The sequence below is a fragment of the Ahaetulla prasina genome, chromosome 2, assembly GCF_028640845.1.
Source record: "Ahaetulla prasina isolate Xishuangbanna chromosome 2, ASM2864084v1, whole genome shotgun sequence".
Lineage (NCBI taxonomy): Eukaryota > Metazoa > Chordata > Lepidosauria > Squamata > Colubridae > Ahaetulla > Ahaetulla prasina.
Window position 1 is genome coordinate 252,525,257 of NC_080540.1, and position 275,880 is coordinate 252,801,136.

General features: G+C 38.4%; 3 protein-coding genes, 3 long non-coding RNA genes and 1 other non-coding gene across 12 annotated transcripts; 3 read left to right on the forward strand and 4 right to left on the reverse strand.

The window, feature by feature from the left end:
- The first annotated feature begins 1,402 nt into the window (after positions 1 to 1,402).
- LOC131189753 (uncharacterized) lies at positions 1,403 to 25,705 on the forward strand. The gene is made up of 4 exons (XR_009153118.1): positions 1,403 to 1,789; positions 3,065 to 3,119; positions 15,793 to 15,864; positions 24,048 to 25,705. It is a non-coding gene; the product is annotated as an uncharacterized LOC131189753 (long non-coding RNA).
- Positions 25,706 to 62,760: 37,055 nt separating this feature from the next.
- On the forward strand, positions 62,761 to 74,558 carry STARD4 (StAR related lipid transfer domain containing 4). Its single transcript, XM_058169457.1, has 6 exons — positions 62,761 to 62,902; positions 64,518 to 64,634; positions 66,447 to 66,496; positions 67,317 to 67,443; positions 68,555 to 68,669; positions 69,370 to 74,558. The coding sequence occupies exons 2-6, from the start codon at positions 64,530 to 64,532 to the stop codon at positions 69,594 to 69,596; spliced, it is 624 nt and encodes a 207-aa protein (XP_058025440.1). The 5' UTR covers positions 62,761 to 62,902; positions 64,518 to 64,529; the 3' UTR covers positions 69,597 to 74,558.
- Positions 74,559 to 87,213: 12,655 nt separating this feature from the next.
- On the forward strand, positions 87,214 to 96,159 carry LOC131191384 (uncharacterized). The gene is made up of 3 exons (XR_009153488.1): positions 87,214 to 87,343; positions 95,206 to 95,311; positions 95,427 to 96,159. It is a non-coding gene; the product is annotated as an uncharacterized LOC131191384 (long non-coding RNA).
- Positions 87,343 to 159,826, reverse strand: CAMK4 (calcium/calmodulin dependent protein kinase IV). 2 transcript variants are annotated; one of them, XM_058169455.1, is made up of 12 exons: positions 159,409 to 159,826; positions 130,542 to 130,620; positions 122,274 to 122,327; positions 119,947 to 120,009; positions 119,390 to 119,472; positions 117,411 to 117,483; positions 104,979 to 105,069; positions 103,643 to 103,717; positions 101,622 to 101,697; positions 96,693 to 96,819; positions 95,200 to 95,352; positions 87,343 to 91,188 (listed from the first exon to the last, which is right to left on the reverse strand). In XM_058169455.1, the coding sequence occupies exons 1-12, from the start codon at positions 159,630 to 159,632 to the stop codon at positions 90,994 to 90,996; spliced, it is 1,293 nt and encodes a 430-aa protein (XP_058025438.1). In that variant the 5' UTR covers positions 159,633 to 159,826; the 3' UTR covers positions 87,343 to 90,993. The 2 variants fall into 2 exon arrangements, with proteins under 2 accessions (XP_058025438.1, XP_058025439.1); XM_058169456.1 differs by lacking the exon at positions 122,274 to 122,327.
- Positions 120,810 to 120,916, reverse strand: LOC131193747 (U6 spliceosomal RNA). The gene has a single exon (XR_009154005.1). It is a non-coding gene; the product is annotated as a U6 spliceosomal RNA (small nuclear RNA).
- Positions 159,827 to 173,167: 13,341 nt separating the features above from the next.
- WDR36 (WD repeat domain 36) lies at positions 173,168 to 211,970 on the reverse strand. 5 transcript variants are annotated; one of them, XM_058169308.1, is made up of 24 exons: positions 211,715 to 211,824; positions 210,101 to 210,128; positions 209,029 to 209,201; positions 208,718 to 208,818; positions 201,490 to 201,607; positions 201,262 to 201,394; positions 200,522 to 200,576; positions 196,130 to 196,262; positions 195,440 to 195,615; positions 192,739 to 192,859; positions 191,186 to 191,251; positions 190,095 to 190,178; positions 187,516 to 187,670; positions 187,112 to 187,226; positions 186,597 to 186,762; positions 185,061 to 185,169; positions 183,333 to 183,412; positions 180,695 to 180,802; positions 179,622 to 179,719; positions 178,522 to 178,664; positions 177,766 to 177,885; positions 176,705 to 176,786; positions 175,573 to 175,760; positions 173,168 to 173,881 (listed from the first exon to the last, which is right to left on the reverse strand). In XM_058169308.1, exons 4-24 carry the CDS (start codon positions 208,772 to 208,774, stop codon positions 173,732 to 173,734), a joined length of 2,457 nt encoding a protein of 818 aa, XP_058025291.1. In that variant the 5' UTR covers positions 208,775 to 208,818; positions 209,029 to 209,201; positions 210,101 to 210,128; positions 211,715 to 211,824; the 3' UTR covers positions 173,168 to 173,731. The 5 variants fall into 5 exon arrangements, with proteins under 5 accessions (XP_058025291.1, XP_058025290.1, XP_058025294.1 ...); XM_058169307.1 differs by lacking the exon at positions 209,029 to 209,201 and having other exon boundaries at positions 211,715 to 211,970; XM_058169311.1 differs by lacking the exon at positions 201,490 to 201,607.
- A 5,648-nt stretch (positions 211,971 to 217,618) lies between these two features.
- Positions 217,619 to 220,490, reverse strand: LOC131191368 (uncharacterized). Its single transcript, XR_009153486.1, has 2 exons — positions 220,260 to 220,490; positions 217,619 to 217,772 (listed from the first exon to the last, which is right to left on the reverse strand). It is a non-coding gene; the product is annotated as an uncharacterized LOC131191368 (long non-coding RNA).
- Positions 220,491 to 275,880: the final 55,390 nt, after the last annotated feature.

Sequence of the window (275,880 nt, forward strand, 5' to 3'; positions counted from 1 at the left end):
TCCTGTACTAGTTTTATCTAATTCCTGTTAATTTTAATGATTTTAATGATTTTTATATTTGTGCTTTTTTTGTATTGTAAGCAACCCAGTCACTTTGGACAAGTGGCATATCAATTTAATAAACAATATTGTTATTTTTTAATCTGATAGTTGCTCTTGACATGTAAATTAGGACATCATAAAAACATACTTTATCTGGCAATGCCAACAGAACAAGAAAAGTGCACCCAGAAATAGCAAAACGTGCTGACCCAAACTGTTGCATAGTGTAGCCACCCTTAAAATTCGGCCCAGTTCTTGGCAGCCCTTCGTTCTGCCGGGTGTTTGCCGCTTCCTTCACCTCCTGGAAAACTATGGCCGCGATTCTTGATCACTTTGGTGAAGGCAACTGGATGTATGTCAGTCTAACCAAACCTACAGCTGGGTTTATACTTCTCACTGGACAATTACGAAAAAAAGTGATTTCGCTTTACCGGAAGGGGTTAGGTGAACAAAGCCTTTGCCAAACCTGGTTGATGGCTTTTGTGTGGGAACCCAGCCACTCTGGCTTGTTCAACGAACTGAAGTTAAATCAGGAATCCCCCTCCCCAAAAACTCGCTCGAATCTAAACTGCATGCAATCTCCCGTGAAATTTGTTCATGGGCGTTCTCTGCCTCCATCACCCCGTGAAGGTCTCTGCGCCCCCTTCCCACTCCGCTCGTCTCCCTTTCACGATATGGTGCGTTTCTGGGTCAGTGCGCCGAATCTCATCCGCTCCGCCTGCTCTCCCCGCCCCCGGCCAGCCGTCTTGGGCACCATTTTTCCCCCCTTTTATATCAGGCAGAAGAAACAGGCGAGGCGGCAACACATGCTGCCTCTGGTCGCTCTCCCGGTCTCCTCAGATGCCCTCTGCCGCCGCCGCCGCCGCTTTATTATTACAGTATGTGGCCGCGCTCCTCCGCCTCTTTCCCCTTCTCCCCGCACCCCTCCAGCTCAGGTTTGGCGCCAAGCCGTGGCTGTGCAGCTCTTTGGCCGGGCTTGATGCTTGGCAGCCCGCCAGCCAGCTCTGCTCTTTATTATTTGTCTGGAAAGCAGCAGCGGCGGCGAAGGGGGTAGGGGCTTGGGGAACTAGGGGGTTGATCGACAGCGACGTTCACCAATGGGTGCTCTCTTTTGACCCAGCCTTGGACTCGGGCGGAGAGGTAGTTCTGGGCCTCTGACACAATAATTAGAAGGGAGGGGAGGCGACCTAGCTCGAGATCTCCCCCTTTCTGCCAACCTTGCCCTGCTGCTGGGTTTCCAGCATTCCCTGGTCCGTGCCTAGCGATTGGTCGGGTGGCTCTAGGGCTGCTAGACGGGAGGAGGAGAAGGCAAGGAAGGGAAGCGGGGGTTTCTTCTTGCTATAGATTATTGCAGACTAAGCAGTCTGGCTCTGCAGCAGCGAAGGGAAGGGGGAGGGTGTGTACAAGGGCGCGCGCTCGCGCGCTCTAGAGAGCAGGGGAGAGCTTGGCGCTGGGCCAGCTACCATCAGAATTAGCTCATTGTTCAATATAACTAGCATAGACAACCAAAGCCTGAAAGAGAGCGAGTTTTTCCCCTCTTGCTGCTGCCCCCACCCCGTTTCTCCCCTCCCCCGTTTTCCAAGGCTGCACTCAGAAAAAGGTGCAGTCATTCCTTCCCACACCCCTTACCCAGCCTTCTCTCTTCCCCCTTCTATAAATTCTTTTCTATAGCATGCTGCCCCTTTTAAACTCACATTTGTATTTCAGATCATGTAGAAAGGAGAGAAAGTGAGAAGGGGAATTTGTCGTAAGTATATGCATTTTATCCCCAATGCAGAATCTTTTGAAAAGATTTCTTCCCTGTTTCCCCCCCCCCCTTTCTTTGTCTGGTTTCCTTTCCTTTCTGGAATATCCTTTCTACCATTTCTCCTCTACTTTATTGGGACTCTAGTGGAGTCGTTGGGATTTTCCCTTTTTTATTCTTTGCTTGCTTTGTGGTTCCATAGAAGGCTATATAAAGAAGGGGAAAATACAACATATGTAGATTTAACTCTTTGTCTTTCTATGTAAAGGGAGGATTTAGAAGCTTGGATAGTAATGGTTGCTTTGGGTGTATTTTTAGAAACAGGCAATTCTTCCTGCAACAGCTTTCTACAAATTTGAATGTGCAGCACTAAAGTCTGAAATGACTTCTTTTTTTTCCAGTTATGCATTTTTAGTGCAGATTCCATGAATTATGATCAGATTAAATATGATTTTTAATGGAAACACATTTGGTGTAGAATTTCCTCTCCCCTTTCTTCTAATAAAACCCACCAACCTTACGTTCATTTGCTCAAACCCGTTTAGGTTTTTGCTTAATAAAAGCTGGTTATGATAAAATAGAAGTTTCAGGCTGCATATTACTTTTTAAAAGGAAAATCACTTTGAGGTCAGTGTAACTGTATTCTGCAAACTGTAAATCAGCTGATTGTTTTGCAGCAAATTTAATGAATTCCGAGGCAATTTTTTTGTTGAAGTTCATAGTCTTCTCAGGGAAAAGGTGTAAGCATGTATTTAGTGCTTGAGGTAGGTTATGTAATGCAGTGCCATTTCCAAAAATATCCCCTCTCTAGGCTATTACGTTTTGAAAGTGTGACTGTAATCCTGCAATCTTCATTGAGGGGGAAGACAGCTGGTAGTATGTCTGAGAACAATGGAGAAGCTATGCAGCTGACACAAAAAGCACTATTTTTGCCTTCTCTTTTTTTTCCAAGTAGATGTGATCTAAATCCATGCTGTACTTCAAAGAAATGTGGGTCTGATATGCTAACTATAACATGTTTATTTTGGGTTAGAGGGGTTATTTTTGCAGATCTAGATAGCCTGAACTCCTTTGTGCTAGGTTTAAACCTGTGGAATATCCAGTATACAGTTCAGACTAAGGGATCAGGATGAAGAAAGGATATGAGAGCAAATGATTTTACAAGGTTTCTTTTTTCCTTAACTATTAGGTTATTTGTTTTCTTAAGTCATTGGGCAAGTTGCCTCCTATTTGGTGACATGAGTTGAGTTTTTCTTTCTTCTTTCAATTTTTTTGCAGAGAATTTTCATTTTGCTGACAGTGAATTTCTGAGTCTTAAAAGATTGCAAGAATGGTAAGAATGTTTTAATTAAAAAAATAAATTGGCATATTATTTTAACACATCTTAATAAGACATATTTAAAATGCATGTATTGAGGTTTTGGGGATTTGCCATGCAATGAATAATGCACTTGAAAAGTCCTTGTGAATAGATTTTTCATTTTCAGGAATGGAAGCTTGCAGTCTATCTTCCTAAAATTAGGGTTTTTTGAAGAATTTATTTCAATATATCGTATGCATTAAAGCATGCAACAGGGTTTGTTTTTAAAAAACAAAAACAAATTGCATGTGAATATCCAGTACAGTACATTTTTAAAACAATCATAGTTGACAACAGAAATATCTGATATATTATGATTTTGCTAAAAACAATTTGCTTAATCTTTTGAAAAGAATTGTTTTATCTTTTGACAAGGAATATTTGACATACTTTTGTAAAAAAAATGAATTTTAATTTCCAAAGTAGACTAAATTATCTACATGGTGTATTAATGTTTGCATGAAAATATACCATTTATAATGTGTTTTCCTTTCCTGTAATACAATACTACTAAGATTATTTCTTCTTTTTATATTTTTTCATATTAAATTGGTACCCATAAGGAATTTTTATTGCAATCTCTGATGCCAGGATTATTATATTATTATATAATAATAATAAAATCAAAACAGTGACCCAAGACTTAGTATCATGTGTACTAATCAGTGTAATTGAGAGAATATCAGTAATATAAGTTATATAATGGTATAGATAGTCCACTTTCCCACTTTCCTTGTAAAAATAGCAGTGTAAGGGAATACCTATTATAAAATTTGGTAAGCCATTTTGGAAAAAGTTGGAAGTGCTAAAGGCAATCTCTTTGCTGTACTAATTGTTTAGTGATAATGTCATTAGCATCAGAAGAAGACACTATTGATCACCCTTGAATTAACTTAGTTTGCCATAAACTCAATAGATTAAATCTGACCTGTATTACATTTATATTGTCACAAAGCTTTACAAAATAGAGGCAAAAAGCAAGAGATTTTATAAATATTTTAATGTGAACTAGGAATGACATTGCAATTGTATGCATACTTCACTCTTTTCATATTTGAAACTCTTGTTTTCTTAACAAATACGAACTGGACTGGTTTGTGTTACAATGTAATAAAACTAAGAAAACATAGTAGGTGTTTTTTTTCCAGGACCAACTTTCCAGAAAACATAAAGAAGAGTACTTTTCAAGAATTTGTATATGCTCTTTTCCTTTTGAGGAGGTTTTTTCCTTATCATTTAATACATTTTTTCAATAGAAAACTGAAAGTCAAACTTGTTTGTGCATATTAAGTTATCTCTAAGTATGTCAGCACCTCTGGCAACTGGAATTCTAATTCACACTGCCTTTCAATGCTTCTCCTCCCACTCCCTAAAAAAATCCACTTTTTTATTTGTTGGAAGTAATGAAGCTGCAGGAGGAACAGTATAAGAAAAACTTATATTGCAGAAACAGAGCTTCACTGGATGATATTAGATATATTTTATGGTTATTTTAAGATTCCTTCAGTTTACATTTTTTGGAGTTATGTTACCCCATTAGACAAGATTCTTAGTTTAGTGAAAGCAAAATGGCTACTGAGAATTAAAATTGGGATGACAAAATCTCACTACCCAGCAGGAGTTAATAAATGTCAGTTGAACATGCTTGTAATAAAACTAACCACAGCTATGTATCTGTCCTGACATAGCTGCATATTAGCTAATGCCATACAATTTTCTAGAATTTATATTTGTAGAACAATTATTTCTTTAAAAGAAAAGTTCATATCCTAAAAAGTTATTTAGAACTAGAACTTATCTATTGCATTAGAATTATTTATAGGTGAGATAATACTATAGTGCAATACTCTTCTCATAGAAGTAAGCTCTGTTGAATTCAGTGGCTTATAGATTGTAACAGAATCACAGGGGTCCAATTTAATTCTACATCATAAAAATTGCTTTTATAAAATTGCCTAGTTCATTAAGCCTGACATCTTATTCACAATTTTTTAATTCTATATCAAATTCAAGTTTCTTATTATTTTGGTCATCAATTTATTCTCTTATCTGTACAAAACTTCATGCAAATGTTTAGTTGCCTCCAGAAGACCGAGGAACACTAGAATTCATGAGCATCTCTTCATATGTTAGTCTATATTTCACCTAATAGACATTTCCTAAAATCTGGATAAATTCAGAAACATCTCGAAGACACTGTAAGAACCATATTGTTCTTATTTATTACAGTTGCTAGATTTTTTAATATTTATTTATTTATAATATAAAGCCACCCGGCTTGTACCAAACTTTGGGCAACTCACAACCAAAAAATAAAATAGCACATTTTTACAATAAAAATATTAAAACCAAAAGGCTTGGCACCACAGCTAAACTTTCCCATTCATCTCAGCAATCTCACCCTATCCCAGCACTTGGGAGATAAAACTAGGCTTGAGTGTTTTTCAAAAAGTTAAAGTGGGGGGAGGCTGCCATGGGGAAGGCATATTTCCTGTGACCCAAAAGTTTTAAAGAAAAGGACTAGGTGTGTGCCTACCCTATTCAATCTAGTAGGATGGGCATATATCCTTAGGGAAGGCAGCTCCACAGATTACCTGGTCTTGTGCCATATGAAGCTTTAAAGTTAATACCCAGCACTTTGAACTGCACCCAGAAGGAAATTGGGAGACAGAACAGCTTGTGCAACAAGAGTGCAAGATGAATGAACCTAGAGGCACCCATCACTTGCTGCAATATTTTGGACTAGTTATTACTTTAGAGTGGTCTTCAAAGCCAGCCCCAAATATAACAGACAGTATTGCAACAATTTAGATAGGACATGACCAGGGCTTGAGTTGCCATAATCAAGGAATCCCAGTCCAGTAAAGGGCACAGTTAGGGCACAAGGTGACTCTTTACAAAGACCTGCCTAGCTACATCTGCCACCTGCTTAGGAGTCCTGAGTCTATGTGGATCCACAAATTGACACCAGCTTAGTCCAGGGTAGTGCCACCCAGTTCAGAGTAAAAAGTTAATGTAGGCCAAAGATTGAGAGCTATTCTGTCTTGCTGGTGTTGAGTTGAAGCCAGTTTCTGCCCAGTCTCCAGGCAATTGTCCAGCACTCCGACAGTATCAGCTACCTGGAGTGATATATAGCTGGGTATCATCAGCATACTGAGCTGCCCCAGACATTTCATGTAGATGTTAAAAAGGAAAGGCAAAAGATTCAAGCTCCGAAACCCCTGCAAACAGTGCCTTTTGCTCCCAACCCCTGAAACTGGTCCTGAAGGATAACATTGTAAATGGTATTGAGAACCACTGAGAAATCCAGGAAGGCCAGAATAGTTGCATCACATTCTTCCTGAACTCAAAGGGTCATCTACAAGCACGTCCAATGTTGCAGTGCTGTGATATGGCCTGAATCCAGGCAAAAAAGGGTGCAGTTAATCTGTTTCATCCAGGTCCCTTTGTAGCTGAGCACCAACTACAAATGTCCACAACCTTCTCTATAAAGATTGTTGGAGATTACATGAAAATTTTCTAATACTATTGGATCCAAGGATGGCATCTTGTGAAGGAGGTACACTACTGCCTTCTCAAGGCAGGCAGTATCCTCTTCTCCCAAAAAGAAGCATTAAAAACAATGTGGGCCAAGCCATCTACCACCTCCCAGGAGGCCTTAACTAACCAGAATGGGCATGGATCCAGAACACAGGTAGCTGAGCACACAGTCATGAGGAGCTTTTCTACCTCTGGATCAAATGGTTCAAATTCCCCCCAGGTAATGGGGTTTAGACTTTTTTATGTATAAAAAACAAGTTATTTTATACATAACTCAAGGCAGCGAACATAACTAATACTGTTGCCTCTTATTTTACACACAGCAACAACCATATAAGGAGGGTTGGACTGAGAGAGAGCGATTGGCCCAAATTCGCCTATCCAGCTTTTATTCCTAATGGAGAGATAGAACTCATAGTCTCTTGGTTTCTAGACCAGTGTATTGTATTGTATAGATCAATTAAAAGAAAATATGGGAAGTTCTGATATGCAGGTAGAAGTGTTGGTATAAAGAAAAGGTAAAGGAGTCCCTGCGGATTTTATTCTGTTAGTCATTGCCGACTCTAGGAGGTTGTGCTCATCTCTCTTTCAAGGCTGTTGAGCTAGTGCTCTCTGACGACATTTCCACAGTCATGATGTCATGGAGCACTATTACCTTTCCACTGAAGTGGTACCTATTTATCTACTTACATTTGCATGCTTCTGAATTGCTAGGTTGGCAGGAGCTGAGGCGAGAACAGAAGCTCACCCCATCATGCAGCAATCTGCTCTCGAATCCCAGCTGCTGGCTATTCAAGCCGACAAACCTGGTGTCTTAACCACTGAGCCATGGTGCTGCCCAAGTGTTGGCATAAATTCACTGTTTCCTTGTCCTTTTTGGTTTTGTCTGGTAGAGATATTAATGCAAAGTGTACTTTGATTTTTTTGACATGGTTTTTGCATTTATCTGAAAAATACATAACAATTTCAACAAGCATCCAAAGTGCACAGTAGTACACAATTCATGCATTTCAACTTGTGCTCTTGGACAGAAACACAAGTACTAATGTAATTCTTCAGTAATTCTTTTTCTTCTCAGAAATTAAAGATTATGCTTTAAAATACTATGCCCTACAATCTCATATAAACTGTAGATACATTTTTGCAACTCTGTGTCCTAAGCTTTAACTTACGACTTACCTTCTGAGTTTGTGCTGTGTTCCAGTTCTTAGTCTGCAGCTTTCACCCTTTTTTCCAATTATGCAGCTGTGCATCCCCTGTGGTTTGACTTTCATCCCTGGCTATTATTCTTTGGTGTTAGTATTTCTTTTTGACTGATATTCTTTGATTACATTTTTATATCCAAACACTGATTGCCAGTAAAGCTACATATACTACTACGTCTAGTGACTGGTTTTAATAAAACCTGATCAGTCTTGGTTCTCCATAGGCCTGATCCATTGGAAATTGTCCATCACACAAGACCACATTAACATGCAGTATTTGGAGAAATTCACATTCAACGTATCTGAAAGCTGTATGTTCGCTCTTTCATGTGCAGTCTCTCTGAGCATTCAGAGTTCCTTCCCAATTTACCAAATGGGATCCTCTTTCCAGAAGATTGCAGGAACTGATGCAGACTCTTCTTATATGCATAGTCTGCATTTTATCAGTGAGCTCTAACTCAGCCCTTCAAGTTCAATGTAAGTGAAGAAGTTATGTGTAAACAAGACTGCTTTTCACTCACTAAGTTCACATCTGCAAGAAATTTCCTGAGGATATCAGATACTTGTTCATATTATCTGTATATCGATCCTCCTGACAATTTCTCCCATGGTTATATGTTAAAAATGATCAGAATGTCAACTTGGTAGTTTGTTTTACAAAACAAAAATGCAAAAAGTATGAAGGATGCTTTTGAGATTCAGAGGAAAATTTATACTGGTTTTAGTTACTTGCGTTTTTTCCAGTCTGATAATACGGATATTTAGTGGCTTCAAATATTAGATGCAAAGAACCAAGGAAAACTGTATAGTAGAAGAAAGTAAGTGAAATATGCAGAGCCAGAGAAGAGGAACCAATAGAAACGCAACAAGCATTCATCATGGAGACCTTTTGCAATGGCATTCACTCTTTTAGTCCAAAAATCAGCCACTTGCTGCTGAGCATTGATTGCTAGTATAGAGTACACGTAATTGAGCCAAAAAGTACACTGGCCTAATTCTACTGAGGAAAGCTACTATGAGAAAGCATACTTGTCCTTAAAAGTTTGCCATCAGCTCATAGGTAAATACAGACACACTGAAGTTGTAGATAATTTTGTTTGCCTTGTCCAATTTAATTCTTCAGTTGATTAAATCTGAGCCTTAAAATCGGATCTGATTGAAACAGACTATATGCATTGTAAAATAAATAAAAAGAAAATGAACCTTTCAATATTGATTAGTAGTAATTCAGATATAGTCAGGTTATTGAGAATGGGGAAAAGGTATAGATTAGTATTGGAGGAGATCTCTTATCAGTTTCAAAATACAGGAGAATTTTCTGCTGAGATTCCTACTTTATAAAATGTTCTACATGGAGTACATGGCTCTGTCAAAAAGAGAGTGGCTTTTAAGTGGCCTTTATGAGAAAGTTAAAATTTGTGTTCCGTTAATTATGATCTTGGTTGCCTACATGTGACCTCCATAATGAGTTGCTCTGATTATTTTGTAATTATTTTTTTATATTGTTGCATCTCTCTTTGCATCTCAAACACTGTTCCTGAAAGGAGCAAAAATAATACAGCTTTACCACTAAATTTTTGGTGGATTTAAAAAGAAAAAATAACGTTTCCTGCTGCAAAAAAGGCTCTTGTCCTTTAAAGGTCACAAGTATTTATATTAGATTAATATTTTGGAGCTAGTATTTTAGGCAGTTGCCTAAAGTAGTGCTTGACTTAGGACCAATCACTTAGCAATCATTGGAACTTACGATGGACCACAGAAAAGGGACTTAGAACCCAGCTTTAAAGTTCTGATGTTAACCTCCCTCCCAAACAGGTCACTGCATTTTGGTACTTTGCAACTGGCCACATTTATGGCCATTTTCAATGCCTCCTGGTCATGTGACCGATTCTTATGCCATTTTTGTTGGAAACTGGTATTTACTTCCAATTTCCAGCAAAAACTGCTCCACAGTAAACAATGGGTTTACTTAATGACTGTGGCATTCACATGATCACAATTTGGGCTCTTGGTAGCCAGTATGCATTAACCAATTGCACTGTCCTGCAGTCACACAACTGCGATTTGAAACATTTTTTGCCAGTTTCCACAAAAAATGCCATTAGTTAAGCTGGATTTAAATTTATGACTGCAGGGCTCAACTTACAACAATCATAACAATGATCATAAAACCCGGGTCTAGTCATGTGATGACTCAACTTACAACTTAATCACAGAAATTCCCAATTGTGGTGTAATCATAAGTTGAGGACTAACTTGTAGCAATAGGTCCATGATGGCGAACCTATGGCATGTGTGCCAGAGGTGGTACGCAGAGTCCTCTCTGTGGGCACGTGCAGCTGGTTTTCACAGGTGCCAGAGTGCCAAAAAACGGCCCAAAAAACTGTCAAAAAACAGGTCTTTTTTGACAGTTTTCAGGCCATTTTCCAGGCTGTTTTTAAAAACAGCCCGAAAAGTGGATGGAAAACCGCCTGGAAAACGGCCTGAAAATGGCCCAAAAAATAGCCTAAAAAATGGTCTGAAAATGGCCCGAAAAATGGCCAAAAACACTCAAAAAACATGCATGAGTGCACCGGCCAGCTGCTCTTCTGGTTTCTGGTGCTCCAGCGCATGCGAAAACCAGCTGGCCGGCGCACACATGCGCATTGGCCAGCTGGTCTTCAGATTTCATGCACATGCACATGCACACACGTTCCTGTTTGGGCACTCAATGCCGAAAAGGTTCACCATCACTGCAATAGGTCAAGAACATACAGTAGATTGTACTCAGTTGTGGATTGTTGGTCTCCAGAACCAAACTGAAATCAGCTGATAATTATCTACTGTACTAGCTCCTTGTTCCTGTTAAACTACAGGCAGGTACCAGGTTAAGGTTCATCTGATTTATGGACAAGCTACCAGTTTTCAGAATACAACCTATTTTCAGCGGTTCATGAAAATATTGCACAGTTTTAAGGGTTCATCAGCTTGAAGGAGAAGAAAGCTGTTCACTATTTTCAGTAACAGACAGCCCATTTGTAAATATGAATTCTGACTTAAAATGTGATCTAAGGACAGACATAGCAAATGGATCTCGTTCTTAATCCAGGAACTGCCTATACTGCATATTCATCCTAAGTACTATGACAAGACACAAGCAATGAAAAAGATAACATTGCTATACATCAAAAACACCTCAGAAACCAGCAACAGACTATTACAACCACATGGCAACTAAACAAGCCAACTAAACCCTTCAGAATCTTTAAACCAAAAGCCCAAGAAGAAAAAACAGGAGCTATCTACAACATATAGGGGTAAGGTCTGTTACGACCATTCTATAGAATAGACAGGCAGAAGACTACCAGAACACATCCATGGACACCAAACTAGCACTTGAAAGATAAGACTAGTAGTTCCATGTCTCCCTGAGAGTCTCATTTGGAAGCTCTAGAGAGAAGATAGAGGGAAGAACTAGAACAAAAGAACAATAATCAAGTGAAGACAGTATAGGATACTGTCATGGCAACCTACAATTCTAAAGTTCTTTTATTAATGAAGATGTGCATTATTACTCTTTGTAATTACTTTCCCCAAACAGACAAAGCTCATTTTTATTATCTAGCTGGCTGTCAGTGAAGAAAAGTCAATTAAGTTCTCGCTCTGGATTCTTCTGAATGACTATTGAAATAGAATTAGGCCACTCTAGTAGTTGGCATAAGTCATAGAACACTACAAGATTAACTGGAACATTTCTGATAGATGGCCATATCTGTTTGTATGTCAAATAAATTTCCTAGTTGCATTTGAAAGCAACATTAAACTACAGCATGAAATATATTTCATTCAACAAAACAAAAAATGAAGATTCGGGAGCATACCATACAGAGGGATTTAAGTTACGACACCAGTTATAGATGAATATGACTAGAAGGTCGATCCATTATGGCAGTATTGTGAACTAATTCTTGGGAAGTTTATATGTGTAGCACATATAGCTACAGGATATGTTGTAGTTTACCCTAGAACATGACCCCACTGGTGTCCGCGAGAAAATGTTGGTGGTCCGCAGTGCACCCGGGTGGAGGAGCTGCTCTGGATAAGCAATGGCCAGTCCTGTAACTAGAGCTCTGGAATATGGGAATGGCCAGGCAGCTCATGGTGGGGCTGTAAATCTCCGCCTTTGAGGGAGGTTCGTGCAACTTGCAACTTTGCAGCGCAGCCCTCGCTGGCTGGAATGAGGTAATGGTGCAAGGGGGGGCGGTGCAGGCGGGCTGAAGCAATGAGTGGCGGGAACCCTGGGCTGTTTCTTCCCCCAGCTGTAGCTTCCTGTCGGCTGAATCCACCAGTGGCTGTCCCCGTCCCTCGCCCTCCCTTCCCAGTCACTCCTCACCTGGCAAGGGAAGGAGAGGGGGGATGGACATTCATTCCATATTCCAGAATGGGAGCAAAGCTTCGTCTCTTGCTGGATCTTGTGGCCGTTTCTTCCATCCCTTGTTGGTGTTCCTGCACCTCAGTTTCTCGGGGGGACGATTCACTTCCTCGCAGCCCCAAGATACTGGCTGGCCCATGAGAAAGAGTGGGAGAGAGAGGAAGATCCAGCAAGAGATGAAGCTTCGCTCCCATTCTGGAATATGGAGCAAATCTCCATCCCCCCTCCCCTTCCCTTGCCAGGCAAGGAGTGACTGGGAAGGGAGGACGAGGGGCGGAGACAGCCACTGGTGGATTCAGCCAACAGGAAGCTACAGCAGGGGGAAGAAACAGCCCAGGGTTCCCTCCAACCATTGCTTCAGCCCGCCTGCACTGCCCCCCTTTGCACTATTACCTCATTTCAGCCAGCGAGGGCTGCGCTGCAAAGTTGCAAGTTTCTTCCATCCCTTTTTGGGGTTCCTGCACCTCAGTCTCTTGGGGGGATGATTGACTTCCTCTCAACCCCAAGACACTGGCTGGCCCATGAGAAAGAGGGGGGGGGAGAGAAAGAAAGGGGGAAGAGAGATGAGAAAGAAAGAGAGGGGAGAGAGAGAAAGCGAGAGAGAGAAAGAGAAACGGGGAGAGAGAAAGAGACTGGAAGAGAGAGAGAGAGAATGAAAGAGAAAAAGACAGAATGAGAGACAGAATGAAAGAGAGAGAGAGAGAAAGAGACAGAGACTGAAAGAGAGCAAGAGACAGAAGGAAAGAGAATGAGAGAGAGAGAAAGAACGAGACAGAAGGATTCAAAGAGAATGAGTGGGAGAGAGAGGAGGGAGAGTGCCTGAAGGACCCCATCCCATCACTGGGAAGTCCAGGCACTTCAGCAAGTGGTGCGCTGGATTCGTATTAGTGGTCCGCGGGATTTAAAACTATGAACTTGGTGGTCCCTGAAGTCCAAAAGGTTGGGGACCCCTGGACTAAAGGACTTAGGGATTCATTTGAAATCTCCATCCTGTAAACATTGGAAAGACAATTCCATTTTCCACTACATTTCTCTTTAACCTTTTACTATGCTAATTTTCTCCTTATAGCTTTTTAATATAAAAAACAGATCTGCTTTTTCTGCCCTGTCTAAGCATAATTGGTGGGGAAGCCAACAGGGAAAGTTAAAAGTCTCCCCTGCTTCCTTACGTAGTGTGGCAGCCTGTTAGCCTGTTGCCTTAATCATATACCAAGCTGGCTTTCTAAAAGTCATTAGTAGATGTGATGACTCGGTGTCTTGAAGCCGTTCGGGTCTGGATGGGGACGAGCAGGCTCCGACTCAACCCATCCAAGACGGAGTGGCTGTGGATGCCGGCATCCCGGCACAGTCAGCTTACCCCATTGCTGAATGTGGGGGGCGAATCGTTGGCCCCCAGGGAATCGGTGTGCAATTTAGGCGTTCTCCTGGATGCACAGCTGTCTTTAGAAGATCATTTGACGGCCGTCGCCAGGGGAGCTTTTTATCAGGTCTGCCTGATTCGCCAATTGCGCCCTTTCCTGGACCAGGACTCGTTATGCACAGTCACTCATGCCCTCGTCACTTCCTGCCTGGATTACTGCAATGCTCTCTACATGGGGCTCCCCTTGAAGAGCATCCGGAGGCTCCAACTGGAACAGAATGTGGCCACGCGGGGGATTGAGGGAGCGCCTCATAGCTCCCATGTAACACCTCTCCTGCGCGGGCTGCATTGGTTGCCGGTGGTCTTCCGGGTGCGCTTCAAGGTGTTGGTTATCACCTTTAAAGCGCTCCATGGCATCGGACCGGGATATTTACGGGACCGCCTGCTGCCGCCAGTTCCCTCCCATTGTCCGGTGCGTCCAGTGCGCTCTCACAGGGAGTGCCTCCTTAGGGTGCTGTCAGCCAACCAATGTCAGCTGACGACCCCCAGGGGAAGAGCGTTCTCTGTGGGGGCCCCAGCTCTGTGGAACGAGCTGCCGGTGGGACTCCGTCTTCTCCCTGATCTTCGGACCTTTAAACGCGAGCTCAAGACTTTCTTTTTTCACCAAGCGGGGCTGGCCTGATTGATTGATTTTAATATTTGGGGATTTTAGCGGGTTTTTAACAGGGGTTTTTATCTTTTGTATTTTTTACCTAAATAGTTTTAAGTATACAGCAGTTTAATTAGATTTTTAATTTTGTTATGGTATTTTAAATGGTTTTTGTATTATTGTCGTTTTACTTGCTGTACACCGCCCTGAGTCTTCGGAGAAGGGCGGTATAAAAATGTGAGTGAATGAATGAATGAATGAATGAATGAATGAATGAATGAATGAATGAATGAATAAATAAATAAATAAATAAATAAATAAATAAATAAATAAATATTCAATGTTACCAAAGCAAAGAATGGATAAAGAACACAACTCTGGCTTTAAATGTTTGTTGGGTTATATAAAGCATGTTAGTTAAGACAGTAATTTTTAATTATACAGTATACAATATTTTTTATTGGCCAAGTGTAATTGGACACACAAGGAATTTGTCTCTGGTGCATAACTCTCAGTGTACATACAAACAACAGACAACAAAGTAGTATAATAATAAGATATCAATAGTAGAAGCAGGAGTGAAATACTATCAGTTCAGACTGGTTCAAGTAAACCGGTAGTAATAAAAGCTACCAGTTCAGGCGAATCAGTAGTAAAAAATGCTACCGGTTCCAACGACCGGTATTTCCGATGATCAGCTGTACTGCGTGATTTATATTTGCTAGAAAGCAGGAAATCCTGCTTTCTAGCAAATTAAATCATGCGCAGCTGTTTCCCCCCCTCGCTATTCTACTTACCTTAGAAAAGGCTTCTTAAGCCTCCTTTTTCAGTGCTGTGTGGTAGTGCCTGCAATGCGCCTGTGCACAAAGTGCATGTTTGGTGCGCACCGTGCAGCGAACTGGTAGCAGACCTTGGAGGATTTCACCAATGAGTAGAAGGTAATAGGAAAGATGAGAAGGATAATAGTAATACAGCCCAATTACTTCGGTAAATATTCTTAAATATAAGACAGTGATGTCGGAATTAGATGTTCAGCAGTGATGGCATGAGGGGAAAAACTGTTTAGTTGCTTTTGGATGCAATGCTTCCCAAGGGGAGGAGTTAAAACAGTCTATGTCTAAGATATGAGGGGTCTGTAGATTCATGTAATATTATCTACTTTAACTGGCAACAGCTGTCCAGGATTTAAGTCAGTCTATCTCGGCTGTACCTTGCAAATGTCTTCTTTGAAGCTGGGATACAAAGCATCAGTTTTACCACTGATTCAAAGCTTTAGCCTGTTTATAGATTAGTGAAGAATTAGAGAAAAACAGGATCAAGTTAAGCAAAAAAGCATTGGTATTTGCATGAGAAGTGTGTCAAACTCTTAGTGCCTAAGCCTAGGGCTAGGCCCTTACAGATACTATCTTTGTGTTTTTAATGATCAATTATCCAAAGACAAATCATGACAACTGCTTGTTTTATGTGATTATTACCTATAGGTTTATCATCCAAGGTTCACAGTCAGCCAGAAACATATTCCAATGAACCATGGACATGGAGGATTTATTAAGGTATTCTTGTTTATATATTACTTAAAATCTTTCCTTAAGTAAAAAGGCTTTAAGGTGTAGTATTAGTTGGGATTATTTTACAATTTTAGAGAATGAATGCTGAAAGTATTGTGTGCATGAAAGCGTATATATGCACATGGACAACTACATATATAACAAAATGCAAAAACATTTTTGAAAACTTTGCATATTTGTATGTTACCATTAATATTCATATATTACTTGGTCTCAAGTAATGTATAACCAATTTAAATCTTAGTAATAAATTAGTAATAAAACATAGGTTTGTGGTTGCATTATAGATGAATAGTAAATATTAGTCTTCTGGGTAACTTTAAATGTATTGTAAGACAAGTTTCATCTCTCAGATGTCACCCAGTGGCAATATTTACAGACAGCACAACATTGTTTGGACCAGAAGCATTTTCAGCTCCTGAGACACTGAAATAACACTTGTTAAATCCATTAAAACTAAAAAAAAAGCACTATTAGTTTCTATTGATATTTGTTATCAATAAATCAGTTTGACATATAGATCCTAAAATAAGTAGAATAAAGAATTAGTGGTCCTGTATTGCCTAGAAAAAGGGACAGTATTTTAACTTTTATAGAAAAAGTTTCACTAAATCTCAGATCATGACTTGCACAACAAAAAGTATTTAGCATTGTTGGAAGAAATATCCATCTGGGTTCAGTTCCAAGTGGGGACAAAGACACTGGAAACATGGAGGCTGCTTGAAAAGATGGTTTAATGGTGGCCAGGATCACATGGCTTGAGATCCTGAACAGAAAAGGGCTGAGATCCGGTGTGCTCCCTGGTTTTATGCTTTTTCTGAGCTTTGAACTTTCTGGGGCACAGGAAGAGTATCCTGATTGGCTGTCAGACTCCCAGGGGGTGGGGGTCTTAGCTAGCCTTGCTGGCTGATGTAACCTTTCCAGGTGCCATGTGGTGAAATGGGTAGAGGCTAATCCTATCATGTCCTGAGGGCCATGTCTTAATCCCATCACCCTGGAGCTGAAGGTCTTCTGTGTTGTAGATAAAATGTCTTTTGTCTTTCTGGGGCTTAATAGCCAAAGGTGGGGGCCGCTTTCCAAGAGCATGTTTCTCCTTTTCTCATCCAGGAAGGTATAATATTCTGCTTTTTTAAATATTTCCTAGAATATGTCATTCTTCTAGGGGGGGGGTGCTAAATTCCTACAGCATTTCTTGGACTACATTACATTGGTATAAAAAAGGACTATGAAAACCAGCATTTTGTTTGAGATGTAAAAGAATGATATTTCTTTAAAATACACATTCAATGTTTCAGTTTTGAGAGATTTTGAGATTATATAAACATAAGCAACAAAAGATACAATTTTTTGCGAACTACATAACTAGAACCTTGGATTTGACAATTGGACAATGTAAATGAATTCTACGTGCACTTATGCCAAAATTTTGCATTTTGGAAATATAAATATATGGCCCCTGTTACTCAGTGGATGAGGGCTGATTGTCCTTGCCACCTATGAGCAGATTATAGATATAGACTCATGTATGGACAAATATAATGAAATACAGAACTGCAGTAGGTTAAAAAGAGCCATGATAGTTATATAAGTGTGTGTGTGTGTGTATCTATAGATAGATAGATAGATATAGATACATATATATATATACGGTAGATGCTTAAATAATAATTAAGTTAAATAACTATATATAGAATTGTAAATATTTACTGTTAAAATGATATTTTTTTGCTTTTACTTTTGTTGTATCGTTTAAACTTTCTTTTAAAAGCACTTATGTATTTCTTTTTTTAAAAAAACCATATAGGTATCTATAAACAAATCTTTAACCCATCAGTCATTCAGTTCTGTTCAGCCAAAATCTATTCAGGGTTACCAGAGATAATAGCTTATCTATTTTAACCTGAATCATCATATAAACCAACTTTATATTCATTTCCTTTACTTTTAATAATCTTGATCATTAATTCACATAAATAATGTCCTAAAAGTGGATTTCTTCTCTTTTTTCTTTGTCTCTTCTCACAAAATTCTTCAAAACTTTTAAGAATCCTCTTTTGTAAATCCAAAATAAGAAAATTATCCAGGTCACTGTTTTGATTTGGTGAGACATCAACTGGTTTCATCTGTAGTTGCAGTGTGGTATCACCTTTCACATTATTCCCATACTTCATGATTTTTAAACCCACTTTCAAATCAGCCTTAGTGCTATTCAGTAAAAGTTGCTCTTTTTCTATAACAGCTTCCAAAGACAGTCTATTTATAGTGGCAGACATTTTTCAAATAACTTCTGGGTCCATTGTTCACAAATATCCTTCAGTGCAATCAATGTTAAAATATTTTGCTCTATTTTGTATTAGTAATCGAATGCAAGTGCTTTTCTTTAATTGTAATCTTTCCTTCTGGTTCTCTCCGCCCTCTAATGTTGAATCTTCCAAATCCCATCTTATCATATTTTTAAGTATTAAAAACAACAATATTTTCTCGTGGGAAGAATTCCTACAATTAGTTTCAATATCTTATTTCAAAACATTTGGTTTTTTAGTGTGTTTGTAACTATCTTAAATCAATGTTCTAATCACCCTCTTGTATTAAAACAAATTAAGAAAGAAAAAGAAAAACTTAAAATATATATAAAACTTCTTTGAAGAAAACTCATTTGGTATGGTGAAACTTATCATTAGAAAGGTTCCTAATATGGAAAAAGCAATTAACAAGCAGTTTCCAAAAATCATTAAGGAAGAAACTTTGTGGCACAGTATCCTTTTGAAGGAACCAAATTGTGTTTTTGATTGCAATACTGACCCTACATCTGCCAAAGTTTTAATGTGCGGGAGAACTCTGCTTTGTAGTCTCCTTGTAAGGAAAAACTGGAATTAATGTGGGTGACCCCAGTTTGTCCAGAGAGGAATTGTGAAGAGTTGGTCCATTTACTGGCTCCTCATTCCATCATGGTCATCTTCAGTTCTCCATATTCTTTGCCAGAAGTTCCTATATAAAGAGAAAACCTTGACTATATAAACTCTTTATATATTTCTTTTTTGTTCTTTTTTCACTTTCTACTTTTTTAATCTTTTTTTTTAGTTTCTATTCTTACCATTTTAATTGTAATGTTCAATATAATTATTATAAAAAAGAACATAATTCCATTTTGTCCATATTTAATAAATATTTACTGATGGCTTAATATTTTGGGAATGAAATTGCTACCAAGCATAACAAACTGGTTAAAAAGCAACTTGTTTATACTCCTAGAATCCGTGTATATTCCAACTGTGAAATACAGATAGTTTTGGCTATCGGTGACCATTCAAAAGCATACAAGCGCTTCTGTGGTTGTAAATGTGGTCAACCTTCCAAGCCCCTGAATTTTGATCATACGGTTGTGGGGGGCTACAACAGCTATAACTTTGGTGATAGGACATAAGTACCCTTCATTCAATCCTTCCATAACTTTGAATGGCTGCCAAATGAACGATAGTTACTCAAGGAGTACCTGTACTTAATATGGTTTATAAAGTATCAGATTACATTACATTTATTTAAGTTGGAAATTGAACATAATTGGACATAAGAAAATTAATGTACTTTCTTGGGGATGTTGGCGGGCCTGATTTCGTGCTGGCTGCAAAAATGGCAATTGATAAAGCCATGACTCTATTGGGTCCTTCCCACCATAATACATCAAGGTTATGTCTTGGCATGATGCATCAGAAATGTAAAGGAAGAACATGGTTCCTGGATTCCGACCATTGTGCATTGTTTTCTTGCCTTTAGTTTATAGAATATGTTTAAAAGAGCAGGAGATGAATGAGTCATGTACGATTTTGGTTATGGTTGCAGGAAAGAGGCAACATTTCCTCTGTTTGTGAGGAGCTTCAGAGTCAATTCCTTCCATCTGTCTTGCCCAATTTATATTAGGCTTTCTAGTCATGCTAATTCCTTAGTTTATTATTTTATTCAGGATTGGACTCCTTTAAGTGTCTATTTTTGAAGAGGCTAAGAGGTTCATTTAAAAATCACATTGCACCCATGCTTCTGGATTAACTGAGTAGGAAAATAATTGTATACCATCTTACTGTTTCCCTGTGATTTTTCAGCTTCTTTTTTCCCCTCCCTCTAATTTTGTCTATTGTTCAGGATGGGTAAATGAGGAATGCTACCATTGCAACAATTCTGTGGGATTCAGTTATACTTCCATAATAAAGGCTTAGGCTCTACGGGCAAATTATATTACAGATGAGCCTAGTAATGTCAGAATTAAAGCTTTAATTCAAAGGAATGATCTATAATCATGATGGCGAACCTATGGCACACGTGCCAGAAGTGGCACGCAGAGCCATCTCTCCGGACACATGAGCCATCGCCTGTTGCTCTTCCGGGTTCCAGCATGCTGGTCATCTGGTCTTCACTTGCGCAGGAGCGTCGGAAACCAGAAGAGCAGCTGCCCAGTGCGTGTATGCATGCCGGGAAGATGATCTTCCTGTTTCCTGGTCTTCTCGGGCAGCCCGCAGTGTTTATTGGCTGGGTGGCTGCTCCTGCCAGGGGTGAGGCAGTGGTTCTCACACTGCTACTTCTGGCTGTGATGCTAGAGGAGGAGGAGGAGCCGCCATCAGGGAGGTGAGCTGCTCCAGGAGGGCCAAAGGAGAGTGCACCTCCTCAGCATGGAGACAACGGGGGAGTGGCTGTGGGGGCTGGCTGGTCGCTCCTGCCCCTTATCCTGTGGCCGCTGCTGCTGCTCTTCTGGGGTGGCGGGGCTGCGCAGGAGCTGAGTCTGTGTGGGAGGAACATCTGTCTGGCGCTAGGATAAGAGGCATGCTGACCGGGAAGCGGTCACGCTCCCTTGGCAGAAGTGGCAGGTGAACTGTGCTGACTTGTTCTCGGTTGCGGGCTGGAGGGGGGGTGCTTCATTGACACTCTTCCAGTTTCTGGCATGTACATGCGCACTGGCCAGCTGGTCTTCATGCACGCATGCATGTCAGAAACCAGAAGACCAGGTGGCGGTGCACATGCATGTGCCAGAAACCGGAAGATCATCTTCCCGGTGCACGCATGCACGCTGGGTGGCTGGTCTTTCAGTTTCTGGCATGCAGGTGCGTGCTTCCATTTCAGCACTCAGTGCCAAAAAGCTTCGCCAACACTGACCTAGAAGCTTCGAATATACATTAAAGTTTCTAGGCATTACCTGCCATCCAGAGAAGATAAAGTCTCCCTTTAGCACTTCAGCATTATTCCTGGAGTCTACATAGTTTATTTGACAACGTATCATAATGCTTTTCCATTGTATTCTTCCAGATTGTCTTCAATTTCAAGTACTATAGTTTCTGAATGGTCACTTCCAAGTACTCATCTGGTATGACCCTGCTTAGTTTTTTGAAAATCAGCCAAGGACAGTTAGCTGCTGCACCTTCCCCTTTAGTATACAGGGCAACAAAAAAGGACTTTTGAATCTTGGGGAAACTGGAGAAGCAACCTTCTCCAAATGCAGCCTTTGAATCAGAATCATAAATTGTAAGGGTTGGAGAGGATCCAGTGGCATGAACAAATATTTTATTTATATAACAGATTACTTTATTTATATATGCAGTCTGCCAATGAAATAGGAGAAGTAATGGCAGTTAATTTCTCTTACAGCCACGGACTGTGCCTGAGTGAGAAATGAATGGTCAGTCTGTTCATTTCTTGTCTCCCTCAGACTACACTCCAGGCATCACTTCTGTTGCTATGTCTCCCAGAATCCCTCAATGTGTCACCTGGGATTGGGGTATGGAGAGAGACTGCTTAAGAGCAAGCTCACTAGGGTCCTGGATTCCCTTCCATTATTAGGTTCTGAATTGTTCATAGGTTTATTAGAAAACTCCCCAAGTACCTACCAGAAACAATAAGGTGACTCAGGAAGATCACTGCAGTTGGTCCAATCATCCCTGGAAGGCAGTCATAGTGGCAACCACCAGTCTTTTCTGGTACTTGGGGAGTTTTCCAATAGAAAATGATCTGACCACAGTAACGAGCTAATAGGAATTGCATGGTTCATGTTCAAGATTAGTTGGGCTAAGTCTACGGTTCTCATGGAGACCATGAACTCCTGAGTGCTTCCTAGCCCAGCATCTAGCCCAAAGACCTGGTCAAATAGCTCAGGGATTCTTCTGGGCAGTAGAATAGTCAATATATTAATACCATTTCTAGCTTGTCCCTGTGACCTAATCTAAGATAAAGACATTCACACCCCACTTCTTCAAGAGCAGACTCCCTGGCTGCAAATACAGTGACTTTAAAGATGAACACACCTGAACGCACATTGGCTCTGGCACTGAGGTTGATAAAGGATCAAAGCCTGTGAGAACAGATTTCGGTGAGGGCACACAACCAGTTCTCAGTAATAGACGCCAAATCTGCAGATTTGTTTACCACCAAATTGTGAATAAAAAAAATCTTACTGTACCTGGGGGAATTTAGAAACAACAGTTTGAAGCCTAGTAAGGCAATAAGGTGTACATTAAGCTGGAACTGTGTATTGGCACAGATTTACTGGTCTCCATTATCCTGTAATGGCAAATTCAGTATTTCCTGCCTTACCGTTGCAGATTCATTCACAACTGGATTATCCTTCTGTTTTAATGTCCAAGAGCCTTACATAGGATGCAGACTTACAATTATACCATTCTCTTCCCCAAACAGTACATAGCAGGTATTAGTAATTTGGCTGGGCCAATCACCCTGGCCCCTTCAATCAGCACACCTCCTTCCAACACACATCCCAAACAATCAAATTACCAAGAACAAACACAGCTAACCTCTCTCTAAAGTGCAACTGTAGAGCCTACCCCTCAACCTTCTGCTGTATGGAATCAAACCTGAACTCATTCCAAACATAGTAATAAGATTCACAAACTCTTTTCTTCACACTAATTGAAATATCTTAAAACTGCCTATTAATTAATGGTTAAATTGAGAAGGCAACCACAACAAGATCTTATCTTTAAAACGTATAGTTGGAATAGCTTCCAATATCAGAAATCGCAGAAATTAGACTGGAATCAGATAAATAATAGAATACAGGCGTTGGAAATTATCTAAACTATTCCCGGTAATACTGTCTCTATAATCAGTCATTCACTTCTATCCTCTGGACCATGTCCTGTGTCTAGAAGAGGTGAAGAAAACACCACCTGTATCTCAAACTCCCCCCCACCCCCGGAATTCTGAACGTTTTTTCCATACCAATTAATATACTTATAAAGCAAACTTTAGTAGGGTTGTTTGAATATCCACTATACTTTATTAAGTACAAACAAGTTTCTTATAATACTTCTATTAAAGACTTCATCAGTTTAAATGGTCCGCAGACTATGTAAAATAGGACTTTATCATCAATGGTGTTTGGTCAAATTTTATACAAAGAAACAAACTGAGCAAAGAAGTCTGTTGAAAACAGCTCAAGTCATTCAGTTTTGTGAACACCATATATTATGAAGGAACAATAAAAGAATAAATGGGCTTTTAAAAATCAGAACTTAAAGAGGCCTGTTTTGTTTTTCACAGAGGAGGCATATATAAATGGCCATATGGAACAAAACTGTATTTGCAGATCCTAGAATAGTCACATGGGATTTTTATCTCATGATTGTATGGCAGAATTTCAGGATTGCAATTGTTTTTACAGCTGAATAGGAACTGCATAACAGAGTATTTTGTCACACTGCCCAAATCTTTAGTCTATCTGTGCTTCTTCCAAGATTTAACTCTGCTTCTATATCTTCTGACAGTAAAGAAACATATATGCTACACAGGAACTTGCTTAATCTGAATGTGAAGAAAGTACTTATCATGTATAGATCAGCCATGGTTATCTATACCCAGAAATTTGAAAACTTAAAAGAACCACATTAAAAAATTAAAATGAAATCACATCTCCATATTCTTTTGGTTAACTGTATGAACTATTTCATAGCTGAAATGTTCTAATTGGAATTATAAGAACATCTTTTCTGGCTTCATAATGGATCATTCTGAGCTGAGATTCTCTTGATATGCTTGAAATGGCTCATTTTAATGTTGGTACTAATGTTTGGGTGGGAGAACATGTTGCAGTTGATTGTGAGATATGAGTTTATATTGAGGAGGTTTTGTACAAATGCAACTGATTTCTTCTTCCTTCCTCTCTTATATAGGACAATCTTCCCATCCCAAAGGAAGTTAACCGCAAAAAGAATGAGACCGCTCTGTTCCTGACACCAGCGAATGGCTCTGGACACCATTTCAACAAAATCTATTACCTCTCTTTTTAATCATTACTCCTCATTTGTATTAAATATGGTGTATGGGTGTTGATGAGGTCATCATGGTGTCATATATCGGGAATTGTTTCTTTGTAAATCATAAGAAGAAAAGTACGGGACTCTGAGCCTTGCTTTAGAGAATTACAGTGGAATATATGTACCATAAACCGGTTTTTAACCATTCTGACTCAAGTAAAAGCTCTCAGAATTTCACACTGTGAACCCAAGTTTACAAACACTACAGGTGGGCCTTCAGGCCTTGTTCTACCACAGCAATGTCTTCCACTAGCCAAAATCAACTGACCACATGCAACTGGTAAACTGCTGCCTCTCCATTTCCATGATTCCTAACTGCTTCTTGCAGAGGCTGAGAGTCCCCCTTTTATTTCATTTTAGATGTAACAAGCCTAGTAGTTTATTTTCATCAATTGTCTGTATATCTCTATATTTTATCCATGTACTCTTTTGATGTATAGAAGTAGTATGAAACTCATGGTTTCCTTGTGGTAAGTGACTGAGATGCTGCCACGGGATTTGAGACACTGATGAATGGTGCTATTTTGGACTTTAAACATGCTCCTTGGCAAGGTAGCTCTGATGGAGTTATTTTTAATTTCCATGTTCTAAGAAGGTGTTGGTACTTTGTTCTCGTTCTTTAGACTGGACTGACTTGTTTCTTTGTGTCTTCAGTGTGGCTTTCTTATTCAGTGTTGTAGGGTGAGTAATTCCTAATATAGCAAGTAAGGAACTGATTCCCACCTGGGTATGTTCACAATCTTGCATTGATAGCGGGAGCAATCACAAAACTGTAATTTACTACAATTTTTGTTTCTGCCATTCTGCTTAGTAATTTGGTTGAAGAACAGCAATAATTTTTTATGATCTTTAAGGGTTTTTTCTTGTCTTTTTTTTTAATACATTAGAAAGACATATTTTTTAAACGGGGGGTTTAGCATGTTTTTAATATCATCTTAAAAACGGATTAAATTTATTGTTTTTAAACATGCAGAAATGGGAACTCTTAAAATAACAATTAAGGTATTTCCACAGTATTTCCAATATGTGGATTTTACAATTTTGTTCTTGCTCCCAGGAAATTAGGAAACAATTTTCAAAACAAAACAATGTCATCTATTCATGGAATGTTGTTGTGTTAGACACAGTCTGGGAGCCCACCTTGATTTTTTATATAACTTCTGTCTTTCGGCTCTTCCTTTTACTGGACAGATTTTGTCCAGAACCATTTAGCTTCTGACTGTTAAATGCCAATGCATGCACTGCACTTCTTAATTTTCTCTCCCTCTTCCTCCTACCCCATTCTTGTGCACATTTTTTCTAGTAGTTTAGGTAAGTCAATTGTGCTGTATATACATGTAACAAAAAACAGTATTCAGCAGTTGTGGCATTTATGTATAATTGCAGTTGTGTACTGCTGAAAATGTTGGCTTTTGTAACAGTGTGATCTTTAATAATGCACTAACACTCAATGTATTTTAGCTCTTTTAGTAGGATTTGTTCAATAAATATGCAAGCTCTAAGAGTAACCAACATTTTGGAGGTGTTTTTTTTATATTTATTGGTTTAAAATATTTTAGTATTCTTTCTCTACTAAATTCAAATGCATTACAAATATAAATGCCAAAAATAAAGCCATAGCAAGATTGCTGCTTAAAATTTACATATTATGTGGCAGAAATTTCTAATCTCAGAGAGCCTAATCAAAAGTAACTTTCTGAAGGTGAAAATAAAAGTAAAAGAGGGATGGCTACAAGAAATTATTCCAAGATTATCACTGTTAACCCCCGCTTTTATTTCTGGCCCTAAGAGTATCTGAAGATTTGATCAGAAGGTCTACAAAGGAAAGGTCATAACTAGCACACAATCCAAAGTTGTGCAAAGGCTCTACTAGCTGCAACTGCTACTTGCTCTTCAAGCAGGAGATACGAGTCCAGGGACCCCTAGGTTGTGAACTGGGTCTGTCTGGGGTAGTACCACACCATCCAGAACATAGGATATCAAAGTCCCAGATCTTGAAGCTCCATATACTAAAAGCCATTTGGTCTTGCCAAGGTTCAGCTGAAACCTGTTGTCCCCCAAATCAAGGCCACCACAGCCTGCAGACACCATGAGAAGGCAGTGAAAGCATTACTTGACTCACTGGGGTAGAGGTATAAAGTTGAGTGTTATCAGCATACTGATGATGTTTTAACCCATATTGATGGCTAATTTCACCCAGTAGCTTCTTCTAGATGTTAAAAAGGAGTGAAGAGAGTACCAAGACTGGCATGACACAAAAGAGCAGCCATGGGTTGGATCTCTCACTCCTTACTAACACTGATTGGGACCAGCATTGGAGATGGGAGCCAAACCAGCATAAGACTGTGCTGCCCAGCCCCAGCCCCTGTAGCTAACCCCAAAGGCTACCATGATCAATAGTATTGGAGACTGCTGAGGGGTCAAGGAACACTCCTTCCACTCTCTAAAAGATCATCCACAAGTGTGACCAATGCTATTTCTGTCCTATAATGGCCTAAATCATGACTGAAAGGGGTCCAGATAATCAATTTCATCCAAACCCCTCATGCTGCCAAGCAATTACCTTTTATGTCATCACCAAAAAAGAAAGATGGGAAACTGGACAAAAATTATCCAGGCAGGTACTCTAGCATCAAGTAACTTTTTTTAAGGAGACAAACCAGGGCTTCATTAAAACATCCTGGGAAATCCTCTCCTGCAATGAACTTATCACTGCCTGGTCCCACCTACTAGTCACAGTCCTGGAGGTTTTCACCAGCCAGGAGGGACAAGGATCTAGCTGATAGGTTGTTGTACACTGAACATTGAGGACCCTTTCCATTTTCACTTCCTCAGGTCCAACAGGATCAAACTGATACCAGATATCTGAACAAGATCTTTCCCCAGGCATCTCACATAGATCTCCACCATGCATAGTTTCAACTAGGAATGAATCCAAGCCACATTGTCCATCAGGTGTTGAATATATTTCTCTGCACGGCCTTGAAGATGGATCATCCAAGCCTTCCTATCCCAAGAGGGTCCTTGTGATTCGAAACAGGGCCATTAGGCGACACTCTGCAGATACAATTAGAGTGGAGAAATAATGCTGTTTTGCCACTCTTACTGCCACAAGATAGGCCCTACTAGTAGCTCTAAGTTGTGTCCAGTTGGAGCCATTTTTCATTTTCCTCCAGCAGCACCCTAGACGTCTCTTAACCCTTTTCAGAACCTGCAACTCTTCTGTGAGCATTGGGAGCAATGAATCAAGAGGGTGCAGTCCTATCCAAAGCATCAATCATCCTTTGATTGCGTATTGTTACCAAGGCTTTAGAAGGGCCATGCAGCAGAACGCCTGAGATATCCCCAGTTCCCTCTGGAACCCATTCAGGTCCTTCAGTCGTTAGGGATGGACTGCTTGAATGAGTCCAGCCTCCTGTGGAGGTGGGTAGCATAAGTGTCTCAAGGACACCAGTGTGATCTGACCATGACAAGGGAGATAATGTTAAATTGCCTACCAGATCACATTGTTATTGTTCTGACAAAAGATCATATCTAATGTGTGACCACTATTCTGAATCAGATCTGTGGTGATCTAGGATAGGTCCATGGCTGCCATGGTAGTCACAAACTCTATGGCCGCTTCCAAGGCTGAATCCAGGGATGACAGGTTGAATCTCCCAGAACTGTAAGTCTAGGGAACTCCACTGTCAGCCCCAAGACAGCCTCCAGCAGCCCAGGCAAGGAGGTTGCTGTGCAGTAGGAAGGCTGGTTACATTAGCAACATTCCAAACTGATCCTGTGACCCCAGCTTCGGAAAGAGAATCTCATAACCAGAGTCTTGAGGAGCAAAAACCCCTAAAGGCCAAAAGAGACTCTGATGACCACTGCTACCCCACTTCCCCTGCTTTGGGAACTTGGCTGGTACCAACCCGAACCCTGGTTGGACACATCTGTGAGAGTCCCCACCCCCACTTCCATGTAAGTCAGATCTTGGTGATATATGCCAGGTCCACTCACTCCTACTAAATTAGACTTGAATAAGGGGGACTTATTATTAACCAAGGGATGCGGTGGCTCAGGGGCTAGGACATTGAGCTTGTCGATCGAAAGGTCGGCAGCTCAGCAGTTCGAATCCCTAGTGCTGTCGTGTAACAGGATGAACTCCTGTTACTTGTCCCAGCTTCTGCCAACCTAGCAGTTTCGAAAGCACGTAAAAATGCTAGAAAAAATAGGGACCACCTTTGGTGGGAAGGTAACAGCCTTCCGTGCGCCTTTGGCGTTGAGTCTTCCTGGCCACATGACCACGGAGACGTCTTTGGACAGCACTGGCTCTTCGGCTTTGAAACAGAGATGACCACCTCCCCCTAGAGTCGGCAACGACTAGCACATATGTGCGAGGAAAACCTTTACCTTTACCTTTATTATTAACCAACCTGGCATTCACAGCAACTAAAACTCTGGCTCTTTGAGAGCTCAGAGAATGAGCTCAGGGGGCTGGGACACACCACTGATACTACATATCAGAGGCATCTTCCCCTGTAACAGTCTGTCCTCTGGCTCCCATAGCATCCCATGTGCATCGCCACCATAACGCATTGCCCAGCCCTACATCCCACAAGATTATCATCCTCATACAGACGAGGGCTCTGACATCCCCCTACAGCAGGGGTGGGTTCTACTTACCTTTACTACCCGTTCGCAGTGGGATCGCGCATGTGCAGAAGCTTCCTGATGACATCAGGGTTGGTGGGTGGAGTCTACCCCTGGTTTTACTACTGGTTCACAAGGACCGGTCTGAACTGGGTCAACCCACCACTGCCCTACAGCCACTCTCATTCTATCAGGCATCCTGGAGAGCCGGGTGACAGAGAAAGCCCCCATGATGCTATAGCTCCAGCTCTCAGCTCTCCAGCCCTCCAGCCCTCCCCGCCCAACATACAAAATGTCCTCCATCCTAAACTGGTCCCTTTTACTGGCCAGTCAGGGGGAGGGCAGAGCCACCCAAGATCTTCCACCCAAGTCTCACTCTGGGTGGTGGGCTAACAGATACACACTTAAACACTCTAGCTGCTCCTAGTCTCTCACCCTAGGAACAGATTCTCAGATGGTTCAAGACTCTTAATTCTCCTCCCACATAGCTTCCACTATCCTTGATGCCCTGGCTCTGACTCGGTCTTCACAATCTTACTCCTTCTGGCACTGTCAACACTGCCACCACAGTCTTCACAGACAAACAAGAGCCCCAAACCAAACCCAGGACCCAAAACCTTGCAAAGGTGTCACTGCTGCTGCTTCCACTGCCACCACCAAGGAACTTTGTGCCGAGCAACTGAGCTTAGCATGGCAGTTTCAGCTGTTTCAAGCTCCACCACTACTAAGTAGCTAAGATCCAAACTGCCCCTGCTGCCTATCAAGCGGGGCTTGGATGGAGCCTTGGGATTGGTTCCAGAGTACCCTGTTTCCCCCAAAATAAGACATCCCCTGATAATAAGCCCAGTCGGGCTTTTGAGTACATGGCAATAAGGCCAAGCGCTTATTTCAGGGTTCAAAACAATATAAGACAGGGCCTTATTTTCAGGGAAACATGGTACTGCTGTTGCTGTTGCTGCCACTGTTAAATTGCTGGTCCGCTACACTGCCAAAGAACTGAGCCGAATATGGCAGCTGCGGCTCCCAACCAGCCCTCGCCACAGCCAGGCAGCTGAGTCTGAAGTCAGTCATTCAGCAAACAAGGCTCAGGTGGGGATTCAGGGTAAACCCAGAAAGTAAAAGAGGGAAAAAAGGAAGGAGGGTGAAAATGCACACACACACACACCCCGTTTTCTTTATTATTCTGGAGAGGCTTTCAGGAGTTCCGCACATGCTATGCATGCCATCCAGTTCTTTTGCCTTTTTTTTTTTTTTGCAGTGTTCAAAAATCTCCCTGAGATTTTCAATGATAGAAAGATGGTAAAAAATAATTGGCAAGATTATAGTTGCGGTTGAAACCCAGATACCTACAATTTGTCTAATTCTTTGCCGCTTTCTGATATCAAACTCAAAAATTCAGAAAAGACTGTAGTAACTTCATACTAAGAGACCCGGTGGCTCAGTGGCTAAGATGCTGAGCTTGTCGATTGAAAGGTCGGCAGTTCAGCGGTTCGAATCCCTAGTGGGGTGTAATGGGGTGAGCTCCTGTTACTTGTCCCAGCTTCTGCCAACCTAGCAGTTCGAAAGCACGTAAAAAATGCAAGTAGAAAAATAGGGACCACCTTTGGTGGGAAGGTAACAGCGTTGTGTGTGCCTTTGGCATTTAGTCATGCCAGCCACATGACCATAGAGATATCTTCAGACAGTGCTGGCTCTTTGGCTTTGAAACGGAGATGAGCACCACCCCCTAGAGTCAGGAACGACTAGCACATATGTGCGAGGGGAACCTTTATCTTTTTAACTTCATGCTCTCTTTGCTATATAAAGTAACAGCTACTTTGGACCACAAACACAAGTTGACATTGGATACAGTCTATTAGCCAAAACCCAAAGCCAATCAGGAAACTATCTCTAGAAATTATTTAAGAAATGAGACTCTCTCTTTCGAGGAAAAAAAAAAAAGAAACAAATCAATTAACAAAATGTTTCATCTCAGTCAACAAGTATCCAGGACCTTAAGGTCCATCTAGTGGACACACCTATAGCTGCATTCTCTCAGGTGCTACTATCCTGAAAGATGAAGATGCTCTTTTAAGACGACGAGAGGAAAGGTGCTAAAGAAGCAGTTGTTAAAGGAGAGTATGAAAGGGCAGTTGTCTCTCTGAGAACCTCAGATACTACTTTCTTCACTTAGAAAGTTATTTTCTGTAGATGAAAGTTATGTTAAATGATGGAGGTTATGTTAAATTTTTATGTTAAATTTTATGTTAAATATGTTATGTTACAAGAAGAGTTCTTCATTCCTCTGAAAACAACAAAATACTTTATCCAACCAGACTTGAAATCCTAGGCTTAGAAAACTTGGAACTCCATCACCTTCGACAAGACCTAAGTTTAACTCATAGAATCATCTATTGTAATGTCCTTCCTGTTAAAGACTACTTCAGCTTTAATTGCAATAATACAAGAGCAACTGATAGATTTAAACTTAATGTTAACCGCTTTAATCTAGATTGCAGAAAATATGACTTCTGTAACAGAATCATCAGTGCTTGGAATACTTTACCTGCCTCTGTGGTCTCTTCCCATAAGTCCAAAAGCTTTAACCAAAAACTTTCTAATATTGACCTCACCCCATTCCTAAGAGGACCATAAGAGCACAAATGTGCCCACCATTCCTGTCCTTTTCTTTTTCTTTTTCTCATATATATATATACTTTGAAACCCAAGCACTAGAAAAATCTGATCACAAACCCAAACTCTGGCTCAGATACGTAGACGACACCTTCATAATCTGGCCACACGGGAAAGAAAAACTTGAAAACTTCCTCACACACCTCAATAGCCTACACCCCAAAATACAGTTCACCATGGAAACAGAAGTTAACAACCAACTTCCCTTCCTAGATGTCTTAGTCTTAGATGTCGAGACGACAGCGGGAGGTTGCGTTTAAAGTCATTACAGCGGCAGTTTTCAGGAATGGCCCTTTGTCCGATATTGTCAACGTTGTTTTTTCTGGCCAAGCTTTCAGTAGGAATTTCCCTTCCGTAACTCCATTCGCCCCAGTATTTATAGAAAAGGCCACATTGAAAGAAAAGAGACGACATAGAGAAGAACTATTTAAGGAACAAAAGAAAAGAAAGCTGCTTCCTGAAAATATCTTGGAGGAGTTAGCATCCACACAGAATAGCACCAATTCGACATCTGAGGAACAAGGATGGTGGATATGGGGTGTAGGTTTCTACAGGATGGTGTTTCTTAGGATGGTGGAACAACAGCTATGCAGCTCACCAGCTCAAATCCCCCTGCAGCACAGACTAGACTGAGCACAACCAAGCCCCCACCAACACAGGACACACCCCCAGCCAATCAGAGCACAGAAAAAACCCCATCCAATCAGAGCACAGCCAAGCTCCCACCCAATCAGTTCAAACGACCACTAGCAGTTAAAAGGAAGAAACAGCTGCGACCACACATTGCTCCCAGAAGCACGAAGCTGAAGCCTGAAGATGATGAATGAGACTTCGTCGAAACGTCGAAACATATATATGTATATGTATATGTATATGTATATGTATATGTATATGTATATGTATATGTATATGTATATGTATATGTATATAGGTCTTTGGTTGTTTGGGTTGTTTGGGTTTTCTCCCGTGTAAAATTGGAAGTGTCTTGGCGACGTTTCGACGAAGTCTCATTCGTCATCTTCAGGCTTCAGCTTCGTGCTTCTGGGAGCAATGTGTGATCGCAGCTGTTTCTTCCTTTTAACTGCTAGTGGGGGTTTGAACTGATTGGGTGGGAGCTTGGCTGTGCTCTGATTGGATGGGGGTTTTTCTGTGCTCTGATTGGCTGGGGGTGTGTCCTGTGTTGGTGGGGGCTTGGTTGTGCTCAGTCTAGTCTGTGCTGCAGGGGGATTTGAGCTGGTGAGCTGCATAGCTGTTGTTTGGCTTTGTGGTCGTGCTACATCTTCATAGTGGGTGTCAGTCTGCTGCATGAATGGATTGGAGGGGTTTGAAATGGCTAATGTGTGTGTGTGTAATATATACACACACACACACACACACACACACACACATACATATACACATACACATACACATATATGTATATATATATGTATATATAAGATACAAACTTTCCTTTGAAAAAAAAACTGAATTAAGAATATGCTTTCTGTTAGAGATAGACAACCTGATCCCCTCTTGATAATGTTTAGATATAGCTGCCAAATTTCTGTATATTTGCAAGATTAGCTGGTGTTTATAACAATATAATTTAAGACATCTGGAAAGCACCAGGTTGCCTAGCCTGCTAACAAGACCAAGCAAACAGCATCATAATTCTCTAGTAAATAAGGTTATCCTATATAATGAATATATTTTTTTTAATTGTACCATTTTTCTTGACAGCTCATTAGTTAAATGTATTATTTGCAATCTCAAAAGCTACTCCTAAACTTATCTTTCATAAAATGTATTTTATACAGCAGTGTTTCCGTATATGGATGGATTCCAGAACCTGTTAGACTACATCAAATGCTGAACCAGAGGTCTTGAATATACAAGAGGCTACAAAAGAAGCTGGGGGAAAACCCAAATATCTAGGAATATGGATACTAGTTATATACTTCTCTCAGTGTGTTTATTTCTAATCTCCAAATACATTTCATTCTTTTAAAAAATGGAAGTAGCAAACATGGTTATTGTTCTTTGACTAAGAGTGCAAATTTTATATGACTAGAGAACCCTTGTATAATAGGGATGCTGCATTTCTAAGAACACTGTCATATAGACACTGCTTAGGGATCCCCTGGTCACCTTTCAAGTTTCAATGAACTTCTAAGTCAGTGTTTTTCAGACTTTAAAATGGCAAATGACTTTAAAATGGCAAATTTAAGATTTAAGTGTGCTACAGGGGTGGGTTCTACTTACCTTTTCTACCAGATCACTTTGGATGATGTTCGGGTCAGTGGGTGGAGCCTCCCGCTGGTTTACTACCAGTTCTACAGAATCGGTCTGAACTGGGGGCAACCCACCACTGGTGTACTGCCTATGACATTGTAAGTATGCTGGGGGACTTTAAACATGTTGGTTGGAGAATTCTGAGAGTCCACACATCTTAATACTGCCATGTTTAAAAAATTCTGCTCTAAGTGAACAGGAACTGATATAGCCTTTATATGTTATCAAGTTAAATATTATGTATTTCTGCAACTTTGAATACATGTGTACTATTTATGAGCAGTTCTTTATATAGGTGAGTTAGAAAATAGTGAAAATGGCAGCTGCAGTTGTTTCACTGCTATTTTTTAAAATGAATTTGTCATTGAAACCCCAAGAGCTGATTGACTCACTAGGCCTACAAAGAGATTAAAACAATTCTACACATACTTCCTTTTCCAGCTTCTCAGGTTGTGATTGCCGTAGGCTCTTTCTAAGCATCTGAAATTTCAGTCTTCCAAGGGCAGGCTATAAAATAACCTTGTTGAAATTATTTCACTATGCAATTTCAATTTTGAAAAAATGTTATTAAGAAATGGAAGTTACATGGATCTATTAAAGTCAAGGCAAAATCTGGAAGACTCAGAAAATTCTGCTAGAACTAGCTGTCAATTGGTCAGTTCTATGACTATGCAAACATAACCCACAAACCACTCCAACCAACCAATGGAAGAATTTAGCCGGCACTGGAGTGATTGTTTGAAGAAAGTCTCTGACAATTCTGATCTCATCACAAAAGTCATTCATCTAAAGCATGCAAAATAAAATTTTAATGTACCTAAAACATTCTGGAAAAAAGTGCTTTAGGCTGATTAAATTAAAATTGAACTGATCAGTTAAAACCATATTTTTTGTGGGAAAATACTAGGGAGAAAAAAAAGGTTACAACCATACATTGCTGTATGCTTGCTGTTTTTACACATAAATAGCTGGAATAAAATGTGTGAAGCACCTGAAAGAGTAGTTCTATTAGGGTTTGGGGCTGGCATTCAAAATTTAGGAAACTAGGTAGGGAAAGAATATCAGCAGAGTCTAGAAATCACTGTCAAAGAAATCACTGTCAAAAGAAAAATCCAAAGGAGTTGGATTTTTCAACAAGCCACTTATCTGAAAATAACTCCAGGACATACTGCAGAATACTGCAGAATATTTATAGGAAAGGAAATTAAAGATTTTGAATGGCATCCTGGTCCCCTAACTTCCGTATTATGGAAAATCTAAATGAAATTTAAAACACTGAGTGCATAAAAATGCCATATTTCTCCAAGATATACTTTGAATCCTGGTGTTAACAATGTGGAATGGAGTTGCATGAATGTTGCTCAGTTTTGTGGATATAGCTTTTATTTTTTTTCAACCATCTACTTGCTGAGATTTATAACTACTGGGCATTTAGATTAATGAATTCCTCCAACAAGTGTGAGTCCCAGTTTAGTTAAAGCAAGTTAGAGCTACAAAAAGTCATAACATGCAGCTGACTTAAGTATAAACCTTTGGTATAAGTTAGCTGGGATGCAGTCACTGTTGAAAACCAGAGATCAAGTGTTATGTAGCAAAGTCTGCTAGCAAGTTCTCACAGCAGTAATTCACTCAGTTGAATTTCATTTCCCTCTGAGTCATGTTGGCTCCTTCTCAGTTCCCCTCTTCCTGTTTGCTTAAAGGCCTGTGACTCACTAGCTCCATTTGTTAAGTCTGCTTACTCTGTTGGAGTCTGCTGGTAGTAGGAGCCATGTGCCTTTCCTGTACAATCTTAATTTCCCTATTCAAAACCACCTGGATCCTCTAAACATTTTAGAGCCAACTTGTAAAATAAATAAGGGCAGCACAGATGACTAAGCCAAGGCTTAAGACACATCCCACTGTTTATATTTAAACATAACTGAGAGAAGTTGTCTCAAGGGAGTTAGTTTCAGAGCATGGTCAGTCTCTCGGTCTGAGTATTGCTCTTCTTTGTCAAAGGCAGTTACCTAAACTGCAGGTTACTGCAGGGGCAGCAAAAAAAAAAAGTTCCGTTGGGTTCTGGAATGTTAATTTAACCACAGCAGGAAATTATTGCACACCCTGCAACCCTGCTAATATGTGAGATTTTAGTCAGCAAAGTAAAGAATCATTTATGTTGACCCTTAAAAATATTGCGACTCCAGCAGTTTGGAAGGGATCTTTTTACAAGGAAATCAAAATGGTTCATACATCTACACAATAGAAATATCTCCATAAGCCTCTAGCTCCCTCCTCCCCCTGCCCAATGTTATGTCACATCAAGCAGGCTTTACTGTCTTTTGAAAGGCTATATAAACTTGTGAAATCTTTTAAAGAGAGACAGTACATTGCCAGAAAAGTCTCTCATAATACAGTGAAGGGAAAAGAATAACAGCACCCATTATTGCTTACTTTCTGAGAATGCCTTTAAGCCCTTTTGATGTCCAGTCATTCTTGTAAAACAAAACATGCTACAGGGCCAGTCTCCCCCCCCCCAAAAAAAATACATTCGCTTTTAATTTTTTTCTTATTTAAAAATAATAAAATAAAAGAAGGTGAAGCAAGAAGTCTAATAGCACGCACACACACACACACACAAAGTCTCAGACGTATAAGCTGTGCAAAGGCAGCATGGTACCTAACCCAAATTAAACTAACTCTCATGATACTTTTGAGGAAAAATGGGGGCAGAAACACATCCAAAGTTACTAGAGGAAAGACAAGCTATTTTTTAATGATAATAGGACAGGGAGGAGAGAAGAAAGGAGATATAAATAAATGATTTATTTCTATGTATGTCCAAGCCTGTGCTCTATCCAAATCAGATGGGAAGAAGTAACAGAATAATCCTAGCTAAGTGGTCTAGTATCCCTCATACAATATGCATCTGTATTTGTTACTTGTAAAAATAATAAAGGCAGGATACAAATAGATAAATCTTTGAGGACAAAGTCATACGTGCACATGAAAGAACAAGGCATTCAATTTTCAATCTTTATTTTTTGCAGATGCTGCAATTCTTTGGTATTACGTTATTCAAAGTTTGATATATTACCGTGGCAGCTCAAATAGATTCATAGATGATGTCGTAAAAACCCTCTTCTTTTGATTTTGTTAATCTGACAGAGGGGCTTCCAGAGTTGCAAGATTCTTAACTGTACCCCTGCATTAAGATAGCGTAAGTACTCATGGTTTTGATTTCTTATCTGGATTACCTTAAAAGGCTGTTACTTCCCTTCCCATTTCCTTCATTTCTTCTGGAAGGAAGGAGGGAAATACGTGTATGTGTGCTCTCTTGTTGGAGAATGGCTTGTATGTGAAAGAACTGTGGCATATGCACATAATTATAATATTTATAAATACAATCTCTTATTTTATGGAGAATTAGTTTTACTCAATAATTCAATTAATATTTAATAGTAATAATAATATATTATCTTTTATATCTTCATCTTTTGGAGTGTGGCTTCTGGCAGATATATTTACAAGCATACATATGTACACCAGGGGTGAAATCTAAAAGTTTTTCCTACCGGTTCTGTGGGCGTGGCTTAATTAGTGGGCATGGCTTGGTGGTCAGATGGCTGGGTGGGCGTGGCTAATAACAATAAATAATAAAAATAATAAACAAAGTATAAAAAAACAATAAGAGGTACCAAAAACCAACTTTCACACTTTACACACACACAACACAACACAATTGACTCACACACAATGTAAAAGCAGCTGCATTTCACACTTCACATAGCCACAAAAAGCTCAAAAACCAACTTTCACACTTTACACACACACAAAACAACACAACACAACTGACTCACACACAGTGTAAAAGCAGCTGCACTTCACACTTCACACAGTCACAAAAAGCTCAAAACCAACTTTCACACTTTATACACACACAACACAACAGACACACACACACACAATACCACATACAACTTTCTGAGATTTTGTGTGTTTGTGTAGTTAGAGTGAAACACTACAGAAACACACCACATCTCAGAAAGCTGCACAAATATTTTATTTTATTATTAAGGTGTGGACTTCAATTCCCAGAATTCCTCAGCCAGGAAAGCCAGCCAGCATTAATTACTCAGTGATGAAATAGATTAGCTAAATTAGATTAATTCTGTCTGGTGCTGAAAATGAAACTTGGAGCTTTCCATGGCTGCGAAAAAAGCCATGAGGTCGATCAGTAATCAGGTAAGTGCCTTAGACTCTCTTAAAAGGAGGTTTTCTACATGTTTTCTACAGAAAACATGTTTTTTAAGGTTCTGCTGATGAGGAACTCAGGTGAGATCGCCAGAGTAGCCTTTAATTTTTTTTTAAGTTTAAAGGCTCTGCTGAGGAGCGGGATCCTCAAAGGCTTTTTTTTTTTACTTTTAAAGGCATGCTGAAGCAAAACCTTCTATTAAAAGTAAAAAAAAAACCTCTACTGATGGTGCGGCTCAGCAGAGGCGGGGTGGGTGGGGCCAGGGATTTTTGCTACCGGTCCTCCGAACCAGCAGCCGCCATCGCTACCGGATCGCGTGAGCCGGTCCGATCCGGGAGCATTTCACCCCTGATGTACACACATAATGGTGATATACATGCATTTATTGGTGAGGAAGAGATTATTATATTGGTTTCTAGGTTGGTTTCTAGTTAGAGAAAATGTCATCTCCAGTTGGCAAAATGGGAAATATAGCCATTATAATTTCTCCTTCAATCCTTTCTTTAAGATAAATTCAATATTATCAATTGAATTTTTTCAAGATAAATTCAATACGATCATGCTAAATCGAATCAAAACTTTATTATAGTCAAAGACCAGCGTAAGAAATAAATGGACATAAGGGAATATGGCCAACTAACTCATAATATAGTGACTCTACAATGACAACTAGGTTCTCATTAAAATTGGTCTTCTGACGAATTTTAAGTGCAGCTGTTCAGAACCAAGCAACACTCTATGTTGTAGCAGGGTTGGTATCTGAAAGCAGCAGGGAGGGATAAAATTTTCCTTTGTGTCGTGAGTATTTTTGCCATAATAAGATGAGGTTAGTATGAATGTCTTTGTATAGGCACTGGAGAAGTAGGTATAACTGAATAACAGAGTTGGAAGGGAAGTCAAGTACTAATACTAGACTAGTCTAGTACAGGTATTCTGTAGTTTCTTCATGTCCAGAGCAGTGGTGTGTTTCATAAATTTTTACTACTGGTTCTGTGGATGTGGCTTGATGGGCGTGGCATGGCTTGGTGGGTGTGGCAGGGGAAGGATACTGTAAAATCTCCATTTCCTCCTGATCAGCTGGGACTCGGGAGGCAGAGAATTTATTTATTTATTTATTTATTTATTTATTTATTTGTCACAACAGTATATAAAAGTGCTAGAAAATTGTTATTTGTCTAACTAGTTGGCCAGGCAATATATAAACCAACTACCGTATATACTCGAATATAAGCCGATCCGAGTATAAGCCGAGGTCCCCAATTTTACCCCAAAAACTGGGGTAAACTGGGGACTCGAGTATAAGCCGAGGGTGGGAAATGAGGCACCTACCGGTTGGGGAAACCCTCCTCCTCAGCTGAGAAGGCTGGCGGCTCCCGCCCGCCTCTCACTGCACCGGCAGGCTTCCAGCGCCGTCCGGTAAAATGTGAAAAAGAAAAAAAACTCGAGTATAAGCCGTATATACTCGAGTATAAGCCGAGGGGCTTAAAAAAAAAAAAACTCGAGTATAAGCCATATAGACCCGAGTATAAGCCGAGGGGACGTTTTTCAGCACAAAAAACGTGCTGAAAAACTCGGCTTATACTCGAGTATATACGGTATGTATTGTTTGCAGTAAGAAAGGTATTATATTGCTTTAAGGCTGGCTGCATCATCATGCATCCTGATTGGCTAAGCTCTGTAGCCAAATGATGGCTTGTGGGGACTCTACAGCATTGTTACCTGCTGATATGCTGCAACTATATATTTGAGCTCTATGCATGGTCATTGCTTGATCATGCCTATTTACTGATTCCTCACTATTTACTGACTGCTGTGTATTGAACTGTGTTTTGGCTGAACCTAAAGAAGATCTGGTTTGTTGTGCAAGTCTACGTTTAGTAAGAAGACTTGGAATTTTTAATATCCCTGGACTGGCTTTATATGTGTACGACCTGGATTGTTTTGGACTATAATTTTGCTTTTTCCCTATTTCGTATGGCTGGACTGGCCTGATTTTAAATTCTAAACTTTAAATTTTAATTTTAATTGAATTTTGATGGGTTTTTAATTTCTGTAATTTTATGGGGTGTAATGTTATTTTAAATTTTCTGGCAAATTTGAATCAGTTTTTTAAGGGTTGTTTTAATTATGGTGTATGTTTCTGTTTGTATTTTATTTGCCTGTTCACCGCCCTGAGTACTCCGGGAGAAGGGCGGTATACAAATTAAAACATTATTATTATTATTATTATTATTATTATTATTATTATTATTATTATTATTATTATTATTATTATTATTATTATTATTATTATTATAATAAAAGTAAAGTAATATCAAACCCCAGTTTGTCTGTGTAGTGACTGTTACTGTCCACAAACAGTCTCAGTCATTTTCATGCGTAATCTCAAAGGGTACTTTGCTCAATAGTCCACAACCTTGGTTGTGAGCCCAGATTACCCTTAACAAAAAGCATAAGCATGAAATAACTATACAATATATAAGCATATATATAAACATAAGCATGAAATAACTATACGAATTGGATACAATCAAAGGGAACATTAGGACAGGAACAGTAGGCACGTTTGTGCTCTTATGCACGCCCCTTATAGACCTCTTAGGAATGGGGTGAGGTCAATAGTAGATAGTCTTCGGGGATTTTGGGAAGAGACCACAGAGTCAGGTAGTGCATTCCAGGCATTAACAACTCTGTTACTGAAGTCATATTTTCTGCAATCAAGATTGGAACGGTTCACATTAAGCTTAAATCTATTGTGTGCTCGTGTATTGTTGTGATTGAAGCTGAAGTAGTCTTCGACAGGAAGGACATTGTAATAGATGATTCTATGAGTTAAATGAGTTATGGTGGCATAAGGTATTTTGTTGTAATCAGAGGAGTGGAAAACTCTTCTTGTAAAATATTTCTGGACACGCTCAATTGTATTAATGTCCGAAATGAGGTGTGGGTTCCAGACAGGCAAGCTGTATTCAAGAATTGGTCTAGCAAATGTTTTATATGCTCTGGTTAGTAGTGTAATCTTTCTGGAGAAGAAGCTACTTAAGATTAAGTTTACAACTCTTAAAGCCTTTTTTGTGATGTAGTTGCAGTGGGCTTTAGCACTTAGATCATTTGATATGAAAACTCCAGGGTCTTTAACGGGTTGAGGGTCATCTACAAGGTAATGTCCATCGAGCTTGTATTTAGTGTCCTGATTCTTTTTTCCAATGTGTAAGATAGAGCATTTGCTGGTTGAGATTTGGAGTTGCCAAATTTTTGACCATTCCGACACAAAGTCAAAGAATAGATGGGGCAGGGCCAGTCAGAGGTGGTATTTACCGGTTCTTCAAACTACTGAAAATTTCCACTACCCGTTCTCCAGAACTGGTCAGAACCTGCTGAAGCCCACTGTTGGTCCAGAGTCACAGGGGCATTGTCTCTCTGGGTAGGGATCTTCTTGTTTTGGCCTTCAAGGGCAGCCGAGGAGATGGCACGAGGCTGCAAAGTAAATGCTTTACGATGGTTAGATACTTCAAAGTTAGTTAAATATGCCATAGAAAGGTTGAGTACTGGCTGGATTCACTGGCAATAAAGGTTGGGGGCCTAGCTAGATCTAATTGGCACACTGTGTCTACAACACATTGTTTACAGTGATGGAATTCAGCTGGTTCTAGTGAACCAGTAGTTAAATTGCTGGCTGGCCCCTCCCCTCCCTGCCCCTTCCAGGAGTCCCCATGCACCCCATTTTGTCTCCCAGATAAGTGCAGGGAGGCCTTCTAGGCCCAAAACGGGGTGCAGGTGTATGTGGTACGGCCGTCCCATGCCCCATTTTCACTTCCAGGAGGCTGCAGGGAGGCCTACTAGGCCTAAAATGGGGCATGGGGGAACAGCACATGTCCCCCATGCCCCGTTTTTGCTCCCGGGGGGTGCAGGAGCCCAAATGCTGCCTGCCACACCCTCTTGGCATGCCCACCATGGCTGAATAGAAGACCGGAAGAGAAGCCCAAGGATGAGATTTTAGTTATTACTTTTTCCATGTGGACTGAAAATCATCCCTCATAGTTAGTGGGGCAAGGTCAAAAGAAAAAAGGAATAGTCTGAGCCAGTAGTTAAGTATGGTCATCCAAACTCTAGGGTCCACTTTCACAAGACTTGTCTCTAATCTCAAGATGGCATTAGAGAGACAGTTTGGGGCTTGAAGAGCCAAGAATTTGGATTAAGTAGTATATATTTCTTTCAGTCTGTCTGGATTGATAAATGTGATTTCAACCAGAATCCTACGTGTGCATTGCTGATCCTAGGATTATTAAACCTAATCAAGTATATTTCTTATTTAAAAAAAACTCCTCAAAAGATTGCATTGTTAAAAAGAGACTGCAGAGTGATGCTTTCGGTTCTATATGATCCATAATTATTGAAAATTACGTATTTGCAAAGCCGTTCAAATTATATATTGTTTCATTTTTATTCCATGTTCATCCTCCCAAATGATCAAAGTAACTAAAACAATATTAAAGTAGCAGTGAAATACAGTATAAATCAAAATCAAAACAGATTTATATCCTTATGTAAAGAAAAAAATTATCTTTTTTCATCAATACAGAAAGGGATGAAAGAATTAAGACATTAAAATTATTTATTTGACTCTCCAACTCATTAGAGCTTGCATGCAAACAAAGAATGAATGAATGAATGAATGAATGAATGAATGAATTAACTGAAACCAGGTGTGAAAATGGTCAAAAATACCTTTTCCTTTTGCACCAAGTTTCTGAAAGCTGCTGTTTAATTGAATATAATTAATCTAGTATCCATAGAATTTCCATATTAAATGAACACATTCCAGATTAGGAAGATAATGTTTCTGCTTACACAGTTAAGTGTAACTGTGTAAGCAGATGGTGTAAGCAGTTGCTGAGGTACTATAGAAGATACTTAGTCCTTGTTTGAAATACTGATATAGATGTAATCTGTTCCATGAAAGGTCACAGGATGAGAAAGGTTAACCCTGACCTCTTAACGGTTTAACCAAAACCAACCAGTAACTTTTCTATGTTCTCTTATGTCCTTACAGCATATGTAATGATAAATAATGGTACATCTTTTAAGTACGTATATTATTTAGAAAACATTTCTTACATATAATGGTGAAATTATGTGTTATTTCAGTTTTGTTTGACTTGGCCTTAAGGCTATTACCTATTTATTTATTTGTTTCTTATGTAACAAGAAATACTGTAAAACCTAGAATAAACACTATCTGCTGTCTGACCACTTTTCCAAGAAACAGTTCAATACTTTCCAAAAAGCAAAAGTAATATAGGAAGTTGTCCAATTTGGCAATGTTAACATGCGAGGAAGCCAAAGATTTTAGCCTTATTTGTTAAGGTCAGAAAGATACTGTCCTGCAGAGCAATAGCATCTTTCCAACAGAAATTTATTTATTTATTTAATTGCTTTTTAATTATAACAAAAAGAAATAAAGAGCTAAACGTAAAAGGAATAGCATAATGATGCATGCATCATCAAAAGGAAAAAAAGGACACATAACAAGTGCTTTAATAAAAAGCAAACAGTATGACCCAAAAAATCATATTATTATAACAATAAACAATATCATTCTGTATGTACTTATCTAAAGCAAATATTATCCAGGTGCTTATATATTTATAGTACATTTATAATTTTTCACGTATTTCTGTATTCTATATTAATGAATCCATATTTTATTATACTTGTCCATAGGCAATCCACTCATAGGTAGTAAGTATAATCAGGTCTTCAGTCCATTGATTGAAAAGGGGCCATTCACTTCTCTTTTCAATGCTACAATATCAGACTTTTTGCCAGGGTAACAGTTACAGTCATAGTTATTTGTTTAAATAGATTTGGTTACAAGTTTGAGTGCATTGCCAATATTTAGATTTAACACAGCTATGATTTCTTATGAAGTGAAAATGGGAGATTTCCAACATTATCTACTAAAAAATGAAAAAGTGCAAATCAAAAGCTCATTTCTATTATTTAGTCTATACGTAAGATGTTCATCTCATCTGGACTTAAGTCTCTGACAGACAGAAATATTGGTTGAAAGATACTCAAGGACTGATTATAAACTGATAGGTTATACTAAGTAGTATCTAAATCTTTACTGTTTTCCATCACATTTCATTTAGGCTAGAAAATTATTGGTCTATATCTCAAGTACATGCTGAGTGCCACCCTCTCAAATCAAGCAATCAGTTTTTTCCCTTATTTATTTTATTTTTATTTCAAATAAAAATTCTCTGCCACATGACCACGGAGACGTTGAAACGGAGATGAGCACTGCCCCCTAGAGTCAGGAACAACTAGCACATATGTGCGAGGGGAACCTTTACCTTTACACACACACACACACACAAACACACACACGTCTGTGTGTGTGTATAGGTGCATAGGTGTATATGTATGTATGTATATGTGTGTATATGTGTGTGTGTGTGTGTGTGTGTGTGTGTGTGTGTAGGTCTTTGGTTATTCGGGTTTTCTCCCGCGTAAAATTGGAAGTGTCTTGGCGACGTTTCGACGAAGTCTCATTCGTCATCTTCAGGCTTCAGCTTCGTGCTTCTGGGAGCAATGTGTGATCGCAGCTGTTTCTTCCTTTTAACTGCTAGTGGGGATTTGAATTGATTGGGTGGGAGCTTGGCTGTGCTCTGATTGGATGGGGTTTTTTTGTGCTCTGATTGGCTGGGGGTGTGTCCTGTTTGGGTGGGGGCTTGGTTGTGCTCAGATTAGTCTGAGTTGCAGGGGGATTTGAGCTGGTGACACCACCACGCATCCACCCAGAAAGCAGACCCAAACCCACACTGATCAGGAAGCACGACCAAGGATCAGAAGCCAGACTGCAGCTGCAACATTAGCCATTTCAAACCCCTCCAATCCATACATGCAGCAGACTGACATCCACTATGACGATGTAGCATGACCACGAAGCCAAACAACAGCAATGCAGCTCCCCAGCTCAAATCCCCCTGCAACTCAGACTAATCTGAGCACAACCAAGCAATCACACATTGGTTCTAGAAGCACGAAGCTGAAGCCTGAAGATGACGAATGAGACTTCGTCGAAACGTCGCCAAGACACTTCAAATTTTACGGGAGAAAACCCGAATAACCAAGACCTATATATATATTTGTTTTCTGAGGTTTTCACGGGTGTTTGTATGTAGGTCTTTGGTTATTCGGGTTTTCTGATTGGTTGGGAGTTTGGCTGTGCTCTAATTGGATGGTGGGGTTGGCTGTGCTCTGATTGGATGGGGTTTTTGTGCTCTGATTGGATGGGGTTTTTGTGCTCTGATTGGATGGGGTTTTTGTGCTCTGATTGGCTGGGGTGTGTTCTGATTGGGTGGAGGTGTGTTCTGATTGGTTGGAAGCTTGGCTGTGTTCTGATTGGCTGGGGGTGTGTCCTGTTTGGGTGGGGGCTTGGTTGTGCTCAGATTAGTCTGAGTTGCAGGGGGATTTGAGCTGGTGACACCACCACACATCCACGTAGAAAGCAGACTCAAACCCACACCGATGATGAAGCACAACCACGGACCAGAAGCCAGACCGCAGCTGCATCATTAGCCATTTCAAACCCCTCCAATCCATACATGCAGCCACACATCCACGTAGAAAGCAGACTCAAACCCACACCGATGATGAAGCACAACCACGGACCAGAAGCCAGACCGCAGCTGCATCATTAGCCATTTCAAACCCCTCCAATCCATACATGCAGCAGACTGACACCCACCATGAAGATGAAGCACGACCACAAACATGAAGCCAAACAACAGCAATGCAACTCACCAATTCAAATCCCCCTGCATCTCAAACCAACCTTGCACAACTAAGCCCCCCCCAACAGAACACACCCCCAGCCAATCAGAGCACAGCCAACCCCACCATCCAATTAGAGCACAGCCAAACTCCCAACCAATCAGAACACACCTCCACCCAATCAGAACACAGCCAAGCTTCCAACCAATCAGTTCAAACCCCCACTAGCAGTTAAAAGGAAGAAACAGCAGCGATCATACATTTCTCCTACAAATAGGAAGCTGTAAGCACCTAGCCTGATGATGACGAATGGGATTTCGTCGAAACGTCGCCAAGACACTTCAAATTTTACGCGGGAGAAAACCCGAATAACCAAAGACCTATACACACACACACACACACACACACACACACACACACACAAACACATACACACACACAAATACATATACACATATACACTTCTACAACACATTTCACATGCAGCTTTTACAAAGTGCTGTTTGACCCAAAGAAGTACTGATTTAAGAACTCTTTTACTGAAGAGTTCTAGGCTTCATCATTCCCACTCACTTTCATTTCTCCATTCACCTAAATAGGTCTAATCAGTATGGCATCTATTATTTGCAACACTTGTGAAAGGTATTTTATTATTTTTGTAGGTGCTTTAGTAAAAACAGCAGCAAAAATCCTCCCACAAAACATTTGCTGCAGTCCTTTCTTTTGTCAGTAGAGGGCAGAAAGCTACTGAAGATTTTTGTGTGATGTTTTTCCTCCCTCTACTGGTAAAAAGAAAATATTGCAGCCTCCCCCCCCTTTTTTTTTAAAACCAAAGAGATTGGAAGACACAAAGTAGGTAGAATTAATTGCTAGGATTAGGCTTTGATGTACTTTTAACCATTTTCCTTTGCTTTCTGACCACACTATCTTTGCTAAATAAATAGGCCAACCATTTAGCTCCTTGCATATCCCAAAATGGGAGGAGTAGAGAAAACAACCTTTCTCAGACTTGCTACTTTCTTCTGCCAGTTCAGGCATAACAGGGGCTTTTTGCTATCAGGGTTTTGCAACTTTAGAAAAAAACCAGCCAGAGAGGCTTTCAAATTATTTTCACCTTACTTTTAAACAGTGAGATCTTATTAATTGCTGTTCCTTGCTATTCTACTGTAAAGGGTATACAATTCATCTTAAACTTAATCAATTTTCACATAATAAAATATATCTCCCCCCTTTTGGAAAAATAATCAATGACCCTATCTTGAGAGTGTAGTCATTAAGAACTCCCAGGCCAGAACCTGGGAGTCTGTGAATTCTTGTCCCAGCTGGGTGACCTTGGGCCTATCGCTTTCTCTCAATGCTGGGAAGGAAGCAACGAAACATATTGCCAAGAAAACTGCATGATCTAGTCTAGACTGTCACCAGGAGTCAAGACTGACTTGAAAGCACGTAATATGCTACATCTATGCTTAATCTTTGATAAGGGATATTCCCCTGACATCCGCATGAATGGGAAATTCTGTAAAAAGACAATTTGTTTATTCAGAATGAGGGAAACTATAAAAAACCATATTCTGTTTATCTATAGCACTCACAATAATAGGATATTTAATTGATGATAATTGCTTGCTCTTTTGTGAGTGCCCCCTCAAATTTCAATCTTAATATTTTTTGCCATAAAATATTGTATCTCGATTCTCATCATTTTGTACAAACCCCAGCTCCCACAAATACAGGGAGCACAATGTAACAAAATATTCAGTGAAAAAGAATAATATGAAAGAGACATAGGAAAAAAGGCAGCAGAAAGAGTTTACATTAAGGAGTTTACCTCTTGGAGAAAAAGAATAATATGAAAGAGACATAGGAAAAAGGCAGCAGAAAGAGTTTACATTAAGGAGTTTACCTCTTGGAGAAAAAGAATAACCAAAGACCTATATATATATGTGTGTGTGTATGTATATATATATACACACACACAAATACATATACACTTCTACAACACATTTCACATGCAGCTTTTACAAAGTGCTGTTTGACCCAAAGAAGTACTGATTTAAGAACTCTTTTACTGAAGAGTTCTAGGCTTCATCATTCCCACTCACTTTCATTTCTCCATTCACCTAAATAGGTCTAATCAGTATGGCATCTATTATTTGCAACACTTGTGAAAGGTATTTTATTATTTTTGTAGGTGCTTTAGTAAAAACAGCAGCAAAAATCCTCCCACAAAACATTTGCTGCAGTCCTTTCTTTTGTCAGTAGAGGGCAGAAAGCTACTGAAGATTTTTGTGTGATGTTTTTCCTCCCTCTACTGGTAAAAAGAAAATATTGCAGCCTCCCCCCCCCCTTTTTTTAAAACCAAAGAGATTGGAAGACACAAAGTAGGTAGAATTAATTGCTAGGATTAGGCTTTGATGTACTTTTAACCATTTTCCTTTGCTTTCTGACCACACTATCTTTGCTAAATAAATAGGCCAACCATTTAGCTCCTTGCATATCCCAAAATGGGAGGAGTAGAGAAAACAACCTTTCTCAGACTTGCTACTTTCTTCTGCCAGTTCAGGCATAACAGGGGCTTTTTGCTATCAGGGTTTTGCAACTTTAGAAAAAAACCAGCCAGAGAGGCTTTCAAATTATTTTCACCTTACTTTTAAACAGTGAGATCTTATTAATTGCTGTTCCTTGCTATTCTACTGTAAAGGGTATACAATTCATCTTAAACTTAATCAATTTTCACATAATAAAATATATCTCCCCCCTTTTGGAAAAATAATCAATGACCCTATCTTGAGAGTGTAGTCATTAAGAACTCCCAGGCCAGAACCTGGGAGTCTGTGAATTCTTGTCCCAGCTGGGTGACCTTGGGCCTATCGCTTTCTCTCAATGCTGGGAAGGAAGCAACGAAACATATTGCCAAGAAAACTGCATGATCTAGTCTAGACTGTCACCAGGAGTCAAGACTGACTTGAAAGCACGTAATATGCTACATCTATGCTTAATCTTTGATAAGGGATATTCCCCTGACATCCGCATGAATGGGAAATTCTGTAAAAAGACAATTTGTTTATTCAGAATGAGGGAAACTATAAAAAACCATATTCTGTTTATCTATAGCACTCACAATAATAGGATATTTAATTGATGATAATTGCTTGCTCTTTTGTGAGTGCCGCCTCAAATTTCAATCTTAATATTTTTTGCCATAAAATATTGTATCTCGATTCTCATCATTTTGTACAAACCCCAGCTCCCACAAATACAGGGAACAAAATGTAACAAAATATTCAGTGAAAAAGAATAATATGAAAGAGACATAGGAAAAAAGGCAGCAGAAAGAGTTTACATTAAGGAGTTTACCTCTTGGAGAAAAAGAATAAATCTCTATTAGTTTTATGGGACATTGGCTTCCCGAACAAGAAATTGGAAGAACTACACCTTATTTAAGCATGGGGACAACAGTTGAATGATAGAAGTCAAGAAGAAATACTTTCATCCTAAAGTGTCTTCATTAATGCCTGTAAAAATGATTAACAATACTTATTATATAATTTATTAATATCATGTTTTCCAAAAATATTCTGATACACAAGAAAATCTGTTACATGACCCAGTTATTTCTTTATTAACTATCCTGCTATAATTCAAATGTACCTCCAATGGTTTATAACAAGCTTTAGCTACAGTTTCCATACAACTTTAAGAAATATGTTAACCAGCCTGCTTATAAAGTATTATGTTGCTGAATCATTGAATGCTAATGCTTGTTTTTTTTTTGTTTAAAAAAGTTTTATTTTAACATTCTTATCCAATAACATATCCCATAACGTATTTAATGTACCATCATATACAATTAATCGGATCTGCCCGGTCACCACCCCCTTCCTTTTACTCTCCTTCTCTACCTTCTTCTACTTTCCACAACCATCCTCCCTCTCTCTTATCTACATCCTCTCCTCCTTCCTCCCTACTCCTTTCTTCTCCCTCTTCTATCCCTCTTCCTTCCTTTCCTCTTCCTCCTCTTCTCTTTCCTACCTCCTTCTCTCTTCTACTTCCTTCTTTCCCATCATTCCGAAGTGGTAGCCGGGCAGCTCCGATCTTACATTAATTATACATCTTCAATCATCTTTGTACATTAACTATCAATCCCTTTTCTACCCCCCCCCCCCTTCTTCCCCCTCCTCCCCCCACCCCCCGGGACTTCCGAAAACCGAATACAGGGTATAAAACTAACAACAAAAATTAAAATATAGTACAAATCATAATCCATAATCATTCCTTAAAACCTCCACTCCCCTTCCAGAGACAAAGAAGATACTTTTCTTCCAATCCATTATATATCAGACCATTCCACTCCTAGAGTTCTCAGAAATTTCCGTTTGAATTAGTGTTTGTTCTTGAATAAAGTACATAGTTTTTAATATCCAACCTTCATCAATCAATATCAAAACAACGTTCCATCTTCCAATATTCACCAAATGTTTTTCTAAAATGTCTTTCTTCCTTAAGCAGTCTCTCAAGAATAGTTCATATTTCCAACTTAATTTCTTTAATTTTCCTGTCCAACCTTCAAGGGTAATGCTAATGCTTGTTACGGTACTGTATAGAGAAACAGGTTTTATCAAACTATTGTTTGTTCTTTATGAAACTTAAATGGCTATCTGTCTGAATCACATGAGCCATCAAATCACACCAGGCTAAATTAGATTCTGAATGGAACATTTTTATTCCATTCTGCATTAATGAACTATCAGTTATAATTAAACTATGACCTGTATACTTAAATTTACTAGTTGCTATTTCGTTTTCAGACAGTATTTAAAATGTTAACTTGAGTAAAACAATAGATGTATTTAATGACAGCAAAGAGACATGTCCTCCTATAAGAACTGAACCACTTCTGAATGATTTTCAAAGCTTACTCAGCCCTAAAATGTAGAGTCTGTATCTGAAGTTTCCATGTTTCCTGGCTGACCATATCTGGAATTTTGAGAACATTTAGTAAATATGTTCACAAAAAGGCTTCCACAGTCAATGACAAAACACCTACCTATAGACCAATGAGGTTACTCCTCACCAACCCCTCAAGCCTCTTAGGATGCTCTTTACTAACTCTGTTTCCCATTCCCCCCACTCCTCCAGCACTTTTTCAAACAAAAGAACTAGACTGCAGCTGTTTTCTATTTTCATTTCTGACAGGACCTCTGGAATCTACAGGAGTCCAGAAACTTTCTTGGAAATAAAAATATATCCTTCAAGCTGATGTTGAAAAATGGTACAAGAATCTAATGGATGCCAAGGAATTTATTGTTGGACCCACTGGCTCACATTGCTTATTGTGGTTGATTTCCTGTCTGGAAGCAGATCCCAAATGCTCTTCCTTATTGAGCCCCAAAAGTTGTGTTATACTTTTCACATACAAATTCCTATATTCATTGCATTAGCATCTTGTGCCTCCCAAAGCAGAACCAGAGAGTCAGTTTGGTCCAGTGATTAAGGCATCAGGCTTAAATACCAGGTGACCATGAGTCTTAGTTCTGCTATACCTATGAAAAACCAGGTGGTTGACTTTGGGCCAGTCACTTTCTCTCTCAACCAAATTCACCTTATAGGGTTATTTGGGGAAATTGGTGGAGGAAGGAATATTAGCTGAATTATTTATAAACTACAGGAGGGATGTCAAACTTGCGGCCTCCGGGCTGAATGCATCACGCACTGAAACGCCAGCACCTGATTTACTGAAGGGGAAAAAGGTTGTGATATGTCACGTGACGACTCCATTACAACGTGAGTTTGACACTCCGAATTACAGTAAATGTAGGATAAAAATCAAATAATTAAATAATCTATCCCCTCTGTGTAAATCATATATGAAATTCCACTAAGATGGCTTGCAGAACACACTCCCCTTCTTGCTCCTTTTTGAAGGACTTATGTTATTATGGGCATATGCATCTCACATTTCTGCCACATATTAAAACTGGCCTTGAAGACTGATACAGCTAGTCTTTGCTGCAGACCAAATTGTGTGGACTTGCAAAAAGCTTCCACATCAGAGTTCAGTCCCTTTGCCCTCCCAGATGTTTATAACTATCATAGTTCTGAAGACTTTACCTGGCTAACCTGGTTAAGTTTTTTCCAAGTCCATTTCTTTCTCTTGTTTACTGCATAATCTATACATTTTTTTGCATTAACAAATCTGTCAAAATGTTCACATATATATAACTGAATAACTGTTTAGGGTTATTCAGAAATAAATTGTACAGTACTAAATTCAGAAGTAAAAGGATTATCATTTTGAATCTCATTATCAATGAGTTTATCATCCAGTAATTTATAGATAAACAGCATTAAAAATGATCTGTGATGTTTATATTACTTATTTATGCTGATCTCACCATACTGCAATATGTAGGTATTATCTGTTTACTGCACCAAATTGGGTAATCTACAGTCCAAAGACTTTGGACTATTTTTTGTTATTTCTGGAGATCGCTTTTAAATTCTGAATTATGGCATCTGACGTTTTGATCTGAGCAAGGAATGAACCATAGTGAGAAATTCTTCCATTAGAATTATAGATATTTTTGATGGTTGCAGAAGCATTACTTTCTATTTAAAGGCCTCACTGGGAATATAATAGTTTGATCTAAGAAGAGAAGATAAAGTAATGATGGGGTTATTAAAAAAATTAAAAAGCAAGTAATATATTTTATTTATTTAACCTTGTACAATTTCTGATTTCAAAAGCTGACAAATTATCTACTTGATTCTTTGACCCATATGAATAACAGATTAGAAGTGAAGGGAAATAATAGGAACATGATAAATAATAATAGAATATAATATACTGGAATAATAAAATAAGTAAAAGCTTGTTAGAATAAGTAGAAGCTTATTATTCTGTAAACATTTGCTTCAGCTAAACATTTGTTTCCTGCAACATATATATTCTGTATTATGCCTCTATAAAGTATTTCCTGTAAAACATACCCTCTTTCCCCGAAAATAAGACCTCCCTGGATAATAAGCCCTCCCCCGAAAATAAACCCTCCTCCGAAAATAAGCTCTCCCAAAAAAATATTTAAACATATGCGCAGCCGGTCCCCGCCATTTTCTCTGGTTAGATTTAGGGAGACAGATCTGTCAAGAGGATCCCTGTCTTGCTCCACGCACTCCAAAATAATAAGACTTCCTCGAAAATAAGGCCAAGCGCTTATTTCAGGGTTCAAAAAAATATAAGACAGGGTTTTATTTTCGGGAAAGCACGGTATATGCTGCATTAGGCCTCTGTAAAGTATTTGGTATCTGTCAAACATATGCTCCTGCCATCAGTCTGAACCACCATCAATCTTATTCTTTTTCCCATACCATCCTGAGCCTGTCACCTATCTCAGATTGGAACTGCATACATCATCAGCAGAGTTCACGTAGTGGACACATATGGGGGTTCCTTGTTACGATTTACAGCTCTAACTTACACCTTTGATCTGTGTTGTTAGGCGCCCAGTTCCATTCCCTGTAGCACCAGGGGGCCTAGTGGCAAATGGAAAGAAGAGAACAAAGGAATACCCAAGGATGAGATAAGGTTGATGGGGAGGAATCTATCTTTTGCAGGACTATGAAGAAAACCTAAATGAGGAGGCTGGAATTGAGACCAATCCAGTGGTGAATCCAATTTTTTTTTACTACCGGTTCTGTGGGCGTGGCTTGCTGGGCATGGCAGGGGAAGGATACTGCAAAATCTCTATTCCCACCCGATTCTGGGGCCAGCCAGAGGTGGTATTTGCAGGTTCTCCGAACTACTCAAAATTTCCACTACCAGTTCTCCGAACTGCTCAAAATTTCTGCTACTGGTTCTCTGAACTGCTCAAAATTTCTGCTACTGGTTCTCCAGAACCTGTCAGAACCTGCTGGATTTCACCCCTGGACCAAGCTGATGTTTCTAAAAGTATAAAAAGGACGCCATACCTTCTCTAAGGTGTGGCCTTCCTTATATGTCTCTTTTATATATGTTTGGAACAGTTTACCCAGCTCTTTGCTTTGATCAAATTAAACACTGATTCTTTCTCAAGCTTCCAGTTAAGTTCTTCTTTTGGCTCATTGTTGGCTTAAGTGCATCGCCGAACCTTACAGAACAGGATAAAACAATTCAGCCATTTGATGATTATAGTGCAAAAAACATGACTGCGTAAAACAGGGGTCTCCAACTTTGGCAACTTTAAGACTTGTGGACTTCAACTCCTAGAGTTCTCTGGGAGTTGAAATCCACAAGTCTTAAAATTGTCAAGGTTGGAGACCCCTGGCATAAAAAGTTTATGAAGAGCCACAGTTTAAGCAATATTTGAATAAGTTGCAAATTCTAACTAATTAAAAAAAATAAAATGTACTTTTTCAAATAGTTGTTCTGCAGTTTCCAAACATGCTGGGCATATAGACTAACATACTTGGAGGACACCAGACTGAGGGAGGTGCTGCTGACTGCTTACTAATAAAGGAGAATATTTGTAGCTCAGGGTTGGTATGAGGGGTCTTCTGAGTTTAGCACTGACCATGTTAACCTAGTTTGGGTAATGAAATGTCTGTAATAAAACAAGCAAGCTCAGAGAGCACCAAGGACCCTTTACGACTGCTTGCTGTCAGACCTAAACTATTGCTGAGAAAAAGAAAATGAACAGGAAATGCCTGCTTAGTAATACATTTGAAACTTTGCCCAGAACAGAAACTGTTAAGTAATGTTAAGCACAATGAGTAATTTAAAATGGAGTTGATTTAGGGAAGGAACATCCTGCATATGAGAACATACCATACCATAAGTGGTCAAAATTGGCAATGCTTTATCAAATCCTGTTCCTGTCAAGAGTGGCGTTTCTCAAGGCAGCATCCTTGGACCAACACTCTTTATACTATACATTAATGATCTCTGTGACCACATCTCAAGTAATTGTGTTCTCTTTGCTGATGATGTCAAACTATTTAACACCACAGACAATACTTCTATCATTCAAAACGACCTTGATCATCTATCCGCTTGGTCTAAAAATTGGCAGCTCCAAATTTCAACCAGCAAATGCTCAGTCTTACATATAGGAAAAAAGAACCCAAAAACTAAATACATACTAGATGGACATTACCTTACAGACGACCCCCATCCCGTCAAAGACCTTGGAGTTTTCATGTCAAATGATCTAAGTGCCAAAGCCCACTGCAACTACATAGCAAAAAAAGGTCTAAGAGTTGTAAACCTAATTTTGCGTAGCTTCTTTTCCAAAAACACCACCCTACTAACCAGAGCATATAAAACATTTGCTAGACCAATTCTAGAATACAGCTCGCCAGTTTGGAACCCTCACCACATCTCTGACATCAATACAATTGAACGTGTCCAGAAATATTTTATAAGAAGAGTTCTCCATTCCTCTGAAAACAATAAAATACCCTATCCCACCAGACTTGAAATCCTAGGCTTAGAAAACTTGGAACTCCGTCGCCTTCGACAAGATCTAAGCTTAACTCACAGAATCATCTATTGTAATGTCCTTCCTGTTAAAGACTAATTCAGCTTTAATTGCAATAATACTAGAGCAACTAATAGATTTAAACTTAATGTCAACCGCTTTAATCTAGATTGCCGAAAATACGACTTCTGTAACAGAATCATCAGTGCTTGAAATACTTTACCTGACTCTGTGGTCTCTTCCCATAATCCTAAAAGTTTTATCCAAAAACTTTCTACTATTGACCTCACCCCATTCCTAAGAGGACCATAAGGGGCGTGCATAAGCGCACAAACGCACCTACCGTTCCTGTCCTATTGTTTTTCTTTTCTTCTTCCTATATATATGCCTATACCTCCTTATATTTACTCATATATGTGTTTATTTACTATATAATCTTTTTGTATGATACCTACATATATTATTGTGACAAAATAAAATAAATAAAAATAAAAATAAATAAAATAAGTTAAATACCTTCTTAGGTTCTTTGATAAAGTATAGATGTTAAGTAGTGGGTGGAATGAACAGGCAGGGACCAATGTGTGACTTCAGCTCTTTATTAGAACAAGTTAAATCCCAGCAAAGCCTGTTTGGCAGCTTGCCCTTTTTTAGGGGCTGCCAGATGGCTCGACCAATCAGTTTAAACTATTCTTCCCGCCTTATGGTAGACCTGAGTGAAGCCTTCATTTCTTCAGCTTCACTATATGTTTACTGAGTATTCAACAATAGACACAAATAAAATAATTCCCTAAATATATTTACTTAAAAGAGCTAACTGAATTCAAATTTACTCTCCAGCAATTAGGTGTAGCAGAACTCCAATTGCTCAAAAGAATATTTGTTTAGATCTTGCGAGCAGATCTTGTAGTGTAATGAAAGCATTTGGCAAAAAAGAAAAAATGTGGGGAAATCTCAAAATATTTGCAAAATGCAAATGGATATGTTAAATAATTTGGTTTAACACCAAATTTGGCTAAAGAAACAAGCAATATTATCAACGAATTTTAAAACAGCTTTGTTGAGTCTAATGCCTTCCAGATCTCTTGGATTGGAAGCCCCATTTTCCTCAGCCAGTCTAATGCATTTTGAGAAAACTAGGAAAAACAATTTAAAAGCAATTATGAAACAAGAATGATGAAGGATAGCCAATAAAAAGTAGAATTTGAGGAAAAATAAGTATTTTTGTATGAACGTCCGTTTAATCAGCTTTTCAAAATACATCGTATAAATTAGCACTCTCAAAATTATTCACAAAACAGAAATAACAACGTTGTGTTTAACTGTCAGTCTGCTTCTTAATTCATTGCATTCATGGGTGAGGACCAGAAATGAATAAGGCTTGCTTTGGAAAGTAGTAGGTTTTTGTTTTTGTAAGTAGCTCTTATTAATGCAGCTGAAAGAGATGCAATACAGTATAATCAAAACACACAGTACGGTAATATCTCTAAATCATAATTCTGTGAATGATTGATGATGTCCAACAAGTTGGTGTTGATTCTTAGTGAGCATGTAGATTTTCTCCAGAATTATCTGTCCACAGCCTGTACACACTGCAACTGTAATTAAGTCTATCTACCATGCTGCTGATCATATCCTTCTTATAACTGAACTCTTTCACCTTCTTATAATAAAAATACAACCAATTTGTTTTCTTTGTATGCCATTAAGGATGTCCATGTATGCAGGCACTATTTTGTTGTTGGAAGTTTGTATTAAGAATAAAGAAATAATTGGACTGGCAGAAATTAGTAAATTGTTCTGCTTTATTACAGTTTCTTAGACTCCAAGACCAATTACTGTATATATTTTAATGCTTCCCTATAGGAGGAGGCTGTGGTCCACCTTCTTCTTAAGAAGCCATTGCTGGACTCTACCATAGGTTGGATAATTTCCGACCTGTCTCCAATCTTCCCTTTTTCGGGAAGGTTGTTGAGAAGGTGGTCGCCCAGCAGCTCCAGAGGTTTCTGGATGAAACAACCCAACAATCAACCCCCAACCCAAACAACTCAACCCCAACAATCAGGATTCAGTCCTGGATTTGGGACAGAAGTGGCACTTTTGGATGATTTCTGGTGGGAGTGGGATGGGGGTAGTACATTCATCCTTGCTCTACTTGACCTCTTGGGGGCTTTCGATACCATCGACCATGGTATTCTTCTGGGGCGGCTTTGAGGGATGGGAGTGGGAGGCCTTGTGCTATCCTGATTCACTTTCTTCCTCTGCGGCCGCTCTCAGTCATTGTTGATAGGAGGGGAGAAATCCAGCCCTTGCCCACTGCTTTACGGGGTTCTGCTGGGCCCGATACTCTCTCCGCTCCTGTTCAACATTTATATGAAGCTGCTGGGTGAGATAATCCATTACCATGGACTGAGGTATCTCCAATATGCTGATGATATTCAGCTGTATGTCTCGGCCCATGGTGAGTTAAGTGATGCCGTGTCCTCCCTCTCACAGTACCTGGAAGCTGTAGGGCTTAGATGGGAAGCAACGGGTTGAAACAAAACCCTTGCAAGACCGAGTGGCACTGGGTTTGGGGTTTGTTGGCTCAGGGAGAATTGTCACCTTTGGTCTTGGATGGGGTGGCACTATCCCAAACAGACCCTGTGCATAATCTAGGGGTTTTCCTGGACTCATGACTCCTGCTTGAAGAACAGGTGGCGGTTGTGGCCAGGAGGGCCTTAGCGCAACTATGGGTTGTGTGCCAGTTATGCCCTTTTCTGGACCAACAGTCCCTACTCACAGTCACTCATGCCCTAATCACTTCCCATCTTGACTATTGCAGTGCACTCTACATGGGGCTGCCCCTGAAGAGCATCCGGAAGCTCCAGTTGGTGCAAAATGCAACGGTCTGCACAGTTTGTGCAGACTCCGGTGTGCACATGTATCACCTCTTTTGCAGGAGCTGCATTGGTTGCCAATTTATTTCCGGGTACAATTCAAGGTGCTGGTTGTCACCTTTAAAGCCCTTCATGGCTTAGGACCAAGTTATCTGAGGGACCGTCTCTTGCTGCTCACATTTACCCGACCCATCAGAGCGGGGAGGCAGGGAATGTTGTGGGTCCCATTCCCTAGGGAGATATTTCTGGTGGGACCCAGAAGAAGGGCCTTCTCCATGGTGGCTCTCTCTCTCTGGAACATCATTCCCCCAGAGATTAGCATGGACCCCCACTCTAATACTCTTCCGGAAGGTGCTGAAGACCTGATTCTGCCAGTGGGCCTGGGGATGGAGTGGGATGGAGCCCACTAAATGGCTCATGTGATCTGCTGTCACTGAGGCGGGGAGTGGGAGGTGATTTTGTTATATTGTACTGTATTAATTTATTTGATTCTTTTTATTAGTTTTTATTGTTTTAAATGTGGTTTTGTATTTTGTAAGCTGCCTTGAGTTGCCATGGGTGAACAGGCGGCAATATAAATTCAATAAATAAATAAATAAATAAATAGACAGATAGATGATAGATAGATAGATAGATAGATAGATAGATAGATAGATAGATAGATAGATAGATAAATAGATAAATAAATAAATAATACTGTATATTTTCTACCTTAATATTTCAGCTTTAGCATTGCAGTATCTAACCAAAGCAGTATATTCTATTTTTATGTTCTGTAGGTTTCAAACTGAATGTGCCTATAAACTCATTAACCTCCGCTTCTTTTGCATTAGTGGATGGAGCATAAATGTGGATAATTGTCACATTGAAGGCTTCTCCATAAACTTTAATGGATAATAGTTGGTCCTTTGTAGTCAAGCATTGCTCTTGCTATATCCTTCCTGTTATAAAAGCAACACTTTTTGTTTCCTGAATAATAAAACCAGGGGTGAAAGGCTCCCAGTTTGCACCGGCTCTCCCAATTAGGTAACGATGGCAGCTGCTGGTTCGGAGGACCAGTAGCAAAAATCCCTGGCCCCGCCCCCCTGCCTTTGCTGAGCCTCACCATCAGCAGAGGTTTTTTTTTTTTACTTTTAAAAGTTTTTCTTCAGCCGAAAACATACCTTTAAAAGTAAAAAAAAAAAACAACCCTCTGATGATTGCAGGGCTGAGCAGAGATCATCAGAACACTTTTAAAAGTTTTTTTTTTAAAAAACCTCTTCAGCCGAAGGGGAAAAAAAGGGAAAGGGGGGGCTTTAAAAGGCTCCTCTGGCCACCCCAGCTGAGTTCCTCATCACCAGAACCTTAAAAAACATGTTTTCTACATGTTAAAACAATTATTTTAAGAGGTTCTGGGCTGCTATGAGGGAACTTCAGCTGAGATCGTCAGAGGAGCTGACTTTAAAACTTTTTTTCCTCTGGCGATCCCAGAGGAGTTTCCTGATCCTAGCAGGCTTTTAAACTCACTTTTTAACAGCCCCCACTTACAAGAGCCCCCACCCATGCCCACCCAATGCCCCCTCCTCACTTACCTATAATTACTGCTCTTTCGGGCTGGCAACGCTATGATTTCTTCAGCTACTGAAGAAAAAAAAAAGCTTGCTTTGACTTCCTGCTTTGCTGGCTGAGGAACTCTGGGATTTGAAGTCCACAATAAAATAAAATAAAATAATAAAATAAAATAAAATATTTGTGCAGCTTTCTGAGATTTGGTGTGTTCCTGTAGTGTTTCACTCCAACTACACAAACACACAAAATCTCACAAAGCTGTATGTGGCATTTTGTGTGTGTGTGAGTCAGTTGTGTTGTGGTGTGTGTGTGTAAAATGTAAAAATTCCTGCTTGTTGCAGGGGCCATTTTGAGTGAAGTGCAGCTGCTTTTACATTGTGTGTGAGTCAGTTGTGTTGTGTTGTGTTGTGTGTGTATAAAGTGTGAAAGTTGGTTTTTGGTACCTCTTATTGTTTTGTATACTTCGTTAATTATTTTTATTATTTATTGTTATTGGCCACGCCCACCCAGTCATCTGACCACCAAGCCACGCCACCAATTAAGCCACGCCCACAGAACCGGTAGGGAAAATTTTTAGATTTCACCCCTGAATAAAACCATGACATTCATTTATTCAGACCATCTGAGTTCACTGATACCTAAGACATCAATGTATCATCAATTTATTTCACCTTTGCTGTGCTGATCTTTTCCTTGTTCATGCTTTTTATGTTCCACGTTCCCTGTATCTTTTTTTCTTTGCAGCTGTAGATTTTCTTTTCCTGCATGGCAACAACAACTATATGTCCCTCAGGCTTTAATCTTGCCATTTTGTAAACACAATTAGTACTCTAAAGATCGTCAGATTTTCCTCAGTAAAATGTTGAGCACTGTCTCACCTGAGTGCCATCATCCACCACTATGCCATGTTTCATTTTATATTTTCTATCCATGTGGCTTTCTTGATAAAATACAGAAATGGCTTATCAGTGCCTTTTCCTAAACAGTATAAAACGATGCCCTTGCCATTGTTACTATAGTAATTTTTATCTCAACTATCTGCCTATGTTACTGTTGCCCAATGCAGGTGCCTGCTTGCTTTGAATGAGTCTCATATTTTGGGTGACCCTGAAAATATACATAATTGGCATAAAGTCCAGATGTTCTGTACTCTCCCAGGAACACCTTCCACCACCACCATGATGAAGCAACATAGCAGGATCATGGGTGTTAATAATTCTGTACATGTGTCATAAATGAAATAAGCAAATACTTTATATTTAATCAGAAATCAAGGGGTTTTTTTTTAATGAAAAGAAGCCTTTGGTGCCAGTACTGAAAATTTCTTTCTTTCTTTCTTGAATGTAGGATAAGAAAACTACTGAACATTAATTATTTTTGAGAGTTCCAAATCATTTTTGTATTTTTAATGTAAATCTGCTAAGCAAGACATAGCTTCTTCCAAGTGAAGAAACTTTGTTTAAAGAAGGAATTTATTTTTGAGGCTTAGATTAGCATAGAAAGTTATTAATGTTAACCAAGATTAACATGCTCAGATAAATTTCAAAGATTATTCAATTATTAGATTTATTTAGAACATCATCAGAGTTGGAAGGGACCTTGGAGGTTTTTTAGACCAGCCCCCTGCTCTATCAGGATAACCTATACCATTTCAGACAAATGGCTATCCGGTCTCTTCTTAAAAGCCTGGAGCACCTACAACTTCTGAAGGCAAGCTGTTCCACTGGTGAATTGTTCTGTCAGGAAAGTTCTAGGTTGCTTCTCTACTTACTTAGTTTCCATCCATTGCTTCTTGCCTTGCCTTTTGGTGCTTTGGAAAATATGTTGAGCCTCTCTTCTTTGGGTCAGCCCCACAAAAATTGGAACATTGCTATCATATCACCCCTAATCCTTCTTTTCACTAGCCTAGACATACCCAATTCCTGAAACCATTCTTCATGGTTTAGCCTCCAGCCCCTAATCATCTTTATTGCTCTTCTCTGCACTCTTTCCAAAGCCTCAACATCTTTTTTATATTACGGTGACCAAAAAATTGGATGCAGTATTCCAAGTGTGATCTTAGCAAGTCCTTATAAAGCGGTACTAACACTTCACGTGATCTTGATTCTATCCCTCTATTAATGCAGCCTAGGATTGCATTGGCTTTTTTGGTGGCTGCAGCACACTAGATGGAACTTGAGATTATGTTCTAGAAAGTTAATAAAATACATTTTCCACACTTGCCGTGAGAGAAAATAGTTCAAAGGGGCCTGAACAGGCAGAGGCATGAATTGTTTTTCTTCCGTCCTCAATTTCATATTTTTTTCCCTTTCTGTTCAATCATGCCTAATTCTTAGAAATTGCCTGGACAGGTCCCCACACCTTTCTTGGCAAGTTTTTCAGATGTGGTTTGCCATTGCCTCCTTTCTAGGGCTGAAGCAAAGTGACTGGCCGAAGCCCCAAGGTCACCCAGCTGGCTTTATGCTCAGGTGAGACTAGAACTCATGGTTTCTAGTTTGATGTCTTAAGCCCTACATCAAACTGACTTTCTAAGTTGCAGGCAAACATACAGAAACATTAGAAAGCAGTCAGCAAAAGTTGTTCAGATCATATGAGAGTATCCCTGCAAAGGCCAGTAAGGATGTTGGGAGTTGGAACTTCACTAACTTCTGCCCATGTTTGTCCCACAATACTGGGGCAACTTCAACTCTTTTTCTTAACTTTCCAAAGGGATTGTCACTTGGAAACATGTTCTAATGTTTCATGACCTGGGTGTGTTCTGGTTTAGTCACCATCCAACTCTGAGGGACACCAAAGCATCCGCCTCACCTTGGCTAAAAAGCAAAGGAAACCCTTCCCTGAGCAGAAACGGTAACTTTTTTACAGCTGTCCCCCCCCACAACGTCATTCTTTCTTCCTATTGGCCAGTTACCACGCGCGATTCTGCCGTCACTCAATCAACAGCCAATGGACGCAGGCCGCCTGTACCAAAACGCAAGATGAATCAAAACAAAGAGTGGGGAGGGAGGTAGACTTGCTGCCTATTGGTTGCGGGGGAAATGCCAGCTGGGTTCGGATTGGCTACGTGAATGAGCCGCTCGACCGGGTGAGGAGATGGAAAACTAGGCGAGGGAAGCTCCTTCGTTGCGAGGAGCCGTTGGTGACCTGAAGGATCCCATTCGCTTCTTCTGGGGTGGGGGCAGACCATTGGTTAGAGTCGAGGCTTTGTCGAGTTAACCTTCCCCTGCTTCGACTCCGGTAAGTAAAAGGGGATTGCAGAGAACATCAGAGAAGGATGCTCTTTGCTTGATAACACCAACCTCGGGAGATTTCGGCACGCAAGCGTTACATCACCTGCTGAGCCTTTTTCTCCGTGTTTAGATACACGTCGGGAAGGGTACCTGATTGTCCATTACCGTTTTTTAACCCGTGGAAATTTCAGGATCCTTGGGTTTAAAGTCAGGGGGCGTCGGACCTCAATGAAGGCAAAACGCTGACATCTCCTTTCCCCATCGCAAGAGGAGAGACTTCGTTAGGCTGCGGGTGGAATCTGATAGCGCTTTTTGGGACCGCCAGATCTGCTTAAAAGGCGTAAGCTGCTCTGAGCTTGCATTTCATTTTATGAAGTGCATAAAAAGACCAAACTGTTGTACGATTTAAATCCAGATCTCTGGGGATGGGGCGGGAGACAGGTCAATGATGCTTATGTGTTACTAGATTTCTGAATTTTTTCCCCCTCCTCGTTGGGTGTCAGTGGTTAGCTCTGAAAGAGTTGCGAACGTGGGAAGAGTTGACTTAATTTAACGGAATTATTTGAAAGAGTACTTAGTGTTTTGACTTTTATCCTGCCTTTTGATTAAACTGCATGGTCTATGTAATAAGCAACAAAAATACAACATACAAACCAAAAATTTAAGATGTATAATTTAAAGACCCATGCTAATATTTTCAACATTGTTCAGTGAAATATACTTTGGCTATTTTGCAAAGGCAAAAAGAGTAGGGGCTAAAAAGCAACACAACTAGGACCATATTTTGTAGTCTGGGAGTCACAGAGTTCTATCTCCATATATTATCCATTAGGCACAACAGGCAGAGTGCGTAGAGACTATGACATTGTGGGAAGTTATGAAAATATTTTAAGTTAAAAAATAAAATGTACAAAGTTATTGGTAAACTTAAATTTTGTATATCCTAAAAGTAAGATGGAAAGCCAGTTTGGGATAGTTGTTAAGGCATCTGGATAGAAGACCAGGAGACCATGAGTTCTATTTTCACCTTGGGCATAAAGCCAGCTGGGTAGATTTGGGGACAGTCATTCTCTCTTAGCCCTGGGAAGGAGGCAATGACACCTTCAAAATCATTTCTGACATTGTGCCAAGAAACATTGTGCAGGGACTTGTTCAGGCAGTCACCAGGAGTCAATTGGAAGGCAAAATCAATCAACCAATCAATATTAAATAAATAATTAATCAAGGTATTGTTGCTCCTTTATTAAATATGAAATTTAATACTTTCCACTTTAATTGTGCAGTAATTGGTTTAGAAAATCTTAGTAATAATGATTTGAAGGTAAGAAACATTCTAAAAATAGCTTACCTGGATTTTTTTTTAATAGTCACAGAAATTTGACATTCAACCTATACACAGAGATTAAAAATAATTAATTTGAATTGATTAACTGCCAAAATACCATAATTGTTAGAAGTCTGGGGCATTTTATTAAGGAAGTTTAAATCTTGGGATAATCATATTTATTTATTTATTTATTTGCAGTTTGGAGACAAGTTGATTTATCTTGATGTTAATGCCAAACAGGAAAAGAAATCAATCTCAGATGATTTTATTTTTAAATTGTTTTTTCCCCTTATAGGTTACAAAAAGAATGGAAGATACTTCTAGTATAGATTCTTTGGCTACAAGGCTAAAAAATACAATGATTCAGTACTATAACATTGAGGACAATGAATGGAGAGTTGCTAGGAAAACAGTAAGTTATTGAGCAAGTTTTTTAATTTGAATAAGACATCAATGTAAACATTTATATTATATTAAATTGTGTTCATGACTGTATTTGCTGTGCTAGTTTTAGAAAAATAGAACACAATATGATGATTCTTAGTTTCTAAATAAGTAAAAACAACCAACCAAATCTTTGGAGAAGATGTGTTGCTACTATCTGATAGTGATAAATTATAGGTTATAATTTATCTGTGTTATTACTGTATTTTTCGGTCTATAAAATGCACCGGAGTATAAGACGCACCTTAATTTTGGGAGAGGAAAACAAGAAAAAAAGAATTCTGCCTCTGCCTACCAGCATCAGGATCAGCGGCGTCCTCACTTCTATTCGGATTTTGATAATGGGAGCGGTCTGGGGAAGCGCGAAGGTCGGGACTTGCTTGGTGAAGCAGGTGCTGCGCAGGGGGGAAAAGGCAAGGCGCTGCCACCCAAAAACACTGTTGGCACGATCTCCGCCGCCTGGAGATTTCCGCTGCCTCCCCAGTTCCAAAAATGGGATGTGCAGAGGCAAAGAAAGAGCATCGCGTTTTTGGGCGGTTCCAGGCAGTAGAGATCGCGGCAACAGTTTTTGGGTGGCAGCGCCTTGCCTTACACCTCCTGTGCAGTGCCCAGCAAGCGACCATTTCTCCAGTGAGGCTGAGGCATTGGTCAGACATGGGTTGCTACAGCCAGATCTGCCTAGAGACTGAGTCATAGTTTTTTTACCACGCCCCTTCCTCCTTCCTGTTGGGCCCAGTTTTGACTCAGTTTAGCCTGAGAGAAACATCTCTAGCAGATCTGGCTTCCAGCCCATTTCTGTTCGATTCTTTCAGAGTCACTGTAAGTTTTTTAACCAAAAAATTTTCTTTTTTCTAATCAGGAAACATAATGGTCTACCAGGCTTGCTTCAGTCTAGCAGAACCATACCGGTCTACTTGCCTTTTTTGGGAGCGCACTGGTCTACCTTCTTTAAAAATAGAGGCACCAGTCTACTAGTCGCCTACAGCACTGATCAGCTGTAGCACAGCCTTTTGAAGTGCCACAGCAGATGCAAGACCGTTTTCATGAGGACGCACGGCTGCACGAATTGCATCGGGGAGGAAAACACGATGCATGGAGGCGATGCTCTTGCGAAGCGGCTCATGCATCGTATTTTCCTCCCTGATGCAATTCGCACAGCCATGCGTCCTCAGGAAAACGCAGCAGCGGGGATTTTAGGCTAGTTCCAAGCAGTACTCTAATGTGAGGATCCCTGCCGCCTGAAACCGCCGGAAAATGCAACGCACAGAGGCCAACAACCTCCAAAGGATGGGGGGCGGCAGGTGGGTGGGGCTACATTCGGTGTATAAGACGCACCCAGATTTTCACCCTCTTTTTGGGGGTAAAAAGGTACATCTTATACACCGAAAAATATGGTAACTTTGTCTGTCTGCAGTGGTCTTAAAATGTATAAAATGTTCTAAGTTGGATCAGTTTAAATATATTATTTAATGAATTCACATTTAAGTAACATCTATAAAAATAACAATTTAGGGGTGGTGCATGGGTATCAATGAATGAAGATGGATATGCAAAATAGTAATTATCATATGTATTCTTTGTTATTTTTAAAAATAATGTTTCTGTATCCAGGAAGTTTTTAAGGTTTGCCTCTATGTGAAAAGTTCCTTCTAATAAGGTCTCTGAATAAGGTCTGAAATACACTTTTTAAACATCTTAATTATATTCCACATTCTTAGAGATTCATTGAATGTTTTAGTAACATATCAGTAGTGTGATCCTTCATTTTTTTTTTCTGCAGAAAGATGTTACTGTTTGGCGTAAACCATCGGAAGAATTCAGTGGGTATCTGTAAGTTGAACTTTAATTAAAACATTTGTATAAGATTAAGCTACATGTGCATGTATGTGTGCTGTCTTAATCAAAATAAATAATAAGATCTTGCAATATTAGAGCAAAAATAAAAAAACTGGGCACCCACCAGTACATTATTATCAGAATTATGATGTATACCATATCACAAAACCGTCTCCTTAGGAAGATGAGAATTATACTGAAATAGTCCGAAGTGACAGAATCTTGCAAATCAGCCTGTGTTTACTTTTCCCTTCCTCTTATGGTCCAGAGATTCAGGGGAAGCTTGCCCAGTGTTTTTCTAAGACCTTTCTGTCTCCTTGGGCTTAACATATGCTTCCTCATTGTCTGGCTTTTGGATGCTTTCTCTAAGATTATCTCCATAGCTCCTTACAATTATTTACTTGGTTATCATAACTACAACATTGGATCCTAATATCAAACTCATCAATTAGCCATGTTTGAAACATGTAATATATATATATATATATATATATATATATATATATATATATATATATATATATATATATATATATATATATATATATATATATATATATATATATATATATATATACGTAAGTGCAATACCCTAAGTTATAGGACATAGTATTATAATCCAGTCCTGAGGAACGAGTAATTTTTATGTGTAACTCCACCTTTTCAAATGGGATTTATGCATAAAGACTTGGAAGAGTTAGACACTTACTACAGAGGTTTATTGGTTTTTCAACAACTTCTAAAAATAAAGACAAATATCCTCATTGTAAGCTTTAACAGTTTTAAACCTTCTTCTATTAAATCTGGTCTTTAGCTATAAGACACAAGGTATTGTGGAAGATGTTACCAATAGAATAATAGATCACATACGTCCTGGACCTTATCGGATCAGCTGGGATAGCCTGATGACCACAATGGACATTGTTGAAAAGTATGAAGAGGTAATGCATGGGCCATATTTCATGCACTTAGCACTTTTGGGGTTTTCATTTACCGATCATAACTATCAGGATTCTGATTAGCAAATGTAAGATGCATTATGTTTAACAATCGGTAAGAAATTAATTTGTGCATATGCTTTAAGTGACATTCTTACTTATTCCTAAATTGGGGACCTCAGTAGAGCTAGCTAACACATCTGAAATCTGCCCACCCCTTTTCTTTTATTAAAGCAAATCTAAAGAAAGGAAGAAGGCACGATAAGTAATTGTTTTAAAGGTCATAGTTGTAGAACACTCTAATTTAGATCTCTACTGATGAAAGGGCAAGCATAGCCTTTTCTCCCAAACTGTTTTGTCCTATACAGCACTTAATGCTAGCTGAATATAATTTTCATGATCCTGAAAAGATTTTCTTGGCCTCAGAACAATATTAATACAGGTAGTTCTTACTTAATGGCAATAACTGGAAGTGGAATTTCCATCATTAAGTGATGCAGTAATTAAGTGCAATGTCACATGATTGTACCAATTAGTGATGGCAGTCACCAGTTACCATTGATAAGCGAATCACCATAAGTTGTTAAGCGACAATCTCACATGATCATGACTTCTGACTTCCTGCCGGCTTCCTCAGTGACTTGGCTTGTGGGAAGCCGGCAGGGAAGTTTGTGAAGGTTGCATGAACATGTGCAACAGTTGGAAATCTGGGCTGGTTGTTTAGATTGTGATCACATGACTGCTGGGGTGTTTCAACAGCCAGAACTTCAAGGACTGGTTATAAGTACCTTTTGTTCAGCACCACCATAAATTCAAACAGTTGATGAACAAGTGATCATTAAGTAAGGAACATCTGTATATGTACATACTGAATATACAGGCTGGATTAAAATATTATGCTGAACAAAGGTTTGCTTAGCTATGGTTCATTCAATAAATTGCAATTAATTTAGTTCATTCAGTACCCTAAGCCAGGAAATCCATTACATGTCAATATAATACATAAACCCTACCATTGCTTTAGGACTTTTAATAATTTGCTTAATAAAAATGCAAAAATTTGCTTAATAAAAATGAATCACCCATAAACTGCCTTTCTATGATCATTTTGCAGAATTGCTGTGTAATGCGTTATACTACAGCTGGTCAAATATTGAATATCATTGCACCAAGAGAGTTCATTGATTTCTCCTACACAACCAATTGTGAAGATGGACTGCTATCATGTGGTAAATTCTCAGTAATAATCTTTTTATCTTCTAATCCAGCTACCTGGTCAATTAAACCTGTTTTCTTCTGTCTGAAAGATAAATTTAGTACATTTGTGACAAATGAAGTGTAGAAATATGGAGAAAATCCTTGTGTATTATAATGGTTAATTCACTGGAAAAAATCAGTCATTTTAAGGCAAGGCTCACAAAAGCAGGGGCAGCTAGAAATTTTTAAAAAACTATTTTTGATTATGCTAATCAACAGAAAATAAAATTGAAGTACTTGCAGTATCATGAAATAATAAGCACAATGCTGTTAATAACTTTAGGCATGCATAAATGCTTCTTCACATGCTGATTTCCTTAATTTATATGGCTGAATAAAGACTCTCCTGGTGAATAAAGTGATGGTTCAGGTCTGCGGTTTGGATAGTCCCTTCCTTTAAAATTTTACTCTTATCTGTACAAAACAATTCAGAACAGAAATTCTGAGCTTTGATATATAAAATAGTTGCATGTCTTCCTGAAATTATGTTTATGTGAGTGCACATGTGCCTAAGATAAATAATCTTTTCATGTCCCTTTATTTTATGCTTATTGTTTTGAATGCTTTTTTATTATGCAACTTCCAAAATGTTCATTCAGTTAAAAAGTCATTTTAAAAATGCGTTCCTCTAGATCCTCATATAATTGCTGTTGATGTTGTTTGTTAAAATAGGTATTAGCCTGGATCACGGTGAAGTAAGGCCAAGTTTTGTTCGAGGATTTAACCATCCTTGTGGCTGGTTCTGCTTTCCACTCATGGACAATCCAAGATATAGTCTTTTAGTTGGCTTTATCCAGACGGACCTGCGTGGGATGCTCCCCCAATCAGTAGTAGATACAGCTATGGCTGGTACACTGATCAGTTTTTATTCTGATCTTAGGAAAGCTCTGAAGGCATAATTAATGCAACTACAAATTCTCTGTATCATTCATGATCTTTTCCTGTTTTACACAGTATATATATAGTTTTACAGTAGTTTTAATTGCATAGATCAATATATTTATTTTGAAATAAGACTCTCCAAGAATTCAGTTGAGATGATTGTTCTAAAGTAATATCCATGTTTATGTTAGAAAAAAGCACATGCCCTAATTTTAAGACCTGACGTGTAAATTATTTTATTCTCTTGAACACAGAACTTTTTATAGCTGTGGAAAGTGTTTTATCAGGGTATTAATTTCAAGGATTTGATTTCCTAACAGCATGTTAGGAAACCAGAAACCAGTGTATTTGTGTTGGGGAATTTCCTCCCCATTGCCTTCTACACATCTTTACGGCAGAACATCTGCTATTCTTGGAATTTTAAACATAATTTAGGGTCCTTCTGTTCCAAGGCACTCTCTCACTCCTTGGCTCAAAGTTTTATTGACTATATTGGACTTTATTGGACGATATTCAGTTATACTCCCCCTCAATGCACTAAAGGTGATAGGATTGCAAATATACTGTTGACATTATTCTGAATACACAGAAACCTGTTTTTATGGACTTAAGAAATTTGCAGGTTTACAAGTAAGATCTTAGGTTAAGTTCACATACTTAGAGTTATCAGAACAATATATTGGTTCTGTGAAATGGCACACATTTCAGTGCAGCAGAATTGGTACATTTTGGAGCTCTCCTTGCCATATTGGGAATACTGCAACACAATATAGGTGCATATTTGTTTTGGAAATGCTATTGTTACGTATCAGAGATCATCTGGGTGTCAGATGTGTATGTCTACTTATACCATAGTACCGTGAGAATAGAAATTGCATTCCCAATCATTGCCTTGAGGGGCACTATAACTGAATTGTTGATGTAAGCAATGAAACCTGGTTCTGTGCTGCAAAAGCTGAGTGACTTGAAAGACTTTTGAGGACTTTTATCATCTCTTTCAAAATTGTTGCATGCTGTACTTTCAAGTTTTAGGTTTAAAAACATTTGGTATTTAATATGCTTATTTGAAAATTATACATGATTTCTATAATTTAAAGCCTGACATTTTAAATTATCTTCTTTATTTAATATCATTTCAGTAGAAAGCTATATAAACGATAGGAATATGAAACACACGCTACGTAGTCAAATTATATATTATACGAAGACTGAGGCCATATTATGAGTATCCATTTTTGTGGTACATGACTTTATAGTGGCAAGGGAGACAACAATGTTTTCAATAAGAGACCATATGCTAATATACTTGGCTTGTTATGCTATTCTAGCACCACCTGAGGATGTAAATATGGGGTACTAAAGAATGAGCTCATAGCTGAGAAACTAAAATTGTTATAAATGCTTTACCTCAGCTTCTGCTTGTTCAATCATGGATAGAATAAAATATCCTGATCCTTAAAGGGCTTCCAAGTGATCCAGATTTATTAATTCGTGTGCAATCACACATCAAGCCAGTAAGGTTTCACCACAGTGCTTATTCCAATTAAAAGAACAGAAGCATGAGTTTTAGAAAATGAACTATCCCATGTTTATTCATCATTTATACCCAGATCTCTGGAGCCATGATGATGGGGCAACATTACTCACCAAAAATAAGATTAAATGATAGGTATCAGATATATACTTATTTTTAGTGCAGATGTAAGAAGCCATATTAATGAAGAAGATAAAGTAAGGAAGAATATAATAGTTCAGTCGTCTGGGTGTAACAACCTCAGGGTTTAAACTTGCATCCATTTCTTCCACAGTTATGCAGGGATAGAGTTATTGTGACTTATTTCTTAGTCTTTAATACAGAGGACTCCTATACCAGATATTGATCACTGATCTTTCTTTTTTCTAATTTTTTTTGGGTGGGGGAGCTTGGCAGCTTTAATCCCTACACTATTAGTTGATGTCCAAAAATGACACTTCCGACGTCTTATAAAGCCATCTACTTCATAATGTACATTCTAAACATTTGCTGTGACCAGAATTTGGAGAATGTGTTTTTGTGAAAGAATTAGAACAGTGTGTTGTTAAACTTTTTATGCCATTTCCTAATTTTGCCTTGCAAGTATAAGAAAGATTATGCTACTAGCTCAATCCAAAAGTTACTCATAATATTCACACCAACTCTAAATCACTGACTCCTTATTAAGGGCAGCTCAAAGCACTGCAATTTATAGTCATTACACCTGTAGCACTTCTTACAGTATTGGTTTACATGAACAGCAGGGGTGTCAAACTTACGTTGTCACGTTGTCATGTGACACATTGTAACTTTCCTCCCCTTCGCTAAACCAGGGGTGGGCGTGGCCAACATTTGATGCATCTGGCCTGCAGGCCGCGAGTTTGACACCCCTGATGTACAGCATTGGGAAAATTTCAGCAGCAGCATGAAATTGTGCTAGATTTTCTCACACAGCTGTGAATTTATGTAAAAGAATCTGCTTCTGCATTATTACAAACAGCTGGACATAAGGGCTATATTCACATATTGTGTGGAGTAAATCAGAACATTGTCACATCCCCATGAACTTGCTTTAACTGTTATTTAAATAGACAATTCACCTGGCTTTTTTGGTTGTGTGGTAGCTGATTAGTATTTGTTTACCTGGCATAGGATGTCATTTTTTTTCCAGGAAAGGGACATTATATATTCCATTATTTGATAGCAAAGCAAATGCCTAATAAATAGTATCTAGGCTTAGAAAGTGTTGTAAATAGCATGCCAGTATTACAAATAACATTACCTGAAGTTATTCTAAATGAATTGTGAATAGATGGCAAAATTAACATTAAATGCATGCAGGCCATTGTGTCTGTGTAATAGACAAAGAATCTGTGTAATTCAAGCCAAAATGCAGAATCTTAGCTTTGACTAGAAGATGCTTTTTTTAAAAAAGTGTATACTATAGAGCAAGGGGAGCGGTGGCTCAGGGGCTAGGATGTTGATTTGTCGATCGAAAAGTCGGCAGCTCAGTGGTTCGAATCCCTAGTGCTGCCGTGTAACGGGGTGAGCTCCCGTTACTTATCCCAGCTTCTGCCAACCTAGCAGTTTCGAAAGCACATAAAAATGCAAGTAGAAAAAATAGGGACCACCTTTAGTGGGAAGGTAACAGTGTTCCGTGCGCCTTTGGCGTTAAGTCATGCTGGCCACATGACCACGGAGATGTCTTCGGGCAGCGCTGGCTCTTCGGCTTTGAAACGGAGATGAGTCGGCAACGACTAGCATGTACGTGCGAGGGGAACCTTTACCTTTATACTATAGAGCCTAGTATTTGCTCCAGTACCTCTATAACAGAAGTAAAATCTGTTAAAGATTTCTAGTTTAATGCTGCTAGCGATCCTTTTTCTGTTTGTTGATAATAATAAGGTTTGTTTGTCTTAGATTTTCAACTGTTAGTTCTAGTTTAGGAGGTTGATTGCAAAGAAACTGCTCAATCCTCAGTAGTTCCAGAATCTGCCGATTCTGGTAGGAAATTGTAACAAAATATTTTCTTTTTCTGACTCCTTTAATAAAAACAATGATGCAATTCCATAATCTTCCTAGGAACTAGACCAGGTGTCTCCAACCTTGGCAACTTTAAGCTGGCTGTGGAATTTTGGGAGTTGAAGTCCGCCAAGCTTAAAATTGCCAAGGTTAAAGACCTCTGAACTAGACAGTTAGAACCATTAAACTTAGTGAGGCTCAGAAAATATGCATTGGATTGTAGCTAGAGGACTTGAGCAGACTTGCATTGGATTTTTCTTTTTAAAGGACTGAATATATAGTTGATACTATATATGTTCATATATATTTTATATACTTTTTTACTAATCTAGATCTAAGAATTTGGTTTAAAGATGCTTCTATTTTATGGGGAAGGGAGGGGAATCCAGATGTTTCAATTCTCTCATGCTTTTCCACTACTTTTCTTTTGTTTTAGCCAAGGGAATGATGTATTACATGCACAATCTGTCTTTTGATTGGTGACATTAAGAGCCATCACTTTGAAAACATCCCATTACTGCACCCTTTCATTTTTTTCCCCTTAAAGGGTAAAGATATTGTTATTGGCAGAAAAACAATGAGATGAATGTCAATAACCTGTTAACGTTCCTGTGAATTGATGGCTCTCCAGATTCAGCTAATAAAATCAATTACTATTCAGTATGATTTACACGGTGGCTTAGTGGCTAAGACAGTGAGCTTGTCGATCAGAAGGTTGGCATTTAAGCGGTTCGAATCCCTAGTGCCACATAATGGAGTGAGCTCCCGTTACTTGTCCCAGCTTCTGCCAATCTAGCAGTTTGAAAGCATGTAAAAAATGCAAGTAGAAAAATAGGAACTACTTTTGGTGGGAACGTAACAGTGCTACGTGCACTTTTGGCATTTAGTCATGCCGGACACATGAACACGGAGACGTCTTTGTACAGCACTGGCTCTTCGGCTTAGAAACAGAGATGACCACCTCCCCTAGAGCTGGAAATGACTAGCACACATGTGCGGGGGAACCTTTACCTTTATGATTTAGGAATGTGTCGTTACCACTGGATAGCATCCAGGCTTGATTCAACATTTTTTTCAGGAATAAAATAATAAGTTTTTAAGAAATTAAACAGTGCTTTTTCATGCATCCTTTTTTGTTCTATCTTTATGAAGCATTCAGATGACAATCTGGCAGAATATAATCCTAACTGCTGTGCTATTGATCTGAATTTCTTGTCAGTTTAAATAGATGCTTGGAAATCACTTTGCAGGCTCAAGTGAGAATTCCATTTAAGGTAAAGGGGGAAAAAAAGATGTAAGGAGGATGTTCGTAGTGTAAGAACAAATGCAAATTGTGATGCATTGCTGTTCTGTATTATAATAGAAATTATTTATATTTATGTATTAAAATGTTTCGATCAAAATCGTTTTGTGTGTTTCTTAAAACTGAACAAATACTGGTTTATCTAATAATATATGCATATCTAATCGCCTAAATTGATTCATGTCATCGGCACATCTACTCCAGCATTAATCATACTGACAATGACTACATAAGAACAAGAGAAAAAGATGTGTATCCTTTTAATCAGTGGTGGATTGCTCCCGGTTCGCTCCGGTTCTGGAGAGCCGGTAGTAAAAATCTGGTGTTTGGAGAACCGGTAGTAATGGCTGGTTGGCCATGCCCCCGAATCGTTTCTCCGATCATCAGAGGTTTGGGTTTTTTTACTTTTAAAAGCATCTTTTCTTTAGCCAAAAAAAGGCTTTTAAAAGTAAAAAAAAAAACCTCTGATGATCGCGCAGCTGAGCAGGGATCATCAGAACCCTTTAAAAGTTGTTTTTTTTTTAACAACCTCTTTGGCTAAAAAAGGTTTTAAAACCTCCTCTGGTGATCCCAGCTGAGTTAAGAGGTTCTGGGCTGCTATTAGGCAACTTCAGCTGGGATCCTCAGAGGAGTCTTTTAAAATCTTTTTTTCCTCTGGCCCACCCAAAAACCCCTCCCCACTTAACATAATTAAGTAAGGTCCTTTCGGGCTCGCTTTCCTTCGTCTTCTGCAATCAGTTGCATCAGCTAGCAACTGAATCTGCCTGCCTGCCTGCAATCCATGTCCTCAGTGCCTTTGCTGGCTGAGGAACTCTGGGAGTTGAAGTCCACAAACGTTAAAGTTACTAAGGTTGGAGACCCCTGATCTATAAAAAATATAAATAAAATAAAATAATAAAATATTTGTGCAGCTTTCTGAGATTTGGTGTATTTCTGTAGGGTTTCACTCTAACTACACAAACACACAGAATCTCACAAAGCTGTATGTGGCATTTTGTGTGTGTGTGTGTGTGTGTGAGTCGTGTTGTGTGTGTGTGTGTAAAGTGTGAAAGCTGGTTTTTGAGCTTTTTGTAGCTGTGTGAGGTTCCTGCTTGTTGCAGGGGACATTTTGGGTGAAGTGCAGCTGCTTTTACATTGTGTGTGAGTCAGTTGTGTTGTGTTGTGTTGTGTGTGTGTAAAGTGTGAAAGTTAGTTTTTGAGCTTTTTGTGGCTGTGTGAAGTTCCTGCTTGTTGCAGGGGTCATTGTGGGTGAAGTGCAGCTGCTTTTACATTGTTTGTGAGTCGTGTTGTGTTGTGTGTGTGTGTGTCCCTTTGCAAGGACTTGGAGGCAGCTCTTCTGAGGAAAAGAGGAGGCAGCAAAGCTCTGGCTGTCCCCTGGGAGAAATCATCCTGTCTCTGCAGCATTGGTCATGTGACTGAGTGGGTGTGGCCAACTTGATGTCCTTCAGAGCAAAGTGCCGCCCCACCTTGCCCTGAGTGACTTCAAGTTGGCCATGACCACCAAGCCACGATCACCAAATAAGCCACACCCACAGAACCGGTAGTAAAAAATTTTGAAACTCACCCCTGCTTTTAATCTGTTATTTCAATGTTTTATCTGTTTTGTTTTGTCTAGAAAGCTACTTTTTCTCTAACCAATCTCTTAATTTTCTTTTCATTCTGCTTTAATGTCAAAGCTTTATTCATTTTAAGAGTCTTCCTTTTGTTTTCTACATGTACTTTATTTATAAAATATAGTTACACGTGCCTTGGTAGCAATTACTTTGTGCTATAGCATGCTTGTTTTTCTGGGATTGTAGGCTGACATTTAAACCCTGGTAGATATGATAAAAAATGTGAAAGGGACCATGAAGGAAATAGAAATTCAACAAAATTTTAATTTTGTTAAATTTCATTGTAGCAAGTTATGAATGTATATTCTCTCTAATAAAGCTATTTAATCCAGTGCTAGACCAAGGCAAGTCCATCACTCTTGCATTTTGTAATACATGGAACACAGAAATGGCTTCATGTTGCAGGTTTAAACAAAAAAGTATTTCTTTTTCCTTTTGCAACACTGCATTGAAAAAAACAGATTTTTGAAGGAAGTGAGTTCTATACAAGGGAGAAAATACATAGGGAATATAATTCAGTTAAATATGTACATATGTTGCCTAGAATAACTAATTCTAGGTGTTGCACAATATATCTTATGGTAAACGTACCATATTTGTGTATCTTAGTGGGGAAAAAAGAAATTCAGACCTTCATATTTAAGCCAGTGCTTTTAACTGGAAAGGAAGCCTATTTTAAGAGAGTTTATAATTCAATCAAATTCTTATGGCTCAGCCAATCCATAATGATGGATGTTCATCTCTTTGCATTGCATTGCTTGGGCAAAGATATCAGTTGAGTCACTTCCCAATTGTAGCATCTTAGATCGGAAGCCTCCATATAGTATTAACTTATGTGCATTTTTGTTATATTATCATCCAGGTGTGTTGAGGTATGATGGCATAGAGTAGGTGGTCAATTCTGACAAACTGCTGTACATTCCAGCTATGTCCCCTGTTCATGTCAGAGGCTGATGTCACCAGGTAATCAGCTAATCCTTTCCAACTATGTGATGGGAAAGGATACATTGTGAAACTCACCCACTGACTGAATAAACTGGTTCACCAGTGGAGACTCCTGTCAGGCAGGCTACTATATAAACCCATTATGGTTGCTGTCATCATCCTCTGTGTGCAAGACAGTTTCATAATTGTCACACAAGGCAATGCAAGCTTTTAATAGCATTGCTGTCATTTTTCTAGCTCCCTGAAAACTGAAACCAGGCTGAAAAGAACAGCATTGAACTGCAGTTAATTGCCATCACTAGAAAACCAAAGGAACAGCCAGAGGGCTAAATTAATGATATAAAAACAAGTCTCCAATATGTCGAATGCAAACACATTGCCTATTAAAATTGCCTCTGTCTCCATCTTGGAGATTCCCTGTTGAACTCTGAAGACACAGATAAGACAGGCTAGAAAAGTCAGCACTCTCCTAAGCATTCCTATGTACCACAAATCTGTTGGCGACCTACATTTCGCTCAGCAAATCCCTGGAGACCTAACTCAAATGGATTTTCCCTCAGGTCTGGAAAAGTCTTCATCCTCCTAATCATACCAATATGCTAGGAATCCATTGGCGGTGTCCATTTTGTTTTGTGAGTTAATGGAGACTTAACACCAGGGATGGGATTCTACCGGTTCGCACCTATTCGCTAGAACCTGTTGTTAACTTTCTATGTAGTTCGGAGAACCAGTTGTTGGAAGAAATATTTTTTTTCCACTTGACAGGGATAATCCTGTAAGAAAGGCATTCTGGTGTTGTTTCTAGTCTAATTTTTATTGCCCTGCTTACAGAAACTGTCTCTTACTACACCTTATTACATCTAACAGCTAAAGGTTCTGGGCAGTACACCCAGACTTACTCACTCCAGAGGGTTTTTTTTTTCTTTTGCTGGTACTTTGCTGGGGCTTGACTTTCTTAAAAGGGAAGGGTTGTTTTAAGCTTTTACATTGCTGTTGGGAGGAATTACTCCCCTGTTTGAGTTCTTCCAGCCAGGATGCAATGATCAATGCTTTGAAAAAATAATTTAATAACGAAGCAGAGCTGCTGGAAAGAAGCTTTTAATGACAAGGAACCAAGATGAGTGACATTCAGCAAGGCTTCTTGGCTAGGTAGAAAGATAGACATTCAAATGTGAGTTTACATACCCTTTCTGAGTTTTGGTCTAAAACTGGTTTTTGGTGAAGTTTAATTCTGTGCTTGGTATTTATTTAATTCTGTGTTTATTGATGGGATAATTTTCCCTGTTCAGCTTTGTTTGGAAGGAAAAATGTTAATCTCTGTTCCTGAAAAGAAGCAGGATTCAGAAACCTGGCTAGTTCCTGTGTCTATTTGTTCTGGTAATAGGTTTAACAAGCAACAGTTACTGTGTTTGCTCCTTTGCTACATACTAGCACTAATTGCTTTCTTTGTTGTTAGGCTTATCTCAAATGTTTACACTTGAGCTTGCCTGGGGTATGAGCTCTGGCAATGAGCTTGTGTTTTAGTTTTAAAAGAATTTAAACTGTTGTGATTTAATTATTTGTGTTGTGTTTGAATTTTTTCCTGCCTCATGGTTTCTTTTTCTATCTGGTGAGGGGGTCTTCCTTCCTTGCTTTAGTGGTTCTGGCACTGTCCTTTTGGGCTGTACTTCCAAGAGGCAGGATGCAAGCTTGGCACTGCCAGGCTTACCAGAGTGGATGACAGCAGGCTTTTTTGGGTGGGCGGCTACAGGAGTGACCGTTATAGGTAGGCAAGTATGTGTAAGGTGCATGAATCGCGTTGCTCGCTCTTTTTGGCTGCAAAAGAAGCAGCCTGGTGGCCAGGCCAGGCACATTGGGCGAGTGGGTTGTGCTTTTTGGCCACGAAAGAAGTGGCCAGGCAAGGCGCGTGGGGGGGAAATTAAGACACCCCTCAAGGCCTAGACATCTTTTCGGGGGTCAAAAGAAAATAAAACCTGGTCATATTTTAGAAGAAACATGGTAGCATTAGGGTTCCTTGAATTAGGATGGCAAAATGGACGTTGCCAAGATCTTCATAAACCATCATTATGCTTTGGAGGGTGCTGACTTTTCAAGCCCGTGCTATGTTTCCTGATAAAATGCATTGGAAAATCCCATTGGGGACAAACCCACTTAGGTTTAGAATTAGGTCTTCAAGAATTCAGAGAGTAAAATGGACATAACCAATGGCATTCTAGTGCATTGGTATGCTTACTAAAGTTCCTACCTTTCGAGCCCACCGTACATGGTTAGATGTATGTTAGATATCTTGATTACATGGCATACTTTGAAAAACGCTATTGGGTAGCAAATCAACTAAGAGCACCATAAATTTGGATAGTGAAATGAATATCACAAACAGATTCATGGTGCATTAGTATCCTTAGGAGTTTGTTGACTTTTCGAGCCTTCCTAATCTGTCTCCCAGTAAATTACAAGGGAAAAGGCCATTGAGGGGTAAATCTATTTAGGATTACAGTTGGGTCTCCCTGAATTTGCCAATGAATTTCTAGCGCATTGGTATGCTTAGGAAGAGGTTGAGTTTTCTAGCCTGCCTTACCACGTTTCCCAGTAAAATAGATGGGAAGATCCCAATGGGAGGGGGCAAACCTATTGAGGGTTGGAGTGAGGTGTCTATGAATTTGGAGATTGAAATGGGTATTTCCAATGGATTTATAATGTATCATTATGCTTTGGATGGCTCTGATATTTTGAGCTCACCTTATCTAGGGTTTTTTGGGTTTTTTTTGGTAAAATATATGAGAAAATCCTACTCAGTGGCAAATCCATTTAGGGCTAATTTTAGGTCTCCATGAATTTAGAGATTGAAATGGACATCGTTAATAGATTTGTGGTGCATTGGTTTACTTAGGAGGCAGGATTAGTCTCCAGTCTACATTTATGTGAAATGTAGTCTACCTTTTGTGAAAAGGCTGGTCATGCTCCCTCAGAAAATAAGTTCACACTACCTATTTGTAATACATTATTTATAGTTTGAGAAATTCTTTGGTATTTCAGGCATATTTTTATACCACATCATTTCTTTTGAGTTCATAGCTTGATGAATCCTTGGAAACAACCAAAAACTCCCAAGATCTCCCCAATTCTGTCTTCCTCATACATTTGCCAGAGAAACTTTCACCCCAGATATAACAGAATGTTTAGTATTTGGCACCTACTAGGTTGTTTGAGTCTTCTTAATGTAGCATTTGTAGCAATAGATGAGAATGCTTGTTATCTTCCTCAACAATATTGGTAATATTTCTGGTTTGGACAGCCTGTTCCTCATAAGTATGTGGGTGGGGAGAGCAAGAGGGAAGCAGATAGCTTCTTGTTTAGTTTTTCTTTTGGACTCTCAGAAAAGATGTATGCGGGATAGGGTTTCTGATTAGCTCCTTGGATAGGGAAATGAGCTGTTCCATATTCATATCCTGGGAAGAGGCAATCTGCAGCATCTCTTTTCAGATTCGTGTGAGATTTGTTATTTATTTTTATTTATTTATTTCAATTTGATGCTCTTCAACTCCAAATGATTATGAGCAGTTCACAAAACACCAGATAATGTAAGAAACAAGTATCATCAGTATATCTCTTACCTAGCAGGTAGTAGTTTCATGCAGATGTTGAATAGGAAGGGAGAGAGAGTCTAGCCCTATGTGGCACCTGACAGAGGAAAAGGACTAAGGAATGACCTCCTCCTCCTCCTCCTCCTTCAAACAGCTCTGAAGAAAGGAAGAGAGGCTCCATAACACTTGTTCCTGTTGCTTATTTTTTCAGTGAAGACTTGGTCAAGAGATGAATCTGTTCTGTTCACCTTGTGTTTATGGTCATGTCTCAGATATGCTCAGTAGACAATGAGAAGGACCAAATGGTGGCAATTCAACAACAGGCCATTTGTTTCTGGGAGGCAACAAAAGTATTGACTCATCAACCAACTCTGTGGTTTCTATTATGATCCTAGCAATTACTCTTACACAAACCAGGAGTATTTCCACCCAGAGAGCAGAAACACTGACATCTAAAGAAAGAGCATTAAAACAGAAGCATAGGACTCCTCGGCCATGGCAAGAAACAGCTGGACATGCCAAGCTATTTAATAGTAATTTTCAAAAGGCTTCCATAGCTGCCAAAACTTTTTTTTTTAGATTTTCTTGATTTGTCTTCAGACTTACTCTCTCTTCCTTGAAAAACATGAGTCTACTCTTGACTGAAAACTGCTACTGCATCTCATAACATTGGCAGATACAAGAAGTCTGTGTCACTGGTTTGTGGGGCAGGGGGAAATCCATTCAGCATTGTACATGCTGGTTATTGGTGAGAGCAGTCTCCATGCAGAAACTCTATCACATTCTTTGTTGCTGTGTACAGTGGTATATTGCTTTGCTAAAACCAGAGCTCCACTATGTCTTCTATGAATTCAAGAGATTTTCCCAGATCCTCTGCTGGTTCTGGTGGAATGGAGTAGGTTTTGTCTGCTACTTCCTGTGTTGTCTTCTAGAGCAGGACTGTCAAACTTGCGGCCCAGATGCGTCACGAGCTGGCTATGCCTATGCCCAGTTTAGCAAAGGGGGAAAAGAGTCCTGATATGTCATGCGAAACTGTCATGAGGACACAAGTTTGACATCCCTGTTCTAGAGCAGGGGTCTCCAACCTTGGCAAACAGCAGAGCTGGCTGAGGAATTCTGGAAGTTGAAGTCCACAAGTCTTAAAGTTGCCAAGGTTGGAGACCCCTGTTCTAGAGGATGTAGTGATTAGCCCACCCGGGTGCCACTAAGTCCCATATTGATCAACTTGGTGATGTAATATTTAGAGGCAAAACAAGGTTTTAAAAAAAGTGACAATACACTCTCAATCAATGGTCCAGTCTTCTTGTATCTGCCACTCTTTTGCAGTCCTAATCCCTCCCTTTCTCCCTCCCTGCCTCCCTCCCTCTCTTCTTTCCTTCCATTTTCAGCTATAAAGACTGGTGCAAAAACGATGCTGCTGCTCCTGAGAACTCAAAAGGAAAGTTTCAAGCCCCTTACAACAAGGGATTATTAAGAAATAAATAATCTCACAGATTTATATAAGGAGTTTTAATGCAGAAATGGGGGGGGATACAGCACCATATCTTGGAAACAGTGATAGAAAGCTTCAGCCCTCTTAACATTACATTCATTAAGGTGGAGTCTCTGGAAGTTATGAATTTCTTTTTCCTAGGCTTTTTCCATCCTGGACTGAGCTGCCACGAGATGAGCCACCAGGTTTCCTGTTGATTATGTCTATGTATCCTCTTATTTCTTTTGCAACATCCTCACAATGTATCACTAGTGGTTTCCTCACAAGAGACATAAAATACATCATTTTTGACTCATGTCTCCTTACTAGAACAATAATGAAGACAATCGTGCCAGCTCCATCAATCTGATGACCAAGAATTTGATGGCAAGCCAGTTCTACACTTTTGCCAAAAAGTCCTATAACTTTGCTGAATCATACAAATATGGTTGGAAACAGGTATGAGGCCCCATCTTAATCCCAATTTGGAACATCCTTCTCTAGTTATTGAACAAAACTTCCATAATTAGTTCTAGAACATTGATGTAGCTGGATCAAAGCTGCAAAGAATGTCATTAATACTATCATGAAAAAAATGAATTTCTTGCTTTACAAGACATATGCAATTAGACCATGGAATGTGAGAAACATAAGCAAGGAAAACAATATATATTTATTGGCATTAATGGGTAACCAGTAAATATCAATGTTATATCAATGTATGTACCTATTAGAGATGCAATGGAAAAAAAACCTGTATGGAATTTTATGGTAAATTGCAAGAAGTACTAGATGCAACATCAAGAAATGACATGCTACTGCTAATAAGTGCTTGGAATACTGGGAGAAATGGTGGAATCTGGAATTATATAAAATAAGGATTAGATAAATTTAATAATGCAGAAATAGATCAGTTCTAAGAATATTACTCTTCAACAACTCCTTCAAGCAACATGTTTATATAAACTGATGTCACCAAATGGACAGTATCAGAATGAAATGAATGAAACTGACATATAATAGAAAATTAAAAAATTAAAAATTAATTTTTTAGTGAGGATAAGGGGAATATGAACAGTTATAATGTATGTGTGAAAACTAACAAAAGTAAATTACAGAGTATTAAATAAAGCCTTTCACAATTAGCAGTTTCCATGGGATGGTCCAATATTGGGTAAAATTCCCTATCAGACCAAAATACTAAATAAAGCGAAAGACCCAGAGCAGGGCTGGATGCGTCACACGCTGGCCATGCCCACAGCCAGTTTAGCGAAGGGGGGAAGTCGTGATATGTCACGAGATGCCTCCATGACACTGCAAGTTTGACACCTGACCTAGAGGGAATTTAAATCTAGAGAGACCGCAGCAGTCCAGGATATGAAAGAGGTATTCCCTATACAGTTAAATATGGAAGAGGAAAAGGAATAAGGGCCAAGACAGATCCACCCCATTTGAGTGAACAATCTTCCCCAGATTCATGGGTGGAAATTATGAGGGAAATACTTAGGCAGCAGGAGGAAGAAAGAAGACAATTACTCAGAAAAGAGGAGGAAAAAATCTACCTATTTAGAAGAGAGGAAATGGAGGGAGACTTTGAAGAAAATTTGAAGAAACCGACCAAAAAGATCTGAAAAGAAAAGGCTGAGTCGAGAGATCAGAATTTGGGGAGTTAATTGTCATTTTAGAAAGGAACACATATTCCTCCAGTCATTCCCCCTCTCTTTCCTTACCATTTATTCAAAACAAGGGATCAAAGTATTTAAGGATCTAAGATTCCTAAATAACCAAGAAGAGGATAATGAATCCTTATTTACAATGTTTGAATGTGTTGTTCAAACACATTGAGTTACAAGTGGCCAAATTAGGAATAGGTGGTCCAATATTGCCATTGGAAAGATTTCAAGAGCATATATAGAACTTTCTGCTCAAGAGGTTATTGATTTCAACAGAATTAAAGGAGGTGTGTTGCTTAATATGAGGTTACCAAATTAAGACTTGACAGTACCTATATGATCTACAAGGAATTAGAGAATTTGGGGCATATTTAGCAAATTTAGGCACAAAATGTCTAAAGCCAGAAATATACAGTGATAACTTTGACAGTTACCCTCTGCCATGTATTGTATAGATGAATTAACAGAGCTAGACATCTCTCAAAATTTGAACTGATGAAGGGTTATTGACAGATTCCATTAGGAAAGAAATCTATAAAAATGGTACTTGCTATCCCTCAAGGTCTTTATCAAGTTACAAATGTCTTTTGGGTTGCATGGTGTACCCAAAACCCTCCAAAAGTTAATGAATAAAATACTTACTTACAGGACGAGGTAGTTAGTGTGGAGTGTATTTAATTACATAGTCATATCTAGCAAAATCTGGGAGAAACACTTAAAATAGTTTTTAAAAGTTGTAACTTGCTTAAAGAAGGTATGGCTATAAATATCAATTGGGATTTACATAGGTTAGTATTTGGGATACACACACACACAGTAGGAAAACAAAATATATAAAAGTTAGCAACCTTAAAGAAAAAGATTGACCTCAAACCAAAAAGGAAAAGTCATTTTTAAGTTTGGTAGGCTATTATTTCCCATTTCACAACTGGGCCCAAGCTTTTATAGATCTTACATGGAAGACAAAACCCAATAAAATGCATTGGACTCTTAAATGTGAACAAGTTTTTAAGAATTTGAAAGTGCCCTATGCAGCAAGCCTGCTCTATACAGAATCAACTTTGATAGACCCTTTACAGTATTCATTGATGCAAATAGAATAAGACTAGGAGAAGCCCTATTACAGAACTATGTACCAGTAATGGAGATCGCCCTGTCATTGACTGAGAAACTGGCACCAGAACAGCAAAGATATAGCACCATCGGAAAAAAAAAGGCCTTGGCACTATGATGGCACTAGGAGGTGGAGCTTAAAGTCTTTCTATGGGGATGAAATTTCCAAATCATCACTGAACAGCCTACAACCATACAAGTTTACCATTCAGTATCAAGCTGGAAAAAGCAACATCCAAGCAGACTACATATCATGCTATGGCATGAGAATCCCAAGCCTCTTGTCAAACAGCTAAGAAAGATAACAGGCTGAATAGGTAAAGAAGCCTTCAGTTAAAGGGAGAAGGAATTTGGTAGGAAAAATTTAAAGCTTCTGACCTGAGTTTTCCTTTTTTATGGATTATTCCCCTGGGACTTTAAGGGAGTAAGGACAACTCCTGTATTGCATGGAGATAAAAGAGGAACACTGAAGGCACAGGGTGTGGTTGTCAGTGGAAGAGAGAAAGGCAAGAGTGTTTGAGAGTTAAAGCAGCCAGCTGTGTGTTGAGGTGGTGAGGCTAAAACAATTGGAGCGAGCAAAGAGACCCAATACCTCCAGTTGAAAAAGCTTATAGCCTCAGAAGCCTTTCAAAGATGCAGACCAGCTATAGCCAGCAACAAGTAATTGTTTTCTGCGTCGTATAAACAGCCAAAGAAGCAATTCAGTAAAACACAACAATTACAAAACTACTTCAAATTTTAGTGGCACCCACCAAGGTGTAGGGGCTGGGGTTGAAGGATAATACAGGGCTAAGCATAAAAGATACAAAGCCCTAAGTTAAAGGACCAGAATCCTAGTTTTCAAATGTGAAGGTTAAATTAAAAAAATTGTGGCAATAATATTTTATTATTGGAAAAATTGGACAGTTAACATAGGGAAAAGGGAAAATTTGTTAGTTTATTAAATAGTGACATAAATCCTTTTCACTTAGAGCCACATAGGTTATTAGGCACATAAGTAGATTGGTTGTATATATTAGGTTTAATACATTATAAATGAGGGACGCAGTAGCTAAGACACTGACCTTGTTGATCGAAAGGTCGGCAGTTCAGCGGTTCGAATCCCTAGTGCCGTGTAATGGGGTGAGCTCCCGTTACTTGCCCCAGCTTCTGCCAACCTAGCAGTTCGAAAGCAATGTAAAAATGCAAGTAGAAAAATAGGGACCACCTTTGGTGGGAAGGTAACGGCATTCCGTGCACCTTTGGCGTTTAATCATGCTGGCCACATGACTATGGAAACATCTTCAGACAGCGCTGGCTCTTCGGTTTTGAAATGGAGATGAGCACCACCCCCTCGAGTTGGGAACGACTAACACATACGTATGAGGGAAATCTTTACCTTTACCTTACATTATAAATGTATATTTTGTTTAATAAATCATTTAATGAAAATGAAGGAAAGCATTCAATCTTTTGATCTGTGGTTTGTACCATAACTTAATTGGAACTGTCTCACAAGTAGTGAGACAGCAAGATAAGACTCAAGAACCATCTGAGCAGCCAGAATATAAAAATGCAGCAAACAAACAAACAAACACTTTACTCATGTAGAAGAGAACCCAAGGAGCAATGGGCAGTAATAAGAGATAGTAAAAAATCCAAGCAGGAAAAGCAAAATCAGCATTTCAAAGAAGAAAAGATTTAACTACTTTGCAGAACAAGCAATCGATAGTGAAAAAACAAAGACAGGGAATTAAGATCTTGGTCAGCAAGGAGGATATATAATAATTAAACATAGGATAACAAAATTAAATGAAAAAGGACAAGGGACAATTGAAAAATGAGAATATTATTCAGAAGTGCCAACAAACGGAAATAAAAGAAAAATAAGAGTTCTTTCTTATAAGATCAAAGAAATTATAAGAAAATTTTCAACAATGGCAGTTGCAGAAGGTAGAAAATGGAGGCAAGTGTGCTTAAAGGAAAGATGGAGAAACTACTGAAACTAGGGCAGGAATATAGAATGACAGAATCTCTTGTAGTGGGAATATATTCAAGAATTCTACTTGAAATTGAAATATGCAGATCAGGAAACAGATGTCAGACTTATATGCCAGCTATCTGCTGTATCAGCTAAAGCAGTGATTCCCAAACTGTGAGCCGCGGCTCCCCAGGGAGCCGCGCTATCGTCATGGGGGCGCCATGAATATCTGCGCTGTCCGCGCTGATGCGCCATTTCTTGCAGGTCGATTTCCAGTTGCAGGTCGGATTTCCGGGGGAGCCGCGGGCGAAAAAGATTGGGAACCTCTGAGCTAAAGAATAAAGCTGTACAGGGAGACAGAAATGCCAAATTACTAAGGCAGGTTTGCAGAAAAGCAGGGGGACAGGGGAACAAATATAAAATAGACAATGAAGGGCAAAAAATAGAAGAAATATATCTTTGCTTCATTGAGTAGAGGAAAGCCTTTCACTATGTAAATCATACAGAATGTAGAAGGTGTTAAGGCTAATGGTGTGCCAGAATACCTGATTGTTTTTTCAAGAAACTGTAAGTATGATCAAGAAGCTTTTTTAAATTTGGTGAAACAGAGTGATTTGGTATAGGAAAATGAGCAACAAAAGGATATATATTTTCCCTTGCATTTAGTTTATACAACCAATATGTTTTAAGAACGGCAGTTTCCAGGATTTTAAGGTTGAAATCAGCTCTGGAAATTAAAATACTAATTTCTATTATTTCTAATATTTCTAAAATACTAATTTTGAAAAATTCTTACGACACCATTGTATCAATCAAAGAATTATAATTATAATTATTGTGCATGTTAAAATGGAAAAAAAATTAAAGATGAATATTAACTATTAAGACAACCAAAATAATATCTATCTGCATGACAATGAAGAAGTGAAGGCTTGAAATAAATATTACTCTAGATCAGTGTTTCTTAAAGGGTGATCCTAGGACCCTTAGGGGTACCTCAAGACCCTCTTGGGTCTGCAAAATATTTATCAGGCTATGTTGAAAAATAATCCAATATTAAAATCCCATCAAACAATCTTACGGTTGCGATAACAAATGCTCAATTTTAATTTTTAGTATCCTAAATAATGATAAACATCCCACACAAACAAAAACTTTTGAACCCTCCATAATTTTTTAAAAGTGGGAAGGAGTACTTTGAGGTGAAAAACAGTTTAAGAAACACTGCTCTAGATAAAAATAGACAATGTGCTGGAAAGGAAAAAAGGAGGATTATTTTTAGGAAGATATAAGTTATAGGAAGAAATGAAAAATTAAACAGAATAGTTTAAATACTGGTCTTTTCAGTGGCCTTGTATAACTCCGAATATTGAGAAAAATTGAGGTACAGTCCTTTTGAGTTTAAAAATTTGGGAATGTTACTAAAACATCGACCATTCCTGTTCCAAATGAAGGCTGATTGTTCCCTTAAGACAACAAACAAAAATTCACCTATTGTATTCTGAGCATGTGATACAAGAGGGAAAAAGGTTAGGAAAAACATGGTACTTGATCAGGATGAAGACAATAAAGTTGATTAGATGGGCTCAAGGAGACTGATGAATTTTTACTAAAAAGTGAACTGGAGTTGGACTTGTCTCAGTAGCACCTAACTTAGATTCCTTGGTACTAAAATGCTGGCATTTTATAGACAATTTTAAATGTAATGTAATTATTTAGTGACCACAATTGGGATTGGCAACTCAGTAGTTAAGTGAAGGAGGTGCTAAATGAAACTGAGGTTATCATCTTACTTCAGCTTTCCTCTGCTTTACAGATCTGCGAAGATCGTAAATGCAAGAACTGGTCATAAAATTATTTTCCTTACTGTTGTAACTGAGAACAATTGCTAAATGAGGTCTATTTGTATGTTTCATCACATATTAATTTTATAGTAGAATCTCAGTGGAAAATGTGCAGCATAATCTTATAAAAACAAATAAATTACCACTTATACCCTGTGTTTCCACACTTGCTAGGACTAAAATACACAGATACATTCATATAGCAAAATCAATGAAAGCAAATTCGTGAAAGCAATAACCTTATATTCATGCTATCTAAACCATCAATGCAAACCATGGCGAAAACTACAAAAGTAATTCATTGATTCATTTCAGTGGGGCATGCATTTAATTACACCTAGAAGCTATGATCTGATGGTTTGAATATCTACACGGATTTCCACAGGCCTAGGGAATTTGTATATATCATTTAGCATGTGAAAGAGGGGATTATTTTGAGTTCAGAGAATGCAGTTTCACCAAAAGTGTGTGTGCGTGTGTGTGTGTACACATACTTCTTCATATATATGAAGTGCTTTAGATATTGCTGGAGGTTTATTATAGTTGTTATTAATTTACTGTCTAAATCATTTACTCCAGACAAGAAATGTACTTGTCAATACAGCTATTAAGTCACCTTTTTCAACTCACAAGAATAAGATCTTGCAATGATTCCTTGTGCTTGCTCCAATTATTCCTTGTGTGAAACAAATATTTCTCATGTTCTTATTCATGCATTCAGAATAACATTGTATATTTTAGAAAAGCATATATAATATTTACTGCAGAAACAACTTTATACGCTATTTTGTACTAAACCATGATTCTATCATACCTAGCCTTACACAAATAATGTTCATTTACCCTTCATTTTAATATAATAAAAAGTGAAAAGAATGCATTCCCTTTGCTTCAGAACATGCTCTTGGTTTACTAATAATTGTAGTTCCGCTGATGGACAATGCTGCTGAAAGCATAATTAAGAAAAGAAAAAATTATTGAACATTATGTTATTGTGCGTGTACCAAAAAGCAAATGAGACTGTAATTATACTCTTAATTAGTTTCTGGGAGGTTGACATTCTAAAACTATACTCAGTTATCACGGAATATATACTACTAACTCTTTAGCACTTATTTCTAAGTAGAAATATATAGAACTGGGCTGTTAGGGTAACTGTCACCTCTTTCTTTGTAAATTTTTTGTATTCAGGAATTCTGACGTTAGAATTACAAAGAAAAGTTTGTTGTTCAAAAGCCATTCTGCTGATAGTTCAACTCACATAAACTATATTTAGTAAAGATTGTATACTGACAAGGCACCCCATTCATGCATCCTCTGACTGCAGAAACTCCCTGTATCACCTATTATATAAGTATTTCTACAGTATGTTGTGTACGCTCCTTCTGGATACCATATATCCTTCTTGTAGTATAATTCTAAAATTTCAGATCAATATTCCCAATTTTCTATAAACAAGGGCACAATTTCATAATGATGACTGATTCTAAGTTTTCTGCAGCATCTGTTCTTCACCCTCTTGGTTTGTGTACAACTCTTACAGGAATTTGGTTCTGGCAAAGGAATATTTAATTCTGAAATGCCAAATGACAGCTATAAATTATTTTCTATAAACAAGGGCACAATTTCATAATGATGACTGATTCTAAGTTTTGTGCAGCATCTGTTCTTCACCCTCTTGGTTTGTGTACAACTCTTACAGGAATTTGGTTCTGGCAAAGGAATATTTAATTCTGAAATGCCAAATGACAGCTATAAATTAAGACTATACAGAAATGGTTACCAACAGAGGTAAGGCATTCTTAACATCAGCATCAAGATCTTTTAGTCATCCCAATCACTTCTCAATTTTTCAAAGGAACAAACATGGTTTTGCTTATAAATCTCTTAAATGTTCCATCATAAATAATTTTTATATCATTGATAAATAAAACTCTTTCATAGGCTTTAAAAAAACCCACTTGTGAATCCTTGTGCCTACTGGATAATTACAAATTTGAAAGGAAACATACTGGAAAAATGTCATGATTGCTAGAGAATGCCTTTCTTGTGTCAACAATAACCATCCTGCATTTTATATATTATCTTTTAAACCTTCTACATTATTTATTTGTGTTGCTCATAAGATGTGCGCATACTTCCTATTCTCCAATTCACCTGTTGGCATTACTGTAAACAGCACTTTATCCACAGCATGCCAATAAAAGACTTTACTGTTTTTCAGAAGCAATCACATGCATTAAAGTTCAGGTCACCAGCTACAGTTGGACTTTACACCTGAAAGCAAAGTCATCCATAATTCATTCTTGCTGAATGGTAAATTGACTGGTGCATGAAATGGGCGGTCTTTGCTAAAAGAAGACATTGCAAGGTTTAGGGCTCTCCTCCTTCAGATCCTTGTTCCTGAATGTCCATTCCCTGAGTTATGTGGCATACTGCTGTCTCTTTTTCTTCTGTATCATCTTCTGAGCTTACACGCTGGTTTTCATTGAGCTTATTGCTGTCATGGGTGCTATGGTAGCTTGCACTTCCAAGACGACTTGATGCAACAACAGCTTTCACGGCAGCCTGATTTTTTTTAAGACAAAAGAGAAATCCTATTTTTCAACATTCTTGGCTGCACTGGATGTAAGGTAGTTCATTCATATATATATATTAAAAAATTATGGTATAGCCTTAAGGAAGCTACATCACAGGTTTTCTCATATGTAATACGTGATAAAGTCTAGGTTTACACTGTAAATAAATTATGCCCAAACTTTATTAACTGACATCGTTTAACAAAACAATGAATTTTATTCACACTTGCTGTACTTATATAGAAGAATTCAGTAATGCTGTTCTTTAAAAATCTTAAGAAAATGCAGGTACAAAGCACAAAACGTATACATAAGGGAATGGTATAGGCAGATATGCACGTGCGCATTTGAGTAAAGTTATTTAAAATGCACCAGGAGAAAGCATGCATTTTCTTGCACATTGTCTCCACTAAGCAAACTGATATAAATAAGACTAAAATATACAGCCAGAAAAATGAAAAAAAAAAAAAAAAGCAAACCAAAAAGTTATTCCAAAAACTACAAATAGTACAATACATGCATAGTTTTCCAATGACATCATAATAAAATAATCCTGATGGGATTAAAGCAGACTTCTCTATCCTTGTATGTCCTCCTCTTATAGCAAGGGCAAGAGCATTTAGATTTACATACTACCCAAGGGTGAAATCTAAAAATTTTCCCTACCGGTTGTGGGCATGGCTTAATTGGTGGGTGTGGCTTGGTGGTCAGGTGACTGACTGGGCATGGTCAATAATAAAAATAATAAAAATAATAAAGTATACAAAACTTGGGAGGCACCGGTCTACTTTCTTTAAAAATAGAAGCTTCAGTCTACCAAATACGTTTTACTGAAAGGCACTACCTTCTTTAAAAATAGAGGCCCCATCTACCAATTGCCTTTTACTGAGGCACCAGTCTACCTTCTTTAAAAATAGAGGCACTGGTCTACCAATTGCCTTTTACTGAGAGGCACCAGTCTACCAAGTGCCTTTTTTTGGCAGGCACCGGTCTACCTTCTTTAAAAATAGAGGCACCAGTCTACTAGCTACCTACAGCGCTGATCAGCTGTAGTGTGGCTCTTTGAAGTGCCGCGGCAGTCCTTTAAGGCCGTTTGCAGCTATATCACCACCGAGCGCTTCAGGGACAGAGAAGAGGAACAGCGAGGCATGGGCAGTGAGGGGGGGGGCAGGGATTTTTGCTACCAGTTCTCCGAACTACCTGCTCCCATCGCTACCGGATCACCCGGTCTGGTCCAAACTGGGAGCATTTCACCCCTGATACTACCCCATAGCACTTTGCAGCATTCTCTAGGTGGTTTACAATATAAGCATATTGTAAAGCATATTTGTATATTGCCCCCAACAATCTGGATCTTCATTTTACCGAGCTTGGAAGGCTGAGTCAAACTTGAGCCCTGTCAGGATCAACCTCCAGACTGTGAGCAGAGTTTGCCAATACTGCAATTAACCACTGCACCACCAGGGCTCCTTTATTATAATACGTTAGGACTTTTATCTCCCAGAATCCCAAAAGAATTATACCATTTAGGGAATGAGTCTCAATATATCTATAGGGCATAAGGATAGAGAAATAAGTGACAATTAGCTCATAACTCAAAACTTTTATAGCTTACTGTAATCAGAACAGGTGATTTGTGGGCAATTCTTACTGTCTCTCCACTTTAAACTAAATTGTGCAGAATGGGTGTAATTTAGGGCATTTGGGGCAGTTTGCAAAGTAATCTGGCCTCCTTTGACATCTCTAATATGACCCAGTGCATTATACTTTCAAGCCTATCCTTACTGAGGTACCATTGGGAAAAAACCTCCCCTCCACCTTAATTTTATTTTCCATTGTGCATTTACTGAGATCATAAAAAGGGTTTTCCCCAACCTTTAATTCTGCCTGAGCAGAAACTTTCTATATTCCACTATATATTACAATGAAACAATTTCACAGACTTATAGAATGGAAAAATTGATGGAAATAATCAAGTGTATCCCTTAGGCTGAGTCAGGAATCCATTAATACAGCGTTCCTAATAGAAAGCATCTAATCTCTGTTTAAACATCTGCAGTGAAGACAAATTCACTTTCTCCCAAGGAAGTCTGTTGAAATGGGAATCCTTGTAATTTAGGACCATTGATCCTTGAGCTGTCTTCTGGAACAATTTTGAACAAATCAGCCCCATTTTTAATATGAGTGCTCTTCAAGTATTTGAAGAAAGTTATTATGTTTCTCTGCTGTCTCCTCCAGACTAAATATATCCAGCACCTTTAATCATTCCTTGTAAATGTTTCCTTCCAAGTCTCTTAACTGTTTTCTTTAGGACATGCTCCTGTTTATCAAATTCCTAAAATATGGCACGTAGAATTGGACCTAATATTTTAGATATAGTCTAACTAATGCAGAATAGAAAGGAAATAGAGGTAAAACAAATATTGGGAGAAGATGGAGCCATAAAGCACAAAGCAGAGGCTATGGGGTTAAACCTTTTTCTCCTGACCAGGTACCTACTGGCACTGACACTGGACAAAAGAGAGCTACAATAACACTATCCCACTACCAGTTCTGAGCTGGTTCAGAAAATACTATGACTGCAATAAAAAAAAATTTAATTGTCAAAATAAAAAGTTAGACTAATACAGACTAGCATTACCCCTCTTTTCTATCTTGATATTAGGAAATTAATACACATATTTCTTAAAATATAACCCACTGTTTATATCACTACTTTAAATTAATTAAGATGAGTTCTTGGACTGTATCTTCCAAAATATGTGTCCCAAAGTATTGATTACACCTTAATCTTCAAGAAGATAGCCAAGATGACAGAAAAATACTAAAAATGTTTCTAGAAAAAAATACTGCTTTTTACAAAGATCTGTTGTCAAACATTGAACTCAGTTGCTTTCACATTCAACATATTTGGCTAATCAGGAGATGCATTAATGAAAATACCCTGTGCATGCCCACAGACCCTACTGCAAATGCCTGGAACAATTTTCAAACTAGCCATCTGTGGCTGGTTTACACTAACACTTGTAAGTCTATTATCCAAACACTAGATGATACTTCTGGCCATTATAAAAACAATCAATGTAAGGTATCATGAAACATGAATATATTTTCTTTATAATGATAATAGCTATAAGCTATTAGCCATGGGAGTGCAGTGGTTAGAATTCAGTACTGCAGCCTAAATCTGCCAACTGCCATCAGTTTGATTCTCACCGGTTCAAAGTTGACTCAGCCTTCCATCCTTCTGAGGTTGGTAAAAATGAGGACACAGATTGTTGGAGGCAATATGCCGACTTTATAAACTGCTTAGAGAGGGCTATAAAGCACTATGACAGCAGTATATAAATCTAAGTGCTATTGCTATATGGTATAAATTTAAACATCGAACTTATCAGAATTGTAAGCACTTATATTTCAGTCAACTACACAAAGTCAGTGAATATATGCAAGCTATTAGCTGTGTAACATTTGACATTAAACATGAATAAGTGTCATGTGAACATGCTGGCAGCAGCCATACTGATGATCTTCCCTCTACAGGGTTCACATTTACTTTTAGTTTAAACAATTAACTAGATATAGCATTACATTTGGTCAGTGGGAGTACCTCCCGAACAGAGCAAAATGGTTTTCTGATGAAAATAGATATACGTCTATCAAAAATTTCCCTCTCTTTATAACACCTTCCCTCATCATTCTGTAATATTTTCTAAACTTGTAGAACATATTTTCTGTAAAAGGGAGTTAATTGCCTCAATATGCATTCCAATAGCAGAAATGTCCTAATAGCTTAGAAGCCTTCTGCAGCCAGAACCTTTTATCCAAGTATGGTTAATGTTGGATTCATCTCAATGTAATTGGGCAGTTTCAGTTTCTGGAATATGTATATGCTGCAGTCAATATTACGATATGTTTACAAAAATAAAAACTTTCAGTGTTTGTCATTTTTTAAAAAAAAAAAACTATTTAAAACCTTTTTCTCCCTCCGGGTATATACCTTCAGTTTACGGCGAGCATTGAATTCTTGGAGTTTCTTTTGAGCTGTATCCATATGAATAAAATTGGCTGCCTTTCCTGTGACCCAAGGATGCTGTAAAGCTTGGAAAGTGGTAAGGCGTTTTTTGGGGTCAAGCACTATTAGCTTCCTAACCTGCATAATATGAAAAATATAAGGTTAACAAAAACCATTTAATTCCTTGAGTATTTATTTTATTGCTTCTATAGGTTCTAATCTAAGGACTGATGTATCCAGCAGATCTCATGTATCAATATCTTTCTGACAAATGACCGAGCTGTTAGTTCTAGCTACAATAAACTGGAAAAGCTGAAGTAGAATTTCAACTTTCAACTTCCTTCCCCACCAGAGGTAATTGGGATGGTATGTCAAATCAAAACATTATGATGTCATTTTAAAAACCTCAAAGTTGTCAGTGCTGAAAAATATATGAGACAGTGGTGGGTTTCAATTTTTTTTACTACCGGTTCTGTGGGCGTGGCTTGGTGGGCATGACAGGGGAAGGATACTGTAAAATCTCCATTCCCTCCCCAATCCAGGGGAAAGTTACTGCAAAATCCCCATTTCCTCCTGATCAGCTGGGATTTGGAAGGCAGAGAATAGATGGGGGTGGGGCCAGTCAGAATTTTTACTACCGGTTCTCCCAACTACTCAAAATTTCCACTACCGGTTCTCCAGAACTGATCAGAACCTGCTGAAACCCATTTCTGATATGAGATCCATTTTTTCCACTGCAGATATTATCCATCTACCCTTTATGTTTCTGTATGCATTATGGCTGCTAATTTATAATCATAATAATGGATGGCATTTTGCAATACAGATATTCAAGATAGCAAAGCTATCGGTGCATGCTCTGAAATTGAAGCATGATGAAGAAATCATGCTTCTTTCTTTGCCCTCTTTCAAGGCTTCTTTTAAAATCCTACCCAGGACAAGCAATAGAAAGGAAATTATGTAGACTAGACCAAGGGTCTCCAACCTTGGTCCCTTTAAGACTTTTGGACTTCAACTCCCAGAGTCCCTCAGCCAGCAAAGCTGGCTGAGGAACTCTGGGAGTTGAAGTCCACAAGTCTTAAAGGGACCAAGGTTGGAGACCCCTGGACTAGACAGCTGTTTGGCCATTTGTCCATCTTTCCCTCATTAATCAATGGCAGAAAAAAATAGTGGGGAAAATACAGGAGTGCTCCAGATGAAAGCAAATGTCACACAGTCTTTTCCTGTAATATTCTGTAAATTCTGTGTGTGAATAAAAGTCTTATTGAGAAGCAAGAAGCAGAGAAGAATTTTTTACTCTCCCTTATTTACTGGAATGGTTACAAACTTTGCTTGGTTATGCAATGGTTTGTGCCTCCTCCCTTCACTATGTAGACAGTATGACATAAATGCTGTATGTTCAATTACATCAATATTAAAAGGAATTGAAAGGCAGGTGACTTCACCACTCAAAAGTTGTAAAAATTTTCTGAACTTACCAAATCCTTGGCATTCAGAGATACATCATCCCACCAGGGAGAAACAAAATCATATTCACAGTTCAGAATCCTCTTGAACATATACTGATCTCCTCTTTCATCATAGAATGGTTCAAAGCCACAAAGTCTACATGCAAAAGAGAGAGAAATGTATAAATCTGGTGAGATAGAATGATATATTTATTTATTTATTTATTTTATTAAATTTTTATACCGCCCTTCTCCCGAAGGACTCAGGGCGGTGTACAGCCAGAATAAAACCAAAATATATACAATTTAAAACAACATCTAAAAAGAGCAAATTTTAAAGGCTGATTATTAAAATTTAGATTTAAAAATTTTAAAATATTAAAAATACCCAATTTAAAATTCAACACAAATTATGCCAGTCCCGCTTTAATAAATAAATATGTTTTGAGCTCACGACGGAAGGTCCGAAGATCAGGCACTTGACGCAGGCCAGGGGGAAGTTCGTTCCAGAGCGTCACTGCCCCACAGAAGGCCCTACTCCTGGGGCCGCCAGCCGACACTGTTTGGCGGACGGCACCCTGAGAAGACCCTCTCTGTGAGGCGTCTGGTCGGTGGGAGGCAAAGGTAACAGCAGGCGGTCTCGTAAGTACCGGGTCCTAAGCCATGGAGCGCTTTAAAGATAGTTACCAAAATCTTGAAGCGCACCGAAGACCACAGGAAGCCAGTGCAAGCTACGGAGCAGCGATGTCACGTGGGAGCCACGAGCGGCTCCCGTTACTACTCGCGCAGCCGCATTCTGGACTAACTGCAGCCTCCGGTGCACCTCAAGGGCATCCCCATATAGAGAGCATTGCAATAATCCAGCCTAGACGTAACCAGAGTGTGAGTGACCGTGCATAAGGCATCCCGGTCAAGGAAGGGACGAACTGGCGAACCAAGCGAACTTGGTAAAGGCCCTCCTGGCGACGGCCGCCAGGTGTTCATCAAAGACAGCCGTCCATCCAGGAGGACGCCCAAGTTGCGAACCACCTCCTTTGGGGCCACTAACTCACCCCCAACAGTCAGCTGCGGATGACTGTACCAGGATGCCGGCATCCACAGCCACTCTGTCTTGGAGGGATTGAGCTTGAGTCTGTTTCTCCCCATCCAGACCCGTACAGCTTCCAGGCACCGGGACAGCATTCGACCGCTTCGTTGGGGTGGTCCGGGGTGGAAAAGTACAGCTGAGTATCATCAGCGTACAGATGATAACTCACCCCGAAACCACTGATGACCTCACCCAGCGGCTTCATATAGATGTTGAACAGGGTAGGCGAGAGAATCGACCCCGAGGCACCCCACAAGTGAGGCGCCTCGAGGACGACCTCTGCCCCCCTGTCAACACCGTCTGCGACCGGTCAGAGAGATAGGAGGAGAACCACCGATAAACGGTGTCCCCCACTCCCAATCCCTCCAACCGGCGCAGCAGGATACCATGGTCGATGGTATCAAGGCCGCTGAGAGATCTAATAGGACCAAGGCAGAGGAACAACCCTGTCCCTGGCCCTCCAGAGGTCATCCACCAACGCGACCAAAGCCGTCTCCGTGCTATAACCGGTCGGAAGCCAGACTGGAACGGGTCTAGATAGACAGTTTCCTCCAGGTGCCGGGGAGCTGCCATACAACCACATTTCTACAACCTTCGCCACAAAGCGAAGGTTGGAGACTGGACGGTAATTACCCAAAATAGCTGGGTCCAGGGAAGGCTTCTTGAGGAGAGGTCTCACCACCGCCTCTTTCAAGGCGGCGGGGAAAACCCCTTCCATCAAAGAAGCATTTATAATCTCCTGGAGCCAGCCTCGTGTCACTTCCTGAGCAGCCAGCACTAACCAGGAAGGGCACGGGTCCAGTAAACATGTAGTTGCATGTAACCTCCCCAGCAACCTGTCCATGTCCTCGGGAGCCACAGACTCAAACTCATCCCAAATAACCTCAACAAGACGTGTCTCTGTCATCTCAGCTGGATCATCGCAATCTTGGTCCAAACTATCCCGAAGCTGAACGATTTTATCGTATAGATAACCGTTAAACTCCTCAGCCCGTCCCTGTAAGGGGTCATCCCGTCCCTCTTGATGAAGGTCAGCCTTAACTTCCTTGTAAAAAACTGTATTTATACCCTGAAAATGAGTATCCAAATAGTGAAGTATTGTGCATTATCTTGGAGATTAAAAATAATACATTGTGATAACAGAAATGTTAATAGATTTCTTCAATATGAACAGTTAGCAATAGACTTCTATAATAGAATACATATGTATCTTTAAAATCTCATATTGGGCTTTAGATGGAATTAAAATATAAATATATTTTTTCTGACGGATACTTTCGGAAATGTATGGTTGTAAAAACATAAATTTTATATGAAAAAAAATGGAATGCAGTAATACTTTGGTTCACAAACAACCATTGAAGATCCTGATTTGAGCTATTTGGTCTATACAAGGGTAAAATTCACGATTTTAAGAAAAACAGTGAAGTTGAACATAGATTTCAAGAAAGCAGAAGTTATTAAAGTTAGCATAATAAAACTCCAGAGAGGAAAAAAAACTTAAGATGGGTAATTTCCTAAAAAAGAAAATACTAGGAGCATAATTACAACTATTTTTCTTATTGAGGAAAAATATAGTGAGCAGTAAAACAGCTATTCTTGCTAAATGAGATGAAAGTTTGAAAACAAAAAAGGCAACATAAAGTATAGAAGATAGGAACAAGGAAAGACAATTCAGCAGTAGTACACACAGAAAGCTGTGGATGGTTTCAGGAAAGCTGAATTGAGATTGGTGAAGGTTTCTAACAAAAACAAAATGAGCTGCTGATTCAGATTAAATAATCATTTATCATATAAACATGATTAGGGAATAGTTCTTTAATCTGAATAAATTAAAATTATCTGGGCTAAATAAATTGCTCATAGAAAACATTTGAAATGTTGATGACTGAAAAAGGGCAAATGCTTTCCCTATGGAAGGAAGGAAGGAAGGAAAGAAGGCAGGCAGGCAGCTTAGGAAACTATAAATTAGCTAGTCTGATATTGTTACTTTTGAATGTTCTAGAGAAGATCACAAATTAATTTGCAAAAAAACTTGAAAACAATGCAGTATTACTTAGGAGTCAGCATGGCTTTCCCAAGAATAACATTTGCACTGGTTACTTTATTTCATTTTGATTGGGATATATTCTTAGTAGAATGTGGGAATGCTGCAGACATACATCTTGATTTCAGCAAAACGTTTGACAAATTTTCCATGACGTGGGTTGAATGGCATTATTATTAAGTAAATAGCTAGTTTAAAAATTGAACTCAAAGAGGGCTCAATAACGATTCTTCAGCAAACTGGATGGAAGTATTGAGTAGAGTACATTCAGGGCTTTGTATTCTTCAATATTTTAATTAATCACTTGGACGAAGTAGAAGAAATGCTTATTAAATAACATGACCCAAATTTGACTGGGATAGGTAATGCCTTAAAAGACAGAAGCAAGCTTCAAAATTATATTGATGGGTATGAAAAATGACTTGAAAATAAAGATTGCAATTTAATTTGGTCTTTGTCCATGTTTATACAAAAATAATAATGCAAGGTCTTCATCTAGGGAACCAATTACATGCACATAGGTGGTGGAAACTTGATTTTGTATTAATATTTACAAAAATATATTGGAAGAGTAAATTATATTTTAAGGGAATTTAGATTTTAAAAAAACTATGTTTATGTTGTCAGCTGAAAATCTGCAAGGCACCACCTATCATTTACTAAATAGGTAAAATATGTTAATGGCTGTGCACATATTTGTTGGTTTCCTGTATTAAGAGCTAAATTAATTTAAATAGCAATTTTTATTTTTGCAGTTTTCAGAATTTGACATTACTTCCTCTTTCTTTTCTTTGTCATCTACATATGTACATACATACATAGATATGATAAGAGAAAAATTAGATATGCATGTGTGTATGTAAAATAAAAATAAAGACATAACATTGACAAAACACCAGGCTAGGAAAACCTTCCAGAAAAAAAGGAAAAATATTTCAGCTTACAACTTCTTGAAAAGGCCCTTTTCTTGCTTGGTAATCAGCTGCAAGTTGATGGTTGTAGGTCTTGAAGAAGAGCTTGAGAAGACTCTTCTGCATGGAAAGGCTCGTGAAGAAGAAGGCCACGAGATGCTCATTTACCGTACAACACTCATCTAATTAGACTTCTGCTCACACCAGTTCTTATTCTACATCTCCTGCTTAACTGAGCAATACATCATGGCCTTCTTCCCCTCAGTTCATCCAAAAAATGATTACCAATGGCCATTTTTAAAGGAAGAAGCAAGGTGTAGAAAAGCAAGGAAGTTTTGAGAAGCAAAACATTGGTGTGTCCTTTATGTTTTCAAAGCATGGTAAAGCGATATTAAATACAATTTCATATCAACATCATCTAATAATGACTCTCCACTCAGCTCACATTCTCCATCTTGGGACTTTTTTCTCACACTGTTACACTCTAGATAGACATCCATCTATTTTGAATTTTCATGTCTCTTTCTTATATCCATTTTGGAGCGGTGAGAGTGAAGGGAGGGGAACTATCTTGCTTTATGAAGAGTTCTTAAGAGGCACAGGTGCAACCTAGATTTAAATCCGAACTCATTCATGAATCCCAGTGTAGGGAGAACCACTGTCTCAAATGCAACTACAGGCTACCATAAAGATAAAGGAAAATAATGCCCCAAGACTTGTAATTTAACAAATTGAAACTAATGCATATTTTAAAACCTTTTTTTTTCTTTTGAATAATTGTTGGACCTTCAAGCTTCAAATCATTAAAAACAGAGCAAGGCAAATTATTTAGTTGTTGATACAGTAAATAAATGCTGATTATTAGAAAATAATGAAATAACCACCTGTTCAATACTTATGTCTTCTAAACTTACAGGATATAGGTGATTATTCCTATGGACCACATGTCCACTTCTGAGCCATAAGCACACCCTCGTAGAATTTCTGGTGCTGCAAATGATAAAAACCTTGTCAGTAAAACAAGATAACAGCCATCAAATACATGGTCTAAACTCATGAAGAAAAAAAGCATAATTCTACAAATTCAACAATATGACAAAAATTATAAATGTAACTAAATAAAATAGAACTTAAGAAGGCAAAGTGAAATATTTCTGTATGAAATGCAAGTAATTTTTAGTACTAGTTAAAAGCTTTCAAATGTGGTTAGCAACTAAGCTGCAAGAAAGAGATTTTGGAATGATAGTTTAACATAACAGTTTTAAAATTAAAACAACAAAAATTATAAGTTATTATGGCAAATATTTTCGAGAATGTTGGCCAATTTGGTTCTGCATAATACGGGTGTAATTTTTTATTTAACAACCTATTTCTGTTTTTCACATGGGATTTCCTAAAATATTCAAAATAGATCTGCTTAAGAGAGTCTCTTTTTCAAGAAGCATGCTTAAACTTTTATCTGTATCTTTTTTGTGTTATGCTTTTAATGAATACTGCAATTATTTAAATATGGGGGGGAGGATGAGCTTCATTCTGAAGACATATTTTCCCCCTTAAATCAGTTGGTGACTGTTCTTTCTATATAACTTCTCAATTTATTTAGACATTTTTATAGATTCCTGAAGATTCTAGCTGTGTATCAGAGGTTGTTTGTGGAGATGGCGTACTCCATTTGTTTTCCAGCCTCCATAGAGTAACTTCTGAGACATTTTAAAAGGAATTTTATCTCCCAGAGAAAGTGAGGTGGAGAAAAATCTATTTCGACATGATAAACAAGATCTGTCCTTGGAGAAGGTGATTCTAAACCTGCAAGTGTGCTTGAGAAGGTGTATGTCTTTTAGGAATGTCTGAGTTGTGAGACAGCCAATGTGGAAAGGCAGTCAAAGTCCTCCCACTATAGAGTCTTCCTGCTGAAATCAAAGATAAAAGGTTCAAAATCACAAATCAGAATAGGCTCTAGACAAAGATCAAAATGCAATAGAAAATGCCAATGTAATTGGGTGAACACTCCTCCTTGTCTGAAACTACAATTGGGTGAACATTGTTCCCAGTCTGAAACTTAAATCTCTTTGATCAACTAAGAAAAAGGGTACCTGCCCCAAAGAGATGACTCTTTTTAATTGACAAATGCTAAATAAGCAGAACCCACAACTCAGCAGGTTGCCTGACTGCATAAGGGCCTGTTCTCAGCTGGCTAAGTGCATTTTCTTAGAATTCCTGCAGGGGGTGGTTTTGCACGTTTTCAAAGGAAAATGTTAGGATTTTCCTATATAAGGGGCTTTTGAGAAATACCTAACCAGGGCTGCCTCCAACAGTTATTTTTGTGTATTAGGACCTTGCAATAAACTTCATCTTTGATTCAAGCAACTGCTTGTGTTCTTTACGTCTGAAATAATCCTGGTAAGATTTCTTTCTAACACCAAGAAACTACATTCGCCTCATTTGTTATTTTCATAAACATGTGAATGTTAAGCATATGGTAGAAATTTATGCAAAATACATAAAATGTGAGTTATACTGTGCAAATGGAATAAAGTACAACAATTATCCACACCATTGCAAGGGGTGAAGTCTGATATAAAAATCTAAAGGCTGCATCTGAAATTCACTAAACTAAAGTCTGTAAAATAGAGATTTTATTGTATTACAAACTGTTACATTTAACCAGAAACTTCATCTTGAAGGTCTTCTTTCTAAGCAAAAATGCAGCTTTGGGATGAGCATACTATTGCTAACCATGTAAGGTTACAGTTAATATATGACTTGTGCAGATAAATGGTATTTTGAATAAGTGAATACAATCTAGCTGTATATATTTTAATGTGAACTGGTTTTTTTTTAGTGTGATAGTTGCTAAATTTAGAAAATATAGAAAGTTAAAACAACAGAATACAAATAAAAACAGATCTAAAATAAGATAAGTTCTGAAACATACCGCAATATCCTGGAGTTCCACAGACTGTTTTCATGGTAACATGATCTGCAACTATCTTGGAAAGTCCAAAATCAGCTGTTATACAGAAATCAGAAAATTATATTTCTTATGAAATAATCGTTGAATTAGACATAGCAAATCAATGTTCTAAATCAGGTAGGAAGCCTATATAGATGGAAAAGGTGAGCTTCAGCTTATTGTGGCAAAGTAATGAAAACAGATTGTATGTTTGTTCTTTTTCTTTCCAATTGCATATCTTTTAAACACACAACATCATAACTGAATAATGCTACAGTGTCTATCTATAAAACAGCAAGCACTGAAATACATGGGAAAAGGGGCATACGAAGAACAAAAACTATTATTGTGTGAAAGAATGTAAATTTAGAGCAGATGAGAATAATTATTTTCAAATTTCGAAGAATTACGGCTGCATGCAGAAGTCTGTGAATCAGACTTGGGCTCTGGGATGCTGTCTGCGTAATCGGAATAGAATGAAAATATGACAGAAGAAGAAATTAATCCTCTTCAGCATGAAATGAATGGAGCAAGTACTATAAGAAAAACTTTTCCCTTGTTAAATGCAATAAACCTAAAACTGAAGGATGTTTTAAAGTTTTATTGATCTGTGATCACAGGCTGTTCTCTTAGAGGAGAAGATAAAATTGTGATCCAAACAAGGTCTTTTGTCAAGCTGCTTACATATATCATCTCCCTCTGCCTAATTAGGAACAAGCAGTGGTTGATTTAGGCTAACAGCAGCTTTGTCCTTCATCAGACATAGTTATTTTTAACTTGCTTCATTCTTTGGGAATTGTACAAGGCTGCAATATGAACAAAGTGTTACTAACTCATGTATTGCCTCTACTCTATGTCACTCACTTTTTTTTATTCTAGAAATTTGTTTTGTGCAACTTATCTGCTATTGCAATAGTTTCTAGCTTAAATTATTTTGCACCCTAAATATTGCTTTGGTTATGTCTCTGCTGATTCTGAAGTCCCACAGTAACCTTTAGTCCAGTGGTGGGCTGCTGCTGGTTTGGACCGGTTCAAACGAACCAGTAGTTGCAACTGGGTGCAATCCCGTCTTATATTGCTATTTTTGATGCTACACACGTGTGGAAGGTCCGTGTGAGCGAATTACTGTGTTGTTTGATGCTGTGAACATGGCACGTGCACAAATTGCTGTGTTTTGTGAATTTGCACGCATGCATGGACATGCGCATGGTCACATTTCCGGTGCTGGGGGAACCGGTTGTTATGGTATGTGACACCCATCTCTGCTTTAGTACCAACTTGCTAAGGATGCTACTAAAAGATACCAATTATCAATTACCTATTTTTAAAGGTGCATCTGGAGCTGGAGTTGCATACAATAAATTTTCTGGTTTCAAATCCCGGTGAACAATTCCATTGGAATGTAAATACTAGAAAGAATAAGTGAGGGTATGTAATGTTATTTCATACAATTAATACATTTTCATAATACTGTGTATTATTATGTATATGGATCTGACTTCTGGAGAAGAGTGGAATATAAATCTAAGAAATAAAATAAATATGCAGACTACAATTTCATGTACTGAAAGTAGAAAAATGTATAATTTGTAATGTGAAAAACAACCTGCAAATTCATGTGGAAAATGAAAATAAAAAAGGAAGACTAACAATCACTATGAACCACACTCCATGAGTATCAAGATGATACTCAGGGCCTTCCCAAAGGACCTGAGAAAACAGAGGATTAAACTGGTTACTGGTTGATCCATTCTTTTGTGGACAAGGCTGAATGCAGTGCAAATGGTGTACTTTGTGTAGGTATCCTTATGTGTGGTAAAACAATAAGAGTTGCAGTCAAAATGCGAGTGAACGTGGGTTGAACTTTAAAGTTGGTGGCCAATACAAGTTAAGTACTACGAAGTGTTTTATAGAAAGAATGAATGAAGATCCAAACACAAAAGAAATATGTGGAGTAAGAGTTAATCAATCAATGGGAATGAGAAGATCAAAAATCTGTGGCTGGATAGAAATGCTGAGATCCACAAAAAGAAAAAGATGAGAGGTTTCATAAACAGAAGGCACAGTACAAATTAGAGTATGGAAGTAGAGAAACCAACAATGTTTATAAGACAAAAGAAAACAGGGAGAGATAGTAAATGGTAATGCTGTAAACTAGATTTAGTTAGACTTTCTTTTCACTTACTTCCCACCATTAACTGTTTAGCTCGCTAATCAAATACCACAAGAGATATGTATATATGTACACTTTTTAAATCATGTAATATAATGTTTTCACAGAACCTTAATCAGTCTAAGACAGCAGTTCCCAACCTTTGTAGGTTTGCGCAAGTTGAGCTATGGGCGCATGTGGGCATGTCACTCACAGGCCCAGGATCCAAATAGAGCACAGCCCGTAGTGAGTCGCAGAGCTACAAACAATAACAAGATGGGATCATCCATATATAAAGCTAACCACCCAAATACAGAGGTAATCAGGAAGTGGGAAAAATGCCACAGGTGGAGGGAATAGATAAATATTTGTATGGTCACAATTTCCATAACAATAAATGGTTATATCAGAATTACATATCTGCTTGTGAACATCAAGAAGTCTATTTTAACTTTTCATTTGAAACAATTGGATAGCAAATCTCTGAAGGATGGGTTGAATCTAGGTTTAGGTGTGTATAATGGGACTGAAAGATGACAACTTCTCTGCCTTCCCCCCCAACATCTCCAACCAACTCAATATGTAACACGGCATATCACATGACCCTAAAACAATTCCTGATAATTAGGCAGAAATTATCTGCCTCTATGCAGAGAATGCCTCTTTCCAATTATTTTCTGTATGTGATATATTTTAAAGTATGAAGAACAGAAAACCTCCATATGAAAGATCAAAATAATCAAAATTTCCCTGAGAAAGGAATCAACTTAAATGCTTTATTTGAAATTAATCAGCATTATCCTGGTCACATATTCAATATTTATGATTAAGATGTTAATAAAGAATCTGCTGAAAAAAATGAAATGTTTTATGGAAAAAGCGTTTCTATCAGCAAATGCTCCACATTCATTCATTCATTACTTCATTACTTCATTCATTCATTCATATCCTGCTTTTGTTATTTTTACTACTAACTCAAGACGGTGAACATATTCAACACACCTCACTCCTTCTATTTTCCCCACAATAACAACCCTGTGAAGCAGTTTGGCATTGCTGCGACAGTCGTAGGCAGAGGGGCTCTGTGAACCTAGGCTGAACTCTCCTTGCTGGGTGGCCCGTAAAAGGCTAAAGTCACCTTGTAGGGGTGACGAAGAAAGGAGGAATGCCTTGCAAATCATGGAGAGTGGCAACTCTCCTGCTTGATCTGAGGCTTATTCTCCTATTCAACAACAAAGAAGGAGTGGCGGCCATTATGACTGCCGGGAAGCTGGGACAACTGAAGAAAGAAATGTGCTGGAGCGGTGTTTGAACAGTGGACTGGTGCTGGATGAGATAATCTTCAACTTCTTTACTAGAGATTAAACCCCAAATAACTCCGAAAGGACAATTCTCCAAAATATTTAAAGTGGCTAACAATTACTTAGAGGTTTCTTTTCCTGCTATTGAAAATGTTCCTCCTTTGCCCTCATTTTAATCCACAGCATTCTAATCCACAGAACAAAAGCGTTCGTGACTTTGCACTTTTTCTTCTACTATCCAGTGGCCCCACACCATGCCTTTCCCTTATCTATGGCTATTGTATAACCTCTACTTTTTGCCACTGGCATGCATCTGCATTTCTTCTGGGCAAATAATAATAATAATAATTTAATTTGTATACCGCCCTTCTCCCGGAGGACTCAGGGCGGTGAACAGGCAGATAAAATAAAGACAATACATTCAATAAAAACAATATTATAAAAAACTTATTCCAATAGCCTAAATTTAAAATACAATACAGAATATAAAATAAACCCCAATAAAATCCATATTTAAAACCCTATTAAACCAGTCCTGCTCGAAAGAATAGATATGTTTTAAGCTCGCGGCGAAAAGCCCGGAGGTCTGGAAGTTGTCGAAGTCCTGGGGGAAGCTCATTCCAGAGGGTAGGTGCCCCCACAGAGAAGGCTCTCCCCCTGGGGGTCGCCAGCCTGCATTGCCTGGCTGACGGCACCCTGAGGAGGCCCTCTCTATGAGAGCGTACCGGTCGGTGGGAGGCATGTGGTAACAGAAGGCGGTCCCGAAGATATCCCGGTCCTATGCCATGGAGCGCTTTAAAGGTGGTAACCAACACCTTGAAGTGCACTCGGAAAACCACAAATGAATTCTTTTCATGAATCATATGACTGATATGCACAGAGGAAATTACTATCTATCACTTCTTCAGCCCCACAGATACAAAGCTTTCCTTTTTCTTTTCACTTCACAGGACACTATTTTAGATAATGCTTTCTGTGATTTATTTCACCTTTATTTCATACAACATTATGGTTTCAGACTTAATTCTCAAGGATGAGAAATATAACCATTTCTATTACTTGCTGCTGTTTCCTTGTGTTATATCTTTTCAACAGTGTGAAGCAGCACAACAGTGCTTGCAATAATAAATAATCTGGTGTTTACACCATATTGGAATCAACAAGTGAAATTTACACAATTTTTCAATAAAGTTACTCTAATATAGATATAATTATCAGATTTACCACTCTTTTAGCCACCCAGAATGGCCGAGATGCCATATAAAGTTAATAAATTACTATTATTTTGTTAGCAAGATATGGTTTAAAAGGGTAAGTTCATAAAACATCTTTTCCATTTTATAATGTAGCAAACCTTTGAAAGGCTAGTGCTTTCCTACTTGAAAACCATCACGGATCCGCTGTTAGACCCCTTGCAATTTGCATACCGAGCAAACAGATCAACAGATGATGCTGTTAATATGGCTCTGCACTACATCCTACAGCATCTTGAGTCTCCAAAGACCTATGCAAGGGTCCTTTTTGTAGACTTTAGTTCAGCATTCAATACCATCATTCCAGACATTCTTCTAACTAAGCTAAACCAGCTACAGGTACCGGAACAGACTTGTAAGTGGATCACAAGCTTCCTAACAAACAGGAAGCAGCAGGTGAAGCTAAGCAAGATCACATCAAATATCTGTACAATTAGCACAGGGCCCCCCCAAGGCTGTGTGTTCTTCCCACTTCTCTTCTCTCTGTATACCAATGACTGCATCTCCAATGATCCATCTGTTAAGCTACTGAAGTTCGCAGATGACACAACAGTGATTGGTCTCATTCGAGACAATGACGAATCCGCATATAGACGAGAGGTCGAACGACTAGCCTTGTGGTGCAACCAAAACAATCTGGAACTGAACACACTCAAAACCGTAGAAATGGTGGTAGACTTTAGGAGAAACCCTTCCATACTTCCACCTCTCACAATACTAGACAACACAGTATCAACAGTAGAAACCTTCAAATTTCTAGGTTCTATCATATCGCAAGATCTCAAATGGACAGCTAACATCAAAACATCATTAAAAAAGGACAACAAAGAATGTTCTTTCTGCGCCAACTCAGTAAGCTCAAACTGCCCAAGGAGCTGCTGATTCAGTTCTACAGAGGAATTATTGAGTCTGTCATTTGCACCTCTATAACTGTCTGGTTCGGTTCTGCAACCCAACAAGAAAAACACAGACTTCAGAGGATAATTAGAACTGCAGAAAAAATAATTGCTACCAACCTGCCTTCCATTGAGGACCTGTATACTGCACGAATCAAGAAGAGGGCCGTGAAAATATTTACAGATCCCTCGCATCCTGGACATAAACTGTTTCAACTCCTACCCTCAAAACGACGCTATAGAGCACTGCACACCAGAACAACTAGACACAAGAACAGTTTTTTCCCGAAGGCCATCACTCTGCTAAACAAATAATTCCATCAACACTGTCAAACTATTTACTGAATCTGCACTACTATTAATCTTCTCATAGTTCCCATCACCAATCTCTTTCCATTTATGACTGTATGACTATAACTTGTTGCTGGCAATCCTTATGATTTATATTGATATATTGACCATCAATTGTGTTGTAAATGTTGTACCTTGATGAACGTATCTTTTCTTTTATGTACACTGAGAGCATATGCACCAAGACAATTTCCTTGTGTGTCCAATCACACTTGGCCAATAAAAATTCTATTCTATTCTATTCTATTCAAATGCATCAATCAAATGAAATTGTTTTTAAAAAGGATATTTTGTTACACTAAATAGTATATATTTATTTAAAATATTTATATTCCATTCTTGCTCCATATAGTTATTGAAGCAGTATATTCTAAAAGAGTATTTATTTATTGTCTTTATATCCAATTTTTTCTCAAGTAGGCTTACACAGGAGCACCTTTTAATTTTAAATCTATGATCTCAGGCTTGTGAGATAAGTTAGGCTAATAAAAAAAGCAGACCCAAAGTCACCCAATGAACTCCATTATAAAATAGAGACTTAAATCTGAGTCACCCTATTGGGGCCCAATATTTTTACCATTGTCTCATTTTTAGCATGGGTAGTCTTCAACTTATGACCACATTTGGGACTGCAACTTCCATTACTTAGTCATTGAGTTGTGCCAATTTCATGATCTTCGTTACTGAAGTTGTTAAGCGAATGCAGATTTCCCCATTGACTTTGCTTGTTGGAAGGTGGCTGGGAAGGTTGCAAGTAGTGATCACGTGACCCCAGGATGCTGCAACTGTTGTAAATACATGCCAATTGCAAATCACCTGAGTTTGGATCACATGACTTTGGGGATGCTGCGTTGGTCATAAGTGCAAGGACTAGTCGTAAATAATTTTTTCTGTACCATAATAACTTTGAATGATAGCTAAAAGAATGATCAATCGTAAGTCAAGGACTACCTGTATAAATGAACCAACACCAAAGGATAAAACAATAAATGTACCAAGGGGGGCTCATAATTAATACAAAAATTGTTTTAATACTCTTGTAAATGCAAACAGTGAAGGAATCCTATTTTTCCAACAGTACAAATGTCTCTATTTAAATATTATTTTAGTTATTTTACTGTAAAGTAGCACCAATTAACAAAAGCATGATTTTAAATCTGTATAAAGGGTTGCATTAGGGAATCCTTAAGAACATAATGAATTATAGTAAAAGCAGCATGGATGCAGAATTTAGTCTTTGGGGAGCCAAAAAAAAATTATGCTAAGGTCTTATTTTAATGGAGAAGAGTGATAGTAAAATTCAATAGCAAATTGAGTACTGCTAACTGTGAGAAATGATTCCATACCAGTAGTAAATCATGTTAAGGCTTCACCATACCGTATATACTTAGAGAATATGCTACCATTGAAATCAGACTGATTAAAAGCAATATGGTTTTGGAATCTGAATTACTTATGGTTTTGTTATTTCAAGAATAAATAAAATCAGCCTAATGACCTTGTTCAAGTAGTCCTTAATTTATGACCATTTGTTTAGCAATTATTTGAAGTTATACAACGTCATTGAAAATAGTGACTTACAAACAGTCCTCACATTTACAATTACTGTACTGCAGCATCCCTGCAGTCACATAATCAAATTGTAGCACTTGGCCACCAGCATGTATTTATAATGATGCAGCAACCAAGGTCAGATGATCACCATTTGTTATTTTCCTAGATGGTTTCCAACAAGCAAAGTCAATGGAAAAAGCTGGATTCGCTCAATTACTGGGCTTAACAATCATAGAGATTTGCTTATTGACCATAGCAAAAAAAAGGTTACAAAATTGGGTGTTATTCATTTAATGACCACTCACTTAGCTATAGAAGTTCTGGTCCCAATTGTACTTGTAAGTAAATTGTATTTGTAAGACTACCTGCAAGCTTAGACAGAGAGAATAGGGACACACACATATCCCACAGCAACAGAGAATTATTGCAATGTACTGTGCAGATTAGACTAGCAGCATATGGACTGCCTCAGTTTGAACAGAATAGGTAACTTCCACATTGAGGGAAGTATGCAGTGGAGTACCCCAAGACTCTGTTTTAGGCCCAGTAGTCTTCAACATCTTCATCAGTGACTTGGACAAGGGGATGGATGGGGAACTCATCAAATTTGCAGATGACACCAAGCTGGCAGGAATAGCCAACACTCCAGAAGATAGGCTCAAGATACAGAAGGATCTTGACAGGCTTGAACATTGGGCGCTATCTAACAAAATGAAATTCAACAGTGAAAAAAGTAAGGTTCTTCATTTAGGCAAAAAAACCAAAATGCACACGTATATGTGGTACCTTGCTCAATAGTAGTACCTGTGAGAGGGATCTTGGAGTCCTAGTGGACAACCATTTAGATATGAGCCAGCAGTGTGCAGCAGCTGCTAAAAAAGCCAACACAATTCTGGACTGCTTAAACAGAGGGATAGAATCAAGAACATGTGAAGTGTTAATACCACTCTATAATGCCTTGGTAAGGCCACACTTGGAATATTGCATTCAGTTTTGCACGCGGTGATATAAAAAGATCTTGAGACTCTAGAAAGAGTGCAGAGAAGAGCAACAAAAATGATTAGGAGACTGGAGGCTAAAACATATGAAGAACGGTTGCAGGAACTGGGTATGTCTAGTTTAATAAAAAGAAGGACTAGGGGAGACATGATAGCAGTGTTCCAATATCTCAGGGGTTGCCACAAAGAAGAGGGAGTCGGGCTGTTCTCCAAAGCACCTGAGGGTAGAACAAGAAGCAATGGGTGGAAACTGATCAAGGAAAGAAGCAACTTAGAAATAAGGAGAAATTTCCTGACAGTTAGAATAATTAATAAGTGGAACGACTTGCCTGCAGAAGTTATAAATGCCCCAACACTGGAAATTTTTAAGAAGATGTTGGATAACCATCTGTCTGAAATGGTGTAGGGTTTCCTGCCTGGGCAGGGGGTTGGACTAGAAGGCCTCCAAGGTCCCTTCCAACTCTGTTGTTGTTATTATTATTATTACAATAATTAAACCCCCATTACAAAGAACATAGTTGAGAAACATATGGCCCTTCAAATGTCTTTGAATGAAATAGCCCAGCAACTTTCATTGCTAGCATTGCCAAATAGGAGTAATATTATTACTGGTTTCTGACTAAGAGTGTTAGAATGTTGGTTATATTTGGAAAGTGGCAAAACCAGTGGACAAAAATAATCAATCAAGAATAAAACTTATGCTGGAGCTATTCCATGGCAGGATAAGGGGTTCTATCATGGGTGAAATTTAGTTACCTTCCCTACTAGTTTGGAAGTACGTGCTCTACGCACGCACGCTCACTCTGCTTGCAACACATGTGGTTTTGGACCCTCTGCGCATGTGCAAAGCCTTCTATGCATGCACAGGAGGTAAAAAACAGGTTACTTCCTGGTTAAAACAGGAAGTAATGATGTCCAGGCAGGTAGTCAAAGCCTTGTGCTGCCGCCACTACTGGTTCTCCAAACCACCTGCCACTGCCGCTACTGGTTCAGCCAAACCGGTAGCATTTCACCCCTGGGTTCCATGTATTTTAAATATTCATATAAGGAAGTGATGGCGAACTTTTTAGGGACTCAGTGGCCAAACTGCAACCCAAAACCTACTTATTTATCACAAAGTGCCAACATGGCAATTTAACCTGAATAATGAGGTTTTGTGAGGAATTTCAATCACTCTTTCACAACTTGACTTCTCCTGGATGGCACTGGATTTCTTTAACAGCACAACTCAGGAATGATGGGAGTGTAGTGCAGTAACCTTTGGAGAGCTATCACTTCCTTCCTTCCTTCCTTCCTTCCTTCCTTCCTTCCCCTCTCCTCTGATTTTACGTTCCTTCTTTTAATCCTGTATATTATGGTTCGTTATTGTTAGTATTTATTAATTTGCTTCACTTCAATTCCTATAATGTTTCCCACTGGGAAGACAGAGACTACAAAGAGCAAGGGAAAACAGTGAGAGGGTATTCTTTAAGTAGAATGCCACCATTCAGTTATAATTCACAAACAGTCCTCACATTTACAATTACTGTACTGCAGCATCCCTGCAGTCACATAATCAAATTGTAGCACTTGGCCACCAGCATGTATTTATAATGGTGCAGCAACCAAGGTCAGATGATCACCATTTGTTATTTTCCTAGATGGTTTCCAACAAGCAAAGTCAATGGAAAAAGCTGGATTCACTCAATTACTGGGCTTAACAATCATAGAGATTTGCTTATTGACCATAGCAAAAAAAAGGTTACAAAATTGGGTGTTATTCATTTAATGACCACTCACTTAGCTATAGAAGTTCTGGTCCCAATTGTACTTGTAAGTAAATTGTATTTGTAAGACTACCTGCAATCTTAGACAGAGAGAATAGGGACACACACATATCCCACAGCAACAGAGAATTATTGCAATGTACTGTGCAGATTAGACTAGCAGCATATGGACTGCCTCAGTTTGAACAGAATAGGTAACTTCCACATTGAGGGAAGTATGCAGTGGAGTACCCCAAGACTCTGTTTTAGGCCCAGTAGTCTTCAACATCTTCATCAGTGACTTGGACAAGGGGATGGATGGGGAACTCATCAAATTTGCAGATGACACCAAGCTGGCAGGAATAGCCAACACTCCAGAAGATAGGCTCAAGATACAGAAGGATCTTGACAGGCTTGAACATTGGGCGCTATCTAACAAAATGAAATTCAACAGTGAAAAAAGTAAGGTTCTTCATTTAGGCAAAAAAAACAAAATGCACACGTATATGTGGTACCTTGCTCAATAGTAGTACCTGTGAGAGGGATCTTGGAGTCCTAGTGGACAACCATTTAGATATGAGCCAGCAGTGTGCAGCAGCTGCTAAAAAAGCCAACACAATTCTGGACTGCTTAAACAGAGGGATAGAATCAAGAACATGTGAAGTGTTAATACCACTCTATAATGCCTTGGTAAGGCCACACTTGGAATATTGCATTCAGTTTTGGTCGCCGTGATATAAAAAGATGCTGAGACTCTAGAAAGAGTGCAGAGAAGAGCAACAAAAATGATTAGGAGACTGGAGGCTAAAACATATGAAGAACGGTTGCAGGAACTGGGTATGTCTAGTTTAATAAAAAGAAGGACTAGGGGAGACATGATAGCAGTGTTCCAATATCTCAGGGGTTGCCACAAAGAAGAGGGAGTCGGGCTGTTCTCCAAAGCACCTGAGGGTAGAACAAGAAGCAATGGGTGGAAACTGATCAAGGAAAGAAGCAACTTAGAACTAAGGAGAAATTTCCTGACAGTTAGAACAATTAATAAGTGGAACGACTTGCCTGCAGAAGTTGTGAATGCTCCAACACTGGAAATTTTTAAGAAAATGTTGGATAACCATCTGACTGAGATGGTGTAGGGTTTCCTGCCTGGGCAGGGAGTTGGACTAGAAGGCCTCCAAGGTCCCTTCCAACTCTGTTGTTGTTATTATTATTATTACAATAATTAAACCCCCATTACAAAGAACATAGTTGAGAAACATATGGCCCTTCAAATGTCATTGAATGAAATAGCCCAGCAACTTTCATTGCTAGCATTGCCAAATAGGAATAATATTATTACTGGTTTCTGACATAAGAGTGTTAGAATGTTGGTTATATTTGGAAAGTGGCAAAACCAGTGGACAAAAATAATCAATCAAGAATAAAACTTATGCTGGAGCTATTCCATGGCAGGATAAGGGGTTCTATCATGGGTGAAATTTACTTACCTTCCCTACTAGTTTGGAAGTGCGTGCTCTACGCATGCACGCTCACTCTGCTTGCATCACATGTGGTTTTGGACCCTCTATGCATGCACAGGGGGTAAAAAACAGGTTACTTCCTGGATAAAACAGGAAGTAATGATGTCCAGGCAGGTAGTCAAAGCCTTGTGCTGCCGCCACTACTGGTTCTCCAAACCACCTGCCACTGCTGCTACTGGTTCAGCCAAACCGGTAGCATTTCACCCCTGGGTTCCATGTATTTTAAATATTCATATAAGGAAGTGATGGCGAACTTTTTAGGGACTGAATGCCCAAACTGCAACCCAAAACCCACTTATTTATCACAAAGTGCCAACATGGCAATTTAACCTGAATAATGAAGTTTTGTGAGGATTTTCAATCACTCTTCACAACTTGACTTCTCCCTGGTGGCACTGGATTTCTTTAACAGCACAACTCAGGAATGATGGGAGTGTAGTGCAGTAGCCTCTGGAGGGTCATCCCATCCTTATTCCTTCCTTCCTTCTTTTTCCTTCCTTCCCTCCCCCCTCCTCTGATTTTACCTTCCTTTTTTTAATCCTGTATATTATGGTTCGTTATTGTTAGTATTTATTAATTTGCTTCACTTCAATTCCTATAATGTTTCCCACTGGGAAGACAGAGACTACAAAGAGCAAGGGAAAACAGTGAGAGGGTATTCTTTAAGTAGAATGCCACCATTCAGTTATAATTCACAAAAAGTGCAAATATTATGTATTTATTAAATAATTCAAGTGAGAACTGAAACAGAAATCATCTTATTAAAGTGATCCTAAACGCATACTGGCATTTTACTTCAGCTCTCTCTTCCCATTTCTCCTTCATTTTCCTTATCTGTAGCCATTATGGCTACATAGATATCTATGACGTTAGTTCTAGGGACTGAATAAGTTTATAGATTCCAGACCTCTTCTGATTTGCTCCTTTATTGACATCAAAGTTTTGACGTGAGAGAGGATTCTAACTGTATATTTTGTTCCCTGTGTCACCTGTTCCTGAACCTGGGAAACCAGAAGCTGGAAAGTGTGATGAACTGGGCATCTTTCAAAGGTCACAGACTGCTTTATGAGAATAACTGGAATGAAATACAATCACATCTGCAATACCATTTGCAACTGTAAATGGAAGATTGCTTATCACCACAGCAACAACAACAAAAAAATGGGACTAAGAATGATGAAAAGGATATCAAAGAGCAAGTGGCAACTATAGTGAGGAGGACCTTTACGCACTATGTATTGTGTACCAATTGTGTCTATTCCTAGACTGGGACAGCTTGCTTTGTCACTCATGTCTTCACTTCCCAATTATATTACTGCAATGCTCTATTCATGTAGTTACCCTTGAAGACCATTTAGAAACTTCAACTGATGCAAAATGCAGCAGCATGAGTAGTTATGGAGGCCTTTCTTTTAGTACACATGACAACTTTTCTCCATGGTTACCATTATCTTCCAGTTCTGGTGCTGGTAGTATATGTTATTTTAGTACCTTGGATTTTGTTTGATGTACTCCTGGACTTTTCCACAGGGCTTTTATTTTGCATGCATTTATTTTAAATAAAGATAGTGTAGCCAGGGAAGTTAGATGGTGCCGCCAAGAACATTCCAGTGCTACCTCACACAGAGAACCTCTGAGGTAGCCTTCCAGACACCAGACATCATTCAACTGCTGGCATTCTAAGCAATGGAAGGTTCCCAGTTTAAGTAAAGTCACTCCACTTCAAGAATTGATTCCGTATTTTAGATGTTTGTCTTCAGTATGAGGAGAAATGTTAGTAGGGTGGTGAAAGAAGTATACAGTAAATGTGCTTTTCCATGATCTCCCTCCTCTCATGTTGTTTTGATCATTGATTGAGATTGATATAGGAATTTGGACTGTCATCAAGACGTTTTTCTTTCATTTAGTGGTCTATACTGATCAAACGAGTATTTTGAGATTAATGAAATATTAATCTGAGGCTGTGAAGCTAGTAAAACTTACAGCAACCGCCTCCAAGATTTGTTTCACTGCATCAGCAGCATCTCGCTCGCTGTAATATCCTTTTTCCACAATTCTATAAAGAAACAAAAATATGCCGTTCAAACTCAGGGATTTCTAGAACAGCACAATTCTAGGCAATCTTATTAAAATAAATCACAGAATAATCAAGCAACAATATAATATATCATGAGTTGATGGATAAAGCTCTAACTAAAAACAACTTTACTCTGGTTTAATAAATAAATATTTTAAATATAATATGATAATGGAGGAGTACGGACTCTAGCAAACAACTCAGTTCCTAATAACCACATAGAGAAATTTGTGTTAACTTTCTTGCTTTAGATTTCAATCTTATCTACAAGTAATCCTTGATTTATGGCCATAATTGAACCTGGAATTATTGCCATAAGTTGTTCTGACCATTTAGACAGTGGGTCACCATGCAATCATGTCCAATTATGACCTTTATTGCAGGGGTTAATACTATGGTCATTAAGAGAATCCATTATCCACAATGGGTATTTTTTGCTGGAAACAGAACTAATCTAATGTAGTTTCTAGCAAAACAAAAAACAAAAAAACCATCATAAATTGTAATTATGTGACTGTGGGACATTACAAATGGCTTTAAATGCAGGCTAGTTGCCCCAAATGCTATCATGTGATCACGGTAGGGCAGCAATTGGAATTTTAAATCTGGGTTGTATGTAGCCCTGGGGAGTTTTGTCACAACTTCAAACAGTTGCTAAGTCTATCTGACTAAAAGATTTTTTTTTTAAAAAAACGAATACATAAAACATTAATAACAACAAACAGAAAAACAGAAAAAGGCAACAAAAATTTAAAAGTCAAGTAAGTAGAGCAAAAATTAAGTCTACAACCACCTAAACCAGCAGTCCCCAACTTTTCCAAAGGTAGGGGGCATTGTTCTGTGTGAGTGGCAGGTGCGCGCACATGGACAGCTCCATTTGTGCAAGTGCAAGTTTCCACCACTTGTGTGAGTGGAGTTTCGTATGCAAGCAAAAGCGTGCGCTGCTCATGTGAGCGGAGCTTCGGTCGTAAGCTCAAGTGCCTCCTGCTCGAGCGCACAGCTCCATTCACACGCAGTTCCACTCATGCAAGAGGCTGACATTTGCAAAACTCCACACGCAAACAGCTGGCACTTGTGTGGATGGAGCTATGCATGTGAGCACAAGTGTCCACTGCTCATGCAAGTGGAGCTATGTGCACATGCACATTCACCTGATGCTCGCATGGCCCAGTTCCGAACAGATATACTAGGCCGCAGCCCAGGGGTTGAGGACCTCTGATGTAAACAATTAAGTAGCTATCAGATGGACTTAGTAATAGCAAGCGGATTCTTGGCTTTCCTTGCCCCTCCCTTTCTCAGGCTAGCATTTTAGAGTCATTAAAAAACAGTCAAATGCAGAATTATTGGCATGCCAGCCTTATGGGTTTAATAGGCAACGGTAGTCTCCCAATAAGGTGAACACAGAAGCACCTGGAAAAGTTAAAAAAGGATGTTATGTTAAGCCTTGGCTATGAGGAACTAAGCTATGTGGTGATTAGCTGGCAAACAAGTACTGATTTTGCAGAGTTATTTCTATAATGTTGCAAAACAGGAAAGAGCTAATTAGCAAGTGGTTTTCTGCAAGCCAAACATACATACAAACTGGGCTGCGCTCATAGTATCCTGTCGCTTAGATAGATTTGAAAACAGTCAAAACGGCACAAATGCATCGCCAATGTGTTTTAAACTGGATTAAGATGGAGAGGCTGGCCAGCTAGCTGGTACAGACCTGAAGATCTGCATTTAGATCTGTTAAAATATAATTCCAGCAGCTGAAACACATGTCACAAAGAAAATAATGCATTTTCAGCCTCTTCTAAAAAAATTAAACCCAGATGATTATCTACTTTATAATATAAAATTTGTGTAATATACAGTACAACAACATGCACAACCCACCACATACCTGTCAAACAGCTCTCCTCCTGTTACCAGTTCTAAAACAAGGCTGATTTCTGTGGGGGTTTCAAATATCTCCTTCAATTTTATCTGAGAAAAGCAACAAAGTGTAGCAATTGTTTATTTTTCCCTTCTTCCCTGTATGTAAATAATTTACATTAAAGTTACATTAAATAGATGGCATATCTATATAGAATATAGGTATATTTTAATTTTTATTTCCTCCCCAATTTGTCTCCTCCTTTCGTTCTAATTAAAAACTTCACAAATGATGGTTCAATAGAAAGTATAATTTAAAGAGCATGCACTAAAAATTACTTTCTTAAGTGATTCTTCAGAGTTTTTGAAATATCTTGAAACACTACTGGAAATAATTTTAAATGGACAAGAACTCTGATACTTCCTAGAACAGACTAATAAATAAATAAATATGGACAGATTAAAAACTTGTAGAGTTCTTTTGATCATCTTATGTGCAGCAAGACAAGAAAATATGTCCACAATCAGAAATCAAGATGCAGGCAAACATTTTTAAATCTGGGCTTGCAAATAGATACAACTTACAATATTTGGATGTGAAAGTCGAAGAAGAACACCTATCTCTGTTCGGACAATCTTCTTATCTACCTGGTTAAAAGGAAAAGAAAACATAATAAGATTTTGAAAGTATTTTTTTTCAATGATTTCACCGCTGTATCCATTCTGGGCATTTTTAATAGTCAAATTTCTGTGTTAATATTTTTAGGAACCAAACGCATGGCAAAAGTCAAAAAGTAAGTTAAAAAAGAAAGTAAATCTGCCTCTGAAATACATGGGAAAATATTGATTATTATTATTGAAATTTATCACCAAATTTAAAAGTAAAGTGAAGTTTTAAAATACAAGAAACAAAACAAAAGTTAAGCATGCTATTTGTCATTTAGAATTGATACTTAATTTATCCACTTAGTGCCCAAATAACATCAGCATGTAAACTTTTAGAAAAACTATTTTGAAAAAACATTCTTTCTTTGAAGAGTTTGCAAGACAATATCAAGCATCCTTTTGTGAATTCACAGAATTGAATCTATGACAACTTTTAAATAAATCTTAATACTGGGGAAAATATTACAAGCACTTTGGTTTGCATCATTAAAACCTACATATGGCACCAAAGATAATGAATCCATGAACCCAGGGCCAAGAAGATTTTAAATCTGAAATGAAGAAAGCCTTAATCAGTTATTTTAGGCAATTTGGGAACTATACAAGGAAATCAATGTTTACCATGAAACTGAGAAAAGCAAAGTATAGATAAACCAATATTTTTTTTTTGGTACAGATTTGGTACAGAATGGAAGCCATATTTATCATTAATAAGTTATTATTTTTTATTTTTTATTTTTTTTAATTAAAGTGTTTTTCTCTTTATTATAAAGAGCAGGGGGAAAAAAATGGAACGCTTCACGAATTTGCGTGTCATCCTTGCGCAGGGGCCATGCTAATCTTCTCTGTATCGTTCCAATTTTAGTATATGTGCTGCCGAAGCGAGCACATTAATAAGTTATTATTAATACATCACACAGGATTGCCAGTCTCTTTGCAAAACAAAGTCAGCATTTTATATATTACTTACTTGGACTTTGGAAAAAGAGGCTGTTGTTTCTTAAAAGGAAAGGCCTTTTTTATGCTATCAAAATCCAAATAAATTGGTTGAAGAAGGAGAACAGGGATAAATACTTAATGGGCAAACAGATTTTTTAAAACTATTCTTTAAAGCTTCAGACATTTTGGGGCTTGTCTTTCTACTTAAGATGACTCTTGTGCCTGTACAACATCACAGATTTTGGTAAACATTAGTCGCATATCCCTTCAACACATTTCGCAAACACAGCATGGCCTGTTTCCATTCACAAAGCTCCAAATTTCCTTAGATAATCTCCGCTGTATACACATCACCATCAAATGGAGTACAAGTAAATTAAAAATGTGTTTTTGTTTACATAGTCATGCTCATAATTATCTGCTTATTACTGCTGTACTGAAATATGTTAAAATTAAAATTAAAAATAAAAATAAAATAAAATAAATAAATAAATAAATAAAGCCTTGGCGTTTGTTAAAAAAAAATCATATAAACAAATCAGGGGTGGGTTCTACTTACCTTTACTACTGGTTCGCAATGGGAGTGTGTGCTTGCTTGCTTGCTTCTGCGCATGCGCAGATCGTCAATTATGATATCCAGGCAGGTGGGCGGAGCCTCCTGCCGCTTTTACTACCGGTTCTAAAGAACCGAGAGCAATCCACCACTGAAACAAATGGACTATAAACATGCCCTGGAATTATTAACTCATGTAACCCCTGATACAATCTACTAAGCAACTACCACTGCACCATTACCATTGAGAGAGTTTACATAAATAAAGACCATGGCAACTGTACAGTAGGTGAAAGAAATGATTCACAATTACAATCAAAATTACAATCTCCATTATTTCACATGGAGAGAGAATGTTCTCCTTACACTTATAACAGTAAGACAAGTAACAAAACCAGTAATTTATTAACAAGAACTTGAATGGGGTATAAGCTAAGGTCTTTCTTAGCACAGCTGATTTGCAGCTTTGTGTTCATGAATGTGGGCATTAAGTTCTTGCATAGGCAAATCTTTTATGGATCAGCACAATATGCACATCACTTTTAGTGTTCTCATCACTTAATCATTCAACTGATGAGAAGAAAAGTGATTGCAAAATTTGCTCTGCTCATCGATCAAAATTCCTAGACTTATATCAATATATTAAATCAGACAAATATCATTCACAATTCTTGTATAAAGCCATAATGCTTCCCTAATTGCAAAATATATAGCTACCCCAAATTATATACGATAGGTATAAACAAGGCAATACCTGTTCTTCAAATAACTTCTTTAGAGTTGCACAGAGCTCTTCAGCAGGCAACTCCTGAAACAACATTTTTTAATAACATTATCGAAGTGCTATAAGGAAAAATGGCTCTTGGACTCCTTGGGCCAATGAACATTGGCACATATTTTGCTGGGGCTATCTATGTGTTATACATCATTTGGTTCGGATGATTCTTTCGTAAGTTTTATTATATCCTGTTTAAACATTTATTAATGCAAGCTTTTCTAAATCTCATCTATTTTCCATCTTTCCATTAAAATATCTATATTTACATATAGATATATCCAATTTCCCACTTATTTCTTAATGCCCTTGTGAATTAATTGGCTTTTAATAGCGAGTTTTTCATAATTTTGACTATCAAGGGAAATGCTTATGTTTTTAGGTTTTTTAATGGCATTTCATGCTTCTGCTTCTTAAGGCTGAACGCAACATTTCTTTAACTTAAAGTTTTAGAAGAAATTATAATTTAGAAATGGCAAAAAACTGGCACTACTAGTAAACATCTCAGAACTTTAGATGAAATCTTGTATTGACAAGAGAGGGATTCTCTCCTTTCATTAATAGAGGGACTAGGACTTAAAGTCACAATTTCAGTTCTGAACAAAATAATAATTACTCATGCTATTACTATTAAGCTCCGCTTTACTATAGTGGTAATAGAAATTAAATTTAGTTATTAGCTTATTATATTAGTCCAGGCAATTATATTTCATATACAAGTTGTCCTTGACTTACTATCAAAATTGAGTCTGCAATTATGGCTATAAGTCATGCTGATCATTAAGAGGGTCATCACATAAACACCTTATTTTACAACCTTTTTTATTCTGCTGTTAAGTGAACACAGAGGTTGTAAAGTTAAATGTGATGCTTGTTAAAGAAACACTGGAGTTTTTAAATGCACTATGAGTTTTGCTCACTATGGGTTTGGGTGTTTTTTTTTTGCTGAAAATCAGAAGTAAATGCCGATTTCCAGCAAAAAAAAAGGTCATAAATTACGCTCACGTGACTATGAGATGCTGCCAACGGCTAAGTGATAGTTGGCTGCCAAGCATCCACAGTGAGTTGCATGACCATGGCGAGTGGCCATTGGAACTTCAGTCTAGGTCTTAAGTACCTTTTGGGGAATTCATCATAAGTCAAAGACTACTCATATAGTTGGCTTTTCCTTGCTTTATTAACCTGAGCTTCAGTTTGGAACAGACAACTAACTATTGGAAGGATGGAAGGAAAAAGGGAGGATGATTAATTTAGTCCAGGTATTTCTTGATAGTCTCCTATCTAGGTATTAACCAACTCTGACTCAAATCTGATTTTCAGAATCAAGTAAGGTTTCTAAGATTGTGCCATCAGCTAGGAGAAAATTCGAAGATACGGTATTTCTTTTGCTAAACAAGATATACTTTTTCAGTTATCATACTTTAATCAGGCTACATTTAATATTCTTATTTTAAGTGACATTCATTCAAAGCTAAGGTCAAAAGTATATGAATTTGCACATGCAGAATCCCCAGCAGACTTTCAAATCAGAAAACATGGACAGTGAACAGTGCTGGACCCTCTATGTGAGGGGTCTGCAAACTTGGCTCTTTTAAGACTTGTGGACTTCAACTCCCAGAGTTGAATTCTAGGAGTTGGTCCACAAGTCTTAAAGGAGCCAAGTTTGCAGACCCCTGCTCTAGGTAATCAGCTGCTTTATCAGCCAGATCAATATACCTTAGGTTTTTGCTCATTCAAGCCTGAAAGGATTACAGTTGCACAGGTAGTGACATATATCACTATTCTAATGTACTATTACTAACTCTGTCCCAATTGTACCTCGAGAGGATTACTGTAATGCATTCTAGGTAGGGCTGTCTTTGGAGACAAACCAGTAGTTGCAACTGGTAGGAAATGTAGTATCAAGATTATTAACTGGATACCTTTCCAATTCAGAATTACACCTACAGTATATTGAAGTCAGTGAATGGTTGCCAGCAGGCACAATGCGAAGTGCTGCTCATTACCTTTACTGTTGTCTAAACAGCACAGGGCCAGGCTATATCAAGCAATCTTGCCATTGCATCTGCATATCCCATTATCAAGAAAGAATATCTCTTCTAAACGTTTTCTTCCTTCCTGAGGCCTGAAGGCTTCCTCTGTACTATCCCTTCCTTTAGAATACTCTGTCCCCAGAAGTACATTCAGCTTCCACCTTTTCGCAGTTCCACACACAGCTTAAAATACACAGCTTTATTTCAATGTGCTCTAATAACTGACCATGGGCACTTAGTTATTATTTTGGGGTTTTTTCCTTTCTGTTGGTGGTGTATACCATGTCCATATCTTTGGGGATTGGGGTGGTTAAATAAGACGCGGTGCTTAAAAGAGAGGGTGCTACATCTGTTTAAAAATAATAATGATCATTTTAAATTGTTTAATTTTCAAATAAATTGTTTTTACTTTTTATGAGGCAAGATGCAAAACCAGTAAGAAAATCTTGTTATCCCTTAGGGGAAAAATATGCTTTGCTATACTATAATATCATCCAAGATTTTAACCAATGTTTCTCAAACTTGGCAAAATTAAATGTACACAGAAGCCAGTGGCTAGAGAATTCTGTGAGTTGAAGTCTTATACATCTCAAATTTAAGTTTGAGAAACATTAGTTTAAAAGTACATCTGGATGTATTTGCAGGGGGAGGGTAAGAAGGTGGGAAGTACAGCTTAAAATGATTTTATGCATATATAGTCACAGCTTGTTAGACTTGCACTGGGAAACTTCAAGTCTCAATCACAGAACTCATTGAGTGGCTTTCTTTTCTACACCATTAACTTTCCATTTATGTCCGTTGTGCAATTAAAATTAGGGAGGGCACCCCAAATTTCTTAGAGAAAAGTTGTTATACAAATAAGCAAGTGCCACTCAATATAATGCACCTGAACCAAAGTAACTACAGTATGCTGAAGTCAATGTATAAAATACATTGTCTCAAAGGATATGAACCATAGTTTTTCTTACTTGATTTGTTTCTCTATTTTTTTAAATTAAACTGTTTTTCAAAAGTCTAGACAAAGTGTACGTATGCACATGCACACACACACATAATCAAACAAAAGTTCCACAGCGTCATTTGGATTTTCGGTATCAATGAGATGGATGATATATTAATTCCAGAGCTTTAGTGGGAAAAAAGAGAGGAAACAGACTGTTTTGTAATATGATCACTAATCTTAGCAGAAGAAACTTGCTGAGAAAAGACTGTTCCAAGCTGACCAGCTTTGCTGCTTCCTATTCAGTCCTCCCACTTTATGAAACAAGACAAAAAACTCCAATTTTGCCTTTTCTCCTTCTTCCATTCACAAACAGAGGTAGTGTTATTAACTTCACTTTTCTCATTTTAAATCCCACTGAATCACTTGGAATGCAGATCTGAGTAAGAAGAATTAAGTAAGAGCTCAGGTTCTCACTTAGAATGAAGGGCATTGTTAGGCTGTATAGTGTAAAATTTTGTTCTATGTGGATTTACCACTTTAAACTTAGTAACAGATAACTGCAAGAATCTATTTAGCACTATTATTTTATTACAGAAATGCTCAAAAAGTCCTTGAAACACTTTTTGCACCTTTAAAAATTTGCTTATTTTATGTACTAAAAAAATGAGTGGACAGATGTATGAAACCTCAAATTACATTTTTAAAAACTATAAAAGATAAATAGCAAAGAAAGAGGCCTGAACTAATTTTCAGTTTCTTACAATGCATATGTAAGAAACCAAGAAGGGGATCTGGTTTGAGGTGGTATCAATGTGATTTCTGTGTCTGCACATAATTTTTCAACTAATTTAGATGCAAAGGTTTTTTTGTTTGTTTATTTTTTTTAATTAGCAAGCAGACTGGGTACCATCACTGCATAATTTATCTGATTTAGTTTCTTGTCTATAACATAAAATTGCTTCCTAAGTTTCACAGTAAAGATTGGTATAAAATGCTAATATAAAATTTATGGAATAAAATATCTATTATTTATGTCTTCTTTAGCGCCTATAGGGAAACAAATGCAGCAATTTTCCCATGCAGTAACATTTACAGTTTACTTTTATAAAATTTATTAGTTTATTTACTGAAAGTATCCTACTTTTCACCATAAATGACACATATGGTGCTAATAGTAAGAAAAATAAAATAAAATAGATTAACAATTAAAACACTTAAAATACCATTAAAAGCATATACATAAAAAGAATACACACTCAGTTACAATGTACTCAACAGCTAGTCAAATTACATGCCAGAAGGGGACAGCTTGCCAAAACACAGAAAACAAGAGAGAATTAGCTTAGTAATTTATATCAGAAAGTTCTGAAGCCTGGTTTAAATCTCTTAATCAAAAATTTCTACAATAATTGGAAGGGAGGGAAGAAGGGAGGGACGGAGGGAGGCTTCTTCTAAATGACATTAAGGGTGTGCAAACGTGTAATGTTAAATATAATCTTTCAAAAACCTGATTCTAAATTATGTAGGATTTAGGGCACTGTGCTGATAAAAAGTCCTCCAGTCAGTGATGATACTTTAATGAAGGAGTGGCCCGAGGCAAACATTTTAGTAATAGCTGGTTGAAATTGTTCAATGTTTCCAAAAAGCTGTCAAATAATATCATGGCCGTATTCCAAAGGAATATTTCATCCTGGCTTAACAGAAATTTCTAGAAATGGTTACATCTCTGCAGAGTCTGAGATATGCAAATCTTGGATGTTGAGATATGCAAATCCTGGCTGAATCTATGAATAAATACAAACTATGACTGTAACCCCATTTAGTGCAGGTTGCATCCTTATTCCTGGATTTGCATTTCAGTTTACAAACATCACTTGTTTTGTTTGAATTAATTTTCAACGGGCTTTTCCTTATCTAACTGCTTACTAAAATCAAACACCAATTTAGAATTTATTTCGTAGATTTTGAATGACAGGAAAAATGAAAGTATTGATAATATTAAAGGATTTGTTTCATGTCATAATGATACAATATTGAAAGGAAAATATTTATACAAATGTTCTTCAACCATAGTAACTTTAATATGCATGGACTTCAACTCACAAAATCCCATGCCATTATGAATTCTGGGAGTTGAAGTCCATGCATCTTAAAGTTGCCAAGATTGAAAAACATTGATTTATACCCTATGTGTCATAGATAGAGCCGGAGCTTCTATCGTCTGAAAGCGTTCACTATTGTTCCTATGTTTTAGACACCATCTCCATGGTAGAGAGGGCCGCATGTCAGCCCCAGCCCTGCAACGGTATTTGGGACTAACATTCGTGTGGGGATCGCCATTCCACTGCTGCACACTTTCGCCGACCACCTTTCCTGTATTTTTTTTATTTATTTATTTATTTATTTATTTATTTATTTACATTTATATCCCGCCCTTTTCTGAAGACTCAGGGCGGCTTACAGTGTATAAGGCAATAGTCTCATTCTATTTGTATATTTACAAAGTCAACTTATTGCCCCCCCAACAATCTGGGTCCTCATTTTACCTACCTTATAAAGGATGGAAGGCTGAGTCAACCTTGGGCCGGGCTTGAACCTGCAGTAATTGCAGGCAGCTGTGTTCTAATAACAGGCTCCTTACAGCCTGAGCTATCCACGGCCTGCTCTCCTGGGACGTCAGCTCCGAGGCATGCCTCTCACTTTGATTTCCCAGCCACATGCTAGATGACGTCAAGGTCATGCACTGTCTATCAACCTTTATCACTTTAAGGAAAGACAGAACAAGGAACAATTGAAGTGGCCTGTGATGGATTGGGGAGGGAAAGGGAGGATACGGGTTAGTGGGATAATTGAGTGATTGCACTGGGGTGGAGCTATATGCTGCTTAAAAAGGTGATGGGGAGAACGGAGCGTCAGCTCCAACCAAGATTCCTTTCTGTAACACTTTAAGGTGGTCAGATAGTACCGATATCAGGATAAACAAACTTGGTTACTGCTTTTGCGTGCTGAGGTTTATTTTTCCAGTCTTTATGGAACCTGACACTATGATTGTCAGAACTCCATCCACCTTTCTTCCACTAGGAATTCCAAATAAAGGAGGGAGAGTAAGAGACAAGCTACATAGCTCTATTCAGTATAGCAGAAGTTAGCCCTCTTTAATTTAGTTTTCACACTTTAAGTCACTATCACATCTTCCTCAGTTTTTAGAGATAGCATGTTAGAAATATTAAAATCTGCAATTTTTAGGTACTCTAATTTTAATATTATGCTACATGATTTTTAGTAGTATAAATGGTATTCACTGCAAGATATTGCACACAAATTTTTGCAGCCAATATCTATGGCACTTTTGAATTACCATAGATCTGTTTGATTTTCATTTTGATTGTCATTCTAAAATTGAATTTCCCTAATGGAAAACGGCATCATAAATTGCTATAAGCTATAAGCCATGTAGTGGATTTTATTCATAATGAAGAGTGATATATACCTTCTACTTAATGGGAAATTAGGTCCCATGGGCAACAAATATCATATATTGAAATCTTACATTTAAATGACATTTAACAAGAGCTATTTAGTCATAATTAAATGCTGTTACAACATAATCCTATCCGTAGTTCCAAGAAACCTGGTCAGCACAGGTTCACCTATGTTGGCTGGGACTCCTGGAAGTGGAATATAAAAGAATCAGAAGTATGTTAGTTTAAGGAAGGCTCCCATAAACATTGCTTTTTTGGAGTAGATCTGTTGAACAATTCTTACATAAAATACTTTAAACAAAGGTGTTTGTTCATACAGATAGTCCTCGACTTACAATCAAAATTGACCATGGCAATTACGGTCATAAATTGTGATGGTCATATAGCAGGTCATTGTAATGACTCCCCTGAATGCTTCCCCAGATGTCCCTCCAGATGAGGAGAGGAGGATGAGCCAGCCCCAGGCTTGTCAGGAAGAGAAGCAGCCAAGGGCTACGAGCAATGAGTAGAGGGGCCGAGCACAGTGGAGTGACCGGATAAGCAGCTGGCTGAATTAGAGACAGGAGAGGCACAACTGCAGCTGGGAAGCCCAGAGACTTCAGGTGGAGAGGGCACACAGCTGCAGCTTGTCAGTGGAGATGAAGAAGAACTGCCTCCTCCTCCAGATCTGAGAGCATCTAGAGGCTGATAGGAGGCAGGCACAACGAAGGTCAGCCAGGCTACTTGTGAGGAGCAGCCTCACCCCCCTCTTGATGGGCTTCACCAGGAAGCAGATATTTAGCTGAGCAAGGGGAGAGAAACGATGCTGGGAACAATGACTCTTCATCTGTGGCTTTGCCTTGTGGACTTGCCTTGTGGACTAGTATTGGCTTCTTTTGAATAGTCTGTTGAACTCATCAGGAATGGGCTGATCCTGGCACAGGAAATTGTTGGGGAATACTAATTCAGGCTTGGAACCCCTAATAAAGACTTCTAACACTTGTGTGTGTGTGTGGGGAGGGGGGGACAACTGTCACCATGTGAGTAGACCCATTTTTATGACTTTTTTTTTGCAGCAGTTGTTAAACAAATGCCATTGTTGTTAAGTGACATCATTGTTCGCTACAGACTGCGTTTTGTTAGAAACTGCAAGTAAATATAAGTTTTTGTCAAAACCATAGTAAATTATGGTCATGTGATCTTTGATGCAGCAAATAGCCATAAATGTGGATCAGTTGCTGAGTGCCCAAAAGGCAGTCATGTGACTACAGGGTGTTTGTGATGTTGGAACTTCAAAACTTGGTCATAAGTAGCTCTTGACGGTATATCATAACTTTTAATGGTTGCTAAGCAATTTGTTGTGCGTAAGTCCAGGATTATTGTGCAATGTGCATAGATCAAAATACAATCGCTCCAGTTGTTTGGGGGAGAGCACAAAGGGCATCAGCAGTGGCAACTAAAAAAAGGCAGGAAAGTTGCCAGGAAGATTGGGAGTGCAATGATTAGGAAGATTGGCAGTGTGAGTATGTTGTACTGGGAATTTCAGCATAACGTTCTGAAATTCTAAATCTGGTTCTGCTGAACTATCGTGGATTTCAAACATTTCTGCAGATGTCCTATTAAGTAATAGTTTAATAGTTTGAATTCAACATAAAATGTTCCATATGTCTTATTAATTCGGATTAAAAGAAGCATAAGGCTCTACATTGATGGGACTATGGGAAATTAATACATTTATATTCTGGTGCAGCTCTGCTCAAAAGCAAAATTCAGCAATAAAAAACTCATGAATAGGAACAGCTACACTTACAGTTTTCTTCAAGATTTTGACAGCAAAAGGCTTTTGAGTTCCTTTCTGCCTGCACCTGTAGACAATAGATGTAGCACCCCTGAATGAAAAGACAAAGAAAGATGTATCATTTAGTTGCTAATAGATTTGTCAGAGAAAGTACAGATTTCCCTCAAAACAATGCCTGCTTCAAAATCTGACATTTGGAGTCTTGAATGGGAAAAAAGTCATATTTCTCCCTGTGCTGCTCTTGTATTTTCACCTTTGACTCAAATAAAAAACTGTGTTTTTGTGAATACAACATTTTTCTTTCATATTTATATATTTTCAAAAAACAGGAAAATGGGAATTTGCCTATCTCATTATTAAAGTATATTTAATGCAACATATTAAAATATTTAATATTTTAAAAGAAGTTATGAGATACACTAAATCTCAAAGAAACAATATGATCAATAAGACTTCACACAGAGATGATTAAGTCAGTAACACTTGGGCCATTCAACAAATTGTCAAACATGTCTACTGGGAATCATCCTATAACACGGGTCACCAACCTTTTGGAGCTCAGGGACCACTAAATACATAATTTTAAATCCCGCGGACCACTAATATGATCTGCCTAATGACCGGCTGGGTGGGCATGGCTAGGTGGTCATGTGACTGGGTGGGCATGACCAACACAATGTCATTCATGTCGAGGGGCACTTTAAGGCACCCTAGACTTGATTTTTATCTCTGGCCAGTGGTTGAATGATCTGGTTTTAAATGATGTAGTTGTCGAACCTTTGTCATGGTCAGATCATTTTCTCCTTCGTCTAGACTTTCGGACCGCTACCCACCACCGCAGGGAGACGGAACCAATGCGCTGGTTCCGTCCCAGGCGCCTGATGGACCCGGAGAGGTTCCTGACGGAGCTTGGGCCGTTTCCCAAGCACCTGGCCCACGACACGACTGAAGAACTAGTTGCGGCCTGGGAACAGGCCGCGGCTGGAGCTTTGGACCGTGTGGTGCCTTTGCGGCCTCTGACCCAGCGTCGGTCTCAACCAGCTCCTTGGTTCTCCGAGGAGCTGAGGGAGATGAAACACCAGAGAAGACGCCTAAAGAGTGTCTGGAGATCCAGCCGTTCTGAGGCTGACCGGACCTAGTTAGGTCCTATAGCAGGACCTACCTAGTGGCACTGAGGGATGCGAAATGTTACTACGTTTCCTCCCTCATTGCGTTGGCAGATAACCGCCCGGCCGCCCTGTTTCGGGTGACCCGCTCTCTCCTCCAACAGGAGGGGCGGGAGGACTCTCTACAAGGGCGTGCCGAGGAGTTTAACGGTTATCTATACGATAAAATCGTTCAGCTTCGGGACGGATTGGATCAAAATTGGGTAGATCCAGGCGAGGGTTCCGAGACCCGTCTTGTTGAGGTGGTTTGGGATGATTTTGATCCTGTGACTCCTGAGGACATGGACAGGTTGCTGGATAGGCTGAATGCCACCACATGTTTACTGGATCCGTGCCCCTCCTGGTTAGTACTGGCTACTCAGGAGGTGACACGAGGCTGGCTCCAGGGGATTACAAATGCTTCTTTGCGGGAGAGGGTCTTTCCCGCTGCCTTGAAAGAGGCGGTGGTGAGACCTCTCCTCAAGAAGCCTTCCCTGGACCCAGCTGTTTTAGGGAATTACCGGCCAGTCTCCAACCTTCGCTTCACGGCGAAGGTTATAGAGAGTGCGGTGGCATGTCAGCTACCCCAGTACCTCGATGAAGCTGTCTATCTAGACCCGTTCCAGTCCGGCTTCCGGCCCGGATACAGTACGGACACAGCATTGGTTGCGCTGGTGGATGATCTCTGGAGGGCCAAGGATAAGAGTTACTCTTCTGCCCTGGTCCTATTAGACCTCTCAGCGGCTATTGATACCATCGACCATGGTATCCTGCTGTGCCGGCTGGAGGGGTTGGGAGTGGGAGGCACCGTTTATCGGTGGTTCTCCTCCTACCTCTCTGACCGGACGCAGACGGTGTTGACAGGGGGGCAGAGATCGACTCCGAGGTGCCTCATGTGTGGGGTGCCGCAGGGATCGATTCTCTCACCCCTCCTGTTCAACATCTATATGAAGCCGCTGGGTGAGATCATCAGTGGCTTTGGGGTGAGATACCAACTGTACGCTGATGATACTCAGCTGTACTTTTCCACCCCGGGCCACCCCAGTGAAGCTGTCGAAGTACTGTCCCGGTGTTTGGAAGCCGTACGGGTCTGGATGGGGAGGAACAGGCTCAAACTTAATCCCTCCAAGACGGAGTGGCTGTGGATGCCGGCACCTCGGTACAGTCAGCTGCAGATGCGGCTGTCTGTTGGGGGTGAGTCATTGGCCCCGATGGAGAAGGTACGCAACTTGGGCGTGCTCCTGGATGGTCGGTTGTCCTTTGAAGATCATTTGGCGACCATCTCCAGGAGAGCTTTTTATTAGGTTCGCCTGATCTGCCAGTTGCATCCCTTCCTGGACCGGGATGCCTTATGCACGGTCACTCATGCTCTCGTTACTTCTCGCCTGGACTACTGCAATGCTCTCTACATGGGGCTCCCCTTGAAGAGCACCCGGAGACTTCAGCTAGTCCAGATTGCGGCTGCGCGGGTTATTGAGGGAGCGGTTCGGAGCTCCCACGTAACACCTATCCTGCGCAGACTGCACTGGCTACCTGTTGTTTTCCGGGTGCGCTTCAAGGTATTGGTTACCACCTTTAAAGCGCTCCATGGCTTAGGACCGGGCTACTTACGGGACCGTCTACTGCCGGCCTCTATCTCCCAGCGTCCGGTGCGTTCCCATAGAGAGGGACTCCTCAGGGTGCCGTCAGCCAAACAGTGTCGACTGGCGGCCCCCAGGGGGAGGGCCTTCTCTGTGGGGGCTCCGACCCTGTGGAACGAACTTCCCCTCGGGCTTCGACAACTACCTGACCTTAGGACCTTTCGCCGCGAACTTAAAACCTATTTATTTCGTATGGCTGGACTAGCTTGATTTTACCTTTAAATTTTAATTGAATTTCATGGGTTTTAAATTTTGGTAATTTTATGGGGTGTATTGTTATTTTAAATTTTCGGGCAAGCTTAAATCAGTTTTTTAAGGGTTGTTTTAATTATTGTGTATGTTTGTATTTTATCTGCCTGTTCACCGCCCTGAGTCCTTCGGGAGAAGGGTGGTATACAAATTAAAACATTATTATTATTATTATTATTATTATTATTATTATTATTATTATTATTATTATTATTATTATTATTATTATTATTATTATTATTTATGGGACTCTACTTGCCCCTCTCCTCCCACTCACTCCTCGCCTCCCCTGCCCCTCCCCTTAGGGCCCCAAAAGGAAGCAGTTGTTGGAGCTAAGCAGCCACCACGAGAAAAAGTTGGCAAAACAACTCAAGTTCAAATTGGATCTGGCCGAGGAGGCTCAGCAGAAGCACCTCACTGAAGACTAGGAGCATAGGCCTTCCAAGCAGAGGGAAGACCTGTGGGAGTGCAAGGCCAGGTACCGGCACCTGGAGGCTCAGTGGGCTGAGATGGTCAGTCAATTCCAGGCCATGATGCAGTCCCACAAGGCCCTCTGGCATTACATCACCAGTGATGCTTCCTTCCAGCCTTCACCCAAAGCCCCAAACCAGGAGGCTGAAGCAGACCCCAGGTTGGAATTTCTGCCCTCCGACCTGTACAAAAAGACCCCGAAGGGGGAGACTCTTTACAGCAACACAAACATTCATTGCATGTATCTGTCCCAGGGGCTGTAGTTTGAGTACTCCTCATTTAATCCAATATTAAAAATGCAAAAAAAAATTCTGTGGACCACCAAAAATTTTTTGCGGACCACCAGTTGGTGACCACTGTCCTATAATAACTGCTGTTCTTTTCTCCATTCCTCAATCACTTAATCCTTCCTTACCAAGGCAGTCTTTGACAGATGTAATTCTTTCCTCAAGAGATTTTAAAGGAGATGTTTCTTGTTTAACTCTTTTCTTTTAAGCAGATTATGCTTAAAAGAAATAGAAAAGCAACCAGACTCAGTTCATTTATTTTTAGTCACAGCCTGTTTTTATATTGTTTTTTCCCCACTCCTTTCTTTTTTTTTTGGTTTTATTAAAACAATATAATTTATTTTTAAGCCTACAGTATCTAATTTGAGCTAGTAAAATCCAGAAGACCACTAGATGGGAGCAGTTTCACAAATTCAAATTCTTTTTTGTTCCAGATCAGCCACACAGACTAAATAAGATTTGCTAAATATAACCTATCAAATACAACCTAGAAAACAACATTCAAAATAAGGCATGCAAGGTGAAAAATGTATGACCACACTTGCACTGTTTTGCTATAGACAATCTGCAAGTTTTATAAATGGTGCAAACTTTGCAATTATAAGAGTTACCTTGGGATTCTTATCTACCAGTGAAAACGGAACATAACAATCTACAGACCTTCCTGGAAAAAAGCTTAGAAGAGGCATTACTAGCTTTTTATGTATATTTCAGGCCAAAGATATACAAAAAAATTTCTTCAAGAGTAATCCTTCAGCATTTTATATTTTTAAGATATATTTTATTCTTTAAAATATCACTTTACATTTGTTTAACAAATTCCCCTTTTAGTTTTAATAATTACCACATTTGAAACAGTTTCAATATTTAGGGAAGTGTACTTTACCACACCAAATTGGAAATTAATTTTTTAATTCTTCCCAGGTTCAAGAATAATCTTCTCTGTAATATCTGGGAATCTGATAGGACAAAGCTGATACAATTAAGCCATGGAACTAGTCCTATGGTTTTACAAATCCTTGCTTGTATTTCAACGCTAGTTTATGCCTAAATGATAACATACATAACCCCATAAAGTCTGGGTTTAATTGCTTTCTGCCACATATAAATTGGATACTAATTCCATACAATATTCCAATAATTCATTAACAGTGAAGTTAGCTGTATGGCATGTACCTGAGCTAATTATGCTAAGATATTAGGGCTCTTGACTTTAAGGGAAAAGGTACTTCAGAGGGCATATTGGTGTGTGTAGAGGAGCTGTCAGCAACTTCGTAATCCAAATGGGTTCTTTTCCTGCAATTGTGCTGCAACTGCAGAGAGCAATCACACAACAGCAGGAACAGACATTGCTGCTTTAAGAAGTTGCTGACAGCTGCTACCCAAGAGCTCCTGCCTGTGCGAAGCCTCTTTTTTTAAACTCCAAAGTTGAATACAATTCTATTGAAATTTCTGTATTATTATTTTATACATTTTTTTAATTTTAAATTATACAGAAGGGGATGTAACCATCTAGAGAAGGATGGCTTGACAGTATATGAATCAATCTCTCTCTCTCCCCCCACCCTCACACAAACCTTTTAAGTAAAATATAGGAGATAGGAAACAAATTAAGGCAGGAAATATGCTTTTCAAAAAGCAACTAGGCTTTCTTGGTTTTGTTTCCTTGAAAACATTTAGTTTCTCATCCAAGAAGCTTCTTCAGAACTGAAGCTTCTTGGATGGGAAGTGAAACACTTAATGTGCAAGCAAATTCCTTTTGATCATAAAACAAATGCTATTTTTCATTGCCTCATGAAGGTGCCAATACTCCATGCTGATGCCAGCTGAACTAAAACAGTCTAAGAAAATTCTGTTTGGATTGGAATGCTAGTTACTTTGACCTTACACCGAACAATATGCCTTCTCCCAAGGAAGCAACTCCTAATTGTTTTCCTTTATCTATATGGGGTTTGTTGAACATGTACTGTATGCTTTTTTTAAAAAAGTGAGTAAATACTGAAAAGACTTATTACTGCATTTACCAATGTACTATGAAGAAAACTACAACGCTCCTCATCCCACTATGTACCCAAGAAGAAAGACTGCTCACCCATCAACCACTAATCCTGCCCACCAGCCAGTATTCAAGTCACTTCCTTTTTCAAATTTTGGCCTTGGATCCAAAGTAGCCACTCATTGCTCAGCCATTCAGCCTTGCTACCAGCTGATTGGGCAAAAGGCCAGAGAGAAGCAGGAAAGAGGACAGAGACACGTCCTTCCCACCTTCTCTTGCACCACACAACAGAAGTGTGGTCAGAAATGACTGACACTTCATGAAGTGGCCACAGGTGTGTCAAATTTCAATCCCACAGGAGCCATGGATCCTGGATCTTGGAAACATTCTATAAATAAGCCCATTTTAGATACATCGATTCAGGAACTGTTGCCCTGTGATACACTATTTTGCCCAATTTGATGGCTACAAAGAAACAAATACGACTTTTAGCAGTGTTTAGATAGCTAGATAATTTTATAGCTTAAAAAGGCATGCTTACATAGGAGAAACATTAGTATTTCAGGTAAGAAGGCTTAATCTCCAAATTGTAGAGATATCATTATACACACCAATTTACTACATTCCACACCTGTCTGAAGTCAGAAGCTAGAAAGAAGGGGGAATGGCCATATGGTTTAACTAGAGCAGGGGTGTCAAACTCACGGCGTCATGGCATCATCACATGACGTATTAGGACTCCCCCCCAGCTTCGCTAAACTGGGTGTGGGCATGGACAGCACATGACGCATCCAGCTCGCAGCCCAGGAGTTTGACAGCCCTGAACTAGATGCTGCTCACATAGTAGAAAGAGAAAATGACCTGACTTTGAGATACTAGATAAATAAAAAATAATGAACTTATTCACATTAAGGTCCATGTCTGTTTTGTCTGTTCAATGCTTTAAAAGCTCTCACAGAAAAAAGAAAACAGTAAAACTCTTTTCTGCAATGATTTAAAAAGATGGGGCAATGTAATCATATATTATACTATTGGAACTATTGAAACAGTCACTGCAGCAGAAATTAGGAAGCCAAATGTGATAAAATGCAAGAAATCCCCCTCCCCAATGGTATTGCAGGGCTGAGGGGGTGTTCCTGCCACTGTGTGCAGCTGCCAAAAACAGCAGAGGGTTGCCCAGAAGAAACGAAAATGTGGCAGGCAAACCAGACAGCAAAGCTTGAGCTGCCAGAAGCCAGGAAAGCACTACTTCAAACACAGAGGAGGAAAACAGAATTGAAGATGCATTTGCAGTGGTCTGGCAGCAGACAAAGGGCATCTTTAACCATTTCTGCTTTGCAAAAATGGCTGTTATTTCATACTCATAATACTGTGATGATAGTAGGACGGTTAACGATATTTAAAATTGTAAACAAATACGCTAAAATCACAGTGCATATCTGATGCATTTTGTCAGAGTGCACACAGTGTGACTATGTGAGACTATCCAAGAGCAAATACACTAAACAGAGGTTTGTTTTTAAATAGTGGTTTTATCTACAAAGAATATATACATACATGTACTTTAGTCAGACCTCAAACAAATAGCAAACAGCAATTACAGCACGGAAGCACTCCCAGAAAGAGAGATATGCCCCAGCAGGGCCTCTTCTTATTACAGGCTCTTAAAGTGATATCAGCCCAAAAACCTTCTGACTCATTCCCAGCATTACATCATCATAGCAGTTGGTCAGCTCTTAAATCATTAGGTAAAGATAAAGGTTCCCCTTGCACATATGTGCTAGTCATTCCCGACTCTAGGGGGCAGTGCCTATCTCTGTTTCAAAGCCAAAAAGCCAGCGCTGTCCGAAGACGTCTCCGTGGTCATGTGGGCGGCATGACTCAATCCAAAGGCGCACAGAACGCTGTTACCTTCCCACCAAAGGTGGTCCCTATTTTTCTACTTGCATTTTTTATGTGCTTTCATACATAAAAAAAGGTTGGCAGAAGCTGGGACAAGTAATGGGAGCTCACCCCATTACGCGGCACTAGGGATTTGAACCGCTGAACGACTTTCAATCAACAAGCTCAGAGTCTTAGCCAACTGAGCCACCGCGTCCCCTTAAATCATTACCCTGACACATTTGATGCAGTTTTTAAAATAGATACTATGGCACTTTTACTTGCAAAGATTCTGTGCACCTCATTTTGTGAGTGCTACACAAGTGAGTATTACTACTTCTAATTACAGGTAATCCTTGATTTATGAACTATCATTTAACAATCATTCAAATTTAGGTCAGTCTCAGAAAGGGTGCTTTAAGGGGCTGTCACACTATCCCTTCCCCCTCAGTCACATGATTGCAAGTTGGATATTTAGCAACCTGTTTGTACTTACAGCCAGTCTGTCCAACACCTTGTGATCATGTGATTGCATCTCAAACCCTAACCCTTGCACATATGTGCTAGTCATTCCTGACTCTAGGGGGTGGTGCTCATCTCCGTTTCAAAGCCGAAGAGCCAGCACTGTCCAAAGACGTCTCCATGGTCATGTGGCTGGCATGACTAAATGCCAAAGGCGCAGGGAACGCTGTTACCTTCCCACCAAAGGTGGTCCCTATTTTTCTACTTGCATTTTTTATGTGCTTTCATACATAAAAAAAGGTTGGCAGAAGCTGGGACAAGTAATGGGAGCTCACCCCATTACGCGGCACTAGGGATTTGAACCGCTGAACGACTTTCAATCAACAAGCTCAGAGTCTTAGCCAACTGAGCCACCGCGTCCCCTTAAATCATTACCCTGACACATTTGATGCAGTTTTTAAAATAGATACTATGGCACTTTTACTTGCAAAGATTCTGTGCACCTCATTTTGTGAGTGCTACACAAGTGAGTATTACTACTTCTAATTACAGGTAATCCTTGATTTATGAACTATCATTTAACAATCATTCAAATTTAGGTCAGTCTCAGAAAGGGTGCTTTAAGGGGCTGTCACACTATCCCTTCCCCCTCAGTCACATGATTGCAAGTTGGATATTTAGCAACCTGTTTGTACTTACAGCCAGTCTGTCCAACACCTTGTGATCATGTGATTGCATCTCAAACCCTAACCCTTGCACATATGTGCTAATCATTCCTGACTCTAGGGGGTGGTGCTCATCTCCGTTTCAAAGCCGAAGAGCCAGCACTGTCCAAAGACGTCTCCATGGTCATGTGGCTGGCATGACTAAATGCCAAAGGCGCAGGGAACGCTGTTACCTTCCCACCAAAGGTGGTCCCTATTTTTCTATTTGCATTTTTTACGTGCTTTCAAACTGCTAAGTTGGCAGAAGCTGGGACAAGTAACGGGAGCTTACCCCGTTACACGGCAGCACTAGGGATTCAAACTGCTGAACTGCCGATCTTTTGATCGACATGCTTAGCAAATGGATATGTACATAATATTGGGGCAACTGAGCCAGGTAATATTATGGGAATCAGTTGGGAATTAAAATGTAAAATAGGGAAACTGGTTGAATTCTTAATATTTTATACAATTTTGATAGACAGTGATCTGCTACTTGGCATTCTGTGAAATGCAGGACATGTGTGTGTGTGTGTGTGTGTGTGTGTGTGTGTGTGCGTATGTGTGGTGTGTGACTATCATGTGTGAAGTATTAAAAGGGAAGAGTGTTTTTTTCGTTTCCCAATCTCCAAAAATCCAAACCTACAGGATATTAATATCCTCAGCAGATGGGCAGCCACATCTAAATCACAACTTTTGAATGTCACAAAGATTTTTGACCACTGAGAAATGAGAATCCTTTCCCTTTTCCCCCCTTCCAGATCTTTCTTCCTTCTCATAAAATTCAAATAATGCCGAGCGGCTTTGATTGCAAGATTCTATAATGTGTATTGGCAATGAAATACATAAGTCTTTAAAAATTACCTCAAATATAAGAAGCTTTAGAAGGCCAGCCCCTTTATTTAGCCATTTTTATTAAAAGAAAGGTGTGGGAACATCTATCAACAGATTTTATGGCCATGTTTCTAAGTTTAGCAGAGGTAAGATGATCTGAATGACAAGTAAACAGTGAATCTTTTCTAAACCTTTACTGTTACCACCTTCTCTAAAACCACCTCCACTCAATTATTTTTAATAACTGATTTGCTTTCTTTAGCACACCCTTATAGTTACACTGACTTATAAATCTGATTGTCTGTCTTCAGATCTTTGGGCGTCAGTAGGAAATTCCACTAAATGATTTTTTTCATCTCAGAAAAAAGAAACAACAACAAAAAAAGGCTATCTCTCTTTGTAAAAAGATTTGTGTGCATGAAAATCCTAAATTAATAAAAGCCCTCCCTTAGATTAATAAAATGAGCTATTACTATCAAGGGCAAACAGAAATACTAGATTCACTCCAGGCACATAATGTGAATTTCAATGCTTTGTTAATTGACTTCTTATGGCTCAACCACATGTTGCTGCTATTCAGTATCTGTTTTCCATATTTTCCTTTTGGGTCTTCTATCTTCTCTCAAGCGGCCTTTTTAAAAACCAAAGATATAAAATTTGTGGAATAATTTCTACAAATTTAGGTAGAAACAGTACTATTACATTTTTTAAAAAGTAAAAAAAAAATCCTTAGACTTAATTATAGATGCAGAACTTGTTTTTATTTCTTGCTTATATAGATTTCAAAGGTGGAAGCACTGATTAAATGGAAATTATTTCATGTATTCATCAACCTGGGGTCCAATGGGGAGCTTGTGTGATGGCTGTACTGTTTTTAAATGTGTATTCACATCTTGTTTTTATTATTTTATTTATCTCGCTCTTGTTTATTTGGTAAAGTTTTTATTACCGGTAGTTGTGATTTTGTTTTAACTACTGATTGTATACCATCACAATCATGGTTAGTGAGATGGGAGGCTATATAAATGTGTCAATTAAACAAACAAACCTGTCAGTCCAGTCTAGTCTAGTCTAGTCTAGTCTAGTCTAGTCTAGTCTAGTCTAGTCTAGTCTAGTCTAGTCTAGTCTAATCTATTTCACTGTTTATGCATTTTTCATGATTCATACGTCAATGGGTCTCTCTTCCAATGAATAATTGACAAAACAGTTTATCTGAATTTTCAAAAGCTATAATTGATGGTGAATTTTTCTGCCAAAATTATTTATGGTAACATTTTTGGTATTAAATATCAATGGAGCTTTCTTTCTTTTCACATTAGTATTTGGTGAGAACTATGGTTGATACGATTATTTTAAAAAGCTTAATGTTTTTTCTCAAAATATTAACTAAATTAATATAATAATCCTTTGTTATAAATGGTGGGATTTCTTAAAATCCTATTTCTTTACAATATGTGCTTATATGTCAGATATGAGTGAAACATTAGATTATTTGAATTTTCCCTTAACTGATACAGATTGTAATGGCCTCTTTCTGTTCATTCTCACCCTCTTCTTAATTTCTACTTCTAAATCTTTTTCCCATACTATTTTAAATCATGCTTGAGAGGTTTGCAGTTATGTCTAAAATTATCTGGCAGATGTTTGAAGGTCGTTCCTAAATTTGTGATGTAGTAATTTGCATAAGTTCTTCAAAAGCTGTGAGCTTTTTAGTGTTTATGACATTAAACTGTCAGAAAACATATAGTATTTTATGAATCCGTATCCAGAATATGAATATATAGTTCTGTTTTTTTCACAACTGGTTTCCAAATATTAAGTTTTGGTTAATGAAAAAAAGCTATATAATACTGTCCTCCTTCCTTGAATATTAGATGTAGGCATAGTCACGGTTTTCATATCTGTAGACAAGCAGATGTCCGACTACAGAAGTAAGGTCTGGGGCGGTGAATGGGGTCAATGTCCTCAATAAAGCATTATTGCATTTAAGAGTGAATTTCATCCAAAGTATGGTTCAATAATTGAAGCCATGTAATGGAGCAACACATCTCATTAATTAGTAAGACTAGTCATATTTGATTCCCAAGAGTTTTCCATCTTTCACAATACCAGAAGTACATTTTAGATTTATTTCTTATCAATTAATAGTACCATGGCTATGGTACAGCAAAAAGCAGCCAATGGATTCAGTAGAGAAATATAACTGTTTGTGTCTTCTGACATTGCAAAATAAGGTTCAAAATATATGAAAAACAATGCTTTGCAAATCATTAAAAGGTGAATTTTGTGGTGTGTCTCTTTTCAAATTGATAAAGCAGCCATATCTTTCTGAGGTATGAGGTAAGAGTCATGCTGGTGCAGTGGTTAGAATGTGATACTGCAAGCTAACTCACTGCTCACACTTGAAGTTCAGTTCTCACCAGCTCAAGCGTTCCATCCTTCCGAGGCCGGTAAAATGAGAACCCAGATTATTGGGGGAAATATTGTGGTTTGACTCTGAAAACCGCTTAGAGAAGGTTATAAAGCACTGTGAAGCGGTATATAAATCTAAGTGCTATTGCTATATTAGTTTTGTGGCTGTTTCTCAAAGTCTGAAAAAAACCCATAGGTATTTCTTTGACAAGAAGCGTTTGAACATGCCCCATACCTTCTGAAGTACATCTTTTGAACATTGCTAATAATTTTTAATAGATATTCTCAATAGCTAAGAGTTTATTCTGATATATTTTTAACATAGGATCCTGAGCTCAACTGAACTCAAAGATTCTAAATAAAATGGCTGAAATCCCATGCAGATTTTCTAATACTATATTATGTGATAAATTAAATAGTTTCATAAGCCACAATTTTTTTAGGTAGCAACATTATAGCAACAAACAATATACATATACAGACAAATATGCTGCCAATATATATAGACAATTTAGTGTAATGGTTACAGTATCAAGCTACAGACCAGAGAGACTGTGAGCTCTAGAATGATAGAATCATTTTTGATTCTGTCTCTCTATTTCACCCTACAAACCTCTTAAGCACTCAGTTCCATGATGTTCAACATAACTTTTATGTTTCTTCTAAAAGTATAGAGCGCCACTTTTGTATAGTGCTTAAGTCTATGGAGATTCTCAATCATGCAGATCATGGTTGTCTCAAAGGTACTTTTTTCAAGAGCTTGTTTTTCTTTTCCCCCCGCTTCTCATCCAAGAAGCTTCTTCAGCTCTGACTGGATGGTGGGAAATGGAAGAATTTATACTCCTTGCAGACAGTTGGTCATTTGCATTCTTTTAGAGTGTCATTGAGGCCATTTGGTGGTTTATCTGTTTCCTCAATCACCTGATTAGTGTATATGGGTGTGGAACCTTCTTGAACTGTTGAAAGGAAGTAGTACTTAAGGTATCAAACTAGAAATCATGTGTTATAATATCACCTTAGGTACAAAGCCAGTTAGGTGACTTTTGACCAATCACTTTCTCTCAGCCCTAGGAAGGAGGCAATGGCAAACCACTTCTGAAAAACCTTGCCAAGAAAACTGCAGGGACTTGTCTAGACCTTCTCTATCAATTGTACAGAATTGTACAGATGAATATGTATGTATGTATGTGTTATCACATATAATTCAGCCTGGCTTTGGAGGATAATTTGAGCATACTAAGCCACAGACATATCAACAACATGTACATGTGAATATGCACACACACACATTGAATACAGTTGTTTTACTGTAATCTGTACTTTTACATATGTATTTTAATTATATTTTGCCTTGTACTTTTTATGCTTTTGTGTTAGTGTCTTAATTTTCCTAGTTTAGCATTTTTCAGTGTACAGGTACAGGCAAAAGATGCTGTAGCTCTATTTCTCTGTTCTGGCTATGCCCTGAAGTGCAGATATCTGCAAGTTCCAACTATCACTCTCAACAAATTGCCACCTGCCCCAGATTTTTGTCAGTTTCTTTCAAATCTTACTGTCTTTTTCCTTTTTCTTGGGAATCTCAGGAACAGCCAACAAGTTAATGGCCTGCATCATACTCTTTGGGGATTCTTAAATCTAATTTTCTGATGATGGTGAGCATATAAATACCTTTATAAGGCAAAACTCTGGAGCTTTTCCCATGAGCAGGCTGTCTTTGTGAATTTGTTATGGTTTTTAAACATTGAAAACTGTACAGGTATCATTGGTGTTAGTATTAGATTTTGTACTATTTGAAAAATGGCTGTTCCAAATACATCTTACTGATTGCTTTATTTATAGACTTGTTTTCTACAGAAAAAAAAGTTAGAATCCTTCTACCCATGATGCTAGAAAGATATCTTCGTAGAACACTTTGGTTTCATCATGAAGAGAGGACCACTATACGGCAGCAAAGAATTAGAGTCTTTGCTGCTGTCTGCGTAGTATTGGGCATCTGGAATTTTGCAACGTATCTGGTATCACTACAATACTGAAATGATAAAACAGATTCTAAATTTGGAATTCTAGTTTAACTGGAAAAGGGTAATTGTATTATTTTTCCAGGTAACTGTACGATACCTGCATTAAGCCTGCCATTCTCCATCTGGCTTGAAAGAAAATGTGAAGTTTTAAATTTTTCATCAAGGAAAGGGATCAATGGACATAGTGGCTGGGGTCACATACTATGCTAATTATTTTTTTTCAAATTGTGCTAATAATGATTTATTTGGTTTTGAGTTAATGTGAAATCTGAACTCAACCATTCTGATAACACATGATCTATAGTATTACGTGTGACCACTATGGTTTGTCTGTTGTTGTATGTACATTTTTTAAAAGATCAAGCTTAGCATGATGCGTGAGTCCAGATATATCAGGCTGTTAATTATACTCTGCTTTCTAGGAATATACTGCTTCTCTATGCATACAGAACAGCTATCATTTCATCAATTTACATTTGTATTAGAATTCTTTGCATTGTGATGGATCAGAGTCTTGTTCTCTACTAAAAAATATCAACAGCCAAGCAATATGTTTGCATGGCAACTGTTTGATCAGTTTTCACAATGGCTAGAAAATGCCTGAAAAGACGGCAGAAGGTAAACATTCTATTCTCTCAGTGAGTGACAAAATTTAGGTGGCCAGAAATGCAACCTCATTGTATTAATTGTGATACAAGGAGAGTTGTATGGAATAGAGTAAATATTCTAATTAAATTCCCTTTGTCTGCACACAAGTCTACTATGAAGCCAGCTTTCACCTTTCACTATTCTAGTATTAGAGGTGTTTCTCTTCTTCACCCAAAAGATGTCTTGCTGTACAAGCAATCTAGAATTCTTCATTCATATGATTGATATTGTAATCTGGGACTGGGGTCTTCCCCAGGACCATTGTCTTTTTGGAAGGAGGAGAGTCTGATTACATCAAGTAAGGCTTTATTTGCCAGGACCTAAATAGCATGGTGCTGCTCTATTTGATTAAAGAGCTGGGTGGAAAAGAGAGCCCTTCCTCTAGCCAAACCATAAGAGAAATAGCAAGAAAGTGAGGAGGGACCAATTCTTTCCCTGAAATGTTGCATGGAGCTGTTTTGTGCAGTTGGAGATCTGGTGGAAAATGAACTATCTCTCCCCACTTCTGTTAGGATGACAAAGTGGCAAGGAAGCTGACTGTTTACCTCCCAGTCTCTGATTCTGCAGAAATGAACCATGTAACTGAGTATCTGGCAGAGAAAAAAAATCAACAGGCAACTGCCAGTCAGACCCCCCCACACACACACCAAAATCTGACCAGGTCCTGTGAAAAGGGGGAATTAGTTGAATTAGGATCTTATTTCATCCCATAACCTTATGGCCAGAATGGAATTCAGGTTATTCTGTTATAGTTGTGAAATAAGATTGACAAATCCAGAGTATCCTTCTCTTTTATGGATCATTATTTCATAATGCAACAGTACAAGATAATAGGAGTTCCTTTCTGAATTTCCTATATCATTAGAGAAACGATGTATTAATATTAATCCATTCTATATTTCCGTTATATAGAATGGATTAATACTAATACGTATTTCCCTTAGGGACGTGGTGGCTTAGGGGGTAAGAAACGCCGAGCTTGTTGATTGAAAGGTCGGCAGTTCAGCGGTTCGAATTCCTAGTGGTGCGTAACGGGGTAAACTCCCGTTACTTCTCCCAGTTTCTGCCAACCTAGCAGTTTGAAAGCATGTAAAAAATGCAAGTAGAACAATAGGGACCATCTTTGGTGGGAAGGTAACAGCGTTCTATGTACCTTTGGCATTTAGTCATGCCGGCCACATGACCATGGAGACATCTTCGGACAGCACTAGCTCTTCGGCTTTGAAAAGGAGATGAGCACCACCCCCTAGAGTCAGGAACAACTAGCACATAGGTGCGAGGGGAAACTTTACCTTTACCTTTCTATATTTCCCTTATTGTTGCCAAGGAAACTACAGAGACCCAGACACAGCAATGAAGTCACCAAGAGTCAAGTTCAGCCTGATCTAATCTTGACCCTTCACAGTAATTGTGGCTGAATTCATGTTGGGAAGATATTCATGGTGGACATGTCACATGTAAAAACAGGAGAGGTCTTGGTCCAAATAGATAGAGCTGCCTCGCTGCAGCAGAGCAGTTCCAAAGTGTTTTCCCAAGACTTCAGACCCTCCTTTATCTAATACTATATCTATTCTTCTCTCTCTCTTCTTCTCACACATTCATATTCACAGTTTCACTCGCTCCCTGCTCCTTACAGCAATTTAGATTTTAGAGAACTTCCACTGCTCCCAACAGAGGTTCATGGCCATAAAGGCAATTTGGAAGGAGATACCAATACTCCAGAAAATAAACCCTGTCGAAGAATTCTCTTTGTGTTACAACAAAGCCTTTTAAAATGCAGCAGTGGAAGATTTCTTTTGATGAATTCTTAATGGAGGAGAAAGGATTACCCTTCCCGAATAGTAAAACCTATTCCTGAACTGCATACATTAAAATCAGGCTTTTAAAAATCTACATGCGTGGGAAGAATAGCTCGTTTTCCCCTATAGCTGCTAATGAAAGATATGGGTGCTCCATTTTTGTTTTTAAGAAGAGAATGGGCAACCATTTATGGAGAATGGTATAGGGTCCCCTGCTTGAGCAGAGGGTTAGACAAGAAGTCTTCCAAGGTCCCTTCCAAATCTGTTATACCAAGGGTGTCAAACTGGCAGCCCACGGGCCAGATGCATTACGCACAGGCCGTACCCACCCACCCCAGCTCTGCGAATGGGAAAAACATCATGAAACATCACGTGATGCCACAAGTTTGACACCCGTGTTTTATACTGTTATTATAATAGTTGGGGACAGTGGACTGGTGGAAAGAGTATATGGGGAAAAGCTTGCAATATCTGGGAAACCTAAAGTCTGGAGACTCACCATTTCTGATAAATACAAATATTGACAAATAAATGGTGTTTTTCAAAAAATGTTCTAGGTTCTTGGCTTTGTTGAGTGATACTTCAGTAAGTTCTGTGAAAATACCTTTCTAATAACATTAGTACCTTCCCTAAAGAAAGAGGACTCTTTCATACAACAGATTTTTTTAAAATTTGAATATTTCCATTATGATATCATGAGTATATTTCTAAAAGTATCCAGTGACATTTAGTTGTGTTTAACAACAAGGCAAATAAAATCAGAAAAAGCACACAGTCAACTTGACTCCTACATATCCATTAAGGCTCCAGTTCTCTTTAAATATTGACTGATAAAGCTCCCCCTTTTCTGGTGAATGATCCGAGCAATATGAATGCTTAGGATACAAATCAAAGAATATAAATCATATTTATCCATTTATATTGAAGTCAAAGAATATAAATCATATCTATCCATTTATATTGTATCTGAGTAACAGAAATAAAATTAGATGCATAAAAGGCATGTCAAATTTAGCTTTGATTCCTTTTAAAAATAGTAAATGTGGGGATTATACCTGAAGAAAAATGGGGGAAAGAAAAACACCCCATATCTAATGATTTCTGTTAGATTTTCATAGGCAAGTAAGAGTAAACCTTTCCACAGAACTATAAGACACATATTTAATACAGCATATTAAAATTATCTAGCAGCTTTCATAATTGTGCAGAAATCTGAATGACAAGTTATTATCCTAAAATTTCTTAAATAAAACAATCTTAAAGGAGGCAGGAGCCTGTCTTCTTGGATATTAATATCCAATTTAATATTAATATTAATTTGCCATTAATATGGCAAATACACACACTACCACAAGTATTGGTATGTCTCCATTAAAAGAAAAATATGATTTTGATGCAGGGGTGAAATCTAGCAGGTTCTGACAGGTTCTGGAGAACCAGTAGCAGAAATTTTGAGCAGTTCGGAGAACCGGTAAATACCACCTCTGGCTGGCCCCAGAGTGGGGTGGGAATGGAGATTTTGCAGTATCCTTCCCCTGCCAGGCCCACCAAGCCACACCATGCCCAAGCCACGCCCACAGAACCGGTAGTAAAAAAATTTGGATTTCACCACTGTTTTTATGTTATCTGTCTTTCAAAAGTGGAGTCTTTGTGGCCATTATTTGTATCAGTTTCAACTTAATTCCCAGCCAATTCTTTGGGGAAAATTGAAAGGATATCAATAATACTTTTGGCCACATCTGTAAGATTAATCAGACTTTTGGTTTAGTTATTTCTGTGTGGTTCCACAACATTTTGAAAGTGGCACTTTTAAATTGCTAGACTGGATCTCAGTGTAACAGATTTCTTTTGGTGAATTCATTATTAACCCTTCCTGAATAGTAAAACCTCTTCCTAAACATTACAATTGGGCTTCCCATCTTTAGTCTGGTATTCAGGGCATCTTTTAGATCCCAGATTAAAAAATGACCAACTGATATGCTGCACTGTTAAAGTTTTACTATTTTACTAAGTGTGTACAGATGATGACAATTTGCTAGTCTTCCACATTCTGATTTTTTCTTTGCTGTTTTCCAAACTTTTAGCACTTGCCTTTTCAAATCACTCCAGTATCTCCAATTCCTGAACAACCATCTATTTCCACTGCAAAAAAATACACCAGATCTCGACTCCAACATACCTTTGAGTAATGCTTCTGCCAATTTTATTGCTTCTTGACCTCTCTGGGTAGATATTAAACAAAGTGCTTAGCTGCTCTTGGATCATTATTATTAAATTGCTCTGTAATAAGCCAATTTCTTCCTCCTCCAAATATTTTCTGTGTAATTCGATTCAAGATTTGAATCTGTCCATACTCCTTATGACTTAGAATCTGCCAATTGTAAGCCAACATGAAACATCACGTGATGCCACAAGTTTGACACCCGTGTTTTATACTGTTATTATAATAGTTGGGGACAGTGGACTGGTGGAAAGAGTATATGGGGAAAAGCTTGCAATATCTGGGAAACCTAAAGTCTGGAGACTCACCATTTCTGATAAATACAAATATTGACAAATAAATGGTGTTTTTCAAAAAATGTTCTAGGTTCTTGGCTTTGTTGAGTGATACTTCAGTAAGTTCTTTGAAAATACCTTTCTAATAACATTAGTACCTTCCCTAAAGAAAGAGGACTCTTTCATACAACAGATTTTTTTAAAATTTGAATATTTCCATTATGATATCATGAGTATATTTCTAAAAGTATCCAGTGACATTTAGTTGTGTTTAACAACAAGGCAAATAAAATCAGAAAAAGCACACAGTCAACTTGACTCCTACATATCCATTAAGGCTCCAGTTCTCTTTAAATATTGACTGATAAAGCTCCCTTTTCTGGTGAATGATCCGAGCAATATGAATGCTTAGGATACAAATCAAAGAATATAAATCATATTTATCCATTTATATTGAAGTCAAAGAATATAAATCATATCTATCCATTTATATTGTATCTGAGTAACAGAAATAAAATTAGATGCATAAAAGGCATGTCAAATTTAGCTTTGATTCCTTTTAAAAATAGTAAATGTGGGGATTATACCTGAAGAAAAATGGGGGAAAGAAAAACACCCCATATCTAATGATTTCTGTTAGATTTTCATAGGCAAGTAAGAGTAAACCTTTCCACAGAACTATAAGACACATATTTAATACAGCATATTACAATTATCTAGCAGCTTTCATAATTGTGCAGAAATCTGAATGACAAGTTATTATCCTAAAATTTCTTGAATAAAACAATCTTAAAGGAGGCAGGAGCCTGTCTTCTTGGATATTAATATCCAATTTAATATTAATATTAATTTGCCATTAATATGGCAAATACACACTACCACAAGTATTGGTATGTCTCCATTAAAAGAAAAATATGATTTTGATGCAGGGGTGAAATCCAGCAGGTTCTGACAGATTCTGGAGAACCAGTAGCAGAAATTTTGAGCAGTTCGGAGAACCGGCAAATACCACCTCTGGCTGGCCCCAGAGTGGGGTGAGAATGGAGATTTTGCAGTATCCTTCCCCTGCCATACCCACCAAGCCACACCACACCATGCTCACCAAGCCATGCCCACAGAACCAGTAGTAAAAAAAAATTGGATTTCACCACTGTTTTTATGTTATCTGTCTTTCAAAAGTGGAGTCTTCGTGGCCATTATTTGTATCAGTTTCAACTTAATTCCCAGCCAATTCTTTGGGGAAAATTGAAAGGATATCAATAGTACTTTTGGCCACATCTGTAAGATTAATCAGACTTTTGGTTTAGTTATTTCTGTGTGGTTCCACAACATTTTGAAAGTGGCACTTTTAAATTGCTAGACTGGATCTCAGTGTAACAGATTTCTTTTGGTGAATTCATTATTAACCCTTCCTGAATAGTAAAACCTCTTCCTAAACATTACAATTGGGCTTCCCATCTTTAGTCTGGTATTCAGGGCATCTTTTAGATCCCAGATTAGAAAATGACCAACTGATATGCTGCACTGTTAAATTTTTACTATTTTACTAAGTGTGTCCAGATGATGACAATTTGCTAGTCTTCCACATTCTGATTTTTTCTTTGCTGTTTTCCAAACTTTTAGCACTTGCCTTTTCAAATCACTCCAGTATCTCCAATTCCTGAACAACCATCTATTTCCACTGCAAAAAAATACACCAGATCTCGACTCCAACATACCTTTGAGTAATGCTTCTGCCAATTTTATTGCTTCTTGACCTCTCTGGGTAGATATTAAACAAAGTGCTTAGCTGCTCTTGGATCATTATTATTAAATTGCTCTGTAATAAGCCAATTTCTTCCTCCTCCAAATATTTTCTGTGTAATTCGATTCAAGACTTGAATCTGTCCATACTCCTTATGACTTAGAATCTGCCAATTGTAAGCCAACATGAAACAATATAGCATAGCTTTATGACACGCATATTGTTGCCGGGTGCAAAGTAACAGAGCAAAGAAAAATTACAACAAGAGAACTGCCAAAGTGTAGTGGAGCATAATGAAGTACAACTAAAGTGGCATTAGGTCATTACTTGGATTATACTGGAACTGGATTAATCTACAAAGAGGCATTGATAGCTAATTATTTTGAATACCTGCAATTAGGTGTTTTGGGAGGAGGAGTTTAAGCTAAAAGCTTTTGAACACATAGGGCTTGCACTGGAAGTTTTTTGACTTTGGAAAATATAAACCATTCCTAAGATTTTCTCCACAAAGAAGGGAGACTGATATCTTAGTGTGCTTCATACTTTTAAAAGCATTTTAACACATAAGCAAAAGATTATTACGTTAATATTATTATGACCATAAACTGAGTGCAACTAGGATACCAAATGTTTTCTATTGCCTTATTTTACAAAATACATACCTGTAAATTAGCCTCTTCAATTTAGTTCATCCTAATGTAATTTGTAAATTATACAACCAAGAGTCAAATTTCTGTCACTGTGAGGGTGGGGGGAAACCATTGCATAGACAGCTCTCCATCTCAAAAGCATTTATCTAAATCTGTTTCAAGTGAATTTTGTAGTATATGAATTTGACCAAAGATGTATCATTCGAACAGTTCCCATTATCTCCAAGTTATTGAAGATAAAAATTGGTCTCTGCACTGAACTAAATAAAATATCACAAGGCATAATATGGAAGGTAAGATCTACTGTATAAACTAGTTAAGTAGTTTTCTTCTGCATTCGTTGTAGGAATTTCTTCAACATATAGCTTTCACAAACAGTTTTGAGTATTGCTGTACTAAGCTTTCTGGTATCGATATATGTGCAGGAATGGGGAAAAAGCAGGAAAGTCTTGTCACTAAGTAAAATATATTGCTAATGCAGAAAAAGATTCTCCTTTGAAAAATGAATGGGAAAATATGAGTATAAGACTGAATGCAATTACGTCAATGTCTGTTTTCAACCTCTTCCAGGAAAGCAGACTTTCCTGGAAGAGGTTGAAACACAGACTTCAGAGGATCATTAGAACTGCAGAAAAAATAATTGCTACCAATCTGCCTTCCATTGAGGACCTGTACGAATCAAGAAGAGGGCCGTGAAAATATTTACAGATCCCTTACATCCTGGACATAAACTGTTTCAACTCCTACCCTCAAAACGACGCTATAGAGCACTGCACACCAGAACAACTAGACACAAGAAGAGTTTTTTTCTGAAGGCCATCACTCTGCTAAACAAATAATTCCCTCAACACTGTCAAACTATTTACTAAATTTGCACTACTATTAATCTTCTCATTGTTCCCATCACCACTCTCTTTCCACTTATGACTGTATGACTATAACTTTGTTGCTGGTAATCCTTATGATTTATATTGATACATTGACCATCATTTGTGTTGTAAATGTTGTACCTTGATGAAGGTATCTTTTCTTTTATGTACACTGAGAGCATATGCACCAAGACAAATTCCTTGTGTGTCCAATCACACTTGGCCAATAAAATTCTATTCTATTCTATTCTATTCTATTCTATTCTATTCTATTCTATTCTATTCTATTCTATTCTATTCTAAAGTTATTATTCATAGTCTTACATGCATGTGCCAATTATATCAATACTTCCAATGTCAAAACAGTCTATTAAAGATAACCAATAACAATAAATTTGAGTCAGCTCCCTTCCTGACATATGGATAGCCATTCTTATGATGCCAGAAGAACATCACACTCTATTTGCAAAAAGCAAAACAAAACAAAACAACACCAGTTATTAGAGACACTCTGTTGAGAGGAAACAAGATTAAGTAAAAAACCTTTCCCAAACTGGTTTCTTCTAGAGGTAAGATTCAAACTATTTAAAGCATTAAGTTGAAAAACTTGGAATATTGTGTAAATGTTGCCAAAGTTCACTTATCTCTTGGAATAATAAACACAATGTATGGCTGAGGAATTCTAGAAATTGAAATCCACAAATCTTGAAGTTGCCAAGTTTGGAGACTTGTGCTCCAAAGGAAGGATTTCAACAATAATTGATATTTATATCACATGGATATTACATTCTTAAAAATGATTAAAAACCCCTCAGAGCTTTGCTTCATGTAGGTTTTATTCATTGATATTTATTATACCAGTATTAGAAATTAAAATTGAGACATTCTAAAATGGCTTAAATAACTTCGCAGACTGCTTGTAAGGGCCTCAAGGCCCCAGGAATCCCCAGACCACATTTTGTGAACCATAGATATATCCTTTTTTTTTCAAGGGTATTACTGGTTCTTCTTTGAATTATTTGTGGTAGCCTATCTCACTTATGTAGCAAATTGTACAAATAGATGGTTCTGTCCAGTGAAAAGAGTTTAACCATGAAAGTACGCTCACCTTACAAATTTCATTTGAAAAACTAACAGTAAAAGACACCTGGCTATGTCATATAAAAGGGGATTTAGAAGAAGTTAATGTAGGGCCTATTATTCTAGGATTCCCAGCTATTCTACAAAAGAATGGTCTATGACGTAAATCTATGCTTCAGTAAGTTATATGAATGACTGGAGGATAAACTCAAAATAAAAATAAATTAGAACTTCTGATAGATTTGCAACATTTGGAAAGTATTATAACATTTTTCCAAAAAGACAAAGCAAGAAATATTGCCATTCCAGAGTAGCTGATAAGATATATGTATGCGGCATGCTGTTGTTTCTTTACTGTCATTCCCAGAACTCAAGGTTCTTTAAATATTAATATAACTCTATAAATATATACAATTAAATGATGAGATCGTATAAAACATTAAACTATGGAATTTATTAATCTCATTCATCAAATTTTAATTTCACTTCGAATTGGTAAAATCAGCAAGATGTTTCTTGTCTAGAAATATTTATTTATTTATTTATTTATTTATTTATTTATTTATTTATTTATTTATTTATTTATTTATTTATATTTTTATACCGGCCTTCTCCGAAGACTCAGGGCAGTGTACAGCAAATAAAACGACAATAATCCAAAAACAATTTAAAATAACAAAATTAAAAATCTAATTTAACCGCTTAATTAATTATCTAATAAAAATATTAGATAAAAAATTACAAAAGATAAAAACCCCTGTTAAGAAGCCCGCTAAAACCCCCAAATATTAAAATCAATCAATCAGGCCAGCCCCGCTTGGTAAAAAAAGAAAGTCTTGAGCTCGCGTTTAAAGGTCCGAAGATCAGGGAGAAGACGGAGTCCCACCGGCAGCTCGTTCCACAAAGCCGGGGCCCCCATAGAGAATGCTCTTCCCCTGGGGGTCGCCAGCCGACATTGGTTGGCCGATGGCACCCTAAGGAGGCCCTCCCTGTGAGAGCGCACTGGACGCACCGGACGATGGAAGGTAACTGGCGGCAGCAGGTATAGGAATAGTTGTTTAACTTATTCTAATAGAAGTCACTTCACATTTGTTACAATGGTGACCTATATTACGCGAAGTTAGCAAATAAATTGCTAAATGGAGAAGAGGCCAACTATTTTGTAAGTAATCCTTTGCATACTTTATCTTCTGATAACTTTAGATATGTTTCAAAAAGCTTTAATGTTTAAAACATTTCTGTGCTACTGTAATAATCAGTTAGAAACAGTTCTTGTCCTCAAAGTTAAAAATCACAGCACACCAATAACCTTTACTAATAGGGAAAAAGAAGCCTTCAGTTCTATTCAGCAGGTATTAAATCTTCAGTAAAATGTAAAGTATAACCAATTTATCTACCTATTTATGAAATTTCTGTATTGCTTATCTAAGTAACTCTGGGTGGTTTACAACAGCAATTTAGATAAGTGTTGTTTAAGATATTGTTTCCTTGCTTTAAATTATTTTCATTTTCCCCATCACTAAAATGGAAGTAGAATTTATTTTTAAAACACATCTAATTTGTTATATATCGTTTAAGCTATTGCTAATTTTTTCTTAAATTAGTTCTAATTTTGCAGCATTGCAAATACCAATAGAATTTATTTTTGCCTAAATATATCACAAGTTCCTTTCATTATTTAACTAGTAAAAAGGTGGCAAAATATAGGCTGGGGCTAGGCCTTGTTACCACTTATGGGATAGAGTTGATAAACCAATTATATCCTGTAAGTATACAAAATTGATCCTTGTCAAGCTGAAAGGAAGCACTACTATAGCATATGTACTATAAGCTTCAGTTTTAGTCTCTGTTCAAAATATATATAATGTATTTTCTTGAATTGCAAAATGGATTAAAATTATGATTATCCAGTCTACTGAAGACACAAAAAGAGGAGAGGGCATCAAACAAGACAATATCAATATTTAGGAGAATTTTAATAGGCTGGTAAAAATCAGAAATATGAATTTTAAAAGGGAATAATGCAGCATCTTACATTTGGACAGGAAACATCTAAGGCATGAATAAAGGATAGAAAGACCATAATGTGTATTAGGAGATGCAAAAATGATCTGAGTACTTTGGTGGATCACAAGCTGAACTTGAGCCAACAGTATAATACAGCTGTAAAAAAAAGAAAATGCAGTCTTAGGCTGCATAAAAGTATAATGTCATGACCCAAATAATTAATCATTCCTCTCTATTCTAGACAGTCAGACCATAACTAGATTATTGTGTTCAGTTCTGGGCACCACATCTTAGGAAGAATATTGACAAATTGGAGCAGATCCAAAAGAGAGAAGAAATAAGATGACAAAGAAGCTGGGAAGAAAAAAATGATGAAGTTTGAGAAGTTGGGTACAGAAGAAAAGACTGTGTGGAGACATGATATCTAGCTTCAGATATCTGAAGGGCAGTCAGTCTGTTTAATTGAAAAGAATTCACCTGTCCCCAAGCAGGTTGTTCCATTATTGAATAGTGCTTACTGCTAATACATCCTTCCTGCTGTATACGGCAAACCTGCTTTCTTATCATTTAACCGTATATTTTCTTATTTTATCTTCTAAAACTACTTGGAGCACTATAAATAATTTTGTCTTAGATTTTATTACCAACCATATATTATAGATCTCCAAGATTTTATATTTATTTATTTATTTATTTATTTAATCAAATTTTTATACCGCCCTATCTCCCGAAGGACTCAGGGCGGTTTACAGCCCGATAAAAATACAAATATAATACAAAATAAAAACTAATTAAAAAACTTATTTAAATAGGCCAAAATTTAAAATTACAATTAAAATGATAAAACCCCATTAAAATTAAATTTAAAATTGAAATTCTAGTCCAGTCCTGCACAAATAAATAGATGTGTTTTAAGCTTGCTGCGGGAGGTTCAAAGGTCAGGAAGTTGACGAAGTCTTAGGGGAAGTTCATTCCAGAGTGTGGGAGCCCCCACAGAGAAGGCCCTTCCCCTGGGCGTCGCCAGTCGGCACTGCCTGACAGACGGCACCCTAAGGAGACCTTCCCTGTGAGAGCGTACAGAACATATTGTCACATGATACTTCATTTTTCTTTCAGTATTCCTCATCATTCTCGCTTCATTACACTCCTGGTAGCATATATTAGAGATCAGGGATGTCAAACTCAAGGCCCGTGGGCCGAATCTGACCAACGGGGTGGTTAGATCTGGTCCGCAGGGCCACCCTGGAAACAGCAAAGGACTGGCCCGTGGTGCCTCTCCCAGCAAAAATGGAGCTTGGGGGGGCCACGTGTGGCCCTCCCAAGCTCTGTTTTCATTGGCAGAGGGTTGTAGGAGGCCATCACAGCAGAAAATGGAGGTCGGGAGCGCTCCACAGGGCCAAAACAGGTGCTCCCAACACGAGTGACGTCATGCTGGCCATGCCCATCCTGGCCATTCGAGGTCAAACACAACCCTGATGCGGCCCTCAATGAAATCAAGTTTGACATCCCTGTTTTGGATGGATCACACTTTGATTGAAATTCCTCCTAACTTTTATAATTGTTATTTATAAAAGGTTCACATAAACACATACTCATTCCCAAATCTGAATGAAGTTACTATACGAAAGGTGCACTGTTATTTAATACTTGCTCTTTCATTGTTTCTTCCCACTAAGTCAAATACTATTGCTTTTGTGGTTTTTCCACACTTGAGTAAAAATGTAGTCTTTGGAAAATTAAGTTTTGAAGACAATAGAATGCCTCATTTTTACAATAACATTATTGAAGTTTCAATTTAAAGCAAATAATATTCATTATTAGGAACATGAATGTGTGAATGAAGCCATCTGCTTTTCAGCTTTACACCTTTATCTGATTAGACTTTGATCTAAAAAGCCTCAGGAGCACAAAATGTTCAAAATTACTCTGTTAACATGCATGAAAATATTTTCTCAAACGGTAAGTATTCAACAGCTGTTACTGCTAAATCATGAAGATCTTGAGATGGTATTTGCAAAACATTTCTTTACATTTCAGAGGATGAGGCTGGACACTCAGCCTCTTCCTAGATAATTAGTGCTAGGCTGTTCATTTATCTGAAGGGGCCAGGCATCATCTTATTATTCTTGCATCCTATTGTCTTAAGTGATTATCTCCTTGCTCCTAACAACTATTGGCAGAACTACAACAATATGTTTGCACTTAGGTTGAGTTTTCATTGTTGTCTGGCTTATAAAACAGTAAGTTTAACTGGATGAAATAATGTTGATTACCCTAATCTGTATGTACATGTATTTTAAAAACAACATGCAGATTTGCACTTCCTATAAGACAAGTACAGATGGTGCACCTTTCAGTATTACCACCCACTCATATAGAGAAAGGGACAACATCAAATGGGGAAGAATAACTGAACCATTTTCAGCTCCTTTTCCTTTCTTCCCACATTGTGCTCTTTTTTGGCGGGTGGGGGGAGACGAAAGGAAGGATCTCCAGCAGCAGCACTGGAGAGAATTGTAAAGAAATTTATGAAATGAATTGCTGTTCAAATCGGGCAAGTTCTCCAGTACCAGCAAATGCAAACAAGGCATTAGTGAGCCATCCCCTTTTGGACAGTGATGCTCATAAAACTCTTACAGCCTTCCCCTGCAGCCTCTCCTCCGACCTGCATCTCTTTTAAGCCAAAGGCAGAGTATCCCTCTTAGTCTGAAAGGTCTGCTCAGTTGCCCTACAATTGCATCCTCTTCCCTCCACAAACAGCTGCACACCCACCTCATTTGTCTTTCTTTCTTTCCTTCCTTTCCTCACCTTCTGACCTTTAATTGGATTAAAATTGCACATTCCTCCCCAGCCCCCACTTCCACCTCCATATTACCCCCTTTGGCTCTGCTCTTTGGGAAACCCTGGAAATCCCAGCCTCAGCATATCCGGAGGGCGCCCGATTGGAGACGGCTGTTCCAAGCAAAACTAGAATTCGCGCCACCCCGCTTCCACTGCTGTCTAGGAATGTGCAGGCATCGCCTTCTGTGGAACGGCGCGCTCCACGCCTCGACCAGGGGCTCCCCCGCCCACGCTCCCCTGCACTCTTCGAGGCGAGTGTGCCCCAACCTGCATTGCCCCAAATGGGGCAGTCCCCTTGCACCAGCGCTCCCCCCTCCCCTCTCTCTCCCCTGCATGGGGAACACGGGGATCGGTCAACCGCACTGTTTTGTCTAGGCATCATCTGCTCTGCGTAAAAACACCCTCCGCCACAGCAGACCCAAGACTGGCCAACGCCACCGAGTCCAACGATCACGGCGCACCCCCCCCCATCACCCCCCCCCCAGACAGCCTCCCGCCCTGCATCCCAGGAGCTTGCTCAGCCCCGGGTTTTGCCCCCTCCCCAAAAGAGAACGGGGCTTGCGTGGGAGGGGGGTCTTCTTCCACCCCCGATCCCCCCCTTTCCTTGTTCGCAGCGCCCCACAAACCCCGCTCGCCTCCTTACCGTCCCAGCTCTGACTCGAGGTCGTAATAATCCGTCAGGGTGTCCCGATTGGAGCCGTCGATCCAAAAATCCGGGCTGGCGGTGCCGGCAGCGGCGGGGGTGGCGACCCGGCCCGGGGTAGGGGCAGGGAGCGGGGCAGAGGCGAGAGTGCTACTGGCGCTGGGGGTGGCGGAGGCGGAGGGGGACGACGAAGACGAGGAGGAGGGCATGGTGACTTTGAGCATGCTGCGGTGGCGGCTCGAGAGGCGATGTTGGGGTCCGCCGGGACTCGCCGGCTGTTCGGAAGCTGCGAGGAAACGAGAGGACAAAGCGGCTAGCGGCGGCTTCTCCGCGCCCACCCCCCCAGCCTCCGGCTCTCGAGTTGACGAGCGAAGCGGGAGGGGGAGGAAACTCTCGCGGGCTGCCTGAGGAAGCCGAGCTGACAGCCAAACTTCTAGCCGGGCGCAGCGGCAGAAGCAGCCGGCGAGGAAACCTCTCGGGCTGCAGGGGAGGGCGCGCTCTCGGTCGGGTGCGCGCGCCCGGCCACGCGCTTCCTTGTCTCTTCCAAACGCGCCCTGCGCACACAGGCGGGTACTCTACAGGGTGGAGTGGGATGGGGGGCGAGCCGAGGAATCGCCCACTAAGGGAAGGCCCGGTGAAATCACCTCCAAAGCCAGGAACGGTCGCGATCGAGCCCAGAGAGCAGAAGGACGCCAGAAAGCACCTGGCGAGGGCAAGTTGCTATCGGAGGCAGGAGGGAGTTTTGCTCCCGGACGACCGTTCTGTGCCAAAGGGTTGGATTTTGAGATGCCAAATCAGTGGCAGGATTCAGAGGCTGCTTCTTGGCAAAGCACCTGCCTTTCCTCCCTCCCTCCCTGTCGGGGTGGGGGGTGGGGGGAGTGCACGTAAGACAGCACCAGGACAAGGAACCCCAATTATGGTACCTCTCCTTTTGTCAGGTTCTAACGCATCCTTTTCCTTGCCCAGACAGGACCAAGACCAGCAGTTTGTTTCTAGGTTCTTCTAAATCAGGCTAGTCCTGCCTACACGGTCCTTGAATTTTATGGTCCATTCATACTACCATCCCTGTTTCCTTCTTACTTTTATTTTTCAATAGTAAAAGCAAATCTGAGAACATCCTTGCTTTCCTTGATGGACTGAAGTTTCCCTGTTCACTGCTAAACGTACATTAGGTTCTAGCATAGGACCTCCTGCTGGATGCTCAAAATACGACTGGACATCTGAAATTCTAGATCTAATTATTGAATCAGCAATAGACAGTAATGTGCTTTAAGAAACAATGCACTGGAGTTTAAGCAATGTTTAAATTGTGCTGAAGGCATATCTTGTCCACTATCAAAGTTGATATCAAATATCAAATATAAATTCAGTCTTAAGTAGGATTAGCAGATATCTGAACAGGCAAAGGAGAAAAATGAGCGATTAGAATGGCAGATAAATGGGAGGTTGGAAGAAAGACTCACTAACTGCTTAACTTTCTTGGCATCTGTGACAAAAATTACAGTAAAAAATAGCAAAAAAGCCCCCTACCTTGACCTACATGTATATGAAATTGTTTTTTCCAGCATCAGAAAGACTGACTTTTCAGTCACAATATTTTTCCAACATATCTATATTTTTGAAAACTAGAAATTAGCTATGAAATAGAATTGACTTCAACATGCTTTTCAAATTTTGCCATAGAAACTTACGATGAGTTGTGATCTACACACTACAGTGATTAGAAGGGGTTGGACTAAAATTGATTTCTGGAATCAAGATATAATTTAAATAATGTAAATTGAGACTGTTAACGCTGTTGATGGAAGAGGGAAAGAAACAGAATTTACAGAATCACGAATCACGATGCAACTTTTGATGACCCCGTTGTGAAAATGGTTAAACTCTCCCCCCCGCCCGCCATGATTCTCAAAAGCCAGACAATGCTTGATTTTAAGGCTATGCCTTCTGATGGAGGACAAAAGGACATATCTTCCTTTTGTGTGGCATCCAGTATCGCTAGCCTGAAGCTTCATAATTATTACGCCTATGCTAATGAAACTTATTTACAAACATTCATTGGCTGTATCCACTCTATATTCTAGGTAAAAAAAAAGGTCAACAAACTGACTTCTGGCTCCATAAGGATCATTAGATTATTTTGGCATAAGACCATTTTACATTATCAAATACATTCATGTTATCCTGAGGTTGGATATAATCACTCTCTTGGGCAAACATACAAAGTAATTAATAGTAAATAGTGAAGTTAGAACAATAACAGAAACATTAATGCTTATGCCGATTCAAAATAAAGTTTTAAGACAAGCTGAACTAATTGAAAATTTACATTATCAGTAGCTAATAGCTATCATATAATTAATTATTAAAATTCATTAATACCTGCAGTAGCCAGGAAACTAATCTCAATTTAAACTTTTGTGGATAGAATAAAACCTTTTGATGAGTGGACTTCCTATGTATTGTTCAGGGAATACGTATTGTTCAGGGAATACATTTTAAACTAGAGTGTTTCCCGATGTATTGAAGAGAAACATCAGATCTTAACTTTTGTTGGAACAAAATGAACAAGGATACGGTGGAACTGTACATGGTAAAATCCTGAATTTCTTACATTCAGGGTAACTCAGACTTATTCTAAGAGAAGGCCAAATCTTAGGGGTTATTTGCCTTTAGTTCAGTACTAATTCAGTCCTGTTGCTGAGCTCTTGAAACTGGGATCAAACAATGCAATACTAGGAATGAGTGCAACCATGGCAGTGGTAGGTTTCAAAATTTTTTACTGTCGGTTCTGTGGATGTGGCTTGGTGGGCGTGACATAGCTTGGTGGGCGTGGCAGGGGAAGGATACTGTAAAATCTCCATTCTCACCCCACTCTGGGGGAAGGTTACTGCAAAATCCCCGTTTCTTCCTGATCAGCTGGGACTTGGGAGGCAGAGAATAGATGGGGGGCCAGTCAGAATTTTTATAACCAGTTCTCCGAACTATTCAAAATTTTCACTACCGGTTCTCCAGAACTGGTCAGAACCTGCTGAAACCCACCTCTGAACTGTGGCTTTCATTACAAATGGCAACAACACTGTACTTTGCCGAAAGACCAGAAACCCTGGGACCAAAAGTGCTGGGAGATTTTTCTGCCTGATCCATTATCCCACAATTAATGAACACTGCTACTAAAGCTCTTCATTTCACTGCCAGCAACACATTCGGATTGGAGAAAATGGACAGAACATGTGAGGGTGGAAATATCTTCTGAGAAAATTACATACTTAATAGAGCAGCACTAGGCACTGTGGTGCCATTATGGCATCCTCCTGGTCTTTTGCTCTCTGATTTTAATTCTTTTTAGATTTTAAAAGATGAAATAAAGGGCATGCTTCCCATTTCCTAATTATTCCAAGTCATGTTTTTAGGGAGACACTTGGTTGCAGCCTTGTTTTGGAAGTGTGCCTAACTACTTGGAGAAGAGGGGAATACTAGCAAAACCTGGGATAGGAAAGCAAAACTGCATCTGTTTGTAGCAGCAGCCACTCTGGAAATAGGCAAATGAGGATTCATTTTGTCCAAGCAAACACAATATCCCCATAACATTTTCAGTATGCATATTGATCTAAAGGTTGTAAGTCCTTGTGGTAGAATGAGACTTGGGCTCAAGACAGGCTGTACTGAGCAAATCCAAATTTAATTTACAGCAAATAGGCTCATTTTGAGGAAACCTAGGAAAGATCATGTATGGGTAAATTAAAGGTGTTTGCTGTATTTTGCTATATTTACAATAATGTTGTTCCCATTCCAATCCCAACACTGGGGAGTTTGTTTCTCGGGAGATTACCTCTTTATTCTTTCATGACTTTCCTTGTTGTCCCAGTTACTGCTTCTTTCTGCTAGATGTTGAACTTTTTTGTCTTCCTGTTGCTAGGTGACATATTATTACCTCTTTCTTGTGACATGAAAGAGAAATATTAAATAACTAACTGCCAACTATCTAAATTAGTTAAAACATCTCTGCTTTTAATATAAGTTCTTTTTTAAAGTGTGTTTAAATGGGAAACAATTAGGAACAATTACATGCAAGTATTATACTTAACTGAATAGTTCTAAGTAAAAGTAAATATTTCTTTGAGCACAGCTTGACTTCAGATGTTTTCATGGACACATCCATATATGATTTTTGGAGGGCTATAATATAAAAGTGATACATCACTTCATTTTAAAAAGCCGAGATTTTCTTCAGGAACCCTTTCCAAGTACTAAACAGATCCAGGTGTACTTAGTTTCCATATTCAGTCAAGGTTAACCAGCTATTGCCAAGTTAGAACTAATACCAATATTATATTTTGTTGTATTGTTTTTATTCTTTATTTTATTGTGCTTTCTGTTGCTTGAATTTATAGTCTCTATTGTTACGCTAAAACAAATTATACTTCTGATTGACATTACTTTTAATCTATTTTCTAATTATTTTTTTGTTTCTTAAATCTGAAGCTGATCATATTATCCAAATTGTAATCCAGAACATAAACTTAGGCTGTGATTCAAAAAACTATTCTTGTTCACAAATAGGCAAAATTCACCTATGGTTGCCATACTTCAACTTGCAAAAGTGATGAAGAAGACTGTTGTTTTGGTATAAAAGTTGTATTCTTTCCATTAGGGGAACCCAATTAAAGAAACTACAGAGACATCAGTTACATCCAAATGTTTCATAGATTCAAAGGTTCAGTGAACGACATATCAGAAGTGTTGTTTTGTTGGGGCATTCCATTTAGTAATAAATCCTTCTTGCTGCAGTGGTTTTGTTGTGCGTTTATGTATTCCTCATATTGCAACAATGGGATAGAATAAGCTTAAGTGGGGCTGTTAGCATTTTTAAAATGATTTGGAGTAATTGCTTCATATCACTTGTGAGCATTGCCGACAGCCCTGAGCAAGTTTAGTGAATAGTAGAAAGGAACTGTGTTTACATAATGTCCAAAGCATTTCTTTCAAATCATTTTCAGAGCTTGCACAGCTCTCCTATATAGATGTATTGATATTTCTTCAGGTCCAAAACAGAAGCAGATTGGAAGAAGAGTCTATATAGAGGGCACATCACTGTAAAACAAAGTTCCATAAAAATACACTTTGTTCTGTATATATGATTAGAAGCAATTAAAAAAATGCAGAAAAACATTTCAATCACATCAAACTACATTAAAAGAAGAATTTGCTCGAAGAAAAATCCCAATGCAGAAAAAAAATATTTTTCCTGTTTACCTCTCTTACTTAATCAATTCCAGAGACACTCAAACTAATAAGCAGAAATGAAAACAAATCACTCTATTGTCCATCACTCCATATTTTATGAGGATTGCTCTTATTTATCATTGAAGAAGGTTAGAAAAGTTAGTAAGGAAACCAAACTGGAAACCAAATTTGGAAATTGTAGTTTCTAAATCTCTTTTGTAAAACAAATCACAAATTTCGGGTTGCCTTTTCAAAATAGAGAAGAGGGAATGGCTATGTATGTAGGAAACCAGGAAGCAAGCAAATCAGGGACTTGGACCATTTCCTCATAAGCGATTAATCACATCTTATAGTGCCGTGATGGCAAACCTATAGCATGTGTGTCACAAGTGGCATGCAGAGCCCTCTCTAAGGGAACGCGAGCTGTCAACCCAGCTCAGCTTCACCGCGCATGCACCTCCCGCCAGCCAGCTGGTTTTTAGATATCTGTCATGCATACACAAGGGGTGGGGCGCATACGGGAGATGCATACATGTGCACGTGCGGGGGACAGGATGCATGCACAGGGTCACATGCACATGTGCAGGGGTGGAGCGCAAAGGGGGTCACGTGCATGTGGGGAGGCGCACAGGGGGATTGCGCATGCATTGCATTATGGGTGTACATGCGTACATTTTGGCACTTGGTGCTGAAAAGGTTAGCCATCATTATTATAGTGTCTTCAAACTGCGAAGACAAACAATTACTATAGCAGTGACTGAGAAATACTATAAAATGTGATAAATCACTTATGAGGAAATGGCCTTGGTGTGATGTCTATCCTGCTGTTTCCATGACAATGAAATAAGACAAAATAAGTGAAATAGGCAGGGTGAGCAAAATAACTTCTCACATAATTGTGTGAGATTCAAATTTTAAAACAGAAGAACATTTTGTAAAAGGAAAGGGAGGTGGCAGGATAAAAAAAAGCTATTCAACTTGTTACCCTGAAGAAATTTCACCAATGACTTATTTTCTCCAGCCTAGATTTACCATATGCGGAGTGTAAACATACAAATGGCCAGCAGATGGTAAGAAAAAATATTTTTAAAAATCTCTTTACTGCCATCTAGTAGTCAACCAAATATTTGCAACTATGGGAGACCTACCCCTAACCCATAGCCATCCTTTCTTTTCGGTGAGTTCTTGTAGTAAATATTCAGATTTTGAGCATTTTTTTTCTGCTTAGGTTTTTCTTATATGATCATCTTCTGAAATGCAACAAGCATTTTTCTTCTGCTTAGGTTTTTCTTATATGATCATCTTCTGAAATGCAACAAGCAGTAACAACTTTTAAGGATCAATTTCTCAGAGCAACGAGAAGTTCTAAAGTGTAGCATTTTCCCAGTTTTGATTTTTTTGGAAGGATAAAGTATTTATCTCAGCAACTTTAAAATTCCCGGACAATTCTGGGAATGTGGTCCACACATCTTAAATTTGCTGAGGTTGAGAAACTCTGATCTAGAAGATAATCTATAACAGGGGTCCCAAAGTTTACTCATCACATTCCCTTTTGTCTAATCTTAATGTACATATTTCTCCTAAAAATCCAAATACAAAAATGTACATAAGTGAACAATGAAAATATAATGAAAAGTTTATACACTCACACCTCTCATGGACTTTGCCTCCACCTCCTGAAGGGAGGCACACCTCCTTACAATTTGGGAAACCTTGATTGATAAGCATTATCAATTTGCAGATTATTTTATTTTAATCAAAAATTTATTATGTAGATCTATGTCCTTTGCATGTATTTCAATTGTGGGTCCAGCTGCCCTCAATCTTGGTTCATGTGAACACCCAATTATTATTTTTAAATTATCTAGCTCTTGATGTATCTTAGCAAATTGCAGTTTTTTCATTTCAACATATAGTGATTTAATGTTACTATCTAAGTATTTACGTTGTCATGCAATGTACAAATAGCTTTATGGATAGCTACAACCCCTAGAGGCAATCTCTAAGCATATTTTTTCATGATTCGATTCCATCTCAGAATATACAGTAATTTACCATGATCAAACTACTTAAGGTTACATATGGATGACAATTTGGTGATATGTAGAACAGACTGTTCCTTAGAAGTTCCACCCTCAGCCTGTGATGCATCAGAAGTCATAGTGGGCTTTTCCAGCTGAATATCAAGAATCTCAGCTACTTGCGATGTCATCCATCAACATAATTTGTCTCGAGATGTTATCTATCAACATAATTTGTCTTGAGATGTTATCTGTCAACATAATTTTTCTATGGAGGAGGTATTTAGAATGACCTCATCTATCAGAAAAGATAAGACTTTCTTTGTCTTCAGTTTTATGAGGCATAATTAAATTTAGACTTTCTTTAAATAATGTCAAGATCAAAATGTATGTAACAAGTTTTTTTAAAAAAGCAAAAAGATAGCTCCCCCAGTTCAACAAATTAAACAAAGAGAAGAAAGACAAGTTAGCCACTGGAATCTCCATGCCATAAATCCAATTTGGGTAATTGTTTCCACCATCCAATTATTCTTACCATAGAGATTCCATAATCTGGAATTTGTTAGCTATCCATCAATATGTACTGTTATCAGCTTAACAGTCTTATTTCCAAGTAGGATATATGTTTGTGACAAAATAACTCATTGGAAATACACTATAAACTTTAAAGCTAGTCAGACCCTAAGGCTAAAATCCTGGTAGAGTTGTCAAAAGCTGGCTATCTTTCTCAAAGATTAGAGCAGAATATCTGCCTTTAAATCTACCAGACTTTTAGTGAAGAAATCCTCATAATTTTTGTCTGTCCAGCAATTCTGTCCCAAATTCGGAAAGAGCAAAAAGAAATTCTAAGAATGCAAAGGTAAGGAAAAATAAAAGTCACAGGATCCAAAGTTCTCCCATTCTCTGAACCTGTTTCCAAGAGGTAAGACAACATATTGAGTGTAAATAATTTCTCTTTTGTTGCTTCAGTAGCATAGAAGCCTAAGGAGTCCAATTATGAAACTAAAAAAGCAAATGGGATTCCCTCCCATTTCCACTTCAAAATGTGGGCCTAGCAAGAAAGAATGTTGCCATGTTGAGGTGAGTTTCTCACCTTCAATTTCTAATTTTCATTTTTAAATTTTGCAACAGGCATTTTTCTGCATTTAAAAAGAAAACATTACCATATATAAAATCTAGAAAAAATAAGAAGACATACAGTATACTATATAGGGCCGCGGTGTGGCTCAGGCTGTAAGAAGCCTGTTACTAAACACAGCTGCTTGCAATTACTGCAGGCTCGAGTCCCACCAGGCCCAAGGTTGACTCAGCTTCCATCCTTTTTATAAGGTAGGTAAAATGAGGACCCAGATTGTTGGGGGGCAATAAGTTGACTTTGTATATAAATATACAAATAGAATGAGACTATTGCCTTACACAATGTAAGCCGCCCTGAGTCTTTGGAGAAGGGCGGGATATAAATGTAAATAAATATATATATTTATTTATATTTTATTTTATTTTATTTATTTATTTATTTTATGACTATAACTTGTTGCTGGCAATCCTTATGATTTATATTGATATATTGACCATCAATTGTGTTGTAAATGTCATACCTTGATGAACGTATCTTTTCTTTTATGTACACTGAGAGCATATGCACCAAGACAAATTCCTTGTGTGTCCAATCACACTTGGCCAATAAATTCTATTCTATTCAAATAAAATAAATAAATAAATAATAAATAACTATACTACACTTGTAATCAGTTTGTTTTAGGTAGCTGAGGCCATTGGGGGTAGGCTGAACCTGGGGCCCTCCTGATGGTGCTTTCTATGATATATAGCTAGCAACAGCTACCAGTAGTTAGGATACATAGCTAATGTAAGCTCCTACAGCTTACAGTATTGCAATATATTTGTAGTTCCAAAACCATACCATGTGATGGACTGCTAGAACTTTGAATCTCATACCTTTTTAAATTGGTTAACATGTCACAATATAGTAACATAAACTGTTTTATGAATTTATTCAATGCAATGATATGAATATGTTGACCTGTTGCCAAAACATGGAGAAAAAGACTTGAGATTGAGGAATACGCACACTATCCATAGGGTCAGAAGGGAATTTTTAAAATATAAAATTATATATGCATGTAGTTAAAATATTTTTATTCATGTATAACCATGACAAAGGAATAAATATAAAAGCATGACTGGTTTCCATCAGAGATATGCTTAAAGACCAAAAGGATTAGTGAATATTTAAATGTGATTAAAGCAGGGGTCACCAACCTTTCGAACCTCAGGGACCACTAAATTCATAATTTTAAATCCCGCATACCACTAATACGATGGGTGGGTGTGGCTTGGTGGTCATGTGACTGGACAGGCGTGGCCAACTCGATGTCACTCATGTTGAGAGGCACTTTGCCAGCCTCTACTCACTACTCCTCGCCTGCCCGCCCGGCCTCCTTAGGGCCCCAACAGGAAGCAGTTGCTGGAGCTAAACAGCCACCATGAGAAAGAGCTGGCAAAACAGCTCAGTTCAAATTGGATGACTGAGAAGGAGGTTCAGCAGAAGCACCTCACTGAGGACTACTAGCATAGGTTTGCCAAAAAGAGGGAAGACCTGTGGGAGTGCAAGGCCAGGTACCGGTGCCTGGAGGCTCAGCGGGCTGAGATGGTCTGCCAGTTCCAGGACATGATGCAGTCCCACTGGAATGAGGCCCTCCGGGTCCTTCCCACCAGCGGCACTTCTTCCTAGCCTTCGCCCAAAGCCCCACACCAGGATGCTGAAGCAGACCCCAAGTCAGAATTTCTGCTCCCCTCCGACCTGCACAAAAAGACCCCAAAGGGGGAAATTCTCTGTAGCAATACAAACATTTATTGCACATATTCAGCCCAGGGGCTGTAGTTTGAGGACCCCCTGATTTAGTGCAATATAAAAAATGAAAATAACTTTTCTGGGGACCACCAAAATTTTCTCACGGACCACCAGTTGGTGACCGCTGGATTAAAGGATCTGAATGCTGAATAGACAGCATTGGTAATTGCCCCTGTCCTGTGGAACGTCTTCCTCTGAGATCCAGCAGACACCCCCTCCCCCCAGTGGTAAAATCCAAATATTTTTACTACCAGTTCTGTGGGCATGGTGTGGCTTGGTGGGCGTGGCAGGGGAAGGATATTGCAAAATCTCCACGGTTATCTATACGATAAAATCGTTCAGCTTCGGGATGGTCTGGACCAAAATTGCGGTGACTCAGGTGAGGCGGCTGAGGGTGGTCTTGGTGACATTTTATGGGATGAGTTTGACCCTGTGGCTCCCGAGGACATGGACAGGTTGTTGGGTAGGTTGAATGCCACCACGTGTTTACTGGACCCGTGCCCCTCCTGGTTGGTGCTGGCCACTCAGGAGGTGACACGAGGCTGGCTCCAGGCAATTACGAGCGCTTCTTTGGTGGAGGGAGTCTTCCCGGCCGCCTTGAAAGAGGCGGTGGTGAGACCCCTCCTCAAGAAGCCTTCCCTGGACCCGGCTGTTTTAGGTAATTATCGTCCGGTCTCCAACCTTCGCTTCGCGGCGAAGGTTGTAGAGAGTATGGTGGCATATCAGTTTCCCTTACACCTGGATGAAACTGTCTATCTAGACCCGTTCCAGTCCGGTTTCCGGCCTGGTTACAGCACTGAGACGGCTTTGGTCGCGTTGGTGGATGATCTCTGGAGGGCCAGGGATAGGGTTGTTCCTCTGCCCTGGTCCTTTTAGACCCCCCGGCGGCTTTTGATACCATCGACCATGGTATCCTGCGGCGCCGGTTGGGGGGATTGGGAGTGGGAGGCACCGTTTATCGGTGGTTCTCCTCCTATCTCTCCGATCGGTCGCAGACGGTGTTGACAGGGGGGCAGAGGTCGGCTCCGAGGCGCCTCACTTGTGGGGTGCCGCAGGGGTCGATCCTCTCGCCCCTTCTGTTCAACATCTATATGAAGCCGCTGGGTGAGATCATCAGTGGCTTCGGTGTGAGGTACCAGCTGTACGCTGATGACACCCAGCTGTACTTTTCCACACCGGGCCACCCCAACGAAGCTTTCGAAGTGCTGTCCCGGTGTTTGGAAGCCGTACGGGTCTGGATGGGGAGAAACAGGCTCAAGCTCAATCCCTCCAAGACAGAGTGGCTGTGGATGCCGGCATCCCGGTACAGTCAGCTGAGTCCACGGCTGACTGTTGGGGGCGAGTCATTGGCCCCGATGGAGAGGGTGCGCAACTTGGGCGTCCTCCTGGATGAACGGCTGTCTTTTGAAGATCATTTGACGGCCGTCTCCAGGAGAGCTTTTTACCAGGTTCGCCTGGTGCGCCAGTTGCGCCCCTTTCTAGACCGGGATGCCCTATGCACGGTCACTCACGCCCTCGTGACGTCTCGCCTGGATTACTGCAATGCTCTCTACATGGGGCTCCCCTTGAAGGGCATCCGGAGACTGCAGTTAGTTCAGAATGCGGCTGCGCGGGTTATAGAGGGAGCCCCTCGTGGCTCCCGTATGACACCTATCCTGCGCAGACTGCACTGGCTACCTGTGGCCTTCCGGGTGCGCTTCAAGGTTTTGGTAACCACCTTTAAAGCGCTCCATGGCATAGGGCCGGGTTACTTACGGGACCGCCTACTGCTACCGAATACCTCTCACCGACCCGTGCGCTCTCACAGAGAGGGACTCCTCAGGGTGCCGTCAGCTAGGCAGTGTCGTCTGGCGACGCCCAGGGGAAGGGCCTTCTCTGTGGGGGCTCCCACCCTCTGGAACGAACTCCCCCCAGGACTCCGTCAACTTCCGGACCTCCGAACCTTCCGTCGCGAGCTTAAAACACATTTATTCATCTGCGCAGGACTGGACTAGATTTTAAATTTATAGGGGTTTTAATTGGTTTTAATATTTATACTATCTTTTAATAATTTGGCTTTTAGAATAAGTTTTTTAATGGTTATCTTAATTTGTACATAAATGTTTTTACTTGCCTGTGAACCGCCCTGAGTCTTTCGGGAGATAGGGCGGTATACAAATATGAATAAATAAATAAATAAATTCCTAACCCACTCTGGGGCCAGCCAGTGGCGGCATTTGCCGGTTCTCCGAACTACTCAAAATTTCTGCTACCGGTTCTCTGTGCTGCTCAAAATTTCCACTACTGGTTCTCCAGAACCAGCTGGATTTCACCCCTGCCCCCACTTTCCTGGCCTTCTGTCAATCTTTTGAGGTTCAGCAGACTAGAAAACTAGTTATGGATACTAGTATCATTATTATATGGTTACAGTAACAGAATCTTGTAAATCTGCATAATCTCCCTCTTATATTTGTGAGAATTAGGACGGAAAGTCTGAGACATTTTCTCAAATTCTATTTCTCTCTAGCCTTAGATTTCTTTTATCTGGCCACTGGCTTTGTTGCTGCTCTCCGTCTTGTTCCTGAAGGTTATTTTTGCAGCCAACAAAAAAAAAGTTTCTGAAAAGGTGTCAAGACCAATCTTTCCCCACAAATCTTGAGGGCTTATATAAGTCTGGATGCCAGGGAAGCTCTACAAATTGTTTGGATATGTGGGGATCTGTTGTGTTTAGGATGCCAGGAAGTAATTTTACTTGCATTTATCCTACAAAACACTTTGGGGAATGAATTGAACATCTGTACACTTTATTGGCACAATTTTTTTTACAAGAATTGCCTCTTAATTGAAGGTAAGAGTCACTTTTTAAATATTGGTGCTATAGGATGGTGCCACTATCAGAAACAGTTCTTGGCAGATACACTTGGCTAATAGAAGCTGTATCAGAGATTTGAGCCACTCTGGTGAACAGAATTGGAATGTCCTATCTGAAAAACTATTTGAATCATGTCCTGTATGGAGATGCATTTGCAGTGTGCAGAGCATCAGATTGGGCTCCCAGATTAAGTCTTAATTAGTTCATGAACAGAGAAAACAGCCCCACCTTAAAAAAAAAACTACAACATTTTAGATTCCAAAATATACCCAAGATGGGCTTATCTGCAAGTACAGACAGTATTAATTTTTCCCAGTCAAGGGAACGTCACTGTCAAAACAAGACCACTTGGAAGTCTTGTTATTCTTTCCACCTTCTTTCCTTGAGGGTGGCACCTTGAAGAGTGGAAGAAATACTTTCCACTGTTAATGTGATAAAATGAGCCCTTTAAATTTATGAGTATGTACTGAATTAAAATTAAGGAATATATAAACTTTAGAGAACAATTATCATAGGTACAGTGGTCCATACAAAATCCAAAATTATTAAGACAAACTAAAATGCACAAAGATGTACAAATTCTGAATTATTCTAAACTCTTCAACATTTAAAAAAGACATTTAAAAAAATGGGGGATTGGGAAAAAGGAAGAAGTCTTAAAATTTGGTGACATTGTTCATCCACAAAGTGAGTGGTTTAAAATCAATTTTAAGATAGAGATTGTAGAGTAATACCTTAATGATGATACAATTGTGCTACTATAGAGCCACCTACAAAGGTGATGAAGAAAATTGTCTCAAATTTCTGCTGCAATACAATCAGAATTTTGTGTGTGCATTGTGTTTGTATATATGTGTAAATATGAGTGTGACTTTCTGTGTCTATGTTGGAATATGGTAAGAGTTAGCCTGGGTTTTGGAAAATTCTGCTCATTTTTATCTGTTTTAATGTTAAAAAAATGTTTTTCACAATTCAAGCACTTGCATTTTCATTTCTTCCATTTTTTTATCCCAATTTCAAAAGGCTCCCACTGGACCCCATTCATATCACTAGGATAGTTCTCTCCATAGTAAAGAATCCTAAAACATTCATGAACCCTTACAAGTTGTTTCATTTTTGCATATTGAATATTTTCTATATTAAACTTGTTTTAAGAATTTTATTATCTCTGCAGTTTTTTAAATATAATGCACATTGTTAGTTTATAAAAAATACTAGATTCATATTTAAATTTGAATAAAAGTCAAGTTATACTGATATTTTAAAAACTGATGTACAATGCACCTTATTAGATAAGCTTTGTACAAGAAATTAAAGATTCAATATCTTCAATTTTACAGAACAAAAGATACTTTATAAAAGAGCTGTCTTAATGTAATTTAAAATGCAAATGTTTTGGTTGAATAGAGTCTGCAAATGAATCCAGATTTCTTCAAGTTGGTTTGACAGCCTGGATACTTCTGCCAACAAAGTAGGCTCAGAACAAATGATTTTAAAATGCAACTAAAAAGAAAAAAAGAAAACATATGTTCATTTAAATGCATTGACAGGATAAAAATAAGAAAACTGATCTAGTTGTTTGAGAAAACTATCACATCACTACGCCTGCATTAGCACTCATCAGCTGTCCTACAGAGGATGCAAATTTCTAAATCATATTATAATCTAAGCATGCCCCATATATCTATCATGGACCATTAATGTACATAACAAGGCATTGGGGAAGTAGCAGTATTGCAGAAGATGCCAAGTGCTATTTAAAATTGCTCAATCCTTGTTTATAACAATGAAAATTGTAACATAAAAGGGTTCTGTACTAAACAAAATAGCTGGATTCCTTTGAGTTACAGTGAACAGCAATGGGGTCCTGTTGCTTGCCCTAAAAGATGTCTCAGCAGCATCTATACTATATTATCCCTTTTTTAAAAAAACTCTTTGCAAGTCTGTGTATTAGAGGCACAATTCTGCAATGGTTCCATTCCTTCCTAAGTGGGTGGTTCCATTTAGAATTTTTGGGGAAGAAGCGGTCAGGCCACTGGGCATATCAGTATATGATGCTGATGCCTTGACCTGCTCCTTCACAGAATTTAATATGAACCTTGAGAAAGGCTTTCTGTTGATGTGAAACGAGGTGTTATCAATATGGTAAATATATCCAGTTATGTACCTCTAACCCATAAGTTTCGGCTTTGTGTCTGAGAGCTGTGAGGCACTGGGTGAAGCCGAACAGACTGACAGAATCACAGCGAGAAAGAGTTGCTATCAGTATGGAAGCCTTACTGATGGATATGCTATCTGTTGTTCTTGATGGGGTTGTACTTCTCATGAAGGAGTAGGGGTGCAATCTGGGCAGGGGGTTTTATGGCTTCTACTAAAGCAATAGATGAAGGGTATTTCAAAGAGAAGCTTCAAACAGCTTCAGCTTGTCCTATAATTGTGACCTTTCTGAGTTCAGGAAGTAATGAATAAAGTGGGTCATGCTTTTGTCACCTTTTGGTTAGACTACTTCAATTCATTCTACTCAGGGCTGGCTTTGAAGACAACTTGGAAACTACAGCAGCCATTAGCCTTTTGGAATTAAACCAGGCTGGCTCATTGTTCAAAATCCATGACTTTTTCATTTACTTGTGATCGTTTATTTGAGGTGAAATCTATGAAACAGCTGGGAGAGACAACTGCACTCCCCTCCTGGGAAATCATTGGAAGATGCAAAAAGATTTTTTTTAAAAGGAGCAACTCTCTCAGACTGGGATAGCCCAATCCTGCTAACATTTAAGACACATGTAAAAATGGTTTTGTCTGACAGGCCTCTGATGTAGAAATATCTATTTAGATGGACAGCATTGGTAGAAATTCCACCAAGCTGATACATTGATTTTGTTTTTATAACTATAAACTGCCTATAGTGAATAAGCAATGTATAAATGAATTTATAACAAATAAAAAATATATGTGGAAAACACTATTGGAAAAAAAAGGCCAGATCTTTTAAGATTTCAGTTTGCTAATAACTTTAATTTAAATTGTATTTGCTAAATTAACTACTTTAATTAGTAGTTATTCTGAATGATCTATTATAAGAAAATGCTATTTAAATACGGTGCATATATAAATAAAATTATAATTTTTTTCTTCCTCTTCAAACAAACACTTTCCCAGTAAAGTGAAAGCTGTATATTCAAAGTTGTATTTACCTTTAGAAACAAGGCAAGGTATGCCTGAGCTAGTTCAAAGTCACACTTTGTGTTCAGCATCGCTTCAATCATTCTTAGGAAACTCTGCATCACCTCAATCGAGCCACCGCCATCTGGTGACAAGCCCCTCAGTTCTGTTTCAATATTAGATGGTCCCATGTCCTTCAAAATGCTCAGTGGAGGCTTATCTGTAAAGACATTAAACAAAAGTGAGAAATGTAAAAAATACTCTAGATATTTTAGATATCACAGAGACCCTGTCATATTTAATTTTAATCTGTGGTTTAGCTTCTCTCCCAGAATATTTACTTCATCTGGATTAGTTTTCATATTGTTTTTGCAAGAAAAAAGAACACACCCACATACACAAAATTAACAATGAAAAAAAATCGTATCTCTCTGTCAATGGGAAAACACAATACCTAGGGATCTCTAAGATTGAATAGTACCTCTTGTCCCCCTTAGGTATCACACATATTGTGTTCTAGGTAATTGTCTAAAATGTGTGATCTGTACAGATTTCTCACAATCCTATCCAAACCTTTCTCTCTCTAGCATTTTCAGTCCCATCCCTTCTTGTATTTTGCAAGCTGGTATATTTTTGGCCCCCAACATATGTGGGAAAGCTATAATATGTGGATGTTTATTACTAGGCTGTTGATACTCTAAGCAATGTACTTATTTTTGTTTTATTTCTGTTTTGATATTCGTGTCTGTCTGGGACATAAACTGCAGTCTCATAACAAATGTTGATAGAAAGATGGGTAGATTGATGGAAAAACAGACAGGCAGGTAGATATGAAGTTGCAAAGTATGGCTGTATAGTACCAGTTATTGATTTACACAATAAGACATTAATTGACACATAATAAATGCTCATAATTACATAAGCATCTTCATAATGATATACAGTAGTAGAATAAAAAGGACTCAATATGATGACACTAGTTAGTTTAAATATATTAATTAAATGTCACTTGAAAATATATAATTTCCTTCTACATTTTTGTATCAATGTAGAATTCTTTATTAACCAAGTGTGATTGGACACAGAGGGAATTTGTCTGCAATGCATAAACTCTCAGAGTTAGAACTATCATCAATTACGCTGTCATTTCACATGAAAACTTACAGTTGCTATTTTTTAATGCTTCTTCAAGCTTCAAGTAGAACTCAGATTTTTGAGCCAATATTCCAAAATTTACCACTTTTGACTGGAATTAAAAAAAATTACATCAATTATAAGTACAATCAAAGGTAAACCTATTTTGATGGAATGTTTACAAATGTAAGTTAGGAATCACAACAAATCAGTTTCAACAGGTGAATAATTTTTCTCCTTCTGCTTAAGTGTCACCTGTCCCATATTCAGAACAAATTTTGAGAGTTATGTATGAGGAAGGGCAAGAATCCAGAACAATGGACACAACAACAAAAGAGCTCAGCTTTTGGGCCACTACAATGGTATCAATGAATTATGCTGATGTTACTGTGAAACTGGCCCATTTTAACTGTTTTAATCCAATAATGTAATATAACAGTTTGCTTCTATCTCATCATCACTATTCTTAAGAAAAATATATAGTTTATAGGGCATGGGAAAGGCAAGGAAATTTTACCACTGACAAAGGACTCAAATGGAGCATAAAACATCTGTTTCAAATATAAGCCCCACTTTAATATCCAAAAATTATGCTGTTAACATAAACTAAAGGTACCGTGTTTCTCCAAAAATAAGACCATGTCTTATATATTTTTTGAATCCCAAAATAAGCGCTTGACCTTATTTTCGGGGAGGTCTTATTATTTTGGGGCACGTGGAGCAAGATGGGGCTCACTTGCTGTCTTACCTGATTTCCAGCTCTGCGTTTAAATATTTTTGGGGTGGGCTTATTTTCGGGGGGAGGCTTTTTTGACGCATGCGCTCAAAGCCCGATTGGGCTTATTATCAGGGCATGTCTTATTTTCGGAGAAAAGGGTATAAGAGACCAGAACTGAAAAAATAAAGGATGCACCAAGACCAGGTAGTGCAAGTAACCCCTGATATAGCACTTAAAGCTCACATGGCTAACAGGAAGATATGATCAAGCTTATACCAGAACTTACACAGTTCTGAAACACATAGGAACTCTGAGAAAAAAAGACAAGATATTTAAAAGGCAAAGAAGTTTTTGTATAACCAATTCTTTTTACCTGCTGTCCATTACTTTCATGCTCAACAGAAGCAAATTGTGGTATAAGACCGGGAAGAGTAGGAATGAAGAACGGTGCAGATTTTGGTACTTTGGGTGGCTCCTTGGGCTTGTTCTTTTGCTGTTAATGGGAGTTATCACATCATCACTGTCACATTTTTATGTAAATCCAATATTCACAATATTATTATTATTTACATAAACAAGAAAAATTATTAGCTTCCTTGCTATTAAAAACACTGAAAACCCATCTAAAACATTACACAGAATAATCACAAATCAAAAGGAGATATCAGTATTTTGGAACTGTTACTATTATATTTTCAAAAATATGATTAGTGAACTGCATGAATATAAGATGATACTTAATTCTGGTTCACTATGTCAGTTAAACATTTTTTTAATTCCACTGGCACATTATCTCATAACTGGTTGTGCGGCTGAGACAAAAAAGTATTCCTAGAGCAAATAGTATTTTCCTAAAATGTTTTCTATCTTTTCTGTTTTAGGGAAAAATGTAATTTTGGTCCAACTCTATATATTATTGCATTACTACTTTGTAAATGAAAATATTGTAGGACAATTGTGATGTCTACTTTCTCATACACCCAGTATAGAATTTCTGTGAACTTAAAACTTAAACATACTCCTAATCGATTATTCTGAAAAGTTTATTATTCACAATGTTTAAAATAACTCTCTGATAATAATAGAAACAACTCCTAATAACTTTATATGCAAGTCATGAAATGGGTACCTTAATAATATCTAAACTGAGCAAGTTTTTCCATCTAGATTCTGGCAGCAAAGAAAGAGTCACAATTGTTTCTCCCAGCTGTTGTGGAGATTCATATTGTATCATTTCATCATTTGTTTCATCCTCGTCTGTAACATCTTCAACTTTCAATTGCAAAAGAAAAGCATAGATACATTACAAAACAATAATCCAGACAATGGCTAACACAACAAAAGCTTTCCCTGAAATTTATCATTTGCAACTAAAATTAATTGGGTGTGACTTATTTTGCAAGACGTCTACATGTCCAATTCTATCCTATCACCACTATTTTCACCATGCTGGATGGGAAATTCTGGGAATTAACATCAATACCATTTAAAGTAGTTGACATTGAGAATTACTGCCTTATATCAATGATCAGGGGTCACCAACCTTTCGGACCTCAGGGACCACTAAATTCATAATTTTAAATCCCGCAGACCACTAATATGATTTTTTAAAAAAAGATAATAGTATTTAGTGCAATATAAAAAATGCAAATAATTTTTCTGTGGACCACCAAAAAATTTTCATGGACCACCAGCGGTCCACGGACCACCGGTTGGTGACCACTGTTTTAGATTATACGTAAGAGCCTTTGTTTTGCATAATGATAAATAATTAAATAATTAACGTCAGTGCTTGGCTATCATCAATTTTTGACCATCTTTTAATCTGGTAATTTTAAATAGTGTAATTTCAGAGTTTTTACATTATTATTTGCTCCATTCTAGTTAAAAGGGAAAGATTAAAATAATAACATAGCTCCCAATCTTTAAGTTCACTGCAATTCAAGATAACAAACATTCTGAAACTTACCATTGTTGACTATTTCCTAAATAAGATTTCAAATGCAGCACTGCTAGTAACACAAGTGACTCATGATTTTCCAGTGAATACACTGTTTTACTAAATAATTTTTTTTGTAAAAACCTTAGACTAACAATTTATCTAGATCCTGTTATTAAAATAGATAAAAATACAGTATATATGTCCCAAATTATATTTATGTGAAAAAAACCAACAATGTGATTCTCTGAAATTATTATTTCAAGGCCTTTCTGTATATGCATTACTACCTTCAGTTGAACAGGTACCAGGAAGTGTTATAACAGAAGGCTCATAATCTGATGGAAGAGGGCGCAAGGAAACAAGTGAAAACAGGGAACGGTTAGACCTAAAAAGAAAATTTAAAAAGCAGTAAATAACAATGATATTAATAATAAGGTAAAGTTTCCCCTCGCACATATGTGCTAGTAGTTCCCAATTCTAGGGGGTGGTGCTCATCTCTGTTTCAAAGGCGAAGAGCCAGCGCTGTCCGAAGATGTCTCCATGGTCATGTGGCCAGCATGACTCAACGCCAAAGGCGTATGGAACGCTGTTACCTTCCCACCAAAAGTGGTCCTTATTTTTCTACTTGCATTTTTTACGTGCTTTCGAACTGCTAGGTTGGCAGAAGCTGGGACAAGTAACGGGAGCTCAACCCGTTATGTGGCACATGGTATTCGAACCGCTGAACTGCCGACTTTTCGATTAACAAGCTCAGCGTCTTAGCCACTAAGCCACCGTGTCCCTCGATATTAATAATAGTAGATTGCAAAAGGAAGCTTTACTTGGAACAACTTACATCCTGTGACAATATCTTTAATACCATCAAGCAACATCTCCTTATCCCAGATCCTTGGGAAGGACTTGATAGATGACTTAAAATGCCAAACCCAATCTAAACATCTGGCTTATATATTACCCATATAATAAATATTAAACATCTGCTTATTTCAAATCCTTGGAAAGGACTCAATAGATGGACAAAATTTGCAAATTTAGTGTAAATTTCTAGCAAACCATGTGATCAACTACATTAAATCAGTATGCCAATGATCTTTCAAAAATTCTGGACAGCTACTAGATGCACAAAAGAAGAAATAAATGTCTATATTCCAGATAGTTCTTAAAGATGAAAGCCTTTACATTTCAGTTACATTAGGAAAAAGGTCTCACCATACTTATATGATTAGTAACAATCTTGTAAACTACAAAGCACTTTTTAAAAGGAAGAAATCGTCACAGAATTGTAACTGTTCTATGGAACAGTCCAAAGAATAGACAGTCAAATCATTTTTAAAACAGAATTGCAAAGTAAAAAACTTACCACAAGTAAATTCCAAGGTCATCTACATGACTGGAAGCAAGGAAATCTCCAGTAGGAGACATAGTAATGCTTACTGCTGCTGAATCTAGTAGGAAACAATCAATCAGGCTGCAAAATAAATAAATAAATAAGTTTTAAAAAATTCATCGCATAGTAGATAATGCATGAAACTAGATCTGTTTGGAGCAAACACTATCTTTCTACTATTATCAATAGTAATAAAAAATACAGGCCATGAACACACACACATGCAAATAAAATCAATCCACTCTGATAGAATGGGTACCCCATTTTCATTCCAGGTGTCAAATCTGAACTAAAAGATGTCTGTCTGGAATAGATATGGATGGCTTGCTGCAAAGAGGGGAAAAGTTTATTTCCTGGGAACTGGGCCAATAGCCCAGAGCTACATTAAGAAGTAAGAAGATCTACTCCCTCTTCCTTAAACCACATCACCAATTTGGCTGAATGCTTTACCTAAATAAGTTTGTCATGAATAAAATACAACTGTAAAGGATTCAAGGATGCCTTGCCAATCTAAGGTTATTCAAATATTTCCCCAACTTATCCCCATTTGTCTGCTGATAGCTAAATTTTAACAAAGTAACACATATAGTAGGGGGATATTAGGTATATCTGACCAAGACCTTTGAAAGTTCAGTAAGCAAGCAAATATATGTGTTCTCTCGCCTTTTTTTTCATGCTCAAAAGATCATTACGAAAGTCCTCACATCTTCTTTAATATGACCTTTCAAAATGTATACTTTTCTTCATTGCTTTCATTATTTTAGTTTCATATTAAAATCACTTTCTAAATATAAGGTATTTTTTGGTCTATAAGACACTCCCCCCCCCAAAGTGGGTAGAAATGTCTGTGCGTCTATTTATAGAGTGAATGTTGCTGAAGCCCTGGCCGCTACCCTTTGGCCTCTGCCTCCCAGTAATTTGCCTCCCTGCAGCAAACAGCAAACAGCCTGGTCAGCTTCAGCACAGCCTGATTTAGCATGAGCAGCTGATTGGCAGTTGGATCGGCCTCTCGGAATACCACTGATCAGCTGTTCCAGGCTGCAGGGATCGTCGCCTCCGCGCACCCCATTTTCGGCCTTGGTGTGCCTCATTTTCAGCCTCCACGTGCTCTGTTCCAGGCGATGGCATGGAACGGGTTGAAAATGGGATGCTCAGAAGCGGAAAATGGGGCGCATGGAGGCGGCAATGGGCAGTGATCCCCACAGCCTGGAACAGCTGATCGGTGGTATTCAGGGAAGCCGATCCAACCGCCAATCAGCTGCTTGTGATAAATCAGGCTGTGCTGAAGCTGACCAAGCTGTTTCCTCTTTGCTGCATGGCAACAAATTGCTGGGAGGCAGAGGCAGATTTTTTTTCTCTTTGTTTTCCTCCCCAAAACCTAGGTGCGTCTTATGGTCTGGGGCATCTTATAGTGCGAAAAATACGGTAAATGTCTTATTATTCCATTATCTATTTGATGCCTTTTGAGAACTGCCTAGTTTAAAAATCATCCTTCTAATTTCTCTTCTAGACTCAAAAGACTAAACAAGAATATATCTTTGTAGCCTATGAGAAACCTGCAGTGTTAGTCTAACTGCAGCATTTTATTTTCTGTTAAACATTCTCTTTGTGATCTGAACTTGCGTCTTCTAAATATGATTTGTCTTGGTTCTTATATTTGATTTTCCTTTAATCATTTGTGTTTTATTTGCGTGTTGTGTAGTTGCCAGAAAAGATCATTTCTTTTTGGTAAGGATAACTTAATTTATCCCTGAAAATTTATTTATTTATTTGCTTTGTACCAAGTGTCCTTGGTGAACCTGTATTGTACTCAGTCACCATTGTGCACCCAATTAAGAATTGAATTTTGTATCATTTTTAATGCCTGGAAACTTACACAGTCCTTTTGATAACATATTTTAAAAAAGCAGTACAGATGTCAATTTGGATGTGATACAAGTAGTTATTGTATATGAAATGAGATCTGTCAGAAACATTATCATGCATATCATGTATTCACTGCTTTAATAGTGTTAAATTGTTTGCTATCTTTTTCTGGATCTATACACTACATTGATAATACATTCTATATACAGTGTAATAAATCTACAGCAGTTCTAAAAATGTAATACAATATTACATTTAATATTTAATATTTTAATATTAAACTTAAAAATTCAATTTGCAAGAGATATTTCAGTACAGGATAGAGAGAAGGAATACATGCAGATATTATATGCTATTGCACATACAGTCATATGAAAAAGAAAGTATACCCTCTATGAGTTCTATGATTTTATATATCAGGACACAGTTAAAATCATCTGGTCCATAGTAGTTCTTAAAAGTAGGTAAATGCAACCTCAGATGAACAACAATGCATGACATATTACACCATGTCATCATTTATTTTACATTACTGTATGCTACATTAAATTCCCATATATTCTGAAGCACTGTTTGGATGTCATATTAGCAGCTTCCTTGGCCTTTGTTTAGTTTGCTTACATTGTGCAAAATGAAACAATTTACTTTGCTATATCTTTTCAGAAACTTTTGTTATCTGAATTCAGATTTCTGACTTAAAATATATGAAGGTAACATATACACTTCTATAGTAAAGTTTACTTACCATCCAGATGGTAGATCCCAAGTTCTAATGGTACAGTCCATTGATGCAGTTATTAGCCAACGACCATCAGGACTGAAAGTCTACAAAAATTGTAATTAAATTTTTATTGGGTAACAGTGGCCTATTCATTGATTAAATTGTTTTATTGTGGATCTAACTTATAATGGCATGTATTATAATTGATCCAATTTGGAACCTGAACAAATTGTAAACCAACCTCATTATCAATATTACAAAAAAATATCCCAATTTTTAAAATACTTTTAAGGTTTGCTGCTTTATTGTAGAAAGATATTTGTGCAATTCACATTTACAACTCATTAATCTAGAGCTCCGACTGTTCTCTTTGTACTGAATCATGCTTGACTGAACTTAGAACATCTATCCCGTTGAAATCTTTGTGGAGAAAACTTTAATGAACCTTGAATTCAAGCACAAAGTCAACCTTTTGGCTTGGATAAATTCCTTGTGTGCTATTTTTTTCAGGCAAACCTTTAGATAAAACTAGATTCTTTACTGTCTCTATAATCTTTCAATGGTGTTAACTGTGGCGAATTTCTTTTTCAATCTACTTTCTCAACCAGTAGAGGTAATCATTGACTTAGAACCACAACTGACACTGGATTCTTGGTAATTGAGCAAAGCAATAATTAAGTGAGATATCACGATAGTTTCATTCAACAAGCATAATCCTAGCACTCCCAGTTGCAGTTATTAAGCGATCTTCTGGATTGAAAAATGGATGGAGTGAATGAGAGGTCTGCTGAAAGATTTCAGCTCTACACAGAATTGAAAAGTTGGATATTGTATTAAATAAAAAACATTCACTAGATTTAAATGTTTTTTATCAAGGCAACCTGGTCTACCCAAATATGGGATGGAGCATACTGCTGTGTCCTCCCTCGCCTCCGTCCGAGTGATGGCTTAATTAGCCAGCGTTATCAGCTCTGGCAGCAGAATAGCCAACGTCTGCCAAGAGCCTCCGTTATCTTCCATGATGCTGGTGAGTCACTCAGAAACAAACTTCAGTTCTTAATCAGTGGATTTGCCTGTTACAAAGAGACACAGCAGCTCTCGCTGTCTTTTATATCCTGTGGGGTGTGGCTCCATGACTCAGCACTTCCTGGGCCTGCCCCACCTCTGCTTCTGTTGTTCCCTCCTCTCCTGCCTACGAAACCTAGGATCCAACCAAGCCTGATTGCTATCAGCTAGGTCTGAAGGCGTGGCCTGGGGGGGGGAAGAGTCAGGGGATGGAGGCCTCATTATCTCTTCCACCTGGCCTGTTTCTGACTCCTGGAGCTGAGCCGGGGAAGCCGATGCTCCCGAGGTAAGTCCTGACGGCCCTTCGCCCTCACTTTCCAAGTCACTTTCTGGCAGTAGGCCCGGCTCCAAGTCACTTTCTGGCGGGAGGCCCGGCTCGGGGGGTGCAGACACAACACATACTGCTTCCACTTTCGCCTTTCAGCCCCAGTCCAGGATCTTTCACAGGCAATCCATATAAATTTAATATCCGCAGGCAATATAGATTTAACATTCAATAGATTTGCATATAAATATGTTATTCGACAAATATGCCAAGCCATTCCAGTACCTATTATAAGTACATTCTTCTATATAGAAATACAGAGAACTTTCACATACAGGTTTAGTGCAGAAATAGCAAAATCTAGATCACTTCAGGAAACACATCGTTTTCATACTGTTTATAATTTACAGTTAAAGACTTACCATGTCATTTATCTGCCCTTGGTGTCCTGAATATTTTCTCACAATTTTTCTTGTCTCTATATCCAGAACTTTAATGCTAAAATCATCCATAGCTATTCCCAGAATGCCACTGTAAAATTTAATATAACCAAATGTTTAAAATGGTAAAAAACAAAACAAACTCTTATATGATGCTCATTGCTGATGTTTCAACTATATTTCCATTTTTCTAAGAGAAAGCCAGAGATGTTTATTTAGAAAATACATATGATGAAGTGAACCGAATTGCATTTTGGAATTTTTGCATAATGCAAATTGAAAGTTGGTTGCTGCATGCATTAAGCGCTTAAGGGAAATAAAACATGCATTAGAATAAATGGAAAACTTAGTAAGTGACTCAGCATTGAGACAGAGTAAGATAGGGAAGTCTGAAATTATTATTTAATGTTCCAATAGATAAGGATTATTTATTATTAGTTCCAAAAGATTATTTAATGTATCTATGGTTTAATATAGAAGGTGAGATCACAGTGTGTTGGTTGGGGCTATGAATATGCATGTACTTTTGCAATCAGATGGTACTATGTTCTTGGTGAAAAACAAAGAGAATGAATCTGAAAATTAATGTATAAAAGACTAAAACTGCATACTGTATAATGATGTGATCAACTGCAAGTTATACATAAATGGCAAAAGAACTGAGCAAGTACATTAATTTGTATATCTTGGCAGAAAATTGATTGAAGGTGGAAGAAGTGCAAATCCAGGTAGGAAGATTGCAAGAAGTATGTGGTCCATTGCAACGAATGACTAATTCAAAAGAAGTGAAAATAGTTATGGATAACATGTTTTTGCTGCTTTGTCCTATGGACACAAGCGCAGTTTATATTTTTGTTTTCTTCCATATTATGTCTGATTCTTGGAGACTGCCTGACAAGTCCCTGCAGTTTCCTTGACAAGATTTTTCAGAAAATGGTTTGCCACTGTCTCCTTCCTAGGGCTGAGAGAAAGTGACTGGACCAAGGTCATCCAACTGGCTTTGTCCCTAAGGTGGGACTAGAACTCATGGTTTCTAGTTTGATGCATCAAGCAATACAGCAAATTGGCCCTCTATCTTGTTAAAAGAAGCATAAAGGTTATGTTGAATGTCATGGGAGTGAAGTACTTAATAGATTTGTAGGAATCTGAAATAGATAGAATAAAAAAATGAATGGATAGCAATGTTGACTATATATAAGAAAAAGGAGTGATATATGATAAAAGTAGGCTTGTATGAATGCACCTATATAAATATATATTAAAATATATAAATATAAAAATCAAGGTGTATAGAGTATAAATAAGGTGGAGAGTCTACTTGTAGTATCAATGAGGAATATTATTCCATCACTCGTAGCACAACTGCTTGGTTAAAAAGCAACATACACACTCACAAAATCATATACACAGGCATGAAATATCAATTAAAGTATCAGTATTAAAATGTTTGATAAACCAATCATTAAAAAGAGTTTTATTTTGTTTGTAGATTTTACTGAATATACCACACCATCTCACCTATCTCTGTGAAGCAACATTTTATTTGGAGACGTGGAGAGATCAATAGAATGAGCAAATGTTGTGGTCTTGAATTTCCAGAATTTGATCAATCCTTCACTTCCTATTGTGATTGTAAATTGGTTGAGTCCATCCACTGCTACACCTCTTATGCAGCCTTCATGAGCTTTGATTATAGATACACATAGAAAAAATGAATCGTTAGCTTTCTTTTATGAGCTTTCTTGAACAAAACCTTTAACTGTACTTGTTTAAACTACTGCTTCTAAAGTGAATCAAATTCTTGAAATGGATCTGAAGTTCAATACTAGAAATCTTCCAAGGACAAGACATACCACAACAAAGCTAGTAAGAACCACAGGTTGGTAGACATCGAAAATTTATTACCTAAGTAGCATTACCAAACTTAAACCTAGGAATTTTTATGAAAATGAAGCAATGGATATATTAACTCCACGTTAGCAACTGAAACTTTGATTACAATGTGTTTTTTTTAAAAAAGGTCAGATTTTCACCTTTTTCTTCACCATAACGTCCTCTGTGAATGCCAGACTGCATATTGTATTTATCCACATGCCCTGTTGAAAGTCCAATTACTGCAAAGTTTCCACAAGAAGTAATGTCTACTGCCTTTCAAGAGAAAAACAAAAAAACAAGTTATTTATATCAAGGGGTATCTCTTGAATATAGCAAACAATTTACACTGTCAAAATCTTAAATATTTTTTATAATTATTCATTCAAACGGATTTATTTTCAAATAATGTTTAGATGTTCATACAAATGAGCTTTGAAAAATCAAGGTAACTGCGTGCTGTATAATCTAAATACAAAGTAAGCTGAAGAGCTGTACTTGAATAAATTTCAGCTTTACATGAATTTAAGAATTGCCTCCAATAATTTAAGAAAAAAAAACTTACTGTTGCATATATACCAAGAGATTTATTTTTGCTGATGTCTTTTGGTTTCAGTTTATGGATTCCCATTGAAGATTTCTGATAATTCCAAGTAGTACAAGTTACATAACCTTGATGACAAGCAATGATACCATCCCAGTCATTTTGACGGGCCACCTCTGCAATGCAATCAATACTCATTATATATAAAAATCTTTTAACTGACAGATTTTTAAAACACAGAGTAAATGTAACATTTTTTCTCAATTACAATGTAATAAAAATGTTAACCCAATTGGACTATGTCACATTCCAAATGATGCACTTGAAATTGTTATAGTACATTTACTTATAGCATGTTTCATATTTTCAAGCACACTCTTGTGACAGTAAAGCAAGTAGAACAAATATATTAGTCTAGAATAAACACTGTGCTGTCTGATCCAGCAGCCTATGCAGCATTTTCACCAACTACTTGCATAAAGTTAGTAGTTAAAGTTTAGATACCCTTGGTCAAATTTTATGTTTTAATGAATCCATAATTGAATTAGACAAGAGTTGACAAGAATCTCTGTTCTTTCTTTTGGATTTTTTCCCCTCTTCCTTGTAGCTCAGAAATACTTGAAATTCTCCTTGCATGCATTGCATTGCCTATTTGAGAACTACTCACAGATTTTCAGTAATACTCAGTCTGGGCTGGGGCCTGTGAAGAGCATTCCAAAGCATTTATCCTTATAGCGAAAATATTTACTATATAATAATTGTCTTACACATCAAATGATAAAATGTCTTAAACAGCTGAAGTAAGCCAGTTAAGTGTTTTCTTACTGTTTTCCTATTTAGAGGTTGACATCATTGAAAACCAGCAGCTTTCTTTCAAGTTGACATTATTCCTTGAGGGAAACATATGCTTTGCTCAGGATTAATACCTATAGCAATGAGACTTAAATGCTGCCCCATAGTGCTTTACACTTTACAGCACTCTCTGGCCAGTTTACAGTGTCAGCATATTGTCCCCAACAATCTGGATCCTCATTTTACTGATCTTGAAAGGATGGAAGGTTGAGTCAACTTTGAGCCCTGTCAGGTAGTGGCCAAAGTTACAGTTAGCCTGCAATACTTCATTCTAACCATTGTACCACCTGATTAAGGCCTGATATATCTTTGCTTGGCTTATGACTGACTCTTTCCAACTTCAAAATGCTATGAATGAAAATTCTGGATAAAGAAAAAACATCTAAGGAATGAGCATGGGATTTGGGGGAGGGAAATCACATATTGCAGTACATTTCAAAATGATCTGGGTAACTTAATGAACTGCAAGTTGAATCAACAGTCATAAGCAGTTGCAAAAAACAAACAAACAAAAAACAACAACCACCACCCACCCCTAAATGCATCAACATAAATGCAATGCCAAATCAGGAGAAACTGCAGTTCTCTATTCTGGATGCTCAGACCACATTTAGAATACTGTGTCCAGTTCTGGACACTGCATTTGACATCTGACCATAGCCTACCCAAACGAGGATGATAAGAGAAGCAAAACTTGTAGAATGGTTGGAAGTGTTGGGTATGTTTAGACAAAAGAAAAGACTGTAAGGAGTCACAACTGTTGTCTTCAAGTGCCTAGAGGAATTTCAGGAAGATAATGAGGCAGTAGTTCCAGAAGAGCAGAAAGGGTTTAAATTACAAGAACATAGATTTAAGTTAGATATATGGCAAAAAAACCTTAATGGTTAAATTTTTCACCAATGGAATAGATTGACTTGGAAGTGGTGGAGTTTCCTTTGCTAAAAGTGTTTAAACAGAGGTTGGACAGCCGTCTGCCAGAAATGCTGTAATGTTGGGTTCCTACTGGCGCAACATATACTGTAAAGGGAAAATAACTACACTGATAAATTAAAAATCATCACAGGCTGCAAAAGAATACATGGCATACCAAGCAGCTATTGGGAACCAGTGGAGCAGTGGCAGCCCTAGAAGTTAGAGGCGCTCAGCAATGTGACTTTTGGGGCAGTGCCTAATTTATTTTTAAAACATAGGTGGGCTGTAGAAGGCTGCTCAATGGGCTGCATGTGGCACATGGGCCATATTTTGTGCAGGCCTGGATTAAGTGAGCTACAAAATGATGCTTTCCAACACAATGAGAATGCTATAGCTTGGATCAACAGGAAAGACAAGTCTTATTCAAGAATAAGAAGCACAAGAATTTCACTTCTCTACACTTTGTTGGTTTTTCCCTCCCTTCCATTCAATTACGTCCGATTCTTAGAGACTACTTGAACAAGTCCTTGCAGTTTTCTTGACAAAAAAATGGTTTGTTATTGCCTCATTTCTAGGGCTGAGAAAAAGTGACTGGTCAAGGTCACTTAGCTGGCTTTGGTTTAAAGTGGGACTAGAATTCATAGTCTTCCTGTTTGTAGCCTCATGCCTTAATCACTTTGTCAAACTGACTCTCATTATTGGTAGTGAAAAATATAAATTATCTCAGCTCATCTAGATAAACAGTGCTAGCAATTCTATCAGTGAAGAATGAAAAAACAGTATTTGATGTGATGGGTTATAATCTTACTCATTCAAATTAAGCAGCAATTGCATACCTGTTGCAAATGTTGTAATAGGGGGAAGTGCCATTGTGTCATTACGAAGTCCTTTCTTTTTTGATTTCTTCTTATTTATCGAACCTTGAAATAAACAAAACAGCTATATGTGCAATGTAATAAATAGTTTGAATTTTCATATCTATGGAAGACTTCTGATTCCTATGTGTTCGAAAGAGGTATAAAACATGTGGCCTTATGCCACTGGTTACCTAGCTTCCTTAGGCCCCTTGAAGGTACAGCCATAATTTGGGGGTTTTGTTTGCATTTTTTGACTTTTTAAAGAGATTTAATGGGAAAATTGGATGATACAAGTATTGCAAAAGCTTAACATAACAAGTTCAAACCCAAAACACCTGATTGCATTTAAGATATAAACAAAACCCACTTGGCCACAGTCCGGCCTACTTTGCAATGCGGCATGCAAAATACTGCAAAAACAAAAACAAACAAAAAAACCTAGTGAGGTTCTCAGATCAATGGCGATTGCCATCCAATTCCATTTATTTTCTATTAGGACAGATGATATGGATAAAAATGAATATTTTCAAATACAAAGAAGATACGCTTTTAATTAAAAAGTTCTCCTATCTTAACCATTCATATTTCTCTGCTGGTTCTGCAGTCATGATCTGCAAGGCTGGCAAACAGAAAACAAGAATTATTTCGATTTCTGGAAAAGATTTTATTACTAGTAAGGAGATGTAATCAAAAGCCTGCCAAAGCAATTTGACTGATAATGAAGTTTATTTTTTTCATATTTACCACCTCATCACATGGACTAAGAAACCTTTTCTATAAAAGTCAAACTTCCTCCTGCAAAGGTCTTCCTTCCTTCTTTCCTCTTTGTTACCCAGATTTATTAAACATCGTATCTCTCATGGCTAGCTATATGAAGTTTCCTTCAAAAGAGGCATTTACAACACAGACTCATTGATTTTCAAAACATGGCCACAAACCAGAAAATGTAGTGAACAGACTCTTGATATTTAAATAATACTGAATTACAAATTCCACATTTCTAATATTCTTAGACGTTCTAACTAACAATTTCTTTGATATTTGTATTTTGTTTTTACTGTGACACTCACCACGTCCTAAACTTTTATTGAATCTTTCGTGCACTGTGGAAAATGATTGTAAAGTACCATCTTGACCTATGGTAAAATATAAAAGAGAGAGTGAAAGTATTTCCTGGGTAAATGTTTATTTTAGGCATTTTCATTCATCTATGACATGCAGGCATTTATATAAGCCACTGAATAAAACTTGGCATTTACAAGTACAAATATGCTTGGTTACCCAACAACTTTTACAGTTATTTCAAAGCTACATCAGGAAATTTACAAAAACAAACCTTCCGTGAGAAGTGGTTACAAAATCCCTAATACTTTTTAGAAATGTGTAAAGAATGATAAATGTCAAGATACACTCCAGTTAATCTTGCATCGGAGACAAAGCCAAAACAAATTTAGCAAATTCATTTAAAACTAAACTTCAATATGGGACACTTGATGTAGCAAGCATACCATGCAACTGCAAAATCTTGCCACTTTATCCAAAACAGTGTTACAGGTAGTCCTTGCTTAAGAATCCTAACTGGGACCAGAAACTCTGTTGCTAAGTGAAGCAGTTTAGTGATAGCTGTTCTAGAAGTCTTGGTTGCGGGTGTTAGGTTAAGACTGCACTGTTGTTGAGAGGACCTCTTGCATTTCGTGACTTGACCCCGGTCGCTTCTGCTTCAACTCTCCCCCCATTTGCCTATCCCCACTGTCCATCTCTGCCTTTTTGGACACTCAGCACTCCAATGCCCTTGCTCCCTTTCCACCCACTATTATGAGCTACCTTTGCTGTCGTCTTCTTCCTCCTGCAATTAAGGCAGGCCCAGCCAGCAGTTGCCTCTTGAAGAGCTAGGCTGGGTGTGCCTTGTGTAGCAGTTGAAGGAGGAAGACAGTGAAGGTAGCTGAGATAGTGGAGGGACTGGGACTGGCAGCAAAAGCATTTGAGTGCTGAGTGTCCAAAAGGGAAGAGATGGGGAGGGCCTAGGATGGAATTGAAGTGCATGCTGTGCTCCTAAATGTAGGGGGGCTGCCAAGCCCCTGAATTTTGACTGCATGATCACGGGGGAACTGCAGTGACCCTGATTGTAGTCCTTGAAATCAGGTAGTCTTCAAATTACAACCATTTGTTCAGTGACCGTTAGAAGTTATAGCAGCGCTGAAAAAAATTGACTTATGATGATTTTTCACTTCCATTGTTGCAGCATCCTCATACTCACATGTTCAAAATTGGGATGCTTGGCAACTGGCTCGTATTTATGAGGGTTGCAGTGTCCCAGGGTCCCTTTTGCGACCTTTTGACCAGCAAAGTCAATGGGGAAGCCAGCTTCACTTTAACAACTGTGTTACTAATTTAAAAACTGCAGCGATTTGCTTATCAAGTATGGCAAGAAAGGTCATATAAAATGGGGGCAAAAATCAGTTAAGAAATGTCTCACTTAGCAACATAAATTTTGGGCTCAATTTTGGGTTGTTAAGGACTATCTGTATCATATGTTCAGAATCACCATAACTTTCAATGGTTGCTGAATAGTCATTAAGCGAGGATTACCTGCAGTCATTTCAACAGAAAATGGAACTCTTACCAGCACTAAGAATCTGCTGCCCATTTTGCCCATGATGTCGGATTTTTGTTGGCGGTGCACTATGTCCCATTCGATATCTTAGCAGTCTACCATTTCCTCCAGGGCCATCAAAGATCCATACCTATTAAATAAATGAACAAACAAACAAAACGGAAGCACAAAGAAAAAGAAAAGCTTTCCTATGCAAAGTATAACACCAAGTCTCCATAATGTTCAAATCATTATAAAGTACTAATGAATAGGATATTTCTTTGGGGATGAACATTTTTTCTCATTATTTGGATACAAAAAAATACTTTCAAGCTATTTATACAGGGAGAATTAACCTCTTCCAATGTTTTAACTGAAAGAAGCCATTAGGCCAATATGAACGTTAACTGGATATAACATGCAAGGGGTTGCAGTGTTGTGTCAGCGCTAATTTTGATGGCACCTCTAATCTCCCAATTTTTTTTAAAAAAAAATATAGGACACTGAAGGGAAAAAAAGCTGAAAACTTCCTAGATTTTGGATGAGAATACTAATACCTTGCATAACTTCAGGATGAGTAGTGAAATTATATGAAATTTGGCACAATAGGACTTTTAAAGAGCCATCTATACTAGACTGCCCGGTGGTATTTAAAGCCTGAAAAAAAATTTCTGATGTGTAATTCTGTGTGCATGTATATACATACACCTCATTGCATGTAGCTTTCTCAGATAAACCAGAATCATGCCTAAAAGAGTTAATTGTACTTTATTTTAAGGCCACATTAACAGTATCTTATGAGTCTGAAGGCACAAACTGTCTGCTACCACTTTTAACCACCCAAACAATTAAGGCAGGTCCTCCCTCCCTACCACTGATCCTTAAATCATTGCATGCTCCTGCCTCAATTGTCTGAATTGTTTCCTGGAGCTCTTTCCCCCTTGTCTCCCAAACACTCCATTACATTGCAAAATGTAAAGGTATTTGAATCAACTTGGGAATGCTATGAACCTTAATTTCATCAGGTTTTACTTTATTTTTGTTTTATTCGGGGGCCAATTCAGATGCAGGTAATCTTCTGCTTTCAAAAATTAATTCCCCCCAAGTTCAATACTGTAAATAAAATAAAGCTTTAGTCTGTGGTTTTTCATTTAGACTAACGGTATTTGCTACTTAGAAATAAAATCACAATACTTTAGAGGAAAAATGTCTTTCAGATTGTCTGAAATGAAAAGCAATGGAGTATTATCCAGAGTGTAAAGACTGCTTATCATTTCAGGCAATCTGGTACAACTGAATACAAAGTATATTTTACTGACAAAGATAATGCCTGTTTGCAATTTATAGTCAGCAGGCTCACAGTTCCAGTCAATCAGGGAGTATAGTTGGTAATGAGAGCTAACTTTACCAATGCAATTGACCTAGATCGCAGAGGTGCAATTCAGTACATAATCACAAAGCCTTTCATTCCACGCTGAAGGTTGTTTTTATACACTAATTAAACACACTTGAGGAAAAAGGAGAACAGCAAATCTCACCACTCAATTTTGAAGACGGCTGTGCACATAATCCTTTAAAATTCTGTAATTTACTTAGCACTTCTGTGGAATTAATTATTTGTACAGTCCTTGACTTGTGACCATGATGGAGTCTGCCCATTACAGTCATAAATTAGGTCACCAGGGTGACCGATCAGATTTTGCAACCTTTTAGGCAATGGTTGTTAAGCAAATGTATGTTCACTACGGGGCATTTTGCTGAAAACTGAAAGCAAAAGCCAGTTTGGGCAAAGATGTAAATCATGGTCCCATGACCATAGGACACTGAAAATGCCTGTAAATGGGGGCCAGTTGTGGAGTGCTTAAAATGCTGTCATTTGACCATTGGGAGGGGGGCTGTTGGAACTTCAGAACTAGCTTTTAGTCCATTTTGGTCATAAGGTCACTCGCCATAAAATGAGGATAATCTGTACACAGCATGCCCACAAAAGTGCAAGGATGGCTACAACTTTTAAAGATTCTTTTAGAGACCTTTCCTCTATCTGACAGATTTATCTTCTCAAAAAAAATCTCCATGCTTGGAAATTTCTTCCAAATTTCTCAATAAATTTTATCTACTGGTAGTTCTCTTCTTTCAAATAAAATATAAAGGATGCATGCGCAAAATCCCTGCACCCATTCATTTATAATCCTCAAAGGGTTAAAAATACTCATAATTTTCATACAAAAATAAATGTATTACACCAACTTGATATCATATTATTAGAATCAGATTTCTGTAATCAGAAATCATGCAAAGCTGAGAATTTCTAATAAAAGATTCAGACAGAAAGGAAACAGATAGCCTTTGGAGAATCTGAATAGGGTCCTAGATCAAATTTTCATTTCTGTGAATAGAGGCAACTTAGATAATTCAAAGTGTCTTGTGCAGTGTCCAATACACTAGCAATCAGTATAGTCTGCTTTTCAAAGAATTAGCTCATTTAATGCTTTACATAATTTTACCTATTTCTCAGTTCACAAGATTCAACTGCAAAAACTCTTGACAAATAAGCCTTTTTCTTTTTTCATTTTAAACTGCTTTTAAACAATGATCCTATTCTGGAGACAGTGTTATGTAACTGAAAATATAAAAGGTGTTTGTTTCCAAGAACAAAATAAAGAACATTAATCCTAGATGAAATGCACACAAACATTTTTGAAAAAAGATTATGTAAACAGACACAACTTACCCTTATAGCATTATCTGCACCATTAGTAATGAGAAGTGGCTCTCCTTGGACAAATGACATACCCGAAATTGCTGTAGAATGCGCATCTCGCATCTGGCCCAAAAGCTTCTTTTCTTCCAGATCCCATAACCCAATATGCCCAACAGGACTTCCAGCAGCCAGAACTGGATGCCCATCTGATCCAAAAAATAGGGGTGGAGGAAGAACATAAATATTCCTTCTTAACAGTTACTATTGGAGAAGAAAGTCAAGGAGCTTTAAAACATGTTTTAAACAACTATATTCAAATTCACGAAATTACAGTATTCTATGGCTGAGTGTCAGTTTGATATAATGGTTAAGGCCTCAGGATAGAAACAGGAAGGCTGTGAGTTCTAATCCCACTTTAGGCATGAAGCCAACTAAATGACCTTTGGCCAGCCATTTTCTCTCAAGCCAAAGAAAAATGCAAGAGTAAACTATTTTGAAATTTACCAAGAAAACTGCGGGGATTATTTAACCAAAGTAAACATACAAAGCCAACAACAAAAAAGGAGAAAATTAGAAGAAGCATAAGAGTTATTAAGCTAGCAAACAAATGTTAATATTGTCTTCTGTTTGTGTTTTTAATTCATAACATGGGAGACATTCTGGATTCCTTGAACTTTTTGCAATTCCTTTTATTATTATTTAATAAAACCTGAAATTTACCTGTACGAAATGATAATGCAGTTATGGGCCCCCAATCCTGTTGAAATTTCATCAGTGTTTCATCAAACTTAATATTATGCGCTATTATATGCCCAGTCACAAGCCCAATTGCAATGACATCCACTGCTGGTGCCTGCAAAGAAAATTAGTATGGGTAAGACAGTTTTTATTTTGAAATATTATATGTATATACCACGTTGAAAGCATTGAAAGTATGATTCTAGTTTAACATTTTTATTGAATTATAAAATATTATAAAATACAAAAGTAAATAGAAAAATAGTGGGGAGGAAAAGGGGAAAGAGAAGTGAGAAAGGATAAGAAAAAAAAAAAAGAGAAAAAGAAGCATTGACTTCCGACACACTCTGTTGCCGTAAAATAAGGCATTAACATCAAATCACAACTTTTTGCTTTTTCATAATAATATGAACCAGCCATTTCTGTAAAGACCTATCAATCTACTTGGTAAAACCTAAAATCAAAGTTTCATTCTTTTCCACTACAAGCACGAAGTTCAGAAGCGGTCTCCAGGAAATATGGTTCTAATAGAATTTTTTCCTAGACCTATTGACACCTCCAGTCTTTTCTATGACTATTCTACTCTATGGCTATATTGCTCTATTTTTTTTTTAAAAAAGTGATGCTCACGTACATAAATGTTTACAAAAAGTAGAATGAGATTTAGTTCTAAAGAAATCTTATCATAAAACAAGTCTAATCCTAGCTGTATGTAAACCATCAAGAAGAAACTTATCTACTATTGCTAAGAGAAGCATATGGAACGCTAACAGATGTGGTATACAATAATGACAGTCATTTTGGATGGTTAAAAGGCAACAACACAGAAGTCAGCTAACATCAGCTACTAATATTGATTTTTTTCCTACTCCTAAATCGTAGCAACTTTTTGGTTATTGGGAAGCTAAAACTGAAGGGGTTATTTCTTGCCAGGATGGGTTTGTGAGTTTTCCAAATGCATGCAATAAGACACTGTGTGCCAGTCAATTAATTAAAATGAACTAAAACTTTAGACAGGAAACCTATCTGCATGCTACTTGAAATACCTACCTTTATCTTCCAAATATTTTATGATGAGAATAAGCTTCACAGAATACTTCTGCTAATTATCTACACAATAATCATGGGCACTTCCTGGTTGGCTCCGTTGGCAATGGAGGTGATCTTTCTGGTCACCAACCTCTGGATCATGTTGGACTGCTAAGACAGCGACAATCAGCTGTCCAGCAGTTCGGAAACCCCCCTCTTCGGGAGAAGAAGCGGTGGTGAGCAAAAGGAAGCAGAGGTAGAGCTTCCCTAGAGCTCCTGGAAGATACCAGGGGGCTCGAAGGGTTAAGCCCCCTCAGAACTTCAAAGTGCTCCAGATCTGAGGCTTTTTTCCTGCTCCGGCAGACCTAATTGCCGCGACCAACTTCCGGGACCAATTTTAACTTAAAGAAGATAATACCGGACTGAACAGAAACAGGAGAGCTCTAATTATAAAAGCAAGTAATCAATCAATTCCCTGTTATTATTATTTTTTTAAGTTTTGGACTTGACTTCAAAGTGAAAATGGCGATCGTTCTTTAACGAGCTACGCAGTTGAAAACGAAAGTGTTACAATTCTCTGTCTACTGTTTATTGCTGAAGGCCAGCTGGAAATTTTTAAAAACATTGTAATGAGAAGGAGAAGAAATTGAGATATTGAGACTGATTTAAAAAAAAAAGACTTAAAAGGTTTATACGTAATATTAGCGGGACCAATTTTAACTTAAAGAAGATAATACGGACTGAACAGAAACAGGAGAGCTCTAATTATAAAAGCAAGTAATCAATCAATTCCTGTTATTTTTTTTTTTAAGTTTTGGATCTGATTTCAAAGTGAAAATGCCGATCGTTCTTTAATGAGCTACACAGTTGAAAACGAAAGTGTTACAAGTCTCACTGTCTGTTGTTTATAGCTGAGGCCAGCTGGAAATTTTTTTAAACATTGTAATGAGAAGGGAGAAGAAATTGAGATATTGAGACTGATTTAAAAAAAAAAAAGACTTAAAAGGTTTATACGTAATATTAGCCGGGACCAATTTTAACTTAAAGAAGATAATACCGGACTGAACAGAAACAGGAGAGCTCTAATTATAAAAGCAAGTAATCAATCAATTCCCTGTTATTTTTTTTTTTAAGTTTTGGATCTGATTTCAAAGTGAAAATGCCGATCGTTCTTTAATGAGCTACACAGTTGAAAACGAAAGTGTTACAAGTCTCACTGTCTGTTGTTTATAGCTGAGGCCAGCTGGAAAATTTTTTTTTTTTAAACATTGTAATGAGAAGGGAGAAGAGATACTGAGACTGGAAAAAAAAAAAAAGACTTAAAAGGTTTATACGTAATATTAAGTTAAAGAGAAATTTTAAGAGATGGCAGCAAAACAATTAAAGTCAACTGTTACAAAAACCCCAGGAACATTAACACCGGGAGTCTCTCCAGCACATACAGCAGATACAAAATCATTAAATTTGGAAGCACTTCAGGATAACCTGAAAGAATTTATGAAAGAATCTCTTAAAGATGCTATGAATTGGCAAACTTCCCAGATAGAGGATAAGTTTAAATTAATTACAGAAGAAATGTCAGAGATGAAAAAACAGATGTTAGAAATTCAAACTGGAAATAAAGAAGTTAAAGAAGGTTTGGTGTATGGTGGACTTGCAAAAAAGTTAAAGCCTTTTGGATTAAAATATGGTGGATTATGCAGAACATTTTGAAAAAGAAGATCAAGTTTGTTCCACAGTTCTTTTTATTAGGAATAATCTCAGATTGCACTGTTATAGAGACAAAACTGATTCTGAATTTAATAACTGCTGCAAGATTATTGATTGCACAATATTGGAAGAAAGAAGACTTACCCACAATTGGAGAATGGATTAGTAAAGTATCAAATTTAGCAGAAATGGCAAAAATTTCTGCCTACTTGAAAGACTGTACACAAGAAAATATATATTGGAATGGAGGAAGTGGATTGATTATATTCAAAATAAGTATCAGATTAAAAAATATCAATTAGTTTTTGAGTGAAGTTAGGAATTATTATGTATTAGTTTAAGAAAGAAGGGAATTGATAGTGTGATGGTGTGAAATGGAATATGTTTTATGTTATATTTTAGATTATGTTTGTTAGTTACAATACCCTGTATTCTGTTCTGGGAAGTCTCGGGGAAGGAGGCGGAAGGGAAGACTATAAATTGATTGGTTGCCATTGTACAGGAATAATGGTAGAATTAAACAAGTTGGAATGGTGTAATGTCGGGACTGCTCGGCAAACACTCCCGAAGGAAAGGGTAAGGAAAGAGGAGTAAAGAAGGAAGAAAGTAGGTAGGTAGGTGGGTAGGGAGGAAAGAAGGAGGAGAAGAAAGGATAGGAGGAGGAGAAGAAGGAGATAGAGGGTTAGAAAGGATGGTAGTGAGAAGTGGGAAAGAGGAGGGGAAGTAGGAAAGCGAGGAGAAGGTGGTGGGGGAAGTTTAAGAAGGATGAGAAGGGAAGAAAGGATTAAAGGGGGGAGTGGCAGTCGAGCAGCCCTGACTGAGTATAATTTGAGTATAGGACTGATTGTTGGATAAGTGATTGTATTGTACACTGGTCAAATTGTGGGAATTATTATGGAAAAATAAAAAAATTTTGCAAAAAAAAAAAAAAAAAAAAATCATGAATACAACTATACTTAATTTAATTTTGGATCCCAACTTAATAAAGTCATTCCAAATCCTATAATCCCATTATTCAAAAACAAGTTGTCGAGTTATTATCCTTGAATTTATATTCAGATATTAGATTTCTAACATAGATTTTATTTACTATACACATTTTCATTGGCATACACTTTTTATTTAAAAACAAAATTCCCTTCAATTATTATTTTTGAGGGCAAACTGAATCACAATTCTGCAGAAGCTATAATAACACCTGGAATGTATGACTCCTCTTTATTGATCAGCTTTAGAAATTAACACAATTTTATTTGGAGTTCACTTCTAAAATAAAGGAAAGGCTCAATGTTTTCAAAGCACCAAGACAACTAACCTAGTTTTATTTATGTCAAGTTATGAAAATTATAAAAATACATCTATTACATCCAGTAATTACACACACAAAATAAATGTAGGCAAATGAAGTCCATGTAAATTCTTACTGACATTCAGTTGTAATGGACACCCCTGCAAATTAGTTAGAAAAACTGAGGCTTTACTATGTATGTGTAAAGTGTTATTTGGAGAAAGGCTTGGTGAAATAGACCTGACCAAGCCAACAGTTTCTAAAGCATTCTGAAATACTATCAATGAACAGAATGTAACGTAAGAGTTACATGATCATTTTTTATAAGTCTATAACTCATAAATTACCTGTTCAAGGACTGTCACTCCTGCACCCCATCCTGGAAATGTATATAAAAGTTTGCTGAGGAAAGGAAAAGATTAAGAATTACTCAATGACCAAAAATACTCACAATCCTATCCAAAATAATTTTAAATAAAGAACATTTTTACTCAGTTTACAAACACCAGAGGATGAAAAGTAATACAATGAATACCCCACAATACTTAATTATGTGAAATGAAATTACCTTCCATTTAAATTACTACTAAGACACATCTCCTGGGGTGTGTTCATACAATAGAATTGGAAGAATATGTTTTTATCTAAATAGAGGGCAAATAACATCAAGGAAGAAAACAACTCAGCCACTATGAAGCAAAATAAAAATGTAGGAGTATTATACCATTTCAATATGACTTTTTAAAATTAAATATCCTCTAAGCTTCTGTTTATAAAGACATTTTAAAATTTTGTTGAAGGGGCATTGGCAACTGCATTCCCAAAGTTTCCTCAATAGCTTCATGAAAGCATTTGCTGCAGCCTTCTCTGGGGATTTTTTTTTTTAATTCTAGGGGGTCAATGCTCCTAGAATTTCTAGAAGGTGCCCCCATCCTTGTTATAGTAAGAAATGATCTTGTTTAGTTTCTAATACTATACAATTTCCCTTAACTCCACTAGGCTTCTGTATTCATTCAGTTCCATATTTTAAAATATAAGAGCTAAGTATTAACAAACGATTTAAATCTCTAGAGATAATAGTTCTTACTTGGATTTTACATTCCACAATTGTAAAGGTCCTTGTTCACTACCAAGAAGTATCTTATTCATGTAAGTATGTGGGTGTAAAATTGCAGAAATGGCAAATACAGTCTTATCAAAATCCAGTTGCAAGTATTCTTCTGCAGAACAAAGAACAGCATTAGTACATGTTCACCACAAATATCCACTTTTTACTTTTTACCAGTAGTTATTACATTAAACAGACTAGTCTTACCTTCTGACTGCACATCCCAAATAATAAGAATGCTGTCATTATCTACAGAGATAACATGATCCCCAAATGGCAATATAAAAAGGATATCTGTCCGGTGACCTGAGTAAGTGTGAACCACCTAAAATTCAAAGTACTGCAGTTACTTCAATAAAATAATGCATTATAATTGGACAATAAGAATATGTTAAATATATCAGACTGTTTTTAAAAGCCCTAATATGTCTCAGATAAAATTTCAATTCTATAGATTTAAAAGTTTTTATAGAATTCAAAAGATAAATCAAGTATGAATTTAGGCTCCTTTCCTAAGCAAAAACAAACCAGGCCTTGATTATGCAGCCAATCTATTGTCAAATAGTGAGATAAGTCATTATTCTTCTATTCAGTTGTTAGCTGTAAATCTCTATGATGTCATACTGAGCATTTTTAAAAGTAGATGTCCTTCTGATGTTTTGGCCAGAGAAACCCTTCAGCTTTCCTCCGGACTTGATTAATATTTTTAAAGGAATGCCTTTTCTAGGGAAGCATTAATTGTGAATCCCTACAAAAAATGAAATTGTTTCAAACACAGTGACATGTATTTGAAATGGCTGCTGATCCTTAAGTCTCCTAAATTATATTCTAAACAATAGTGATTTTTTTCAGCTCTGTTATTGTACTTCCTTCCTGGCATTATCCTGTCTGGTGGTAAGAAAACCAAGTTACATATCCATTCTATTCATATGCATCTATACTTCACACCAGTGGTGGGTTGCTAATGGTTCTCCCCGGTTCGGGAGAGCCAGTAGCAGAGATGTTGATGAGGCAGCGAACCGGTTCTCTCCAACCGTCATCTGGGCCCTCCCGCCCACCCCTGCGTTATACCTACCTTTATTCTTTTGGCTTTAGCCCAGCTGAAAGGCACGGCAGTGCGGATTGCAATGCTTCAGCTGTTCAGCAATTCAATGTGCTTGCACACAGCGCAAGTTTGGTGTGCACGAACGAAGCGAGCACATGCTTGCCGATTTCACACAAAGCGCGTGCACGAAGCAAACCGGTGGTGACACCGGTTAGAACCCACCATTGCTTCACATTATCCTTACTTCTTTTGTACAAAATATTTTGATAAAAGATTTGGCTTATCAAAATTGCTGACAATTTTCTTGAACCTTTCCTCCACCCTTTCTGTTGTGACCCAGGTTCCTGGACCCAGACTCCTGGACTCGGATGATTCAGAAAATGAGGGAGAAGACCTGGCAAGCCCTGCTTCTCTTGAGCCCTCTCCCTCCCTGGCACCCACTCAGAGGGAGGGGCCGGCGGGGCCTGATTCTCCCGGGCTTTCTTCTGATTTGGCAACGCCCCAAGAACAGTTTTGGAGGGACGCAAGGTTACGAAGGCTTGATCGGCGTGCGCAGCAGCGGAAGAGTTGGGACAAAGCCAAGTCATAATTGTCATGCAGTGACATCTGCAGAGACTATAAATAGGAGGCGGGACTTCCTGGTTTTTTGTCTCGGACAAAACAATGAATTTGGCGCAAGCTAATTCATGGAGGGAAGAATATATTCGTGAGTAATTCTGGCCTTATCTATAATTTCCTCGTTATCTCCAGAAACTTGGCAGGCCCGTGGGTAGACGTGGCCAGGACATGTATCTATGTAAATAAAACGAAAAAAGGAAGGCCTCTGACGGACTCTTTGCTGGGAGTATTGGGGCGAGGGAAACAGAACATTTTGTCCAAGACCTGACTAAAACATCTTCCACCAAAGATGGATCAGCAGCAGGTACAGCAGCAGTTAGAGCAGCTACACGTGGCTAATCAACAGCTCCAGGAGCAAGTGGCTCACTTGGCAGGCCAACTTGCTGCCAGGAATGTGCCTGCAGCCCCCATCCTCCCACCTCCTCCTCGCCGCAGTGCCCGATAACCGTGCGGATAAGTTTTCTGGGCAGCCTGAGATGTTCCCGACCTTCTTGGGACAGTGCCAGCTCTACATGGCTATGAGGCCAGAGGATTTCCCAGATGACCGGGCTAAGGTGGCCTTCGTGATTAACCTTCTTTCCGGCTCGGCTGCTCGATGGGCCACGCCCCTCTTGCTCCAGGACAGCCCCCTGCTGGCGGACCAACAGCGTTTTTGGCAGCACCTACGCACCATGTATGAGGACCCCGTTCGAATGCTGACGGCAACCAGGCGCCTTAAGGGCCTCCGTCAAGGAAACGCCCCTGCAGGAGTACATCGCGAATTTCGTCTTTTGTGCCAGGACTCTGACTGGAATGATGCAGCGCTGGTGGGCCAGCGTTCAGGAGGGACTCTCAGAGGAATTGCAAGACGAGCTGGCCCGCGTGGGCGCGCGGACCCTCGACAACTTGGTGCCCTTTGTCTCCGCCTCGATGCCCGTCTGCAGCGGCGACCGTCCCGTCGCACCCCGGGACCCTCCGTCGACATCTGCACCCCACTTCCTGCACCACCAGCACCCAGGGTCGCCCCACGTTTTGTAACCGCTGCGGAAGAGCCCATGGAGTTGGGAGCGGCCAGACCTCGCCTAACAGCCCAGGAGCGGAACCGAGGCGCCAAGGGGATTGTGCCTGTACTGTGGGAGCCCGCCGCCGCGCTTCTTGCCCCAGAAAGCGAAGTGGGGCACGCCGCCGGTCCCGAATCACAGCGTGACCAATCGGGAAGCGGGCAGGCCCGACCTGGGAAACCCTAGGTCGGGCACGTACTAAGCCCCACTGGGCGTTGCGGAAGTAGACTCTGGGCCCCCTCGGCATCTGATTCTGGACACACGGATATGGTTGGGGAACCAGTCGGACGGGCTCCAGGCGCATGCGCTGGTGGACTCAGGGGCCACAACAAACTTTATGGACCAGGCCTTTGTGACCCAGTTTGCGGTCCCCGTGGTTCCGGTGGACCCTCCGATGCGGTAGAGACAATTGATGGGCGAGAACTGGTGTCCGGCCCCATTAAATTCGCCACCCAGCCTTTGCGCCTGGCTATTGGGGACCATGAGGAGGCGATCCAGTTTTATGTCACGGCGGACCTTCATTTTCCCTTGGTCCTTGGGTTGGCCTGGCGGACCCACGATCCTCAGGTGGCCTGGTCGCGAACGCCATCTCTTTCCCGAGTCTGCAGTGCGTCGATCACATCCGCCACACCTGTGCCGGCCAGAACGTCCCCACCGCTGCCATCACCTTGCCTCCTGAGCTGGCGGACTTCGCCCGGCGTGTTCAGCGAGAAGGAGGCGGACCGACTACCCCGCATCGGCCCTCGATTGCCCGTGGACCTTCTGCCCAACGCACCACTGCCTGTGGGACGCCTGTATTCCATGTCGGGCCGAGTTGGCGCCCTCAGGGACTTCCTGGACAAAAACCTGGCCCGAGGTTCATCCGGCCTTCAAAGTCCCTCTCGGCCCCGGTCCTCTTTGTGAAGAAGAAGACAGGGGACTTGCGCCTATGCTGTGATTACCGCCGGCTAAACGCCATTACGGTGCGGAATCGCTACCCCTGCCGCTCATCCGGAGCTACTGGAAAGGTTGCGGAGGCCACGATCTTCACCAAGCTCGACCTCCGGGGGGCCTACAACCTGGTGCGGATACGAGAAGGAGACGAATGGAAGACGGCATTCGGCACCCGATACGGACACTACGAATACACTGTCATGCCATTTGGGTTGACCAATGCTCCCACCGTTTTTCAGCACTTCATGAACGGCGTGTTCGAGACATGTTGGATCGGTTCGTGGTTATCTACCTCGGCGACATCCTGATTTACTCGGTCCAGGAAAGCCACCTTCGACACGTCAGTCTGGTTCTGCAACGCTTGCGGGAGCAACAACTCAATGCGAAACTGGAGAAATCGTCTTCTTCCGGACTTCCATAGAATTCCTCGGGCATATCATCTCGCCCGAGGGCATAGCCATGGACCCATGTAAAGTAGAAGCTTTGTGTAGCTGGGAAGCCCCTCGTCGGGTGAAGGATGTTCAGCGCCTACTGGGCTTCGCCAACTACTACCGGACCTTCATCCCGGGCTTCGCCACACTGACAGCTCCACTTACCCAGCTCCTCAGGAAGAAGGTTGCATTCCGGTGGGGTCCCCCGCAGCAAGAAGCATTCACAGCCCTCAAGAAAGCCTTCGTCACGGAACCCGTCCTGAGGCATCCCGACCCGCTCCGGCCTTTTGTGGTGGAAACGGACGCGTCCAATGTGGCTCTGGGAGCGGTGCTGCTACAGGCTCCGACGAATGGCGGCACACTTTTTCCCTGCGCTTACCGGAAACTCAACCCTTCCGAGCGCAACTACACTATCTGGGAAAAAGAGTTGCTGGCTATCAAGGCTGCATTCGAGGCTTGGCGACACCATCTGGAGGGGGCCCGACATCAGGTGGAGGTCCGAACGGACCATCGGAATCTCGAGCACCTCACCACAGCTCGGAAGTTGAACCAGCGGCAGATCCGGTGGTCGTTGTTTTGCCGGTTCAACTTCGCGTGACCTACATTCCCAGCGGTCACAACCGGAGGGCGGATGCCCTGTCCATAAGCCAGAGTACCTCTGCGCCAAGGACCCCCTTCCTCCACGGACAGTGCTGCGGCAGAAGCCTTGGCGCAGCACGGAGCCAGTGGACTTGCGGGCCCAGGTGCGAGGCGCAGCGCCAGGACGCCTGGTCGCAGCAAAGGAGGCGGAGGTGGGCCCCGTCTCCTTGGACCTTGGAGGAGGACTTACTCAAGTTTCGGGGGCGATTATATGTGCCCACAGGACCACTCCGAGCCCTCGTCATGACCCAGTGCCACGACAACCCTGCAGCAGGACATTTTGGGTTCTTCAAGACCCTCCACCTGGTGACACGGACCTTTTGGTGGCCCCGAGTGCGGCATGATATACATGCCTACGTGACATCCTGCGTACCGTGCCGGCAAGCCAAGACCGCCACGGGGGCCCCTCCCGGGCTCCTCCAGCCCTTGCCGACACCCGACAGACCCTGGGGGGCGATCTCTATGGATTTCCTGACAGACCTGCCGCCGTCCTCTGGGTTCACCACGGTGCTGGTGGTGGTGGACATGCTCACCAAGATGGCACACTTCATCCCATGCCGCGGACTGCCCACAGCCGCAAAAACGGCCCGTCTCTTTCTGCAGCACATCTTCCGCCTCCATGGTCTACCGGACAGGGTGGTTTCGGACCGCGGAGTTCAGTTCACAGCCCGCTTCTGGAAGAGCCTGATGGCCGCGTTGGAGGTGCAGGTATGTCTGTCGTCATCGCACCATCCGGAGACCGGCGGGGTACAGAGAAGGTCATCGGTATACTGGAACAGTATCTCCGTTGCTTCATCAACCAGCAACAGGACAACTGGGCCGACTACCTGTCCCTGGCGGAGTTTGCTTTTAACAACTCTCAGCACACCTCTACTCAGATGACCCGTTCTTTGCCAATGTGGGGTACCATCCGCGGCTCTTCCTCTGGCACCACGGACTCTCCTGTTCCCGAACGCAGACCTTCCTGACGGAATTGCATGCGGTCCAACAGTTGGTACGTCAGCAGCTGAATCGGGCAAAGGAGGACTACAAACGGTCCGCCGACCGCTCCCGACGGGCAACGCCCCGCTGGCAGTTGGAGACCGGTGTGGCTCTCCACCAAACACCTCCCGTCCGACCGCCCGGTAAAGAAGTTGGACCACCGATTCATCGGCCCGTTCCCTGTCGAGGCAGTCATCAACCCGGTAGCCTACCGACTGACCCTGCCACGATCCATGCGGATCCACCCGTTTTCACGGTCCCTTCTGGTTCCTGAGGCCACACCGAGTCCCCTTCGGTGCCCAACAGCACCCGTCACTGTCGCTGAGGACGGATCGGAGGAATCTGAAGTCCACAGCGTCGAGACTCGCTGGCTAAAGGGTCGTTTCAATATTTGATCGCGTGGAAGGGATACGGGACTGATTTCTCCTGGGTAGATGCCTCCGGCGTTCATGCCCTGACCTGGTGCAGGCCTTCCATGAGCAGAACCCAGCCCGACCGCATCCCGATCGTCAGCCCGGGGAAGGGCCCTGCGGTGAGGATAGTGTTGTGACCCAGGTTCCTGGACCCAGACTCCTGGACTCGGATGATTCAGAAAATGAGGAGAAGACCTGGCAAGCCCTGCTTCTCTTGAGCCCTCTCCTCCCTGGCACCCACTCAAAGGGAGGGGCCGGCAAGGCCTGATTCTCCGGGCCTTCTTCTGATTTGGCAACGCCCAAGAACAGTTTTGGAGGGACGCAAGGTTACGAAGGCTTGATCGGCGTGCGCAGCAGCGGAAGAGTTGGGACAAAGCCAAGTCATAATTGTCATGCAGTGACATCTGCAGAGACTATAAATAGGAGGCGGGACTTCCTGGTTTTTTGTCTCGGACAAAACAATGAATTTGGCGCAAGCTAATTCATGGAGGGAAGAATATATTCGTGAGTAATTCTGGCCTTATCTATAATTTCCTCGTTATCTCCAGAAACTTGGCAGGCCCGTGGGTAGACGTGGCCAGGACATGTATCTATGTAAATAAAAGGAAAAAAAAGGAAGGCCTCTGACGGACTCTTTGCTGGGAGTATTGGGGGAAGGGAAACAGAACACTTTCTTTTCAAAGGGACACAAAGTGTAATATTATGTTCTAATATTACTAAGAATATACATGGAAACATCATTCTTCAATGGATTAATCATGTTATTTCTATTAACATATTCTAACCAGCTTTGACATAAAAACAATGTTTAAATACCTATTGTATAGTTTTAAAGCAAGAGTTCAATAATGTTTTCTTAGATATATCCTATTAATTTCAGCTGAATTTACTTTAAAGTATATTTTGAAGTACCTTATTTGGCCCTGCAGCATATTTTTTCACATATTAAGTAATCTAAATTCAAATATTTTCAATACCTCTATGTTAAATATAAATACTGTAAACCCTCAGATTAAAGGACCATTTGGGGAGAGACATGTGTCCCCATTACTCCTGAATATCCACTGAATCCAAATTTATGTTTTTTTGTATAATGGTGCAAATGGTATGACACCATTTATATAATTACATTTGCTTGCAAATGAAATAAATTTAAGATTTATATAACTTCAGATATAATGGATTCATTCTATATTTTGGTAAAATATCTAGATGCACATTTTGTTCACTGCATCTGATGTCTCATAAAATAGAACTTCTCTAAATTGAGGTTTTACAGTAATTAAATTTAGTATAAGGTCAAATCACTGCATATTCTTTGACAGCAGTACAAACCTCTTTGTTGCGAGCAAAAGCATACAAAAGAGCACCACATGATGCAAAGACCAGCATTCGATCAGCTGCCAAACACGTAATATTTTGTGGCAAGGCATTGCCTAAAAGAATCAAAGAACAAACCAAAGTAAATAATCTGTTTTCAAGTACATATTACCAGGAAACACTATGATGTAATTATGATTTTGTCAACATTGCAATCTATATACATTGTTTCTATGACACACACACACACACACACACACACACACACACACACACACACACATTGGCATATAAAACTATATATAGAATTAAGACAGATTAATTACCAAAGGTTGCTTTAGTTATCTGGATAAGGAGCACCCCATTTACTTGTTTTGTTAAAACTCGTGGAATAGCAGTATAATCCAACACATATTGATTTCGGGGAACCACTGTCTTCACTGTTCAGAGTTTTACTCCATCTTAATTTTTAAGGCAGCAGTGTAACTATTCAGAAAGTCTGGCATTGCCAATAAGTAGAAAATACACCACAATCAAAAATGAATTGTCAGATTTAATAGTTATATAAATACATGAAAGTAGCTTAATTGTCATTGCATAATTTTATCATTTTAATCATTAAATGTATATGCTACCCATCTTGCTATCCAACGTGACTTGTAAGATTGGCATTATAATATACTTCTAATCATACAATAGAATAATTATAAAGTCCCAAAATAACTCCAGAAAGCCTGCTAATTTTCCAGAACAATGTGGCAGGGACATGGTCAGTGATATATGGAAGGATCCACTTGGCTAGCAATGCCCATTTCATTAAGGATGGAATAAAGGATGGAATACATCTCAATCAACTAAGCATATACACAATACACATCATTTATGTCACATTAAAATTACAAACAAAAAATATTAACAGAGAAATGGCTGGTCAGATCCCAGCCTGAGCTCTGTCTACTTTCCAAATATTTTCTTATATATGCACAGATCCTGTTTTTGGACTGTGGTCTCCACAAAAATATCAAGGATCTGATCAAACATTAAAAACTTTACATAAATTTTATAAAATTCAATGCATGTTGCTATTATAGAGATTGTCCTGGGATTCAACAATACTGATATGCTATAATGTTGGTCATTAATATGTTTATATGATATTAAAGTAGCTATATTTTAAGGGGAAGTTATAATATAGAGATCATTAATAAAAATTACATAGTACAAAGATCAAGCTATTTAGAAAAAAAAATCCTAAAATTAGATTACAAAAACATTTCTTTTGTGTAACATTTTGTAGAGGTTCTTCAACATAGCAGTAATATTAAAAGCAACTTTCACTTTTTAGAGAGAAAATGTTTTACAGTGGCACATTAAGGCATATTTGTATTATATACTTACTAACAGCAACTATCCCCAACTTCTTCACCTGAAAAATTAAGACACTTTAATAATTTGATAGAAATAGCGAATATCTTGAAATTAAGAACTACTTTATAAAACATCACAATGTGCAAGTTTCTAATAATCTAAAACTATAGAAAGAATAAAAACAGAACACTGAAACATCTACATTTGGGGTGGGGAGTTGGCAATAAATCACACTGCAATTTGTGTTTTAATATTTGATATGCAATCTGTAAATGAGTTTATGCAATTGGATTACTGATTCTAGATGCTTTTTGTTTTTGTGGGACATTACTAATTTTGATTATGGCCCTCTCTTAATTTTTTGTTTCAAATTATGCATTAAATGGTAAATAAAGAAATTAATTTTGATCTGAGGACAAGAAACCTAAAGTTGCTTTTGGAATCTTAATTAAACTTTCATTGCAGAATATCATTAACACCCATTACAATTGCTTTCATTTCCAGAAATGTATTTCAAACTGGTTCTGGAGAATAAAAACCATGCCAAAAGATCTCTAAAATAAGGAAATTTGGATTACGGTTGCAATTACGGTTGCAATGTCCGAAGACAATCTGAATTTTCTGTCACTAAATGATGCAGTCATAAACTTTGATATCCTGTGACTACACTTGTTAGCAATGGCAATCCCAGAAGTCCTGATTGCTGTCCTAACCCAGAACTGCATGGGTTGTTAAGTGGGAACAGGCTCGAATCACAGGTGAATGGTATGCGGGTACAGTGCCATGAAGAAACTAGTGGATGCCACGAATGGGCACTACTGGCTACTCATTTTATGGTACAAAGCTTGGGCCCTGGCAAGTTGAAGTCAGGATATTATCCTCATGGGTGTCATGGAAATAAGCCACAGCTAGGATCTGTTGCAACAGCATTCCATGTGCCTTTGTTGTCTAATCATACTGGCCACATGACCACAGAGACGTCTTCGGACAGCTCTGGCTTTTTGGCTTTGAAACGGAGATGAGCACCGCCCTCTAGAGTCAGGAACGACTAGCACATATGTGCGAGAGGAACCTTTACCTTTAGGATCTGTTGGGTCTAAAGGCCTCTGAGCCTTTCAGGAGATTCATTAGCCAGGAAATGAAGTAAAAACACTCATGAGTTTATTTTTTCTGCTGTGCCTAGCAATATTAAATAAACAGTGATTCTTCTGATAAAAGGCTCCAGATTTATTAACCATCTGCATGATTGTTAATCAAAGCAGCCTGACCAACCCCACATTATCAGAACATCTAAATCCAGGAGGTGCTGTCATCTATGAGTCAAGGCAGTTACATATTCTTTCTTAGATGCAGGAGTGGTTCCTGCTTCATAAAAAAGACCATAAACTTATATAGACTTTTTTATCACTTTAAATGTACACTAATTGGCATACATTAAAATGAGATTTCGTTGCATACAGCTCTCCAAGGGTCACCACCTCCAACAAACACTACATAAACATGACAATACCCGCATATATCATATGACACATATATAACGGGACTACTCCTGGAAGGAAAATAAATGAGCAGAGCCAGAAGACACGACGGTGGTCAACGTGTGTGTGGCGGCTGAATCTACGCACAGGAGCAAACGCGACTCACGTTGTAAGTGTGGAAGCTCTTCCCCACCGCGGTGGCCAGGTAGAACTCGCGGTGGCGTCGGTGGTAGCGCAGCACGTGCGCCAGGTGATTGCACTGGAGGCCGAGCACGCGGAAGCCAGCAAAGAGCCCGCTGCCTCTGCTGGGCTCCTCCGACTCAGCAGCACCAGCAGCCGACATCATCCGACAAACCTCCCCAACCACGTTTTTTTCTTTTTCCTTTAAAAAAAAACACCTTATAGGGCTTCCGGAAATGCTCCTGACTACTTCCGGCGCGCTCTCTGCTAATTCCGTACGCTAAAGCGGCTCGCCTTCCTTCGCTGATTTGGTTCAGGGGCTCTCTAGTTCCGCTTGGTGTGTAGTCCGCCTCTTCCGAATGCTGGGAGCGCGCGTTTTTGCTTTTCTTTCTGCTTTGTAGGCACGCTCCTTTCATGTATTCTTTAAGGTGCTTTTATTCAGAATAAACGTGCAACCCGGTCTACGGATTACTGAGCAAACGCACGCTACAGTGTTTTTGTTTTTTGTTTTTAATTGCAATTATTAACCACGTTGGTATAGGAGCGATCATTAAAGAATTTTATGAAAATGAACTCCCCCAAATTCGATGTAAATCAGCCTTAAGTATTCATCTATCAGCAATAAAATTCCAAGTTGTAGTCAAATAATGTCTCGCTTAACTGTAGCCAGAGTGAGGCTATTGTGGTCACATGATGTCTCACTTAACTCCATCACTTAACGATGGCGTTGCTGGTCCCAATTGTCATTAAGTTAAGACTATTGTACCTATAGCTAGAACTATTCCCTAATGTAGTACACAAAAGCATGAAGTAATATACAGTTCCCACTTTCTGCTTCTCAATTTTGATGCACAGAATGTTTAACAGAATCACAACCTTGGATTCAATGGCAACTGGGACTAGGACTGCTGTCGCTAAGCGATGCAATTATAAACTGTGATGTCACGTGACTACATCACTTAGCCATGACAGTCCTGGAGGTCCAGGTTGCCATCGTAACCCCAAGAGTTACCCCAATCTCATCGTTCCCATCACCCATCTCCTTCCACTTATGACCGTATGACTGTAACTTTGTTGCTTGTATCCTTACGATTTATATTGATATTGCTTCTGGATTGCTTATTTGTACCCTGACTATCATTAAGTGTTGTACTTTATGATTCTTGATGAACGTATCTTTTCTTTTATGTACACTGAGAGCGTATACACCAAAACAAATTCCTTGTGTGTCCAATCCCACTTGGCCAATAAGAAAATTCTATTCTATTCTATTCTATTCTATTCTATTCTATTCTATTCTATTCTATTCTATTCTATTCTATTCTATGAGGTGAAAGTCATTAAAGGGGAAACAGTGGAAGACCAAGGTAAGGAGTGTGTGTGTGATGGTGTGTGTGTGTGCTGCAGGAAGGTGGAGGAGGCTTAGTGCAGGTAGCCCACAAGTTGGTGGCCAGAGGAGGTGAGTGTTGAGGCATAGTGCAAATATAGAAATGTGACAATGTATAAATGGTGTGGCAGGGCATAAGCACAGAAAGACTGGGGTGGATAGCACAGTGCAAGGCAGAGAAGCCATGGGATATGTGTGTGTGTGTGTGTGTAGCACAGTGAGAGATGGATGCAGGAAGACTGCAGGAACTTATTAGAGCAACTTGTGACCTTCTCTGCTGGTTTCCCCATTGGCTTTGCTTGAGTGAAGCTGGGGAGCAAGGAAGTCACAAATGGTGATTAGGTGTTTTACCAGAACTGAAATATATTCACCATGCATTTTTTTCTTATGCCAAACTTATTTGTACTTTGCTATCTTTGGGGGTAAGAAATATTACAATACAATACTTAAAGGGACTGAGAAAAGCAATATGACAGGTGTGGATTCAGTACAGGGGTGGATTCCACTTACTTTTACTACTGGTTCACAATGGAAAGCTTCTGCACATGCGCAGATCACCCATGATGATGTTGGGGCCGGGGGAGGAGCCTCCCACCTGTGTTCTATAGAACCGGACTGAACCAGGAGCAACCCACCACTGATTCAGTACTATCAATATGCTAATGATAAATGTAAAGGTTTCTTCTGTTCAGTTGTGTCTGACTCTAAGGAGTGGCGCTCATCTCCGTTCTTAGCTGAAGAAGCCGACATTGTCCGAAGACATTTCTGTAGTCGTGTGGCCAGCATGACTATACACCAAGGCACATGGAACACTGATACCTTCCCATCGAAGTGGTACTTATTTATTCACATTTGCATGTTTTCAAACTATTAAGTGGTCAGGAAATGGGTCAAGGATGGGAGCTCACCTTGTCACGTGGCGTTCAGGTCTCAAACCAGGGCTGTCAACTTCTAGCTGACACTCTCAGAATTTGTAACCACTGAGCCATTATTCCCATGCTAATGATACTCAATCTTATTTATTCATTATTCATTTAGTTATTCATCGTATTTGTATAGTTGCCCATCTCACAGAAAAGTGATTCCCTAGAGCAATCAAAAACAATAAAATCACAATTTTCTAGCTTAATAAGCCTTTTCAATTGTCACATTAGGAAACAACCACAGATTAAGTAATGAGATTTCATAAATAGAAATTACATTATCATCAAACTTGGTTGGATTTTATGATCTGTATTTAATAGTAATAGATAATAACCTGATATATTTCTTGTATGTGATAAATTTTCACATGTATGCTATCTGACTTTTTATCTACATGGTAATTTTTTTTTTGTATTTTCTATTGTATGTATGTAGGAATTATGTCAGTGCAGCTACCTGATATTATAAAAGAAAAAAATAACCAAACTAACAAAAAATTCTGGCATTAGGCACCCTCCCTCAAACAATAAAAAAAAAAATACAGTTCATTTCACAAATTGCCTCATGTCCTGCTGGATTACAATGAATGTAAGCGCCAGCACATAAATACATATTACTCTTCTAGCACTATAATAAGAGATTGGTTCATAACAGGGATTGGAGTAAGTCTGTGTCTGCTGCTCTAATAAATTTTGAGCATATTGTTTTGTTTAATATCCTTAATCTCCTTAAAGTTATTTTAATGACATATGAATATCTCACTCTAATTCCTTTCAGCCTATTTTAATGTTCAAATTGCACCAGAAAAAGTATACATTGCAAAACAATGAAGTTAGGTTTGTCTGTAAAAGAAAACAATGGCTGCTTAATGAAAACATCTCTATTTTCTTCTGTTATCTCATCCCTTTTTTTAACTTAATATTTCTTATTTCTTTTAGTGCTTACATAACTTTGCTTACTACAAAAGGAATATTGTGATATATAGATAGATAGATATATGTATTGTTATTTTGTGAAATTCATATTTATAACTATTAACTAGACTTTAAGAAATGCTTTTATTAGGAAGCTGAATTGCAGTAAATGAAACTGTGATTATAAAAAGCCTCTGTAAAGAACTCCTGAAGGATCTCTTTAAATGGAATGATCAGCTAAACAGTAAATGCAGTTCAATTTAACTAATATATAGACAGTCTTCAATTTCTCCCCATAATCACATGATTGCATTTTGGGTATTTGGTAACTAGCTCCCTTTTACGATTGTTTGCAGCATCCCATGGTCATGTGACCATGATTTCCAAATTTTTCTGCCTGTTTCCATTATTTACTTTTGGTTTTCTGCAAAAATGCCTATTGAGAAAAATTGATTTACTTAATTACCTTGTCATTTGCTTTGTGACTGTGGCATTAGCTTAATGGCCATTGAAAAAAATGTCAAAAATCAGATCTTGTCACATGATACCTCAATTTTCAACCACAATGACTTACAATAGTAATCTGGACTCAATTACAATTTACAGTAGTAAAGCGAGGACTCATATGATATCCATATAGCACAGATCAGGAGTGAAATCTAAAAATTTCCCCTACCAGTTCTATGGGTGTGGCTTAATTGGTGGGCGTGGCTTGGTGGTCAGGTGGCTGGGTGGGCATGGCCAATAACAATAAATAATAAAAATAATAAACAAAGTACACAAAACAATAAGAGGTACAAAAACCAACTTTCACACTTTACACACACACACACACACAACACAACTGACACACACACACACACACACACACACACACACACACACACAAAATGCCACATACAGCTTTGTGAGATTTTATGTGTTTGTGTAGTTAGAGTGAAACACTACAGAAACACATCAAATCTCAGAAAGCTGCACAAATATTTTATTGTTTTATTTAATTTATATTTTTAGATAAAAGCAGCTAAATTTAAATCTTCCTTAACTTTAAATTGCTATGTATTTTTTTTCCAAAAAACCCCCAATTAACTATTTTTTTAAATCTCCCCCCCAAAAAAACCCTCCAGTTACTTACCCAATTCAAGAGACAAGGCAGGCAGATTGAGTTGCTCACCATGAGATGGATTGCAGGCAGGCGGATTGAGTTGCAGAAGATGAAGCAAGGCGAGCCCGAAAGAAGCAGCAAGCTGCCAAATAGGCAAATGGGGACCAGGTGATTGGGTGGGCATGGGTGGGGGGGGGAGGGATTTTTGCTACCGGTTCTCCAAACTACCCGCCCCTATCGCTACTGGATCACCCGATCCGGTCCGAACTGGGAACATTTCACCCCTGGCACCGATCCTTATATGGGCTCTGAGCAGTATTTTTAGTGCATGTGACAAACAGTATTACTTAATCTCTATTCTTGAATTATTCACAATGTATATTGGAAAATAAGAAAAGTCCAACTGCATCAAACTGTGGACCAGCTAATTAGTGGGCTGAGTGTTCTGGACCATGCTAAATCCAACGTATTTTTTTTTATTTGCATTTATATCCCGCCCTTCTCCTAAGACTCAGGGCGGCTTACACTATGTTAGCAATAGCCTTCATTCTATTTGTATATTGCCAACTTATTGCCCCCCCAACAATCTGGGTCCTCATTTTACCTACCTTATAAAGGATGGAAGGCTGAGTCAACCTTGGGCCTGGTGGGACTAGAACGTGCAGTAATTGCAGGCAGCTGCTGTTAATAACAGACTGCATTAACAGTCTGAGCCACAGAGGATGGAATCTGAGCAAGCTAATATGACATGACTACATTCAATAACAACAAATTCTGTTGTTTAAGAATAACAGAAAGAAAGAAGAATTTTCTTCTACTGATCTGGAACTTTCTGCATTTAATTTTAATCGACAGTCCCAAGTTCTACACTTATGCAGAAGGGAGAGAAAACCTGTCTACATTGTCCATACTAGGCATGTTCTTGCAACTCTCCATAGTATCTTTCCTTACCCACCTTTCCTCTAAATGTAAAAAAAGAGAGAGACCAAATTGCTGTACAGGTTGTCCTCAACTTATCATCACAATTGAGATCAAAATTTTGGTCACTAAATGATGTGATTATTAAGCAAGTCATTGTATGAATGGACCCAGTGAGTTAGAAAACTTTTACCACAATAGTTCAGCAGATCACATGATTAATAAGTGAATCATGAGTTTGCAAAGCAAATCCGGCTTCCCCCATTGACTTTGCTTGTCAGAAGCCAGCTGGGAAAGTTGCAAATTATGATTGTGTGGCTACAAGACACTGCAACCAGTCTTAAATGTGAGCCAAGTGTCCAAATTATGATCATGTGGGTGGTGCGATATAAGCCACTTTTTCCAATGCCACCATAATCTTGAACCCTCGTTAAACTAATAGTTGTATGTCTAGGAGGCTGCGTCAGGGGTTTGTCTGGGCTGTGCAACACCATGAATAAGCCAGCAGACTCTAAATTATACAGCAGGTAATTAAAGTATTTATTGTGTTAGATGATTTTAGGACATACATGTATGTTTAAATGTTCATACAAAATAAATTAATATCATGAAAAATAAACTTTGTAAAAAAATATAAACCTGTTTAAACATGGTTCAGTAAAGATTTATTTCCAATTAAGTTTTTCTATCTTGCTTCATAGCTGTACCACATTTCTCTGAGTTCCAGAAGTAAATAATTACTATGCCTTGGTGTCCGGTTACATTTTGTCCATCCATGATTCTGAGATCCATTGGCCTATGAGTCAGAAATCACATATTTTAAGTATTATTTGCAAGATAATAATAATATTAATAATAATAATAATAATAATAATATTTTAATTTGTATACCGCCCTTCTCCCGAAGGACTCAGCGTGGTGCACAGCCAGAATAAAATACAAAAAGAACAATACATATAATATTAAGAACAACCCCTTAAAAAACTTATTCAATTGGCCAAAAATTTAAAATACAATAACACCCTATAAAATTTACAAAAAATTAAAACCCATAAAAGCAAATTTGAAATTTTAAAATCAAGCCAGTTACATGAATCACTAAAATAAGTCCTGTGTTTTCAAAAACTACCTGTTCACTGAAAGCTGCTTTGTCTTCATTCCATTAACAATTATTAACACAATTGTGTTATGAAATTGATCCATCAGTTTAGATCTGAAAATTTAATATTTTGCCAGTTAGGTGAACCTTAGATGCTTCTGTTCTTGAATCCATGTAACTTTTCTTACAATTTTATTAAATATCAGTTGAGCTTGACTGTGGATAGCAATAGCACTTAAGACTTATATACTGATTCATAGTGCTTTACAGCCCTCTCTAAGCCATTTACAGAGTCAGCATATTGCCCCTAACAATCTGGGTCCTCATTTGATCGACCTCAGAAGGATGGAAGGCTGGGTTAACCTTGAGCTGGTGAGAATTGAACTGCTGGCAGTCGGCAGAATTAGCCTGCAATACTGCATTCTAACTACTGCCCACCACGACTCTTGATTTAATGGCCATCCATTTTGGTCTAGTGCCAGGAGTGGATCATTAATTTTCCCAAGGGGCCACATAAAAAATTGGGACTGTTGTGGAGGGTCAAACTAACAGGGCTGTGAAAGTGCATAGGCATGCACGAACATACATAAGTAAATTGAAAACAATAGCAATCACCTTCAAAATAAAAGCAATGCAGTTACATTGCATGCATGGTGTACACTTTATATTTAATTTTTAATTTCAGATTGATGTCACATGGACTGGACAGTGACAACCAAAGGATCATATGTGGCCCATAAAATGCCCAGGTCTGGTCTAGTGGTTAAAGCACCAGGCTAGAAAGTGTGAGACCATGTGTTCAAATCAGTGGTGGATTTCAAAACCTTTTACTACTAGTTCTGTGAGTGTGGTGGCATGTCTTGGTGGGCGTGGGAGGGGTAGGTTACTGCAAAATCCCCATTCCCTCCCAATCAGCTGGGACTTGGGAGGTAGAGAATAGATGGGGGCAGGCCAGTCAGAATTTTTACTACCGGTTCTCCAAACTACTCAAAATTTTTGCTACCGGTTCTCCAGAACTGGTCAGAACCTGCTGAAACCCACCTCTGGTTCAAATCCTGCCTTAGGCATGAAAGGCAGCTGGGTAACTTTGGACCCAGTCATTCCCTCTAAGCTTAACCCACCTCACAGGGTTATTGTGGGGAAAATAAGTGTGTGTTGGATATGTTTTCTGCCTTGAGTTATTTGTAAAAAAAATACAGGATACAAATAAATTCATACAGCCTTCTTGGCAATAGAAAGAAGTCATTTGCTTTTTGTGAGAGATTTTTAAAACTTTCCTTTCTAACCTACAAGTCTGAAATTCTAGGGAGGGGGAGCTGTTCCCAACTAAGTACCAACCAGGCTTGACCTAACAAAATAAGCCAGACCCCAAACCAAGTAAGCCAGATGCTGCCAATTTAAGTATATTTTAAATTTTCTCCTGTGGTCTTTCATGTGGATTATCTGCATTAAGAAAACCTCTAAATTCTCTAATCAACACTACACATTAACTGCATATATTGGTAGAAACACGATAAGCACTTGGTTGCTATACATGCCGATTCTTCGAAGCTGCCTATAAACCACACCACCACTGTCTGTCACGCAGGACAAAACCTTTACATCTCTGATATAAAATGCCCAAGCCGAATTCTGCAATGCTAACCAGAGCCTTTTCTCTCCTGCTTGGCTTCACACTTAAGGCATTTTTACACCTTGACCCTAAGCATTATTTGCTAGTCAGTGAGCCCTATTCTTCCACAGGCAACAAAGGCGAGCATCAGAACATTGTTAAGATTCAAACCTATATACTTTCTCCCCCCCCCACCCCCATCCTCAAAGCAAGCATGCAGAGGATGGCGCAGCCTTCTCCCCGCCCTGGGAAAGCCACTGCATTTGCGGACTCATTTAGATAGTAAACTTTATCTTGAACGGATTCAGCTTTGAAATCTGCGGATAAAGTTCTTTTTTTCCTTACCCCAAGTATTCCTTTCTGGTAGGGAGATCAGGGCTTGTAGATCAGACTATGTCGCAACTACGCGACAATCGCTGTAACAAGTAGTTTCAGCCTTCTACTCATCGGAAGGGCGGTTCCCTGGCTCATAAGCATTATTTGGAACATCGTAATCTTGCTTCACCCGGATTTTTTGACCCCCCCCCAACTCCCCCTCGTCTCTTTGACAGTCCGGTTTGTTTGTTTTTTACCTCGGAGTTGCCGTGGCAGTAATTTCTCAGGAGGGCATTGGTGAAATTCCGGATTTTCGATGCAGAGAAGTTGGCTTCGGTGAAGTGGTAGATGCAACCCAATAACACAGCTTGAGACTTTCCGGGAAAGAAGAAGAAAAGAGGACGAAGTTTGAAAAGGATCGCTAAACCAAGGCATCCCTGCAGGCTATTGGCTGAGGACTGGCTGCTCGTCTTCCCCACCCGTGCAGTCTCCTCCAATGGGCGCCCAATCTCATCAGCGTATCAGAGGTGCGACACAGCATTTGAAAAAAGGTGGAGTTAAAAGCTTTCAGTGAAGCGGCTTTAACTGTACGAAGGTGCAATGCTCCACGTGAATTCACTCCCTAGTTAGCTCCAGGTAAGCTTTAGGATCCTGCCAATTATGTAGAGCACCAAGGAAAAGAAATCTATGGATTAATGCGGGATAAAGAAGCTCCGAACTTCCCCGTCATCGCACTCTCCTTCCTTGGAAAATGTTTTACTTTTTATTTTTAAATAAGAAATTTCCTTTTATAATTTTAATTTGCTTTGAGCGTTTTAGGAATTGGGCTATGTGAAAACGTTTTAGGTACTGTTAGTAGCCAATGGGGTTAGGACAACCTGTAACCTATTTTTCTTCCTAATATTATCTACTTAAAAGGAAGAATCACAGTGGTTTACAAATATATTTTATAATATCAACCGTGTTAACTCTCAAGACACTTTTTTCTGCTATGTATTCTAAATACCGGTAGTCTGTAATTTGTGTGAGTTTGTGTGTACCAGTGTAGTCACAGAAAAAAGTGACAATAAAGATTATCTAACATACAATTTATAATGTTTAGAAGGCTGCAAAAACAAGTAAACATGCAACAATAGATTTGTGTTGTGGCTAGTTAGTTCCTTAAGCATTTTAAAATTGTTTTTTCCAAGTAACATAAAATCTTACCTCCACTGTACAACAGTTCTTAACGCTTTTTTTAATATTTGCCTAGAGAGGAAGAATAAAGTAATGAGCGATATACATACACTTTTAAGCAAGAGAGCTAAGTATTGATAGGAAAAAGTTACTAGGCACATAATTATACACCAAAATATTCAGGGATCCTGTCTATTTAAGCCATAACGAATTTTATAATATGTTCTAAACAATTGTGAACAATAGTTTAAGTGAAACGAAAGTATTACTAATCATTTAATAAGATTGTTTCTGCAATATGTATGTCTAAAAACGGTTTTCTAGATCTAATTCTCCTCTTTCTCTTGGAAAATACATACAGATTTATATATGGATTTAAGTATGCTGTGCATAGACTAATTTATAATTGAAGCCCAAAGAATAGAATTATGATTCAGTTAAAATCGCATGTAAGAGAGTGGAATAAAACAAACCTTGGTCAAGTCCTTTGCAATAATGTTCTAAAAGAAATTAAAGAAGAAATTAATTTGTTTGGTTAACATTTTTTTTGAGAAATTGTCAGTAAAAACTGCTTGGAATTCTTTACTCGCAAAAGTTCTTGTAGAGGTAAAATGAATATTTTTTTAAAATGCAGTTACCCTAAATCTGATGTTCTGTAACTTCTACTTTAAAATAAGCCCTTTTGAATTTCAATGAGGCTTCAAACAGCAGTGCTTAAAAACCAGACTGTCAGAATAAACTATTCCTTGTTAGGGCAAGTTTGATTTTAATTATTAAAAATTTAAGGGGCATAAGAACTATGACTCTTCACTGCACTAGTTTTATTCATTAAAAATAAAGACATTCTCATTTTTGGTAGAAAATCCAGCAGTCTGAATGATGATGATGGTGAAACTATTTCCATTTGAGGATGCCACCTGACTTTTAAGTCTTAAAGCATTTATTCTTAGAGAATCTATCATTGATTTCAACTATTCCAGACACTATCTAATTTGCTGTATCTATACATTCTACCCTTATTCCCACCAGTGCCATACCTTTAGTATATTTTGATAGTCTGTTTTAATAGCTGTATGGTTACATATAGTGAAATTGTAAGCTCCCACAAGAGAAGCATAGAATGATAATTGAGCCAAGCCAGTACAATGCAGAAGAAAAATCACTTTGGAAGTTACTGTAAGGAGGAGAAAAAAGAAACAAACATTAAAAGCAATACCCATGATCTACCTATTGCAAACATTACCTTAATTTAAAATATTAGAATAAAGTTTTCTAGAAATAAAAAAATGAAGCAGTAGTGTTCCCATTCTCAAAATATGAGAAAATCAAACCCATCCATTTACCCATGATGACGCTTGGGAATATCAGTTTGTTTCTGATTTCCCTGCAGTAGGATCTCCCTATATATTTACCTTTTTGCCTATGGGTACTCCCCATTTCAAGATTATAGTGGTATTGGATGTCTCATCCTTATCTGAAAATAAATAATTCATAAGTAGTACATTTTCCATTACTAATTTCCCTAGAAACAGGTAAAACAGATATACAAATAACACTAAAGACCATGCAATCTTGGACAGGCTATTAGATGGGGATGATTTTTTCAGGCGGGAATTTACCATAAGTTATGAAATTAGGTAAAGAATTTTCTGGATTATATGAACAGAGCTGAAATGGGGGGAGGACCCTTCAAAAGTACCCAATTCACTAAATTTCAACTTTAAAAATTCGTAGATAGATAGATAGATAGATAGATAGATAGATAGATAGATAGATAGATAGATGCCACTGAGGCTAACTTTTCAAATTTTTCCAATTGTTTTGAGTTAAGGAGGAAAAGCTGCCATTATCAAACATGTTGGGGTCCCTTCATTTTTTTCTAACCCTATATGTAGCTAGCTATATGTGAGGGGTTCCTGGCGCTGTCTGGGCTTCCTTCCTTGTAGATTTTTCATTACCTCAACTAGGTAACATCAGTGCTAGTAAGCAGTGATGATGTTACCTAACTTGGGTAATGAGATGTCTTCAAGAAAGAAAGAAAAAGCTCAGAGAATACCAGGGACCCCTCATTTCATCTCTAAGCTACAAATACTCTCCTTTTACTAGTAGCTATGTCTCTGTGTTTAAATGATCATTTCCATAGCATATTTGCAGTTATTCAGGAAATATATTGATATATATATATATATATATATATATATATATATATATATATATATATATATATATATATATATATATAATATAATTATATATATATAATTTATATTGATATATTGACCATCAATTGTGTTGTAAATGTTGTACCTTGATGAATGTATCTTTTCTTTTATGTACACTGAGAGCATATGCACCAAGACAAATTCCTTGTGTGTCCAATCACACTTGGCCAATAAAAATTCTATTCTATTCTATATGATTATAACTGGACATTCTCACTAGGTGGTGCTGTCACACTTCATGACACAGTTGAATGAAGTGAGTGTACAATTTCCTCAATTTTTTTCTTGCCATCTAGTTTTGTAATCATCCTTTGTAAAACATGGTAAAGCTTTGCTAGAAATGTAAAACATGCACATATTTTGGAAATTTATTGTTGTATTTGTACCCGACCTTTATTATTGTTACAAATAACTCAAGGTGGCAATAAGTTGGGCTGAGAGAGGGTGACTGGCCCAATGTCGCAGAGTCGGCTTTCAAGGCTAAGACAAGACTTGAGCTCACAGTCTCCTACTTCCTAGCCTGGAACTGGACTAAACTATCTAATCCTTCAACTGGCATATTATCCTTGAGATAGCTTTGATGGTTTTTTGTTGTTATTGATTGTTTGTTTAGTTAGCAGAGCTACAATTATGTTTTGTGTGTCTTTGAAAAAAATGGAGCATATTTGCATCCTTATACACCAGAAAATATTTCATTCTATATAGTTGAGAATGTATTTTTCCAGATTGCACTTCTATTAGTTAATGTTTCTGTAATTGATTTTTATTTATGAACCAGAACTGAATACAAAATCTCCATAAAACCTGTTAACATCAAAACTGCCTAGTAAATCTCTCTTCCGTTTCTCTCAGTCATGTGGTGTGCAGATAGATTGAAAGATAGAAATAAAATTGACTTTAACTGCTGAAATTTCTGTTTCCATATGTATTGAACAACAATTGTTTGCTTGTTACATCCGGAAGCTTTGGGAGTCAGTGGTACAACTCATTTCCTCTATCTGAAAAGATCAAGATTGCATATCTTGATCCATCAGTCCAACCCAAGAACAACATCTGCTAAATCTAATAGGAGGCCCAATAATCCCCTCCAAAGCACCCAGTTTTTGCTTTTTCACTGTTTTATTTGATGAAAACATCCAGTAGATAAGTAAATATGGTCCTTTGCGGAGAATTTTGTATCTTTTTTAAAAAAATAAACCTACTGCCAAACACGATGTGATATGTTGTTTTCATTGAAACATACAAACATGCTTATGAACAATTATTCAGTTTAAACACGTTGGCCTTTTTACAATAATTTTCTTCCATTAGTATCTGATGTAAAATATTGTACATAGGATATGTTTAGGTAAGTTGCATGAAAGTCAAATACAATAGATCGTTAGTTATGAACACTTGGAATTACATTCCTGATACATTTTGAAATATATAACATATCACTTACAATATGTTTTATAGTGATATACCACTCTGTCAATAATTGCCAAGATAGACAAATCATGTACAAGTAGTCCTTGAGTTACAATCCCAAAATTTCCCTTGCTAAAGAAGGCAGTTAAGTGAGTTTTGCCCCATTTTACAATCTTTTCTGCCCTAGTTGTTAAGTGAATCCTTGCAGATGTTAAGTGCCTCATCTCATTATATGAATCTGGCTTCCGCCACTGACTTTGCTTGTCAGAAGGAAGCTGGGAAGGTTACAAATGGTAAACATATGACCATGGGGCAGTGCAACTGCAATAAATACATGCCAGTTGCCAAATATGCCAACATTTTGATCGCATGGCCATGGCGATGCTGCAACGATCGTAAGTGTGAAAGCTAGTCGTAAGTCACTTCTTTCAGTGCTGTTGTAACTTTCAATGGTCACTAAATGAACCATTGTAAGCCAAGGATTATGTTTATGGCTGAAAACCCAGGGTTTAAGTTCTATAGGGTCTTCTTCAATGTACTGAACCAAAAACCAATTAATCACATTTTGGTTTAATACATTGTAAAATTAGTTGATTTTTCAATACAGGTAGTCCTCAACTTACGACCACAACTGAGCCCAACATTTATGTTGCTAAGTGAGAAATTTATTGTGTTTTGTCCCATTTTCTTGCCTCCTTTATTAAGAGAATCACTCCAGTTGTTAAATTAGAAATGCAGTTATGAAGTGAATCTGGCTTCATCATTAATTTTGCTTGTCAGAAAGTACAAAAGGTGACCCCAGGACACTGCAACCATCATAAATGTGAGTCAGTTGCCAAGTATCTAAATTTTGATCATGTGACCATGGGGATGTTGCAGTGGTCATAAATGTGGGAAAATGGTCATAAGACACTTTTCAGTGTGGTTGTTAACTTTAAACAGTCACTAAGTGAATTGTAAGTCGAGGACTACCTGTACAGATAGACCTTAATAAATAATGCCAATTGGAATTGGACTTGTCATCACTAAGTAATGTGGTTGTAAAGTATGACATCACATGACTCTCCTGCATAGCGTCAGCAACAGCAACTCCTAGTTGCTGTTGTTAAGGACCTTGCAGATTGTTAAGCAAAGATATCATGTCAGCATTTGCAATCTGCTAGCTTTTCCACTGACTGCTTGCCAGAAGCTACATCATCATCATAATCAAATGCCCAGATTGTGATCACGTGAATGATTGTAAATACCATTTGGTCAGCTCTGTTGCAAGTTTGAATGGTTGCTAAACAAGTAGTTGTTACGCAAGGACTATCTGATATCTTGTGATAATGAAAACGGGTGTGACCACAGAAGCTCTGTTTTGTGGCATATGTTTTCTAAGTACAATAATTTTATCTATGACTTAGTCACTAACATTCATACCAGTTTGTCCAGTTGACCAACCGTAATAAAAAGGAACAACTAATGTTACTTCTTCAATATATTGCATCAATTTTTCATTTTTTATATCTATGACCCCAGAAAAATATGCCAATGGAGATTTATCTCAGCGAAATAGATGTAACATTGTTTTATTGCATTAGCTAATTCAATAGTCAGATTTCAACAAGTTGCATTTTCATCTTCCGTGAGAATTTTTGGTTGGATAGCTCTGCAAAGGAAGATCTTTCATATGACAACAAAGATGGATTTTTGTATAATGGCAGGCAAAGATGCACAGATGTAATAAAGTAGGCATTCAAAAAGTCAGGTCCCATAGGCCAAACATTTATTATTATTTTTTCCAGAGAAAATCTTGCTGTACTTAGGAATGTTCAAAGTTTGCGTGATAAACAAATAAGGAAGTATAATAATCCTGAAAATATCCTTGAGAGACAAGAAGATCAGCAGCAGCAGCAGCAGCAGCAACAGCAGCAGCAGCAGCAACAGCAGCAGCCTAGGCAAAGGTCAGATAAGAGGCAATTTAGCCTGCAGAAATAGCAATAGCAATAGCACTTTGACTTATATACCACTCCATGGTGCTTTACAGCACTCTGAGTGGTTTACAAATGCCCCCAACAATCTGGGTCCTCATTTTACTGACTTCGGAAAGATGGAAGGCTCAGACAACTTTGAGACAGTCGGGATCGAACTCCTGGCTGTGAGCAGAGTTAGCCTGCAATACTGCATTCTAACCACTGTGCCACCATGGTATCACCAGAAAAAAATGGCATGTGGTAAATACTGTATCTTGAAGAGATCCTCCCTAGTTTTGGGGACTATAAAGTCAAGGGAGAAGAGATCTGTTTTCGGACTTGGCAAGATTCTGTTACTTTACAATAAAAGGGAGTTCTAGTTCTCATGGTTGCTGTTTTTCGTCTGCACTATCTCTCCAAGGTCTGACACAAAATATTTAAAAGAAGATGACGGCCTTTGAATATTTACTGCAGTTTATGTGTACAATAAACTCTCTATGGCTCTGATTAGCATCCTATTGTATTTCATCATCTGATTTCTTACATAATAGAAATGGGTCTGGAAAACGCAAGGCAGAGCATGAAGGACTTCTCTCCGGTCATGTATATTTCAGTCCTGATTGAAATTGCTTATTTACATCTAGGAGGATTTAAGGTTCATGAAGAAGAAATTGGGGGGGAAAAGGAGAAGTCAGTCTTCTGGCAGTAACTAAAAGTCATTTTCCCACCACCCCACCCAACTGAACTTTTTACTGCAAAAACAAAAGGGAGAATGATTCACAGAATGTTCAAGAGAAAAGAGTGAGTAATCCCAGGAGCAATTAACATTTAGAAAACTGCCTGACTGAAAAAAAAATCTCATGATTTATTTTTCAAAAAAGATAAATTCCTTTAAAAGAAATATATGTCATAATTAAAAGGGCTTGTTAATAAAAACAGCACTCGCATTATTTCTTATAGTTTGCAGTTCAGGACTGTACTTTAAGTAATTTAATTTACAGCCATGGGTGATAGTCTAATCCTACCCCATAATGTTCTCTATTGGGTGGCCATTTAATATTCTCTCTTGTGGAATTGATCAAGTAGCGTTTTACCCTTATCTGGATGCTGTCTTAGGATGGCTTCAAAATGGGCAAAAATAGTTAGGCTTTGTTAACTGTTGCTTGAAGGGAAGTCAGAAGATTGTCAGTGTTATAAATAGAGGCATATATCAGGAACACAGTGGGAAAAGCAGACTGATAGTTTGCTGCTGATTCAATGTTCGACAGACATAGGTCAGTACTGGGGAAGGACCATCAATGGCTGGATTTATCTTAATGTTAAGCCATAAACAAAATACATTCTGATTTAGCACAATGTATATGAATCTCTACTGAGTGGATTCCTATGTACTGCTAAACTGATTACTCCCACTTTTCTAAATAAATCATGAGTTGATTTATAAATCGTGTTAAGATGTGTGTGTGTGTGTGAGTGTGTTTTCTGAGGTTTTTGCGGGTGTTTGTATGTAGGTCTTTGGTTATTCGGGTTTTCTCTCGTGTAAAATTGGAGGTGTCTTAGCGACGTTTCAACGAAATCCCATTCGTCATCTTCAGGCTAGGTGTTTACAGCTTCGTGCTTCTAGGAGAAATGTGTGATCGCAGCTGTTTCTTCCTTTTAACTGCTAGTGGGGGTTTGAACTGATTGGTTGGGAGCTTGGCTGTGTTCTGATTGGGTGGAGGTGTGTTCTGATTGGTTGGGGGTTTGGCTGTGCTCTAATTGGATGGTGGGGTTAGCTGTGCTCTGATTGGCTGGGGGCTTGGGTGGGGCTTGGTTGTGCTCAGATTGGTCTGAGATGCAGGGGGATTTGAGCTGGTGAGCTGCATTGTTGTTGTTTGGCTTCGTGGTCGTGGTCGTGCTACATCTTCATGGTGGGTGTCAGTCTGCTGCATGTATGGATTGGAGGGGTTTGAAATGGCTAATGATGCAGCTGTGGTCTGGCTTCTGGTCCGTGGTCGTACTTCATCATCGGTGTGGGTTTGAGTTTGCTTTCCGCATGGATGTGTGATGGTGACATGCTGTGTGGCACTCGTGAGTGTGGGTCTTGCGTCATTCTTCATGTTAGGGACTTGTTTGTCGATAAGGGCGGGTTTCCAAATGGCTGGTAGGCGGGAGGTATCATCTCGTTTATTCATGCTGTGTGGGCGTTTTTCTATCTCGATGGCTTCTCTGATTATTCTGTTGTTAAAGTGTTCAGTTTTGGCGATAGTTCTGGTATTTTTAAAGTCAATTTTATGTCCTGTGGCTTTAAGGTGTTGGACCAGGGAAGAAGTTGGTTCCTCTTTTTTGACTTTTTTGAACTCAGTCAAAATATATGAGTGAGTGTGTGTGTGTGTGTATGGATATATATGTATATGGATGTATATGTATATGGATGTATATCTGTATCTTATCTTATCTTATCTTATCTTATCTTATCTTATCTTATCTTATCTTATCTTATCTTATCTTATCTATCTATCTATCTATCTATCTATCTATCTATCTATCTATCTATCATCACCAAAATAATGGGACACCCAACTACAACTTCAAAAAAGCCAACTATGATCTCATAGACTCTGACCTCTCATCGCTTGATTGGCAAATTCTATTCTCTGGCTGTAACACTGCTGAAGACCATTGTAACATTTTCTTGCTTGAAATCAATAGAGTTGTTAAACTATACGTACCACAAATCACCACCAAAACCAGGAAAAACAAATTACCAATATAAATAAGAAAGCTCCAATTGAAAAAAAATTCTCTCTGGCGAAAAAACAAAACTGGCTATGTAGCTAACTTTAAAAGCCGCCATAAAAATATATGCCACCAAAGAAAGACTGAATGCACCAATTACCACATCAAACAAGAACAAAACCACCTCTGCACGAAATCCAACTGCACCTTCTATAATTTTGTAAACAACAAACTTAAAGACTTGAGATCCATCCCACCCCTTAAAAGTACTCAATGGTAAAGAATGCAATGATTCTTTAAAGAGGTTTTCAGTTAAAGCAAGTTAAACCTCTTTAAATTTTCTTTGGTTCAGTCTTTGTAAACAGCAATGGCTCATGCCCAACATTCCCTAGTCGTACCACTAATAACTACAACGATCTAACACAATAGATTTCAGAGAAGATAATGTTGAAAAGGCACTTTGCAGACTAAAACCATCCCTATCTATTGGACCTGATGGACTATGTGCATACTTCTTAAAAAAGCTTTCCACTGCTAAAGCAGAACCCCTAAGTATAATCTTTGAAAAATCCTTCAGGACCAGCTCCCTACCCAACCTATGGTCACTAGTCACGGTCATCCCTATCTTCAAAAAAGGAGGGCCCAGCCTAGTTGAAAATTACAGACCAATCTCTTTATGCTGCATCACTGGCAAAATCATGGAATCAATCATTAATCATTACTCTCCACCTAGAAACAAACAACCTACTCTCTAATAAACAATTTGGTTTCAGAAAATTATCCTGTAATCTACAACTTCTACACTGCAAAAACATATGGACTACAAATCTTGATCAGGGCAAAGCAATAGATGCAATTTACATAGACTTCTGTAAAGCCTTTGATTCAGTGATACATGACAAACTACTTCTAAAACTAAAATCCTATGGCATCTCAAGACCCCTACATAATTGGATAGCTGTGTTCCTGTCAGACAGACAAGAAGTAGTAAAAATAGGGAGCACCCTATCAAATCCTGCACCTGTAAATAGCGGTGTCCCCCAAGGCAGCGTTCTAGGACCAACACTCTTCATACTATACATAAATGACCTTTACGATCATATTATAAGTAACTGCGTTCTCTTCGCCGATGATGTAAAAATATTTAACATCACTGACAATGCTGCTACCCTTCAAAAAGATCTTGACTTTGTGTCGGAATGGTCAAACAATTGGCAACTCCAAATTTCAATCAACAAATGCTCTGTCCTACACATTGGCAAAAAGAATCAGAACACAAAATACAAGCTGTGTGGACACAACCTTATAGATGACCCTCACTCTGTCAAGGACCTTGGAGTACTCATATAAAATGATCTAAGTGCCAACGCCCACTGTAACAACATTGCCAAAAAGGCATTAAGAGTTGTAAACCTAATCTTGCATAGTTTCTTCTCTGGTAATATCACATTACTAACCAGAGCATACAAAACATTTGCTAGACCAATTCTCGAACACAGCTCATCTGTTTGGAACCCGCACTGCATATCGGACATTAATATAATCAAACGTATCCAGAAATATTTCACAAGAAGAGTCCTCCACTCCTCTGCTCGCCGCAAAATACCTTACGCCACCAGACTTGAAATTCGGGGCCTAGAAAACTTAGAACTGTGCCATCTTTGGTATGACCTAAGCGTAGCTCATAAAATTGTCTGCTACAATGTCCTAAGTGTCAATGACTACTTCAGCTTCAACCACAACAATACACGAGTACACAATAGATACAAACTTAAAGTAAACTGCTCCAAACTCGATTGCAGAAAATATAACTTCAGCCACAGAGTGTCAATGCCTGGAATATACTACCTGACTCTGTGGTTTCATCCTGAAACCCCCAAAATTTAAACCTAAGACTGTCTACTGTTGACCTCACCCCATTCCTAAGAGGTCTGTAAGGGGCGTGCATAAGAACTCCAGTGTGCCTACCGTCCCTATCCTAATGTTTCCTATACTTGTATCTATTTTATATATTCAATTCATGCTTATAATTATATAAATTACCTAATACGTTCTTGATTGATAAATAAATAAATAAATAAATAAATAAATAAATAAATAAATAATGACAGCGGCTGTACTTGTCTGTTCTCATCAAGTAGAAATCAGCAAGTCATATTAATATGGTTAGTGAAGCTTTAGTAAACATTTATGTATAAATGTTTAGATACGTTCAGGCCAGTTAGGTTCTAATCCCCCAAGGTTTATGAAGGAGTATATGAATCAATATTGGCTATTTGCTTTTATTATGAATTGCTTATGCTACTATATAATTACTGATTTGCTGTTTGCTTCTGATATGATATACTGCTAGAAATCATTTATTAGGAATTAAGCTTTGTTATTGGCTTCTGCTTATATTATTGTATACTGTCAGAAATCAGTTGTTAGGAACTAATTCTAGCTTAGTCAATTGTAACCTTAATACTGGTCGGCATTAGTGTAGAGTTTGTTATCTCACTGCTGTGTCTCGCTTCTATTCTTGGCTTGAAACCTAGACACATCCTTGAAAATATAAAAGAAAAATGTTATCCAAAAATATCAGACTCCATAGGTAAAGGAACCACAGTAGGAAGTTTTCCTACCTCATAAATTCTTTATCCTGAAAGCATCTTGCTGAATAAACAAATTGGCCTACACAAGGCTATAGAAATGCTCCATCGATAACGTGGAAAAAGACAGGGGCCTGAACAAAGAAACACTTTAAAGATCACATTGGTAATGAACCTTGTCTCTGATTGGGTAAACTTTGTTTCTATCAGTGTAAAATGTATATAATACTCTGAACCACTCTCGCACGGGTGTCGCTATTCCTTACATGCATTTTGTTTGCATGTTTTGGATTTAATTTTGTCACTCAGCTTTTTATGGCCATATATAAAAGTGGATATTTTTTGCAAATTTCGTCTCGAGTCTCACTCTTTGGCATCTCAGTGGTTCAGGGAAGCTTCTGGGACCTTACACTTAAAAAACAATTTAGCACATTTTAGTACCATAACGATTATTTAAAAGTGAATTGCTATTAAAAGCTTTCCATTCATTTCCAAATAAACTCTCTCTGTCAATGACCTATTACCGCTTTGTGGGTGTGATATCATCCCACAAAATAAGAGACATTTTTATTATGTCTGTGGCTTCAAAAACTATTTATGGCTTTATAACATTCTTTTGTTCTTCTGGAAAAGAAACAAAAAGGAGAAATATGCCTTCCTGGCAGACTTTAGCCATCATCTTTTATAAAAATTTAGGTAAAGGTAAAGTTCCCCTCGCACATACATGCTACTTGTTGCCGACTTTAGGGGGAGGTGCTCATCTTCGTTTCAAAGCTGAAGAGCCAGCGCTGTCCGAAGACATCTCCGTGGTCATGTGGCCAGCATGACTCAACGCCAAAGGTGCATGGAATGCTGTTACCTTCCTACCAGAGGTGGTCCCTATATTTTCTACTTGCATTTTTACGTGCTTTCGAAACTGCTAGGTTGGCAGAAGCTGGGACAAGTAATGGGAGCTCACCCCGTTACACGGCAGCACTAGGGATTCGAACCGCCAAGCTGCCGACCTTTCAATCGACAAGTTCAACGTCCTAGCCCCTGAGCCACCACGTCCTTTATAAAAATTAACCTCTAGTCAAAATAACAAAATTTGCCCTCTTTTTTTTGGTTTATGTGATTGCATTTCCTGAATTAATGGATCTATCCTTTATCCTATTTTTAATCCAAGTCTCTAGTGCTGTTGTTTGCAATAATAATCATAAAATCCTTTTATTATATTTATATACCACCCACTTCTAATGAACTCTGACAATTGAAGAGAACAAAATAGGTTCAATATTCTTATCTCCTATATGGGTGAGAGGTTTATTTATTTATTTGTTAAATTTATTTGCCACCTATCTTGCCATTGCCTGAGTCGAGCTGCTCACATTCACACATGTATGCTGACCAGCCGCTTGCATGGCCTGGTTGCAAATAGGCCACTGCCTGGTAGTGGACCATCATCTGGGAGTTGGAGACCCCTGATTTATGGCTTTGCTTAATAAATGAACCCAACTGTGGCTTTTTTGTCAGTGTGTATGTGTGCCTTCAAATCATTCTTGACCCCTGGATACTGCCTGGGCTAGTCCCTGCAACTCTCTTGGTAAGATTTTCAGAAATGGCTTGCCATTGCCTTTTTCTTTGGGCTGAGAGGGGGTGACTGGTCCATGGTTGCCCAGCTAGCTTTGTCCCTAAAATGGAACTAGAACTTAACAGTCTCTGGCTTAGCGCTTTAACCACGACAGGCTCTCAACTCTGGCTTAATTAACAATCATAATTAAGCATTGCAAAAAATATGAAGTCGTGCGCTGTTATAATATGTGATTTTATTTTACTGGTGGGGTTATATAATCATTATTATTAAGGCTGAGTATAAATGCACACACAAAGAGGTCAAACTGACAAAGCAATTGTGCAAGCTGGAGATATCAGGAATGCTTTAATGAAGTGAAGAGAGATGCTCTATACTTTGTCTGAAGGACTTTTGCAACTTGACTAAGCAGGGCCAATTCTGCTTAATTTTTTGAAATCAGCTAATAGCCTTATGTTAGTACCTAGCTAGGTTATATAGTATTCCTTTCAAAATAAGTATTTTGAGATAGCAAGATTACAACACTTTCCCACTATTTCTTTTCAGCTGTGCATAAAAAGACAAAGTTTTGATTACACCATTGTGCCCATCATCTTGACTTTTTGTTGGCAAGTAAAAGGTAATTGTTAATTGTGAAGAATAGAGAAAACAGCCTGTTTAATCACTGCCCTTTTTCTACTCAGCTGACAGAGTTGGCTCTGATATCTCTATTAAGAGATATATCATGGCCGCTCTTGACAGTTTGAAATGGATGATTTACAATATGAATTCTTCTAGCAGCTGTGTATATGCAAATGCTTACATGTTAAGACAGTAAAAATAAGACTTCTTTTTAAAAAATGCACACTTGGAAATGCTTGCTTTATGCTTTATAAAAAGAGCTTAATACAAAAGAATTTCAGCCTTATTTTCAATCGAAGCGTGAAAATCTCCATCTCTAAGGCTAGTACCGTATACCCTATTCATGAACTGGGATTTGATTATAGGTAGTCCTTGTTTAGTGACCACGGTTAGGACCAACAATTTGGCTGTTAAGTGAAATGGTTGGTAAGAGAAACTGCAACTGTGCTGATTATCTTACTTCAGATTATCTTTACTTTACAGATCTGTGAAGGTCATAAATGCAAGGATTGACTGAAAACTTATTTCCGTATCACTGTCATTAACTGCAGATGGTTGCTAAAAGAGATAACACTAAATGAGGACTACTTGTACTTTGTAGATAATCTTTAAATAAATTAACTCAAAAATAGGATGACTTCCGGTTGGCTCCGTTGGTGATGGAGACGGTCTTTTTAGATCGCCAGCCCTGAGATCACGTTAGAGTCGTCTAGACAGCGCAAATCAGCTGTCTGACAGCTCAGAAACCTTTCCCTCGGGAGAAGAGGGAAAGGTGAGCATATGGGCGGAGGTAGAGCTCCCCGGAAAGCCCCAGGAGTGATTCTAGGGGCTTGAGGGTGACAACTCCCTGTTTAAGGCCGAGAGCTCCGGATCCGGGACGAGCCTGCTTTTTAGCAGACCAAATCACTGTGACCATCTCTGCGTTCAATATGATAATTTAAATTGATAAATGGCAATGCAGACAGAGCAATGTCAGGAAGATTGATAAATGTAAGTACCAGACCTTAACTCCATTTTTAAATAGTACTTGAGAAGAGTACTTAAGAAGAATAAGAAAATAGCGTTTCTATCTAAAAGGGCGTGAAAGCGAAAGTTAAGGAAGTTCTCATTAACAAGGCTAGCGCTCTTAGCTCCATTTAAACATGTTGGAATTTACACTTACATGAAGATTTTATAAGGAGAATAAGATATTCTCTCTTTTTTTTTGAAAAGATTACAGACTACTGAAATTGTTGCAAAGTATAAAACTAAACTGAGAAATGGATCTTAAAGATACGAAGTTTAATGTTAAGGACGGTAGAGTCGTCATTTCAAATACATAAGCTACAGTAAGATATGAAAAAAATTTTAAAGGGACTTTTAAAGGAAGCTTTGGAGTCACAATTTTCGGTTATAGATCAAAAATTTAAGCAGATTCAAGAGGAAATCCTGGAAATTAAAGATCAGAATGAGGATATAAGAAATCATGTGTTGGCAGCATTTAAACGACTGTGTGAATGTGTGATCCAGTTGGATGATAGAGTAGAAGAAATTAATCAAGTTAATTTGAATTTGGAAAATAAAATAGAGGAGGTTCAGACAAAGGTGGAGAAGGTAGACGATGAATTGATGGTGTTGCAATTTAAATCAATGGAGTTTGCTCTGAGAGTTAGAGGACTTAAAGAAAATAAGCAAGAGAATTTAAAAGAAATTTTTGCAGAGGTTTTTGCACAGGTGACTGGAGAGCAACCAGAAGATGTTGTAATTCAAATTGAAAAAATATATCGTGTTAATTCTAAGGTTGCCAGACAGAAACAGCTACCAAGAGATATTGTGATTTATTTTACAACCAGGAGGATGAGGAATGAAATTTTACAAGCATCTTATAAAAATAAAATCCAAATATTAGGTCAAGAGATATTAATTTTGAAAGAAATTCCTATTAAAATGTTAAGAAGTAGAAAGGATTTTGCTTTTTTGGTGGATGAGCTTAGAAATCATCAGATATGGTTTAGATGGGATGTTCCAGCTGGTTTAACAGTAAATCATATAGGAAGAAGATATTGTCTTAATACAGTACCTAAAGCAAGAGATTTTTATATTAATGTATTAAAGGCTGGAAGGCCACATCAAATAGTTGGGATTAAAACTGATGCAGAAGAAGCATTGGAAAAAGTAGGGGATGTAAAGGAGAAAAGATTGAGTCAAGTGGTTATTAAATGTAAAGAACACGGAGTAAAGAAGCAACAATTTCAAGTGAACAGAGTTTCTCTTTATGGGAAAGGTTAAATTATAATTAACTTTTGTTAATTTATATATGTTTGTAAGAATAGTTATTTGGAGTTTGTAAAATGTATTTGTATCTGTTTGAATTTATAATTTAAATGTTGGAGATATGACCGTAATGATGTTATCTGTTTATATATGGTTGAATTGTTAACAACTGAATTATTTGATTTGGGGGTCTTGAGAAAAACAGAACAAGAAATGGATTTAATTAAGGAATGCATGAAAATGGCTATAAATTATTTGGTAATTTATAGTGTTGGAAATATGGGAAAGAATTGGGATTAAATGTAAATGATATTGTTTGAATTTATATTCTAAATGTTGGAGTGATTGTAATAATGCTAGTTGATTATATGTGGATTTGTTAAAATTTAAATTAATTTGGATAAAAAATAAGGTAATGATAAGAGATTAAGAAATGGAGTATTAAGGATTGGCTAAAAATGATATTATTTATTATTATATATGATGGATCTATAAATCTGGTGGACTATGCAAGATATTACTTTGAAGAATAATAGGGAGTAAATTGATTTTAATTTTAATATCAGCAATTGGACTTTTGCTACTGAAATATTGGAAGAAGGAATATCGTATACTGTTGAAGATTAGATACAAAAATTAATGAACTTAAAAGAGAAAGCAGAAACTTTAGAGTATTTAAAAGACTGTCTACGAAAGAATATTGGAATGGAGAAGAAGGATTGAAAAGCTTAAGAATGGATAGAATGTAATTGTAATAGTTCGTTCTCTTTTCTTTTCTTTTCTTTTCTTTTCTTTTTGAATAGATAAGGGGAGTTAAGCAGTGGTGGGATTCAGCCAGTTCGCACCACTTCTGGAGAACCGGTTGTTAACTGTCTGAGCAGTTTGGCAAACTGGTTGTTGGAAGAAATCATTAGGGCAGAGAACCGGTTGTTAAATTACTTGAATCCCACCACTGGAGTTAAGGTACTAGGGGAGGGGAGGGATGGAAGTTTTTGGATTGTTTGCTTATTCTAGTTTATGATTGTTAGGTGATATATCCTGTATTTTGCTCTGGGAAATCCGGCGGTGGGGGGTGGGGGGATTGGGTGAAGAGGGGTGGAGGGAGAGGATAGGGTGAGGGTTGGAAGGAGGAGGGGGGAAGTATGGGTAAAAATGTTTGTAAAAACTTTTGAATAAAAAAAGTCAAGGACTACCTATAATTACTGAACTTAACCACAGTCTTAATAAGTTAAAGTCCTCACCTATTTTGTTTGGATTCAGAAGGCAAGTAGGTCTAGACTTGATGCAATGAGAAACCAAAATAGAAGATCAACCTTATAAATTAGACCAAACTGTTGAAGCAAAATCTAGATTTTAGAAGCTAGCTAGCTATTTCTCTATTGCCTCCGTGAAAGTTACACAAACGTGCTTCCACAGCAACATCAGGCATCAAAATTGACTTAAAGGAGGGTTACGCCACAAACTAGCCAATAATACTTTAGCCTAGCATGAATCCAGGCGATGTGATTAGTTTATGGTTCAGGGTCTCATGCAAATCCAGAAAATTGACTTAATTCACTTTCTTTTTCAGCTTGGGAATTATGATCCCAACAAGTCTGATGGATATCCAATACGGAGAGGCTGATTTTAGAAGGTATCCTAAAAAAAGGACGAGATAATGAATACAGGTAGTCCTCAACTTACAAAAGTTCATTTAGTGCCCATTCAAAGTTAAAATGGCACTGAAAAAAGTGACTTATGACCATTTTTCACACTTACAACTGATGCAGCATCCTCATGGTCACCGGATCAAAATTCAGACACTTGGCAACCGACTCTTATTTATAACAGTTGCAGTGTCCTGGGGTCATGTGATCACCTTTTGAGACGTTCTGACAAGCAAAGTCAATGGAGAAGCCAGATTCACTTAACAATCATGTTACTGACTTAACAGCTGCAGTGATTCACATAACAATTGTTGCAAGAAAAGTCGTAAAATGATGCAAAACTGACACATGTCTTGCTAAACAACAAAAATGTTGGGCTCAGTTGTGATCATAAGATGAGGACTAGCTATACACCTCACATATTTTTTTTCCTTAGATAACCCTGAATGAACTGAGGTCTAGAGCTGATGAGATATATATATATATATCTATCTCATCAGTTATATACATTATTTTTGTTATCTCCGCTTCCCATATTTTAGCAAGAATAATGCTTGTTTCTATGTCATGAAATCAGCAAAGTTCAGAAAACAAATAGTTTTAAAAAGCATGAGATATAAATCAATTCTGAATAGCAACTGTAAGTTATATTAAAAATTCAAAGAATCTATTAGCACCTTTTGAGACCTGCAACATTTTTTAAAAAGGCATTGGCTTTTGTAAACTGTAGCTCACATTACATTACTTATTGTCATGGAGATAATCATTCCAAAGGAATTCCTAGGTTTACAAAATACTATACTAAGCTTGTTTTGTCAGGAGGATTTAATACAGTAGGTATACTCTTTAAGTATTGCAGTAAGTGTATAAAGTTGTAGAAAAATATTTAAATTATTTCTCTGTAGCTAAGATTTGGAGGTAAATGGGGGGAAATGCTCCCAGTTCCAACCGGATCGCCCGATCTGGGCACGATGGTGGCTGGTGGTTCAGAGAACTGGTAGCAAAAATCCCTGGGCCTGTCCCCTGCTCCTCTGAGCCGTGCCATCATCAGATGTTTTCTTTTTTTACTTTTAAAAGCATTTTTTCTTCAGCCGAAAAAATCCTTTTAAAAATAAAAAAAAAGCCTTTGATGATCGCACCGCTCAGCTGGGATCATCAGTACCCTTTAAAAGTTTTTTTTTAACAACCTCTTCAGTTGAAGAGGTTGTAAAAAAAAAAGCTCTTAAAAGGCTCCTCTGGCGATCCCAGCTAAGTTGCCTGATCACCAGAACCTTAAAACAACATGTTTTCTACAAGCTCTCCGGCCGAAGAGGTTGTTAAAACAATCCTTTTAAGAGGTTCTGGGCTGCGATCAGGCAACTTCAGCTGGGATCGTCAGAGGAGCCTTTTAAAATCTTTTTTCCCTCTGGCGATCCCAGCTGAGTTGCCTCATCATCACAAGCTTTTAAAATCACATTTTTACAGCCTCTTACAACAGCCCCCGCTCATGCCCACCCCATCGCCCCGTCCCCACTTGCCTATAATTGCTGCTCCTTTCGGGCTCGCAAAGCCTTACTTCAGCTGTTGCAATCAGTTGCATCAGCTAGCAACTGAATCTGCCTGCCTGCAATCCATCTCCTCGCTGAGCAACTCATCTGCCTGCCTCCAATTGGGTAAGTAAACTATTAAAAAATAGTTAATTGGGTTTTTTAAGGAGTTGGGTTTTTTTTAGACAGCAATTTAAAGTTAAGGAAGTTTTAAATTTAGCTGCTTTTATCTAAAACAGGGGTCTCCAACCTTAGTAACTTTAAGTCTTGTGAACTTAAACTCCCAGAGTTCCTCAGCCAGCTTTCCTGGCTGAGGAACTTTGGGAGTTGAAGTCCAGAAACCTTAAAGGTTGGAGACCCCTGATCTAAAAAATATAAATAAAATAAAATAATAAAATAAAATATTTGTGCAATTTTCTGAGATTTGGTGTGTTTCTGTAGTGTTTCACTCTAACTACACAAACACACAAAATCTCACAAAGCTGTATGTGGCATTTTGTGTGTGTGTGTGTGAGTTGTGTTGTGTGTGTGTAAATGTGAAAGTTGGTTTTTGAGCCTTTTGTGGCTGTGTGAGGTTCCTGCTTGTTGCAGGGGCCATTTGGAGTGGGGTGCAGCTGCTTTTACATTGTGTGTGAGTCAGTTGTGTTGTATTGTGTTGGGTGTGTGTAAAGTGTGAAAGTTGGTTTTTGGTACCTCTTATTGTTTTGTATACTTTGTTTATTGTTTTTATTATTTATTGTTATTGGCCACGCCCACTCAGTCATCTGACCACCAAGCCATGCCCACCAATTAAGCCACACCCACAGAACCGGTAGGGAAAATTTTTAGATTTCACCTCTGGAGGTAAAGATTAGGAAGGATGGAAGAGGAATGAAATCTTAGTGGATACCACTTTATGGAAACTTATTTGGCAATTTCAAGACTACTTACTGAAAAGGAAAACATTAATAAATTCTTGTATTACCATACTTACACAGCATTTACTGAAAGAGAAATAAATTAGATCCAGGATTAAGGAAGGATGAAGTAAAGATGTAGTCTTTATGCTAATAGTAACTTCTTCCTCTGCATCTGGATTTGTATGGGGCCAAAATGGAACCTTCTGTTGTCAAGTGAAAGATGTCAGAAGGCTTAGAAGAAGTCCTGATTTCCTAAGATAAGAAAAATAAAAAAATAAGGGGAAACCTTAAAAGAGAAAACAAGAAAAATGTTTGTCTGGAATCTTGGAACAGGAAAACCATAATAATGTCTTTTGCTATTTTATCTTGTCTGCACTTAAAATTCTTTTTAGCCAGCCTTTTTAACTCCAACTTTTGACAGCAAATTCTATAAACATGTTATCTAAATTATAGTAAATTTACTTACATTTTTCACAAACAATCTTTTCCAAAGCTTTTCTTCCGGTTGGATGGTTTCGGTTTTATTCAGATGTCGCAGTAATATCAGAAAAGGAAAGTCTGAGCTGCTGGTAGGCTGTGATGACTAGCGTAAAGAAGTCAGTTGATTTTCTGACAACCTTTCTAACTGTTACGTTCATCTTACAATACAGTAATAGCTTAAATTAGGTAATCTCCTTCCTACCTCAAAGTTAGAGTCAAAGTTATTAACTGCAATAAATATGACTGCAATGCTGGATTTTCAAAAACTCCACCCTAAATGGGTGTGGTACAAAAGAGTCAATATTTCTCAAATCCTGACAGATAAATTGCTTGCTAAGATACTGAAGGGAAACAGTAATAAGGCTATAATAAATAATACTAGAATATAATATATTGGTATACTAGAATTAGTAGAAACTTGTTATTCTGTAACCATTAGGTTCCTGTAATATATATATAGCCTTTGTATTTGTATAACACACATATATTGTATCTTTATATCTCTAACACAAATATGCCTTTGTGAGTTGTATCACATATATTATGCCTTTATATTTATATCTCCTGTAACAAACATATTCTGTTATTAGGCCTCTGTAATGTATCTGGTATTTGTCAAACATATGTTCCTGTCATTTGATCTGAACCCATATCAATCTTCTTCCTGTTTTTCTCATGCCATCTAAGAGCATGGTACCTATCTCAGCTGGAACTGCAGACATCATCTGGGAGATAATTTACACTTCAGCCCTAATTTACACCTTTGATTTGTTCCCTGCAGTCCAGGGTGCCAAATGAGCAATTGGGTGAACAAAGGGATGCTCAAGGAAGAGATAATGCTAATTGGGAGGCTTCTATTCCTTTGCAGGGCAACAAGGAATACACAAACCTAAACTAGGAAGTCAGAATTGGGTACTAAGAGGATGTCTCTGAGGGTATCAAAAGGACGCCATATCTTCCCCAAGGTGTGGCTATCTGCTCACATGCATTGTATCTGTATGTTCTGGATATAGTCCCACCCCGTATTTTGTTTTTGGCCATAAATAAAATCTGCTTCTTTTTGCAAGCCTTGTCCTGAGTCTCTCTTTTTGGCATTCTGATGACTTATTTTGGGACCTTACAATACTATATAACAAATACATTCAGATTTTTTAAAAGATCCATTAACTCCATTTTTTAATGAAAATCAGAGCTTTGGAGAGTTAAAAAAAAACCTTAATGTTAACAAACGTACTTTCTTTTTTCATGCAAGGTATTGAATGAGTCCAGCTCTGCTATCTCTTTATCAAAGTTACAGGGTTTTGTCTCTTCCCTTATTGCACCCTGTGAATATTTTGACACAAGGTGACTTTTGAAATTAATATGAATCTTGATGAAGATGAGAACTTAGAAAGGGGTTTCTGAAGGATTTTCTAACTTTTACTGTATTTAATAAAAGGGATATACTGAGGACATCTGGGAATCTTCTGTTTTAAACTGGAAAAATTATCACACTCAAAAGAGAGATAAACATCCTCTTCTTGCTTATGTATTCAAACTGGTTGTTTTGAGTTAAATTTTTCAAAAGCTGCAGTGAAAAACTAACAGAACTTTGCACTGTGTCTAGTTGGAGTATTCATGGATGATTCTACACTAAACGTTACCAGCTGAAATTCTTTTGCATACAGTTACAAACAATAACTTCATAAGAATAAACAATATGCAGACATTGTAAATAGATGGAGGAATCTGAGTTTAGGCTGCCTGTTTTAATTAATGCAGCACTTTCAGTTCATTCTCTTCTTCCCTTACAAGATAAGAGGTGATTCCTTCAGAATTCCAGTGTCACTCACTCATGTAGTGTTTCTCAACATTAGCAAATCTCAGATATGTGGATTTACCTATCCTGTATTGGGGAATGTCAGTGTTCATGAGACCGCCATTAGGAGAACACAGAACAATGGTGTGTGTGGCAGAGTTGAAAGGAAAAAGGCACTATCTCCAAAAAGGACATTGTTGCCTGCCTACAGTTTCGAAAGATAGTAATAGCAATAGCACTTAGACTTATATAGCTATTCCCAGTGTTTTACAGCCCTCTGAACAGTTTACAGAGTCAGCATATTGCCCCCAACAATCCTCATTTTATCCAGATGGAAGGCTGAGTCAATCTTGGACTAAAACATGAACTGTTGGATCACATGGATAAGCCAGAAGCTAATGGAAGAACATTAGAATAGAATTTTTTATTTTATTGGCCAAGTGTGATTGGACACACAAGGAATTTGTCTTGGTGCATATGCTCTCAGTGTACATAAAAGAAAAGATACGTTCATCAAGGTACAACATTTACAACACAATTGATGATCAATATATCAATATAAATCATAAGGATTGCCAGCAACAAGTTATAGTCATACAGTCATAAGTGGAAAGAGATCGGTGATGGGAACTATGAAACGATTAATAGTAGTGCAGATTCAGTAAATAGTCTGACAGTGTTGAGGGAATTATTTGTTTAGCAGAGAGATGGCCTTCGGGAAAAAACTGTTCTTGTGTCTAGTTGTTCTGGTGTGCAGTGCTCTATAGCGTCGTTTTGATGGTAGGAGTTGAAACAGTTTTTGTCCAGGATGCGAGGGATCTGCAAATATTTTCACGGCCCTCTTCTTGATTCGTGCAGTATACAGGTCCTCAATGGAAGGCAAGTTGGTAGCAATTATTTTTTCTGCAGTTCTAATTATCCTCTGAAGTCTGTGTTTTTCTTGTTGGGTTGCAGAACCGAACCAGACAGTTATAGAGGTGCAAATGACAGACTCAATAATTCCTCTGTAGAATTGGATCAGCAGCTCCTTGGGCAGTTTGAGCTTACTGAGTTGGCGCAGAAAGAACATTCTTTGTTGTCCTTTTTTAATGATGTTTTTGATGTTAGCTGTCCATTTGAGATCTTGCGATATGATAGAACCCAGAAATTTGAAGGTTTCTACTGTTGATACTGTGTTGTCAAGTATTGTGAGAGGTGGACGTATGGAAGGGTTTTTCCTAAAGTCTACCACCATTTCTACGGTTTTGAGTGTGTTCAGTTCCAGATTGTTTTGGTTGCACCACAAGGCTAGTCGTTCGTCCTCTCGTCTATATGCGGATTCGTCATTGTCTCGAATGAGACCAATCACTGTTGTGTCATCTGCGAACTTCAGTAGCTTAACTGATGGATCATTGGAGATGCAGTCATTGGTATACAGAGAGAAGAGAAGTGGGGAGAGCACACAGCCTTGGGGGGCACCTGTGCTAATTGTACAGGTATTTGATGTGATCTTGCTTAGCTTCACCTGCTGCTTCCTGTTTGTTAGGAAGCTTGTGATCCACTTACAAGTCTGTTCCGGTACCTGTAGCTGGTTTAGCTTAGTTAGAAGAATGTCTGGAATGATGGTATTGAATGCTGAACTAAAGTCTACAAAAAGGACCCTTGCATAGGTCTTTGGAGACTCAAGATGTTGTAGGATGTAGTGCAGAGCCATATTAACAGCATCATCTGTTGATCTATTTGCTCGGTATGCAAATTGCAAGGGGTCTAAGAGCGGATTCGTGATGGTCTTCAGGTAGGAAAGCACTAGCCTTTCAAAGGTTTTCATGACTACAGATGTTAGAGCAACTGGTCTGTAGTCATTCAGTTCCTTGATGGTGGGCTTCTTCGGCACTGGGATGATGGTAGAGCATTTGAAGCAAGAAGGAACATAGCACATCTCTAGTGATTTATTGAAAATATGGGTGAAGATGGGGGCCAATTGGTCAGCACAGACTTTTAAGCATAATTATATGGATGAGATAAAAATCAGAGTGGTTTGGTGAAAGGAAGACACTGAATTCCACTATCAGAAAAACATGATGGTGACAGTATCTTAGTTTGGGCCTCTTTGCCTGCCACTGGACAAGTATAGCTTGCCATAATTGATGCAACTTGTAGGAAGTTAGCATCCACCCCTCTCCTAGAAGAATGAAATGTTTTAGGAAAGGCAGAATATTACATTTCCCTGGATGAGAAATGGAGAAACATGTTTTAAAGACAAAAGCAGCTTCCTGCCTGCACCACCTTTGTCAATGGGCCAGAGGCAGAAACTCATTCCCTTCCACCTTCATCAATGGGCCATCATCTGCAACACAATAGGACCCATCTAGCAACAGAAACTCACCACATGATAAGACTCAAGCAACTTGAGAGACAACCTACAAAGTTAGTTAAGACCCCTAGACCATGGGAGTTTGACAACCAATCAGGATACATTTCTTATACAGGAACAGGAAACACTAAGTGGGGCCCCATAGAGGGTATAAACTCAGGCACTCAGCATCTTGGTCTCTTCTCCTTTCCTCTCTGATTTTTCACCCAACACCTTGAGACATTGTGATCACCTTTTCTGTTCAGGAACTCAAGCCATGTGATCCTGTCCACCATTAAACCATCTTTCCAAGCAGTCTCTATATTTCCAGTGTCTTTTTCCCCACTTGGAACTGAACCCAGAAGGATATTTCTTCCAACAAAACTATGAATTCTGAATTGTCCTAGCGAATTCTACAAGAAAATTTTTTGAATTGAAGCTCAAGATGAAATGGTTCATGTAGGAAGAAATTAGTCTAGTCATAACAATCAAAGCATGGTTAAAGCAGAAAAAAGTTAATGCTTTGGGATAGCCAAGTCAAAGTCTTTATCTTAAACCTGTAAGAATGTAGTGGGAGGACTTGAATCAGACAGTTCATGCAAACAAAAAAGAAAAGAAAAGAAAAGAAAAAAGAAAAAAATACCCACCATCTCTTGAAGCAGTTCTATAAGGAGGAAAGGGCTAAATTCCTCCAAGTTGATGTGCAGGATTCATTACTTCTTAGAAAATTTAGCTGCAGTTATTGCTATTCAAGGTAAAATTAGATTATTTCTAATCTGTGGATGACTTCAATCCCATAACAAAAATGCAATGTCTGGTGCTAAAAGGAACAACTAGCACCTTTTAGACGATCTACAAGAACTTCCAAAAGAAATCCACAATCCTAATCTTTCCCATCTATGCTATTTTGTAGCATTAGATACACTCTGTGGTGGCACAGTGGTTAGAATGCAATATTGCAGGCTAATTCTGCTGACTGCCAGCAGTTGGATCCTGATTGGTTCCAGGTTGACTCAGCCTTCCATCTTTCTGAGGTCACTAAATAGTTGGGGGCAATATGCTGACTCTGTAAACCACTTAGAGAGGGCTTTAAAGCACTGTGAAGCAGTACATAAGTCTAAGACAGGGCTGTCAAACCTCTGGCCTCCGGGCTGGATGCGTCACATGTTGGCCACGCCCATGCCTGGTTTAGTGAAGGGGAAAAAGTCCTGATATGTCATGTGATGCCGCCGTAATGACATGAGTTTCACACCTCTGGTCTAAGAGCTATTGCTATTATAGAGTCATATTCCATGATAAAAATAATAAATCAATCTTAGGATTGTGTCGTTAGTTCTTTTTGTTGCTTTGACAAAGTCCATGTTTTTCTTAAATGTGTTTTTTTTTTTAATTTGTCAAGAAAATAATTCTAATCATAAAACAGAAATGGGAAGCTGCATATTATATTGAGTCAGCCATTGGTCCATAAGGGCAGCTCTGGCTACATTGCCTGTTGAGAACTCTTTGGCTTTAAACATGAATTTTTTCCAGGTGGTCAGAGGCTCAACCTGAATCCTCTGAGATAACAGTTCTTAAGGTCACTAACAAGCCTTCTACAGAAAGCAACAGTGGGATCTACAGTAGGTGGTGTTTTTCACCAAGATTGTGGAGAAATGGATATATTTAGCCAAGCTTTTTACGTACTTTACTGTTGACCGCTCTTCCCTTTGCTCTTTTTGATTGATGGAGATCAACTACTCTACAAACAAATGTTCACCAAAAGGCCATGATTTTAATATATTTTTTTAAAAAAATGAGGCAGAAATCATTTCCTAACATCTTAAAAGAAGTCTTCTAGGAAGTACTTTTCCACATCACGTCTAACAGTCATTGTTAGGAATGTTTATTTATAGTTTGAAACCATAGGAACAGGAAGAGACCTTTATTACCAGAATAGAAAGAAAGAAATATGACTGTATATTTTGTCTTATGATATCTTGGTTTCTAGCTGGTGTGGAGACTGGCTCTTTTTAAAGAAAGTGAATCTGAAGAATATAGTTTATTGGAAAGGAGAGGGGAATTGTCCTCCTGAATGATGTCCATGGTTGTCACAGAAACTTTTTTTTAATTTTGAAATTGGTATTTGTACTCTTCAACTTACAACTATTTAGTGACCTTTCAAAGTTACAACGGGCATTAAAAAAAAGTGGTTTATGACCAGTTTTCACATTTACGGCCATTGCAGCATCCCCATGGTCATGTGATCAAAATTCGGGTGCTTAGCAATTGACACGTATTTATGACAGTTGTACTCTCCAGGGGTCATGTGATCCCCATTTGCTACCTTCCCAACCAGCTTCCAAAAAGAAAAGTAAATGAGAAAAGTCAGATTCACTTAATGACTGTATAAGTCACTTAACAACTGCCTTAAGCATGAAGCCAGTTGATGACTTTGGGCTACTTTCTCATTTTTTCCCCTCGGTAGGAATAGAATAGAATAGAATAGAATTTTTTATTGGCCAAGTGTGATTGGACACACAAGGAATTTGTCTTGGTGCATATGCTCTCAGTGTACATAAAAGAAAATATACGTTCATCAAAGATCATAAGGTACAACACTTAATGATAGTCATAGTTTACAAATAAGCAATCAGGAAACAATATCAATATAAATCATAAGGATACAAGCAACAAAGTTACAGTCATACAGTCATAAGTGGAAGGAGATGGGTGATGGGAACGATGAGAAGTTTAATAGTAGCACAGACAGAAATAGCTTGGCAGTGTTGTGGGAATTATTTGTTTATCAGAGTAATGGCGTTCGGGAAAAAACTGTTCTTGTGTCTAGTTGTTCTGATGTGCAGTGCTCTATAGTGTTGTTTTGAGGGTAGGAGTTGAAACAGCTTATGTCCAGGATGTGAGGGGTCTGTAAATATTTTCACAGCCGTATTTTTGATTCGTGGATCCATTGAGGAAGGCAGGTTGGTAGCAATTGTTTTTCTGCAGTTCTAATTATCCTCTGAAGTCTGTGTCTGTTTGTTGGGTTGCAGAACCAAACCAGACAGTTATGGAGATGCAGATGACAGACTCAATAATTCCTCTGTAGAACTGTATCGGCAGCTCCTTGGGCAGTTTGAGCTTTCTGAATTGGTGCAGAATATTCTTTGTTGTGCTTTTTTGATGTTAGCTGTCCATTTTAGATCTTGCAATATGGTAGAACCTAGGAATTTGAAGGTCTCTACTGTTGAAGACAATTATCAGGACTGGTTTGTATATAGATAATAGAAAGCACAATCAGAAAGACTGAAATAAAATACAGTTTATAGTGTGTCATTTAGCCATCAGTTCTTGCTAAATAAATAGCCTCTAAAGTAAAAGTTTCTTGTTATTCCATAGTTGATTGACTGTTTGACAAGTGGTAATGTAAGCATGTCTAGATGTTTCAAAATTCAGGCATTTTCTTCTTCAACTAAAAGATGCATACATTTATAGATAATTTCCAAAGGTCTCAAGGAAGTTTACAAAATATATAGATGAATATCAGCTACTCTTAATTTTTTAAATGTGCTACCAATGTGATATGTAGTTCAGATGGCTGAGAATGATGCTAGCAGATATGTAAGTTCACAGTAGGGTCACCCTTGCCAGTGAAGTCAAAAGGGGAGGGGTAAAGATAAGAGCAATCTACAACTGGAATGACAGCAAGTGAGTAACAGCACAAATGAGGGAAGACAACCTGCTTAGAAGTCATTCCAAAATCAAACCTGGAAAATGGAAATACCAAACAATCTGCATTGTTGCCAAGAAAATAGTATAGCATAGTGTAGTATAAATATTTAGACAAATTTGGGTATGAGATAAAATGTGGCTGCTCTGAAAATGTCCCTGCTTCTGGGACAGAGCCATGTGGCCAAGGAAAGCCAAGGGGCGGTTTGCACACCTTTCCTCTCCTGCTCTCCTTTCCCAGTGTGAGCTCCGAAGTTCTGGAGATCTACAGCACAAAAGGTAAGGGAGTGATTGGAGGTGGGGGGATGGTGAAGAACTGAATGGGATTGGGAAGCAGGCTGAAAACCTGTGGGGGGTAGGATCAGTGGTGTGTTGCTACCGGTTCACACCAGCTTGGGCGAACTGGTAGCAGTGGTGGTAGTGACATGAGGCTCTGCCCATATGCAGAAGTTCTGCACATGCGAGCACACACAAATAAACCAGTACTGATGGGATTTGGAACCCACCCCTGGGTAGGATGGTGGGGGGAGGTAGGCATTAGGTAGGTAGGGGCCATTTTGACATCCCTGTGGATGGTCATAAGAGCGAATTCACCAAAATTTTGTCAGTCTAACTGGGGATGCTACAACAGCCATAACTCTGAAACCAGCTCATAAACATGGTTTTTTTTTTTGAGATTCTTTTTTTTGTTATAACTTTGAACAGTTGTTAGGCAACAGGTCATAAGTCAAGGTCATAAGTCTACCTGTATTTTAAATCAGATGGCTACATGATATTTAAAGCATGAGGCTAATGAAAGAATACAGTGGCAGTGATATTTAAAATATGCTGAATTATAACCTATTAAATGATACAATCATAGTTTTGTTACAGAAGTGTTTGTCCATGTGACCAAGGCAATGATGAAACAGACTGAATAATTCTGGGGCAAATCGCAATGGCTACTGAATGCAGCTTCAAGAGAGCACATAGTATTATGATCCTGTGATTGAAATGCAAAAGGTAGAGACGTTTGCATGACATAAACACAGTAATACAGGGCACAAATCAATAGAGTTTTGAAAGATAATTCTTAGTTTATTGCTACTATGTGTTTCAGGCAACATGCATGCAGACTTTACACCTGGCTATATGGGTTGGACAAGATTTGAGCCAAATGGATTACATAGTAGGAAACAGAAAGTTGAGAAGTGCAATTCAATCAGCCAAATCACTTCCAGGGACAGATTGTGGTGCAAAATGAGTTAATCTAACAAGATAAAAACTGTAAGCGTGCCAGCAAGATGTAATGTGGAGGACATAAAACAAGAATAAGATCTATATTATCATACTAAAAAAAACAAAAACAAAGCCTTGGGCAACAATAAAACTATACAGCAACTCAATGCATTCTCCCCAATATTAAGGAAAAGGGCATAAAGATATTTGAATCAAGAAATTCAACACAGAAAAAAGTAAATGAAATGTTTCGAAGAAAATCAGCAAAAGTCACAGCTGGTACACATAAAAAGAGGAAGGGCTTGGTTTGCAATTTTGTGTCTGGCATCTTATCCATTTTGACCTTGAACTGTGCATACTGCTGATGGAAGCATGCTTTGATCCAGATCTGAGCCTACAGAGGAATAGCATGGGGTTCCTTATCCCAACCATAATTAGATTTGGGATAGCACATGTAAAGATGGAAGCTTTACAAGTAGAAAAAGAAAGTGTAAGGCAGAATATGATGTGGACTTTGTACTTGTATTTCTTTTTTTCCTTTTTTGTGGCAACAGCAGAAAAAAATGATTGCTGGAACTTTTATGCAGTGTGTTCCATTATTGCCTCAAATGACTGGAAAATCCTATGTGTTACAAAAGATCTCAATGAGATCTTCTACAGGGTTCTCCAGTCAGAAGTCCTCTAGGTATTTTGAAGTATCTTCTTCTTTCTTTCCTATTTTACAGCTTCAGGTTTCCAAGTTACCTGGTTCTTGCTCTTCTAGCGGCCTCAATCATTGTTAATTGATGTTGTAGTAGTGTGTTTTGAAGTATAAATCTCCAAATAGGGTTATGCTGGTCAGGAATGATTGAATTTCAATATTTTTTGTTAAGGAAAATAAATGGAAAGAATAAAACCCAATGCAAATTATTCAAAATACAAAGAGAAACATGCAATCGGGTGGGGTGGAGTAGGGTAAGTCCGAGAAATTTTTAAAAACACCACAAAAAAGAACAGGAAAGAACAAAAAGGAATGTCCTTTTTCATCTCAACAACTAAAAACAATTTTAGTAGTTTATCATCATTTTTAAATACAACATAATCTCTCTTCTTCCTGTAGTTCATCTCTTAATTTAAAAAACAGAATTCGAATGCTTCATCAATTATTCCTCATTAGCAAAAATCCAGAACGGGCATTCATTTTGCCCTGGTGAAATAGGCTAATCTTACATTCCTTCCCTGAGTTTTTAGAACTATTCTTCAAAGAAAGTCTCAGAGGTAGTTTGTCTTCCTCTGTACTTTAAGGCAAAAACTTTTCAAAGCCTTAAAAAGATCTCTTTTGTAGCCCAGCGTGTAAAGTTTATCCTTTTGCCTATCCTTCTTTATAAAGTCTTTCCAAATCTTAATAGGACTCTTTTCCAGTCACGAATAATTAAAGACATCTAGAAGACACCTAGTTGAATGACTGCTGAAAAATATGTGTTTGGTTTCTATATGATATGGGCCAAGACTCTCACTTTTCTGGTTGCCTAAAGTGCATAGAGAGCAATGTTTCTCAACCTTGGGAACATTAGGATGTATGAAGGGCATAGGCCTCAAGCTGGTTGGGGAATTCTGGAAGTCCACACATCTTAAAATCCCCAAGGTTCAGCAGTATTGGAATAGAATAGAGAGTGCATTCTGGAACATGATCACCATTCTCTTGCATTTTTGCAGCTGGGAGGTAACAGATATTACTGGCAACTGAGAAGATCAGGGGTTGAGTGGGTCAGTGAAATACTGTAGTTTTTAGAGTATAAGACACACCCCTCCCCAAAAGTGGATGAAAATTGTAGTGCGTCTTATACACCAAATGTTGCCAAAGCCCCGCCTATCCACCGGCCCCTGCCCTTTGGCCGTTTTTGGCCTCCGCATGTCGCATTTTTGGCCTCCGCATGCCCCGTTTTTGACCTCTGCGCATCACATTTTTAAAGGCAGATTTTTTTTCTTGTTTTCCTCCCCCAAAAAGCTAGGTGTGTCTTATAAGACATCTGGAACACCTTATACTCCGAAAAATATAGTATGTTGTGGTAGCAACTATTGATGGACCATGGAAGCATGCACATTGTCCTTTCACTATTTGCTTTGTCCAAATATTGTTTTAACCTAACCTGGAACAACCCCAAAATTCCTGAATTTATTTTTGTGATATAATAGTGAAACCACAATAGCTGAGTAGAACTTGCAGGATGCAGTTAATTGTTTTAGGATCAAAATGAAACATTTATCCATTTATTTACACCCTTAAATAGATCCATGGAGAAGGGAAATGAACATGCAGGTTTCAGAAAAGGCAGGGAAATGAGATCAGGTAAGGCAAGGTGAATCTTTGCAGTTGCTTTGCTGTATTAAATGAAATGAAGAGGTTCTTGAGAGCTGAAGCTGGGACAATAATCTTGGAATAGTAAATTGTTCTTCTGTAACAAACTATTAGGTAGGATTCAGAGTCTCAGGGACCTTCAAGCGGCTTCCAATACATGTTCTACTACTGTAGTGTTTCTACATAAAATGAGGACTTTAAGCCCTTTGTACTGGGATTCCAGAAAACACTTAATTACTGAATTCTTGCTGATTGGTTGTCTGTAACAACAGATAGTTAGGGCATTTTACCAAGATTTAAATTGTACATTTTGCCCTGTCTTAATTAGGAAATAAATCAGCACAATTGCATTAAGAACATCTATTGTATAGTCAACTACCTTTAATGATGAATACATGCCAACCAAGCTTTCTTTCTTTCTTTCCTCCCTCCCTCCCTCCCTCTCTCTTGGATCAATCCAATCACAACAGCTCAGAGCTCAGAAAAGGCAAATCTTTTGATATTCTACTTGTTTTGCTATAAAAATTCTAGTTTCCAATGGTTTAATTGGAATAACATTAGCAGGGAACATTGCAGGTGAAACAAAAATAAATCTTTCAAGTTATTTTGTGGGGAAGCCCATGTCTAAAAAAATTCTTAAGCTAACCAAAGCCCTATGAGATTGCTTGTTTTGTTATTCCTGAGTCATTGTTTTGCACCTGATTTTGGTGGGCCCCAAAGTTAACAACAGATCAGAGGTGGGTTTCAGCAGGTTCTGACCAGTTCTGGAGAACCGGTAGCAGAAAGTTTGAGTAGTTTGGAGAACCAATAGGAAAAATTCTGACTGGCTCCGCCCCCATCTATTCTCTGCCTCCCAAGTCCCAGCTGGGAGGAAATGGGGATTTTGCAGTAACCTTCCCCTGGAGTGGGGAGGGAATGGAGATTTTACAGTATCCTTTCTCAGCCAGGCCCACCAAGCCATGTCCACAAGCCATGCCACACCCACCAAGCCACGCCCACAGAACTGGTAGAAAAGTTTTTGAAACCCACCACTGCAATAGATATATAGATCTCAGAGGCAACCCCCCCCCCCGGATTTTCCAGCTGAGTTTTTGATGAATATGTATATCCTAGATCAGTGGTCCCCAATCTTTCTAGCTCTGGACCAGCAGAGGCAGCAGTGGGCAGAGATGGCAGAGAGAAAGGATGGTTTCATGTGTATAACCTAATCCTGGACATGTGCAATGGAAATTTGTGTGCTTTCCTGCTGGTTGCATGGACCGGTTTCTAATGGGCCACAGACTGGTAGTGGTCCATGGTCCGGGGGTTGGGAGTTGGGGAATCCTGTCCTAGATAATTCCCTGGGATGAATGGTTGTATCAGTGGCTGCTAATAATTACTGTATTTATTTATTACTTTATTTTCTGTCCTGCTATCCGCCCCCCGCAACATTGCAGATCGATCTTAGCAATAATGAAAACATAGAAACATAAACCATAACTCAGCAGAGAAGCATTGTAGCTGCAGTAAAACAATTTAAATAACTGTAACAGCATTTGATCAAACAACAAGAAAACTACATAGAAGACATTTTTTTTCAGGATATATTTGTCTATGTAGTGGTTTTCTAACTTCTACCGTATGTTTCTAACTTTCTTCAGTAATGAGAAAGACAGGTGATCCCAGAAGTGAATCCCAAGTCCAGTTCAGAAACAGATAATGTTTTGCAGCATTAGGCAAAATGTCAGTGCCACGTCATCTGTGTGTCATTGGTTCTCAAATATGGCATTTCCTTCCTCAAGCTTTCTTTACACTCTAAAGTATGTCAAAACCTTTGTTTGCCTGGTATTTCCTATTGTATGCAGGGTCAACACTTCCTGTTCAAGGAATCACATGTAGTCTTTTACGCAGGGCAGAAACTTCCCTTTCACTTCTCAATCGAATGAATAGCATCAATGCTGTGGTTAACAGAATTCCACTCTAATAATTTCAGTACTACAGTAGAATGCAATTTTCCAGTCAAAATATTATATAATTTAAAGAACAAAAAACATTCATTGAAGTCATTTAAATGTTTAAGAAACACAAATTGTTTAATTTCTTACAGTTTTTTAATTGAATTAAAAATATTAGAATAGAATTGAATAGAATAGAATTTTTTTTTTATTGGCCAAGTGTGATTGGACACACAAGGAATTTGTCTTGGTGCATATGCTCTCAGTATACATAAAAGAAAAGATACGTTCGTCAACATTTCTAAGGTACAACACTTAATGACAGTCATAGGGTACAAATAAGCAATCAATATCAATATAAATCATAAGGATACAAGCAACAAAGTTACAGTCATAACAGTCATAAGTGGAAGGAGATGGGTGATGGGAACGATGAGAAGATTAATAGAATAGAATAGAATAGAATAGAATAGAATTTTTTATTGGCCAAGTGTGATTGGACACACAAGGAATTTGTCTTGGTGCATATGCTCTCAGTGTACATAAAAGAAAAGATACGTTCATCAAGGTACAACATTTACAACACAATTGATGATCAATATATCAATATAAATCATAAGGATTGCCAGCAACAAGTTATAGTCATACAGTCATAAGTGGAAAGAGATTGGCGATGGGAATTGCAAACACTGGATTGGTGATCAGAAGAGCAAAGGTTCATACCATTACATCCCTGTTTTATTTTTAGCCATCTTTTAAATAAAAATAACTTGAAATTTAAATCAGCTTCAAACATAACAAATCAATGTTAAAACCATAAAATAGGACCATGTTAATAGTGAGAAACACACACATACACACAAATAAATATAAATAAAAGAAATGTTTTCTGTTTGGGATCTTTATGTACTTTAGGACAGATGTCCATAGAGCAATTGAGGAAAGAGATCAAATTACCATATTTTTCCCACTATAAGATTAGTGGTGGGATTCAACCGTTGTAACAACTGGTTCTCTGACCATGCACTTCTTGTGCACATGGTCGCTATGCTTGCATGTACACTAATCATGCACTGTGTGCGTGTGCACAGTCCATTAGAAAAGACAATTACAGGCAGTGTTAAAAGCATTAAAAACAGCTGAGGCACCGCAATCCGCTTTGTCATGCCAATCAGCTGGGCTTCAAATGAACGAAATAAAGATAGGTATAGCGCAGGGGCGGGCTGACAGGCCCAGCTGATGGTCAGAATGAACCGGTTCACTCTCAGCTGATCATCAGACCAAGCGGCTTGCCCGAACCAGACTGAATCCCACCCCTGTATAAGGTGCACTCCCCCCCCCCAAAAAAAAGTGGGTGGAAATGTCTGTACATCTTATAGAGCGAATGTTGCCAGAGCCCTGAACACCTGCTGGCCCCCAACCTTCGGCCTCTGTCTCCCAACAATTTGCTTCCTTGTAGCAAACAGCCTGGTCAGCTTCAGCACAGCCTGATTTAGCACAAGCAGTTGATTGGCAGTTGGATCGCCCTCCTGGAATATTACTGATCAGCTGTTCCAGACTGCGGGGATCACTGCTGCCCATTGCCGCTGCCGCGCATCCCATTTTTTGCCTCTGTGTGTCCTATTTTTGGCCCGTTCGAGGTAGTGGGGATCCCTGCACCACCTAGCTGCCGATCGCTATCACCACTGCCGATTACTGCCATTCAGTGGCAGTGAATGGCAGCAGCAAATGGCAGCGAATGGTGGCGATAGGCGACGGCATTTCTCACCACCTGGAACGAGCCGAAAATGGGATGTGCGGAGGCTGAAAATGGGGCAAGTGGAGGCCGAAAGGGGGACACGTGGAGGCAAAAAATGGGGTGATAAGTGGCAGTGGTGATGGGCAGTAGAGATCCCCACTGCCTGGAAAAGCTGATTGACAGTATTCCAGAAGGCCGATCCAACCACCAATCAGTTGCTTGTGCTAAATCAGGCTGTGCTGAAGCTGACCAGGCTGATTGCTGCAAGGAGGCAAATTACTAGGAGGCAGATCTTTTTTTCTTGTTTTCTTCCCCAAAAACTAGGTGTGTCTTATGGTCTGGAGCACTTAGAGTGCAAAAAATCGTGTTAGTGCATGAAATCCTGGAAGTCAATTTGGTAACAGGATACAGACATATTTCCTTCCTGAATGAACATGAACTCAAAGACAGAAGACAACAGAGGAAAAGTCTGGCATCGTTTTTAAAAGAATGGTTACATTTCCCCCTAGTTTAATTTTAGGCTACTTCACCCTTTCCCTTTCTCTATTGTTTCTAGTATGTGATTTGGTTTATTGTTTGTTTTATACTCTTCTGCACATTATTGTTCTGTTCTTTGCCTCTATCTCATTTCCAGGACAAGAGAAACTCATCTGGCCACAATGTGATTTCTATCTTTCCATCCTAGAGACCCAAGAAACACACCAAATTATTTAGAGATGGGAGGCAAAGCAAAACACTGTGGAAGAAGATTGGGCTATAAACTTCTAGATTAAGAAGGCAGGTAAGTCCTGACTGACAAGAAGTAGAGCATCTATCTCTTATGTTTTGCATTGAATTTGAGGTTTCTGAGGAAGACAGGAAATAATATTGGTGGCTTAGCAGGAATCTTGGACAAGACGTAGTATCTAGCACACTGACTGCCTTGAACAAGACAGCTATATTTCAGGAAAAGACCTCGTGCTATTATTTCTCCCTGACATTTTAGCCATGCAGTGCCTTCTGATTGCACAGACACTGTGCCTTTTGTTTTTGAACAATTTATAATTAATTACCTGTAACTAAGCAGATTGACTCAAAAACTATTTTTACTGCTTGAGATTAAAGTTCAGGGAAAAAAGTTACAAAGAAAGAAACAGAGGTGAGGAAAACAGGAAAGAGAAATTAATACTAGAAAGATATCCAATGTTTCCACCACTTGGGGAAAAAAAGTTGCCCAAAGCATATGCGCCTTCTTCAAATAAATTATATGCTTTTAAAAGTAACACAAATAGCATCCTGAAATAAGGAGAAGAAGAAAGGAGCATTTCTGCAAGTTTACCATCTTACACACCTGCTCTTTTTTTTTTTTTACCCCAAGAAATGTCAAAAGGTCGAGTGATTTCTCATTATATCTCCTAATAATGTCGTCAGTATAGATGTCAAACAGTCCTGAAGAAAGAAGACAACCTGTAGAACTCCACAATTTGTCATGAGGCTATCTACTGAACTTGGTTCTACAAGTACGACGCTGCAGCAGTGTGTTCTTTATTCACGGACTACAGAACAGAAGGATATTGTGGTTAATAGTATCAGTTTGAGAGGTCAAGGAGAAACAATAACGTTGAAATCCCACTGATGCTGAGCTATCAAGCTGATGGAAACTGAATCAGTCTCATAACCTGACGTATCTCCAGATTGATATGGTTCCAAGTAAGCAGATTTTTTTCCAGGAGTATCTGAATTTACAGAGCCATTAACTCATCAAGGACTTTTACTACAAGTGGAACAAAATGTGGGTATAAATGCCTCATTAATTGAACTGATGACATATTAAGCAAGCCCCACATTTGACAAGCATCCAGAATTCCCAAGCAGCTCTCATGTTGAAGTTTCTACAGAGTGTCATAATTTTATTGCCAAGTATTGTCCCAGAGATTACCTCCATCAACAGAGACAATCCCCATTATATCTCCATTTTAATCTAGCATTAGATAAATCCTTGGGGTGGATGAAAGATTTCCCATGAATCGCAGTCCCTTCCATCACCCATACATAATCTTGCTTTTCATTTATTCATATTCCTTTTGCTTTTCAGTTGTTTTTTCCTCAGTAAGTAAACTCATGTGCTTAATCACTGTTATGCATTCTAGTGAGAGTGAGACCACTCTATCAAGTATAAAATCCTTGATAAAAGATGGTAAAAACAATATGAAATAGATCATCACCAGCAGCTTCATGTAGGTGTTAAGCAATGGAAGGAAAGGCTTGAGTCCTTGCCAATAGGGTTTTGTCACAATCCTCTTATTGTTAGAAATTCTTTTCTGGCTACTTAGCTTGGATAATTACAAGATACTGGCTGCAACTTTAAACAGATTTTACAAACCTGTTTGAGCAAAAGGGAACTTTCTGAGAGTAAGTGTGCATTGCATTACTTGAGCACACGCGCACACACACACAAAATTAAAAATATGCAGCACCTCAATTCATACAGTAAAGTGCAAATCTGTAAGAGTAGCCAGTTTGGCTCCACTTCTATCAGGTGTTAGATAGGCAGTGCTTGATCGTTCTTGCTGCCCAAGCCAGACTAGTCATGGAGAAAAATTACCAGTGGTCAGAAAGTATGTTCACAGCAGCCTACAACAACTAATAGGAGTTGAGCAGATTGCAGCATCTATTGCAAGTCACCGCAGAATTGCTACATAATATTATACAGTAAAGTTTGTGCTGGGAGAGACGCATGATATCACTGTTACACTAAACCAGCTAAATCTGAAGTTAAGCAACGTTTTAAGTTGTGGTTTGGAATGAAAGAAAGTTTCTGCCATTGCCCTCCAACTGGCTCCACCACATACTCTGAAAATATGAGGGATACCTATGACAAAGGTTTATAGGCTGTCTATATGAATTGGCAGAAATCATCTTGTGAGAATCAGGGCCAGCACATGCAACTTGGTTTTCTTCCACACCATCTATAGAATAATTACAGAATGGTTTGTTTGTTTGTTTGTTTGTTTATTATTAAACTTCAGTACTGCCCTTGTTGCCTAAGTGACTAAATGACTAAATGATGGTTCATTGCATTCCTAATGCCTTCTAAGGAGTATGGTTAATTATTTTATTCTTCAGATAGAAAGAAGTAAGATTTTGAGTTTTTCAGAACAGTGTGCAGGACAACAATGCATTGATAAAAGTATGCATCAAGAAATCCATTACGAAAGCTAAAGTATGAGTCTATTTTAAATTAACAAAGAGATCTGCTTACAGTATTCAGAGGTATCTGCAGGATTGAGCACTTTTGTCAAAGCAATATTGTGCTATGTATGCAGGTTCTGCAAGCTCTGCCTTGCTCATATTTTCATGTGAAATCACAATGCCCATATATCATGCCAACACAATGCTTTCATGTCTCTCTTCCAACCCCGCCCCCCAACTTCCCTATATGAATTTCTCTGTAATTGTTTAAATCTTATGTAGAAGGATCACTCGGTTATCACTCATCCTATTCTTTTTAAGAAAACCAAAATACAGTAAATTGTACCAGTTAGCTATCCATTGCATTCCTTGGGGCTCTCTAAAAATGTAGATTAGATTACAGATTAACAGAGTTGGAAGGGACCTTGTAGGTCATCTAGTCCAACCCCCCACCTAAGCAGGAGACCCTATACCATTTCTGATAGATGGCAGTCCAGTCTCTTCTTGAAAGCTTCCAGTGATGAAGTTCTCACAACTCCTGAAGGCAAGCTGTTCCACTGGTTGATTGCTCTCACTGTCAGAACATTTCTCCTTATTTCTAGGATGAATCTCTCCTTGTTCAGTTTCCATCCATTACTCCTTGTCTGGTGTTCAGGTGCTTTGGAAAATAGTTTGACCCACTCCTCTCTGTGGCAGCCCCTCAAGTATTGGATAGCAGTAGACATTGCTATTATGTCTCCCCTGGTCCTTCTCTTCACTAGACTAGCCATTGCCCAGTTCCTGGAACTGTTCATTGTATGTTTTAGCCTCCAGTCCCCTATTAATCTTGGTTGCTCTTCTCTGTACTCTTTCTAAAGTCGGAGCATCTTTTTTATACTGTGGTGACCAAAACTGGATGCAATATTCTAGGTGTATTCTTACTAAGGCTTTGTAGAATGGTATTAGTACCTCACTAGATCTTGATTGTATCTGTTACAGTGATTATGTCTGCACAACAGTATCCCTCTGTTAATGCAATTTAGGATTGCATTGGCTCCCAATGTGATTGGAAATACAATGACTTGTAACATCAGCTTCCTCCCTTTTTCCTAATTTTTAGAAAAATTAGCTCAGCACTTTGCAATTACGTAATAGAAAAAATAAATTAGCCAAATAAATTGTTGCCTCTCTTGGATGTTCTCATAGTCACTGATCTCATGGCTACTGTTGTGTATTCTACATTGTGGAAACCATGCATCCAGGAAGCATGAATACTGTCATCAGCAAAGTCTATACATTCAAAGAATTCTATGAACTCTAAGCGATGAGTTCACAAAAGTTCAGAAAAGTATCCTATGACCTTTTAAAGTTTAAAGCAACTTTTAAAATTAGATCACTTTACCTCTTTAGTAATATTTTGTTTCACTTTCTTGTGGATTTAATCAGATTCTGAGGGTTTTTTCTCCTAATTTTCCTTTTGTGGCTTTCCTCCACTTATGCTGTCTCAAGTTTTAATTATTAGCATTTATTATTATAACATTTGTTAGATCTATATCCTGCCTTTTCTTCAGAGAATAAGGTACCTTATAAGGGGGAATCCCTTTATCTCCATGCAAAACATCCTTTGAGGTGGATTAGGCTGGGGAAGATTGGCCAAAGGTCATTCATAGAGTTTCCATGGCAAAGATAGATATGAATCACTATTTTACTACCTGCTTACGGCAAAAGGAAAGTCTGGAAGAGATGGTTGTTTAAATGTCTTGCTTAAATAATGGTTCACTTAAATTCACATTTCTGAAAGAAATGCATCTTACCTTACTTCAATTACAGGGTGGGTGGAGGAAGCATTCCCAAGTTTACTGAGTTCCTCAACACAAAATCTTCATATGGGCCACACCATATTGGCTCTCAAATTAAATGGGGTGAAAATTTAAAAAAATATTTTAGTTGGAGTAGTAGAAATGTTTGCTGCTGGGTAATAAGTAAATCAAAGGAGCATAGTATACTTGCTTCGACTCCTAAATTTGACTTACTAATACAGAATTGAGCAAAATACTTTAATATTGGTTGTACTGAAAGATATTTGTGAACGATGGAACCAGAAATCAATTTTCAGAGTATCTGCCATTATACACTGTGGTTTAAAGATGTATGGTTGAGGTACAGATTTTACCAGACAACATCTGAAATTAATTAAAAATGACAGGCTACAGGAATGATATGGAAAAATGTTCTACACTGAATAAACAAATGAAACTGACTGATGTCTTAATAAAGCCAAAAAAGTGATCAAATAACTTCCTTTTCCTCTTACAAAAGAGACTTGTTAAAGTTTTGAAAAAAGAATTGTGATAGGGAACAACAAAAAAATTGGGAAAAAATCAAGCCTTATATCATTATTTGAAGGGACTCAAGATTAAGATTATCAAAAGTAAAAGAAAGGAATATAAAGTTGATTTATTTGATCAAGGTTAAAAATGATATGTTGTAATCTCTGGTAACCTTTAACAGACTTTTGCTGACCAGGACTGAGACTTTAGGATTTGTTATGGGAAGAGATCTGTTGCCTTTTAAGAGAAATTTTATAAAAAAATGTATAACATGGGCTACCTCTTGCCCATATCCTCTCATCTTCCTGGGTGACCTAAATCTACCATTTATTAACTGGATAACTAATGAATGTATAACTGATCCAATCCATACTACACTATACAACACTGTTACAAACCTAGGTCTTGAACAACTTGTATAACAATACAAGACTCAACAATTGCCTTGACCTCATCTTCTACAACAGCACAAACTCAATTTATGGACTACAAATAAAAGAACCCTTTTCCAACAGCGACCACTGCATGATTGACTTTCGTCTCAATATATGCCCTTACACAAATCATCATAACAATAGTATTCCTAACTACAACTTCAAAAAAGCCAACTATGACCTTGTAAACAACGATCTCTCAACTCTGGACTGGCAAAATCTGTTCTCAACCTGTAAAACTGCTGAAGACCACTATAGAGTTTTCCTACTTGAAATCAATAGAGTCATTAAACTATACGTACCACAAATGATCATCAAGATCAGGAAAAACAAACTACCCATATCAATAAAAAAGCTTCAATCCAAAAAAAAAATCCCTCTGGAGAAGAAACAAAAAGGGCTATGTAGCAAATTTCAAAAACCACCACAGAAATATATGCAACCAAATAAAAACCGAATGCACAAATTACCACACCAAGCAAGAAGAGGACCTTCTGCGCACAAATTCCAATCGTGCCTTTTATAATTTTGTGAACAATAAACTTAAAGACTCAAGATCCATCCCACCACTAAAAGATTCTAACGGCAATGAATGCAACGACAAACAGTTAAAGCAAACCTCTTTAACACATTCTTTGGCTCAGTTTTTGTTAACAGTGATGACACATATCCGACATTCCCAAATCGTACCACCAATGAGTATGACGACTTAACACATATAGATTTCACAGAAGATAATGTTGGAAAAGCTCTTCATAACTTGAAACCATCTCTATCCATTGGCCTGATGTGCATACTTCTTAAAAAAACTTTCCACTAACACAGCAGAACCCCTAAGCATAATCTTTGATAAAGTTTCATGACCAGTTCCCTTCCCAAACTTTGGTCACTAGACACAGTCGTTCCAATCTTCAGAAAAGGAGACCCCAGCTTAGTTGAAAATTATAGACCAATCTCTATATGCTGCGTCACCTGCAAAGTAACACAATCAATCATCAACCAATCCATTACCTTCCACTTAGAAATAAACAACCTACTCTCTAATAAACAATTTGGTTTCAGAAAAAAATTATCATGTAACTTACAACTTCTCCACTGTAAAAACATATGGACTACAAATCTTGATCAAGGCAAAGCCGTAGATGCAATCTACATAGACTTCTGCAAAGTTTTTGACTCAGTAGTACATGATAAACTTCTCCTAAAACTAAAATCCTATGGCATTTCAGGACCCCTTCATAATTGGATATCTGCTTTTCTGTTTAACAGACAACAAGTGGTTAAAATTGGCAATGCTTTATCAAATCCTGTTCCTGTCAAGGGTGGCGTTCCTCAAGGTAGCGTTCTTGGACCAACACTCTTCATACATAAATGATCTTTGTGACCATATCTCAAGCAATTGTGTTCTCTTTGCTGACAATGTCAAACTATTTAACATCACCGACAATACATCTACCATTCAAAAAGACCTTGATCATCTAACCGCTTGGTCTAAAACTTGGCAACTCCAAATCTCAACCAGCGAATGCTCAGTCTTACATATTGGAAACAAGAACCCAAACACTAAGTACGTGCTTGATGGACATTACCTTACAGATGACCCCCACCCTGTCAAAGACCTTGGAGTTTTCATATCAAATGACCTAAGTGCTAAAGCCCACTGCAACTACATAGCAAAAAAGGCTCTAAGAGTTGTAAACCTAATTTTGCGTAGCTTCTTTTCCAAAAACACTACACTACTAACCAGAGCATATAAAACATTTGCTAGGCCAATTCTTGAATACAGCTCGTCTGTCTGGAACCCACACCACATTTTTGACATCAATACAATTGAACGTGTCCAGAAATATTTTACAAGAGTTCTCCACTCCTCTAAAAACAACAAAATACCTTATCCCACCAGACTTGAAATCCTAGGCTTAGAAAACTTAGAACTCCATCACCTTCAATAAGACCCAAGTTTAACTCATAGAATCATCTATTGTAATGTCCTTCCTGTTAAAGACTACTTCAGCTTCAATTGCAATAATACAAGAGCAACCAATAGATTGAAACCTAATGTTAACCGCTTTAATCTAGATTGCAGAAAATATGACTTCTGTAACAGACTTATCAGTGCTTGGAACACATTACCTGACTCTGTGGTCTCTTCCCATAATCCCAAAAGCTTTAACCAAAAACTTTCTATTATTGACCTCACCCCATTCCTAAGAGGACTATAAGGGGCATGCATAAGAGCACGAACGTGCCTACCGTTCCTGTCCTATTGTTTGCTTGTTTCTTTTTTTCTTCTTATATATATATGCTTATACTTCCTTATATTACCTCATATATATGTTTATATACTATATAATCTTTTTATGTGATGCTTATATATATTATTGTGACAAAATAAATAAATAAATAAATAAAATAAATAAAGTAATGTTACTAAAAGTGTTTATGTTTGTTGTGAAGAAGGGAAAGCTATTTCTTTATATATCTTTTTTTCTTTAATGCATTCCTATTTTTTAATTTTATTTTTTCTATTTTCCTTTCTATTTTTTCTTCTTTTCTGCATGTTATATTTTTATTTTATTTTTATATTTCATAGTTTTTATTTTTTAATTGTAGTGTTCATAACATTACTATAAAAAGAAATTCTGTTTTCTTCAAAAATCAGAAACCATTTTCATAATATCAAACTTGCAAAGGTTATATATTCCTTCTAAAAACAGTTTCACCATTAATCACACAACTATTCCTGAATGGTCTGGGTTTTATCCAGATTTATTTATAGTGACACCTGACACTTACTAGACCCAAACTGTCCTCTTTTTAGCTGGTCTGTAGGTGTTAGTCCTGGGATATGAGGAATTTCTGGGTCATCAAATTGGCAGTTTCCATGTCCTTCTTTGGCCAGCTCACTATACTGGCAAGGTATCTGTTGACTGACGTGAATCTAGTTCTTCCCATTGAACTTCAGGATCTATCTTATACCTTTGTTGTACTTGGGTGTTGGCTGTTGCTGTTTTCCTTGCCGCCTCATCGTGAGTTCCATAGGCAACCAGGTGTTTGTAACTGGTCTGTTTGTCTGCTACGTGGTCTGCTAGTAATTTCAGCCCATTGGTCTCAACTACTTTCCCTCTCTTTACTATCATTTGGCCACACTTTTCCAGTCCTAATGACATTGTCCTCACTGTAGATAAGGGTTAGATGGATCAGCGAGTCAATATCTCATTCAGTCTTAGCATACAACTTGATGACAACCATGTAGAAGAGTTGGCTGATGGTAGTTGCATGTGAACTTCTTTCCATATACAGTCTTTGTGATTATCTGGATGAAGAAGTTCAAACCTATGCAGAAAAGCAACAGGGACTGTAGCTATGAATTATGTCTGGGACAGGAACTGTCCAATTCTTCATGTTCTTGATCTGCTATTGGATGTCAGCTACTTGATGGTGATTGGTTCCTGTTCTGAAAGATTGCTGTGATCTGCTCTCAAGTCCTACAATCACTTTGTACAGGTATTATTTATCTTCTCTTTTCTCACATGTTCTCTGCTGTTGGTTAGTATGTGACATTGAATTTAATGATGAATTAACAACCTGCATATATCGAAAATCCTCACACACAGACCAAATTCTAAATTTCTCAAGCAACTACCCCACTGTACACAAGAGTAGTTGCATCCAGACTTTTTCAAAAGATCCAAAACAAGCATATTGATTTAGATCCAGCATATGAATACGTAAGAAACCAGATCATTCAAACGGACCATCCAGATCTTTAAAATTTCTAAAATTCTAACAGAGACTGTTTCCCAGTCATCTGCCCTCTGCCCCAATCTGGAAACTCCTGTCCTATCCACCTTCACACATTTAGGTGCATGTCTAAAGAAAGGCCATCTTGTGCCCAGTACAATAATCCTTATTTAACTACTGTTTCATTTAGCAACAACATATATGATGGTGATGAAAAAGTGACTTTGTGACCAAATCCTCACATTTATGACATTTACAGGTCTGTAAAGCAATCTGAACTAAGATCTTCAATACAATTGTGGTTTCACTTAATCATAACTCTGCTTAACAACTGAGTTGTCTGTCTCAGTTGTGGTCACTAAACAAGAGCTACCTGTATTCTTTTCTACATAGTGGATTTATGTGTAATAGGTGTTCTACTGCTGTATTTCCTTCTCATGCTTGACATTATAGATTATCATGATGATGGATTTCCCTACATTCCTGCTCAAAACATTTTCTTACCCACATTTCCCAGCAACTATTTCAATTCAACCTGGAAAATATTTACTTTGCTTGATTCAATCTGTGGTGTATGCTTTGCTATTTATGTGTGGTTGAATACTTGTTTCCATTGATTCCTAACTGTTATAGGGTTATTTTTAAAACTGTCACCAAAAGGTGTTGAAGAAATCAAACGAATGAAGGATTCTCAGAAAGCATGATTTTCCAATTTTCTCTCTGGTTTATCCTAGTTTGTCCAGTTTTTCTCCTTTTGTTAATCCCTCATCTTAGTCTAATCATAATGTATTCCTGAGTTATGTAATCTATGCAGAAAAGACTTATTGTACTTTATCAGAGTCAGCCTAACTGTTAGGAAGTAAGTTAGAGAAGGGGTTTCCATTACTGATTCTAGCATAAGATTTTAAAAATACAAGACTACTTAAGAGCACAGTTAGCTGCTATATACTGTCTGGCTTATACGCTAACAACCTAGTTCTGCACCGTGCCATTTTAGGCTAATGACGTATAGATTGGTTATTTTATATGTGTAATCCATGTGTCAACTGTGTTGACATCCAATGATCAGAAGACCCAGATATGTTGAGTTAGAATATTTGAAGTTCCCCAAAACTATTAATACTCACAAAACTGCTGACTGAAGATGAGGAGTGGTATTGCCTAGAATAATTAGATTTCATGAATTATCTTTTACAGTAAAATATGAAAAATATGAATCCTGAAATACTGAATGTGTCAAAACTGGAGGAAGCAAATGAGTAATTTTGTCAACCTAAGTCAGTATTAATCATAAGCACTGACTTCAGTTTGTATCATACATCCAAGCTGGTGATTGTTTCCAAACTTTATAAAAATGACAGTGTTCAGATTGGAGCATTAGGTGAGTCAAGGTATTCTAAATATTGGATGAGTGAGAATTTAAACATTATTATTGCTACCATTTGTAGTGACTAAAGTGGTAATAAAAAAAGGAGAGAAACTGGAGCAATCACTCCATCTCATCTGCATTCCAGAGGAATTAGCCATGCCTTCATCCCATATTACAGTACATTACATATTATAGTTTTTTTGGGCTGCCAATTCTAGTACAAAGGTTAGAAATAAGCAATAAAAAGCCACTTTCTTTTGAAACTGCCTCTTGGTTTCATACAAAGTGATTCATACTTCCGCATGCTTCCACCATTCATTATCTCAATGTCAATTCCAATAAATTATCCTAGCAATTAGATCTAAGATTGAGAATTTTAATCAAAATGACCTACATGCCCATGGTAGCTTTACTCTGTGGCTTTATAAGAAATTAAAGTAGAATTCTGCAACAGAATGGTAATGCACAACAGGTAGTCCTTGACGTAGGACTACAATTAAGCCCAAAATTTCTGTTGCTAAGTGAAACAGTTATTACTTTTGCCCCATTCTTATCATAGTTATTGATCACTGCAGCTGTTATTAATATGTTTGTTAAGTTAATCTAGTTTCCCTATTGACTTTGCTTATCACAGGGTTGCAAATGTTGATCACATGACCCAAGGATACTGCAACCATCATAGATGTGAGTCAGTTACCAAGTGTCTGAATTTTGATCACATGATCAGGATGCTGCAATGGTTGTAAGTGTGAAAAAGTCATAAGTCACTTTTTTCAGGGCTGTTGTAATTTTGAACAATACTAAATGAACTGTTATTAGTCAAGAACTACTTGTACTGCAGCTTACTACCATTGTTTGATAAACCTATCAGAGATACTGGTACAAGACAGAGCCCAGAGTTCCTTGATGTACACTAAACACAGAAATAGTTTTTCTGGTTTTCAGAGAACACAGAGAATATAGGCTTATGCCTATATATTAATAGCAGCTGGTGTCAAGATTTAACAGTAATTTACAAATTCTTTGACAATTTAGAGACTTTAATTATCAACTGCAAACCATACTATTCGCTTCATGAATTTTCCTCTTTTTTCTAATTGCTGTTTATGTCCCACCACAAGCCTGTGTAAACAAGGCATTAGGAACTCTAGCTGACCAAATCATGGAGGCTGAAGCCAAATACCCTGATTCACTGGCCATTATTTTGGGAGATCTAAACAAGGCAAACTTAAGGAAAGAGCTACCAAAATACTTTCAGCATGTCAATTGTCCCACTAGAGGCAAGAATACTTTAGACCATTGCTACACAACACTAAAAGATGCTTATTGGTCTTTACCACAAGCAGCTGTAGGACACTCTGATCTTTGCATGATTCACCTTGTACCTGCTTACAGGCAAAGACTTAAAACCACAAAACAAACAATTAAATCAGTGAAGACCTGGACGGAGGGGGCAAAATTAAAGCTACAGGCCTGCTTTGACTGCACTGATTGGAATATTTTTGAAGATATCTCTGCAGACCTGGATGAACTCACAGATACTGTAACATCATATGTCAGCTTCTGTGAAGACCTATGTGTACTGACAAGGAACTTGCGAATATAAAGTAACAACAAACCTTGGTTCACACCTAAACTTAAGCAGCTACGTCATTCCAAAGAGGAAGCCTACAGAAAAGGTGATAAAATGCTGTACAATCAGGCCAGAAATGTACTAACAAGGGAGATCAGAGCAGCAAAAAGAAGCTACTCTGAAAAGCTAAAGAATCAGTTTTCAGCAAATAAACCAGCAAACATGTAGAAAACTCCTAAAAATATCACCGGCTATGGCAAACCTCCTTCCCAGGCTGAAGGTAATCAACATCTGGCAGATGACCTGAATGAGTTTTACTGCAGGTTTGAAAGGAAACTACAGCCACCTATCTCCACTACCCTCATCTCAGGTACACCAACAACAGCCAAGCCTCCTACAACTGACCCCATTTCATTGGGTTCACAACCCCTAGTGATCACAGAAAAGGAAGTGCAGGACCTATTTCATAGACAAAAGCCAGGAAAAGCTCCAGGCCCAGACAAGATAACTCCTTCTTGCTTAAAAGTCTTTGCTGACCAATTGGCCCCCATTTTTTCCCATATCTTCAATAAATCACTAGAGATGTGCTATGTTCCTTCTTGCTTCAAATGCTCTACCATCATCCCAGTGCCAAAGAAGCCCACTATCAGGGAACTGAATGACTACAGACCAGTTGCTTTAACATCTGTAGTCATGAAAACCTTTGAAAGGCTAGTGCTTTCCTACTTGAAAACCATCACGGATCCACTGATAGACCCCTTGCAATTTGCATACCGAGCAAATAGATCAACAGATGATGCTGTTAATATGGCTCTGCATTACATCCTAAAACATCTTGAATCTCCAAAGACCTATGCAAGGGTCCTCTTTGTAGACTTTAGTTCAGCATTCAATACCATCATTCCAGACACTCTTCTAACTAAGCTAAACCAGCTACAGGTACCGGAACAGACTTGTAAGTGGATCACAAGCTTCCTAACAAACAGGAAGCAGCAGGTGAAGCTAAGCAGGATCACATCAGATACCTGTACAATTAGCACAGGGGCCCCCCAAGGCTGTGTGCTCTCCCCACTTCTCTTCTCTCTGTATACCAATGACTGCATCTCCAACGATCCATCTGTTAAACTACTGAAGTTCGCAGATGTCACAACAGTGATCGGTCTCATTCGAGACAATGACGAATCCACATATAGACGAGAGGTCAAACGACTAGCCTTGTGGTGCGACCAAAACAATCTGGAACTGAACACACTCAAAACTGTAGAAATGGTGGTAGACTTTAGGAGAAACCCTTCTATACTTCTACCTCTCACAATACTAGACAACACAGTATCAACAGTAGAAACCTTCAAATTTCTAGGTTCTATCATATCGCAAGATCTAAAATGGACAGCTAACATCAAAAACATCATTAAAAAAGGGCAACAAAGAATGTTCTTTCTGCGCCAACTCAGTAAGCTCAAACTGCCCAAGGAGCTGCTGATCCAGTTCTACAGAGGAATTATTGAGTCTGTCATTTGCACCTCTATAACTGTCTGGTTTGGTTCTGCAACCCAACAAGACTGACACAGATTTCAGAGGATAATGAGAACTGCAGAAAAAATAATTGCTACTAACCTGCCTTCCATTGAGGACCTGTATACTGCACGAATCAAGAAGAGGGCCGTGAAAATATTTACAGATCCCTCACATCCTGGACATAAGCTGTTTCAACTCCTACCCTCAAAACGATGCTATAGTGCACTGCACACCAGAACAGTTTTTTCCTGAAGGCCATCACTCTGCTAAACAAATAATTCCCTCAACACTGTCGAATGTATCTTTTCTTTTATGTACACTGAGAGCATATGCACCAAGACAAATTCCCTGTGTGTCCAATCACACTTGGCCAATAAATTCTATTCTATTCTATTCTATTCTATTCTATTCTATTCTATTCTATTCTATTCTATTCTATTCTATTCTATTCTATTCTATTCTATTCTCAAACAAAAATATTCAGCTCTACCAAGTTTTGGTAGTAGCCTCTCTCTTTGGGTAACTTTCTCTGGGTGTGCGCATTTGGGCCCAAGACTTTTTTGCATTTTGAAGAAGTAAAAGGGTTCCTATTTCATTGAGCCATTGATCCAAGTGGCTCTGTGGCAGGATAGTTTTTAAACAAATGTATTACAAGAAGTCCTCAACTTAGGACCACAATTGAGCCCAAAATTTAGGTTGCAGTTTTTCTTGCCGCCTTTGTGAATCACTTTGTGAATCACTGCAGTTGTTTAATAAGTAACAGGTTGTTAAGTGAATATGGTTTCCCCCTTTGCTTATCAAAAGATTGCAAAAAGTGATCACATGACCCCGCAACTGTCATAAATGTGAGTTGTCAAGCATTTAAATTTTGATCACATGATCATGGGGATGCTGCAATGGTTGTAAGTGTGAAAAACAGTCATAAGTAATTTTTTTCAGAGCTATTGTAACTTTGAATGGTCACTAAGCAAACTGTTGTAAGTTGAGGATAACCTGTATACAAGTTTGCATTTTTTAAATTATTATTTTGCTTTTGCCCTTCACAACCAGCATCTTTCAGTGTTGCTAGAAATGTTATTTAATAAATGATAAGCAAGCAAACAATTCTCTCTTGAATACAACAATCTTCTTATCTATTCTATACTTCCAAATGGAAGAGGTATGTGTAAAACCTAGTTAGCGGAAAGCTACCCATCCAGCATAATTAGGTTTATACTATGTGGATAACAAAAATATAGACAAGCAGGAGTTTGTGGGAAGGAGCTACAAAGCTAATAGCACTTTGCTATCATCTAATGGTAATTGTTGCAGCTCTATTTAGTAGTTCTAGGAAAATAAAGTCTCATCTGAATCTAGCTCAACGACTTCTGATGACTTCATGGACACATCCATATGGTTTTCTTGATGTGAGCCCTTTAAGGTCAGGAAAAAGATCCCACAATTAGGTAGGCTTATAATAATAGAATCTTGAGTGCCTAACAGCAGTTTCCTTTTCCTCTTATTTATTTATTTATTTGTTTATTTGTTTATTTGTTTATTTATTTATTTAGATTTTTATACTGCCCTTCTCCCGAAGGACTCAGGGCGGTTCACAGCCAGATAAAACAACAATGAATAAATACAAGATAAAACAGTAATTAAAAAACTTATTAAATATGGTCCAGATTAAAATATATTTAAAACAATAAAACCCACTAAATAAGATTAAAACCGAATAAAAATGTCTAAAATTCTATGCCAGTTCTGCGCGGATAAATAAATATGTCTTTTTTTTTCAGCTCTTCTTATATAGAAAGAGTTAAGGCATCAATAAACCATCTTTTTAAATAGCCTCCATGAATCCAGTGTCTTTTCCCCCACTTGAAACTGAACCCAGATGGGTTCATTTCGTCCAACAATTTTATCCTAATAATGACATAAATCTGAATGAAAGTCAGGCATATATAGAAAAGAATTTAAATTGTAAAATTCAAGAATACAATAAAGAAATAATGGAATCACGAATAGAAGAAAAGGAAATAGTGGAAGTTATTAATAAATTGAAAATAGGTAAGGCACCAAGGTTAGATGAACTAGCATAGAATATTATTAAAAATTTAAAGGACTATTGGTGCTGAAGATGACACTAATGTTTAATAAAATAATGGAAGGGGAAAATATTCCAAGTTCCTGGAAGCAATCTCTGATAATACTAATAGTGAAACCAGGTAAAGATCACACAAACCCAGGATCAGATTAATAACATCTCTTATTAATCAAAACACTTTTTTACAGCAATATTGGCAAATAGATTGAACATAGATTGAACATATTTATAGAGAATTATATTAAAAATGACCAGTGTGGATTTATCAGAGGTCGACAAATGTCAGATATATTAAGAAGGGTATTAAACATAGGTTATTATATAAAGAATCAAAAATGGAAGGCAGGTGTATTAGCATTAGATATATTTAAGGCCTTTGATTATGTGGAATGGCCTATATATTAATATTAATAGAGAAGGTTTTGGAAAAAAAATTAGACAAGCAATAAATCAATTATATTCAGAGAATAAAATGAGTATAGCTATAAATGATGGTGTTACAGAGACAATAACCGCCGGGGAACAAGACAGGGTTGTCCTTTGTCCCCAGTTTTATTTGCTTTATTGATGGAGGTTTTGGTAAATGCAATTAGGGAAGATACATTGATCGAAGGAATTGGTATACAGAAGAAAACTAAAATAAATTTATTTGCAGATGACACATTATTAATATTTCTAAATCCTGTAGTTAATATAGAGAGGATATATTTACATCTGAATGAATTTGGGAAATATATAGATTACAAATAAACTGGGAAAAATCAGAAATGATGGTATATAACCATAGTAAAGAAGAAGTGGATGTATGAAAGGAAAATATAAATTAAAAATAGTAGATAGTATTAAATATTTAGGTATTGACATCTCAAAAGATATTCAAGAGTTAAAGAAAATAAATTATGAAAAGCTAAAGAAAGTTATAAAAGATAAAATAGATAAATATGAGAAAGTAAAATTATCATGGTTTGGAAGAATTGCAATGATAAAAACGAAAGTTTTACTAAAAATTAATTTCTTGTTTTGGATGATCCCAATTAAATTTTCGGATCAAGAATTAAAGCAAATACAGAGGTAGTTGGAGGTGTATTGTAATGGAGGTAAGAGAGCAAGAATAAGTAAAGCACTTTGGTATGAACCATTAAAAATGGGTGGGCTGGGTCTTCCAACTGTTAGAAATTATTGGGTAGCTAATAAATTAAAGGTGTTCCCAGATATTATAGCAGTAACTAGAGATTTAATATGGAGGGCTATGGAGTTGAAAGAATTAAGGGAAATAGTGATCCTATAGAAACATATTGGTTTAAAAAGGATATTTAAAAAATTGCTAGGAGGATTCAAAATCCATGGAATAAGTGGAGATACTGGCTAATGCCAGGAATCTCTCCTTTAACACTGGTGGTGGAAATGGAGAAATTCCCTAAGATTGAATTGAAAGAACAGATTATTAAACTAAAATTAAATCAGATATGTAAATGGGAAGACTGGAAGAACAAGATAAAGAATACAACACAACTAAAGAACGTTTTAGCAGATATTAAACTAAATTGTTTGAATTTAATATAATTAGAGAAATGGATAAAAGTGGAAGAAGGATTCGAGGAGAAAGATAGACAATTAACAAAATTTAAAATGATTATAAAAGAATGAGGTGAATGAAGAATATATGGGTAAAGGAAGAATTGGGAAAATATATAGAATATTAACTGAATTAGAAGAGCAGGCAAAAGGTTTAAAATTAATCTGGGAATCAGATTTAGGAGAAATAAATGACAACGATTGGAAAAATATTTGGAATAGAAGAGTATGTAAGAATATGTCAGAGTTAAGGAAAATGGATATAAAGTGATATGGAGGTGGCACTTAACACCATGTAAACTAAATCAAATAGATGGTAAATATACAAATATTTGTTGGAGGTGCAAGAAAGAGGTTCGATGTGGGATTGTGACAGTGCATAAAAAATATGTGACATGGTATTTAAAGAAATTAAAGCACTTTTGAATGTAAATTTAGATATGTTGCCAAGAATTGCATTATTGTTGCTGGTGGAACAATGGGATATAAATGAAACAAAAAAAGAAATGATTGTAAATTTGATAATGGCAGCTAGATTAGTGATGGCTAAATATTGGGGACAAAATTGGGATATTCAAAGAAATGAATAGTATAATGAAATTTGGAATATGGCAACAAATGATAAATTAACAGAAATTAAATTTATAAAAGGGATGATTAAAGCAATTATAATGAAATATGGGGGGATATTATAAAATCAGTATTGGTGGAAGGCAAAGGGAATAAATCTACTTAAGAATATATGTTGTTTTGGAGGGGATAAGGGCACAATTAGAATATATTGTATGTTTTAGCTGTTACAGAAGAAGAAATGTAAGGGGGGAAAATGGTCTCTGGGGGGTGGGGGCGCACTGTACTATTTGTATTTTTTTTCTTTTTCTTTTCTTTTTTTGTATTTAGATGTATATGTGTATGTTCGTATTGTTTGCATTACTTGTACTTAAAATAAAAAAATATAAGTAATGAAAATTGTATAATTCCCAGAAGTTCTTAGTTTTAAGGGAAATGAGAGCTGATTTGATGTGGTACTTAAAAACACCAGGCGAGATACCTGAGATTGTGAATTCTTGTCCCGCCTTAGGCACAAAGCCAGCTGGGTGACCTTAAGCCAGTCACTCCCTCTTAGTTCTGGGAAGAAGGCAAAAGAAAATGTTAAGAAAACTGCATGGACTTGTCCTTTAATTTCTTAAGAATTAGGATGCATGCAGATATACACACAAAATATACAAGGACAAGTTTGGTGTGGCAGAGATCAAATAAGCATTATTAAAAGACCCAGAGCCATATCAGTTTAGGATAATAACAAAAATACTTAAGTGGCTATAAGTATTTCTAGTACATGCAAATCAAACCTTAGTTTCTAGCATCTTTATGTTCATGAACAGTAGCAAAGCAACTCTTAAGCAGATTACATAATTACTGCATATAATTTCAGAGTTGTTTGCCAGACAGAGATGCAAGGTGAGCTAATTGGACACTGTTGGTTGGTGTAGTCAGGTTGGTGTAGTCAGTGTTAAAGTATCTGGCTATATAATATGCTTCCCCTTCCTGGTGAAAAGAAATACTATTCTGACAGAAACCTGGCTGAAATTGCTATTAAGATTCACCACTTTCCTTGTTAGATGTACTGCAGTGACTCACACAAGAACCAAGAGAGTCACAATGACAATCTGTCTGAGAAGTAAGAAGAGGTTAGTGATCATTCTCTATGACTGGTTGAAAGAAGGTCAGAACTTCAGGATGGATAGCAAAACTGGGAGATTTCCTTTTTCTGGTCCTTGTCAATATTTAGAGAGGTTTACTTATTTGCATAGGGGATCTCTAATCCATTAGACTTCAGAAATAAATTGTACAATTACATTGGTAGCTTATATAAATGGGTTGAATCTTATAATTAAATTTAACAGAGACAAAATTATTTTATGTAAGTGAAAGAAATATTACCTAGAGTGGGAAATGTTTGGTTTGG

Excerpts from the sequence above, each read along its gene's own strand:
- STARD4 (XM_058169457.1), top strand. The coding sequence starts at position 64,530 with ATGGAAGATACTTCTAGTATAGATTCTTTGGCTACAAGGCTAAAAAAT. Across the intron at positions 66,497-67,316 it reads GAAGAATTCAGTGGGTATCT|CTATAAGACACAAGGTATTG; the intron begins GTAAGTTGAACT and ends TCTGGTCTTTAG. Across the intron at positions 68,670-69,369 it reads AGATGGACTGCTATCATGTG|GTATTAGCCTGGATCACGGT; the intron begins GTAAATTCTCAG and ends TTGTTAAAATAG.
- CAMK4 (XM_058169455.1), bottom strand. The coding sequence starts at position 159,632 with ATGCTCAAAGTCACCATGCCCTCCTCCTCGTCTTCGTCGTCCCCCTCC. Across the intron at positions 122,328-130,541 it reads TCAAAATCTTGAAGAAAACT|GAGTTGCCTGCTGAAGAGCT; the intron begins GTAAGTGTAGCT and ends ATGTTGTTTCAG. Across the intron at positions 103,718-104,978 it reads AGATGCACCTTTAAAAATAG|CTGATTTTGGACTTTCCAAG; the intron begins GTAATTGATAAT and ends TCTGTATAACAG.
- WDR36 (XM_058169307.1), bottom strand. The coding sequence starts at position 211,894 with ATGATGTCGGCTGCTGGTGCTGCTGAGTCGGAGGAGCCCAGCAGAGGC. Across the intron at positions 201,608-208,717 it reads CTTTTGCTCGCAACAAAGAG|GTGGTTCACACTTACTCAGG; the intron begins GTTTGTACTGCT and ends TTTGAATTTTAG. Across the intron at positions 176,787-177,765 it reads ATGAAAGTAATGGACAGCAG|TCAAAAGTGGTAAATTTTGG; the intron begins GTAAAAAGAATT and ends TTTTAATTCCAG.